Source organism: Bos grunniens, chromosome 7 (genome assembly GCF_055505025.1).
Source record: "Bos grunniens cultivar Pamir isolate PY7600 chromosome 7, Bosgru_T2T1.0, whole genome shotgun sequence".
In the NCBI taxonomy this organism is placed as follows: domain Eukaryota; kingdom Metazoa; phylum Chordata; class Mammalia; order Artiodactyla; family Bovidae; genus Bos; species Bos grunniens.
In genome coordinates this window covers 4689263-4951535 of record NC_141171.1, presented here as the reverse complement: position 1 = coordinate 4951535, position 262273 = coordinate 4689263, and the positions used below count along the sequence as shown (strand labels likewise).

Here is a 262273-nt window from a genome sequence, read left to right as displayed (position 1 = left end):
GGAAGCATCACAGAGGAGAACCATACCCCAGACTTAACTGCCTGACAAATGAAAACCTGCCCTTGATAAGGAAGAAAATGAATACTTTAGGGATAGTCTATTAGGATCCATTTCAAACTTTCCAGCGACCAAAGAAATTCATTTTAAAAAAAATGAAAAGATAATCCAGGAGTGGTTGATATCTGTCATGCATTTAACTAACCAAGAAATAACTTCCAGGACATGTGAGCCCCACCCCCACCTCACAAGACACACCAGACGGGAAAATGGGTAAATGGTAGGAATTCCCTGGCAGCCCAGTGATTAGGACTCAGTGCTGTCTCTGCCAGGGCACAGGTTCGATCCCTGGTCAGGGAACTAAGATCCCACAAGCTGTGTGATGCAGCCAAAAAAAGAAAAGAAAGAGAAATGGGCAAATGGTATTTTTTTGCCATAACAACAACCACAAACTCGGTGGCTTACAACAGCAGAAACTTCATTCCTTCACAGTTCTGGAGGCTGGAAGTCCCAAATCAAAGTGTCAGCACAATTGAAGGCTATGAAAAAGAACTGGTCCCAGGCCTCTCTGTTGGCTTCTGATGGCTTCCGGCACCGCTCAGGGCCTCTTGGCTAGTAGCTGCATCACTCCAATCTCTGCTTCCATCTTCATATGACCTCTTAGAAGGAAATCAGTCTTGTAGTGGGGGTTTAGGGCCCACCCTACTCCAGTATGACCTCAGCTTAACATAATTACGTCCACAAAGACCCTCATGGTCACAATCTGAGGTTCTGGGTGGACATGAATTTGGGGACTCATTGTGCTTCCCGGGGGGCACAGCGGTAAAGAATCCACCTGCCAATGCAGGAGACACAAGAGACGTAGGTTTGAGCCTTGAATTGGGGAGATCCCCTGGAATAGGAACTGGCAGACTGCTCTAGTATTCTCTCCTGGAAAATTCCATGGACAGAAGATCCTGGCGGGCTACCATCCATGGGGTCACAAAGAGTCAGATACAAAAGAGTGACTAAGCACACACATACACACATTCAGTGCAGTGCAGGAATGAACAGGTAATTCCAGGAAGATGAACCCAGGACAACGAATAACTAGAAACTCAATCTAGTCATCAGTGAACAGAAATCACTGAGATGTCTCTTCACTCTTAGGAAGGGGACAGAGTCACTGGTGATTAGGCCTGAGAATTGAATTGACCATTGAGAAGAACAATTTGCTCATGCCAGTATAGCTGAGTCTCCCTCCTGGCCGTTCTGGTCTTGGTGTGAACCCCAGAGAAATCTACATGTGCATGCCTTCCCAGCGGCATGGTTCATAATAAGGAGCATCTGGAAACTAGGGAAAGGTTAGAGTGTGTTCCTATGAACAGAGTGCTATACAGCACTGAAAAAGGATGAGCCAGACTTACAGGCAAAAATGTCCAACTCAGATCATTTAGTGAAAATAATTGTAAGAGTGTGGTACCTTTTTATAAAGTTTTTTTAATTTGCGTTTTTGTGTTATGAAAAATATGTATAATATACATAGAATTTGCCATTTTAACCATTTTGAAGTGGACTGTTCGTGACTTAAGTATGTTCCCAATGTTGAGCACACATATCATACATAACCACTGGGGACTTCCCTGGTGTCCAGTGGGTCAGGAAACTAGATTCCACATCCTGCCAAGACCTGCTGCAGCCAAATAAATAAACGTTTTTTTTAAGCACAAAACATCACTATTATCTACTTCCGAAACTTTTCCGTCACACCTAAACAGACACTCCGTAACCATTAAGCAATAATCCCTCATTTCTCCCCCTCCTCCAGCCGCCAGTAACCTCAAATCTACTTTGCCTTATGAATTTGCATTTTCTAGATATTTCATACCAGTGGAACCGTAAAATGTTTGTCCTTCTGTGACTGACATTTCACTCAGCATAATTCTCAAGGTTTATTTGCATTGTGGCACAGATCAGAATGTCATTCCATTTCTATGGCTGAGTAGTATTCCATTGTGAGGACACACCAAATTTTGTTTACCCATTTGGCTCTTGGTGGACATTTGCATGGAGAAGGCAGTGGCACCCCACTCCAGTCCTCTTGCCTGGAAAATCCCACGGACGGAGGAGCCTGGTGGGCTGCAGTCCATGGGGTCGAGAGGACACGACTGAGTGACTTCACTTTCACTTTTCACTTTCACGCATTGGAGAAGGAAATGGCACCCCACTCCAGTGTTCTCGCCTGGAGAATCCCAGGGACCGGGGAGCCTGGTGGGCTGCCGTCTCTGGGGTCGCACAGAGTCGGACGCGACTGAAGCGACTTCGCAGCAGCAGCAGCAGCAGCACATTAGCGTTGCTTCCACCTTTGGCTCTTGTGAATAATGCTGCTGTGGGCATTGGTGTACAAGCTCAGTTTGAATCCCTGCTTTTCAGTTCTTCTAGAAAAAGATCCAGAAGTGGAATTGCTGGATTATATGGTCATCTTATGGTTAGACTTTGAGGAATGCCAAACCATTTTCCACAGCAGCTGCACCATTTCACATTCTCCCAGAGGCACAAGAGGGTTCCAATTTCTTCACACCAACACTTGCTATTTTCCTAACAGCCATGCTAATGGGTATAAAGTGATATCTCATTGTAGTTTTGATTTGCATTTCCCTAAGGATTAATGATGTGAGCATCTTTTGACCTACTTCGTGGCCATTTGTATATTTTCCTTGGATGTAAAATTCTTTGCCCATTTTTAAATTGGATATTTGTTGTCGAGTTGTAGGAGTTCTTTATATATTTTGGATAATGAACCCTCATGATACATATGATATGTAAATATTTTATAGCTTTCTTGTAAATTCTTTGGGGTTTTCTATGACATAGGGTCATGTCATGCATAGAGATAGTGTTACTTCTTCCTTTCCAATTTAGATGTCTATTATTTATTTTTCTTGTCTTATTGCTCTCATTGAAACTTCCAAATGTCACGTTGAAATAGCAGGGGTAAAAGTATACATTCTTGGCTTGTTCCTTGTCATAGGGGGAAAGCTTTCAGCCTCTCCCTGTTGATGATGAAGCTAGCTGTGGCATTTTCATAAATGTGTTTTATTATATGTATGATATTTCTATTCTTCTGAGGGTTTTTATCATAAAAGGATATTGGATTTTTTCAAGTGCCTTAAATGCATCAGTTGAGATGATCATGTGGATTTTTTTTCTCTTCATTTTATTAATAGGATGTATTACATTGATTGGTTTCCTTATGTTGAGACATGCTAACCTTCCTGAGATCAATCCCCCTTGGTTATGATAGGTAACTCTTCTAATATGCTTTTGGATTCCGTTTGGGTTTGCTAACATTTGGTTTAGCAGTATTTCACCTGTATTTGTAAGGGATATTGATCTGCATCTTAAGAAAAACCTCTGTCCTCCTCCTTTGCTTCTCACTCTTTTTTTTCCCATCACACCACACAGCGGGCCGGCACATGGGATCTTAGTTCCCCAACCAGGGCTCAAACCCACAGCCCTGCATCCCTATATCGGAAGTTCAGAGTCCTAACCACTGGATCGCCAGGCAGACCCTCCGCGCCACCCCTTTACTCTCACCGCTGTCCCCCTCAGAGCACCTCTGACCCGAAAAACGCTTCTGTGTTTCCCCCACAACAAGCAATTCTCAAGCAACTCACCTGGGTGATAATTTAACTCCATTCTGATACTTTCTACCTGGAGATAGCATCAGATTCCACAGGTTAAGGGCTCAGTCTTGCAAGACGGGTCCCATTTGAGATGCCAATCGCAGGTCCAGGTGGTCACCTGTGCTTCTGACCACTGGTCATGAACTGAAGTCTCCCACAGTCCCACGTCCAGGCTGTGTTAGTTAGAGCAGATCACAGAGCTCAGTACAACAGGTTACTTAGTGTCTCTGACTTTTTGTGACCCCATAAACTGTAGCCGGCCAGGCTTCTCCGTCCATGGAATTCTCCAAGCAGGAATACTGCAGTGGGTAGCCGTTCCCTTCTCCAGGGGATCTTCCCAACCCAGGGATGGAACCTGGGTCTCCTGCATTGCAGGCACATTCTTAATCACCTGAGCCACCAGGGAAACACTTCACTTAGTATAGATCTGTTTATTATATTAATAAAAGAACACCATAAGAGCTGAAGGCTCACAGGAATTTGCAACCCTAAGGCCACACAGTCCATGGTAAATTGCTTACTCCTTTGGCGAAAATAAGAGAAAAATTGGAATGACATCACTGGAATGGTAGATTCACAGAGGGTAACTCAGACGGGCTCTTTAAGCTCTTTGCTTTTCTTTTTGGGAAGTACTTGTGAAAAGGCATCCTCCCCATGGGGAGGACCCACTGAAGAGCTGAGTGACAGGTGCAGTCAAGTTATAATGAAGGCATACTGCAGTAGCATGGACCCCTAGTCCAATGTGACGCAGCCATAGGTACACGTGGGAAGAAGAAGGCCATGTGACAATGGAGGCAGAAGCGATCTGGGGGGCACCGCACCCTGCGGCATGTGGGATCTTGACTTCTACACCGAAGCTCGAGCCTTCAACCCCTGCAGTGGAAGTGAGGCATCTTCACCACTGGACAGCCAGGGCACTTCCTGGAGGCAGAAATTGGAGTGATACCTCTACCAGCCTGGCAAGAATACACAGAAGAACCATACAAAAAAGGTCTTCATGGCCCAGATAACCATGATGGTGTGATCACTCACCTAGGGCCAGACATCCTGGAGTGCCAAGTCAAGTGGGCTTAGGAAGCATCACTATGAACGAGCTAGTGGAGGTGATGCAATTCCAGTTGAGCTATTTCAAATCCTAAAAGATGATTCTGTGAAAGAGCTGCACTCAGTATGCCAGCAAATCTGGAAAACTCAGCAGTGGCCACAGGACTGGAAAAGGTCAGTTTTCACTCCAAAACCAAAGAAAGGCAATGCCAGAGAATGTTCAAAGTACCACACAATTGCACTCATCTCACACACTAGCAAAGTAATGCTCAAAATTCTCCAAGCCAGGCTTCAATAGTATGTGAACCGTGAATTTCCAGATGTTCAAACTGGTTTTAGAAAAGGCAGAGGAACCAGAGATCAAATTGCCAACATCTGCTGGATCATCAAAAAAAACAAGAGTTCCAGAAAAACATCTACTTTTACTTTATTGACTATGCCAAAGCCTTTGACTGTGTGGATCACAGCAAACTGTGGAAAATTCTGAAAGAGATGGGAATACCAGACCACCTGACCTGCCTCTTGAGAAATCTGTATGCAGGTCGGGAAACAACAGTTAGAACTGGACATGGAACAACAGACTGGTTCCAAAGTGGGAAAGGAGTACATCAAGGCTGTATATTGTCACCCTGCTTATTTAACTTATATGCAGAGTACATCATGAGAAACGCTGGGCTGGAGGAAGCACAAGCTGGAATCAAGATTGCCAGGAGACATATCAATAACCTCAGATATGCAGATGACACCACCCTTATGGCAGAAAGTGAAGAGGAACTAAAGAGCCTCTTGATGAAAGTGAAAGAGGAGAGTGAAAAAGTTGGCTTAAAACTAAACATTCAGAAAACTAAGATCATGGCATCTGGTTCCATCACTTCATGGCAGATAGATGGGGAAACAATGGAAACAGTGAAAGACTTTATTTTGGGGGGCTTCAAAATCACTGTAGATGGTGACTGCAGCCATGAAATTAAAAGATGCTTGCTCCTTGGAAGAAAAGCTGTGACCAACCTAGATGGCACATTAAAAAGCAGAGACATTACTTTACCAACAAAAGTCTATCTAGTCAAGGCTATGGTTTTTCCAGTGGTCATGTATGGATGTGAGAGTTGAACTATAAAGAAAGCTGAATGCTGAAGAACTGATGCTTTTGAACTGTGGTGTTGGAGAAGACTCTTGAGAGTCCCATGGACTGCAAGGAGATCCAACCAGTCCATCCTAAAGGAGATCAGTCCTGGGTGTTCATTGGAAGGACGGATGCTGAAGCTGAAGCTCCAATACTTTGGCCACCTGATGTGAAGAACTGACTCACTGGAAAAGACCCTGATGCTGGGAAAGATTGAAGGAGGAAGGAGAAGGGGACGACAGAGGTGAGATGGTTGGATGACATCACTGACTCAACGGACATGAGTTTGAGCAAGCTCTGGGAGTTGATGATGGACAGGGAAGCCTGGTATGATGCAGTCCATGGGGTCGCAAAGAGTCAGACACGACTGAGCACTGAACTGAACTGAACTGATCTACCAGCCTGGGAGGAGAAAGCAATGGTACCCCACTCCAGTACTCTTGCCTGGAAAATCCCATGGACGGAGGAGCCTGGTAGGCTGCAGTCCATGGGGTCACGAAGAGTTGGACAAGACTGAGTGACTTCACTTTCACTTTTCACTTTCATGCACTGGAGAAGGAAATGGCAACCCACTCCAGTGTTCTTGCCTAGAGAATCCCAGGGACGGGGGAGCCTGGTGGGCTGCCGTCTCTAGGGTCGCACAGAGTTGGACACGACTGAAGTGACTTAGCAGCAGCAGCAGCAACCAGCCTGGGAACACCAAGGATTGGCAGCAAGTGCCTGAGGTTAGAAGACACAAGGAGGGGTTCTTCTCTACAGCTCTCAGAAGGCCCTATCAGTGCCATGGTTGCAGACTTGTATCCTCCAGAAATATGAAAATATAAGCTGTTACTTGTTGTTGTTCAGTTGCTAAGTTGGGTCTGATTCTTTGCCACCCCATGGGCTGCAGCACACCAGGCTTTCCTGTCCTTCACTGTCTCCCAGAGTTTGTTCAAAGTCATGTCCATTGAGTCGGTGATGCCGTCTGATCATCTCATCTTCTGTTGCCCCCTTCTCCTTTTGCCTTCAATCTTTCCCAGTACTGGGGTCTTTTCCAATGAGTCAGTTCTTCCCATCAGGTGGCCAAAGTACTGGAGCTTCAGCTTCAGCATTAGTCCTTCCAAAGAAATTGCTACTATTTCAAGCAAAAAAAAAGGATACAGAGATGTAGAAGGCAAGGCATGCAGGAAGAGGCTCAGGGGTTCCATGCCGTTTCCCAGCAGCTCCACATGGTCCCTCTCTGAACCCGGTACTTTGGGGATTTTTATGGTGGCATCATCACATCAGCATGGTCAATCATTAACTCCATTTACAGGAGAATGGGGGGAGGGGGCAGGGAGTGAGGCTGCAAATTCCAAACTCCCAAGAAGGAAATGGAAACCCACTCCAGTGTTCTTGCCTGGAGAATCCCAGGGTCGGGGGAGCCTGGTGGGCTGCCGTCTATGGGGTCGCACAGAGTCGGACACAACTGAAGCAACTTAGCAGCAGCAATCATGGCTTGGCCCCTGTGGTGACAGGCTCCCATCCAAGAGCCATCCACATGCCCTGCCAGAGTCACCTCATTACAATGAGAGACACTTCTGTCACCCAAGAAATTCCAGAGGATCTAGGAAATCTGTGCGGGGAATGGGGGTTAAAGACCAAATATAAGCACAAAAAATGCTCATAGTAGGAAGTTACAAGAGTTTCAGGAGTTCTGTGCTGGGAACCTGGGGGGCAGAGACCAATATAGATATACACACATATATATTTTCTATGATCTCATGGTGTATAATTTTATTTTCTGGTGGCATGTTTATCTGTTATTATTAGAGTCATTCTGGCATTGTTAGAACTGTTGCTTCCCCTTCCATTTTTTTTGAAGAATATGATAAGAATTGGGAGAATTGGCTTTATTCCATAAATGACTCAGAGTTCACCAGTGAAGCCATCTGGTCTTGGCCTTCTGTGTTGGAAAGTTTATTACTGGCTGCATCTCAAGGAATATGGGATCCTAGTTCCCCAGCCAGGGCTCAAACGTGTGTCCCCTGCATTGGAATCTGGGTCTTAACCACTGGACCACCGGGGAAGTCCCAGAAGGTTTTCTTTTCTTTTTTTTTTAACCAGGGCGCTTGGCTCCGCACATCGCTGCGGAAGCTCAGCGTGCTGCTCCCTCCTCCACCGGGATCCCCCCTAGAAGGTTTTTGACTTTTGATTCCATCTCCTTATTTGTTATGGGTCTCTCTACTCCTGTATTCTTGTTCCATGGACAGAGGAGCCTGGAGGGCTACAGTCCATGGGATCACAAAGAGTCGAACATGACTGAGGGACTAACATTTTCACTTTCCAGATTTTCTACTTCTTCCCTTTTAAAAAAACATTTTATTATTTATTTATTTTGGCTGTGCTGGGTCTTTGCCGCTACACACAGGCTTGTTCTAGTTACGGTGAGTAGGGGCTACTCTCTTGAGAAATATGAGCTCAGTAGTTGTGGCTCCTGGGCTTAGTTGCTCCAAGGGTTGTGGGATCTTCCTGGATCAGGGATTGAACTGGTGTCCCCTGCATTGCAAGGCAGATTCTTAACCACTAGACCACCAGGGACACCCTCTAGTTCTTCTTGAGTCAGTTTAGGTAATTTGATATTCTTGGGAATTTGTCCATCTCATCTAGGTTATCTAATTTGGCATACAATTTTTCATGATATTATCTTACCTTTTTTTTTTTTCCTTTTTATCTTCTCTATTTATTTTGGCTGTGCTGAGTGGCATGGTATATGGGATCTTAGTTCCCTGACCAGGGATTGAACCCGTCCGTGTACTCTGCATTGGAAGCATGGAGTCTTAACCACTGGGCCACCAGGGAAGTCCCTTATCTTTTTTATTTCTTTTGAGTCAGTAGTTATTCCCCACTTTTATTTCTGATTTTAGTTTTCTGAGTCTTCTCTCTTTTTTCTTTGTCAACCTAGCTAAAAGTTTGTTGATATTGTTAATCTTTTCAAAGAAGCACTTTTTGGTTTCATTCATTCCTGTGATTCTATTATTTCTTTATTCTCTACTTAATTTGTCTCTGTTCTGATCTTTAGATTAGAATAATTCCTTCCTTCTTCTAGCTTTGACTTTAGTTTATTCTTCTTTTTCTACTTCCTCAAAGTATAAATTTAGGCTATTGATTTGAGTTTTTTTCTTTTTCAATGTAGTCATTTAAAGTTGTCAGTTTCCCTATGAGCACTGACTTTGCTGCACCCCATAACTTTTAGTAAGTTTGTAATTGATCAGGACTCTATGGGGCTTCCTGGGACAGAACCCCCTGCTCGCCCTCACCATACCTTCTGCCTGCATTTTGTCTACAGGAAAACATTAGCCTCCCCGTCCTTCCTCAAGTTCCAAAGAATAAATGTAATCAGAGATGTGGGAAAAGGCAGAAAGAAGGAAAAATAGCCAAGCAAGACAAAATAATAATAGTTTAGCCATTAAACAAAGTCAAGGATATTTAGTTCCATCTCAAGGGCTATAAATAATATTCTGAGTCACATCCTCTGAGCTGGTTTTTAGATAGTGAAACCTCCACCAGGTGGAAGAAGTTAACCTTATGATGTCCCCAAGCACAGAGACCTCAGAACAGTTGAAACAAGAAGGTCGATGATGTTGACTCCTGATTACCTCACCGCCAGCCATGAGCAGATCACAAACCCACAATCCCTTTCCCTCACCTTGTCCTTAAAAACCTTTCACTGAAAGCTATCAGGGAGTTCAGGTGTATTGAACACTAGCTTGGTATACTGCAATAAATGCTGCCTTTTCCTTCCCTACAACCAGGTGTCAATAGATAGATAGACTTTACTGTGTGAGGGTGAGTGGACCCAAGTTGGGCTCGTTAGCATGTGGTATTTTTGTTTTCATTCATCCTTAAGTATTTTCCAGTTTCTTTCATGATTTCTTCTTTAATACGTTGTTTTTTGAATGGTATGTGGTTTCATATCCACATGTTTGTGAACATGCTACCTTTCCTTCTGTTATTGACTTCTAGTTTTATTCCATTGCTGTTGGCAATGATTTCAGCCTTTTAAAATGTATTGAGTACACCTGCAACATATACTATTTTATATCAACTATACTTCAATAAAAATAAAATTTTAAATGCCCAAAAGTGTATTGAGAGTTTCTTTTTTTGCTGAATAACTGATTTGTACTGGAGCATGTTCTAGATGCATCTGATAGGGATATGTGTGTGCTATTGAAGGAGTGTTCTTTCTATAGATGTCCATTTGGGCTAGTTAGAGTGTTGATCAATCCTCATATCTTTAATCTTCTGTCTAGATGTTCTATCCGTTATTAAAAGTAGGGCATTGAAGTCTCCAACTATTATCATAGAACTATTTACTTCTCCCCTCAATTCTTAGATTGAGTAACAGCTCTGAGTTACTATTTAGGGTAACTTTCAACCAGCCAGACTCCTTCTAGCATTTCTTGCATTGCAGATATAATGGTAACAAGCTCCCTCAATTTTTGCTGACCCGAGAATGTCTTAATTTCTCCCTTTTCTTTCTTTCTTTCTTATTTTTTGGCCGTGCCACACGGCTTGCAGAATGTTAGTTTCCTGACTAGGAATTGAACCCAGGCCCTGGCATTGAAAGCACCAAGTCTAAACCACTGGACCATAAGGGAATTCTCTCTCCCTTATTTTTGAGAAACAGTTTTGCTGGATATAGAATTCTTGATCAGCAGTTTAAGTACCTCATTTCATTGCCTTCTGTATTCTAGGGTTTCTGATGAGAAATTGGTTTTGATCTTATAGGGGATCCCTTGTACTTGATAAGTAGCTTTCTTTTGCTACTTTCAGAGTTCACTTTTCTCTTTGGCTTTCAACAGTTTGGTTACAATGTGTCTCAGTGTGGGTCTGTTTGAGTGTATTCTGCTTGGAGTTCACTGAGCCTCTGAGATGTGTAGATTTCTTGTTGCTCGGTCACTAAGTTGTGTCCGACTCGTTTGTGAGCTCACTTTGGACTGTAGCCTGCCAGGCTTCTCTTTCCCAGGCAAGAATACTGGAGTAGGTTGCCATTTCCTTCTCCAGGGGAATCTTTCCAACCCAGAGATTGAACCTGCTCTCTTACATCTCCTGCACTGGCGGGAGGATTCTTTCCCAGTGAGCCACCAGGGAAGCTCACTAGGGTGGTTTTGTATCTTTCATCAAATCTGGGAAGTTGGGGCTATTATCTCTTCAAATATTCTCTCTGACCTTCCCCTCTCCCCTCTGGAGCTCCCACAGTGTATTTGTTGGCCCTCCTGATGGTGCTCTACGGGTCTTTTTTAATTTTTTGTCTTTTTACCTACAGGTCTTTTAGACTCAGTTCACCTTTCCTCATTCTTTTTATTTCTGCTCTTCAATTGATCATTGATCTTCAGCTTGACCATTTCAATCAGATTTGCTGATTCTGTCTTCTATCTGCTCAGATCATCTATTGAGTGCCTCTAGTGGATTTTCCACTTCAGTCATTGTACTTTTCAGATTCAGAATTTCTGTTTGGTTTCTTTTTATAAGTTGTATCTCTTTACTGATGATCTCAGTATTGACCATCTTGTGATGTCCATGTGTAGAGTTCATCTCTTGTGTTATTAGAAGAGGGTGTTTGCTGTGACTGGTGTGTTCTCTTGACAAAACTCTGTTAGCCTTTGCCCTGCTTCATTTGTTACCCCAAGGCCAAACTTGCCTGTTACTCCAGGTATCTCTTGACTTGGTGCTTTTGCATTCCAATTCCCTATGATGAAAGGATATCTTTTTTTTTTTTTTTTTTGGTATTAGTTCTAGAAGGTCTTGTAGGTCTTCACAGAACCATTGAACTTCAACTTCTTTGGCATTAGTGGGGCAAGTTGGGGCAAGACCTGGAGCTGAGATCATGAGCTCCTTATTGGAAAACTCAGACTTAAATTGAAGGAAGTAGGGAAAACCACTAGGACATTCAGGTATGACCTAAGTCAAACCCTTCATGATTATACAGTGGAGGTGATGAATCAAGAGATAAGATCTGGTAGACAAGAGTGTCTGAAGAACTATGAATGGAGTTTCATAATATTGTACAAGAGGCAGTGACCAAAACCATCCCAAAGAAATGCAAGAAGGCAAAGTGGTTGTCTGAAGAGATCTTACAAACAGCTGAGAAAAGAAGAGAAGCAAAAAGCGAAGGAGAAAGGGAAAGATGTACCCACCCAACTAAGTGCAGAGTTCCAGAGAATAGCAAGGAGAGATTTAAAAAAAAAAAAAAAAAAGGCTTCTTAATTGAACAAACCAAAGAAATGGAGGAAAAGAGTAGAATGGGAAAGACTAGAGATTTCTTCAAGAAAACCAAGGGAATAGTTCTTGCAAAAATAGGCACAATAAAGGACAGAAATGGCAAGGACCTAACAGAAGCTGAAAAAATTAAGAAGAGGTGGCAAGAATACACAGAAGAACTATACAAAAAAAAGATCTTAATAACCCAGATAACTATGATGGTATGGTCACACACCTAGAGCTAGAAATTCTGGAGTGAAAGTCAAGTGGGCCTTAGGAAGCATCACTATGAACAAAGTTAGTGAAGGTGATGGAATTCCTACTGAGCTATTTAAAATCCTAAAAGATGGTACTGTCAAAGTGCTGCACTCAATGTGTCGGCAAATTTGGAAGACTCAGCAATGGCCACGGGACTGGAAAAGGTCAGTTTTCATTTCAATCCCAAGGAAATGCAATGCCAAAGAATGTTCCAACTACCATACAATTGCACTCATTTCACATGCTAGCAAGATAATGCTCAAAATCCTTCAAGCTACGCTTTAATAATACAAGAGCCAAGAACTTCCAGATGTTCAAGCTGGATTTTGAAAAGGCAGAGGAACCAGAGATCAAATTACCAGCATCCACTGGATCATAGAAAATGTAAAGGAATTCCAGAAAAACATCTACTTCTGCTTCATTGACTACGCTAAAGCTTTTGACTGTGTGGATCACAACAGACTGTGGAAAATTCTTAAAGAGATGGGACTACCAGACCACCTTACCTGTCTCCTGATAAACCTGTATGCAGGTCAAGTCGCAACAGTTAAAACTGGACATGGAACAACAGACTGGTTCAAAATTGGGGAAAGAGTACATCAAGTATATATTGTCACCCTGTTTATTTAACTTATAATGCAAAGTACATCATGCAAAATGCTGGGCTGGATGAATCACAAGCTGAATTCAAGATTGCCAGGAAAAATATCAACAGCCTCAAATATGCACATGATACCTCTCTAATGGCAGAAAGTGAAGAGGAACTAAAGAGTCTCTTGATGAGGGTGAAAGAGGAGAGTGAAAAAGCTGGCTTGAAACTCAACATTCAAAAAACAAAGATCATGGCATCTAGTCCCTTTACTTCATGGCAAATAGATGGAGGAAAAGTGGAAACAGTGACAGATTTTATTTTCTTGGGCTCCAAAATCACTGTAGATGGTGACTGCAGCCATGAAATTAAAAGACACTTGCTCCTTGGAAGAAAAGCCATGACAAAGCTAGGCAGTGTATTAAAAAGCAGAGACATCATTTTGCCATCAAGTGTCCATATAGTCAAAGCTACGGTTTTTCAAGTAGTGATGTACCAATGTGAGAGTTGGACTGTAAAGAAGACTGAGCGCCGAAGAACTGATGGTTTCAAACTATGGTGCCAGAGAAGACTTTTAAAAGGACAACAAGGCGATCAAAAAAGTCAATCCTAAAGGAAATCAATCCTGAATACTCATTGGAAGAACTGATGCTGAAGCTGAAACTCCAATACTTCGGCCACCTGATGCAAAAGGTGATCTTTTCATTGGAAAAAGACCCTGATGTTTGGAAAGATTGAGGGCAGGAGGAGAAAGGGGAGGCAGAGGATGAGACGGTTGGATGGTATCATTGACTCAATGGACATGAATTTGAGCAAACTCCAGGAGATAGTGAAGGACAGGGAAGCCTGGCTTGCTGCAGTGCATGGGGTTGCAGAGAGTCAGACTCAACTTCATGCCTGAGTAGTTGATCATCTCATTCTGTTCGTGCACCACTTATGGCCGCACTGGGTCTTCGTTGCTACACTGGACTTCCCCTTTTGTGCTGCACAAGCTTCTCGTGGTGGCTTCTCTTGTTACAGAGCGTGGGCTCTAGGAAGCGTGGGCTCAGTAGTTGTGGTGCTGGGACTTAGTTACCCTGTGGCAAGTGGGGTCATCCCAGTGTATGTTTAGTTGCTCAGTTGTGTCCGGCTCAGTGTGACCCCATGGACTGTAGCCCGCCAGGCTCCTCTGCCTATGGGATTTTTCAGGCAAGAGTACTGGAGTGCGTTGCCATTTCCTCCTCCAAGGGATCTTCCGGACCCAGGGATCAAACCTGCGTTTCCCGAGTGTTCCGTGTGCAGGTGGATTCTTCACCACTGAGCCATCGGGGAAGCCCGGCCCAGGGATTAAACCTGTGTCCCCCGAGTTGGCAGGTGAATTCTTATCCACTCTGCCACCAGGGAAATCCTGTATATACATATGCTTTTGAATGGCCTAATTTCCTAAAGAATATCCCCCCAGCTTTTCCTCCTGGGGATTAAGTGGCTGTTAATATGCTTTGCCATAACCTTTTACTCTAGGTGTCTGTATGTGGTTTGTTCAGCTTGCAATGCTTTTGAGCAACGCCCACCACTTTCCCAGCCTGAGCTTCAAGTTAGGCAATTCAGAAGTGAGCACCCCTGCCAGTCCTTCAAGAAGTTTCCAGACAGGTTGGAATAGACCTACAAAATGGTCTATGAATGAGATCTGCACTGCTCCCTCCAGATCCGGGGACCAGGTTCCTGTTCTGGCAAACGGGGGTAACCGAGACTGCTGCCGAGCTGCAGGGTGGGTGTGGTGAGGGCAAGTGGAGATGCTGCAAAGCCTTCCTACCATTTTCAAGTTGCCTCTTTCTTGTTTCAACATTCGCTTTGTTGCTGCTAACTTCTGTTTTCCAGAGTTCTAACAAAGTGGATTCTGAGGGTTTTGTCTGATGGTCCTGCAGGGGAAGAAGAGGTTTGACCTTCCTTGTTGTTCTTCAGTCGCTCAGTCGTGTCTGACTCTTTGTGACCCCATGGACTGCAGCACGCCAGGCTTCCCATCTTTCACCAACTCCCAGAGTTTGCTCAAATTCATGTCCATTGAGTCAGTGACGCCATCCAACCATCTCACCCTCTGTTGTCCCTTTCTCCTCCTGCCTTCAATTTTTCCCAGCATCACGGTCTTTTCCAGTGAGTCAGTTCTTCGTATCAAGTGGCCAAAGTATTGGAGCTTCAGCTTCAGCATCAGACCCTCCAATGAATATTCAGTGTTGATTTCCTTTAGGATTGACTGGTTTGATCTCCTTGCAGTCCAAGGGACTCTCAAGAGTCTTCTCCAACACCACATTTCAAAAACATAAATTCTTTGGCGCTCAGCTTTCTTTATGGTCCAACTCTCACATCCACACATGACTACTGGAAAACTCATAACTTTGACTACACGGACCTTTGTCGGCAAAGTGATATCTCTGCTTTTTAATATGCTGTCTAGGTTGGTCATAGCTCTTCTTTCAGGAGCAAAAATCTTTTAATTTCATGACTGCAGTTACCATCTGCATTGATTCTGGAACCCAAGAAAACAGTCACTGTTTCCATTGTTTCCCCAACTATTTGCCATGAAGTGATGGGACTGGATGCCATGATCTTTGTTTTTTGAGTATTGAGTTTTTAAACCAGCTTTTTCATTCTACTCTTTAACCTTTTATCAAGAGACTTTTTAGTTCCTCTTTGCTTTCTGCCATAAGGGTGGTGTCAGCTGCATATCTGAAGTTGTTAATATTTCTCCCAGCAATCTTGATTCCAGCTTGTACTTCAACCAGCTCAGCATTTCTCATGATATACTCTGCATATAAGTTGAATAAGCAGGGTAACAATATACAGCCTTGATGTACTCCTTTCCCAATTTTGAACCAGTCCACTGTTTCATGTCTGGTTCTAACTGTTGCTTCTTGACCTGCATGTAGGTTTTGCAGGAGGCAGGTAAGGTGGTCTGGTATTCCCATGTTTTCACTGCACCGTTTTGCTGATAAAGTTTTCAATACACTTACTGTATATATGTATGTATGTATATGTGTATATATATAGGCTTCCCAGATGGCGCTAGTGGTAAAGAAACCACCTGCCAATGCAGGAGACATAAGAAACTCAGGTTCAAACCCTGGGCTGGGAAAATCTCCTTGAGGAGAGCATGGCAATCCACTCCAGTTTTCTTGCCTGGAAATTCTGTGGACAGAGGAGCCTGGTGGGCTACAGTCCATAGAGTTGCAAAAAGTCAGGTGTGACTGAAGCAAAGTAACACACACATACATACACAGATACATGGATACATACATACACACATGTATATTTATATGTACACATGCACTTCCCAGGCGGCTCAGAGGTAAGGATCCACCCGCCAGTGCAGGAGTCTCAGAAGACGTGGGTTCCATCTCTGGGTTGGGAAGACCCCCTGGAGAAGGAAATGGCAACCCACTCCCGTATTCTTGCCAGGAGAACTCCACGGACAGAAGAGCCTGGAGGGCTACAGTTGATGGGGTCACAAAAAAGTCAGACACGACTAAGCAACTGAGCATGCAGGTTATATATATACACATATATATGGGGATGATCAAATCCCAATTTTAGACAAGGGCTTGATGAGCGGTAGTGGGGTACAGTGGCTTCAACTGTCTTGGGAATGTTTTTCATCAGGGCACCAGGTACATGGGTGTTTGTTATTTTACTATTGATACCTTGCTGTATGCCTGGAATATTTCATAATGAAAAATAAAACTGACAAGAGAAGGCTTGGTGATTTCTCAACAAGTTAAACATAAAATTACTACGTGACCCAGCAATTCCATGCTTTGGTATATTCCCAAGAGAACTGAAGACAGGTGTTCAAACAGAAACTTGTACGCGCATGTCGATCCCCGTGTTACAGAACTGGGTCCACTGCCTGGCACGCAGCAAGCCAGATGCTGAAATCCTGAAGTTTGCAGCAGAGAAAGAATTTATTCACCAGGCAGTCAAGCGAGGAGACGGAAGAACAAGGTGAGGGGGCTGGGATATTTATAGGATAAGCGGCGCGGCCTTGGGCATGAAAGGTTGGAGGTAGGAGAAAAGGTGACGTAACTGGTGTTCTGCACAGGTGTATACGGGTTACCTGCTTCCGCATCTTCAAACCTGGAGGTACTTAGCATGACCTGAGTGTGGACTTTTCTGATCCTCTGACATCAAAAGGTCATTCATCCAACACCTACGCGGGCCCAGTTTTAGGGTCAGTGGTCCCCATCAGCCTTAGTTGGACAAGCGCTGACCGCAAGCTCCTATAAAGCAACTGGGCTACGTGACACTCGGGAAGGCAGGCAGTCGGAGAGGAGAAAAGAATGAAATGAAGAAAGCGCTACAGCAAGCTTAATCAGCGAAAGCAGGCTACAGCCAGCGGGGTTTCAACAAGCTGCTCCCCTATGTGTTGCTTGGCAAGACAAACTCAAGAATCCCTGCTCTTCATCTGCTTCTCTTATCTCTCCAGTGTCTAAGGCCGTTTCAGTGGTTGCCAAGGGCTGGGGGATGGTCATGGGGAGTGACAGCTAGTGGGGACATGGTTTCCTTTTTGTGCTGATAGGAAGGTTCTGGAGATAGATAATGGTGCTGGTTACACCATGCTGAGAGGTACTAAATGCCACTAAGGTGCACGTTTAAATGGTTAAAACGATACACTTTATGTTGTATTTTGTGTGTGTGTGTTCAGTCACTCAGTTATGTTGGACCGTGTGCGACCCCATGGACTGTGGGGGCCCACCAGACTCCTCTGTCCATGGAATTTTCCCAGCAAGAATACTGGAGTGAGTTTCCATTTCTTACTTCAGGGGATCTTCCTGACCCAGGGATCAAACCCTTATCTCTTGCATCTCTTGCATTGGCAGGCAGGTTCTTTACCACTGGGAAGCCCCTGTGTGCACTTTACCACAATTAAAAAAAATTTTTAAAGAGAAGGTCCTACTGACACTTCCCTGGAGGTCCAGTGGTTAAGACGGTGCTTCCACAGTTCAGTTTAGTTCAGTTCAGTTTAGTTCAGTTCAGTTTAGTTCAGTTCAGTCGCTCGGTTGTGTCCGACTCTTTGCGACCCCATGAACCACAGCACGCCAGGCCTCAGTGTCCATCACCAACTCCTGGAGTTTACCCAAACCCATGTTCATTGAGTCGGTGATGCCATCCAACCATCTCATCCTCTATCGTCCCCTTCTCCTCCTGCCCTCAATCTTTCCCAGCATCAGGGTCTTGTCAAATGAGTCAGCTCTTCCCATCAGGTGGCCAAAGTATTGGAGTTTCAGCTTCAACATCAGTCCTTCCAATGAACACCCAGGACTGATCTCCTTTAGAATGGACTGGTTGGATCTCCTTGCAGTCCAAGGGACTCTCAAGAGTCTTCTCCAACACTACAGTTCAAAAGCATCAATTCTTCAGCACTCAGCTTTCTTTATAGGCCAACTCTCACATCCATACATGACCACTGGAAAAACCATAATCTTGACTAGATGGACCTTTGTTGACAAAATAATGTCTCTGCTTTTGAATATGCTGTCTAGGTTGGTCATAACTTTCCTTCCAAGGAGCAAGCATCTTTTAATTTCATGGCTGCAGTCACCATCTGCAGTGATTTTGGAGCCTAAAAAAATAAAGTCAGCCACAGTTTCCACTGTTTCCCCATCTATTTGCCATGAAGTGATGGGACCGGATGCCATGATCTTCGTTTTCTGAATGTTGAGTTTCCACTGTAGGGGACATGAGTTCAATCCCTGGTCCAGGAACTAAAATCCCACACACCTTACAATGAAGCCAAAACAAACAAAACCAAAAACCAAGGTCCTATTGTATAGCATAAAGAATGATATTCAATATTAATATCAATGTAATTTAAAAAAATTCTTTTCCATTATGTTTCATTATTGATATTACTATAGTTATTAATTAATATAACTAATAATTAATACATCAATAATACATTGATTATTAACTATGACTTTGTTCATGTGGCCCTGGCCATCAATTGGGTACTTTTGGGGGTGCATTCACATACTCACAGATTTTTTTAAACTTACCTTGACTATGAAGAGCTTAAAAAAACACCTCTCCAGGTGAGGAAAACTACCTTTGAAAAGCAAAAGATTACAGAACGTGAAGTGCTTGCTGGCCCAGGTCACAGAGCCAAGAAGTTAAACTGGGATTCGAACCAGGCCTGCTTGCTGTGAATGGCCTCATGGGCCTGGGTCAACTTTCAAGTTCCTTTGCCAGCCTGGTGCCTGGCATTGCCTGTCTGACCTCAGGGCCTTTGAATATGCTGTGTTCTCCTGCCAGGATCCCCTTTCCTCTCCTTCTCCCATGCCTAGAGCCTTTCTTGCTACTTGAAAGGAGTCCAGGCACATAATAGAGGTGAAAGAAATATCTGTGGAATGAACAAATGAAGGAGTGAATGGCTAAATGAACGGATGTGTTCCCTTAAAACACCGCCCAGTGAGCACAAGGATAAAGACCTGTGGATCCTCACAGCTGCTCCCGGTCCAGGGCTCGGGACGCTGAAGGGAGAGTGGCGCAGAGAGGCCGAGCCACCCGCTCAAGGCCCCACGGCCAGGAACTGGCAGAATCAGGATTCGAGCCTGGATTGCCCTTCCCTGCACCTGGGCTCTCCCCACAGCGCCCAGGTGCTGCGAGCCTATTTTATGCCTGACATCGCCAGTGTTTCAGTCCCATTTGAAGGCAGCTGAAGGCGCCTCTTCAGCACAAGGATTCTTTTGGAAAACTGCAGATACTGGAGAAGCTCTGAAAACCGAGTAGAAGTTATGCTTTTGTAAGAGACATCTCCATTTCCGTTTATAAAGGAAGTCTCCATTTGTAAGTGTGGGTCCCTTTGTGTACCTGGAGGAGATGCACGGCTCCAAAGGACGGGAGACTCTTCTGCACGGAGAAAGCATTAATTAAAACCTGAAAGTCCAGGGGTTAGGATCCCACGCTTTCACTGCAAGGGACCCAGGCTCAGTCCCTGGTTGGGGAACTAAGATCCTGCAAGTTGCATGATGCAGTGGAAAAAAAAAATTTTTTTTAAATTAAACACACACACACAAAATCCCAAAAAACTGCAGAACAAATCCTTATTACTCTGCTTTTCCTGGTCACTTCCCAGAATTGGCTTCAATAGCCCCCACCAACACCTTTCAAAAAAAAAAAGAAAAAAATGTGTTTTTATTCTGATGAAAGTCACATAAAACATACTATTTTAACCATATTTAACCATACAGTTCAGTGGCACTAAATACATTCACAGTGTTGTCCAACATCATCCGTCTCCTGAAATTTTTACCTTCTTAAACTGAAACTCTGTTCCCGTTAAACACTAACTCCCCTCCTCCACCCGCCAGTCCCTGGCATCCACCAATGTACTTTCTGACTCTATGAATTTGACTATTCTAGGTACTTCCCACAAGTGGCATCAATCCCAGGTGGCACAGTGGTAAGGAATTTGCCTGCGATGTAGGAGACACAAGAGACTCGGGTTCGATCCCTGGGTCTGGAAGATTCCCTGGAGGAGGAAATGCCCACCCACTCCAGTATTCTTGCCTGGAGAATTTCATGGACAGAGGGGCCTGGCGGGCTACAGTCCCTGGGGTTGCAAAGAGATGGACATGATTAAACACACACACACACAGTATATTGGAATGCATTTTTAAGGTTAACTTAATATATGTCCTGCAAACAGATCATACCTGCTGAGGCAGTCCGAGCGCAGGTTGGAGAAGAATTTCCAGACACAGAGCATTTCAGAAGGGAGTGAGTTTATTAAGAACAAGGAGATAAAGTGGGCACTGCGAGTGCAGTGCCGACCTCCTGACCAGGGAGAGTCAACAATTGTCATGGGTTAACAGCCAATTTTTATAGCCTCAAAACAAAGAAAATTCCTGCCAGACGGTTGGCATTAGATGATTGGTTGGGGGGCTATAGGGTGTTGCTGGAGTGGCCATCTTCACCTAACTGGGAGTCAGGAAGCTTGTTAGTGATCATCAAGGACTTTTGACAACAGTTACAAAGGGGCTCAGTCAGCTTCAAAGGTGACTTTGGTTCTGGGCTCCGCTTCCAAGGCCCGGGTACAAGGCCTCACACCTGTGGCCTTGGGGCAGGACTCAGCAATACCTTCTTACGATTTTTCCCCCTGTGCTATACACTAGGTTCTCCTTAGTTATCTATTTTATATATAGTAGCCAACACCCTTCTTTTGTCTTTAGGTAAAAACTCTTGAGAGTCACTTGGACTGCAAGGAGATCAAACCAGTCAATCCTAAAGGAAATCAGTCCTGACTGATTGGAAGGACTGATGCTGAAAGCTGAAACTCCAATCCTTAGGCCACCTGATGCAAAGAACTGACACATTGGAAAGACCCTGATGCTGGGAAAGATTGAAGGCAGGAGGAGAAGGGGACGACAGAGGATGAGATGGTTGGATGGCATCACCAACTCGATGGACATGAGTTTGAGCAAGCTCTGGGAGTTGGTGATGGACAGGGAAGCCTGGCATGTTGCAGTCCATGGGGTCGCAAAGAGTCAGACACAACTGAGCAACTGAACCGAACTGAAAGACGGTGTTTAAGGGAGTGGCTTAGGCACTTTTGGGGAGCTTTACTCATTTCTGTCTGAAGTACGTATGTCAAACTTCTGTGTGTTTCTCTCTTGCCAGTCTATTTTTATTACAGGGGGTCTCAGCCAGTAACTTGGAAGGGAGGAGGGCAAATTCATCTCCCTCCCCATCCGCCATCACATGCTCATCCCTGAGGGCAGCCATATCCCCTGTTTTAAAGGCTCCAGTAAGCTGACTGCCTTGGGCTCCAAGCCCAGCTTCACTGACTTCTGGCCTTGGCACACCCACCTCTCTGGCCTCAATTTGTCACCCTTGAAATGAAGACACTGATTCCACTTTATCAGGTCTTACAAGGATTATGTCTTACCTGCTGGATTGAGCCCCCGCCCCCCCCAAAAAGAGTTCCCTTACCAAGTTTATGATTAATTCATCTATCCCAAACTTTATTCCCTTTCTTGTCCCGTGTGACCTCAATCCTGTGCTAACTGAACACTAATCAACCAGTCAGATGATTACAACTGCTGATGTCGATAACAGCATTAATGTACCAAAATGATCTTTGGAGATAATATTGCTAATGTACAAACTCAGGTTGTTTCTCCAGGGCAACGTGAACTCACAGATCCTGGAGGCATGGAGCACCTGGCCGGAAAACCATAAACATCTGATGCTTGGAACTATGATTAAGAAATGTCATAGCGGAACTTCCCTGGTGATACAGTGGATAAGAATCTGCCTGCCAACGCAGGGGACACGGGTTTGATCCTTGGTCCAGGAAGATTCCACATGCCTCGGAGCAACTAAACCCGTACACCGTAACTCCTGCGTTCACAAGCTGCAGCTACTAAAGTCTACGTGCCTAGAGTCTGTGCTCCACAACGAGAGAGTAGCCCCTGCTCTCTGCAACTAGAAAAAGCCCCAGCACAGCAACAAAGACCCAGGGCAACCAAAAATAGAATAAAATAAATAGGGGCTTCCCAGGTGGCGCAGGGGTAAAGAACCCACCTGCCAGTGCAGGAGACACACGAGAAGCAGGTTTGATTCCTGAGTTGGGAGGATCACTGGCATAAGAACTGGTAACCCACTCCAGTATTCCTGCTTGGAAAATTCCATGGACAGAGGAGCCTGGCAGGATACAGTCCATGGGGTGGCAAAGAGTCGGACACGACTGAGCAACTGAGCACACAAATATAAATAAATAATAAAAGAAAGGAAGAAATGTCATAGCGGGACTTCCCTGGCGGCCCAGGACAGGACAGAGTCGCTCAGTCATGTCCGGCTTTTTGCGACCCCATGGACTGTAGCCTATCAGGCTCTTCCATCCATGGGATTTTCCAGGCAAGAGTGCTGGAGTGGATTGCCATTTCTTCTCCAGGGGATCTTCCCCACCCAGGAATCGAACCCGGGTCTCCTGCATTGCAGGCAGACGCTTGATCGTCTGAGCCACCAGGGAAGCCACCTTCCAAGGCAGAGGATGCAGATTCGATGCCTGATCAGGGAACTAAGATCCTGCGTACAGCAGGGCAGCTAAGCCCCCGCACTGCGACTAAAGAGAAGCCCACACTCACCAACAAAGAAAAGATTTAAATTTTTTAAAAAGTCACAACAATGCCACAAGATGGTTAATTTCAGCCTCTTTGTTCTCCCCCTTAAAAAAAAAACAACAAATAAACTCCTAACTCAAGGTCCAAGGTGCAGAGGTTTGGAGGCTTGTCTTCCCTTCTCTTGCTTGGAGCCCCGCAATGAATGCTGTACTTCCCTTCAATACAGCCATGTTGCGTGTAGAGTGAACTGACCTGAGTTCACTTTGGCAACAGTAGGTGTTCAAAACTTTTTCACCTGGTGTTTATTTCTTTGCTCCACACTCTGCTGCAGACCTAGGTATCCCCACACCATCACTGCCATTCACTGCTGTGATGTCTCTTAGGGAGTTTCATGGCTCTTCTCTGGACCACACCTATCCTAATGATCCATACCCAACCTCAGTCCCTGTGAATGTGACCTTATTTGAGAAAAAAAAAAAAAAAAAAGGTCTTTGCAGATGTAGTTAAATTAAAGATCTTGAAATGAGGTTGTTTTGTTCTGGATTTACACTGGGCCCTAAATATACTGACAGATTGTCCTTAGAGGAGAGATAAGGACTTTCCTGGTGGTCCAGTGGTTAAGACTCCGAGCTCGGGGTGCAGGGGGTGCAGGTCCGATCACTGCTCAGGCAAGTAGATTCCACATGCTGAAACCCAAATCTAAAGACCTGGCATAGCCAAATAAGTAAATAAATATTAAAAACAAAACAAAACAAAACAAAACACGGGACTTCCCTGGTGGTGCTGTGGCCAAGAGTCCACCTGCCAATGCAGGGGACATGGGTTCAATCCCTGGATCAGGAGGATCCCACAAGCAGAGGAACAGCTGAGCCCACGTAATATAACTACTAAGCCTGCGTGCTGCGACTACTGAAGTCCGCGCACCTGGAGCCTGTGCTCTGCAACGAGAAGCCACCGCAATGACAAGTCCGCGTATCACAACGAAAAGTAGTCCCCACTCGCCACAGCTAGAGAAAGCCTTTGAAGACCCAGCACGACCAAAAATAAAAATAAGTCAATAAAAATAGATAAATAAAGTTATTTTTAAAAGAAAAGAGGGAAGATAGAGAAGAAGGGAAAGACGTGGGAAATCAGAGGTAGAGACTGAAGTGATGGAGGCACAAGATGCCTGGAGACCCGGAAGCTGAAAGAGACAAGGACGCTTCCTCTCCTAGAGCCCCTGGAGGGAGCAGGGCCCTGCTGACACCTTCGTTTCAAACTTCTGGCCTCCAGATCTGTGAGAGAGTAAATTCCTGTTGTTTTTAAGCCTCCCGGTTTATGGCGATTTGTTACGGCAGCTGCAGGAAACTGACATAGTGACAGAGGGGCTTGGTCCTTGAGAAAGCTCTGGTCTGGCAGGACACACAACCAGACTGAGACACTCCTGCTCTGTGTGGTCAGGATGGAGCCAGATGGAGGCCCTGAGGGATCCAGGGACGAGAACAAGGAAGACTTCTGGGAAGACAGGGCATCAAAGCTGGGGCTGAAGAGATAAATAGGAGTTTGCCAGTGGGGGCCATTCTTTGTAAGCAAACTTACCCAGGCTTGTCTGAACCCAGCTCTGGCTGAAGCTGAGACATTATTGATTGGCCAGCTACTCAAAATAATGAGTTATTAGTTCCAAAACATTGGGATCACACTTCAACCAATCTAACCAGCACTACCCTATAAGGCGGTAACGCAGAAAAGCAGGTTGCACTGAGAGACGAGGTTTGGAGAGGAAGTGAGGTTCCCCAATCTGCTTGGCATTTCAAGGACTAAGCCAGGATTCGAACCCAGGCTGCCCATGGACTCCCCTCGATGACACATACACACGTTGACCTGGAGGCATGTTTGCAGTGATACGACAGTGATTATCCTTGCCTGTTGAACTCAGAGATTTTTAAATAACCTGCTTTTTAACCTCTTCCAGATTTCGTGACATGACCATGTTTGCCTTACATCATGAGAAACAAACAGCTGGGTTTGGGTTGTTCCTTGTGTGGGGAGTGTGTTTGAGGAAGGTGTCTATGGCCAGCAGGAGGTAGTGGGGAAAATTATAGGCGGTTGGGAGCTAAGCCAAGTGGAGGGAGCAGCGTGACCAGTCGCTGTGCCCTGTTTATACCGCTGCCCTGGCTTGGCCTCCGGAACCCATGGAAGCTGCCAGTGAAGATTACAGAGCTCATCACTGGCTGGCTTCCTGCAGTCTGCCCCATCGGTCCTCCCAGCTTGGCCAAGGTTGTGAGGTCATCAGCTAAAGATGCTGTGAAGGGGAGCCAAATTGGCCTGGTTGCCAGCATTCCAGAATTTGATAAAGTGGAAACACCATGGAGCTAATGTTCCCTTTTCCTGTCCCTAGGGACCACCCATGGGCTGTGTCCCCTTGAGAAGTTCCAGGAATAAAGGGAACTAATTACTGTCCTGCTTGTAAAGTGACAGACACCCACTCATGAGTCATCAGCTCCACTCCTGGACATGCCCAGTGGAATACTATGTAGCAAGGAAAAAGAATGAGCCCCATGACAGATGAAGAACACAGCCACTCGCAGACATGGTATTGAGTGAAAGTCACCAGACAGAAAAGAGGCTGCACTGGCTGGTTCTGTTTATATCAAGTTAGAGACTGGGAAAGCTCACCCATGGTAACAGAGGTGGGCACAGTTGTTACAGGAGGTGGGGAGAGTGGTGAAGCTGGGAATGTCCTGGAAACTCATTTTGGGAAGTGGTTATGTGAAATGTCAGCAGGATGAACAGCTAAGATTAGTCCTTTTTTCTTTCCATAACTTATATCTTGATAAATAAAAGGCATCCGGGAGCTACCCTGGTGGTCCAGTGGCTAAGACTCCACTCTCCCAAGGCAGGGGGCCTGGGTTCAATCCCTGGTCAGGGAACAGGACCTGGCACGGTGCAGTAAATAAAAATACTAAAAAATAAATAATAATAAAAGACAGAGGGCTATAGAAAACATTCTGGTCATGCCTCAGAAAGTTAAACACAGGATGACTATATGAGCCAGCAATTCCATTTCTGGGTACGACCTCACGAGAATTAAAAACAGATCCTCAAATCTTCATGTATGAATACTCAAGAAAGCGCTACTCAGCAGTAGTTCAAAAGGTGGAATGAGCCCAAATGATCCTCAGTGGATGAACTGATGAGCAAAGCATGGCGTCTTCACACACTGGAATATCATTCAGTCATAAAAAGGAACAAAGCACAGACACACAGTCCAACAGAGATGAACCATGAAAACACGCTGAGTGAAAGAAGCCGGATTCAAAAGGTCACATGCTGTGTGACTCTATTTATATGTGTTTATTGGGACTCAGCTGGTGAAGAATTCACCTGCGATGCGGGAGACCCCAGGTAGATCCCTGGGTCAGGAAGACCCCCTGGAGGAGGGCAGGGCAATGCACGCCAGTATTCTTGCCTAGAGAATCTGCATGGACAGAGGAGCCTGGTGCGCTGCAGTCCACGGGGTCGCAAAGAGTCAGACACGACTGAGCGACTAAGCACAGCACAGAGCACCTCACGATGTGACTTACAATAAGGTATTTTTGGTCTTCCGCCCATTTCCGGCATAGAACTCCTAAAGTCCTTGGGGTCTTCTGTGATGAGACAAAGGTGTCTTTTGTTACGGCATAGAGGTGACTTTGGGGAAACAACCCAAGGGTGGGGGTTGGTTGCTAAGAGCACAACCCGTGTGATCAGAGGCCTGGAACATTCAGCTCCACCCCCTCCTGCCAATTTCAGGGCTGGGAGAGGGGCTAAAGCTAGGTTTCAGTCACCAACCAATGCCTTAGTCAACTGTGCCTGTGGAATGAAGCCTCCATAAAGCCCCAAAATATGGGCTTTGGAGAGTTTCTGGGTTGATGAACATACGGAGGTCCTGGGAGAGTAGTGCGCTTGGGGGCATAGAAACCCATGCCCTTCCTGCACACCTTGGTCTGTGCATCTCTTCCATCTGCCGGTTGATCCATTTCCTTTAATATCCTTTGTAATAAACCTGTGGTCTAGTGAGTAAATGGGTTTCTTGAGTTCTCTAACTTGCCCTAGCGAATTAATCAAACCCAAAAAGGGGATGGTGGAAACCTTTGATACAGCCATTTGGTCAGACGTACAGGTGGCAATTTGGACTTCTGACGGGCATCTGAAGACAGATGGTGATGGAGGGCAGTCTATGGGGCCGAGCCCTTAAGCTGTGGGGTCTGCTGTTACATCTGGGTTGCTGCTGTTTAGCCACCAAGTCGTGTCCAGCCCTTTTGCCAGCCCGTGGACTGTAGCCCGCCAGGCTCCTCTGTCCACGGGATTTCCCAGGCAAGAATACTGGAGTGGGTTGCCATTTCCTTCTCCAGGGGATCTTCCCGACCTAAGGATTGAATCTGCGTCTCCGGACAGGCGGTTTCTCTTCCACCGAGCCACAAGGGAAGCCCTATCTCTGGGTGGACAGTCACATAAAGTAAAGTGAAACCATGGTGTCTGACTCTTTACGACCCCACGGACTGTAGCCGGCCAGGCTCCTCTGTCCGGTGAGATTCTCCCAGGCAAGAATACTGCAGTGGGTAGCCATTCCCTTGTCGAGGGGATCTTCCTGACCCAGAGATACCCAGGTCTCCCACATTACAAGCAGATTCTTCACCATCTGAGCCACCAAGAAACCCTAACTGAATTGAATTAGAAGGCACCCGGAGAGGGCAATGGCACCCCATTCCAGTGTTCTTGCCTGGACAATCCCATGGATGGAGGAGCCTGGTAGGCTGCAGTCCATGGGGTCACTGAGTCAGACAAGGCTGAGCAACTTCACTTTCACTTTTCACTTTCATGCATTGGAAAAGGAGATGGCAACCCACTCCAGTGTTGTTGCCTGGAGAATCCCAGGGATAGGGGAGCCTGGTGGGCTTCTGTCTATGGGGTCAGACAGAGTCGGACATGACTGAAGCAACTTGGCAGCAGCAGCAGCAGCAGAAGGCACCCAGCTGGCATCAGAGAATTGTTCACATGCGGAAAGAATGTTTAATGTGAAATGTCCGGAACAGGCAAATCCATAGGGATAGAAAGCTGACTAGGGGTTGCTGGGGGCTAGGGGCGGGAGGATGGGGAGTGAGGGCTAACGGGGGTGGGGTCTCCTTTTATGGTGACGGAATCTTTCAGAACTATAGGGTGGTGGTAGTACAGCATTGTGAATGTACAAAAAGTCACTCGATTGTTCATTTTAAAAGGTGAATTTCTGTTAATTTTCTGGGGAGGTGCATACCTGGGAGGCATAAGTCCTGTGAAAGTTTCCCAGGAGAGGTAGGGAGGGGAGCAAAAATAACTCCCCAAAATTCCTCCCAGGCACCCAAGCTCTGGGTTCCCAGGGAACCTAGGCATTCTGACAAGACTCACTTGGATGAAGTCATGGCCTGTGCGGACACGTGCACGATCCCAGAGTGGAATTGTCCCTGACAACTCTACCCACCTTACTTCCCCCAGAGTCTTGGTTTCCTTATCCCTAGAAAAGGAATGAGTCTTATGGGAAGAAGACTGGTCCAGTCTCCTAAACAGCTGCAGTCACATGGACGTGATGGTGACGTGAGCAGACAGATGTCTTATGGAGCACGTGCTGAGTGCCTGGGGCATCACAGGGAGAGCCTCCACCCTCCCTCCACTAGCCCCTGCCGTAGTGCAATCCCACACACGCAATCCGAGGCTAAGACCAAATGGAGCCCGAGGTCTGGTGGTGCTTACACAGCTGTAGGTGGGGAGGGCCTGGACGTCATTCCTCCAGTGAGAGAGCCTTGCTGTGCCCCCCTTGTAGCTGTAACCTGCACACACCCAGTCACATTTTACACGCCCCTACAGTCTGCCTCCCACAGCTGCCCATTCTCTGTGAAGCCCGGAAGCTGGGCACAGGTGCAGGGATGGGTGTCTGGGGCCGAGTTCTGAGCAACAGAGCACAGACTGGGTATCCCTCGGGAAAGGATGCTCCTGGGGCACCCTCCACCCCTCCATCCTCTGGTGGCTGGACCTGATGCCAGCCTCCCCTGCCCCGGGCTCCAGCACCCCAATTCTCTGCCACTTCCTCTTCAGTCTCAGCCAAAGGATTAGGGTCCAAAGTAGCTTCATCTGACTTATTTACAAAACAGAAACAGACCCACAAGGACTTCCCTGGTGGTCTCTTGGTTGAGACTCTGCACTTCTAATGCAGGGGGCCAGGGTTCAATCCCTGGCTGGGGAACTAAGATCCCACGTGCGTAAGATGCCATGTTATGGCCATGGTGTGGCCAAAAAATAAAATAAAACATTAAAAAAAAAAGAAACAGACTCACAGACTTAGGGGGCTTGGAATCAACGTGTACACACTGCTATATTTAAAATAGATAAATTATCACAACATTGCTAACTGGCTATACTCCAATTCAAAATTAAAAAGTTTTGTTTTAAGTTTTTAAATAAAATGGATAGCCAACAAGATCCTACCATATAGCACAGGGAACTCTGGACAATGTTATGTGGCAGCCTGGATGGGAGGGGAGTTAGGGGGAGAATGGATCCATGTAATATGTATGGCCCTTTGCTGTCTGCCTGTCATGACATTGTGAATCTGCTATGCCCTAATACAAAACAAAAAGTTGAAAACAAAAAACCAAAGAAACTTCATCCCTAAGCCTTCAAGACCTCCCAGTCTGGAGCAGACAGGGCAAAGTACACACACACACTCTCAGTGCTGTGGGGTCAAGGCTGGGCTGGAGAAAGGGATGGGGTTGGAAGCACACTGCTGAGCCTGGAAAAGTAATGTCAGAGGTGGAAGGGGCTTTTTGAGTAGGGTTTTGAGGAATGGATAGGAGTTCCCCAGCTGAGGATGAGTAACTGCAAAAATAGCCAGTCTATTGAGCACCTGCAATGTGACCCTGTCCTTCATACCATATTTGATCTTCTCTCAAGTGAAAGTCTCAATCTTTATTTTCCAGGTGAAGGAATAGAGGTGTGATAGAGAAGTATGACTTACTCCAGGTTATCCTTTCTGGCTCTTTCTGGTCATTTCCCCTCTGTTTCCTGTTTGTTTTTTTAACATCTTCAGGCTTTGATCCTAACCAGAGGGAAGAGAGGGGGAATCCCATGGGTGAAGAAAGCCACCTCTTAAACTCCTGTTATGGAATTTAGCACAGCGTAAAGTTGGCTTTTTATTTTGTTTTTTGACAAAATCATTCTTTCCCCAAGCCTATCAGGCTGGAATGATGTTCTCAGTTAATGGAGGAGGATACTGAGGCTCTGAGTGGCACCTCAGCTTCCCCAGGAGCACATCCCTGGTACCAGGCCCAGCTTGGGCCTCTTGAGTATTTATTCTTCACACAAGGGCAAGCAGAAGACCCCGGGCAGGCCAGAGTGGATAAGCTCAGACTATGCAGAAGGTCCGAAGGTGTCAGTTCTGGCTCAGAGCACTCCAAGCACAGACATGCCTGGGTTTATCACCAACCTACTCTCTGATGCTGCTGATGCTCTTGGGGTGATGGCTGGGATGCACCCAACACTGGCTGACGAGGACCCCTCTCCCAGAGTGGTCCAGATCTTGGAGTTAAGTGTGGGGCGGAGCTGTGGGTCTAGGGCCCTCAATGTCGTCACTAGGCTCAGAGAGGACGGGGGTTTGCTTGGAGTCACACAGAACAGGTGAGGTTAGAGAGGGGTGAAAGCGCTTTCTGAGGTGTGACAGCCCTTCCCCCCACCAAGTCGCTCACATACACACACACACACACACACACAGGAAGTCCTTCCAGATCCTGGTGTAGCTCATATCTCCTTCCACCCCCCTGGAGCCTCCCTGGAATGCAAGGAATTAGGGGAAATTGTGAGGGCTTCTGCTGCTGGCAGCTTCAGTGGTGTTTGACACGCAATTGCTTCAAATCCAGAGCTAGTCTGGGCAAGCTCTGCCTCCCCCCGCCCACCCTCGTGCCCCCTACAAGCTTACCCAGATCCCTGCTCCTGGATTCCCTCCTCCCCGCAGCCAAGGGCTAGGAACTGCGCCCTCCTGGAGACCCCGCCTTTGTGTTCTTCGGGTGCTGTGCCCCTTCAGGAGAGTCACTGGGCTTTCTGGGCCTCAGTATCCCCATCTGTGATCCCAGGAGGGGTTACTACAATCCTAGAGTGGCCAAGTCCCACCCTGTCCAGCCACAAAGGAGACCGCTGATTCCCCCATCAGTCCCAAAGATGAGTGGGATGTTCCCGCAGGATTCGCAGATGGGGAAACTGAGGCTGAATGGCAGCTCTCTATGACACGGAACCACTGGTCAGATGTGGGGGCTTCCCAGGGGGATCTCAGCACTTCTGCTTGGGCTTTAGTCTGAGGTCTGGGTTCCAGTCTTTTGAGTTCCCCTTCATTCTTAGCCTAGTCAGCAAATCTTTGTATGATTTCTGCAGCTCCTGGAATCTGGGGATGTCTGGACTGGATGGCACTTCTGAGAGTCCTGGGACAGCCAGAAAACCCTCGTCAGCCAGTGTTGGGTGCACCCCAGCCATCACCCCAAGAGCATCAGCAGCATCAGAGAGTAGGTTGGTGATAAGCCCAGGCATGTCTGTGCTTGGAGTGCTCTGAGCCAGAACTGACACCTTCGGACCTCTTGCATAGTCTGAGCTTATCCACTCTGGCCTGCCCGGGGTCTTCTGCTTGCCCTTGTGTGAAGAATAAATACTCAAGAGGCCCAAGCTGGGCCTGGTACCAGGGATGTGCTCCTGGGGAAGCTGAGGCGCCACTCAGAGCCTCAGTATCCTCCTCCATTAACTGGGAGGAGACAGGGCAAAGCACACACACACACTCTCAGTGCTGTGGGGTCAAGGCTGGGCTGGAGAAAGGGATGGGGTTGGAAGCACACTGCTGAGCCTGGAAAAGTAATGTCAGAGGTGGGAGGGGCTTTTTGAGTAGGGTTTTGAGGAATGGATAGGAGTTCCCCAGCTGAGGATGAGTAACTGCAAAACTAGCCAGTCTATTGAGCACCTGTGATGTGACCCTGTCCTTTATACCACATTTGATCTTCTCTCAAGTGAAAGTCTCAATCTTTATTTTCCAGGTGAAGGAATAGAGGTGTGATAGAGAAGTATGACTTACTCCAGGTTATCCTTTCTGGCTCTTTCTGGTCATTTCCCCTCTGTTTCCTGTTTTTTTTTTTTTGTTTGTTTGTTTTTTAACATCTTCAGGCTTTGATCCTAACCAGAGGGAAGAGAGGGGGAATCCCATGGGTGAAGAAAGCCACCTCTTAAACTCCTGTTATGGAATTTAGCACAGCGTAATGTTAGCTTCCCAGGTGGTGCTAGTGGTAAAGAATGTGCCTGCCAATCCAGGAGGCATAAGAGACGTGGGGTCAGTCCCTGAGTCGGGAAGATCTCTTGGAGGAGGGCATGGCAACTCACTCCAGTGTTCTTGCCTGGAGAATCTCATGGATGGGGGAGCCCAGTGGGCTACAGTCCATGGGGTCACAAAGAGTCAGACACAACTGAAGCGACTTAGCACGCACGCAGACCACACAGGTACCTAGTTTCCAGAATCCATGGAGGCGAAGGTGTGTGGTCTGGTACCCAGCGTTTCTCAGCTATGGCATCTGAGACCCAGAGAGCTGAAAACACAGTAGCTGCTTGCTGCATCCTCAGCCCCAGGCACTTAGTAGACCTTCAGTAAAAATTATTCTGGCTACCAGAAGGAGGCACAGCCAGTGTTGGGATCTCTCTGTCTAAAGATCAGACATACATTCAATATTCCTGCAAGCATTAACTAAGCACCTACTGTGTGCCAGGCACAGTGGCAACTAAGCAGACAGAAATCCCTGCTGTGACTCTAGTGAGGGAGGCAAATGATGGACAGTCAGGGAAAATAGGGTTGTGTCTATTTTAGGAAGGTTGGAGGGACATGTAAGCAGCCATGCTCAGGTTCAGGGGGGCAGCGTAACTGGCAGAGGAAGCAGCCTGTGCAAAGGCCCTGAGGCAGGAGCCAGCTCAGGACGCTGGAAGAAATGGGTCTGTTGGGTGCTTCCCTCTTTGTCCCCCCAGGAACTTCCAGCCCAGCATCCCCCTTGCCCATGAGAAATTCCACCTTCTCTGGACCCTGCTTCCTCTGTCTCCAGTGGCACCAAGTCTACTGGGAGTGTTAGGGGAAGCTCACTGACTAAAATCGCCCACCCTGGCCAGGCACCCTAGCAACCATTTGTAGGAGTTGTTTTATGACAAGAGGTCCTGGTAAGGAACACAGAACTAATAAGCCGCCACCAGCTGGAAGAGTTCGGGAAAGGTCATGTGCCCAGCCACCTCCCAGAGTCCTTCTCGCTGGCATCCATCTTGGCTGAGCGATCTGTGTGCCACCAGGAAGGACTCTGAGTCAGAACGATTGGCTAAAGACAACCTGGAAACTAATCCCATTAACATAAAACCCGAGACTGCGAGCCACGTGGCACAGCAGTCCTCCTGGGCTCCCTTACCCTCCTGTTCTCCACCGGGCACCCCTTCCCAATAAAATCTCTTGCTTTGTCAGCACGTGTATCTCCTTGGACAATTCATTTCCGAGTGTTAGACAAGAGCCCACTTTCGGGCCCTGGAAGGGGTCCCCCTTCCTGCAACAGGAATCTGAGGGTCCCTACAATACCAGGTGGGGGTCGCTCATCGCCCAATCCAGAGGTTGTATTCAGGCCCCTGAAGCATTGGATCTGCCAGAGAGGGTACCCGTCACCCAGTCTGGGATTCCTGTCAGCCCCTTGTCTGACCACAGCCATGATGCCAGCCAAGAGTCTGAGTCCATGCTAGGCCCACAGGTCAGAGTGGCAGCATTTAAAATGAGGAGATACTGGCCAGGGTCCACGCCTTGAAGCTTAATTCTTTTCTTTTCTTTTCTTTTTTTGGCTCAAGGCTTGTGGGATCTTAGTTCCCCAACCAGGGATCAAACCTGTGGTCCTGGCATCGGAAGGCAGAGAGTCCTAACCACTGGACCGCTAGAGAATTCCCGACATTTAATTCTAACAGATGCCAAGTAAACGTTCCAACAGACCCTGTCCCATGACTTAGTCCCTGTGAGAGCTCCCACAGCCCGGTCACGGGTAACATTAACTAACATCTTTTACTGATGAGGAATCTGAGGCTCAGTGGTCACAGCTGACTTTCAGGAGCTTCCAGACCTCAAGGGGCTCCAGTCCAGCCTGAGCTGCTCCCCCGACTTGAAATCCGTTTCCCCTCCTCCCTCTCCTCACCCAAGCCTTCCCTTCAGCTGCCCAGAGATCCACAGAAGTGCCTGCCCCTGCAGTACACATGGGGCTCAAAGAGGGGAGACAGGACAGGAAAGAGACAAACACCCCCAGACCCTGGCTCCCACTTCTCTGGGTGGGGCTCACCCAAGCCCTTCACAGGGGTGGGACCTGGGCCAGGGGCTTTTGGGTCCTGCACGCTTTGAGGAAGCCCCAGGGAAAGCTGGTGGGGAATAGGGCTCTCTGCTCACAGGGCCTGGCTGGAGGCCACAGGAGATCCATCTGGGTCTTGGGGGTACCCGGCATGTTTCCAGGGCTCCCTCCACATCTCAGGTTTCAGTCTTGTCCTAAATCTCTCTCCAGGAAGAACCCTGCCTCCTGGAGGTGACCCTGTGTCCTGTCTCCAAAGGAGAGACCAGCCCCTGCAGCCTTGGGGTGGCCTCTCCCCGACCCCAGGGAGACCCCTTGAGTGCCTTGTCTGAAAGCCCCGTGTCTGGGACCCCAGGCTGGGCAAGGGTCTGCCGGACTTTGCTGGGGGCTGGGCCCCAGGAGACACTAAACTTGACACCCCAGAAAGCAAGTAAAACATTGAAATATCAGCTTTCCAGCACGTCTTTTTGAGAAGCTTGCATCCACCAAGGTCATCCTCAGCCTGGGGTCATTAGTGAGAAGAGGGGGGCCCACATCACCAGGGTTTCTGTCTTGGTGTGTGACCTGTGTGACCCATAGCAGCTGCTATGGATGCCCTGGGTAAAAACTATACAAGGGTTTCTGTAACGATTGTTCTCTCTCCTACAACCAACCCCCTGCCTTGGTTCTGATGCCCAGAGAGGTTGAGTAACTTGCCTGTGGTCACACAGCAAGGCGGTGCGGGTGGGGGTAGGTGCTGAGATTTGAATCCTGGCCACCCTGACCCCCTACGTTCCGTGAAGGCTCAGCAGTAAAGAATCTGTCTGCAATGCGAGACGTGGGTTCAATCCCTAGGTAGGGAAGAGCCCCTGGAGGAGGAAATGGCAACCCACTCCAGTAGTCTTGGCTGGAAAATTCCATGGACAGAGGAGCCTGGCAGGCTACAGTCCATGGCGGGGTAAAGAGTTGGACACGACTGAGTGACTAAGCATGCACACACACACACACACACTGATACCCAGTGTGTGCAAAAATTCCCACTCACACACGACCCTGTGTGTATGTTGCGGGGGCGCGGCTGTGCTCTTACACCTTTTACAGATGGGGAAACTGAGGTTGAAATCCTTTGTTGCAGGTGTCACAGTCAGGGAGAAGAGGGACAGGAACGTGAACCCAGACTCACCTCTCTGAAGCCAAGAGCTGTCCAGATTGTTGGATCAAGGATCAGGGCAAAGTCTTCATGAGGCTTTTAAACTGGGAGGAAAACCAGTAACAAATGGAGGAATCTCAGAAACCCCTCACAAGCCTAGAAATGCCAGGTAACAGATGGCCCAGCTGAAGGCTTGATGAGTCCAAGCCCATTGTGGAGTCCAACCTTTCAGCCCTAGACACACACCAGTCTCCTGGGGCTTAGTTCCTTTATCCATTAACGGGAGTGCGTGTGAACTGTGCCCACAGCCTGGAGTCCAGTAAATGTTGGCTTCTCACCATATTGACCTTGCAGTGATGCCATCCCAGACAGCGCCCCCTCTGCCCCACCCACCCCTAGTCAAGCCTGGGCATGATGATCCTGGCTGAATAGCCCCTGCCGTGTTAAGCATTACTCAGCGTTCTGCCTTGCCTCCAGGGTTTGGCCTCTGCAGGGGGGGTGGGGGTCGGGAGGAGGGTGTGGTGCGGTGGCTGTGGGGCATCCCTGTCTCTTCAGTCCTGCACCCTTTACTGAGGACTTACTCTGTGTGCCAAGATGTGGGTGCAGAAGATCCAGCCTCCCGAACAGCCACAGTTGGGATGGTAGCGCATTTACTCGTGTGTTTATTAAGCCCAGAGCATCGCCAGGGGAACCTCTGAATCCCTGCATAAAGGCTGAGACTGAGCCTCAGGGGGTGCTGGAGGCATAGCTGGGCTCACATAGCAAGTGGGTGTGTGCCAGGGGTGGGAGAGACTTGGACTCCATTCTTTCACGGGGATCCTTTCTGTGTGACCCCTAATAAGTCCTTGAGCCCCTTCCCTGCACATATCCTTTTCACACTTTACACACCCCCACGATCTGCTTTGAACAGCTGCCCACCCTCTCTGAGGCCAGGGAGCTGGGAGCAGGCACAGGGAAGGATGCCTGGGGCCAGGAGTCCCAAGCAGTAGAACAAGGTCTGGGTGCCCCAGGAGGAAGGGTATTCCTGGAGTACCTGCTGCCCCTCCATTATCTAGCAGCTAGATTTGACAGCAGCCCTCCCTGCCCTCACCACCTCACCAAGCCTCACCACCCTAATTCCCTGCCATCTCCTTCTCAGGCCCAGCCAAAGGATCAGGGCCCAGATCCATTGTCCCTGTCCAAGCCTTCAAGAAGCTGCCAGTCTGGAGCAGACAGGGCCAAGTACACGCACTCCCAGTACTGTGTGGTCAAGGCAGGGCTGGAGGAAGGAATGGGGTTGGAAGCACACTGCTGAGCCTGGAAAAGTAATGTCAGAGAAGACTTCCTGGAGGAGGGGCTTTTTGAGTAGGGTTTTGAGGAATGGATAGGAGTTCCCCAGCTGAGGATGAGTAACTGCAAAAACACCCAGTTTATCAAGCACCTGTTCTGTGCCTGGCCCTGCCTTTACACCTTGTTTGACCTTCTCTCAAGTGAAAGTCTCAATCTTTACTTTCCAGGTGAAGGAATAGAGGTGTGATGGATAGGAATGATTTGCCCCAGTTTGCACTTTCTGGCTATTTCTGGCCCTTTTTTCCTCTTTTTTCTTTCCTTTTCACTATCTTCAGCCTTTGACTTGAGCAGAGAGGAGAGGGGGAATCTCATCAGAGAAGAAAACCACCTCTTAAATCCCTGATATGGGGTTTAGCACATAGTAAATAATAAATATTTTTTGAGAAAATTATTCTTCCCACCAGTCCAGGTGGGATGATGACCCCATTTCACAGTAGAGAATACTGAGGCTCAGAGGGCTCTTGAGGGGGGTTCCCCAGCATACCTAGGAGCAATCCCCCCCACCCCCGCCCCGACATCAAAAGCACCGCCTTCTGAAAAGCAGCGGAAGACCCCGCCCAGTTTTGGTCCCTGGAGTGTTTACTCTGCACCCACGGCAGGCGGGACCAGGCAGGCGGGGGCGGACAAAGTCCAGGGAATATAAAGGCCGGTCCAGCAGCGACCGGTCAGTCCTAGTTTAGAACTTAACTAACATAGCCATGCCTGGTCAGAGACTGGCAGCACCACATCGCTCTCGGATGTTGCTGATGCTGCTCATGTTCTCCTGGCTGCGGTCGGGAGGCGCCCTGTCTCTGACCCAGGAGCACCTCCAGACTTTCCAGGGACCTTCAAACGTGCACTCCAGCCCGGACATCTCCAGATTCCGGGAGTTGCGGAAACGCTACGAAGATCTGCTGACACGGCTTCGAGCGAACCAGACCTGGGAAGACTCGAACCCGGACCTCATCCCCCCTCCTCAAGTCCGGATAGTGACTCCAAAACGTGAGTAAAATTTCGGAGACCCCACCCTGGGCATCTCCAATCATCTAACTGGTGGTTCTTAGACCTACCGCCGAGCCTCAGTTTCCCCATCCGTGAACCAGGCAAGAAAGTTGCCCCTTGCGGGAGCAAAAGACCGGATGTGCAGCGGGACCAGGCGAGGCTTAGCCAATCTGAGATGTTACAACACCTCCCGGGGTTGCATGGGGAAACTAAGGCCAGAGAATCCAGCGCCTCCGTTGAAGACTCAAAGAACCCAGGAGAACCCAGAGACAAGGTCGGGCGAGGGGGTGTGGTCCCTGCCCTTGGATATAAGGAAAGGGCTGTTTGTACGGGGGATTTCCCGGGGGGGAAAGATCCAGGTGTCCCGCGGAAGAAAGGGAAGCGGGGAGGACTGAGCGGTGCACTGAGATGCGCTAAACCTCCCTGGGCTGGTTCCGAATCTGATGCAATCGCGCGCCAAGACTCTGCTAAAGGTGCATGTGACTAGTGTCTTAGCGAGGGAGTGGAGTATATTCACTCTCTCCACCGAGCCTCCAGCAGGCGGAGCAGGCGCAAGATCTGGGCTGCGTTAGGAACTGGGAGGAGTCAAGTCAGAAGCTAGAGCTTTTATCCCACCTTAATCCCACTTGTGCCGTGGGACTCCAGGAGAAAGGAGGCAGAGACAGTGTTGGAATCGCAGACTCTCTAAAGATCAGATATACATTCATTCCCGCGGATACTAAGCATCTACTGTGTGCCAGGCACAGTGGTGACCAAGGAGACAGAAGTCGCTGCTGTGATTCTCATTTGGGGGAGGCAAATGATAGACAACCAAATGAAATCGATCGATGCCAATTTCAGTCAGGCTGGAGGGGTATGTTACCAGCCACGCTGAGATTCAGGGGAAGAATGTGGCCGGTAGACAAAGTAGCCTGTGCAAAGGCCCTGAGGTAGGATCCAGCTTGGGGTGTTGGAGGAAATGGCACAAACACCACCACCACCGTCCCGCGCTCAGCACACAGTAGGCCTGTGAGTGACTAGCTTTCTTTCCTCTTTTCCATAGTGCGACTTGGGCCAGGCGGCCACCTGCATCTGCGCATCCCCCGGGTCAACTTAACTGAGGGGCTCCCTGCAGCCTCCCGCCTGCATCGGGCCCTTCTCCGGCTGTCCCCGAAGGCGTGGAGCTCGTGGGACGTGACGCGGCCACTACGGCGACAGCTCAGACTCCGAGGCTCCCGGGGTCCCTCAATACGCCTGCGACTGTTAGCAAGACCGGACCAGTTGCAGGAGGCATTGCCTTCTGCACCGCCCCAGCTTGAGCTGCACTGGCGGCCAAGCGCCACCAGGGGGCGCCGTCACGCGCATGCTCACACTCGGGACGGCTGCCCGCTCGGGGAGGGGCGCTGCTGTCATTTGCAGAGCCTGCGCGCGTCGCTTGAGGACCTGGGCTGGGCCGACTGGGTGCTGGCGCCGCGGGAGCTGGACGTGCGCATGTGCATCGGCGCGTGCCCGAGCCATTTCCGGTCCGCTAACACGCACGCGCAGATGCAGGCGCGCTTGCATGGGCTGAACCCTGATGCTGCGCCGGCGCCCTGCTGCGTGCCTGCCAGCTACGAGCCGGTGGTGCTCATGCACCAAGACAGCGATGGCCGCGTGTCACTCACGCCTTTTGACGACCTCGTGGCCAAGGACTGTCACTGCGTGTGAGCGGCCCTGGTCCTTCATTTATGGCATGGACGCACTGGAAAGACTTTAGTTGTCCTTCCCTGTCTAGTGGGCTCCTGGAACCTGAAATACCCTATTCATAACCGTTGCTGTCTGCTCCCTCCCCCCCCAAACCTATGTATTTATATTTCTATTTATTATTAATTTATTGGGGTTGTCTGCCTGGGGACTAGAGGGCTGGGGAGGGGTGGTCTGACAGGGTGTGTGTTTATGAAAAACCCTGGTAATAAACGTGAGGCTGTCTGACCAGCCCTCTGTGGTGTCCAGGCTGGAGTCAATGACCTTGGGAAGAGCCCCACCCCCAGCCCCGTTGGCCTCAGTTCCCCCAGGGGATCTGATATGGGATGATTGAAACAGGCCAGGGAATGGGTGGCAGGACGTTCTCTGGGGATGCCGGGAAACTGGATGATGCTCATGATGTCAATGGGCTTCCTTGGTGGCTCAGACGGTAAAGAATCTGTTTGCTATTCAGGAGGGGGGCGGGGTTCGATCCCTGGGTCAGGAAGATCCTCTGGAGAAGGGAATAGCTACCCACTCCAGTACTCTTTGTGTGTGTGATTTTGTTTTTTAAAATTTATCTTTTAATTGAAGGATAATTGCTTTATAAAATTTTGTTGTTTTCTGTCAACACTCCCAACACTCCAGTATTCTTGCCTGCAGACAAAGACAGAAGAGCCTGGTGGGCTGTACATTTCATGGGGTGGCAAAGAGTCAGACACGACTGAGCAACTGACACTTTCTTTTCACTGTCAGGACATCCATGGGACCCACAGGCAGCCGGGGACATCCCTCTCGCTGTTTCTGTGTTTCTCTACCTCCCTGTTCCTCTGCTTTTGTTTCTGAGACTCTTTGGGGTCTTATTCTCCCTCCATGTCTTCTCTCTTGGTACTCCTGTCTCTGTAGGTATCTGGCCCCGTCTTGATCACCATCTTGCAGTCTCTCCCCCCATGGGGGTCCCCTACCAAACATGGGCAGCCCAGAGTCACGTCCATCTGCCATCAAGTGCACTGTGTGTGAATCCACCACCGACCCAGAGGAGTCCCCTTCCCTCTGCTGTTGTGGCACCTCCCTTCATGTTAATGGTGCGTCTATCCTTTCATATAAAAAGAGCATGCATGGAGGGACTTCCCTGGTGGTCCAGTGGTTAAAATTCCATGCTTTCACTGCAGGGGACATGGGTTCGACTCCTGGTCAGGGAGCTGAGCATGGCTCATGCCTCATACCAGTGTCAAAAAAAAAAAAAAAGAGAGAGTAGGGAGACAAAAGGTGTGAAATTTTCACGCACGTCATATCTCCCAGGTTAAATCCTGTTCTACTTAGGATCGTGGAATTGCTGAGATGTGCCAAGTCCAGCCCCCTCCTCACTTGCCTGTTCACCCTGAGGAACTGGAACAGGGGTCTGGAGGAGACAGTTCCAGCTCCAGCAGTGAGTGCAACGTGTCCCGAGAAGCCCCCCACCCAGAGGCAGATTGGAATGACTAGGTGCCCCTGAATGTATTTAATGTGTACCCACTTTGTGCCAGGCCTTGGCTGCACCCTGAGGAGAGGAAGTGACAAGGTAGGCAAAAACCACTCCATTCCAGCTCGGTCAAGTGCAGGAGACAAATGAGAACAAGATAGATGAGTAAGAGAGCAGTCACAGGGGAGCAGCTGATTTGCAGTAAGGACTGCGCCAAGGAGTCAACCCAGGCAATGCATTAGTGAACGGAGGGAGATAGATGATTGGGGGCAGGAGTTGGGGCCTGAGCCATGTAGGACCGGGATGCAGGGGTGCAAGGAAGCTGAAGACCCTCATAGGTCACCTCTCCCACTTTGGATCACTCCCAGGTGGTGTGATTCAATAAGACTCAATGTCAGGATGACCCAAAGGCAGCAGAGGCTACGCTGAGTCTTTCCCCAAACACCAAGTGTTGCCTTTGCTGGACGCCACTGCCCCTGTGTCTTTTCATGCCTCCAAGCTGGTCCCCCTGCCCAGCGTGCCTTGTCCTTTCTATTTCTCAAACACCTATGCATCCTTCAAAACCCACTCCAGATTCCCCTCTTACATACAGCCTTTTAAAAACGCCTTCATTCATCTCTCTCTGGGGATCCTGGCTCTCACTTTCCCTCTGGTCCAGGCTTGACCTCCCAGGACTGGGGCTGTCTGTGTCCAGCTCTGTCTCCCGTAGTTTGAGGGCTTGACAGAAGCCAGGCTGGGGACAGCTGACAGGAAACCCAGCTGAGGCATGAGCTGGGCAGTGATGAACCCGCCTGAGGAAGAACCAGGAACGGCTTCTTGGAGTGGCAGTGGCGCTGCACCTAGACCCAGAAGGATGATTACGGTGTCTCAAGATACTAGAGCTAAAGCAACCTTAGAGACCAATTCTAATCACCCTGTTTTACACGTGGGGGAACCGACGCCCAGAGATTTCACGACGGGGTCAGGAATTGGACCCGTGCCTCCTGATGCCCAGGCCAGAGTTCTACACCTGCATACAGATGCTTAAGAGTAAGAAGATGTGGAAGGGGATGGCAATCTGGGCAGACAGATGGCATGCGTAAGGGGTGTCAGGAAATGAAAGCTGCAGGAGGGAAGTGAGCTTGATGGGAGAGGAGGCCCAGATCAGAAGGGCAGAGGAATGGGAGAGGGTGGTGAGTTGGACAGGGCTGGGTCCACACAGGTCTCAACCACCAGGCTGAGAATCTGGGGGCACTGGGGAGCCATAGAGGGTGTGTGAGCAGGGGAGGAGCACAGTCCTATTCTTGAGTTATAAAGACCCTTCTGAGGCTGGTGTGGGCTGCCTTGGGGGCCAAGACTGGATACCAGGCATCTGAGAAGGGGGCCTGAAAGAGACAGAGGGGAGAGACTGGGTGGTTGGGAGCAATTGAGGAGTCTCAGAGTTCTTGTCTTGGGAGCTCAAGAAATCCGCACTCTGAGGAGCCCACTCACCAAGCCTCGTCTGTCCTGAAGAATTTATTTGGGCAATGCTTGCACACTGACAGGGAATGCCAACAGAGTTCACACATTGACTCTCCCATCCCCATCCGCATTGGGGTCTCTCCTCCCCTTCTAGCAGCCGAGTGGCCTGGGGGGGCAGAGTGGGCTAGGGATGGGGCTCCAGAGCCGCTCTGGGGCCTCAAGGATGACCCTCCCCTGGTCCCATTCCTCAGACGGGAGGACTGAAGTCAGGGAGGAGCCAGAATGCCCCATCACCTGGAAGGGGACAGGCTGGAGTTTGAGATGGTGAAGATGTTGCTCAGCGCCCAGGGACCACATACTCCTCGTCATCCAATGGGACCTGGCTCAGCGACTGCAGGTTGCAGTAGACAGGCTGGGATTCATGCTGGAGGCTGTCATAGGTCATGTAGAAGTCGCCGCCCTCTGAAGGGGGAGACCTATGCGGAAAAGACAGATGGGAGGTCAGGCAGGACTCAGGGAGCAGGCACATCAGCTTTTAGAGGCAAAGTAGTTCATGGTGATTGAGTCCACTCCTAATTACCTATGGGGCTTCCCTGGTGACTCAGAGGTTAAAGCGTCTGCCTGCAATGCGGGAGACCCGGGTTCGATCCCTGAGTCGGGAAGATCCCCTGGAGAAATTACATATGAGAGGAGTGAGGACCCTGGCAGTGGTCTCCCAGCCTGGCCCAACTTTCTGTGAGGAAAACAAGCAGGGAGCAGAGATTCTGTGCATTCAGCATTGTAATGCTGTGGTCCGAGGACCTTGAGTCATGGCAGGGTTTTTTGTTTTTGTTTTTTTTTTTCTTCCTTAAAGCTGAGATAGTTGCCCTTTTTTTACATTCAAATTTAGTTTTTGGTTTCCTCTTGAAAAACTGGAAGCTCTGGTGCCTGGAGCTGAATCAGTGCCCCTTCAGATGGTAAATTTTCCCCCAGGTCTCCTGAAGCAACTGACTTTGGGCCTCAATACAAAAATAAATCTCTGAGGCTCAGTTTCCCCATTGAATAGATTGGGGAGGAGGTAGCTTCTAGGAATGTCTTGCTATGGTGGGCAAGACCCCAGAGAAGAACTTTCCTGCCTCCAGAACATCCTAACCCCACTCCTGGCTCCTCCTGGAACAAAGGCCCTATAGACTAAGTGGTGTCTATCAGTCATTTATACTTTAGTATAAATTACTCCAAAATACATAAATGGTTGTATGGGGATGGAAGTCAGGGTTTGTTCTAGTGTCTGCTTCTGACCTTGAGCAAGCCATTCTCCTGCCCCCCAGAACCTCCATTTCTTTCTTTTTTTTTCAGCTGGGCTGCCTAGCTTGTGGAATCTTAGTTCCTGGACCAGGAATTGAACCTGTACCCTCAGCAGTGAAACCACAGAGTCCTAACCACTGGGCCACCAGGGAATTTCCAGAAACTCTATTTCTGCAACTGTGAGGTGTAGGGTGAGATTGACACATTCTGTTGTAAACAATGTTTTTAGAGGAGCCTGGACCTGAGATCTTGGGGACAGCGAAGCAGAGGCGGGCATCAGAACATACACTGCCTTAGGAAGTCTGGTGCCTTCTACTCCCTACCGCAGACCACTTCTGCTTTTGAGCCGTATTTGTATCTGCTTTGCATGTGCTCTCATTTCTCATCAATAACTTCCCACAGGCCTCCCCATCTTTTGGATTCTGCTGTGACCCTCTTCCCTTCCTGCTTGGGTCCTCCCAGCCCCCTCCAACCTCAGCCCTGAAGTCTTGCCTTCTTGAAACACATTCACAGCAGTCTCTGTCCTCTCCCACCTCCAGGGCTTTGTTCCTCCTTGTGCCTGCCCCCCAGAAACCCCCTCTCTCATCCAACCTGGAAACAGACCCATCTGTCTAAGCCTAGCCCATTTGGGGGGCAGGGCTTTGTGGGGGTAGAGAGATACAGATGGCTTTCTTGGCATCTCCTATGTGTCAGGGGGAGATGGGGATGTGGTCTCATTTTACAGAGACAGAAACAGAGGTTCAAAGGCAGCCTGGGGTCACACGAGATCTAAGCCTAGGCTGCTGACCACGACCACAGAGCCCCCACCACCTTGAACACCTGCCTCCTCCCTCCACATCCTTGTCAGCCAGAAATTGGGTTTGCAGGTCATGGGGGGGACGTGTGTCTTCTATACAGGAACTCACTTAATTCTTATCCCAGCTCTGTGAGGCAGAGGGCTGTTATTAACCCCATTTTATCTAGGAAGAAACTGAGGCCCAAAGAGGGGAAACTACTTGCCTTAGATCACACAGCCTATGAGAGGCAGAGCCAGGAGTTGGACCCTGGCCATCCAGCTCCAGAGACTCACAGACACACGTGTGTGGGTCACTCACCTGAGTTCATCCCACTGGTGTCTGGCAGCCGGTGGACCCACGAACATGTTCTCGTAGTCAGGGGTGGAAGATCTGGGCGGGGTGTTGGCTGGGGACTTAGGCCTGCGGCCTTGGCTACTGTACCTTGGCTGCCGGCCCGAGCCAGACCTGGAGCCATCCTGAGAAGCCCAGGTTTTGCTCAGGTTCTGGTCCATCCGATGTCTACAGAATCTCCAGGCCAGTACCGGGCCAGCAATAGCAAGCACAAGGAGCAGGCTTCCGCTGGCCGCCAGGGCGCCAATGGCTATCTTGGTCAGGCCAGAGGGGCAGCTCACGTCCAAGAAGACAGAGAGGTTGTGCCAGGCACCGGTGGGCACATCCAGGCACCTTGGAAGCTCTGGGCCAGAGCAGTTATCCTGCCGATCTGTGTGCCAGTCTAACAGGGCACAGCTGCAGTCAGCCAGAAGTTCGAGGCTGCAGCGCTTGGCCAGCGCCCTGTCCACGAAGTCCAAGGAGTTGTTGGTCACAATCAGCAACTGCAGCTGCTCCAGGTCCCTGAAGAAGGACCACGGGAGCCGCTGAAGGCCGTTCGCAGACAGGTCGAGGAGCTGCACGGATCTGGCCTGCAGAGACTGGTTCTGAGGTAGCTGGGTCAGGATTTTGCCACTGAAGTTGAGGCAAGTGTCAAAGTATTCCTTGGTCCAGTCCATGTACCCCGAGAGCACGCTGCATGACGACGTCTGGCTGCCTGCCTGGTGCAGCAGCAGTGGCAACAAGAGCGCCCACATCAGGGGACCCCCCATTCAGGCAACCTAGGCAGAGACACGGGAATCCAAGCCCCGACCTCAGCTTGTGGTCACCCTCCCCCTTGCCACTTGTATATATATAGATAGATAGATAGATAGATAGATAGATAGATGTATATATTTTTATAGCTCAGGCCACTTCTGAAGTGTTAAAACGCAGCCTTTCGCTGGTTGCTCCTCTTTGGCTCTGGCCTCAGTCTCCCCTTCTGGGGAATGGGTACCTAACCCTGATGCCTCAGGGGCTTGAAAGGCAAAGAGGTGACTTGGCCCAGTCAGCCCCTTCCCTTTCTTTCAGATGTGCCCCTTCGGGCTAGGTTGCCCAATTTCCCCAAATATTTCGGGAGAGCTAGCCGGCCAAGACAGGACTATATGCAAATGAGCTGTTGCCCGGGAAACGACCCCGCCCCTCTGCCTTTCTACTGACCTGCAGGGGACTGGGAGTCTGGGTCTGAGTCTTGGGTTGCAGCGCTAACGAGTACCGCCCCCCCCACCCCCACCCCCCCCCCCCCCCCGGCTCTGGTTTGCACAGACCCAAGTTCCAATGCCTCCTTCCTACCTTTCTGGTCCTACTGCCTGGCCTTGGCCTCGGTCTTGCTGGAAGTTGCCGGCCGAGTGGTGGCTCACCTGGACGTGGGGGTCAGAGGGTCCGACCCTCCCCGGATTCCGATCCACTGCGATGCCTGGCGCTCCTCACGCTCTGCACCCAGCTACTCATGGGGAAGAGGAACTGGTGCCGAGTGAAGTGCAGAGGGGAAGAATAAAGAAGACCCAGAGACCCGCCCCCGTTCCCCTCCCGCCACGGAAGGCCTCAAGAATCGGGATTCTCACGGGAGGGGCAGGGGCGGCAGGCCTGCTTCCTTCTTGCTGAGACTCAATGACTATATGTCCCCCAGTAACACCCCAACTAACTGCTACCTCATCAACTCACTCTCACTTCCCAGTCTCAGCTCAGTTGACTCCCAACCCACGCGTTCATTTATTCATTCAACAAACTTCATCCATGCTGACCCCCCAAGAGGCTCCGCCCCTGGTCGGTTTCTCTAGGAGAATCCAGTCTTGGAAAAAGATAAAGCTAGACACAGACACCCCCAGTCTGACGGAGTCAGGTCAAGGTCAGAGTGAGGGTCAGGGTACTGGAAGGTTTCCTGGAGAAGGAGGCATTAGAGGTGGGGTTTCAACACATGAATGGGAATTTGCCAAGGATTCCTAGAACCTGCCTTTGATTTTCCAAGCTCTTACCCTCTCCCACAGACTCAGAACTCTAGTTGTGTATGAACATGCTGTGGGGGGCATTGAGAGGACGGCTCGCTGGGAAGAGGACTTTGGGTCTGGGGCTTGAAGCAAGAGTTGCAGTCACAGGCAGAAATGAAGGTGGCGCAGACTGCAGCGAGAAGGCACAGCAGGAGCACACGTGCTGTCGCTTGAGAAGCCACGCCGGCCTGGGCTAGAGTGGTTAAGAGTGACAGCCTCGTTAGGAGTGGGGTGGCTGGAGGGCGAGGGTAAGTGGAGGAACTGGCGATGGGTTGGGGCCAGGCAGCGAAGGCCTCCAAAGCCAGGCTTTATTCCCAGGGCCAAGGCAGGTGTGTGAGCAGGGGAGGGCCACTGTGTGAAAAGATCCTTCTGAAGGGAGCCTGGGCTCTGGAGGTGGGGCACCCTTCCAGGAGCCTGGAGTCTCAGGAGGAGAGGGCAGCCTGAGTCAGATCCCAGGAATAGTAACACAAGAGCGACTGGGGGGACTGCCCTGGTGGTCCAGCGGTTAAAACTCAGTGCTGTCAATGCAAGGGACACAGGTTCAATCTCTAGTCATGCCACATTGTTATTCAGTCACTCAGTTGTCTCCGACTCTTTGTGACCCCAAGGACTGCAGCACACCAGTCTTCCCTGTCCATCACCAACTTCCAGAGTTTGCTCAAACTCATGTCCATTGACTTGATGATGCCATCCAACCGTCTCATCCTCTGTGGTGTGGAAAAAAACAAAATGAGGGCTTGAGGAGGGAATGGGCACAGGTGGGCTGGGAGAGGGTCTCTGCCTCACTGGGGTTCTGGCTTTAGGCAGACCAGGTTCAAATCCTTTCCAGCCCCTGGCTCATGGCTTGACCTTAACTGTTCTTTATCATAGTTTCCACATCTGTAAAATGGGATAAATGTCAAAAGTCTTCTCCTGGACTCTGGGAGGCTGGAGTCTACTCCCCCATGCTTTCCCCTCTCCTCAGACTCTGCCCCTTTCTATCTTCAAACTCTGAGGAGCTTTGCATATTTATCAGATGTGCAAAAATTCAAAAGTGTGATGACCCCCTGTGCTGGCCAGGATGTGGGGAGACAAGCAACCCCACACGTTGCTGGGGGAGCATCAGTGGCTCAGAGCAATGGAAGGCATCCTGTCATGGGAATTTTGAATGCCCGGGCCCTCAGATCCAGCATCCCACTCTTGGGACTCTCGAATAGGTGCGTGTTTACAAAATGACAGGAGCACGAACTGATGAGGGGATAAACTAAATGTGGTCCATCCACACAGTGTATATTATTTAGCCATAAAAAGGGATGATGCTGGGGCTTCCCTGGTGGTTCAGAGGTAAAGAATCCACCTCCCAATTCAGGAAACACGGGTTCAGTCCCTGGTCCGGGAAGATCCCACACGCCGCAAAGCAACTAAGCCCATGCGCCACAACTATTGAGCCTGCGCACTAGAGCCTGGGAGCTGCAACTACAGAAGCCCGAGAGTCCTAGAGCCCAGGCTCTGCAACAAGCGGAGCCACCGCAATGAGAAACCTGTGCACGGCAATGAAGAGTAGCCTCCGCTCACCACAACTAGAGAAAGCCCACATGCAGCAACGAACATCCACACAGCCAAAAGTAAATAAATACATTTTTTAAAAGGAATGAAGCTCTGGGACCTCCCTGGTGGTCCAGTGGCTAAGACGCAGCACTCCCAATGAAGGGGGCTTGGGTTCAATTCCTGGTTAAGGAACTAGATCCCACATGCCAAAACTAAGAGTTTGCATACCTTGAAGAGAAGACCCTGAATGCCTCAGCTGAAGATTCAACTTGCCGCAACTAAGACCCAGTGAAGCCAAATGAATAAACTTTTCAAAAAGGAGTGACGCTCTAAAGCACAGCAGGAGCCTCTATGACCCACCTCCCAGAGTAATGGAAATAAACGCAAAAATAAGCAAATGGGACCTAATTACACTTAAAAGCTTTTGCGCAATGAAGGAAACTATAAGCAAGGTGAAAAGACAGCCTTCAGAATGGGAGAAAATAATAGCAAATGAAGCAACTGGCAAAGAAATAATTTCAAAAATATATAAGCAGCTCATGGCACCCCACTCCAGTACTTTTGCCTAGAAAATCCCATGGACGGAGGAGCTTGGTAGGCTGCAGTCCTTGGGGTTGCTAAAATCGGACACGACTGAGCGACTTCCCTTTCACTTTTCACTTTCATGCATTGGAGAAGGAAATGGCAACCCACTCCAGTGTTCTTGCCTGGAGAATCCCAGGGACGGGGAAGCCTGGTGGGCTGCCGTCTATGGGGTCACACAGAGTCGGACACGACTGAAGTGACTTAGCAGCAGCAACAGCAGCAGCAGCATGCAGCTCAATTCCAGAAAAATAAATGACCCAATCAAAAAATGGGCCAAAGAACTAAACAGACGTTTTTCCAAAGAAGACATACAGATGGCTAACAAACACATGAAAATATGCTCAACATCACTCCTTATCAGAGAAATGCAAATCAAAACCACAGTGAGGTACCATTCAGCCACCTTTGAATCAGTTCTAATGAGGTGGATGAAACTGGAGCCTATTGTACAGTGAAGTAAGCCAGAAAGAAAAACACCAATACAGTATACTAACGCATATATATGGAATTTAGAAAGATGGTAACGATGACCGTATATGCGAGACAGCAAAAGAGACACAGATTTAAAGAACAGTCTTTTGGATTCTGTGGGAGAAGGCGAGGGTGGAATGACTTGAGAGATAGCATCGAAACATGTATATTATCATATGTGAAATAGATCGCTAGTCCAGGTTCAATGCATGAGACAGGATGCTCAGGGCTGGTGCACTGGGATGACCCTGAGGGATGGGATGGGGAGGGAAGTGGGAGGGGGTTCAGGATGACCCATGGCTGATTCATGTCAATGTATGGCAAAACCACTACAATATAGTAAAGTAATTAGCCTCCAATTAAAATAAATAAATCAATTATTTAAAAAAGGAGTGATGCTCTGACATATGCTATGTCGTGGATGAACCTCAAAAACATTGTGCTGGATGAATGAAGCCACACACACAAGACCACACAGTGTATGATTTCACTGGTAGGAAATGTCTAGAACAGTCAGATCCACAGAGACAGATAGTAGATTTGTGGCTGTCAGGGGCTGGGGAAAGGGAATGGGGAGTGACTGCTGGTGTGCACGGGATTTCCTTTTGGGGTAATAAAAATGTTCTGGAACTAGACAGGGGGTGGTGGTTGCACAACACTGTGAATGTAATAAAAATCACTGCATTGCTCACTTTAAAGTGGGAAAATTACAAATTTTATGTTAATGTACTTTTGCACAATTAAAAACAGAAAGGCACCTGAAACTTAACGTGACGTTGTGAATCAACTATACTTCAATAAATTAAAAAAAAAAAAAGCCAAAAAGCATAGCATAGCTACAGGGTGATTCACTGAGGTACTCTATTAAAAAAAAAAAAAATCAGAAGCAACCTAAGGAGTTGGTTAGATCAGTAACGGCTATTTACCTTGGGAGATGCCACAGAGTCATGAAAATGAAGTTATAGATCTCTGAAACAATCAGGAAACACTCGTTCACTTACTCCTACTGTGTGCCAGGCGCTGGTCTAAGAGCTGCAGATAAAGCCATGAGCAAAACAGACAACTCCCAGTCCCTGTGGAGTTCTTGCAGAATCAGGGAGGCTGGCAACATGCAAAAATCTATCAAGAAAATATGTAACAGGTGGCAGAGAAAATAAGGTTGGGAAGCAAGCAGGGAAGGTGACAACATTTTAACCCGATGATCAAAGGAGACTTTATTGCAAAGAATAAAGGGGCTTGTTTAAATAAAGGGATTGGGGAGGGCATCTGGGAGATAGAATAGCCAGTGCAAAAGCCCTGGGGAGAGAGTGGATCTAGGTGAGAGCAAATGCCTCTCAGTGAGTGTGTTAATTGGAACAAATAAATAAATAATTTTAAAGCAGCTTCCTAAAAAAGACTTCTGATGAAACAGAAAAAACAAATACCTGGGGTTACTTCTTAGTGGCAGATGAATGGGAGGGACAAGCTCCCCATATGCGTTTTTATGATTTCCCTTAGAATCTTATCATATCATGTGAACAAATCCCAGGCAGCCGGTTCAGTCCAAACACGGATCAGCCAAGAGGCACAGACAAGCGCTCGGGCTTTCAGGAGAGAGACAAAGGGGCACCAGTCACTGCGGCTCTGGGTGGATTCCAATGCTGAGGCCCCTTAGAATAGGAGGAAATGAGGAAACGAAGTGAAGGAAATGAGGAAATAAGGTTCAAGGCACTCGGGCTTGGTGTGGGGGGTGGGGAGGGACAAGCGGACTTGCGGCCTGAGAGAGTGGGTGCTAGAGATGGGGGGCGGGGGGAGCTGGGGCCTGGCCCTTCCTGCTTCAGCCCCCGCCCCCCCAGGCCATGGGTAGGCTGTGGGAAGAGGGACGGTTCTGGGATCTGCGGCCCCTACCCTGGCTGAGAGGAACCAGAAACTTCCAGAAGACATGTCTTCACGCTCCCCTTCTTGCTGATCTGAGTCCCACGCAGCCCAGCCTGTCAGTACAGAGACCTCGGAGAGCCTCCAAGACTTCTAGAGACTTTCTGAGACCCCCATGTGTGCATGCTCAGTCGCTTAGTCTGTCCGACTCTTTGCAACCCCACGGACTGTAGCCTACCGGGCTCATCTGTCTATGGGATTTCCCAGGCAAGAATACCGGAGTGGGTTGTTATTTCCTCCTCCAGGGCATCTTCCCTACCCAGGGATCGAATCAGAGTCTCCTGCAGCTCCTGCTTTGGCAGGTGGATTCTCTACCACTGAGCCACCTGGGAAGCCCCTCAGAAACTCCCAGATACCCACAAAAATTCAGACATCCCAAAGACCCCAGAGATACCTAGATTCAGAGGTCTCCCCCAAAGACAAAAACAGAGATGCAGGGGGTTGTCTGGGGTAACCCAGCCTTGGGGTCACCAACTCTTGGTCCCTCGATTTGGTCACATGCACCCGACACTTTCTGATCTCCCTGTACCTCCCCCCCCCCCACCCCGTGCTAGGTGTGGCCTCGGTTTGCTCCCAGAGGCCCCTAGTCTGGAGAGCCGGAGTGGGGCCAAGGGCTTCCCCTCCCCCACATCCAGCTCCAGCCCTGTCCCAGGGCGCTCACTCTTATCCAGAACCAGCCCCTCTCCACCTCGAGCCTCCCCAGGGCCAGCCCTCCCCATATCTGGCCCCAGCCCCTTCCTGCCACCTCCTTACCTCCTGTGACAACCTTTGTAGCTAAGCTTTTAAACTTTTACTTATTTATTTATTTCTGGCTGCTCGGGCTCTTGGTTGCCGCCTCTCTAGTTGCAGGGCTTGGGCTTCTCATCGCGGTGACCGCTTTTGCTGTGGAGCATGCGCATTAGGCACTCGGGCTTCAGGAGTTGTGGCGTCATAGGCTTAGTTGCCCCTCCGCACGTGGAGGCTTCCTGGACCAGGGATCAAACCTGTCTTCTGCGGTGGCCGGTGGATTCTTAACCGCTGGACCACCAGGGAAGTCCCCTGTGACGGCCTTTGAACCACCAACCCCCCTATCCCCTGGCCTTGGTCTAGCTACTCTTAGGGTTCAGTTTCACCCCAGGGAGGGTGGGGGACACGGTGCTAGGAGCCGGGGCACAGTGGAAGCTGTTTACAGGCCCTGGGGATCTTGAGGTATCAGAGGGGCTATGGAGTTGGCAGGTTGGGACCAGAGGCAGGTACGAAGCCCGAGTGCTGGGCTAAGATGGCCAAGCCAACTTAGGGACAAACCTGGAGTGTGAGCAAGCTCGGGCAACTGCGGATCTCTGTGCATTAATTCAGCAAACAGTGACAGGTTCGTTCAGCCACTTCATTGCTGTGTGTCCTGGGGCCAGTAAACTGTCTGTGCCTCTGTTTCCTTCTTTGTAAAACAACTATAGGAAAGGACTGGGAGACAGAGGTGGACGTGAGCATGTGACGGGTACCGGGGACGTGTGTGACGCGTACACCAGCTGAGGGTCCATCAGGCACAAAAATCGAATTCAGAAGGCCAAGCTTGATTTTCAAGGAAATGGAAAGACCTTGTTTGAGGTCACACGGCTTCGCTGGTGATAGTAAAAATTTAGAAGCCACAGAATGCCTCTGGGAGAGGGGTTGGCAAACAAAACGTGGCACCAGGGCAGCTGCGGTCAGCAACCGCGCTCCACCTGCGAGAGGGGTATTTCTTTGCTGAGGTTGCTCTGGTCACAAGAGGCCACGCCGTTGGCCCAGATTGCTCTCCTGGGAGCAACCCTGACCACAGACCGAAGGAGAGTTGATTAAAAACGCCTCAGCCCCTGCCTTCCTCGGGTAGGAAGTCTCTGAGGCACGTGCTCTGCGCGGGCTCCCTGAGGGCCTCCTGGGAACGCGGCCGCGTGGAGCATGCTCATTGGCGCCCCCTGCAGGCCACCGTCTCACTTCTCACTTGGACCAGGACTTCTTTCCAAATAATTCTTCTGTTTAATTCCGATCTTTCGCCTACTGCGGCTGCTGCTGCTAAGTCGCTTCAGTCGTGTCCGACTCTGTGCGACCCCATAGACGGCAGCCCACCAGGCTCCCCCGTCCCTGGGATTCTCCAGGCAAGAACACTGGAGTGGGATGCCATATCCTTCTCCAATGCATGAAAGTGAAAAGTGAAAGTGAAGTCACTCAGTCGTGTCCGACTTTTAGCAACCCCATGGACTGCAGCCCACCAGGCTCCTCCATCCATGGGATTTTCCAGGCAAGAGTACTGGAGTGGGGTGGCCAACTACTCCGTTGGCCTACTTCTCCGTCAGTCAGTCAGTTCAGTCGCTCAGTCGTGTCCGACTCTTTGCAACCCCATGAATCGCAGCACGCAGGTCTCCCTGTCCATCACCAACTCCCGGAGTTCACTCAAACTCACGTCCATTGAGTCGGTGATGCTATCCAGCCATCTCATCCTCTGTCGTCCCCTTTTCCTCCTGCCAGGGACCCCAAATTAAGATAGGTGGACGACTGGGACTTCCCCGCTGGTCCAGTAACTAAAGCTTCTCGCTCCCAAAGCAGGAGGTCCAAGGTTCAGTCCCTGGTCAGGGAACCACGTGCTGCAACAAAGACCCAACTGTAGTCAAATAAATACTTAAAAATTGAAAAAAAGAAAAAATAGGTGGAGGAGTATAAAGGAATACTATAAGCAGTCATATTTTTAAAACATTCTAAGAATTATAAATTGCAGCAGCCAAGCACTGGCTATTTAAGTACCATGAAATGATGTCATCTTCACATGATCTCCTTGAGGCAGGAAGCGTCATTATCCACCCTCCCCCCACGAAAATTTTACAGATGGGGAAACTGAGCCACAGCGTGTTTGAGTAGCTTGCCCAAAGCTCTACAGCAACTGAGAGTCAGCCCCCAAATCGTGTGGTTGACTATTAGCCTGCACTGTGCTCAGACAAGTTCATTTGTCTGAATCTACCTGGAAGAGTGCAGAGCCACTGTATGGCACAGGATGGTAATCAGTTGCTCCTGGATGTGCGGGTTTAGACTTGACTTCGTGGCAGTGACTGCCTGCGGGGGAGGGGGGGGGGGCGTGGAGAGGGGTTAAGAAGGTTATTTAGCTTTATCTGCTAGGTTTTATCTGTTTCTTACAGTTGAGTAAGATTTCTTAGTTCGTTCCAAAAATATTACTGAGCGTCCCCTGGATGCAGCAAAACTTCCGCCCTTGGAAAGCTGACATTCGGGGGTGGGTGGGGAAGACGCGATGAACTGTAAATTAGTAAATTTCAAAGAGGTTAGGAAATAATAGTCCTGGAGAGGAAAAGTTAAGCAGAATTTGAGAGATTCAGAGAGCAAGACAGGGAGGTTTGCAGTTTTGAAGAGAGTTAATCAAAGGCCTCTCGAGAAAAAAACAAAAGATGCGCAGAGAAGAGCTCAAAATGGGAACTTTTTTTTTTGAAGGGATGGAAGAACAGAGTTGCTTTTTTTCTTCATTTATGCCATGAACTAATTTGGCACATAAATATGTAAATATATATTTGGAAACCTACTTGGGTGCATGGGCTAGATCAAGAGAGGTGGACTAGGTTTCAAGCCTGAAAGTTGGGGTCTCAAGAGCCACTCCAAAGGGGCGCTAAGGCGGGGCCTGCCAGGTCCCCCAGAATCTAACTTGCGAGTCTCTGCTGCCCCCGTGTGGCTATTCTCGGGATTGCAATCTGGGTGGCCTTGACAGAGGCAAAAAATGGTCCCGCCCACTTTTTTATTTTTTCTTTTAAAAATTTATTTATTTTTGGCTTTGCTGGGTCTTCCTTGCTGCACCAGGTCTTTCTCTAGTTGCTGGGCGCAAGAGTCACTCTTCCTTGTGGTGCATAGGCTTCTCTTGTTGCGGAGCACAGGCTCTAGGCACATGGGCTTCAGTAGTAGCAGCATGTGGACCCTGCGGGGGCGGGGGGTGCTTCAGTAATTACAGCACAGAGGCTTATTAAGTTGTGGCTCCTGGGCTCTAGAGTGGTTATGGCCCTCGGGCTTTACTTGCTTGAGACATGCAGAATCTTCCCAGATCAGGGATCCCCAGTGTCCCTTGCATGGGCTGGCGGGTTCTTATCCACTGTACCACCAGGGATGTCCTGGTCCCTCCCACTCTGATCCCCAGACTCCACCTCGACCAAAACGGGAAGGGGGGGGGAGAGGTCACGATGGTCTAGGTCGCCCTTTGGTGACGATCTGTGTTGCTCCCACTCCCGGCAGAGGGGACACTGGTAATTTTTAACTCACTGGTTCAGCAACAGGTATTTATCAAACACCTCCTGTATGCCAAGACTTGTTCTAGGGACACAGCACTGAACAAAATCATCGAATTCTCTGCCCTCCTAGAACTCATGGACTACTGGGGACATGGGCAATCAACGCGCAAAACCATGATTTTCGGGAAATCCAACACAGCAATGTGCCCCAGATGGTTGGAGGGCCTCTCTGAGACCGGAAGGACGATGAGAGGCCGGCTAGGGGAAGGGCTGGGCAGGGTGTGGGAGGTGGGGGGCACAAACCCTGCTGAGGCTTCGGGGTGGGAAAATGAGCTGCGTGCTTGCAACAGTAGTATGAACAGAAGTGACCAGTTTCTGGTACTTAGCAAGCATCTACTCCTGTTATTCAGCAGAGAAAAGTGAAGTGACAATGAAAGTCACTCAGTCGTATCCGACTCTTTGCCACCCCATGGACTGTACAGTCCGTGGAATTCTCCAGGCCAGAGTACTGGAGTTCCCTTCTCCAGGGGATCTTCCCAACCCAGGGATCGAACCCCGGTCTCCGCATTGCAGGCGGATTCTCTACCAGCTGAGCCACCAGGGAAGCCCCTCAAAAGGGAAGAAAAGCCTCTCTAGTGTATCAGCCCCGTGCACCGAACCTGAGTCTTCCGCAGGGTCCTTCCTGTCTAGAGCCCAGCGTCCCCAGCATTCTCCCTGTATTGCCTGGGAATCCTGGGCCTTTGGGTTGCCATGGAAACGCCTCCACCACAGGAAAAGAGGGGGAGCTTCAAAGAGGAGGTGACGGAGGGGCGTTGCCAGGGGACGCCAAACTGGGACCCAGTGCCTCCACTCTCTACTGTGTGTCCCGGGCAAGTTGCTTCCTGGCTCTGAGCTTCAGTTTTACCCGCAGAACTTTCTCTGCAGCTGCTATAGGTTTCTCCCTCCCCGATTCCTCCCTTCCTTGCTCTTGAGATCTCCACAAAATGCCTCCAATTTCCCAGAGTGTTCTAGATCCGGACGGGGAGCTGAGGGCGCTCCAGCCAGTGAGGTGCTGCCTCTGGGCGTCCCGTGTATCTGCCTATGCTTTTCTGAGCCTCAGTCTTCCCATTCTGTAACCTGGGGAGGGAAAACAAAGGGCTGCCTCTCTCCTGAGGCTGCTGGAAGGATTTACGGGATTATCAGAGCTGGGTGCACCAATTCCTACTGATTAGTCTGACTCTGGAAAGGGCAGAGCGGAGGGGCGGGGTCTTGATTTGTGGGTTGCGGAGCCAAGGAAAGTGCTGGAAGCAGGGCAGTCTGTGTACTGGCTCAGATTAAGCTTTGTGGAAGATGAACAGGGTGTGGCGGGGGAGGGGCGGTCTGTAGGTCAGACTGAGGCGCGTCCACTCGGTCCCGCAGTGTCCCTCCTCTCGCCTGGAGTTTCTCAAGACACCGAGAGCCTGGGGGCTGAACTTCAATCGGCTCCAGCTGGCCCGACACCGCCAGATTTCCAACCCTAGGTGGAGACCCTCCATCCGGGGAGTTCCGCCTCCAGGTGATCGATTTGGGGTATAACCCGAGACTACAAGGACTTGCTGGCTCTCCAGAGTTCAGCCTGTCTCAGCGACCCTCCACCCTGTGTCCCTTCGCACCTCCCTCCCCCCTCCCCCGTGCTCGCTCCTCCCCCCACCCCCCGGGTCTAGGCCAGAACCCGCCGCTCAGCCTGCCCCGGTGCTCACCAGCTGCTATGGCTTCTTCCCTCCCGATGTTGTTTGGGTTTTAATTTTTGTGTTGCAGTTAGATAATTACCCATAATTACAGTTTCTAAGAGGAAACGTCTCATGGCGCAGACCCTGCTCCCAGCTGTGGCCGCCTCCCACGCTCGGCTGGGGAGGGGCTGAAAGGGTCTCGGGTTCGGATCCTGGACCCTACCTGAACCCCTATCCCATCCCGTTAACGGGCTGCACCCACCTCCTGTGGAAAGGAAACCCACCAACGGGAAAACCCAAACTAGCCTTCCCAACGACGCAAGCAACATATTCATGAACCCCTGCCGCTGTGTCTGCAGGGAGGGCAGATTCAGAGGGAGGCGAGGGCTGCCAACAGATGACTTAGGCATTATTTTATCACAACAGCGACAAATCCAACCAAGGCTAGTGCAGAACCAGTAATCTGGAGGAGATGGCCAGGGAAGGCGAGGAGGAAAGGGGAGGGAGAGCCGGAGGAGGAGAAGAAGGGGAGGGGAAGAGGGAAGAGAGAGAGAGGAGGAAGAGAAGTGGGGGTGGGGAAAAGAAGGAATACTGCGGCCAAAGGCCGAAGGAGGAGACCAGAACTGACCAGGCTAGTAACCAGAGAAAGCGCGCTGCAGGCGGCAGGAAGGGCTAGTGCAAAGGCCAGGAGGTGGGCCTGTGAAGTAGGGTCTGCAGAATGCAAGGGCCGGAGGGGAGGAAGTGAGGGGACGGATGGCTCCTCCTCCGGGCAAGCTCCCTGCCGTACCAGCGGAGCCGACTCCGAGCTCCCGCGGACAACGACCACGACCTCGCGGGCCTGGGGTTTGGGGGAGTCAGTGGTACCACGAGTCAGAGACCGGGCTAAGGGCTGCAGTCCCCGCGCAGCCACACGGGGGCGACGGGGAGCCGGCAAAGGGGCCGCAGGTCTGGGACCCAGCCTTGACCCTTAGCTCTCCTCGCTTACCGTCCCTCCAGCCCCCACTCCCGCTCCTAAACCAATTCCCTCGTCGGCTCTGTTTACCTGGGCCTCTTCCTGAAACAACCTCCCTGCCTCCTCAACGCCATCCCTACCCACCCGCCAGCCCCTTGGAACTTCTTAAAATCCTGATGTAGACCCCGCCCCTTGCGACCTCCCAATTCCCTTCAAAACAAAGCCCAATCCGTCCCCACCGGGAATGGCCCGGCTCCTCTGCTCCTTTCTTGCCGGTTCGTCACGCTGCCCTCCTCGCTCTGCCTCCAGCACTTAAACCGTGTGCCCGCCTCAGGGCCTTTGCACTTGCCGCCACTGCAATCCGAATATTCTTCCTCCAGATCTCTCAGATCCACCCTCCCCCTGTTTAAAAAAAAAAAAAAATCCTTTTCTCCTCATGCCCCTCCCTTGCAAGGGTGCGGGATGGGGGTGGGGGGTTTCTACGGGTTCTGCGTTTGCAAGGCGTGCGATCCGGTTCTTGAGGCGCTCGGCTCAGCTTCCCGGATGCCGCTTGGGACTCAGATCTTGCTCTTCTCGGACTTTTCCGCCGGCGCCGAGGCTGTTTTGCAGATCCGTCCCCGTTGCCATGAGAACCGTGCTAGTCTCTCCCGCCCGCCGCGCCTCCCCCCTCCGCAGCTAGCCCGGCCGCGGGCGCCTCCGCCTCCCAGCCTCTCTCCCTCCCGCCGCCTTCTGCCTCAGCGGTCGCCCCGTCCTCTTCACCGGGGTCCCTTCCCTCTGCTCAGCACGTGGCACTCTCTGAAATTATCCTCCTGTTCGCCAGAAGCCTGTGCTCCACAAGCTGTAGCAGTGTGTCCCGATTGGCTCCACAGAGTCAGCATTCAGCAGGCGCTCAATGTTTGTGAGGAGAAGAAAGACTCACATCGACTCAAGGAACCGCAGATCAGAGCAGGCCAGGGACCTGCCCAGGGCACACAGAATTCTGGAGAGCCACCGAGCTTTAACAGATAAATGGGGGCGTCCAGGGTAGCGACTGGAGAGTCTGGGGGACCTGGGAGTCACAGATGTCACCAATACACTGTGTGACTTGGGTGAGTCACACCCTCTGTGTGCCTGGCTGCGAGTAGGTGCTGGAAAGCAGTAATGGGAACCGGTATTACGACAAGGGTGTCCTTGATGCCAACGTCCATCGGTGGCCCCCGGGACATTGAACAGTCGCCAGCTCACCGTGTGACGGAAGCGGGCGGGCCGCGCCCCCATTAGCGCGCAGCGCGGGCCCCTCCTCCGCGCCTGCCGGGGGCCGGGAGGCCCGCGGGAGAGGAAGTTGGGGGAGGGGACGACCGGCTGGACAGGAAGTGGGAAGGGCTGGCGTCCCCCACCCCCAACCCCAGGCCTGGGCCCCTCGGGATGGAGGCGGGGCTGGAGCCGGCCTAGCCCTTCCCTTCCTCTTCGCCTGTTTGGAACCCCAGCGGCTCCAGACTCCCGCCCACCAGAAGGCCTGGGTCGGGGGAAGGCCACTGGAGGGGAGGGGTACTAAGAGGGAAGCTTATTAGGGGGTCGGCCGGCAGCGGCTGAGGAGCTTCGATCAAGACGCACACGACACAGGAAATCTGAGCGTACAACCACACACAACACAGGTCCCAGGGGGCAAGCAATCCACCCACTCGCGGAGGCACACACACTTGTGTACAAAACCTAACGAGGCATCACTCGGTCAGCACATGACCGCCGCGCACACAGCCACCGTCGCAGAGCTAGGAACAACTGCCCGGACAGCGACTGGGTCCCCGCCAACCCCCCATGCACAAAGACGAACACGTGCACTCAGAGGAACCGCGTGTTTACACACACACTCGCGGCTGTACAAAGCAAGGAAAAAGAATCTCCACGGCAAACATTCACAGAAGCATCTAGACCACAGTCACAGCTGGACGGAGCCCCCACCCAGCGCAAGCAGGTCCAGCGCACACTGCGCACGGGTACCCTGGCACACAGGTCTCCACCCCCCAACCCCAGGCGCCCCTGTCCTGCGGGTGTCGGCCTCCACCTCCTCTGCACTCCCCCAGGGGAGAGAAGAGAGGTCCTAGGAGGGAGAATGGGATGCCTACTGCCTGCACCCCGACTCCTGCAGAGGTGCTATTAAGGTTGAATATTCACAGCGGGCACAGGCTGAGAGGTGGAGCCAGCGAAAGTGCCCCAGTCAAGTCACCCAGCACTGCTACTGACAACAGGTGTGACTGTGAGGCAGTGCGGGGTAGTTCCCAGGAGGTGGCCTGGATACCCCAGGAGCGTCTTGTCCGTGTGGTGTCTGTGTTGCGTGTATCTGTGTTGTGTGACTGTGTGTTGCACGTGACTGCGTCATCTCTGGCTCGGTGAGACCCCAGGTCCCTGTGTGAAGCCCTCAGGAGGCTGCGACGGTGTGCCCCAGGGTAGCTGCGTGGATTCTTTGCACAGCTGTTGGAAGCTGTAGCATAGCGGTGCCTATGCGTGTCTCCGTGTGGCTCAGTACCTATGTGAGTGTGGAGTGTGTTGCAGTGTTTTGTAACAGCCACTCTTTGAGCTGTGTATACCTACGTGAATGACAGTGTGTCCCGAAGGCGGGCTATGTGTATGGCAGTTCCCTCCCGTGCTGGGTGTGGGTAGCTCTGCGGGGGCGATACACCCAATGTGACTGCCTGTAGCTTTATGGGGCTATCGGTAGTTGCTCCAGCAGCCATACGGACTCACGAGTCCTGTGTTCGGCGAGTGTAGCCGCAGCTAAGTGTGTGGCTGTGTTCCTGTGTGCAATTTGGGCTTATCTGGACGCTGCGTGTGTAGCAGCTATCAGCTGTGTCCTGTTGTTCGTCCTCGAGTGGCAGTCCCTACTCGCGCCCTCAGAGTGTGTAGCCCCGCGCCCCTTCCCCCCGCGGCGGCCAGTGCGCGTGCGCGCCCGGCCCACGGTCCCGGCAGCGGGACCCACCCGCGCTCCCGCCATCGCCCTTTTAAGAGCGGCGCCCGCGGGCGACGGGGTGGTGGCGGGCGGGGGCGCGCGCGGCAGGAGGAGGGGGCGCGCGCTTCCCGGAACAGCCCGCGCTGAGGGAAGAGAGGAAGAAAATAAAACCCGCGGCCGGAGCCAAAGCTGGAGCTGCCGCCGCCGCCGTCTGGAGCTCCCCCGCGCGGACAATGCCCGCGATGCCCGCACGGGGCTCAGGGCGGTGAGGCCCGGGGCGCGGGGTAGCTATGGCGACAGGGAGCGCGGCCCGCGGCGCCGCCTGACAGGTGTGGGGCCCCGGCGGCGGCGGCGGCGGCAGTGCGGAGCAGCATGTACGCCAAGGGGGGCAAGGGCTCGGCCGTGCCCTCCGACAGCCAGGCACGAGAGAAGTGAGTCGGTGGGTCGGGAGCCGGGGGCGGGGCTCGGCGACCGCGCCGCTTCCGTGGGCCCCAATGCGGGCGGGCATCGCGTGGGGCACGTGGGTGCGGGTCCGAGCGAGGTTTGTGGGGGTGCGCCAGACCGGAGGGGCTCGGGGAGTCGCGAGCTAAGTGAGAGCGCGGTACAACCGAGAGGCATGAGAGCTTTACGGGGTCGCGAGATTTGAGGGGACACGCGAGATCCGAGAGGTCGTGAGAGTAGAAGGGGTGCAGGAGACCCGAGGGGTGCGAGATTTGCGGGGGCGCGCGAGATCCGAGGGGTACTAAAGGGTCGCGAGACCTCCCCGACGTCGAGACTTGGGTGTGCGAGGTTGCCACCGGTGTGCGCGCTCGCGATTCGTGCCACTTCCCCCATCCTCTGGGGGAAGTTTCCCGGGCAGGCGATACTGGCCACTCTGCTGCCCGCCCCCTACTCCGCTCCTTGGTGAAAGCTTGAGGGGCGGCGGGCCCACCCCCACAAGACACCTGTCCGGCGGGGCCTGGGGCAGCTGGGTGGGGCCCTTAGGGAAGCCGCAGGGCTCACGGTCTTGGGGCGCCCACTTGTTCTGGGCATGGCGCTGGGCTTTGGGTGGCAGATGCTTTCTGGCTGTTAGAGGGACAGGAACCTAACTCCCAGACTCTGCGATGAGGGGCTGGGGGCGCTCGAGCTTCTTGGAGTGGGGTGGTAGCTGAGCTGCTGCGCCTGCCTCCTGGCACTGCCACTTACCTGTGGTGTGACTTTGGGTGAGGGATTACAGCCTCCTAAGCTCACTCTTTATCCTGAGAAATGCAGACATAATAACAGTTCCATTTCTTAGGTTTAGGGAGCTTTTGAAAAGTGCTAGGACCTGTGACTATCACAGCAAGGGCGCCCAATGGTGGTTTGTGATATTGTTATAGTGCCAGGGAAAACGGAAGGCTTGCGAGGGCCGATTTGCAGGATCGTAGAAGTCAAGCCACCTAGTGTGGGAAACCAGTTGCTGGAGATATTAGGAGACTGGGTTCTCAGGGAGAGGTCCCATAATGACTCTTCAAGGGACAGAGCAAGAGTGAGGATTTGAAAGTCTGGGCAGTGAAAAGGGACCCTAAACACGGGCCCTCTCCTGTCCTGTGTTTCCTGCCTGGGCTGACATTGGGACCCTTTCCCGCCCCCACTGGGACCTTCAGCTGTCCCTGTCACCTTCATCCCCTTATTTAAAGCTTTATTTACTTATTTTATCTTTCAGCTGTGGTGGGTCTTTCTCTAGTTGTGGAAAGCAGGGGCTACTCTTTATTGCAGTATGCAGGCTTTTCATCTCTTACAGTTCGGCAACCGTTTCTCTCTTGGCTGAGGACAAGCAAAGCTTGAAGGCTCAGTAGTTGGGGCTTTTGGGCTCGAGAGTGCTGGCTCAGTCATTGCGGTGCACCGATTATTGCTCCACAGCATGTGGGATCTTCCCAGACTAGGGATCAGACCGGTGTCTCTTGCATTGCAAGGTGGATTCTTAACCACTGAACCACCAGGGAAGCCCTCATCTCCTTATCTAAAGATCTGAAACTAATGACCCAATGCAAGCACTAGTTAGGTCTTGGTGGGAGGTGCTCTTGGGGCCTCCCTGTAAGCTGGAGCCTTCTTCATTTACAGGAGAGGCTGTGTCTTCCTGTAGGCAGCCTACTCAGACCCTACCTCCCCCTCGCCCACCCTGCCTTCCCTCCCCTGTATTCCTTGGATCCTGCAGTCACCACTGTGTGCTGTGAACCCCCAAGGGCAGGGACCCACCATCTGTGCACCCAGCAGACGTTAAGTCCATTGCTAGGACAGGCTGGCCCAGACATCGTTCTGGGACGGGGAGCCAGAGGGGGCTCAGGACAGGGGCCAGAGAGGAAGGAGAAGAACGGCAGGAGGAGGCAGGAAGGTGAAATCAGAGAGAAAAGAACAGGCCTGGAGAGTTAAGGACCTGAGCAGTAGAACCCCCTTCACCCCATTACACAGAGGAGGAAACGAAGGCCAGAGATGGAAGTGGCTGAGTTGCTGGTGGCCTGTGTGTGAGAGGTGCTCCACCTGCAGCCTCTCCCCAAGCCCTGGTGAGAATCCTGCAAGGCTGTCCGCATTTCAAATGGGAGATGGAACCGGGCTCAGAGCCCCCAGTCTGCCTCCCTAGTGTATCAGCCCCACGCTTCAAAGAGCTCTCCTGTGCCCCTGAACTTGAGTTTTCCATGGGGTCCTTCCTGTCTAGAGCCCAGCATCCCCGTCAGTGAAGCAGATGCCACCATCTGCTGTCTTCCTAACTTTTTTTGCAGCAGAAAACCTTGTCTCCAAGCCAGCACTTCTGCTGGACCCTCCTGACAAGAAATGGCTGAGTGTAGGGTAGCTCGGGCCAAAAATGATGGGGAGGGGGACCAAGAACTCAGATAACCCCCTCTTCCCTCCCTGGCCAAGAACTGAGGCTGGATTCAAAGAAGCAGAATCTCCCCTGGGTTGTCCAGTGGGGTTGAAACTCAACTCCAAAGCCCTCCTCCCCAGCTCAAACCTGTTTCTTTTTTTTTTTTTTTAATTGATTTATTTTTAATTGAAGAATAATTACTTTATAATATTGGTTTGATTTGTCATACATCAACATGAAGTAGCCATAGGTATACGTATATCCCCTCCTCTTGAACCTCCTTCCCACCTCCCACCCCATCCCACCCCTCTAGGTTGATACAGAGCCCAGTTTGAGTTCCCTGAGTCACACAGCAAATTTCCATTGGCTGTCTATTTTACATATGGTACAAACCTGTCTCTTCCCTTCTCTTATCTCCACGGCCGTCCCCTAAGCTGCCACAATCAGCTCTGTTCCAGATAACTGTGCCTGCCTCCCCCAGGTTTCCTGGCCCTCCACCACCCCGCCCCCCGGGCAGACCCCCAAGAAGCCCCACTCCACAAAGGAGCTGGAGCGTACTTTAAAACACAAACCCCTCCAGCCCACATGGCACGCCCCCACCCTGGGTACCAGCCCCAGCTCTTTGGCCCGGCCTCACCCCAGCGCCTTTGTGCTTGCTGTGCCCTTAGTAAACGGCTCTTCCTCTAGACCTTCCACATAGCTGATCCCTCCCACACCTCACTACCACCCACTTTTCCACTTCACTTTCTTAATCGCACAGCACCAGATCCCCCTACCAGCTTGTGGAGTAACTCACCTACCTCTTAGCTAGGATGTGGGCTTCTTCTCGGCCAGCATCTGCCTTTCACTACACCCCAAGACTCAGCCCAGCACATGTCTGAACAAGCAGACCATTCCCACCGGGAGAGTGGTAGCCCCCAGACCCCAGCCAGGGTACAAGGATGGCTGGAGATGTGCCAGGATCTCCAGGAGTGGGGTGGTCAGACACCTCCTGCTTCCAACCTGGGCAGAAGACAGGTGTCAATTTTAAAAAGTCTCCTGCTTAAGGGTGCTTGGAAATGGAGCCCAACCTCACAACTGTGCAGCTAGATAAGAGGGGGCCAGAAAGACAGTCATCTGTCTGGCATCTTCTGGCCGGAAGAATCTCTTCTCCAAAATGACCCCAAGGCTGGGTAGAGAGCGGACGCTTACTGTGCACTCGGGGCTCTAGGCACACAGTGGCAACTGCAGGGTCCGGAGGGTACAGGGGAGGGGAGGGCAGGGTGGGCCGGAGGGAGGTGGGATCTGAGTGGGCTGCCTGCAGGGAGACACAGCCTCTCCTTCTGTAAATGATGAACACCAACCCACAGGGAGGTCCCCGGAGCACTTCCCACCCAGAATGAGCACCTGCGTTTAGTCATTGGTTTCAGGTCTTTTTAAATAAGGAGATGAAGGTGACAGGGACAGCTGAAGGTTCCTATGTCCTCTTGGCATCCTTTCCCCCTTCCAGCCCCAGAGGCTCTATTGTCCTAAATTGGGGGGCAACGTCTAAACGACGTTAGCTTCTGGGACACTCTGAGCGCTGCCAGCTGGGATTAGAATAGTTCCATGAACGACAGTCGTGGTCAGTGTCACTGGGCATCTTGCGTGTTTTTCCACCAGAATTTGTTTTGATATGAGCATGTCACCTCAAGTAGTTCGACCGTCTTCCCAGTGGATCAGGGAATGACCGTGTGTCTGTCCCATCCCTAGCTGAGCATCCAGGTGTGGCCCTGGGCACCCTTGTTGGAGAGGAGTTCCTGGGAAGAGGTTCTTGAGAAAGGCTGAGCGGAGCCAGCCGCACAGGGGAGCCTTCTGGGAAGGCAGTATCTGGGGGCAAATGCTGGGGTGGAGTTTATGAGTGGGGGTCGTTCCTTTGGCTGCTGGGTGGGGGGAAGGCCATACCATGAAGGCTGGTGAGGAGGGGGCCTCTGGAGAGCTGAAGCCCTGGCCCTGTGGGTGGTGGAGAGGCGGGAGGAAACGTGTGGGTGAGAGTCCCTGAAGGGCGAAGGTGGGACTGGTGACGGATTAGGCGAGGGTGCAGGGGTGACCGAAGGCCTTGAGTAGAGGGCTGCTCCCAGCCCCCAGCGGCACACGCCTCCAGGGGCTCTGGGGGAGGGGGAGCTGAGCAGGGGGCACCTGTTACCTCAATTCTTGGCCAGTTACGGCAGTTCTTGATAATGAAGGTGGCATTGCTGAGTTTCAGTCTAGGAGGCTCCAGTACCCCATTCTGCCCCTACTCCATGTTCAGCTGCAGGGAGGCCCATGGGCACTTCTCCCCATAAGCACTCCCAGTCCAGGCACCCCGCATGCTCCAGGTCACTGGTCCTTCTGGAGGGAGGCCCTGCTCCCTCCCGTCTCCTGCCCTCTTGAAGCGGGGATCCCCCGATGGATGGGCTCTTCATTCTGTAGGTCATTTGCTGACCAGGGCTGGGGCGGGACCGGGATTTGAACCCAGAGCCCTGGCCCTTTCCCACAACCCCGCTCAAAGCCTGGACAGGGACCCCCCCCCAAGCCAGAAGCGCCCCAGAGGGGAGGGCTCTGGAGGTCCCCCAAAGGCTTCAGGCAAACAAAACTGCTCCCAGTTCTCTGAGACTTGATCCAGATGAAAATGAAAAGTACGGAGCATGTAAGGTTTTAGGTTTCAGCAAAACTGAAAACCTTCTCTGGCTTCTCTGTGCTTTTGGGATAAAACTCCAAATCCTTAACATCAGAATAGTAGGTGCTTACCTTCTGCAGCGCTTTCCCGACATCCCCAGGGGTTTCAGGGTCCATTCCTCTGGATGGCTGAGGGCCCAGTGCTAGGTAAGCTCAAGAGCGAGATGAAGTCCCCGCCCGCCCAAAGCGACATTCAGTGGAGGCTGCAGGCAGTAAGCGGAGAGCCCGGTGTCAAACCAGAGATAAATAAAATGATGGGGGGCGAGGGGAGACTGGAGCGGGGCTGGGGTTAGAAGTGATAATGACGTCTCTTACAGGTGACATTGGAGCCATGAGGGTCTCTAGCTGGAGTGCCCCAGGCAGGGAAACAGCCTATGCAAAGGCCCTGGGGTGGAGAAGTAGTGAGTGGTCAGTGTATGTATGTGGGAGGGGGCCGTAGGGGAGGGTCTGTGTGCAGAGTGCTGGTGGGGAAGGAAGGAAGCAGCCTTTGTTGAAGTCCAGGTAAGTGATGGTGGCAGCCTGGACCCAGAGTGTGTGGAGGAAGGCAGGGAGAAGGCTCAGGATGAGGAGAGAGGGCTTTTTCCTCAAGTTGTTTCCCCTAAATTCGGTAAAACGTAGTGATCTCTGGGGGATAGCTGGGTGGGTCTTCACACTTGTACTGCACACTTGTGTGTTCAGACCACCCAGGTTGGGGAACAGGAGGGGAAGGGGAGGAGAAGAAGCTGGGGTGGGGCTGGGCCTTTAAGATACCAAGTGGGCAGTGGACACTGAGTTCTGAGCAAGCCTGTGGGCAGCTGCAGCAGTCAGTCATCCGAGCAGGAGGGGAGGCCACCCAGGGAGAGAGGAGGAGAGCAGGCAGGGGTGGGTTCCCGGACCTGTGTCCTAGGTCACATGCCACCCTGAGGGTGGAGGGTGAGAGGCGATGGAGAAAGACATGGTGGGCTGGCGGCGTAGACCCCTTGGTGGGAGCCAGCATGTTCTTCAGAGGACTCCAGAGCCCTGGGAGAGCCTCTGCCCTTGGGGTGGGTTGGGGGTAGCAGACTGCAGCCCCCTGCTTCCCTGCTGGGGCAGCCTGTCTTGCTCCCTGTCTCTGGGTGTCTCATGCCCCTGCCTTTCCTGCTCCCTGCACTGCCCAGCCGAGGTGACGGGGTCGGCTGGGCCTCTCACAGCCTCTGTCTTTGCCTGCAAGGTGAGGAAGTGAGCTGGCTGGAGCTGGTCAGCTCTGCTCTGGCCCCATCGGCTTTTTGTGTTCATTCTTGTACTGATGGGCTTGGACCGGGCGGATGCAACCAGGCGGATGCAGACCACTGGTGAAGGCTCAGGAGGCCTCTAGAAAGGGAGCGGGCTCTGGGAGTGAGTTGGACAGATGAGCCCCGAGGCTGAAGGGTGAGGAAGATCACTGGGCCGGAGGAAGGAAGATGCTGAGGACTGCTGGGTGCGATGTTGGAACCTGGGGTCGCCTGGGCCTTGAGGAGCTACTGAGAGGAGTGTGATGACAAGGCGGGGACCTTGGCTAGTCTTGGGGGAAGCCCACACTCAGAACTACGTGAACCCCACAAATCCTACCTCTTAGCGTCCCGCTTCTGTCTTTCCCATGGCTGTCACATTCGGGGTACAGTGCGAGCTGCGGACATACCTTGCCCTGGGCCAGCTGCCCACCCTGACTCCCTAACAGCCCCCCTCGTCCTCCTGTAGCATGTACCGCCTTCCAGCCCACCAGGTCGCTTACCTTCTCCTTTGAATTGTTGCTCCTCCATCTCTCCCCGCAAGCTGGTAGCCTCTGGGAGGACAGGAGTCTGTGGTGGTCACTACTCAGGGAGGCGCTGCGTGAACGTGTGTTGAATGAATGAAGGGATGGATGGATGAAGAAAGGAAGAAGGTCCAGTACAAGGGCGGAAGCCATGGGGCGGGGGCTGGGACAGAAGGACCTTGCTGTGGTCCGGGGCCTGGGTGGTCTGCTGAAGGGGCTGGGATGGGAGGATTGAGCAGCCTGGCTAGGAAAATCGAGAGAAAACAGGAGCATGAGTCAAAGCAAGGTTATTTTAAGATGGGGCTGCCAGCCAGGGGAGGGCGGCCAGCTGAGAAGGCAGGCATCTGGAAGGGCTCCAGCTTTCACCAGAGCAACCTCAGCCCGGCCCTCGGGGAGCCTCCAGTCTCGGACCCAGACTTCCCTCAGCCCATCTGGGGCCTGGTTGGGCAGTGGAGGACCCTGGGGGCACCCCAAGGGGCTGGGACGGTAGAGGGTGACTGGGTGAGCCCAGTGGGTGGGGAGTTGTCCCTCTGCTGGCTGGTGTGGAAGACAGACTGAGGGGTGGCGGAGGCCAAGGATGGAAGGCCTGGAAGGCAACATGGATGGGCTGGCTTCCTTGTGTGGCCGAGTGGTGCTGCTGGTTGGAGCGTGGCCCGTGCTGTTGGCTGGGGCAGTAGCCGAGCTGCTGTGTCCATGGGTGCTGGGCGCCATGGGCGTTTGGACAAGGCGGTGTTGTGACAGCTGAGTGGCACTGTTGGCCCTACGTCCCGTGCCCCAGAGCCTCCTAGGGGGCTGGCATGGGTGTGTCATAGCCACCACTGGTGGGTGCAGACTGACCCTAGAGAAGGACAGGGGTCCAGGGAGACCTGGAGGAGGAAGACCTCGGGTCAGAGAGCCCCTCTCTTTTCTCGGCAGCTGAGGCTGGGCATGCACTAGGCGCTGGGCCCTGGCCACGTGGCCCAGGGTGCCTGCTGGGAGGCCCTACCCAGAGCATAGTCTGGAATGGAGCCCACGAGCCCTTCTCCAAGCAGAGGGCCTCTCTGGGGTCAAGGCTGCTCGGAGGTCTCGGGATTGGTGGGATGGGCCCAGGACTTGGTCCATCAGGGGGTGTTGAACAGAACAGAATTTGACCTGGAAGTGGGTCTGGGGACTCCTAGGAGGGCTGCCTAGACGAGGGGCCTGCAGGCTGGGTGTTGATGTGGGAGGTGGTCAGGCTGAGCAACTGGCATGGAGGCCGTCTATCTCTTCTGAGGAGTGGGGGAGCGGGACAGCGGGACAGCGGGGGACCAGTGAAGGGGAGGGAGTGAGGCTGGCTGGAAGCGCAGGTACTTGGTCTGAGAGCCCCTCCCAGGGACCCTTGGGGCGGGGCACTGAGTCTGGCCCAGGCCTCTGACCTGGCCCCTACCTGACCGCCTGCAGGCTGGCGTTGTACGTGTATGAGTACCTGCTACATGTCGGTGCCCAGAAGTCAGCCCAGACCTTCCTGTCTGAGGTAAGCTGGCCCAGCCAGGCAGGGACCTCCCACAGCCAGACCCTTCCTCAGCCCCCACACCCTGGGGGCCTCCCTACCCCATTTTTTATCAGGTCTCCGGTGGTAGGGTCAGGTCATGCCCTGGAAGCTGAGTGCTGGGCTGGGGCTGGGCCCACAGATGGGCATCCTGGCATCTGTCCATCCATCTGAGGATCTGCCTCCCGCTTCTCCACTGGGCTCCTCACCAAGCTGCCCTCCTTGTGGCTCCCCGGCTCTGGCCCCCAGCTTTCCTGCCCCACTGTTCCCTGTGCCCCCAAGCGGGGCTGGCGCTGCCTCTTGGGAGGGGAGGGTGTCAGGCAGAGCTGGGCAGTGAGTGCCTCACCTTCTTTCCTCTCCCCTGCAGATCCGATGGGAGAAGAACATTACGCTGGGGGAGCCCCCGGGCTTCCTGCATTCCTGGTGGTGGTGCGTGCGAGGCAGTGCGGGCGGGCCTTGGAGGGGGGCTGGGCGGGGGCGCATGGGGAAACCATCTCCCCCCCCCCTGCCGCCCACAGCGTGTTCTGGGACTTGTACTGTGCAGCGCCCGACCGCAGAGAGGCGTGTGAGCACTCGAGCGAAGCCAAGGCTTTCCAGGACTACGTGAGTCCCCGCCCCAGGGGCTGGGACCAGGGCTCGTGGGCGTGGGCAGGGGCCTGTGCTCTGAGGGGCTCCAGTGGGCAAGTGGGCCGGGCTATGGGGTTTGACCTGAGATTGTGGCTTTTGTGGGGGGTCCTATGCTCCTCCACTGCACCCAGCTCCTGCGGGTCCCCATAAGCCCGAGACCCTCCGGAGCCCAGCCCCTCCTTTGCTTCCCCTCCTGTGAGCCCCATGTGGAACCCGATAGACAGAACCCCAGTTTCTGCCTCCCTGCCTCTTTGTGTGCAGGGTGGGGCTGGCCGTCCCCCACAGCTGGCCCCCTCCCCGCTAGCCTTCTGAGGTGGGGGCCCAGGCAGGGGTGCACCCTGGCGCTAGAGAGGCCTAGCTTGGCAGACCTCCCAGCCTTGCTCGGCGAATGGGGCTGCTCTCTTCACCTCTTCGGCCTCGGGTTTCGGTGCAAGTTGAATTCAGTGTCGTCCAGAGCAGAGGCTGGGTAACAAGAGGGGGCCGGCGGCACCGTGTGGTCACGTGGGAGGCGTTGGCCGCCCCCTGCCTTTACCCTCTTCCTCCTGGTCTGTGGGGCTTGCTCACCCAGCGCCGCGGAGACATCCCCCTTGTCCTCCCCCCTCCTCCTTCCCCCCTCCTCCTTCCCTCCTCCCCCTGCAGCCGGCGCGTTCACGTCCTTAGCCCTCCGCTCCGCTGTGCCCCCTCCACCCTTCCTCCACCCTCCCTCTCTGCAGTTAGCGGGAGTCCCACACCAGGCACCGCCTCCCGACAGAGGGCCCCCCCAGGACAGGAGGGCCAAGGTGCAGTCCGAAAAGGCCGGGGTTCACCGTGTCCCCGAAGACGCCCCGGGCACTCTGTATGCGCATTTACGGGAGGGGCGGTCACTGCTGTTGACCCCTGTCAGGTTCCACTGGTCTTGTCGTGGTCCGGCCAGAACGGGGGTAACAGACGTGTCTGGAGCTGTGTGCTCGTGTGACTCGGCGTGGGTCCGACTCCCTCGCCCCAGTGCACCCCACTCCTCCCTGTGCCTCTGCGGGGTCCCTGGGGCTCTGTTCCTCCTCCGGGCTGAGCAGCCCGCCCTTCCCTCTCCGCCCCCGGGCTCGTCCCCGCCCTCACGTCCCCCGGGGAGGGAAGAGTGCGCGGTCTCCCTGGAGTGAGCGCGCTTCCGGGAGCACGCTGGTTACCATGGCAGCAGGGCGCGTCAAGGTTGGGGGGCGGCGCCCCGGCCGCGGCTCGGCTCCGGGGTGACAGGGTCCCTGTGTCAGCAGACTGGAGCCGGCTGCATGTTCTGCCCCACCTCCGCACTTAGTGGCGGTGGGGTGAGGGGCGTCCTGCCGCCTCCCCCTCGCAGTCGGGGCTCCCTCCTCCCTCCCACCCCCCAGCTTCTGAGGGGGCTCAGTTAGCGCCTCTGGGCTGGGGGCCGACCTCGGCGTCTCCAGGAAACGGTAGCGCGCCCAGCCTGTCGTCATGGCAACGCGGGCCCGGCTGGTGCCTCCGGGTGGATGATTGACGTGGGGGGTCCAGTTCAGGTCACCCACCGGGAAGAGTGGGCCCGACCCGTCCCACCCGGATTAACCCTTCAAGGCCTAGACTTGGGGAGCCCCATCTTTTCCCCACCCCCACACCTCAAGGTCTGGAAAGCCAGCCACCCGCACCGCCAGCCACCTTCCCCGACCAGGAAATGCTCTGGCGCCGCCTGCCGCGGCTCAGAAGGGGGCGGGGGTGGGGGGTGGTGCGGCTGCCCTCCCTGTGGGCTGGGGAGGGTAGACAGACGCAGGGCCCAGAGCTGTTTCCCTCCGGCCAGGGAGAGACACGCGTCAAGGGGCCTCAGGAGAAGCGCTCTTGAGTGCCTGCAGCGTCCTCCCCCTTCCCTGTCCTTTGATGGATCTCCTCTGCCCTGAAGACTAGGCCTCTTTCTGCCCCCTCCCCCTGCTCTGTGGGCCCCAAAGGCAGGCAAGCCTGGGACTTGGAACCAGCCAGAGGAAGTGGCCTGTCAGCCTGTCCCCCTGCCAACTCTGGGCCTGCCACCAGCATCCCCACCCTTGGCAGACAGGAGAACTCCCTTCTCAGGCTCCCAGTCTTGTCCCCTCCTCCATCTGAAGAGAGATGGGTGGTGGTGGTGGGGCCTAGAGAGGCACTGTGGAGTGCTGCTCTTCCTTCTCCCTCCTTCCTGGAGGAGGAGGGGAGTGGTCTGTACAGTTGCTCTAAGAAGGAACCCCCTGGGAGGGAGGTTCATTTCCAAGCTGCCTATTGATTTTTGTTGTTGATTTGAGGGGTCTTGGGGGCCCAGCTAAGCTGCCTTGCCAGCCAGAAGGATTCAGGGCTGGTTGAGATGGGCTGGAAGTGGGGGACTGTGCCCCCACCCATCTGAAGTTGGATTCAGACCAAAAGAACAAGCCTGTGCTAGAAGGATGAAGCACACACTGGAGTTCTCGGCAGACGGCATTTTCAGACCCCTAGAATCCTCAGGGTGGAGACTCTCGGGGGGCTGGGGTCCCTGGCCTCCTCCCTAGTCTGGGGTCTCAGCAGGTCGGGGCCCTGATCACCTGCAGGTCATGAGTGCAGCACAGAGGCAGAGCCCTTGCTTAGAGCCACTCAGCATATGGGGCTGCTAAGCCTGGGGGGGAACAAGGACTCTTCAGTGTTAGCCCCCCTCCTTCCATGCTTGAGTAGTTAGATGGCTTGGGTTCCTTGTTCTGTGGGGCTGGCTATCTGGGGAGAAGAGAAGAAACTGGTTCAGAAAGGGACCTGACTTGGGTCTTGCCATCTCTCCCGCTCCTGCAGAGTGCTGCAGCGGCCCCAAGCCCGGTGATGGGGAGCATGGCCCCCAGTGATGCAATGGCATCAGGCCCCATGGCACCCGGCTTCTTCCAGGTACAGCCAGGGCTGGCACCCCTGTCTCCCTGGGTGGGCAGTGACAGGGTGGGTATGTACTGTGCGGTCCGTGGTAGGGCCAGAGAGAGGGGCGGAGCTGCCTGGGCCCCAGTGCCAAGGAGGGCGGGGGCTCTGCGCTAGGACTGCTTCTGTGTCAGGGTGCTTAGGGCCACAAAGCCTGGCTCTCTGAGCCAGGGGTCCTGCCCATAACCCTACCTTTAGGGTCCCGTAGAGGGGGCTAGCTGGCCCCTTCTCCTGCCTCCACGGCGTCCCCGCCCTTGCCCTCCCAGGCTCAGCAGAGCCACAGGAAACCGTGGAACTTCGCGTGACCTCGCTCCTCCCAACCCGCCTGGTTCTGTCCTCCTAGGGCCCCCCCGGCTCCCAGCCTTACCCCCACAATCCCAACGCCCCCATGATGGGGCCTCATGTTCAGGTAAGGACCTGTAACGCCCCGCCCCTTCGCGCACGCACACCCCTCCCCAGGGCCCCTGGGCGCGTACCGCTGAGCTCCACACACCCAAGCACCGCGGGCTGAGGTATGCTGGCTGGTGCTGGAGGAAGGCTGGGGGCCCGGCGGCAGCAGGAACCGGGTAGTTTTGAGGGCTGGGCAGGTGGGGGGAGGTGCTGATCCCCGGCCCACCTCTTCCAGCCCTTCATGTCACCGCGGTTCCCAGGGGGCCCCCGGCCCACCCTGCGGATGCCGAGTCAGGTGAGAGAGGGATGTGGGGAGGGGGGGCAGGAGTTGGGCCGGGGTGGGGGCACCTCCACTCAGTGCTGCCACTCCCCATCTGCAGCCTCCCGTGGGCCTCCCCGGCTCCCAGCCCCTCCTCCCTGGCACCATGGAGCCCTCCCCGCGAGCTCAGGGTAAGTAGGGAAGCTCCAGCCAATCAGGACCCCAGAACCAGGACCACCCCCTCCCCCCACCCACCCCACCCCCCGCGCCATCACAGTGCGTGTCCACGCTGGGAAATAGTCCAGACCTGAGCCCGCTTTTCCTTCTGCCCCCAGGGCACTCGAGCATGGGCCCCATGCAGAGGGTGACGCCTCCCCGGGGCATGACCAGCGTTGGGCCCCAGGTAAGGGCTGGCCCAGGTGACTGGGGAGCTTCAGGGGCTGCCCCCGCTAAGCCTGCACTCACGGCCCCTTTGCCTTCGCAGAGCTACGGAGGAGGTGGCATGCGGCCCCCACCCAACTCTCTTGCTGGCCCTGGGTTGCCCACCATGAACATGTAAGGCCCTCAGGGACCCATAGGAGCGAGCCCAGACGGGCAGCACCCCACTTCACGGGCTGGGTGTACTGAGGCAGACCCACACGGCAGTCCCTGGTACTGTTGACTTCACTGCTGGGTGGGGAAGCTCAGGCTCAAAGATCTGTGAGCCATGGCTGGCTTGGGATTTGAAGGCTGGCCTGGAATTTGAAGGCTATGCTTGGTTACTTCCCGGCCAACATCTGCTGCTCTGAGGGCACGTGGGGCAGAGTAGGTGTGTCAGGGAGTGTGGTAGGGGACAGGGTACCACCGGGCTTAGACCCGGGGCCACCACTGTCTCTTCTAGGGGCCCCGGAGTGCGCGGCCCATGGGCCAGCCCCAGTGGCAACTCGGTGAGTATCCCGGACGGGTGTGGGGTGATTAAAAGCAGGTGGGGTGGTGGAGTGGGCGGACTGCTCACAGCTGCCTCTGTCCCCAGATCCCCTACTCCTCCTCCTCCCCCGGCAGCTACTCGGTGAGTGGGGCCTAAGCTGGGACACCTGGGACCTGAGCGCAAGGGCTGTGGGGTGACACAAGGGGGGACTTTCTCACCGTCTGTGCCTCCCTCTGTGCAGGGACCCCCAGGAGGAGGCGGGCCCCCTGGAACCCCCATCATGCCTAGCCCTGGAGGTACGACAGCCTGAACGGGGCATAGGGAGGGGTGTGCTTGGTGGGGGAAGCCCCTCTGACACCCCGCCCACTCATATGCTGTCTCAGACTCCACCAACTCTAGCGAGAACATGTACACCATCATGAACCCCATCGGGCCGGGCGCCGGCAGGGCTAATGTAAGTAGGGCTTGGGAGAGGGTTGGTTGGGGGGCGGAGAGCCGGTGGCCCGAGGCCCAGGCTGTTTCTCTGCCTGCAGTTCCCGCTTGGCCCTGGTCCGGAGGGCCCCATGGCCGCCATGAGCGCGATGGAGCCTCACCACGTAAACGGATCCCTGGGTGAGTGGGCGTCCAGGGACACCGACACCCACACACCCGCCCCCGCCCCGCTGCTCCGCGAGCCTCGTGCGCCCCCTGGCGGCCTCCTTCAGCCCGTCCGCCTCTGTGTGCTGGCCGGGTATTGAAGGCGCCTTTGCTTGTCTGGGCTGCTGGGTGACCGGCTGCGCTGGGGGAGGATCCAGCATCTAAACTGTGGGGCGGCCCGGCCGCCAGTCCTGATGCCTGCCCCGATCTGGGCCCTCCCAATGGGCTGGGCGGAGGGAGGGGACGCGGCCGTCTGAGGTGGGCGGAGGGGAGCGGATTTGCCGGCGCCGGCGCGTCTGAGCCGCGTGTCCGCCGTCTGTCGGTCCACAGGCTCGGGCGATCTGGACGGGTTGCCGAAGGTGAGGGGGCGGCGCTCCGGGGGGGGTGGGGCTGCGGGGTCGGCCGGGTGGGAGAAGCAGAGGCCCGGCGGGGCCGCGCGGCCAGTCTTCGCGCTGACCGCGGCCGCCCCCAGAGCTCCCCCGGCGCCGTGGCCGGCCTGAGCAACACCCCGGGCACCCCGCGGGACGACGGCGAGATGGCGGCCGCCGGGACCTTCCTGCACCCGTTCCCGAGCGAAAGCGTAAGCGACTGCGTCGACTCCCCCCCCGCGGCGGCGTCGGGCCGGAGGGGCCTGGCGGGCAGACCCCGGCGGGGCGGCCGGGGGGCCAGAGCAAGACCGTGACCGCGGCGGGCCAGGTGGGGGGGCGGCCGCGGCATCCTTCCCTTCCTCCTCTCCCCTTCCCCCGGCCCGCCCCATCTCACTACCCTGTCCACATACCACCCCTAGCCCTGGGACCCGTGGCTTCCCCTACGCACCGCCACCTGATCCTTTCCTCTTCCCTGTCCACACCGCCCTGTCCCCCATTCCCCCCGGGGGGCGGGTCCCAGCCTAGGCCGGAACTGAGCCGGCCCCCGCGCGCCACCCCCTCGTCTTTCCGCAGTACTCCCCCGGGATGACCATGAGCGTGTGATGGGGCCGCAGACCCTTGCCCACTGCCGGCCTCGGCTTCTGCCCAGCGCCCCTGCCCGGGGCCACGGTCCAGGGGCTCGGGTGGTCCGCAGGGTGAGGGTCTGAGGTCACACCGCGGGCAACTGGACTCCCAGTCAAGGCATGGATGGCTGGGAGGCCCCGCGCCAAGGACTCATTCATTTTATATATATATATATATAAACAAACACACAAGGACCTCAGAGATGTTCTTTCCTGTTTGGGCCCTTCCCGTCATTTCTATTTTGTCCTGGGGGGCGCTCCTCGGGGAACCTTCCTTTCCCCTGGACAGCAGGGGTGGGCCCCATCAATAAATGTAACTTGATTTTGGTTTTTGGTATCTGGTCTCAAATTTCTTCTTTGGCTTGCAGCAGCCACACCCTACTTATAAGCCCAGCCTTCAAGTGTTGTGGTTAGGCAAAGCCGCCTGCTCCTCTCCCCTCCTCCCACGGGGCGGGGTGGGGGTGGGGGGGCGGTTCTAGAAGGGAGGGTAGGGACAACAGTTGGGAAGGGGAGGTAGGAGTCTACTGATAAAAAATGGAGACGGGGCTGGAGTTGGGCCGGTTTAGGGTTGCAGGCGCCAAGAATACAGATGTGGCTCATAGTGGTACTTGCTTTATTGTCTTCAGGGGGCCTCGAAGGGTCGGGTCCTGGGAAGCAATGGGGGCAGGAGCTATGGGGGAGCCATAACTCCTAAGGCCATGGCCTTAGGTGGTGGGCATCTGGGGTGCCTCAGCCTGTGAGTGCCCATTGGCATCACCAGTACAGCCATTGGGTGCGGTCGGCGCAGATCCTTTCTTGCAAAGCACCGGAGAGGTGGTGGCCAAGGGCCCAACTCTCTTGAGGCCAGGGCGTTCCATCTTGTGCTCCAGAAGCATGTGGTTCTGCGGCGGGAGCCCCACGCAGGCCCTGGGGGATGATCAGGGCTCAGCGGGGCCAGACCCGGAGACTGCCGTGCAGTCCCTAGGCCCTGTGCACAGCCCAGCCAGCGGACATCCGGGCCGTGGATGGGAACCCCCAAGGCTGGGGCACACCTGAGGATATTCTCGATGCAGCTACGCTGGCGGAAGAGCGCATTGACTACGGGGCTGCCGGGCGGTGCAAGTGGCGCCTTGAAGAGGAAGCCGAGCAGTGACAGCACCGGATGGAAGCTCTGCGGGTCCGGGTCGACGTCGGTGCAGAAGCTCACTCGCTGACACAGTTCAGTCAGCAGGGCCAGGTCCAGCATGATGGGTGCGGCCAGGAGCGAGTCCTAGGGGGCCAGCGGGTCAGGAGGTGGGCCGGGCTGGCGGCCGCCCCGCTGCTCCTGCCCCCTCGCGCCCCACACCTCGCACGTGTTGTGCAGCACCAACGTGTTGGTACCACCCAGCATCAGCTCCGATGTGTACTCATCCAGGGCACGCTTGCTGTCGCCCACGTATGGCACGTACTTGATGACCACCTGGGGGGCGGCACAAGGTCACACGGGGCCCTCGGTTGGGAGCGCCCTCGCCCCGGCCCCTGCCCCCACTCCCGCGCCCCACGCACGCAGTGGTCGGGCTGTTCGCCCGGCGAGTAGAGCACCGGGTTGCTGTGCACCATGTCGTCCACCACGCTGCTCTTGGACACCTCCTTGGAGCGGAACTGTGGGGGCGCTGACAAGTTCTGCCCGTCGTTGTTGCCCAGGTGGTTGTAGCTCACGATGGACATGGTCTGGGGGGACAAGGGGACCCGCGGTAGCTGCAGGCCTCGCAGCACACAAGCCCAGCCCTCGGGGGTCCAGGCCTCCCCTCCTGAGCTGAGCAGTCCCCCAGGCCCACACACCTTGAGGCCAGAGCCGATAAGGAAGTCCACGAGCACAGATTTGACCTTGGTCTGGCCCGACTTGAAGTCGTCTCCACCCACAAAAACGCGGCGCTGCCACGCGAGCTCGAGGGCACCGGGTACCAGCGTGTTCTGTGGGGACCCATTGAGGAAGGCACAGCCCTCCAAGATGCTGGCCACGGCAAAGAGTGTGGAGGGCGACACTTCCAGGCCCAGCTGCAGGCAGAGGGGGCCAGTCAGCACAGAGGAGTCCTTGGGGGCTGGCCCTGATCCCACTCCGCCCCTGGGCGCACCCACCTGGATGGTGCGCAGCAGGTTCTCAGCAGTGTCATTGAGGCCTGGAATCACTTCGCAGAAGCGCTCCGTGTTCGCTGTCCACAGCACGATGACTTTGTCCAGGCCGGCGGTGGACCGAAAGTCGCGGATGTCCCTACGGATCTGCTCCAGCTGGGGATGGGGAAGGTAAGGGGAGGTTGTACAGGCTCCTCCGACCTGTGGAGGCCTGGGCTACTCAGTTTCCCAAGTGCGCTGGACCCTCGGGATGGGAGCAGGAGGACAAAAGAGGGAGAGCAGGTGCGGGGGGTGGGGAGGACAAGTGGCTGGGAAGGACAAGTGGCACGGGGCGGGGCTGCACCTGCTGCGCGCGCGTGCCCGGGATGACGTTGTCGGCGCGTGCACTCTGGTTAGCTGCGATGAACTCCGGGATGTAGACGGAGGGCCGCGGGCGCATGGCCTCCATGTGCGGCCAGAGTTGCTCCTGCAGTCCCCAGTCCAGTACCTGTGCACGCCGCATCGCCTCCGCCAGGTTCAGCGAAGATATGTCCCAGCCTGGGGGGTACCCTCAAGCTCGGCCCGGCCCCAAGCTTCGGCCCCGCCTCCCGCCCCACCCCCGGCCCAGGGCTCCGCCCACCGTCGAACACGAGGTCGTCGGGCGCCACCATGGGCAGCAGTGAACTGAAGGGCACGAACACTTCCTTGCCCTCGGCGTCCAGGCCCAGGCTAACAGTGCCTGCCTGCGTCAGTGAGCCGTAGTAGTTGGCCTCCTGGGGGGCGGCAGTGGGAGCTGAGTGAAAGGTGGGCGTGGCGTGGGGAGGGCCTCGAGCCGGCCAGGGCCCCGCCCGGCACCCGAAAGCTCCGCCCTGCCTTTGGGCACCTCCCCTCGGAGCTCCAAGCCTAGGCGGAAGCCGCTCCGTTCGGGAGGTCCCACCCTGAAGCCCTCCCACACCTTAGGCTCCGCCCCCGAAAGACCCCTGAGGAATCCCCGCCCCCCGTGGAAGCCCCGCCTGGAGTCCGCCCGCAGCCAGAAACCCCGCCCCCTATGGGCCCACTCCTCCGTTGGAGCCCCTCCCCCGCCGCAGGGATTCCAGCGAAGCCCTCTCTCCGACCGAGCCCCACCCGACCCCCCACCTTGCGGCCCGTGCGCGTGGGCCAGGACAAGCGCAGTCGGTTAGCCAGCACGGCAGCGGTCAGTGTGGAGCCGTTGTTGCCGCCCCAGCCGACGAGCATGACCCCGAGCCGGGGCACCTGCCGGGCGGTCCGGAAAGTGAAGCGCGTGGACGTGGGGTGCACCTGGGGGCGGGCAGCGGGGTAAGCCGGGAGCCACAGGCCCCTCCCCGCTCGCTACTACTGGGCCGGGGGTCGCAGACGTTGGGCAGTTCCCGCTCCCTCCCCGCTCCCTGACTCCCCCAGCCCTGTGGCCCGCCGGACGGGCCCTCGCCTACCTTGAGGACGCCGCCCTCGCGGCGGACGCTCGTCGTCCGGTACTCGTACTGCGCCTCGATGGTCTCGGGGCTGTAGACAACGTCGGGGCTCTCGACCACGAACTCAGTTGCGGCCTCCATCGCGATAGTCTGGGAGCGCGGGGTTGGCAGGAGGTCAGCGGGGTCCTAAGAACTGGCCGGGCCAAGCCGACTTCGGTCCCCAGGGAGCCTGCACCCCTCCCGGGGCGGCACTCACCGATGCAGCGTCGGCTGGGGCAGCGGCAGACGGCTAGGGCTCCGGGCGCGCGAACTCCAGAGAAAAGAGCCGCGGCTCCACCCCCTCTCCGCCCCTCGCTCCGCCCGCGCGCGGGAGGAGGGGCGCTCGCGGCGGGGGGAGGGCGCGCACCGACCTTGGGCTCGGGTTCGAGGCCTTTTGGTCCCGAGCCTCCGCCGCTGTCTGGTTCTTGGCCGGCCGGGCAAATAACCTGGGCCCCAGGCCCCCGGCCCTAACTCGGCCCGCGTGAGTCACTTAGGACCCCCGGCCGCCTATCCCCACTGTACAAAAGAGGACTTTAAAGCTCTAAGGGAGCGCCAAGCCCCAGCCAGGAGGCAGAGGCAGTAGTTTGAGTTAGGCTGGGAAACTCATTATTTGGTGGGTTGGAGGAGGAGGAGTCTCTAGAGAAACTAAGGCAAGGGAAACTGAGGCAGAAGACTAAGCGAGGAATCGGATTTCAAAGCGTGACACTCCTCCAGCTCAGGCTCCCTCCTCTTCCCCCTTCTTGAGCAGCGGTCACTCTCCACTAAGGTGAGGGGGTAAGGGGGGGCTGTGAGTTCTTGGTGCCCCCACCTGTAGCAGGAAGGCTAGCAAGCCTATCAAGGGCAGGCCTGGGGTGGGGGCGGGGGGAGAGACTGCTCCGTGGGGAAGCGAGGGAAGGCGATGGGCAGGGCAGAGGCGGCCAGCTGGGAGGAGCTAGGCCTGCACAGCTCTGAGCCCCTCTAAGCGCCCAGTGATAAAGGAGCGTGGGAACCCGGCAGGCGGGCGGGGGCGGCTCCCCCAGGAACTTTCCAAAACAAGCGGCCTCCTCCGGCTGGAAAGTTTCCACCCCTGGAACTGACCCAAAAGGTGGATAGTTGGGAACGTTTGCAGGAAACATGGTCAGAGTCTGGCCTTGGGGAATGGGGGCTCTAAAACTAGTCCAGACTTTGCCCTCAAGGGGCTCCAGTTGTGGGGGAGTCAGAAGTGAACTGGGGGGACTTCTCTGGTGGCCCAAGGGTTAAGAATCTGCCTGCCAATGCAGGGGACATGGGTTGGATCTCTGGTCCAGGAAGATTCTACATGCCACAATACAACTAAGCCTGTGCACCTCAACTACGGAGCCTGCGCTTCAGAGCCCCACTGCAATGAGAAGCCCTGGCTCGCCACAACTAGAGAAAGCCTGAGCACCACAATGAGGTCCCAGCACAGCCAAGAATAAGTAAAGAGCAGTGAGGGGCGCACTCCTAACCAGAGGGACCTGAGAGGCAGCGGTGGACAGGGCAGGCTGCCTGGAAGAGGTGGCTGCTGGACAGTCTTGAGATCATGAAGACATCTTATCAAAGAAAGATATGAAGAGCTGCCTAGACAAAAACCTGGGGGACTGGTTTCACGGGCAAATGAAAAAGGGCTGGATGCGAGGGGGAGGGAGGCAGTTTGGGGACCAAGGCAGACCCTCAGGGCTGCGGACAGGGCATTTAGTATAATAAATATTTGGGTTTTGTCCTGCTTTCTGGCTTGGAGATTGAGTTTGATCATTAATTGCCAGGGGCTTCCCTGACAGTCCAGTAGTTAAGACTCTGCACTTCCACTGCAGGGGGCTGGGGTTCGATCCCTGGTCAGGAAACTAAGGTCCCACATGCCCAGCAGTGTGGCCTGAAATTAGAAGAAAAAAAAAAATATCAATGGCCAGTGACTTATTCAATCATGGAACTTCTGTAAAAGCTCCTCAACAATAGGGTGCAGGTGAAAACATGGAGATGCTGGGAGGGTGACACCTGGAGAAGTCGTGGCAGCCCTGTACCTTTCCCCAAACCCTGCTCTCCTCCATTCAGCTGCTGAGTGTTTGCTTAGCTCTGTGAGCCATTCTGGCAAACCTCTGAACGGGTGGGAGGGAACCCGATTTATGGCCGGTTGTTCAGAAGTATGGGTGGCCAAGGACTTGAGGCTGCTGTCTGAAGTGGGGACCTGAGCCCCATAACCTGGGAACGGAACTGTTCGACCCCTAGTTGGTATTGGAGAATCTGCAGGAGCTGGAGCCCTCCAGGCCACATGTCATACATACCACAGGACTGTGTAAAAAGACCCAGCCCTGGGGAAGCCCAGCATTCACAGGGCAGCCTGTGGGAGGTGCTGGCAGGAGGGGTGTGGGCTGAGCAGGTCCAGGCAGGCTCCCTGGAGGGGCCGTGTTGGAGTAGTTCCGGCTACTACTAGTACTACTCATACTAACTACTCCTCCTAGTAGGGACCAGCTGGGGGTGTGACACGGGGTGAGTGTGCTGCCTGCAGGTGAGTACTGAATGACCAGGGATCCCCAATCCCACCAGACCGCAGGCTTCCAAGGGCAAGGGCAGAACCGCCGCCATCACTGCTGAGTGCCAGCACCCGGCCAGAGCCCGGTGCACGGGAGGCACTGACGGATCCAGGCGCTGGCAGATGTTGTCCAGAAAGTGGCAGGGACTGCTGGGCACCCCTCAGCCCTGTGGCCATGGTGTGGGTTGTGAAGGCGGGAAGTCCCCTGGAGACCTGGACTCAAGGTGTCTTGGGCTCAGGAAGGATGGTCAGGGAACTGCCTGTGGCCACAGGGCTGTGAGGGAGGCCGGTGGAAGGCTGGGGGAGGCGGGTGGGCAAGGCGAGCCTGAGGCGAGACGAGGCTGAAGAAGGCAGGGGTGTGGGGACAGAGATTTATCCACTAGAACAGCGTGGCCAGGCTGCCTAGGGAGCAGGGTACACTCTGCCCCACAGGGCCTGCCTGACCTCCCCTCCCGCGCCCCTCAGATTCCTGGGCCGCCTCAGAACTCAGGCCAAGGCCACTGGCCAGCAGGGCCACCAGGGAGGCTAAGGCCCACAGTCCCTGACCCCTGGACCCCTTTAATCCTGGTCTTATTCTTTGTTTTTCCTTCCTAAAATAAACATTCCCCTCCACTGTGTCCTTGGAGGGTAGAAACTGCCCCCTGCCTTCTGCTCCTCACCTGTAACCCAGGGCAAGGATGGCTTTCCGGCTGGTGTCCTGCGCCTATGGGGCTCCACTAGGCCTCAGGTTCGGTACCCCTGTCCCCACTGGGGGGCAAGGGGAACCCCACCCCCACCCCAGTGTGCGTCCGGGAGGAATCATCAAACAGTGCCGTTACTCACTGCCGTTTCCATCAGCCAAAGCTCCTCAGCCCAAATAAAATACTCCCCGTGCTGCACACGGCTCCACCTGTGGGAGCCCTGGGGTCCCCCTGCCCGGCTCAGCCCACTCTGTGCACTCCACAGGGGCGGCGCTCTGCTCCTGTGCTGACCACGGCTCCCCAGTGCCTCCGCCTCCCGTCTGTCAGTCCTCACCGTGAGCAGGCTGGCTGGTCTGCTCTGGCACCTGCAGGGCCTGCTGCCTCAGGTCCGCCCTCCACCTGCCAACCTCATTCCTGGGCAGCGGCTGTGGCAGGCTGCCCAGAAAGCTTTCTCCATGCTCAGCCCATGCCCCCCCACCACCACGGTTGCCCCGTGGCCAGGTGGCCTCCTGACCCCAGCCCACCCCAAGACGGAACCAGTCCCCCCGACCCCTGGGGAATGACATATGTACTCCCAGCTTGGGCTCACAGATTCAGTTCAGTGAATTTATTGTAGGTTGAAAAAAAATCAGCATTCACCTCTTTAGTGTACAAAAAGGACACTATTTCTTTTAAGAAAATATTAGGAACTGAAGATGCAGACGTCTTTCAATTGTAACATTTTGGCAAAAGTGAAAAGTTCTTGTAAACACCAACTCCATGGCTCAAAATAGTTTTTCTCCACAGTACAATATTAAAAGAAAAAAAAACAGTATCAATAAGTTAGACCATATTTAATCAGCTAGAGCTTCTGTCCATCAACCCCGCCCCAAGCACAAAACTCCTCTTAGCTTCATAATTCCTTAAAAGGAGAAAATAAACAACAACAAAAAACAGTGAGGAGGAAGAGGAAATTCAACTGAGAGTCCCTCGAACTGGACCCCAGGGCAGAGGGCAGGTGGGCCCTCCGGGGTGGGGCCCGTTGAGCGATCCCGCGCCATCCGAGTGTGCGAGTCCAGGCTGAGTGCATGATGGCTGTCCACAGAACTCAGGGCCCCAGGGTCTGCTCAGCCTGTCTTCCTCCACCCCAAATGAAAAACAAAACGACAGCTACTGAAACATAAAGGATCAGCTTCCTCAGTGCTCCGGGCACCCCAGGGGTCCCACGGAGACGTTGGGGTGGGGTGGGGGCACTGCAGGCATGACTGCTCTTTGGGAAGCCATTAGGAGACACCCCCACAGCTTAGAAAAATAGACATGACTATGCGAGCATTTCCACTCTCCCTGCCTCACTAGGATCCTGGCAGCAACCCCTGCCCCCGCCCCCGACAGTGACCCCTGGGCTGGGGGTTGCAACCAGCCCCACGGCCTTCCCCCATCGTGGCTTCGCTGAACGTGGCTCTGAATTAACGTGAACACGCGCTTTAGACCCCAGCACGCCCTGGCGGGGCCCCACACACACACACACACAAACATATACATGCCCCCTGACGCTTTCAGGGACATTAGACTAGGCACAGTGACTAAGCAGCAATTGGGGTGTCCTTGGGCCAGCACCCCCAGAGAGGGGGGATCAGGCACCTTTTCTGAGCTCACTCTCCGGGGGCTCCCTGGCTCCCTCGACCCCCAGCCCCTCCCTGAGTGCAAACCCCGTGGTGGCTCTGCAAAGACGACCCCAGAACCCATACATGGGGCTGAGGGGCGGAGCGAGGTCAAGAACACGGAGGCCACTTGGCCTCAGCAGTACAAAGTGAGGAGCAGCAGCAGGAGAGAATGGAGAAGAGAGAGAAAACCCGACGCCGGTGCTGCAGAGCGCGGGCTAAAGCACAGAGGCTCCCGCGACCCCGACAGCTGAGGGCCTGGAATAGCAAGGCGGCCCGGTGCTCCCCGCAGCTGCTCCCGGGCCAGCTGGGGTTTCCCAAATAGAGCTGCAGGGCTTGCACTGCCCGGCCCGCCCCACTCAGAGCCAGGCAGAGGCCGTGTGCGAGGCAGACCAGTGCAGGAGAGGGGCCCCCGGCGCCCCCCACCGGTTCTCTCCTCCGAGCTCGCAGAGGCAAGGCCAGGCTTCCGGAGCATCTGTAATACTGCAGAAAGGACCCAGGGCAGCGTCTAGACCCTGGGTGTCCAAGGAGGGGAGGCACAGGTGTAGAAAAAAGATGCTTTTTCTTTCGTACAAAAATAGACTCGAGTCTCGTCAGCAGTAGCCTGTCTTTGTATAAAACTAGAAAAGGCAAGCAGGCAGGCTGGCCTTGGGAGTCTTTCTCTGACAAAAAGTTGAAGTCCCCCGTGGGGTGGCTGGCGAGGAGGGGGGCTTCTTGGGGAGCCCGTCCTAGGCAGGGGGCCTGCACAGGAGGTGTGGGGGGCCTGGGGGGAGCTGGACACTCTACCTGGGTTTGTGTGACCTGTGGGCGGCCAGGCCTGCGTGGGCTCCCCTGAAAGCCGGTGTTGCTGGCTCAGATGACTGTATTCTTCCTCATGTTTATTGTGTTAAATAAATCTGTTTTCTTGTCTTTAGCTCCCCCTTGCCCCCAGCTCCCCCACCATCCAGAACAGTCAGCCCGGTGAGGTGAGCTGGCCTGGCTGGTCGAGTGGGACCTCCTGCCCCATGGCCTGGGGCTAAGGCCATGCCTGAAGCTGTCGCTGGTCGTACTCGGCGATGAGCCTCTTGATGTGGGCCAGCTTGCTGTGCAGGTACTCGCAGCGGTGCTTCTCCTGGCTGTAGTTGGTGTTGGTCTATGAGAGAGCGGCTGGGGTGAGCCTCACCCACAGGGCCAGGGTGGAGAGCCCAACACCAACCCAAGCCGCCCCACCTGGCTGCCCCTGGCCCCCACTCACAGGCCAGAGCCCTCAAGCCCTGACAGGGACCCCTGAGCTGCCCCTAGGCTCCACCCTGGGAAACAGGGTCGCGGCTAGGGTGAGAGGCTGAGAGGAGGTGGTCACGCAGCTTCCGTGCTGGGCTGGGACACGGCCGGCGGGAACCAGCCCCGGCACACTTGGCCCTAGGGAATGAGAGCTGCTGCAGTGGCACCACATCCCAGGAGACGGTCAGGGAGCCCGAGCTGGGGGCGGCCGGAGCCGAGACCGCGGCTCCTCCCTGACTCGAGCGCTGAAGGACTCAGCGGGGCCAGGATGGGGTGGGGAACTGTGCTTCCTCCCCCAGACCTTTGAGGGAGCTGCAGAGGGCCTGGGGCTGTGCTCACCCATAGTGGGAGAGTGTGTGGGGTGCTCAGGGGAGGGGGCACCCAAGTGCCCAGAACAGACTTAAGCTCCTCAGCTATCAGGGGAGGAGCTACTCTGAGGACCAGAGACCAACCCAGGGAGGCCCGCCCGCGCACCCTGCCTCCTCTAGACTGCAGCGCTACTGACCTGATCCCACCCCGCCCTAACACCACAAGGGGATGGAGGCTCACCTTTTTGATTTTTCGATATTCCTGAAGGATCTGCCCACGAGTAGTCTGGATGAAAAACAAAAGAAAAAGTCAACAATACATTATCTGCAGGATACCCCAACGGAGTGACCCCTTCTCCTTAGTCACGGTGGCCTGCCAGGTCACTGCATGCTTGGGGACAATGGCTGCGGCTGTGGCATGGTGCCTGAGGGTGTACAGAGCAGGGGCTGGGCCAGAGGGGACGACTCGGGGACACGCAGGAGGCTACACAGCGGCCGGGGAGAGGCAGGGGCAGCTGGGAGGCGCCTTCCCTTGCACCCAGCTGGCTGGTGCCCAGGTCGAGGCCAAGCACAGAGGCCCCCTGACCACCTGCGGGGGTTGCAAGGAGACGGGAGGATGGGGGAGTCCAGGGGGTGCTTGCCTGTCCTAGACCCTCAGAACCCCCACTGTGCCTCCAATCACAAGCCGTCTCCTCGGGAAATCAACCTGACCTCCACCAGGGAGACAGAGCCCAGCACCACAGTTCATCAGGGCTGGCCCTGTCATCAGGTAACCAGCTCCAAAAGGGGTCTCTTGCAAGGGGGAGGCTGGCATCCCAAGGCCCCCTGCAGGGACCAAGCACCCTGTGGTGAGGTCCCACTCGGGATGGCTGGGGAAACGCAAGTGCCCCAGGTGGGGGAAGGGGTTGGGGCCCCAGGGACCCTCCATCCCCTCCCCCTCCCACGGAGGCTGTGACAGCTCTGACGGGCGGTGCGGTGTGGCCAGGGCCCGCCCCTCCTGCTGGGAGGCAGCGCTGAGAGTTCTCTGGTGACACAATAGTGGGCTGCAGAGAAGCCCCAGGTGCTCGGGGGTCGGGGGGGACGCACGCACCCCAGCCCCTGGTTTCCTGGCTGTCTCCACTGCTGAGGCCACCCCCGGCCCCACGGTCACCTCCCACCTACAGCGCTGGTCTTGCCCAGCCTCATGGTTGAGACGGCAGAGCTCCCTTAACAGGCCTGACTCACTCGGAGTGGGCAGCGCCCCCGCCCAGAACAGGAGGGGACGCGTCTGAGGACGCAGGAGCCAGGCAGGGCACTACCTCGTACTCCTCAGAGCCCTGCGAGAGCTGCCGGAGCTGGGCGTCGAGCTGCGTGAAGCGCCGCGTGACCCGCTCGATGCGGGCGTGCAGGCCTCGGTACTCGCTGTACTCAGCATTGAAGTCATTTTTGTAGCTCTGGCGCTGCTCCGAGGAGGAGATGGTGGCGTATTTTCTGGGGAGATGGGAAAGAAGGGCCAGAGGGGCTTAGGGGGCTGCAGCAGAGAGCCTGGAAGTGTCCACAGCCAAGTGGCCAGCCCCAACCAGGAAGCAGCCCTAACTCCGAGCAGACTGGCCGTCAGGAATACACACACAGCCACGGAGTCAAGTCAGCACACGCGTGTGCACACAGACAGGAATACACACACACAGCCATGGGGTCCATGCTGCCTCTGCTAACCTGCAGGGGTGGGGGTGGGGAGCAGCTGGCAAGGGAAGTACTCACAGCAAGTAGTCGGGCGTCTCCGAGGTCGACGTGGGGACACTTGAGCTGCTGCAGGTCCCGTTTAAACCTAAAAGAGAAAGCGTGCCTCCTGAGTCCGTACCTTGTGTATCTGTGATGAGATCTACAGAAGGTTGATGCCCTACTGTCTGAAGGCCTCAGGGGGGAAGCCACGCAGAGGGAGCCAGGGTGGGCAGAGGAGGCGTGAGTTAGGGCGAGCACCATCTGGCCACCGTGGGGGGCTGCCTGGAGCTGGAAGTGCCCCCTGCGCAGTGGGAGAGGTGGTGAGCCAGCACGGTGTGCGTCCCCAGAGCACACCCGTGCAGAGACAGCATCGTGGGCGCAGTCTTCAGCAAGCACCCAAAAGTATGGGTTCACTGCAGGGTTAAAGCCTGGGAAGCTTGTCCAGAGCCTTTGCTAACCCCATGTAAAAGCCGTGAAGATGAAAACCGGTGACCCCTGGCCAGTTGAGTCCCAGGGGCATACCATTCTCGGGCCCTACAGGACAAAGCCGGATGGCTGCCAGGGTTTTCCCCCTCCTCTCCCTGTGGATGGAGCTGCAGGCCCTGCAGGCTCTGGTCTCTGGCCTGACCACCCCCACCCCGCCACCCCACCCATCCTCCCATTCTTCCCACCAGACCCAGGACTGTGAGATCAGAGGGTCAGCCCTGGGACTGTGACCCGAGACTGTCCTGAGACAGTGCCCGAGGCCTGCCCGGGCTACAGTCTGCTCCTTTTCCCCGGGGACTTCTTCCAGATGACCTCTGTAATCCCGAGACACAACCGATGTTATCACTCTGAAGCATTTGCTGAGCACCCATTTTGGTGCCTCTCTCGGCAGAAAACAGCCCTCCAGGGGATCAGTGGTTTGACGAGCCCCCGTGCGGTTTTATACTCCATCCAGTGCAAGGGGAGATTCCCACCAGTGGATGGAGCCCACCCACACCCCCATCTGGGTGTTGTCTCTGAAAAGGCTGTGGCCTCCCTGGGATGCAGCCCAATAGGCACACACACGCAGATTTAGTCTACACCCCACCTCCCACAGCCCAGGCATGTCAGGCATCCCGGGGTGCTTCACCTTGAGCCTGAGAATCAGATGGACCTGGCAGGACACCACTGGGGTCCTGCCTGTGGCAACCAACCCTCTGTGGGCCCCACCCCTGCCTGCACTCGGCCATCCCTGGACCAGCCCAGCTGCTTCCCACTTGTGTGCCCCCTCCCAGGGCAGTGGGTGCAGGGACATGTCTGTAGGGTCACCCTGCAGGACCCAGGTCTGGGTGCCAATGAGAGAGGGTGACCCAGTTCCCACATAGGAGTCAGTAGGCCTGAGTTTGGCCTGGATGAACCGAAGCACCCCCCTGCCCAGCACGTGGCCTGGCCAGGAAGGTACCCTTGGGCCACAGGTGGGGTCCACAGTCTGAGTGAAAGCTGGGGGCAGGCACGAGGGTGGGTCTAGGACCCAGGAGTGGCCCCGCAGCACAGGGGGAGGGAGGTGGTGGAGGGGGGCCTTGGAGGGGTGGGGTGGGGCGGGGGGGGCACAGATGGGCTGGGCTGAGGAGTCTGCCCGACTGGAGGAGGCTGCCACACCCATCAGGGTCATAGGGCAGGGCTGGGACCACGGGCCAGACGAGGGGGACAGCAGCAGGCAGAAGGGTGGGCCACCTCACGGGACACAAGGGTGAGGGTGCTTCTGCACTTGGGTGCCGGCCTGGAACCCTGGCCAGCGAGGCAGGGGAAACTTCAGAGAACAAGGCTGCTGCTAAAGGCGGGCAGGGAGCTCTAGCCTGCACAGACGCCCACCCAGGAAGGAGCCACAGCAGGAGGCTGTGTATGGTGGGGCTCAGGAGGCAAGGCAGGCCCCCACCCACCAGTTATCACTATCAGCTGAGCTGCCAGAGAGGCCAGTCTAGGGGGTTCGCTCGGTGCCATCCCAACTTCTGGTGCGCGCTTGTCCTTCCCCTCCCCCTTGGGGCCCTTCTCCTGGCTTTCCTGATCCCAGACCTCCTTCTCACCCTGGCCTGGGGCCAAGCTGCCTGTGGCTGACACACACTGGGCAGGAGCCAGCGCCTTCTGAGCCCTGCATGCGGGGCCGGTCTGGGCAGCATCTTCCTGGCCTGGTCTGCTGCCTGGCCCCATGGTCCTACTTCCCCAGACCCTGCCAGAGCACATGGAACCTCACTTCTGCTGTCTGGGCTCCCTGAGCCCAGCTGCTCAGGTCTGTGTCCCTGGGTGGGACCTGGGTCAGACGGCCTGTGCTTAGAGAGCCAGGCTCCCTTCCCCTCCGGGAAGCCTAGCATGCGGCAGGGCCGAGGGGCCCCAGAAGACTGACGGAGCTGCAAGGTCTGTCTTCATCAGACCGACCCCGGACCCGGTCTCCAGCTGCAGAGTGAGGAGCAGGCATGGCCTTTCTGGAGGACAGCTGAGGCACATTCAAAAGCCTGAAGGAGCAGGGGCTCCACCTCTGGTCCAGGAATGCCCCCTGCTGGGGATCCTCCTGAGGGAACAATCTGAAAGCCACACCAGATGAAATGGCCCCCAGGACCGCCAGGGCTGCACCTCTGTTGCTGTGACATGCTGATTAGGTTAAATTACGTGAGAGGAAAATCACAATGGAGTCAGTACTGCTCAGAGAGCTCTCTAAAAATGGCATCAAGAAGCCATTAAGGAAGTGTGACCTGTGCACGGCTCAGCCTGCATGGCATCTGACCTTGTGATCCCCGTCTGCCAGAACTCGTGCCAGCTGATGGACTTATCAGACCCCCACCCCCAAACCACGCGACACCGTCAACTTACTGGGCCCCCAACCTAAAACAAATGTTTTCTGACTCGTCTGACTTGCGTCAGAGTTAAACCGTTCTCACCAGAAACCTTTAACAAACTAAAGGCTTTCAGTCTTCATAAACCCAACTCTTGCTCTTCCTGAGAACTCTCATGGTCACCTGAACCTATGTCTCTCAAATGGTAATTCTCAAGACCCTATAGAAACCATTTCCCTATGTGCAGCCTCCAGAGTTATTCTGGGGTTGCCAGTAGCCACAAGGGGTGCTCAGCTCAGATGCCCGGGGCTCTAACTGGGAGTGGGGAGGCTCTGGGGGTAAGGACGCCGCCCCTACAAGCCCCAGGTCCTCGAAGGTCTCCCTGGTCAGCATAGAGTCCCGACAGCCTCACACCCCTCATCCCGCTGAGGGTCTCCCGAGTGCCAGCTTCCCTACAGGCGAGGCCTTGCTCTGGCTCTTATCAACTGCTGTTCGGTAGACGAGTCTCCCACCTCCTCCTGGACCTGCCTCTCAGACCCTCTCTCTGCAGGCTCAAAGGTTTGCTCTGCAGGTCACAGCAGGAACACAGTGATCCAGGGACCCCCTCCCCACCAAGTCCTGCCCCCCGCAGCCATCCCTGAGCCCCAGACCCTTGCTGTGTGCTGTGTCTGGGGTCTCCCTGCAGCCAGAACCGGGCCCTGGAATTGTTCCTCTCCCTGTGAAATATCCCCTCCTGTGAGCCTCAGCTCCATCAGGCTCCGTGCCCCTGGCCCTCAGGGCTGGCCTGGCACACACCTGACTGTAGGAGCCTTCAAGAACAACACCGCCAGGGCAGTCACGTGAGCCAGTGCGAAGACGCAGAGGGCCTTAATGTGCAGGGTGGGCCCAAGTGGGGACTCAGGAGGCAGCCCTCTCGGCATCCTGTGGAGTGAGGGTGCGCAGGCACAGGGCCAGTGCTCAGGCCCCCACTGACCCCCCTTCTGCAGAGCCCTCTGCCCCTCAACCTCCTGACACCTACCCGGGGCGACTGGTGGGGCAACTGGAGGGGCTGGGGGGCCCGGCGTCTGGCTAAGTGGCCGGTCCCGGGGCCTGTCCTCGGCTGCCCTCTCCTTGTCTTTGTGCTTCTTGGATTTCTTCTTGGATTTGCCGTGCAAGGAGCCGCTGTGGGGCCTGCTGGGCTGGGCACAGTCTGTCAGCAGGGGCATGCTGAGGCGCTCAGTAGGGGCTGGGGCGGCCACTTCCCCACGCTCACAGTCCCGGCCGCTGTGGCCCAGGTCGTTGCTGACGTCGGCCAAGGGGTCGTGGGCCCGCGGCGGCTCCAGTCGCAGGGGCAGGTGGGTGTCCGTACCAGCCAGAGGGCCCGGGGTGGGCAGCAGGCCCTCGCGGCCGAGGGTCGTGCTCAACTTTCCGTTGACTGTGGGCTGAGCTCTCTGGGTGAAGTGCGATATCCTGGGTTTCTTGTTGGCCAGAGGGTCAATGAAATCAGGAGGCTGCGGCCGTTTCTGTGATGGAGAGGAGAGAATTTCAGGAGTGAGCCTGTGCCTGGAGTCACTCTGTGCCCCAGGGAGAGGCTGTGCAGCAACAGGCCAAACTTGAGCTGACCAGGAGCCCCACCGCAGGCCCTGAGGGGACCAGCGCCCACAGGCAGGGCCACTCCGGCCACAAGGGGGCGCGCGAACACCACAGCAGGCCCGAGAGGCCCAGAGCTCCGGGGCCTGCCTGCCCAGGGACCCGGTGGGGCCGCGGGCCAGCAGGGCAGAGAAAGGGCGGCTGGGCCATTAGGGGACCCGCTTCAGCCCATAAGGGCCACCCCTGGGAACTGATCTAAAACAATACTGTGCTCAGCATCCCCCCTTGATGACAGTAAGAGCAACGGAGCCCAGTCTGAGTGACACAGGGCAGGCCCCACAGGCCAGGACCGTTCTCCCCAAGGGCCCTTGAATCCCCATGGTAACCCTGTCACATGGTGCAGGCCTCATCCCCATTCACAAAGGAGAAGACTGAGGTCTGGAAGGCAAGGCCAGAGTAGAGGAACGGAGCCAGGATCAGACCAGTCGGCCCGGGCCCAGGGTGCGGCAGTGTGGGCCAGAGTGAAATGAGGCCCTGCCCGCCACGCCACAGCCACGGGGGTGCCCTGGGAGGCTTCAGGACCTAGGCCGGATGCCTCCAGGGGCAGGCAGAGCGGGGAGGAGAGCGGCTGGCCAAGCAGGGGATGGAGACATGGGACTCATTGGTCAGAGCATGTGGGGGGAAGAGACAGCTGTCACCAAACAGCTCCGACAACGGTGAGGGACCGCACTGCTGAAGATCAAGCCCCCAACAGCAAGGCCCTCCCTGCCTACTAACACGGCAGAGCCTGCTGGGGACACACTGAGTTTTAAAGCAGCCCTGGGAATCAGAGGCTCCAGTGGCCAGAGTGGCCAGCGGCCCGCGCGCCCTCAGCCACACTACCCCGAAAGGCAACCCAAGGAACCTATCCAGGTTCCAGGCCTGGGACCCCCAGCACCCAGTCAGCTGCTTACACCTTCAAGAAAACTCGCCAGCCCTGAGTGATAGGCCCAACAGGCTCCCCGAGAAGCAAGGTCAGGCCCACCGCCTCTGCTGAAGCCCGCCCACCCTCCCCGCCAGCCGCTCCTACCTGAGGGGGCGAGGCTGAGCTTCCGTGCTCGCCCGGAGGACTGCTGGCAGCAAGGTCCCCAGGGAGGCCACCTGTGCTCTGTGGCTGGCACAGTTTCCTGCAGAGGAGAAGCAAGGCAGGTTGGAGGGTCCTGAAACAATGCCCTCCCTGCGAGGCACACCCAGGCCCAACCACCTCTGCACTGATACTTTGCACCCAGCGTCTGGGGGAGGGCCTGGCTCCCCGCTGAAGCAGGGCAGTGCTGGGTGTGATGGGCACGCCCGGCAGGCAGAGAGCAGTCGAGCACACCCAGCCCTGGGTGCATCCGCAGCAGCCCCGTGGCCACGGCCTCAGCCTCACCGCCAGAAGGCCGGCCACACTGGATGCTCTGTGCCCAGCGAAGGGCCAGGTGACCAGATGCTCATCTCGACCTTCATGACCATGGAGACCAAGGACTCCTGGTGCAAAACTGACCAGACACTCAGGGTCCATGCTGTGTCCCCACAGGAGCTACAGACATTGGGTGTTGGCCCTTTTTTAAAAAACATTTGGTCCTTACTTTTATAAACAACTGTCATCCCAATAACAACACTCACTGCAGAAACAGAATGCAAAAGAGGGCTGAGATGCCCTGCTCTGAGGTGGGAGGACCCCCCCAGATTCAGCTCCCATCTTCCTGGGAGCCAGGCCCCAGGACCTCCAGGGATGGCAGGAGCAGCCAGCAGACCACTGGAATCAGCTCAACAGCGCAGCTAGGGACGAGAGAAGAATCGCCCCGACGCCTGACAGAAAAACGGAGGCCCTGAGAGTCATCTTGGCTGGGTGGGATTGGCCCCTTGAACTCCTAGAGGCTGAGAGTCTCAGGGGAGCCCAGGCACCCAGCTGGCCCCCCAAGCCCTGCAGGAAGCTGAGCTGAGGTCTGGGGCCACGTCCGCTGCTCCAACCAGTGGCCAGCAGAGCACCTCCCCGGCCTCAGCTGCACTCCAGACTCCGGCGGCTGCCCTCCCCACAGAGGCCTGAAATGCAAGGAGAGACAAAGGAAGGTTCTGAGAGTGGGTGGGGCAAGTCTACTGTCCAGCACTGTGGAAGCATCCAGAACTTTCAGTCAAAGACAGAGAATCAGGTGTTCACATCCATTCTCTCTCAAGTCCCCACTAAAAAAGCATAAAAGAGAAGGGGAAAAAAAAGACAGCAATGCTACTTAACGTGGGAAGCAGAAGCACAAGTGGTGACTGTCCTGGAGGAGCCAAGGAAACTGAGTCCTGGCTGCAGAGCCCGCAGGCCACAGTGTGCGCCTCGGAGACCTCAGTGGAGGGGCCCTCCAGGCTGCTCCCCAGCAGCCCTGCTCTGGGACCTGGCCTGCTGGGGCCAGCTGCAAAGGGAACCCCCAGCATGTTTGGGAGTAAAGGAGCCCAGGTCTTCCCCAGGGGGCCAGGAGGCTGCTCGGGCCACACAGGATGGACAGAAGCATGGCCTCCAGAGGAAAGGAAACAGAGGGGCCTGTGGAGGGACCCAGAGATGCCTCAGGGCTACCAGGGAGGCTGGACTGCCAACAGCAAAGTTCTGTGGAGGTGGCACCCTGGCTTCCAGGCAACAACTGTCAGGCCCTGAAGCAGACAAGACTATGCATTTGACAGGACAGAGAGCAACCAAGCCCCTGTGCCACTACTACTGAGCCCGCATGCCACAACTACCGAAGCCTGAGCCCCACGACAGGAGAGGCCACCGCAGCGAGAACCCTGAGAGCCGCACCTGGAGAGCAGCCCCCCCGCCGCAACTGGAGAAGAGCCCGCACAGCAACGAAGACCCAGCACAGCCACAAATAAATTAACTTTTAAAAAGAAAGGAAAGAGAGACTAAGAGGATGAAAATGTTAAATCCACCAGAAACACACCGGCCTTAACAGCCTCAGAAAGACAAAGATCTGAAATACACAGCTCTCCAAAGAAAATATACAAATAGCCGATAACTGCACGAATAGATGCTCAACATCATTCACTGCTCATCCAGGGAAACTCAAATCGATACCACTATAAAATACCACTTCACACTGGCTAGAATTAAAAAAAAGAAAAAGAAAATATAACAAGTGTTGGTGAAGCTGTGGAAAAAATGGAATTGGGCACTGCTGGTGGGAACGTGAAATGGGGCAGTCACTGAGAAAGAGAGTCTGGCAGTTCTTTAGAAAGTTAAACACAGGATTACCACATGGCCCAGCAATTACACTCCTCAGGACTCATTTGAGAGAACTGAAAATCTGTGTCAGTTGTATTTGTGTCCTCGTACACAAATGTTCACGGCATCACTGTACACAATCCTGAAAAGGCGGAAACAGTTCACATGTCCACTGGCAGAAAAATGAATAAGCAAAAACTCAGACACAATAGACTATAGAAAAGAACCAAGAACCTGGCCGTAGAAAAGAATGAAGCTCTGCCACACGCTATGATGTGGAGAAACCTTGAAAACCTAACACTGAGTGGAAGGAGCCAGACACAGAAGGCCACACGGCACGCAACTCCACTGATACGCAGTGTCCACAACAGGCGGATCCAAGAGGCCGGGGCTGCCAGCGGCTGCCAGGCGCTGGGGAGGCGGGGTGGGAGCGACTGCTAAGGCAGCTTGTTGGGTTTTCTGGGGGGGTGAATGGTTTGGAACTAGATGGAGGTGGTGGTTGCACCTTGGGAACTAGAAATGATGGCAAAAAGAGAGACAGATGGGAGAAGCTGAAGAAATCTCCCCAAAGTAGAAGAAATAAAAAGAAATAACCAGGAGGACAACGGTGAATGGTGTAGAGGCAGGGCCCGTGGGGGCAGACTGAGGAAGCCCGCGGGAGGACGAAGAGGGTGAGGCAAGCGTGCAGACTGCCGGCTCCAGCCACCCTCCACGCTATCGGGTGACCATGGGGACACGCACAGGCCAGGGAGGGAACTGACGAGGCGTCTGTGGCCAGACCTTCAGTGTGGAGGGAAAACGCCTTCCAATCTAAAGGCTAGATGTGGCCAATTGCCAGCTTGTGTGCTGGCCACCCAGGTGTGGAGCTGTGGCAGAGGGCCGTCCCAAAGCCTTCTCCTCGGAGAAACACTCCAAGAGCTGGGTCCCTTCAGCATCAGGGCAGAATCCCAGACCCGGAAACAGGAGGACCTGCGAGGGAGGGAGGCAGCTCCTGTGGAAGCCCTGGTCCCCTGAAAGTGATGAAAGGCCATGAGACAAAGACAGGGAGCTTGTGGCTGGACGTGAAGGACACAGAAGGCTGAGCACCTGGCAAGCAGGTTACCAACTACAGGGAAAGTGCACTGCCTGTGAGACGGATGGAGGCTCGGGCTGTCTAGGCTATGCCCTGGGGGAGGGGAGGCCAGGACAGGGCAGGTCGGGGCACTGATTTCAAGGCCACACGGGGTCCAGGCCTCATCCTGCACTGGGACATCCAGACTCTGCCTGGGCCGGGCCAGGCCTGAGCCGCACACATGGGGACTGACAGCACAGAGGAAGCATCCGAGCAAACAGCTGAGGGCTTCCCCGGTGGGCCAGCGGTTAAGAACCCACCTGCCAAGGCAGGGGACACAGGTCTGCTCCCTGCTCCGGGAAGATTTCACATGCTGAGGGGCAATTAAGTCCATGTGCCACAACCACCGAGCCCGTGCTCCAGAGCCCGAGTGCTGCGCCCGGTGAGGTGCGCGCCCCCGGGTCAGTACTCTGCAACGAGAAGCCCGAGTGCCTGTCTGCAGAGCAAAGCCACGGGGGCCCAGGCAGACCCTGGAAGCACAAGCGTGCTCAACTCAGGTCCAAGTTCAGAACAAGCTGTAGGATAAGGACAGCTGCAGCCCCTGGGGTAACACGAGCCCCCACACCCAGCCTGTAACAAGAGGAACACCCTAAGACCTCATTTCTCCTTCTTGCCATGAGACCCACGGCATGAAGACCGGTTGTAAGGAGGGCCTTCTTCAGGGAGGGAGCAACCTAAACATGGAAAAAAAAAGCTGTGCAGAGCAGCGCTGGGTTGTGGGTATCAGTGATATTGACCCTGACCTCTGCCCATCAATCAGGTCAAGCTCCCAAGAGCAGCAGATGCTGCCAGCTTCTGGAGAGGCATCGGGCCAGGCCACCCCCCAGCTGGCCCACGCAGCCCGAGAACAGAGCGCCAAGACGGCCCAGGGCAAACATGAGAGAGGAAAGGAGAGCTTGGCGTGGCCCTGAGCGCCGGGAGTCAAGAGCCTGAGGAACCTCCCACCTGATACCCCTCAGTATTCACCCACGTGATACCCCTCAGTATTCAGCCCAGTTTCCTAGGGACCGCACCCACCCATGGGCAGACTGCCCACAGGCTGCTGGCTCCCGGCCATGCCCCTCCTGGACAGCTCTGGGAGGCCAAGGGCTGGGGGCCTGAGATCAGCCGGCAGTGAGAGGCTCTGAAGGAAGGAAGGGTGGGAGCAGCCTCAAGGCGCCCCACCCCACATGCCCCTTGGAACCTCAAAGCACTCAGGTGGGTGTAAATTACTATTTCAACACTACCGCCACACGTGCACGCATGCTCCATTACTTCAGTCAAGTCCAACTCTTTGCAGCTCCACGCCCTACAGCCTGCCACTAGAGTCCATGAGCATCTCCAAGCAAGGATACTGGACTGGGTGGCCATGCGCTCCTCCAGGGGATCTTCCCAACCCAGGGGCTGAACCTGCGTCTCCTGCATTGCAGGCAGATTCTTTACTGCTGATGCAAACACCTGCAGGAGGTGACAGTGTCTGAGACATGCTTGGTGGGCAGCAGACGCCGCCCAGAGAGGGGAGGGGGAGGGTCTTCTGCCAAAACCGTCCCCTCAGCCTCCCTGAGCACCTAGAGACGTCTAGAGAGCCACAGCAGTGACCCCGGAACAGCAGGTGAGCACCCCACAGGGCCAAGGGGGGACTCATGGTTCACCTAGAGTGGCCCCAACTTGGCTCTGATCTCCAGATGCAGTTACTGGTTTAAACAACTTAAAAAAAAAAAGAAAAAAAAAAAAAAACCTTCATAAATTGCTCCAAGTCCCTGAGAAACCACTTAAGGACTAATTAGCATCTCAGGCTGCTCTGAAGGGCGCTTCACAGCCGGGGCTCCCAGGCATCAATTGAGAAGGAAATCATTAACTGCTTGCCTTAGACAGGGGCCGACTTAACCACTTCTCCCCAGAGCCACCTTGGCTACTCCTGACTTCGGGTCCCCATTAACCCAAGAGGGGATCCTTTTAATTAATGCTGCTTAATAGTGTCTGTGGGGAGGTTTGTTTTGCTTTGTTCCTTTCTGCTTCCAGTCCTTGAGACTTCCTTTTTAAGAAAGGCGGCTGCAGCAGTAGCCTGTGGGGACACGCAGATTTCAGAAGGAGCTTGATAGGATGGGCAGCAGGGGCAGCAGGAACGGCTGCTTTGGGGCCTTCTGTCCTGAAGTTCTCATGTTCAACGCAGAGACTCATGCCCTCCACCCCACTCAGCAAGGCTCGCCTTTTTCCTACAGGAGGCCACGGTGGGCTACCCAGGCAGTCTCTAGAGACCCCCTCCATCCTGCCTGCAGGCCCTGTGGGCTTTGGCGCCACGGGAAGCCCCCTCAGCCTCCTGGAGATGAGACGTGCCCCAGGCCCAGGGGATGGGGACCCACTGACGGACGGGGCGGCAGTGTTACCGGACGAGCATCCGCTTCAGCAGCTGCTGGTCTCCCTCTGAGTAGCCGGGCCAGTCCTTCTGCACATCCTTGTACACACAGTCCTTCAGCGTGCACGTGCCGTCCTTGGCATTCACGTTGGCCACCTGCAAGACAGAGCCAGAGATGATCACGAAAGCATTTTGGGGGGTGGTGCAGGGAGAGGCGGAGACAGACATTAAAGGGGAAAGAGGACAGCACACTTCTGCCCAAGCCAACACTTGGCCCCCCAACTCCTCTGCAGGCCGGGACGGCGGCCCTTGGGGTGCCGAAGGGTCAGAGCAGCAGGCCCAGATGCTGCTGGAGGCCAGGCTGGCTCCACAAGGGGGTGCTGCCATCTACACTCCCAAGACTCCATCAGCAGTCCATCTCCCTGCTATGGACTGAACCATGTTTGTCCTCTACAAATGCACATTAAGTCTTACCTCCTGCTAACCTAAGGCGACGGTATTAGGAGGTGAGGCCTTTGGGAGGTGCTGAGGTCATGAGGATGAAGCCCCCATGGGAGTGTCTTTTTGGGGGAGGGGCTGTGCTGGGTCTTTGTTGCTCTGAGTTTTCTCCCGATGTGACAGGCTGGGGGCCACTCTCCAGCTGCAGTGTGCGGGCTTCTCACCGTGGTGGCTTCTGTTGCAGAGCACAAACTCGAGGGCTCTTGGGCTTCAGCAGTCGTGGTGCATGGGCTCAGCAGGTGTGGCTTCAGGGGCTAGAGCACAGGCTCAACAGCAGTGGCACAGGGGCTTAGCTGCTCTGCAGCATGTGGGATCTTCCTGGATCAGGGATTGAACCCTTGTCTTCTGGACTGGCAGGCAGAGTCTTTACCACTGATCCACCAGAGAAGCCCAAATGTCTTATTTATAAAAGAGAATCCAGAGTTTCCTTACCCCTCTCCCCTGGATGACCATGAGAAGGCAGAACGCAGGCCCTCACCAGACACCCAATCTCCCGGTGCCCTGACCTTGGGCCTCCCAGTCTCCAAAGCTGTGTGACGGGTCTGTGGTGTCTAACCCACCCAGGCCATGGTGTTCTATGACAGCAGCCTATGGACTAAGATACACGCTCTCAAACTCACAGCTCCTGTGGCAGAGTTAGCTGATCTGGGGGAGCTGGGGGAGGGGTGCCTTCAGGGCCCAAGCTGAGCCCACCTTCCCTGCAACCAGCCAACCCTGCTGCTTCTGGTTAACACAAGCTGAGTTCGTCTTCAAGATTGTGCAAAGATGCATTTAGAACATTTGCCTTAATGTGCTTGATGGAATTCAGGCCCCTGACCCGCAGAGGGCACTTTCCCAAGCATCTCGTCAGGCACCATGATCTCCAGAACGCGCGTGTGGAGCTGGGTGATTGGCACGGCAGCTGCTGTTTTTCACTACAACTGAGACTATGAATTTATTCTCCACGTCACGGCAGTTTCCACAAGGAGCATTTTTAGTGGCTGAGTAATACTCCACCAAGAGGCTGCACTGTGACCCACTCAGCCTCTCTCCTTTGCTGGACGTGGACTTTGTCTCCAGCTTCTCTGGAGCATAAACACATGTCACTTGTGCAGGTTTTTCCACGCTGGGGATGGTTTTCTTCGGCTGGCTTCCCAGAAGTGGGATTAGTGGGTCAAAGACTGAACATTTTTATGGCTTCTGAGACGCTTCGCTAAAATGCTCTCCAGAAGAGCCACCCACCCATCCACACTCCCACCAGGAAGGTGGAAGGCCTCAAATCTTCTCTCCAGATGTTTTCACAAAAGTGAAAGAGGTGTCTTTGCATAGTGCTGCTCGTCAGAGTCACTGGGTGAGGGGCGGGAGGCCTGGGAAATGAGCATCCTTTGTGAGGTGCAGCCCCCATACCTATCCTCACGCTGGTGGGGTCCCAGTGCCCCTCCCACAATTGCTGGGGAGAACAAGTCTGGTAGCAAACACAGAAGCTCAAGGCAGATGGGACAGGAAATCAGAGAATAGGAGAAATCAGAGCGGGCACCCAGGATGCTCTAGCACTCTAGTGCAAGACACTGCCTGGGCCGCCTCGGGGAGCTGCCAAACCCAAGTTGGCTGGGGAAGCTGGCACCCAGCATGATGCCTCTCTAACCCCAGGAGAGGACCAGGAGCGGTGAGAACACCTTGGCGGTTAAAAGTGAAGCAGGTGCCCCGGGCAGACCCAGGTCAGCACCGCCAGCCCCCTCTCTCTCCAGAGCACTAAGCCTGGCGCCACCGGTGTCTAGGGGTCACTCAGTGGGTAAATCTCAGGTGCCATCAGGTGCTGGGTTGGCCAAGGTTCACATTCTGCATGTGCTGCTTTTTTACCCTGGGCCCAAAGAGAACAAGATTGGAGAGCAGGAGCAAGGGCATTTTTCAGAATGCTACCCCAGGGGCTAAGGACCTGGCTGGATGGTGATTCGCGCTCCAGGCACCGGCCGGGGCAGGCGTGGCTGTCACCCCTGCCCTGTCTCGGCTCACGGCTGATGACCCTGCCCAGCTCCCTTAGCCCTGCTCAGTCACCCTATGCTGCAAGAGGCAGCTCTGGGTGGCCCCGAGCCCAGGGAAAGGGCCTCCCGTATGCTTCCCCCAATTTCCCAAGGGTGAGCCAACACATGTGACTTTCCAAAGAAATGAGCACCCTGGGAAATGTTCTTGGTTCCAGAGCTTTCTGGATGCTCTAGCAAGCCCCAAGAAAACTGGACTACAGAGTAACGTATCTGTCTTCTCCAGGCCCCAAGCTGACTCCCGAACTTGCTGGGAGAAACACTGCCACTCAGTCAGCGCCAGCACAACCTCCACGTGGGGGGGCGGATGCTCAGGAGGCCAAGTTTGCACAAAGGCTGCCAGTGAGTACACAGAGGAGCCCCTGACGGGAACAAAGGCTCCGGGGAGCACCTCCTCTCTCAGGACACAGGGGGCTTCTGCACGGTGACGGGGAGGGGAGGCACCTGCCCTGTGGGGCAGGCCCAGCCCCAGATCAGCACTCGTGCTCGGAGTGCGGGGCTGGTCACAGAGGCCCCTCTTCACCCCTGCCCTGCGCCCTGAACTCGCTGGGGGGTGATGACGACACAGAGATGCCAGTCGGAGCATGGGGGGACAAAAGCCATGCCGATGTTCTCCTACCAAAGGTGTGTGTGGTCACCCCAGCCTCGGACTGCGCTCAGGGAGGGGCAGAGGGGCAGCAGGGTACCCACGGGAGAACTCGGTCAATCAGAAATCCTCAGAAATGCGTGGAAACTCCTCAGACACAGTTCCGGATGGTCATGGCATCAACTTTAGACCATAGGAGGCAGCACCCAAGAGCCCAGAGTGTCTGAGGCAGGCCACAGCTCCTCCCAGAACACTGGAGTGACTGCCGCTGGCTGTGGGTCCTCACAGCAGCAGTGCTCTGAGGTGGCCTGTTGCCACTTCACGGCCAAGCAGCATGCACGCGGCCCAGCTAAGGCACTGAATCGGGAGCAAGCCACCGACCCTCTCAGGAGTCCGTGAGCTGCCTCCCTCAGGGCGGCTCTGGGACCAGCGTTGTCGCTCCAAAGCCCTGGCTGTTTAACAGCAGGCTCTGCCTGCTGGCCCCACGTTCCTGCCTGATTACCTCTTGATCCCAAAGAGAGGTGCTGCAGTCACTTCCCAGCCACAGACAGAAACCTGAGGGTCCAGACATGAAGTCCCTTGCCTAGCGCCATAACTGATAAGCCACAAGGAGACCCACCTGATATGAAGCCTGAATTCTTGCTAACTTGCACTTGTGGATTCCCCAGGCTTCATTCAATTCCAAAAACCTTGTGCATCTGAAGTCTTGGGTCGCCCATGCTACACCCACTGCCTGTGAGCCTACAGTTATGAGGAGACGAGCCCTGGACAGTAAAAGTGCCCCATGCCCCGCACCGGGCAGCACGCACCTGCTGGAGGAGGCTGTCCAGCGCGTCCTTGTCCGCCTGTGCCAGGCCGTCCTTCTGCAGCCGCAGCAGCAGCTCGGCCTTCCGGTAGGGCCTCAGCGCCAGCAGGTGCAGCACGCGGTCCCGGAAGGGCCGCTGAGACACCCCGCTGCCCCCGCCAGCGCTGCCAGCGCTGCACTTCTTGATGGCGCTGGCCGGGTTGATAGGGGTTGCCCGCTTCCGGGAGGGCACGGCATCCACTGCCCCCGGGGCCGGTTTCCGAAACTGAACCTTCTTGCCTACAGTAAGAGCCAGGTGTCAGGGATGGGAAGGGCTGAGGGGTGGTCGCCGTGTCCCCCTGCCTGGAGCGATGGCACGTTCCTGAGCGAGCACACGGACACCCATGGATGGCCCACGGCCGACAGCGCCGAGCTCTCACCACGCCCAAGGCACCTTAAGCCTCGTGCAGCCCACTTGTCCAGTGAGAGTGCCACCTGCTGACCACAAGCAGATCAAAGGGCACTTGTGGGTCCCCAGTCTCAGAAGTGGGCTGAGAGCCTTAACTACTACTACTACTACTACTAAGTCACTTCAGTCGCATCCGACTCTGTGCGACCCCATAGACAGCAGCCCACCAGGCTCCCCCGTCCCTGGGATTCTCCAGGCAAGAACACTGGAGTGGGTTGCCATTTCCTTCTCCAATGCATGAAAGTGAAAAGTGAAAGTGAAGTCGCTCAGTTGTGTCCAACCCTCAACGACCCCATGGACTGCAGCCTTCCAGGCTCCTCCATCCATGGGATTTTCCAGGCAAGAGTACTAGAGTGGGGTGCCATTGCCTTCTCCGGCGAGCCTTAACTAACTTCATCCAAACCCCTGGCCCCTATGGGGAAGAGGGCTGATGGTTAAAAGCGAGTCCCAGAATGGCAGGAGAAGCAGCCCAGAGCCTGCAGTCCCCAGCTCTCTGCTGGTCCCCTGGGTCCCGCCGTGCTCTTTTACGACCAAGGAGAAAAGAAAAAGTGTCAGGTCACTTGGGCAGACCTGCCTGTGCTCGGAGCCCCGGGGGCCGCAGGCCTCTCTCCACCCTCCTGGTGCAAACAGAGACGTGTGAGGGGGTCCTCCATGGAGCCCCCTGGGGTGCTCTTGACGGAGGGGGGCTTCCATCCAAAGTCGCTCACTCCACCTTGGACGACGCCCCTGCCACCGCAGGAAGGAGGACCTCTGAGCAAAGTCAGTGCAGGTCTTAAATCCTTGGGCCACAAAGCTCTCCATGACAACTGTCTTTTGCACATATCCCTCAACTCTGACTTGTCATATGAACACAAGAAGGAGAGCTTTTAGAACCTGCAGGGCCAGACTTCGTCCCCAGAGAACCCTGATGACATGGAGTGGGGGAGAGGCCTGACACAGCCAGGACTGCATGTCTCTGGCTTCTGAGGCCAGAGAACAGTAAAAGCCTTCATTGTGTCTTAAGTGGAACAGTAAGATAAATTCTGGCTAGAGACCCACCCAAAACTTATTAAAATGTGTACAAATGTCTGTATTTGCATCATAAGGCAGGAGCAGGCAGCTGCAGCCCTTTGGGATTCTGGCTGGCACCTCCTGGGTGGCTGACAGCCAGGGGCCCAGGCTCCCCAGGCACACACTGCCACGCCCACCGGGGCCCCGTGCTGACAGGAGGACCAGCACCATCTAGGGTTCCATTCAGAGCCAACCCCACCGCTTGGCAAGGGAGACTGCGTGCTCTGTAGAGCAATGTGAAAGAGTGACTTTTTCTTAAAGAAGAAAAAAACTCCAAAACCCATCAAGGTTCTCCTTTGCTTCATGCCTCTCTCGGGCCTTTCTTGCCTGACAATGAATTCACTGGAGACTCCGTCTACACCCAGAGGTGGGAAGACTGAGGCAGCGCAATGGAGCTTTCTAAATAAACAGTACTTCTCTCCGCACTTTTAATATGGTCAGTGTCTCAGTGTCTCTGAAATTGTTTCCAAGCAGATACTGAGGGGGTGGAAGGTCCTAGGAAACGGATCAACGTGTTTCCTTCCAGGTCTCCATCCCATGGTCCCTCGCTGGCCCCAACACAGCAGCAGGCTGCCCGCAGCAGAGTGCATCTTGCCATCTGCACTGTGCCCTGGCCAGGTCAGCCATGGGAAAGAGACACCTGGGCAGGTGAGGGCAGGGGTGGCCACTGAAGGGACAGGCTGAAGCTCTGGCTTCATGCACGGGGAGAGGCAGACGTGCCTGAGGCTACAGCCTGGGGAAGGGGCCCTGGGATTCAGAATTCCTGGAACTCTCAGGCCCTCTAGTCCATCCTGGATTCAGAATGCAGCAGACACCACCCAAGAAGGACCCAGCTCCCCTGGCCTCTGTCAGCCCACCACTCCTGTTCCTGCTCCTGACGGGCCCTGAGACTCGCCAGCTCTCCTGACATCTGCCCAGCAGGCACAAGACCCCCGCAGGTGAAGCCCCGGCCCCCAAGCCTCACCCAGGTAACGGCCTCCGGCCTTGATGACAATGGCTCCTCGACTGCGCGTCTCCTCCTCAGCCTGCGCCAGGCTCTGCCGCGCCTTCTGGTAGGAGTCGTCAGTGGCGCACACTGTGATCTTGTCCTGGATGCTGCCCAGGCAGTCCAGGTGGACATCCCCATGGCTGCAAGACAGAGGCCAGAGGTGAGGCGAGCTCCTGGGATGACCACAGAGGTGGCCTCGGGGCCGACACCGCCCCTGCCTGACACTCCCAGCTAGGAAACAGGGTCTGGTGCTGACTTGGGCAACAGGGTTTCTGCAAGGCACGTCTTGACCTGAAAGAAGCAAGGGAACCCAGGTTCCTGGGCAAGAGGGGGCACGCCAGGACCCACGCCTGCACCCTGGACACACTGTAAGAGCCAGGACGGCTCATCTGAGAAGGAGAGCTGGGGCTGGAGGTGGGGGTAAACATCCGCACGGCGGGCTGGCGCGGGGGATCCACGGTGGGGGTCAAGGGAGGTGGGCCTGGCCCCGTGAGAGCTGGGGCAGTCTGGGCAAGGCTCACCTGGACACGTACTGCTGGATGCAGTCGAAGCTGCCCTGGGGGCTGTCGCGGCCGATGTTGGAGAGGTAGAAGGAGAACGTCCGCGCCTCCGTGGGGCAGTCAGGTTGGGGGATGGAGATGTGCTGCATGGAGAGGGGGTGTCACTGGGGGGCCCACAGGCAGGGCCAGCACACGATCCTGGCCCGTCCCTGGCGATATGTGAATGCACCCCCTTGGTCTCCCTGTCAGTGACAGACCAGCCTGTCACCATGGCCAGGCTGCTGGTGGGTCCTGGGCCCCACACAGCGCAGGGTGGGGGTGCGGGTTCCCGTGTCCGCAGCAATGGCACTGTGGGCTAAGGAGCACGATCCCTCAGCACACAGCCGGGGGCAGGGGCCCACTCCAACCTGGGCCACGGCTCAGATCCCCCACCAAGCTGGGCAGACCAGGCTTGAGACAACCCGGAAAGCTGAAATGGGGCAAGACAGGTGGGCGTCAGCAGCAGGCTGGCACGCTCGGCCGAGATACCCTGGCGCACACTCCCCCTTCTCCCACATGGCGAGGCCCTCTCCACCTCCTCCAGGCCAGAGCCACCGTCCACCTGGGTGTCTGGGAAGAAGGCAGGCACGGGCCTTGAGGGGTGCACAGACGGGCAGCACGTGCCCCCGCCGACCACGACACGGGATGCGTACACATGGTCACCTAACCCTGACAGCAGACGGCACCGCTGGAGCCTAACTAGGCAAGCCACAGCCGCCAGAGAGGAAAGACAGACGGCCTGGCAGGCTGACAGACAGATGGCACTAGCCCTGGCTGAGGTGCAGTGCTCAGCGCAAGGCAGGAAACCCAGAGGCCGCTTCATTCCAGGCCGACCCTCTGGCCCCCTGCCTACCCTGGGCGACGGCCAGCGGCTGCTGAGAAACACAGACAGGAGAACCTCACGCTCCAGCTGCCAGCTCCTGGGCTACCGGGACGGGCCTCCAGAGCCCTGTCGCCAGAGGAGACCAGCCTTAAGGTCCGCCCTGGGCTGGACCACCGTGGCTTGTCACAGTTAGGGAGACACGCCGGGAGGAGTCATGAATGGTCAAGAAGGGGCAGCACCAGGGCTGTCGTGCCGCCTCCGCAGGCCGAGCCGATGCCGCCTCCTCTGAGGTGACGTGAGGACACAGCACGCCCCATCGGCGCTGGACAGCACGCGACCCTGGGCTGAATGCCTCCTTCCCCGTGCCCGGCTGTTACACGAGAACACAGCCAGCTCGGCCTGTCTGAGTAGAGTCTGTGTGATCAAGGACATGAAGCTCCGGCCACAGCGAGAGCAGCAGCTCTCCCACCCCAGCCCTCAGTGGGGTATGGAAACCCTCGAGGGAAGCTGGGAGGGCACACAGCCCAGGATTGGCTCCAAATGCTGCAGAACCCCCTCCATGCACAGCCAGTCTCTGCTGCAAGGAGAAGCTCCCTCCTTGCACAGGGAGAGCCAAGGCATCAGAGAGCAGCCCCCAGGCCCAGCTGCTTGGGACAGGAAGAGCCTGGCCTGGGGGAGAGGGGCGGTCTGCGGCGGCTGTCCAGGGACTGCAGATGACCTTGGGCTGACGATCATGCCGTCCCCCAGTTCCCCGCCCCACAGCTGGTGTCTGCCCAGCGAGATCTCCTGGTCCTCCAGCATCCCCCTATGCACACAGCAGGTGGCGGAGGGCCCAGTCAGGATGCACAGCCAGCGACAGGGAGACCAGCAGGGCACCAATGTCAGCCCTGGCCAGCCACACAGACCCTGATCTCCATACGTTTCTGTAAGGGTCAAAAATGGGACGAAGCAGCTCACACTCGGCAAGTGTGTTTTACTATAAACCTGGACCGCCTGCTACCCTTGGGCAGGAAAACACCTATGTGCACACACACACATGCACACACACACTGGAGTCCACGTGCAGCATCGCACTGTCCAGCACTGGCAGCCACCCTGCGCCAGCCGCACACGCTCCCGGGCAGACGCGACTTCTGCTCTCCATTACGGAAGTAACTGGACACCCAGCGCCCAGACGCTCCTGAGGGTCACCGCGGGAGAGGCCCCCACAGGCACCGCAGGCACGTACACACTGACGCAGTTACCCAGGACACAGTGGGAGGAGTGTGCACCATAATGTCAGCAAAATCAAAAGTGCCTCTGATGGAGCCTGAGCCCTGACACACGGCTCCCCCCCACGCCCGACCCTGAGCCTCTCCCTCACCACGTGCTGGCTCCGGCGGAGACCCAGCCACCCCCAGTGACGTTTTTCCATCTCTGGCTGCTCAGAGGGCAGTGGCTGCCCTGACTGCCTGCCATAGCCCCCGTCGGGGAGAGCAAAAGAGAGGGGTACAGCCTAGGTCCCGACACCACGGTGTTCCTCTCTGGGCAGGGGCATGGGGGACCATCCCCTATGATTCTTCAGCCCAGTGAGGACTTTTCCACACGGGTATGTATTGGCCCTTTCAAAATCCTTGAGTCGGGGGGGTGCGGGGGCACCGGCCAGCACCCAGAGGAGGGTCTGTGCAGCCACCGGGGCCGCAAGACAGGGAGGGGAAGGCCTGCCTGGAGCCTGCCACAGCAGTCCTAAAGCCTCAGTCCCTCCCCAGCTCTCTGGCACCAGAGTGCACGGAATCCTCTGGTTAACGGGCTGTTACAATGCTAGTTAATGGCTACCAGTCCCTGGGAACCAGTGAGGGAAACCAGTCCGCTGGGCACGAATGGCCCAGGACACCTAGCTTTCTCTGTGATGGCAGAGAGCGCAACCTGCATTCTGAAATTCGGCCTCCGCTCCGCAGTCTTCTGGACCGAGTCCTGGCTCTCCTAGGGGCCACCATGGGGCCACAGCAGGCCTGGGCAGGGCAGGTTTAGTGCATCTGATGTCAGCCCCAACTTCTGGGATGGGGAGGCCAAGGGAGGTGCCACAGACTCATGGATGTGCCTGAACGCGGAGATGCACAGGCAGCCCTGGCCCTCCAAACAGCCATGTCCCACCCGGAGGACCCGAATGGCTGACATCCAACCCTGAAGCCAAGGAGCGTGCTGGTTCCACCGTGGGTAGGTCAAGCCCCTTTGAAATTCGTACCAAGTCAGGCTGGCAGCCCTCACCCCACGTACGCGGGGTCTGATGTGTCTGCAGTGCAAGTGAGGGCTTCAGAGAGACGAATGAAGCCCCGAGCAGACTGTGGGCAGGAAGAAACAGTGAGGACGCACCTGGAATCCTCTGGGAGAGAGCAAGACCAAACAGGGCATCCAGGAACCAAACACTGCCTAGCCAGACTCTGGCCAGAGGGTTTTCAGGGAACACTTGTTTTATTGTCTTTATTTTCAGGGAACCCTCAGCATAAAATATATTTTGGATCAAGAGTTACTACTGCACGGCTGCACAGTCGGGAAGATCCTCCGGAGGAGGAAATGGCCACCCACTCCAGGATTCTCGCCCAGGAAATCCCACTGACAGCAAAGCTGCCGGGCTACAGCCCAGGGGGTCCCACGGCATCAGACACAAGTGAGCACACACATCCTGGATGGCTGAAGAGGCCTTCCAAGAGCAAAGCAGCCTCTTCCGCCCACTGGACGGCCCACGTCCGCAGCCCCAAACCCAGGTGCTTTCTGAGCACCTCCTTCCTTTCTGAGAGCTGCCCCGCACTGTGGACAGGGAGGGGGAGCACATACCGCCCCCCGCCCACCACTTCCCAGGCTTCCAGGTCACTCCCACCTCGCAGCAACAGGCAGCCCTGGGCACAAGCGCGGGCCGGCCCTACGGACTCCTGCAGAGCCGGCGCCTGGACTGCAGACAGACGCTGGTCACGGCCTCTGACCAGGGCCGTCAAACCTCATTCTAGAAACCGCCTTTGGGTCCCCGCTGCAGCACACAGAAATGCCTCACACAGCCCTGGACACCGACCCCACCTCCCTTTCTGTCCTCATCAGCTGAGGAGTTCTGGGGTAGGGCCAGCCCGTGAGGGGGTTTTCTCTTCCCCTCGCGAGGCTGATGCTTCACCAGCTGTCAGGGATTGAGAGCTCAACAGTGACCCCTGATGGCTGACCTCTGATGGCAGAGGGGCCCAGGGCAGCCACCCCAGTGTCTGAGAGAGAGCAGAGAACACACACACAGGCACAGACACAGCAGACGAAACAAAGGTGAGTGCTTTGTGCCGCCGCCGCCACCGCCCCTATGCTGGGCGTGCCACAGGCTGCCATGCGGTTGCCTCCAGGAAGCAGCCAGCACCAGGGCCTGGCCGCACACCACCATGGCCAGGCCCCACAGCACTCCCTGCACAAGTGGGGAAGAAGCCAGGTCGGACCTGACTCCCACCCCAGGAGCCGGGGGACACGAGACCCTGTGCCGGGGGGCTGCATTCACACCGGGGAGGACGAGCACCAGGAAGCGGGTGAGCGTGTTCTGGGCCGCAGGGGGCTCTGCTGCTCCTTGGGCCATGGTTTATTCTGTTGGCTGCACAGGGTCTCACAGGCCCAGCTGTGGCACCTGGGATTTCTGATATGCGCTGCAGCAGGTGGGGTCTTCACTTGCGACATGCAAACTCTTAGTTGAGGCATGTGGGATTTAGTTCCTCGACCAGGGATGGAACCCAGGCCACCAGCATTGCAAGCGCTGAGTCTCAGCCACTGGGCCGCCAGGAAGGCCCCCTCCTAAGGCCATGTTAACCTGCGTCCAGCCCTTAGGTGCGTGGCCCCTCTCCTGGGCGGGGAGGCCAACAACCAGAGGGAGACCTGGCCGAGGTCCCTGAGTGAAGGAGCAAAGAGGGTCTCAATCTTCAGTCCGCCAGCTTCACGGGCCTCTGGGAAGCAGGCCCTGCCTGCCTACCCGGGGTCCAGAACATGGAGTCAGCACAGGCACCAGGAGTGCTGAACGAGCTGGGCCAACCCACCCGGCCCACCCCCTGCTGTCTCCAACTTCGATGCTGGAGGGCACGACCAGGAGAATCGGGAGCAGAGTGCAAGGGTCTTGCCGCCTCCTCCACTGCTCCGAGTGACCACGACAGCATCTGCTGTGCACCTGCCCCAGGCCAGGCCTCTCACACCTGGCGTGGAGGAACGTTCATGGTCTATTAATACCCAGGACAAGGCCCAGAGGTCAGGAGGGGCAGACCGAGCGCGTGGTCCTTCACAGCGAACTGGGAAAGAACAGGCCTCTTCCAGTCCTCACACGGTCCCACCCAGGGAAGAGCCTCTTAGTGGAGACTCACGGCCTGGCTTGTTCCTGGCTGTAGCACACGGCCTCCACACCCTCAAAACCTTCTAGGAAGTCCATGACACATGAGAATGCCCAGAAGGAAAAAAATGTGGGCAAAGCGCAATTCTCAATTCAGAGGCAGGGGGCCTTTCTTGGGACGTGGCTCTTAAGTTTGGCACAGGAATTTGGGCGACAGAGCGTAAAGCCCAGGAGACCCTCACTGCGCTTCTATGAGCATCCCAGTGGTGTCTTGCTGACTAGAAAGCACTGCTCACGGATAAAAGAACGGCAATCTGTGCCTGGCTTCCTCATCTTCCCACAGCTGCTATGGGCACACTGTGACCATGGGCCACAAGAGGGCGCCACTGGGCCAGTCTGGCAGCAAGCCCAGCCGGCCCTGCCCCTTGGGGAAACATCTCAGGGGAAAAAGCAGAAGCAGGCGGCCAGGGCCAAAGAAGGTATGGAAGCCCCAGAGAAGGCACAGGGCAGGGCGTGTGCCCTGGGGCCTTTAAGGGCATCTCGCTAACCTTGACTGGTCTTGGTGTGATGGTGTTCCCCTGGCCAGGCCACAGCCTCTAGTGACTCCATGAAAGGTAACCTGGGTGTGCTGTGCAGGTACTCTGTAGACGCAGTAAATCCATGACCAGGTCTGGGCAGGCCTCATACAATCAGTGGAAGGCCTTAAGAGGGAAACTGAGGCTTTCCTGATGAGGAGGAAGCTCGCCCATGAACCTCGGGGCCAGCTTCCTGCTTGCCCCATGGAATTCACACTCATCAGCCCCACAAACCTGTGTCAACGTCTTGCAATATATCTCTTGGTATCGCTGTATCTGCACTTGCAGACATGTTATCTCCTCAAGGCTCCATCTCTCTGGAGCACCCTGCCTGGGGCGAAACCTACAGATCTCCCTGCTTCTGAAAGAAGCCAGCAGGCTATCAGGTGGAAACTGACTTATACGTGTGTGGCAACTCTTCAGATTTAAAGAAAAAAAAAAAAAAAAAAGACCTGCAATAAAGACTAGGAAAAAAACTAAAGTGTTGCAAAGCATCTTTAGTGGGTGGATGATATGGGTCCTAGGACCTGGGTGGCAAGGATTATGGACAACGTGCCCTTTCTCCCATTCCTCAATTTTTCTGTAAGATGGTCATTTATGATCAAGTATCTTTCACGAAAAAACTGGAATATTGAGTTTGTATACTTCCCGGTACTAAAAAGTTAAATACTTGTGGTCCTAGGTCCACCGACAGAGAGAAGCGCCCCGCCCTTGGGGGCGGGCACATTTCCAGGTTCACTTGGGCTCAGGGGGCATAGTTTCCAATCAGCACAAAGATCAAGTCAGAACAGGAGTTTGGCAACGACAGGAAGTGGGGAAACTCGGGAACTGCTGGACAGAAGAGCTGCCTTCAGCCCACAGAGGGCCTACTGATGTGGCCCCAGCCATGGGGCCAGCCTGGAGACGACGAGAGGCAGACCATGGCTCAGCAGAGGGCCCTGCCTGGCACAGAGGGGGATGGGGCCAAAACACTGCTCCCAACGGGCTGCTGTGCCCAGCAAGCCACAATTCTAAATAAGTATGATTAAGACCAAAAAAAGACTCACCCCTTGACTTCCCTGAAATCGGATCGAAGGTCTCAGTGAAACAGAATCCTGCAAAAAAGCAAAATGGGAAAATGTCAATGAAGATATCTGGAACATGTTTGTGTATGGCTGAGTCCCTTCACTGTTCACCTGAAATTACCACAACATTGTTAATCGGCTAAATAAAAAGTTTAAAGTCTAAAAAAAAAAAAAAAAAGATACCTGGAAATCCAAAGACTCACTTCCCAGTCATATAAGGAGCAGGATAAAGACAGTGTTTTCAGGAGAGGTGAAAAGAATAAACTACACGTGTTGAAAATGACAGGAAGAGTCACCGAAGCAGGGTTCTGACGGTCAGTAAGAGCTCCTCAGATGGCCCAGGGGCCAGGGCTGACGGTGCCTGAGAGGCAACGCGCAGCGCTTCACCATCCTCCCGCAAACCGGCCCCAGCCCAGGCCACCCCGCCCAGGGGCGCTCCACGCTGAACAGAACTGTGCGCGGGGAGCACCGCCCACCAGGAGGCAGGCTGATGAGGTGATGCCCTCCACCCCAAGGCCCTGACAGGACACAGCCCAACGCCTGCCCAGCTCCCACGTCACAGCTTCAGAGCAGCTTGTCCTTATGCTTGGGGCGGCGGAATTTCCAAATGTCACAGGAAAAAAATACACCAAAAAACTCTACTAATTTAAGCTTTAGCTATTCGGAGATCAGCCTTCTGGTGGAATTTTAGAAAGAACACGGATCCAGACAGAGGGTCACACTTCTCTTTCTCATTTATCCTGGGCCCTTGGCACTTTCTGTGTAGCAGACCTCACCCCACAGGGTGGTGCTGGTTCGTCACGACGACCCCCTCCCCTCCATCTTCAAACCCACAGGGCCCAAATCAGCCTCTGGGCCTGTAGTTCTCCTCAGCTTTCCTCCACACGGCAGCCTAGATCTTGGGCTCGCCAGTCTTCAATAGAGCCCACCTCTCAGGCCTCCGCCCCAGAGCCCCCAGGTGTAAGGGAGGCCCCACCACCTGGACCCCAGGTCCAGTCTGCAGTGACTGTCTGTCTGCTCTGCACCCAGAATGTCAGGCCCACCACGGGCCCAGGGTGGGCAGAGCAGCTGCACACACGGGGGAGAGCCAAGCAGCGGGCGGGCTGGCCTCTCAGTGCCTCTGACCTGTCAGACTGCCGGGCAGGCGTCCACAGGTGAGGGGGACCGCGCTCAGCCAGGCTGGACCATGGGGGCCACACGCTCACCCTGCTTGGCTTACAGGAGCCTCCCCTTTGGCCAAGAGTCTCCAAAGACTTCACTCACGCACCTGGAGCAGACCTGAGCGGTCACACCCAGCTCCGGCACTCACCTCCACAGAATCAGACACCCCAGAAGCCAGCCACACTTTTTTTTTCTTAATTTGAGAAAGACTGAAAACATTTTAAAATTTTTTTTTAAATCTGAGAAAGAATGTCAGGATTTATTTTATCTTGGGGGCCTTAGCCCCTGACCCGTGCCCCCTACAGTAAGGATCGAGCCCACGTACTGTGCACTGGAAGATGGAGTCTTAACCACTGGGCCAGGGGGAGTCCGCACCCCACACTTTCAAAGCACATCACGCCTCACTGCCACAAGGGCAGACACAGCATGTCCTCCAGCCCCTGCAGGTGCAAGGGCTACTGCGTTGCTGAGACAGGGGCTAGGCTCTCTTCACGGCAGGCTCGAGACCAGATGATCTGCCCCCTAAACCATGGTCAGACTGCTGCCTGGAATGCAGTTCACAGGATTAGAGGGGCAGCACCAGGGGGGCCCCGTCTAGCTGGGCCCTTGGAGATGCAACATTTAAGCAGCCTTTGCTTGGAACTAGGTTAAAGACAGAGACCCAAAAGAAGATCTGCAGGGAGCCAGTAAGCACGGGAGAAGCCGTGTCTCGTCAGTGCGGTGCAGACTACGCAGGTGCCTACTAGGATAGCTAAAGGAAGAAAGATGACACCGGAATCCTCGTCCCTTACTGGTGGGAGCATACAAGGTCCTGTAGAGAAGTCCAGCAGGTTATTTCAATATCCATTAACTCGGCTGCGTCAGGTCCTAGCTGCAGCACGCAGGACCTCTGTTGCAGGGCACAGACTCTAGCTGTGGTACACGGGCTCAGTATCTGTGACACACGGGCGTAGCTGTTCCACAGCATGCGGAATCTCAGTCCCCTGACCAGGGATTGAACCCACATCCCCTGCACAGTAAGGCAGATTCTTAACCACTGAGCCACCTGGCGGTGGAGTCCCCTGGCAGTTTCTTAAAAGGTTTAACACAGTTATCACGTGACCCACCAATTCCAATTCCTAGGGATATACCCAAGAGAAATGAAAACATAGGAATGCACAAAAACATACATAAATGTGCACAGCAGAAATAACTCTTTACTTCCCTGGTGGCTCAGCAGTAAAGAGTCCACCTGCCAATGCAGGAGACACAGGTTTGATCCCTGGGTCAGGAAGATCCCCTGGAGAAGGAAATGGCAATCCACTCCAGTATTCTTGCCTGGGAAATCCCGTGGACAGAAAAGCCTGATGGGCTACAGTCCATGAGGTGGCAAAGAGTCGGATAGGACTTAGTGACTAAACAACATTAAAAAAATAGCCAATAACCCAAATGTCCATCAGTTGGTAGAGAAACAAAATACTACCTAGAAATAAAAAGAAATGAACTCCCCAGTGGACAGGACACGGACGAACCTTAAAGCCACCAGCTAAATGAGAGAAGCCCAATGTAGAACGCCATACAACGGATGACCCCACCTATGTATATTTCCAGAAAAGGCCAAATTAACGAGAGAGCATAACTGTGAGAGCCTGAAGCGGGGAGTGGCTGCAGACGGGCTGGAGGGAACTTCTCGGGTGGAGTGTTAACACTCTTGACTCTACACCTAAAGTGGGCGTAAGTTCTATGGGCTGTCAACGACCCCTAGAGCACTCCGGAGCCTCATGTAGGCACTGAGGAACGTCACCTGAACATACAGAGAATTACTGAATAGGCGGGGGGAGACTCTTGTCTCTTAACCAGTGTCAGTCAGCAGCGATGCAAAGTGAATGAAGGGAGATGGCAGGGCAGGGCGCATGAGAAGGCAGCCGAGAGGGCAGCCGACACAGCAGGGCAGAGCGGCGCCCCCCACCCTTACGGAGCTCTCTAGCACCCCACCTGGCCCCAAAGCCAAGAAGGCAGGCCGCTCTCGCTGGGGAGCAGCAGGTGTAAACTTGGAGCAGAGACACGGGGTGCCACAGAAGCAAAGGGCTCGCAGCACCTGGTTCTCACGCCCTCAGCCCAGACCCCCAGAACCCAGCCCAGGGCTCACCGCAGCACGCCTAGTCATTCACTCACCAAGGGCACTGCTTCTAAGATTTTATACTGCAGGGAAGCTGGCCAAAGCTAAAGCTCAAGCTAAAAGGACCGCGATGCCAAGAGGGCTGGTCTCCAGTGTGTGTCCCCGTGTCGCCCGACTTTCATTGAAGAACCAGGATCTGGGCCACAGAGGTTCTCGTAGTGTCTCCTCCCTCCAGCAGGAGGACCAGGCCAGGTCAGTCCTGTTAACAACAGAGCAATTCACTCATACCATCGTGCATACACAAACACACACACGAGTGACCCCCACACTCAAGTCACCTGTCTATAGCCATTAGCAAGAGACACCACGCAGAAACCTAAATTACACCAGCCCCTGTGGCAGGCAGAGAGGACAGGAGCCCCATTTGGAAGATCTTAGAACAAAAGGAGGAGTCAATAACACTTGGTCAATGACTGAGGTGTATTCCTTTTTTTTGGCCGTGCCCCATGGCTTATGGGATCCTAGCTCCCTGACCGAAGATGGAACCCACACTTTCGGCAGTAAAAGCATGACGTTTTCACTTCATGACCACTCGACCACCAGGGAATTTCCCTGAGGTATGTGCTTGTCTGTCTGTTTGTTGACTGACTGACCGGCTGCAGCCAGAGGCTCGTGAGATCTCAGTTCTCCAACCAGGGGCTGCGGCTGGGCCCTCAGCAGTGGAAGCATGGAGTTCAAACCATTGTTCCACCAGGGCATTTCCCCTCCTGAGGTGCATTCTAATGGCACTCAGCCCTTGCCGCTCAACAGCAGTCAAAAACACATCTGCTGGCACCAGAGGGTCCACCCTGTGGCTCTCATCCTCAGTCTTGGGGGCGATAGCCTTGACCTTCTGTGTAGACTGTTCCCCCCCGGGTGCCTGTCAGTAAGCTGCCTGCTCACCACTGTGCTCCCCCCAACCAGGTTTCCAGGAGGCAGCGCTAGCACTGGCCGGGGCGCCTCTCCAAGGGTTGCACGAGCATCTGCTTTTGGAGTGCCCTTTGCACTGGCACATGACCATCCCACCTGTCACGGACTCTCAGGCTCGGAGGCCCAATGACATTTTAATGAATCACAACAAAATTAAAATTGTTACAAGAAAAGGGAATTTCCTGAAGAGTTCTAAAATGTACTAAAATTACTTGTGTGTCTTCAACATCGACCAAAGTGGCCTTTGGCATGTACTGTTTTGTTGTGAAGATGCGGTCTGTTTTAGATCACAGTAAGGTTTCTCCTTTCTTTTCTGAATGTTTATTTATCTGGCTGCACCAGCTCTCCACTGCAGCACTCAGGATCTTCAGTCTTCACTGTGGCATGTGACACGTCTAGTCCCCTGACCAGGGGTTGAACCCAGGCCCCCCACACTGGAAGCACAGTCTTAGCCACTGGACCACCAGCGAAGTTCCAGGCTTTTATTTTGTCAAACCAAAGTTTACAGGTATTTACTGTGAAGCACATACACTTCATCTGAATGACTCAAAGTGCATCTAGCCCTATTACCTCCAAGAACCTCCTGGAAGGAAGCTGGTTGCATGATAACTTGCCAGCTTTCTCCCTTCCCTCTGAGTCACGTTCCAAGTGGGGCAGGCAGGCTAAGGGGAACCCCAAGTGCCATGGGTCCCTCTGCCATATGGGTCGGTCACACTGTCAGAGGGGGCTTCTGGCCCCTGGGAACGTGGCCCCATTTCCTCCCTCCACTGTTATACCAGGCAGGGCAGGACCACCTGGGTTTCTTCCTGCACCAACCAGCAAGCTGCAGTAGGTGCCAAAGGGGACTCTCAGGTGGGAGGTTGCTGGGTGTCCACTGGGCTTGCTCAGGACACACACTCCACCATCACAGGCAGGGGCCTGATCCCAGCAGCTGGCCACTGGGCCAGTGGGGGCAGGAGCGGCTGCAGGTCTGCTTGGACCGCGTGCAGGTCTGACGCTGGCCGTTCCCGAAGGCTCTGGAAAACCCTGGGCAGAGCAGCCTCAAGGCCCCAGGCCAACAACTTCCAAACTCCTACAGGCAGGACACTGAAAGCCAAAGGCCTAGGATCCCTGAGAAACAGCCCGCCTGCACCTCCCTTGACTTAAGCCTCCATGGCTGGTGACGGCTCGGACCCCCAGAACCATCCTGAGTTGGGGGCAAGCCGGGACCAGGGCACATAGCTCCCGGGAGCACGGCCTGCGGGTCCCAGGCTGAGAGCTGCATTTTAGGCTTGTTATCGCTAAACTCTATCACAAACCTCAAGGATCAGAAAAGGTCAAAGGACTTGCCCAAACCCACACAGGGCCAGGAGCCAACTCTACCTGTCACCTCCAAGGTTCTCTGCAGGGATGGTACACACACTCGCAGCCTCCTTTTCTCAGAGGAGGACTTGGAAGCTGACCCCAGGAGGACACAGCTGCAGTCACCTCCAACCTTTTATCTGGAGATTTCTGTGTTTAGGTCGGTGATGCATGCCCTGGAGATTGCTGTGTTTAGGTCCGTGATGCACGCCCTCCACTCCGAGGGGAAGGCCTTTCCACTTCAGGGAGGCCACGATGGGCCACCCAAGCCCAGGAGACACTCACTGGATGGATGAAGAGCAAACGGACAGAGAGCAGTCCTGCTAAATCTTCTCCGATTCTTCCCAAGCAGGCACCCATGTCAGGGCCAGACAAGCCATCCACCGCTGACAAGCAGGGTGCTGGACAGACACACAAGCACGCTCTCAAAGGGAACACGGGCAGCACAGGCCAGACGCCCTGCAAGAAGCCAAAGGGCCAAGGGAGCCTCCTGAGGCTGCCGGGCTCACTGCCTAGAGAAGCCTCTGGACCGTGGTGGGAAGGCTGACGGAACCGGAAGTGCGGGCAGAGGCCCATGAAGGAGAGATGATGCAGAGAGACTGCTCCTGGCACCAGCACGGGGCCTGAGCTGCTGCAGAGGAAGGCTTCAGGACTCTCGCTGCGGTGGGGCCCCAAGCCTGGGGTCAGGAGATGCCATCCACAGCCAGCCCAGAGGAGTCCTCCCTGTACCCGTTCAGTAGTGGAGCTCAATGAGCCCTCATTTAAGGGCTTCTCTCATTCCTCTTACTAAGGAATTTCAAAAGCAAGCTTCCCCAAGATCAGCTGATCCACCGCTAACCAAACTGCCTGTCAGTAGCCAGAACCATCAGGCTCTAAGAAAAGACAACCAAATCCAGCACACGATCCCATAAACTCTGCAACACTCAGTACCCCAGACCAAAAGCCTTCAGATGTGGGAAGCTGTAGGAAAACGTGAGAAGCATCAGTCAACGGAAACAGACTCAGAAAGGACAGAGAAGATGGCATTATCAGACAAGTGTTTCACTTAGAGCAACTATTCTAAACTTAAAATGCTCGTGAGCTTAAAGGGAAACATGAACTGATGCAAAGAAGAATATGAAGTATCAGAGCTCTAGAGTCACAAAGAACGCCTTGAGCTGAGAAATACAGTATCTTGAGGTACTGAGTGGGATTAATATTAGACACTGAAGAAAAGGTTAGTGAATCTGATGACAAGGCAACAGAAATGTATCCAAAATGAATCACACAGGGAAAAAAATCTATTAGGAAAAGGAACAAAGCCTTGGTCAACTGCTGGACAGTACTAAGAAATCCATTATACACGTAACTGGAATCCCAAGGCCATGGTATCCAAAGAAATAACGGCCTCAAACCTCCAAATGTGACAAAGACTATAAACCCATAGATCTAAAGAACTCCAGCAGGGAAAGAAAGAGCCACATGGCAACACACCTTGCAAATTGGTACAGCAGCTGACTGAGGCCCACAATCGGAGAAGCTAAGATAAAACTCACAAGATCAAATGTGAGAAACAAGCTCAGAGACCACAGAAGGCACCTGCAAACTATGGAGGAAAGAAGACCGCCAGCCTAACAGCCCACATACAGTGCGAAGAGAAGGCAACGTCAAGACTGGTTCAGACAAAGGGGGACAGACTCTGCTTGCAGCACCTCTGCACTACGAGGAAGGTTCTGGAAGCTCTCTAGGAAGAACGGACAGTGACACCAGATGGGCAGGCAGATCTGCACAGAGGATGAAGAAGGCTGGGTTATGGTGAGCATGTATGAACATGAAAGACTTCTTCGTCGTGATGCTTCTGTAAAAGGCTTGACAGGTTAAGGTGTAAATAACGGGAACGACGTGCGGGACTGGCACGTGCAGCATTGAACAGGTGGCACTGGGTGCAAGGATGGGGGGTGGGGGGTAGCAGCAGGCTGTCCCAGGGTCCTGACACCATCTGATCCACTGGAGGGCGTGGTCTCCAGGTGCCAGAGCTGACCCTGACCTCCCTGCACCTCGGCTCTGGAATGCAGAGCAGACGCACTCGAATATTTGCCTGCTGGACACGCTAAATGCGACACTTCCGGCCTGACTGGATCATTGTCCTGTTCCTGCGCCCAAGGGGTACTGCCCAAGCCTTGAGGCTGAGGGCAGAGCGCACACAGCATAGGGAGACACAGCTGAGACACTGAGCTGGATGCAGGCAGCAAAGGGGGCAAAGACCGCACAGTGAGAATGCACAGTGTAGGGCACAGCCGCAATGTAAGGGGGACAGGGCTCCCCTGGGCTCGTGCCCCCAGAAGGTAACTGTACTACCAGGCTCTTCTGAGGACGCAGGAGAGCCCGCCTTGGCGGTGTCCTCATAGCAGCAGGGTCAGCCTCCGGACCCACCCAGCCTGGCCTGGCCCCCGGGGCACGCGGGCTCACCAGGCAAACACGGCCCTTCCTTTCTGCTGCAGGGCGGACAGCGCACAGGGTCAGGGACACACCGCCTGCTCGGGAGCCCCGCCACCCTGTCACCGCCCCTGCAGGTCTGTAGGCCAGGACTGCTCATTTCCCTGTCTCCCTGGGAGCAGCTTTCGGATCAGCCCCAGACTGTGACCAGCAAGCGGGCAAGTAATGTAATTCCCGCGACACCCCCGTCCAGGCTCAACACGGCCCATTTCCATGCCTCTCGCTCTTGGCACTTGCACGGGCGATGCCTCAGGCTGGCAGCATTACACACGACATGTGGTGTCTCCTCAGACCCTCTGAGGGCTCACACCGCTCACCGCAGGCTCACAGGCCACACACCCCTCTGGGGCCAAGCTGTCCACTGCGGCACCACCTGAGCAGCAGGCGCCGACCCCTGCATGGACCGTCAGCACCCAGAGTGGCAGGACACCGTTTCCCATGAGCAGTGCAGGGGGGATGAGACCAGGAGCTTCTCGGGGCCAGTGGCACTCCACATACCAAGGTGCGGCTGACACCCAGGGCTAAGTTGGGAGGCTTGGCAGGGCTGAGCAGCGGGAAGGCCTCCACACGGCAGGGCAGGTGGTGTCCACACCCCGAGGTCACTCGGCACCCAGGGTACTCCGTACAACTTGGATGAAGAAACCCATGTAATAAAGATGTTGACAGACGTAAAAAATACAGGGTGGGCAGAGGACAGTGTCAGTCAGGGAGACAGGAGGGCCTGGGGTGCGGGGGGCAGGCGTGGGCACTGGCCTTAGACTCCTCTTGCCTAAGATGGAGCAAGGAGAGGGTGAGGAGGAACTTGATGGCCAAAATCCCCTCCTCTCCCCATGAAGAAGGCTTCAAGGGTGAAGCAACAGGAAGTGGCTTACGAAACCCACCTCCAGGTCTAGCGACCAGTTTGCAGGAAGCGCAGTGGCTAAGGCATCCAGTTACGCTTGTGGGTCTCACTGGGTGACTCTGCCCAGGGACACTGGCCACGTCCAGAGACACGTTTGGGTGTCAGCACTTGGTTGTGGGGCACTGCTCCTGGCATCTGACAGAAGACCCTGCCCAGCAGACTACAGTGCGCAGGGCGGCCCCACCATTGAGTCACCCAGCCCCAGACTCCAGTGGAGCCAAGGCCGAGAAGCCCTGAGCGAGCGGGCAGAAAGAAACGAGGACAGCGATTGGCAGAGCCGAACATAGGAAATTCCACGGGACCAATAAGCTAGCTTCTTCAATGAGAGCCTCCAGGGAAAGAAGAGCAGAGTGCTGAAGCCACCACAGACTGGCGGGACTGTCCCGAGTGGCTCTGTGTGGATGCTACTTGAACTAGTCCCTGAGCACTAGCAAGGGTGCTCTCAGGGAGCTGCACAGAGGCGATGTCTGAAACACACACGTCTGTATCTCTTGAAATTCAACACAGTGACTGAAAAAAGCCACGGGCGAGATGAAAAGACACCTGGGCTTGTTCTAAAGATGTTCTATCAAAACCAAAGAAACCAAAAATGGGGAGACGAGGGCACCAGGCAAAGCTGAGAGAAGGTCACAGCTCACAGGGTGAGACCGAATCTCAGCCCGGGGGCAGTTGTTCTTCTCAGCCCTGTCCCATCAACCCCAGAACACTCCCAAGTGAAAGGTTTACCTGCCCCACCCTTCACCTGCACAGAGCAGCCGGGGGCAGGGTCCTGTCTGTGAGCACAGACCAGTGTGTCCTCAGGGAAAAAGGGGCCGAGGCGGAAGGAGCGCTGCGCTCAGGGCAGATCTGGACACAGCGGCAGGACGCTCAGCGCTGACTGAGCGTGGGGAGCGGTACCCAACATCGCCCTCCGGGTCCTCCACTGCCCACCGGGGGGTGCTGACCGTGCCCAGGCAGCACCTTCCCTGTGGCCTGAGGCCCTCGTAACTCAGAGGTGCCTGCACAAAGTGATGAAGGCGAAGGCTTCTGCCTCTCCTTGAAGAGTTTGTCTTTCCAACTCTATGAAGCACAAAGTTCCTGAGCTGATTCTTCAGAGCTGGGATGCCCCTTACCCTGGGCAGTGTGTGGTCAGCAAAGGGGGAGGTTAAGTCCTGAGACAAGGCCTGGCTGCTAACCTCCTGGCAACTGCCCACCACCCCACACACCCATTTCCAGTAAAGCAGAGACGATTGGGAAACGCCTTTCAGGAATCCTTCCTGCGGCTTCCTGGCAGGTTCCAAGGGGATGGCAAGGCCGTGGAGAGTTTAGACTGTGGCGTCGGGGACCAAGAGGGGGGCCTTTCTGTGAACCACAGGCGGGAAGAAAGGCCTGGGATGCAGCCCCAGCTCAGTGCAGTGGGCGAGGCCGGCTCCGGGCCAGGCTGGGAAACCTGAGTGGACACACAGATTCTACCCTTCCTGGCTGAGAGCAGAGATCAAGGGCATGGCAGGCCAGCACCAGGGCTCACAGCAGCTCCTCCCTTTAGCTGGGAGGAGGGCACAACATTCATCATTAAGTGAAGGGAGACCTAAGGCAAGAAAAAAGGGATTCTGGACGGGAGCCAGGACCCATGTTGGTTGCCAGCAAACAAATATTTGTGTCAAAATATATGTCACCAAAGAACACAGAAAGCTTAGAGGAAAATAATTTAAGACATCTTAGGGATTAGAAAAACAGATGTAGATCACCCGTAACTGGCCCTGACCCTGCCGTGCGTTTCTGTTTTGCTCTTCCTGGATGAGCAGATCAGCACAGCCAGCACTGGGCGGCCCACCTTCCTTTCTGCTGGAATTTCCACGGGCCCACCTGGACGCCACTCTCCCCTCACCCCCAGCGACCTCTGGGCGCACCTTTTCTACATGGTCACACCAATGGGGTCACACTGTATTAGTTTTTCTGTGGCTATGGAACAAGCCACAACAAACGTGGTGGTTACACCGACAGAAATGCATTTATTCCCTGGGTCCTGGAGGCCGAGGTCGGGCTGTCACCGGCAGGGCTGCACTCCCCGAGCGCGCCAGAGGAGGCGCCGTCCCTGACTCGTCCAACTCTGACAGCCCCAGGCATCCGTGGCGTCTGGACACACCACTCCAATCTTAGGGTCACATCACCTCCTTTTCTTCTGACTGCTTCAAATCTCTCTCTGCTCTCAAAAGATCACTTGTGATCACATTTAGGGCCCAAGAATCCTGGATAATCCCATCTCTGAACGCTTAACTTTAAAAAAAATTTTTTTTCCTGGCTTTTTTTGGCATCTAAATATAGATTTACATGTTATCATATCTTTTTTAACTTTTTAAAGCTCTTTATTGAATGAATTTGAGCAAACTCTAAGACAGTGGAGAACAGAGGAGCCTTGTGGGCTGCAGTCCGTGGGGTCACAAAGAGTCAGACACGACTTAATGACTGAACAATGCAACTTTATGAGTCTTTAAATCCCATAGTGCTTCACAATTTTCAAAAGCTTCATATCCATGGTTTCATATAATCCCAGAACAACCCTTTCTGTAAAATCCCCTATTCCTATCTGCCCCTCCTCATTCCCTCTCCTCACTGGTAATCACTAGCGTGCTCTCTGTAACTGTGAATCAGCTAAAGAATCCTTAACATTTTCTCATTCGCAAAGTTCTTTTTTTCATGTAAGACCAAATTCACAGGTTCCAGGGGTTAAGACTTGGACATCTACTGGGGGCTCTTATGCAGCTGACTTTATGCTAAAGCCTCTGACTGTGTGGATCACAACAAACTGAAGAAAATTCTTCAAGAGATGGGTACCAGACCACCTTACCTGCCTCCTCAGAAACCTGTATGCAGGTCAAGAAGCAACAGTTAGAAACGGACATGGAACCAACTTCTATAAACATTCACATGCAGGTTCTGTGCAGACATGCGTTTTCATTTCGCCTGATGAACAGCCAGAAGCACAGGCCGATCTTAGTGGCAAGTGCATGCTTAACCTCATGAGACCTGCCCTCGTCCGTGCCAGGACTTAGTGTTCTCGGGTCTTCTACCTGAGCCATGCTCCTAGCTGTGAAGTGGCATCCCGCGGTTTCAACTTGCATCTCCCTAATGACTGATGTCGTGAAGAACGTTCTCATGCACAAATCTGCCATCCCGCATCTTTATGGAGAAGCTATACAAATCTCCAATGCATTTTTTAAAAACTGGGTCAACTTTTCACTACTGCATTTTGAGAGTTCTTCATGTATTCTAGATACTTGAGCTTTAGCAGATGACTTTTACAAGGACTTTCCTCCCCATCTGTGGCTTGTCCTTTCGTTCTGTTAACAATGTCCTTCCAAGAACAATTACAGACTCCGATAAAGTGGCACAACCAGAGAGCAGCCCCATTTGCTGCACCTGGAGAAGAGCCCACAGGCAGCAATGAAGACCTAGCGCAGCCAGTAACAGATAAATAAAAATAAACATGCATTTCTAAGTGGCTCTATTCCACCGAGCCCTGTTCCATCCATGGCTGCTGGCAGCCCATCCCAGGCCTGGCCCCAGAGAAGTGTGGCTGTCGTGAGCCACCAACCCCTGCCACCGCACCGAGCTCTGCAACCCACGCCTGCGCCAGGCCCTCTTTTCAACACCTCTGCCTCATTACTATTTCATCTTTCCCATCTGCCTTTCCTCAAATAGAAAAATGAAGGAGCCGCCCCACGTCAGTACCTGCTGCACGCCCCCAGCATACGCAGCCTGCAGCACTGGGCACTGGCTGTGGAGGGCCAGGCCCACGCGCTGGGCTCGGTCCCTGGTCCCCACGGCAGTGCAGGCGGCCAAACCACGGGTCTCGTCTCCTCTGCCACCTGGGCCCTGCGCGCACAGAGTGAGCTGCACACCAACAGCACGTCTTCAGGCTTGCAGTCTACGCCCTGGTTCTGCCCCGGGGACCTGAGTCCCTGCTCCCAGCAGAGGCCCACCCCAGAGTGCGTCCTTGGCCTCATCCCACTCTCTCCCTGGGAGCCCCGATGAGGCTAATGGGAGCCCTGGGGAAATGGACAAGTGGGCGGGACAGTGCACAGGGCGCTCTGCACCGACGTGCTCCTGATGCGCCTCGCCAGGAGCCTATGTGCTGAGTGGGCTTGTTTTTCCTCTTCTTTAAAAACTGTACTTGTTTATTTATCTTTGGCTACGCTGGGTCTTCCTTGCTGCGAGCGGGCTTTCTCTAGCTGCAGTGAGTGGGGCCCCTCTCTAGCTGTGCCATGTGGACTTCTCATTGAGGTGGCTTCTCTTGGTGTGGAGCACGGGCTCTAGGTGGGTGGGCTGCAACAGCTGTGGTGCATGGGCTTAGCGCCCCTCGGTCTGTGGAATCTTCCCGCACCAGGGATCAAACCCGTGTCCCCTGCGTTGGCAGGAGGATTCTCAACCACCGGACCACCAGGGAAGCCCTATTTTTCCTTTTTAATTGCTTAATAAAACTTATCAACAGGCCCTGAGCTTGGTACCAAACTTCACTCTGCCCAAACCTGTCTTTCGCCCACAGCCTGGGAACACCATGACAAAAAACACACACACACACCCCCACCCAGACAGCAGTGACTAGGATGGAATCTTCCAGCAGAGGAAGCTGAGGGCCTGACCTAGATGGCCCAGGCCCTCTGAGGGCGCAGCCCAGGATGTGGGCTGCCCGGATGCTCTGCATCTCAGCACAGGGCTCAGCTCAAGTTTCTCCCTTCTCATCTTCTACAAAGTGCCCCAGATCCGTCCCAGGAGATGCAGGCACAAGTCGCAGAAAAACAAAAGCCGTGGCTGAGAACTCAGCCTTCTCTTCCCTTTAGGATGAGACCCTCCCACCCCACCCCACAGCCTCCAGCTGGTGCCTACAGCAGGGTCACTCACTCACATCCACTTTTAATGCACACACACACACACACAGCAAGCCAGGAGCTGCCGGGTCAGGGACCCGCATGCCCAGCCTAGGAGCTCACTCAGCATCAGTCCCACGAGGTTACCTTGGACATGCTCCAAGCTCCCGCACCTCTGCGCCCCAGTAGCCTCTAGCAGCCGCAGGCGGCGGCTCCGCCATGCTCAGCACGCCCCGCCGCCGTTACTGTAGTGCTGCTCTGTGCTTGGCCATGCCCCTTTTGTGACCCCATGGGCTACAGCCTGCCAGGCTCCTCTGTTCACGTTCATGGAATTTTCCAGGCAAGAACACTGAAGTGCCTTGCCATTTCCTTCTCCAGGAGACCTTTCAGACTCAGGGTTTGAACCAGCGTCTCTTTCGTCTCCAGCGCTGGCAGGTGGGTTCTTCCACTGCGCTCCCTGGGAAGCCACCACGTCGTTGGAATAAATCCTAACTGCTCAGGAACAGAGAAGGCCCCACCACGCAGACCCTGCCTTGAACACCCCACCACTCACCAGTTGGGGACCCCAGGGAAGGGGACTGCCTCCGAGCAGAGCCAACTCAGGACCAGCTGGGCTGTGAAGGCTGCCTCCCCACAAGGTCAGGTCACAGACATGGCCTTGGACCACAGGCTGAGACACCCCTCCTGGGGCTCCAGAGACATCCCAGAGGCATGGAGAAATGGCTGGACACGTCAGCCTCCCCAGAGAGCTGGTAACCTTTCTCTTTCAAGTAGTTCTGATATTTTGAGCCAGAAGACTCCAGAAGTTTCAAAGAGCCATCAAAATCTGGGAGAAGGAACCTCCCTGGTGGTCCAGTGGTTAACACTCTGAGCTCCCAATGCAGGGGAGCCCCAGGTTTGGTCCCTGGTCAGGGAACCAGATCCCATGTGTGGCCACTAAGAGTTCATATGCTGCAACTAAGACCCAGCACATCCATACACACACACACACACACACACACTTAATGTGGGACAAAAGATGGTCCGGGGCTCAGGACCCTCCCACAGCCTCGGTCACTGGTGCGCTTCTGTGGCACAGAGCGGGCACTGACTGGGTGCAGGGCCCAGCCTGGCCACTCCTCAAATGCGTGGGGCAGGGAAGAGCAGAACGAATGTGACAAACACGTGGAAGGCAGCCACGTCTCAGGAAGCCAGCCGGCTGAGCTCAGTCCATGCCCTTTCTTCTCCGGCGGAGCACGGGGATGCCGTGCGCAGAGCCAGGCTGGGGAGCGCCCTCCAGCTCGGGACAGTGCTTGGAGCAGCCAGGTGGCAGGCTCAGACGTGGGTCCCCAGTTACCAGCTACCTGTCCCAACAAAGTCCTCACCCTCACAGGGTCTGACACGGAGAAGGCTACCGGAAATTGCTTTGAGAAACAGCTCCTGACCTGGTTGAGGCTGGCTGTGCTGGACCCATAGGGAGGCCCAGGAACCAAACACTACCTGGAGTCCTGCACCCGCAGAGCGTCTCCACGGTGAGGAACCGAGCGGCAGTCAGAGGCTCAGGCTTCATCCTTACCAGAGCCAAGGATGAACTGTTTCCTTCCAATCCTTGCTTGGACTCCAACACACCCAGGTGTTAGTCTCTCAGAACAACAGGGTCCTCTATCAGCCAGCAGACAGAACGGACCTTCCTGGAACAACTCTGGACACTCACGAGCTGCTGGAGCCCAAGGAGGGTGGGGGCCCGGCTGCCCATCCAGCTGTCATCCCAGCCACTGGCTCAGACCCAGCCCTCAAGGGGCTCTCTGCTGCCCCCAGCAGGTGTAAGGACGGCGCTCTCGGGGCACGTATGGGCCAACTGGCAAGAGCTGGCCAGGTGGGTGGCTTTGACTGCCCTCCACCTGCCCTGGAGCTCTGAGAAACGTGCCTGCGGGCCCCTGCTCACCTGGCGGGCTGCCCTTCATGCACATCAGCTGCCCCTGGCTCTCATCAGGCAAGGATCAGCCCCGTTCTGGGGTTAAGTTGTACTTTGGTGTCCACCCAGGTCTGCCAACTGACTGCTCCCTGGAAACATGACTGGCCCTCAGAGTGAACCACACAATGAGAAATGTCACCAAACGGCCCGTCCTGCAGAGCTGACGGGGCAGAGACGCTAGTCTCTTCTGGGGTGGGAGCAGTGTGTGTCCTGCCAGAGCCTTGGTGTCCCAGTGGCCCTCAGGAGCCTGAGTCTGGGGACCTCCCGTGGACAAGGCACGTGTTTCCCTGACCAGCTCGGAGTGGATGAGGAAACTGGGGCTCAGGGAAGCCAGTAGCTCTGCTCAAGGTCAACAGCTCAGGAAGCGGCAGAGCCCACACTCAAACTCAGCACTGCCCCCCCCAATCAGGAGGCAGGGGGCCCTCTACTACTTTAGGACAGCACTTCTCCCCAGTCCACCTTTCCTTCAGCGTTCATGGGGGGTCCTGCTGCCGTGGGCGCTCCTGTCCCCTCAGCTGGCTGACCAGAGTCTGCCTTTCCTTCAACGTTCATAGCGGGTCATGCTGCCGTGGGCGCTCCTGTCCCCACAGCTGGCTGACCAGAGTCTGCCTTTCCTTCAGCGTTCATGGGGGGTCATGCTGCCGTGGGCGCTCCCGCCCCCTCAGCTGGCTGACCAGTCCTTGCCGGTGCCGGGCACTCACTCCTGCTCCTGCAGGTCAGTTTTCATTCCCCAGCCTGCGCTGCCCCCAAAGCACAAATGAGCCAGAAGTCTGAAACCATCAGCCACCTTTTTACAGAACATCTTGTCACCTGCTGAAAAACAAGTGACTAATCTTGGCTCAGAGTGACAAGATCAAGCACTGTGTATCTGCCTGGAGCTGAGGTGCCCCAGAAATCAGGAGGGAGCTAGAGCGCTGCAGAGAGAACCGCGGATCCCGCAAGAACAGAGAGCAGACGGAAATGAGGAGTCCTTCGCGGACGCTCACAAGCATCCGTCAAATCACACCCCACAGCCCGGGGGCCCATGGTGACCCCCTTTACAACACTCAAACCAGCACTGTGAGACCACTCCCCACACCAAGCCACTGTCCAGGGCATTCCTCCCTGGATTCAGCCAGCTGCCTCCTCCACTGAGGCTTCCTCAGAAAGGCTCCCGGGGGACATGCTCACTCGGACCCCTGCTACGAGGGGAGGACTTGACCGACATGCTGGGCTGGTCTCTCCCACGGGAAGCTGAGTCCCAGGAGAGGGAAGATGTCCCGCCACTGCTGGCCTCCAGGGCGTGCACCAGGTCACCTGATTCGGGGCTCAGCCACTTGCAGAGCAGAGACGGGAGCCGGCCCTGACCACACGGCACGGCAGGCGAGGTGCTGCTTCCAGGAGCAGGGAATAAACACCCTGCCTGGCTCTCTCTCCCAAACTCGCAGAAAAGCTGCCATGGCACGAAGAATACCCAAGTACCTTTAAACCCACAAGCTCTCTGCCCCACACATGCACCCCATAGCATATAGATCGGGGTGCATCTACTTGCTTCCTCAAACCAGTTAAGAGGGAGCTGCACACACCACCACGCTTCACCCTAAACACGTGGTGCGTTTCTGAGGAGTAAGCCACATGCCAGCCGCCAGCTGCACTGTGTCCATTATCGACAGGCCGCTCTGCACCACTGCCTCCCTTCTGCGTCGCCACCTGGCTCGGTGCTGTCCCCCCACTGCCCTCCCTCCAGCAAAGAGAGCCTCACACAGCACGAAGCTGCCCCGTCTCACCAGCCACCTTTCTCCTGGAGGCTTCTCGGCTGTTCTTTGACGCTTAAGACGCGGACGTTTTTGGAGGATTCCGCCCACCCTCCTTTACTAGAACATGCTCCCCAGTATTGTGGGTCCACCTAGTGTGAGTGTGATGAGCTGTGCTGTGCTGTGCTCCAGGCACGTGCCTGGAGGGGACCGTCCTTCTCAGTGGCGCCCCACCCAGAGGTCCTCCCAGAGGTGTCTGCCTGCCTTTGTGGTACCGTGAATTCTGATCCCCCAGACCTGTCTGGCCTGCCTTCTGCCCATGCAACTCACAACAGATGCTTGCTCCCCACCCACAGCCCAGGTTCAGCCAACCTCACCATCCACAGGTTTATGGCAGCAGCTGTAAAACACAGCTCCTGTCTCTGCCAGCTGCGGCATCCCACCATAAGCAGGAGCTCTCCCGTTTCCCCACCAATTTATTTACATGCTATCATCAGCAACGCGATGGTGAATTTTGTGTGTCAACTTGGTTAGGTCACAGAACTGAGCTGTTTGGTCAAATACCAGTCGCAGTGAAGGCATTTCTAGACTAGATTAACACTTAAACCAAAAGCTCCCACTAGTCTCCCGATCAGTACCTCAAGATCCAACTCCAGCTCTTCCCTGGGTCTCCAGCCTGTCAACCTGCCCTACAGATTTCGAACTTGACAGCCGCCAGAGATGCATGAGCCAATTCTTTAATATGTCTTTTCTCAAACACAAAAGGCCAACAGACCCATGGAAAGATGCTCAATAACGTTAACTACTAGAGAAATGCAAATCAGAGCCACACTGGGGCACACCACCTCCTATGTTGGTCATATGGCCATCGTTAGAAGTTCTACCAAAACAAGTGCTGAGAGGGTGGGGAAAGGGAGCCCTCCTACACTGCTGGCGCAAATCTAAGTTGGGACAGCCACTATGGAAAAAAGCGTGGAGGTTCCTCCGAAAACTAGAAATAGAATTACCGTATGATGCAGCAATCCCACTCCTGGGCATAACCAGACAAAACTGTAACTCAGAAAGATCCATGCACCCTATGTTCAAAGCAGCACCATTCACAACAGCAAGACATGGAGACGGCCTTAATGCCCACTGACAGATGAGTGGGTAAAGGAGATGTCGCGCATATACACAACGGAATACTACTCAGTCATCAAAAATGAATCAATGCCATTTATAGCAACATGGTTGCAAGCAGAGACTATCGTATTAAGTAAATCAGAATGAAAAAGACCAATACCATATGACATCCCTTATATGTGGCATCTAAGCTCTGACACGAATGAACCTGCGAACAGAACAGACTCACAAACAGAAAAAGGACTTGTGTTTGCCGAGGGGAAGGGGTGGGGAAGGGGCGGGAAAGGGCTGGGGCAGGAGGCTGGGGTTACAGATGTAAACTACCCCGTCCAGAATGGATGGCAACAAGGTCCCACTCTATAGCGCAGAAGATTATATTCAATATCCTACGATAAGCCATAATGGAAGATGCAGTTTAAAAACAAAGCATATAGGGATTTCTCTGGTGGTCCAGTGGTTAAGAATCTGCCATGCAACGCAAGGGATGTGGGTTCGATCCCTTATCAGGGAAAAAGAATCCCACATGCCACGGAGTAGCTAAGACCCCATGCCACACTCCAAGCCCTGGCACTCTGGAGCCCCCCACCACAATCAGAGAGCCCATGTGCTGCAACTAAGACCCAATGCAGCCAAATCAATTAAAAAAAAAAAAAGAATGTGTACACACATACACACACACCCCAGAATCACTTTGCTGTACAGCAGAAATTAGCACAACACTGTAAACCAATTATACTTCACTCTTTAAAATTAAACACACACACACAAGGGGGGCTTTCCTGGTGGCTCAGTCATAAAGAGTCTGCCTGCCAATGCAGGAGATCCGGGAAGATCCCACGTGCCTTGGAGAGCAGCTTAAGCTTGGGCACCACAACTGCTGAGGCTGTGCCCTAGAGCCTGGGAAGTGCAGCCACTGAGCCCACCTGCTGCGACTGCTGAAGCCCAAGTGCGCTAGGGCGCATGCTCCGCACAACAGAAGCCGCTCAACAAGAAGCCTGCACACCGCAACTAGGGAAAACGTCCATGCAACACCAAAGAGCACACACAGAACTAAATAAACTTACTTAACACACACACACGTGCATACAATGGAGTTTCCTGGAGGCCCAGCGCCCAGGACTCAGCGCTTTCACGTTTCCACGCTTTCACTGCCGTGGCCCAGACTAAATCCCTGTTGGGGGAAGTAAGATCCCGCAAGCCATGCGGCATGGCCAAAAAGGAACACACGCACACACATGCACACGTGTCTCCTCTCCCCCTCTCACTCCTATGGGTTTCTGCCTCTCTGGAGAACCTTGACAGACTCACGGACTGCCTTTTGCACTGCAGCCCTTAGTCACCCTGATACTCGGGGCCTCCCAGGTGGCTCAGACAATAAGAATCTGCCTGCAACGCCATAGATGCCGCTTCAATCCCTGGATCAGGAAAACTCATGGAGAAGGGAATGGCAACCCACCCAAGTACTCTTGCCTGGAGAATCCCATGGACAGAGGAGCCTGGCGGGCTACAGTCCACGAGGTCACAAAGAGTCAGACACGACTGAGCAACTAAGCACACATCCTGACACTCGGATGGTCTTGCTGGTCCCAGACCTTTGGTGCTGGCTGCCGACTCATCCCAACCCTCTTCTGAGCCCTCTCTAACATCTGAGGACCACGAGGGATCTGACCAGAGCCGTGGGGTCAACCACCTCTCAAAAGAGCCCCGCTTCCGAGACTGAAGCTGGGAGGCTTCCTCATTCATCACAGCAGATTACAAAAGTCCACGCCGGGAACAGCCACTGAGGGCCCTGCATCGGAGGACATGGACAGAAAAGGGCTCCCATTTGGGCTGTCCTTGAATTTGGGTGGGAAGCAAAAACATCAATTTTCTTAGCATTTCCTTCAGCAGTTACGAACAGTATCAACTCTGATATGCTTTATCAAATGATAGTATGTTGCTGTTTTCCAATGCCACTTTCGCTCACCACCATTTCAAAATTATAGCAATAAAATCCTCTGCTTCATCTCATTACTTAACGTGATGACATAATAAACTTGTTGCTGTTGCTAAGTCGCTTCAGTTGTGTCCGACTCTGTGCGACCCCATAGACAGCAGCCCACCAGGCTCCCCCGTCCCTGGGATTCTCCAGGCAAGAACATTGGAGTGGGTTGCCATTTCCTCTCCAATGCATGAAAGTGAAAGGTGAAAGTGAAGTCACTCAGTCGTGTCTGACTCTTAGCGACCCCATGGACTGCAGATTTTCCAGGCAAGAATACAGGAGTGGGGTGCCATAATAAACTTGTACTAGGTCACAGTTCCTTGTTTTTAAAGTTTTTTTAATTCTTTGTTTTTGGCTGCACTGAGTCTTCCTTGCTACACACAGGCTTTCTCTAGTTGCAGCGCACGGGCTTCTCACTTGACAGCCTCTCTTGTTGCAGAGAACGGCTCTAGCGCACGCAGGCTCAGTCGCTGTGGCACTCGGGCTGAGCTGCTGTGGCATGTGGAACCTTCCTGGGTCAGGGATCGAACATGTGTCCCCTACACTAGCAGGCAGATTCCTCATCACCAGACTACTAGGAAGTCCCTATTACTATACTTTTAAAATTCCTCTAACATTCAACTCATTTAGTTATTTGGCTGTGCTAGGTCTTAGGTTCGCCATGTGGAATCTATTTCCCTGACCAGGGATCGAACTCAGGCCCCTGCACTGGGAGCACAGAATCTTAGCTACTGGACCACTAGGGAGGCTCCTCCACCTTTCTAAAACACTATTTACTCCTGGCCTCAGACAGCTGGGGAGGGGTGAGGACTCACCAGACAAGCCACGTCAAGTGCTAACTCGGGCACGGACTGTCAGCACCCCACCCCACACCAGAGCTGCTGGGGGACTAACTTCCCCAGTGCTGCCCCATGCCCACCGGGGTGAGGCGGGGGCATCTCCATGCAGTAGGGAACACGTGGCTGAGTTCTGGAGCATCGGGTTCCAGTCATTTAAAATCTCACTACTACTTCATGAACACAGGTGCACGAAGGTGCCCCAGGAGGTCACACAACAGACAGGACATGTGGAAATGAACGCCCGTCCCCCAAGGGCCTGTCTGGAGCACGCCCACTGACCGGGCCCCTCTCTAAACCCTCACTCAGGGTGCTCTTCTGCAGGGTCAGGCTGCCTCTCCCCACCCTGTATACTTTGCTCCAAGGAGCGGCTGTCCCTCCTGCCCCATCTCCCCAGGCATCCAGGCAGGAAGAGCCCATGTGCTGGCCTGCATCAGCTGGGCTGAGATGATGCCAGGAAAGGCCAGAATAGTCCGTGCTCCCCCCACACCCAGCGGTTCCTGACCCCCCTCCACCCTCCAAATGCAAAGCAGGGCCCTGAACGCCTCACAGAGCTTGAGGGGCCACACTGCTGCTCCTGGTCTACAGGGTCTCCGTGCTTTCCCTCCCCTGGTTTTTGTGTCCTTGGCTGTGTCAGGTCTCAGCTGTGGCTCTCTGGCTCATTGTCACACGGCACGTGGGATCTTAGTTCCCCGACCAAGGATCAATCCCACGTCCCCTGCGCTGGCAGGCGTATTCTTAACCATAGGACCACCCAGGAAGTCCACAGTGTGGTTTCTAAAGCCAACGTGGACAAACAGAGGTGAGTGCAGGCTACCTTCACCTCCAGCACCAGGAACAGACCAGGAGGGTAACGGGGGGGAGAGGGGACACGTACCAAACACAAACCATTTCTGTCAGCCCAGAGATGTGTAGGAGAATTAAAAAGGAGGCTGAAATGGGCAGCTCAGAGGCCAGGGTGATGAGAAGGGGTCCCTGGCGCCAGAACTGCCCAGCAGGCCATGCTGGGGTAGAGAGAACCCACCTCCCCCAGACGCCTCCGCTGCCCACAGGAGGCCCTCGAGCGCGGGCACTGGCTGAGATTCCAAATGAAGCAGGAGATTCCCGCTGCATTCTGTGATCTGGAGACCCTGGAGCCAGAGCCGCTGCCAGACTCGGGAAGCAGCAGGGCCTCCGGAGGGGTGACCCAGGCAAGGAGTGACCCTCCACGCCTTGCTCGGCTGCTCACCAGGCCAGACCTGAGAGGCCCAGGCCCACGCCACACTTGTGGGTGACAGAGCCCACCTTCCTGGGCTTGAACATAAATAAAACCACGTCAGGTGTAAGAAGTAACTTTTTTTCAAGTTCCCAGAATCTTCTGGAAAACACTGCACTGCGGCTCTGCAGTGCTCGCCTGGTTCTAGGCAGCGTAACGGCGCTTTTGTCCCTTGAGGCTGCTGACCAGAACAGAGCAAGCTGGGCTCCGTACACACAAGACATGGGGCTTCATCTTGGGCAAAAGCAGAGACCATTAAATGGGAGTGAAATGCCCCACTCAAGAGGACGAAATGACAAGAATATGTCATATTTTCCCATCTCTAACCTACCCAGGTGACCCAACAAGCAGGAAAGCCACAGCTGGAGAGTCCTGCAGACAAAGGGAAGGGGCCCACCACCACCTGGGCCCTGGGAAACATCGTTCTTTACCCTGCCGCCCGGGGAAGCTGTGCTGGGTCACTGACTACTCTTCCCAGTGCTTCGTCTGCTCTGGTCCCAGCACGTAAGTGCGCTCCAGAGGGGACAGACCCAGAGACCCCCAGAAAGTGATCCGCCCTACAAGGGCAGACCAAAGCCTCTCTCCCCAGGCAGGGAGTCAGAAACAAAAATCATTACTAGAAATCTATCCCAGGGCAAGAGGATCCCCAAAGACCCCCCGAAGCCCCCCCAGGTCTTCTACCTTCTAGCCTCGTCCCTCCTCTCTGCTGCCTGGTGCTAAAGACCACAGAAGAAAATTTCCAACTCCCTGTCTCTGCCCGGTTGGACCCCCTCCTGCCACCGCACACCCACTGCCAGCGTTCTAGCACTAGATCAGTTAACTGCATCTGCCAGCGTCATCTGCACCTTCACAGCTGGGTCAGCTCTGCCCATGCCAGACTGGAACCCGCTCCCTCCTCCACCTCCTGAGCCGGCAGCACCTGGACACCAGCCACTTCCAGGCAGGTGAGATCTCAGAACCAACTCGCCTAGGATTGAATATGAATAGCTAGAGAAAGCAGCAGAAGCACTACAGCAAGGCAGAAGGACAGAGGCAGCAGGCGGGACCCAGCAGCCAGTAAGAGAAGCTGCCCTGTCCACCGAGGACCCCTCAGCACAGTCTCAGAGTCGGACGACAGAGTGACACCGCGAGAGGCTGTTCTGACAAGCTGAGAGGTGGTGATGAGCCAAGACCAGAAGGACAGGAGGCGCGCAGACCTTAAGGCAGGCCAGTCCAGGGAAAGGGAGCACAGAGAGAAGGGCCCGAGCACCCAGAGGGGCAGTGCTCGGTCCCCTGTCCATGTCAACCAGGGCTCTGGGCAGCTGGGGCCCAGGGCAGGAGTGGATAAGCAGCAGCAGGGGGCCCCAGATGGGAGATGCTGGGCTCTGCAGCTCCTGCTCACTTGTGTCCCCATTAGCTCCCCGCTGCAGCAGAGGGAGGGAGGCGGGGCCCTAGACAGAGAGAACAGTCTTAAGGAGGCTGAGCCAGGCAGAGCAGAGTGACAGGGGAGGGCAAGAGGGGGCCATAGCCCGAGGCTGGGCTGACAGAAGCCAGGTCTCCCGCACAGGCACTTCGGGGGGATCTGCACTAGGGGAGGGGACAGGCAGGCTGGCCCCAAGCTCCTCAGCCTGGGCTGTGAGGAAGATTCCACCTCAGCCAGCGCCTCCATGGACCTTCTGATCCAAGCCTGGGCCAGTGGGGCTCGGGAGGCGGGCCAAGGAGCACAGTCCCCTGCACGTTCCAGAAGGGGCCTCTCCTGCTCTGATGGTGGGGGTCTGGACACCCCAACAGATGAATCCAGGGCTGGGACAGGTGTGGAGATGTGGCCGAGGGCATCCTCGCCTCAGGGCGACAGTGGTGAGCGGAGGACGCTCCTGCACTTGGCCCTTCATTTGACGCTCCACTCAATCCCTTACTACCTCCAGGGCAGGGGCGACTGCTCACTCCTCACCCAGGGAGAAACTGAGGCTCGGGCCAGGCCTCAGCCCATGATGGGGGAGGACTCAACCTAGACTGGCAGGGTCCCTCCGCAGGGGCCTTTCAGCATCACCAAGCCAAACATCAGCTTGAGATGGCCTCAAGCTGTAGAAGCTGCGCAGAGGGAGCAGAGCCCACCTCGCCCAACGCCTCCGCCGCCCACAGGAGGCCTGAGCGCGGGCACTGGCTGAGATTCCAAATGAAGCAGGAGATTCCTGCTGCATTCTGTGATCTTGGAGACCCTGGAGCCAGAGCCGCTGCCAGACTCGGGAAGCAGCAGGGCCTCCGGAGGGGTGACCCAGGCAAGGAGTGACCCTCCACGCCTTGCTCGGCTGCTCACCAGGCCAGACCTGAGAGGCCCAGGCCCACGCCACACTTGTGGGTGACAGAGCCCACCTTCCTGGGCTTGAACATAAATAAAACCAGGTCAGGTGTGAGAAATAACTTTTTTCAACTTACTATCAGGTTAGTCTGTGCAGGAGACACCGTGAGGCCAGCCTCGGTGACGGGAGGTGCGCTGGCCCCTCGCTGTGGCCAGACACCTAGCATTCCGAGTGAGCACACACCACGGAACACCCTGAAGGAAAGCTCAAGCCGCCCGCCTTCCTACTCATCAAGCCCAGGTCGACAGAACCATTTTATCTCAGGCCTGAAATTAGATTCGGGCGCAGCTTACCATCTGCGCCATCACAGAAGCAGAACCTGGCGGGACTCCCAGGCCAGCTGCCTCGGCGGAAGCAGGACCAGAAGGTCTATTTAGGAAAGGAAGACAGAAGGGTCCCGCTGGAGCTGAGAGTCGTGTGTGGCGGCAGTGACTGCACAGCACAATCCAAACCCTTTCTGAACGTCTAAGCTAGGAACCCCTGGAGAAGGCGATGGCACCCCACTCCAATACTCTTGCCTGGAAAATCCCATGGACAGAGGGGCCTAGTGGGCTGCAGTCCATGGGGTCACTAGGAGTTGGACACGACTGAGCGACTTCACTTTCACTTTTCACTTTCACTTTTCACTTTCATGCATTGGAGGAGGAAATGGCAACCCACTCCAGTGTTCTTGCCTGGAGAATCCCAGGGACGGGGGAGCCTGGTGGGCTGCCGTCTATGGGGTCGCATAGAGTCGGACACGACTGAAGCGACTTAGCAGCAGTAGCAAGCTAGGAACCCAGCATCAAGCAGGGTAAGAAGTCAGGTGGACTTGGGGGCCCTCGGCTGGTGCGGCCTCACATCACCAACACGCTGCCCCGGGGTCCGGGCTAAGGAAAACATGAAACTCACAGCCTGATGGCAGAAAGGACAGGCAAAAGGTGCTAACCCCCACCCCCACCCAAGGCCCAGGGTCCCCTCCTCCACACCACTCCAAGCCGTTCAAACTCAAGCCAGAGCTGGGGTGCAGGGAGGGGCTGGGTGCTGCCTGAAAGCTGAGGCAGCACCGGGAGGGGTCCCGTCCTTCCCTAATAGGAGATCAGAGCAGTGCCCTGGCCCCGCCTCCACACCAATCAACCAGTCCCCAGAGAGCTGGAACCAGAGGCTTCAGAACCAGAATGACACAGTGGGGCACTCAACAGCTGCTGTGAATCAAAAACAAAACTTCAGTCTCGGGGCCCAGAACTAAGATCAGAAAACTCGCTTCCACTTCAGGATCTGCCATCTAGAACCTGCGTGACCTAAGACAGATATTTAACCTCTCTGACTTGGTCACACAGGGCTGGCAATAACTCAGCAGCTGCTTGAAACTGCGTACGGAACAGCACAAACCGGCTCTGCCACACGTGAGCTCCAGCTCCTACCTCTCAGTTTTTGAATGCTGTTAAATAAACCACTGCAACACTCTTTAAAACAACAACAACCCGAATACCAGGAAGAAGGCAAGGGGAAGAGGCCTCCAAGAACCTTCAGGGTGAGGGAGCCCATCCTCTAACCAGCCGTGTGGTCTTGGGAGACAGACTTCATGCCTGAGCTAGTCAGTTTTCTCATCTGCAAAATGGGAACGACCTTGTTCCTGCCTTTCAAGGCAGCAAGGGCACTGCAGGGGTAGCCTGGGTCATATGATCTCACTGAGTCTGCTCTCCCATCAGGGAAACGACTGGCCGCAGGGGAAGAGGGCTGGGAGAAAGGGCACTTAAGGGCCCTAGGCACACTAGGAGCCCCACCAGGGACAGCTGACAAGACAGACTAGGACAAAGGGAGCGCCCCGCCCCCAAACCAAGAGAACATCAGAGCCACAGAACCTTTCCCCAAACTGTACTCATGACCTCAAATAGTACTCAACAAAGTGATGATGAGTCAATAATAAGTGCTCACTTAGGGACTTCCTTGGCAGTCCAGGGTCTTCCCTGGTGGCTCAGAGGGTAAAGCATCTGCCTGCAATGCGGGAGACCCAGGTTGGATCCCTGGGTCAGGGAGATCCCCTGAGGAAGAAAATGACAACCCAGTCCGGTACTCTTGCCTGGAAAATCCCACAGACGGAGAAGCCTGGTAGGCTGCTGTCCATGTGATCGCAGAGTCGGATACGACTAAGTGACTTCCCTCTCACTCTCTCTCTTGCTGGTCCAGTGATTAAGAATTCCAATGCATGCAGGCAGGGCGGGGGGGGGCGAGGGGGGGGTGGAGGGTGTGTCCGGCAGAGGTTCAATCCCTGGTCAGGGAACTGAGATCCCACATGTCACATGGTATGGCCAAAAAACTTAGAGAAAAGTGCTCATTTACGTAAAACATGGCCACTAGCCACACTCCTGTTTCCTGCCTCCACCTCTACCATGCATGTGGTGGGTAACTCTGCAAGGACCCCAGTGCACGTTCAGCATCTGACTGCGTCCCCTTGGAAGGTGCTCATCAAGCACTCACCACGCAGACATCTGCCATGGATTCCTTTAACAGCCCCCTCATCAACGCTCCGGTCGTGACACCTGAAATCCTGCAGGCTAAATCCAGTGCTCTCCAAGCAAGACCTGTTAGCAGAGTCCTCCTCAAGGAATCAACTCTGACAAAGGCAGAAACAGGAACCACCCTTGCAGGACCAAATGATGAGGAAATCACGGCTCCCTTCGGGGAAGCGCTGACATGTCGGGGCTGATGGATAGTGTATCCTCATCCCAGTCAAGGCTGGCCTGGCACCAGGGCCCGGGCTTCTCGGAGAGCCCTCACCATGCCCAGGGACAGGCAGCACACCTCCCACGGCCTGGCACAGTCCCCTTAACTGACCACTGGCGTCTCCTGAGGTTGGCATGGGCTCAAACACTCTACATACATGGAGTAACTTTGGGAACCAACGGGACTCATATAGAATGTAGTATTTTCCAATCCACCGTCATGTTTTTTCCACTAATATGTCACAGAGATAAACGCAAGGAAAGCCAAGGCTCTGAAAACGAGCCTAACAACACAGTCTAAGTGCTTCAAAGTCATCAGCCAGCTGGGTCCATGGTCACACTTAAGAAAGTGACAAATGGCCAGCTGGTTTCCAACCTCACGCATCTGACTCGCCAGAGAAAAACCTATGAGTACACACTGCTCACAGGGACAGCCAGGCCAAAACTCACAGCAGGTGAGGTGATCTTGTTCTGTCAAGAATGTGATGGGTCACTCCTGGGAGGAGTGACCATGCCACAATGCCATCCTGGTAAGCAGACAGCACACCACCCTGTGAGAGAGCTGCTGAGGTCAATCTGCACTGGAGTGAGCCCCAGTAAGAGACACACGCACCCCAACAGGAAAAGGTGATGAATACGGTACAGGCTGAGACGACAGTGCAAGTAGCTAAAACACAGAAGTCAGCAAGAAAACAATGAGAGGTTTTTTTGCCCAGCACTGCCATAAAATTAGGAAGAATAAGACAAGCTGGTGTGCAAAGGACGTGGGAATGTCCTGGGACACACGCACAGAGGTGGCAAGTCAGTTGTTGGACTTCCTTGGTGACGCAGTGGTAAGAATCTGCCTGCCAATGCAGGGGACACAGGTTCGATCCCTGGTCCAGGAAGCTTCCACATGCCGTGGAGCAACGAAGCCCATGTACCACAACTTCTGAGCCCGAGCTCTAAAGCTGGCGAGCCACAACTACCGAGCCCGCGAGATGCAACCACTGAAGCCCAGTGCCCTCAATCAAGAGCAGCCCCTGCTCACCCCAACTAGAAGAAGCCCATGCAAAGCAATGAAGACTAGGCACAGCCAAAAATAAATAATTAATATAAAATAAATTAATTAAAAAAAAATTTTAAGGCAAGTCAGCGGTTGTTGGGGGAGGGGAGGGGTGGTGGGGAGCAAGGTACAACCCACAGGCTGGCAGAGCACCCCCCAGCCCTCCTCGAGTCTGTGGTCAGGCTGGCCAAACGTCTTGGGCACATGCCAGTTGCTCAGCTGGAGTCCTGGGGTGGGACCTAAGGGGACTCAGTGCTCAGCAGGGTGTGCTCTGGGGGAGTGAGGCACTTTCCACTGGTCTGTCTGACACACCTGGCTGATGTCGAAAGGCTGGCTGCACCGTGGAAGAGCAAGCAGAGGTGGGAACCGCTGATCTGGGGAGGGGCCCAACCAAATGCACAGGCTCGTGGCAGAGGCCTGGTGGGCGCCAGGCCCTCTCATGCACTCTGTCCCTGGGACGCGCCCAGGGCTGCAGGAGGGTACTTCCCAGTGGGCAAGGAGGAGAGGCAGCAAGGGCACTGCCACCAGAGAGACATTTCCTTGGCACATGGCACAGGCTTGCGGGATTTTAATTCCTTGATCAGGGATCAAACCCACACCCCCAGAAGTGAGCACTCAGAGTCCTAACCATGGAACCACCAGGGAATTCCCCAGGAGATTTTCAAAGAAAGCCTTGGGCAGCCAAGGAGAGAACGCTGGGGCCTCAGCAGCGGGACCCCAGGAACCGTGACTCACAGCTGGCAGCCCGCAAGGGTCCCCAGCAGCCATAAGCGGCACCACCCCCCAGCTGCCCAAGATGAGCGGTGTGTTAACAGGTGGCAGACACTCCACGTTAGGCCACCAAACACCCCAGAGCTCTGCAGGACAGGAGGGGCCCATCACGCGGCTGGGTATCCCGCTAAGGATCCACACCCCGTCCAATGGCAATGACGCACGGGGCTCCAAGAAAGCAGCAGACCCAGAGAAGAGACACAGCGACCCCGGGGTGATGGGCCATGGGAACACAAAGCAGGCCCTGTGTCTGTGGGTGCCGAGAGGCTTCCGGGAGCCATGACCACAGTGCTATCTATGCTGACAGAGCGCTTTCCGTGAGTCGTGGTGTGACAGGAGGGAGTCAGCAGGGAACAGAGGGCATCCAGGGTGTAGGGGCAAGGGGCACAGACCCCCAGGGAGGGCGGGGTGCAGGCCTGCAGCTCCTGCTCCAGACGGAGGCCCTCGTGAGCAGCAAGCCTTGCCCCGTGGCATGCTGGTGACAGGGGTGTTGCAGGCCGCTGGGGCAGCTGGGACCACAGTGAGCTTGCCTCAGCCAACCCTGCAAATGGGGACTCCCCCACCACGGAAAACCCTGCAGCCAGCCAAATTAGGTGCAAACCTGTAGTCTCATCAAGGACATGTCAGGACCCTAAACAGCGGCTTTCGGGGTTTCCCAAAACCCATCCAGTGAAGGAAGACCAACTGCAGTGACACTACCCGCCAAAGCCCACATCTCCAGGACAGAGGCGCACGGATGCAGGGCACGCGGCGCAGTCAACGCTCCGCAAGGAAACTGCTTCTGAACCAACTGAGGGAAGAGGTTCTGGGCCCATAAATGCAGAATCCAAGAGCCCCGAAAGTAGGGGAAAGCACTCAGCAGCCTGGCGAGGTCTGCGATGCCCAAGGAGGAGCCTGGTCACTGGGAATGATACCAGGCTCCACGCAGACGCCCCACGGCTGCCATCTGAAGTGCCTCCACCACAGGCAGGCGGAAGGGGCTGAAGCACCCTGGCAGTGGGAGGACACTGCCCGGGACCCCATGAGGCCAGAATCTCACCAATAGCCGCGAGCTCCTGGGCAGAGCTGGCCCCAACTCCCCAGGGCACGGGCCACCCAGCAGGACTTCCCGGCCCCCGCCAGGGTGGCCCATCACCTGCTTTATAAAGTGGCGCGTTAAAGCTGGTCTGAGGGACTCCCTGGCCGTCTAGCGCAGCTCAGATCAGATCAGATCAGGTCGCTCAATCGTGTCTGACTCTTTGCAACCCCATGAATCACAGCACACCAGGCCTCCCTGTCCATCACCAACTCCCGGAGTTCACTCAGACTCACGTCCATCGAGTCGGTGATGCCATCCAGCCATCTCATCCTCTGTCGTCCCCTTCTCCTCCTGCCCCCAATCCCTCCCAGCATCAGAGTCTTTTCCAATGAGTCAACTCTTCGCATGAGGTGGCCAAAGTACTGGAGTTTCAGCTTTCGCATCATTCCTTCCAAAGAAATCCCAGGGCTGATCTCCTTCAGAATGGACTGGTTGGATCTCCTTGCAGTCCAAGGGACTCTCAAGAGTCTTCTCCAACACCACAGTTCAAAAGCATCAATTCTTCGGCGCTCAGCCTTCTTCACAGTCCAATTCCCACATCCATACATAACCAAAGGAAAAACCGTAGCCTTGACTAGACGAACCTTTGTTGGCAAAGTAATGTCTCTGCTTTTGAATATGCTATCTAGGTTGGTCATAACTTTCCTCCCAAGGAGTAAGTGCCTTTTAATTTCATGGCTGCAGTGATTTTGGAGCCCAGAAAAATAAAGTCTGACGCTGTTTCCACTGTTTCCCCATCTATTTCCCATGAAGTGGTGGGACCGGATGCCATGATCTTCGTTTTCTGAATGTTGAGCTTTAAGCCAACTTTTTCACTCTCCACTTCCACTTTCATCAAGAGGCTTTTGAGTTCCTCTTCACTTTCTGCCGTGAGGGTGGTGTCATCTGCATATATGAGGTTATTGATATTTCTCCCGGCAATCTTGATTCCAGCTTGTGTTTCTTCAGGTGCTGCAACTAAAGATCCTATGCGCCCCAGCGAAGAACCAAGGTCCTGAGGGGCTGCAACCAAGACCAGCGCGAGCAAATAAATGAATAAAGATAAACAGTGGGCTACCCTGGTAGCTCAGAATCCAATCCCTGATCCGGGAAGATCCTACATGCCGCAGAGCAACAAAGCCCATGAGCCACAAATATTGAGCCTGTGTTCTGGAGACCGGAAGCCTCAATTACTGAAGCCCAAGTGCCCTAGAGCCCAGGCCCTGTAACAGGAGACCACCGTAATGAGGGGCCCCACTGCAGTTAGAGAGCAGCCCCCGCTCACCAAAACCAGAGGAAAACCTGCACAGTAACGAAGACCCAGCACAGACAAAAACGAAAACATAAAAATGAATAAACAGAGACGGCCCTGGTGGTCCAGCAACCAAGACTCTGTGCTCCCAAAGCAGGGGGCCCAGGTGTGATTCTTGGTCAGGCAACAAGACCCCGCATGCCACCACTAACAGATGATTTTATTTGGTAAAAAGGGAAGCCAGCCAAAAAAGAAAAGTGTTACAGTCAGCATCACAGGCCAGGCCCAGGCCCGCCACAGGGCAAGTGCTATGAGCAGTGGTCTGAGAGCTCAGGGCAGCGGCCACCCCAGGGCCCCGTGCTGCTGCCTTGGGCAACTCCAGTGGGGACTTTACCTCCACCTTACCACCCTGGGGTGAGAGCTGGGATAAAGCCAGGGAGGAGGAGGGGCAGGACTTTTATTTTTGGAAAAGCAATCTGGCAGAGCTGAAGGACAGGGAAGGGAGAGAATCAGACACAGGCAACTGAGGAGAGCCCCCCACCAAGAAGACTCGCGGCCCCCAGGGCAGGGCTCTCCCTGCAGAGGGAGCTGAGCTGACAGCACCCTGGATCCGGAGCAGGATGCTGGCCCCTGGAACGACAGAACAGACTGTGCCGAGTAAGCCGTTCACGGGGATCACACGGGACCTCGGCCCTCCTCGACACGGCCCCACCCCGAGTTCGCGAGCCCGGCTTACCCTGCTGCTACAGTGTCAGCGCGGCCCCAGACGTCGCGACAGGAGCACACACCCCTCAGAGGACACCCTGAGCGCAGGGCCATGTGCAGAAGCAGGCCTCTGAATACAGGCTGCAGGGTGGGCGGGAGAAGCCCAGGAAGACCTAGAGGAACCACAGACTTACTTGCCTGGGGGAAAAACTGGGGGAAAGATACAGGGTTTGGGATGGACATGTATACACTGCTATATTTAAAACGGATAACCAACAAGGTCCTATTGTATAAGCACAGGGAACTCTGCTCAATGTTATGTGGCAGCCTGGATGGGAGGGGAGTTAGGGGGAGAATGGATGCATGTGCATGTTTGGCCGAGTCCCTCTGCTGTCCACCTGAAACTATGGCAACATGGTTTATCGGCCTTCAGTTCAGTTCAGTCGCTCAGTCGTGTCCGACTCTTTGCGACCCCATGAATCGCAGCACGCCAGGCCTCCCTGTCCATCACCAACTCCTGGAGTTCACTCAGACTCACGTCCATCGAGTCGGTGATGCCATTCAGCCATCTCATCCTCTGTCTAATGCAAAATAAAAAGTTTAAACAAAACAAAAAAATAAAATAAAAAAAAACCCAGAGGAAAAGGGTTTGAGGCACAGGCACACAGGCCGTTTCCTAAAGCCTCTGCCTTGCAGTGGCGTGTGCTGGCCACCCTCCCCAACACTCTGGCCTCTCACCCTGATCTTGGCTCTCCTGGAGGAGGATGGGCTTCCCATCAGCACAGCCTCCTGGAGTGGAGGCTCTTCCTTACCCCCTGCTCTGACCCCAGGAACTCCACTTTTCAACAGGTCCCAGCAAATATTCCTTCTCCAGCAAGCCCTCCTGACCTGCGGTGGAATCTGAGCCCACAGGACTATTGCTCTTCACTCAGAACCCATGCAGCCTGGCACTGGGCCAGGCACTCCCAAATTGGGGATGCCACTCCTGGGGCCTGGCCGCAGCCCGCCCAAGGTGGAGAACAGGCGCTCTGGGCCAGATGCCTGGGGCTGACCAGGACCCGCCACGTCCATATGCCACTGGTTTATTCCTTGCAGTCAGGGTCTCCCCTGGGTCTCAGAGCCTGGGGAGGGCTTGTCAGGTGGCTGTCGTGTGCAGAGGACACACACACACACTGCTTCACCTCAGGCCCTGGAAGATAGGTGCTCGGCCACTGTGCAGACACGCAGGGGCAGTCCTGGGAGCCACGGAGAAGCAGGAGGCCAGCCGCCCTGCGGAGGGGTCTGCCCGCATGGGCAGGCCAACGCCACTCTTGTTCTGGTTTTCAATGCCGTCGTGTGACTCTCTCGAGTTACCAAGTTTCAGAGCACATCCTGAGTGACAATGATGACACGGGGATCGCAGTTCTAAATTTCCCCTAAATTTTCCGCAGACTTCAGGATTCCTCCCGAACGCCTACGTGAAGCTGCGGTGCACATCTGATTTCTGTCACATTCGTCTATGACTGGGCCGGAAAGGGAAGCAACTTGAGGCTCCAGAACCCACAATCCTAGCATCCGGTTTTCAGAGGAGCAGCAACCCTCTTCCCTCCAGAACTGGCCGGCTTGCCAGGCCTATGGAGCCCAGCAGCCAGGCCTCCCTGAGGTCTACAATGCTGGCATGTGGGAGACTCTTGGCCTAGAGCTCCAGCAGAGAAGGAAATGCCTCCGTCTCAGATACCTCAGGCCTTGACTTCTGCAGGAGGAAGGGACAGACCCCCACAACACGACCCCCATCTTGCAGGGGGCTAAGCTGAGGACCAGTCAGCCCCCTCCTCCTGGGCCGGCTCGGGCACTGCACTCTACAGTTGGTCTCCTGCCCTGGCCCTCACTGATGGAGGGCGGCACTCAGACACCCAGAACCTCTGCACCTAGCCCTGCGGGCTGCCCCCCAGAACGTGGGGCCGGAGGCCGCCAACCCGGGGCGCCAGGCTGGCTCAGAAGCAGCCCCAGCTCAGCCTGTGTGAGGCGTCCTGCTGCCTGCCCCAGGCCTGGGCCACGCGTCCTCCAGGGACCTGCTTCAGTGCTTCTGAGTTCGCCTACCCCACTGAGCTATGCAGTAAGAGCCACCACCCTGGGTGCTCCCTCTCCAACGGCTGAGCTCTGGGAAACAGCAGCACCAGGAGCTCCAAGGAGGAGGTGCGAAGAGACACCACGTGCACTCAGGCCAGCCACTCACCTGGGCTGAGCTATGCCCTGCAGCTCACCTATTTGGCAATTCCTGTCACACAATGTCTGGGCCTCTGAACTCTCCTATAAGAGACCAAAACCAGGAGCAGCAGAGGCAGGTGGCAGGAGCTGTGTGAAGGTCCCAGGATGAGGGACAAGGAGTCCAGAGCCTTGTACTTTTGCATTCCTGCAGACAGCCTTCTGCAGACAGCCCGTGAGCCTCACCCTGCGCTCTTATGCACACACTAGGAGACTCCACTCTTGGCCCCACTCTCATGGCCCAGCTCACCTGGCGGGGGAGGGGGGGGTCAGTTATTAACCTCACCCACTCAATAACAGAAGGAGCCCTCCCCACAGAGACATCAGATGGCAGGGCTAAGCCCAGGGAGAGCCAGGGGCCACATACCATTCATCCCACACTCGAAGCCAAACACCACCTCAGAATCCTTCTTAACACAGCTCCACTTCCTATCGGGAGAAGCTGGCCCAGATCGCCAGATCTCTACACACACAGCCCTGGACTAGCAGGACTCTGTGCTCCGGAAAGGCAGCAAGTAGGGGCCTGGTGCCCTCCCCTGAGCAGGCGGGAGACAAGCTGGACACAGGCCACCAGGGCTGGCTGTCCTTGTCCCGCTTGCCAGATCTACTGTGAGTTGAGCGTATTTTGTTGGAACAAGCAGACATCTGTGAGCGTCTAATACCAAAAATAGTACAACCAGGGGAGGAAGGAACACATCCTTCTAGCTGCGGCCTGCCCCCGCCTCAGACATCTCTCGGCGGTCTCTCCACCCTGGGGTGTCCCCCCTTGGACTGTATCATCCCCCCCTGGACAGCCCCCTCCCCTCAAACTCCCCCCTACACCACCCTTGCACGTCCTGCAGCAGCTCAACAGTCCCATCCAATTCTAAAAAGGAAGAAGTGACACTACCAGATAACGGCAAAATCATGCCTTTTCTGTGAACAGAACCCAGAAACCACAGCCCCTTAGCAAAGGCCGGCCTGAGAAGGCCTTCTCCGGGATCTAGGTCAGTATCACCTGCAGATGGCGCCCATCAGAATCTAACTACAGCTGGCACTGGCCCAGAACTGAGGAAGCTCGGAAGGTTCACCAAAGACACAGCGTGGGCCCGCCGGTGAGAGCTCTCTCCTGGAGAGCAGGAGACGCCTGGTGCCCACCGTCTCCACACCAGGGACTCATGTGAAACCACTGTTACCTGACTGTTCCTCAGGCCGGGTAGCACATGCTCGAAAATAGTGTGAACAACTGACCCCTTGCTGGACACCAACCCGGCCTTACACCCAAGGAGGTGAGGCAGAGAGACCGGGGGCTCCGCCAGAGCCTGACTCGGATCAGAGGCAGACCCCCGCACTCCCAGGGACTCGTGCACAGCTGTTCCCACCCAGGCTGCGCAGCTATGTTTTCCCAAGTTCACCAGAAGGTCACAAACAAAAAGGCCAGGCCCACTGGAAGCTGTGCCAAGCCTGACACTGTGCTTGAGGAAAGCTGCCACCAGGAAAGTCAGCGCCTCCCTCGAGGGGCGGAAAGCACGCAGTCTGCGTGAAACAGGGAGCACAGGCAGGCCCTGAGTGGACCCGTCGGGTCTGAGGCTTGCCACCACTCTCTAGACACTCCCATTCATGAAACGGAGGGGCTGGACCAAAAGAACCCTCTGAAGCATGGGCCTAGCCCTGAGACAACACCAAGCTGTCTGCCGGGGCTCACGGGGCCGCACCCAACAGCACAGGGGCCGAGGCCTGAGTTTCGCCCCAGGACAGCACAGTCCGCTAACACACCCATCCCAGCACTCCAGACCCAGCACTGCAGGCCTCCTCCGTAAAGGGCCAGAGGGTCAACGTCTCAGGCTCTGACGGCCAGACAGTCCCTGATGGAAAAACTGCCTCTCACGTGTGACAGCAGCCACAGACGGTGCCACTGCATCCCAATAAAGCTTGCTTTACAAACCCTCCTTTCAGACTCTAAGGCTGGCACTGGAAAAAGGAACATGCCGTAGCAATGTACGTCCTCGGCATCCTCTGATTCTGCTCACCTAACAAGGTGGCAGACTGCCGGCACCTTGGTTTTGCAACACTGGGCACAACAGACTCAGCTTCTTCACGGGCAGCAAGGGGCCCCGGGAGTTCTACCACCAATCCCACAGGCAAAGGGAGCAGCCGAAGGGTGGCGTGGCACAGGCTCACCGTCAGGACCCTGAGAAGGTGGCAGGGAGGCACCAGCCAACACGGGCCAGACCCAGCTGCGCTTGCCCCCACTCTGCCCGGGTGAGGCAGGCTGCCATCACCCGGCTCAGCGGGTGTTCCCCTTGGTGGAGGCGTGGCCCCAGGACCCTTAAGCCACTCCCTCCAGGTGCAGGGAGAGCAGCAAAGGCCACAGCAGGAAGCTGCACTTCCCCAAAAAGCACTGTTGAAGAAAGACGGCGGGGTGGGGGGGGCGCGGGACTGCTCTGGTGGTGCAGCAGATGGGTGTCCGTCTGTCAATGCAGGGGACATGGGTTCAATCCCTGATCCAGGAAGATTCACACGCCTCTGGGGAACTAAGCCCGTGGGCCACAACTACTGAAGCCAGCATACTCTAGGACCTACAGCCACAGCTACTGAGCCTGCACGCTGCAACTGTCGAAGCCCGCTCCCCCAGAGCCTGCGCTCCACAGCAAGAGAAGCTACCACAAGATAAGCTCGGGTACCACAAAGAAGAGTAGCCCCCACTCACCGCAACTAGAGAAAGCTGACACTCAGCGACAAAGACCCAGCACAACCACAGAAGTTAAGTAAAACATAAATAAGTCACTTTTTAAAAAGCCGGGCGGAGTATTTCCCTGCTGATCCAGTGGCTAAGGCTGTGTTCCCAATGCAGGGAGCCTCGGTTCAACCCCTGGTCAGGCAACCAGACTGCCACACGCTGCTACTCAAGATCCCAGAAGCTGCAATGGAAAGGAAAGATCCCACACACCACAACTAAGGCAGCCAAATAAATCAGTATTTTTTTAAAAGGGAAGAACTTCCTGGCAGTCCAGTGGTAAAGAAGGAAATGGAGGTCCACTGCAATACTCTTGCCTGGGGAATCTCATGGACAGAGAAGCCTGGCAGGCCACAGTCCTTGGGGTCGCCAAGAGTCGGACACAATTTAGCAACGAAACCATCACCCACCACCACCAGCAGTTAGGACCTGGTCACTGCCAGGGCTCGGCTTCAATCCCTGGTTGGGGAGCTAAGATCCTGCAAGCCTGTCGGCGTCGCAATCGGTCAGTCAATTTAAAAAAGGGAAAAGGAAAAAGAAACCTGGTCAAGGAATTAAGATCCTACAAGCTGCATGGCACGGTCATCAATCAGTAAGTAAATCGTTCCCTTTTTAAAGGGAAAAGGAAAAAGGAACCTCCTGGCCTACTTACCCTCCTCAGGGCAGTGGGACAGGGCAAGGTGCATCTGGCCCCAGCGGCACCCTCACCAGGAAGGAGACATGACAAGGTGGTCACCCCAACCATGGCCCGTGGGCCCCTCAGAGCAGCCTTCCCTAGACCGAGCGAACCAGAAGTGTGTGGCCAAGGCGCGCGCATACATATACACACATACACATGTACACACATACACACACACCGTACAAGAGGAGGGGAGGCAGAAGCAGGACTAGCCAGGGGGCCCAACTTCCCCTGCGAGAGCCCCACCACCCAGAGGTAAGCGGGCGGGATTTGCCCACAGGGTGCAGGAAAGCACCCTGTTCCTCCTCCTCCCCTCCCCATGCACGTTCACCCAGGCCCTGAGGTCAGGTCAAGCACAGGAGTGGGGACAAAAGCACTGGAGGTCTTGAAGGCTGAGGCCCAGCCTGCACCTGCCCAGCGCCCTACAAAGGGCAGTTCCAGGCCCTCGGGGTCTCCAGGCTGCTTCCCACCTGGAAGACAGCCCGTTTTCCAAAGCATTCCCCCTGTGATTCAACATGGGTCACGAACTGCTAAACTCACAAAAGCACAGCAGATTCTGCCCCATCCAGGTTCAGGACCAGGGAAGGGTCCGGCAGCCTCAGGTGCCTGTAGGGAGGTGCCCAGCCCCTCCCTGTCACGTGAGCTCAGGACCTCCGTTTGGGTTGAGGGGAGGGGGTAGCACAGAAGTCTTGCCTCTGGGAGGGCAGGAAGTGGAGAGGGTGGCCGAGAGCTGAGCTGCCTGGGCTGCCTCATGTCACACACACTCCCACCCTTCCCTGGCCCTCACCCCGCCCTGCCTGCCCCCTCCCGACAGGTTTTCTAGACCACCTAAGTTGAAAGAGTTGAAAACTTGTAAGTGTTAGTTGCTCAACTGTGTCTGACTCTTGGCGACTGCATGGACTGTGGCCCACCAGGCTCCTCTGTCCATGGGATGCTCCAGGCAAGAATACTGGAGTGGGTTGCCATGCCCTCCTCCAGGGGGTCTTCCCGACCCAGGGATCAAACCCGGGTCTCCTGTATTGCAGGCAGATTATTTTTTTACTGCCTGAGCCAACCAGGGAAGATCACCCAAGGTACTTACTAGCTCTCCCAACTTAGGTGATGCAGGTCCTGACTGGCCCAGGCTCCCGCACGGTTGCTGCCATCTCCACGCACCACTGTTCTCCTGCCTTGTCACTGTCAGCACCACCTGACCACAGCTTCCCATTCAGGGCGGGCCGCACCTGCTCTCCCTGCCCTTCCTGTCATCTGCTCCCGGGTGACCCTGCTCCAGCGCGTCCCTCAGGCAGGCCTTGAAGTCGTGTATGTATTAAGTCACTTCAGTCGTGTTCAATTTTTTGTGACCCAGTGGACTGTAGCCCGCCAGGCTCCTCTGTCGATGGGATTCTCCAGGCAAGAATACTGGAGTGGGTTGCCATTTCCTCCTCCAGGGAGGATCTTCCCGACCGAGAGATCAAACCCACATCTCTCGTGTCTCCTGCACTGGCAGAGGGGTTCTTTACCACTAGCACCACCCGGGCAGCTCTTGAAGCCAGCCCAAGCCTACCTCAAGTGTGGGTGCCGACACGCCCCTGTCCTGCTGGGGCCAGGCTCTCTGCCACCTCAACCAGGGAACTCCTAAGCCTATCAACGGTTCAGCAAGCGCCAGAGGCCCTTCAGACTGCAGCTCTCGTAAGAGTCACAAGTATCTCAGTGCATTTTAAAGGCTCGAAGACCACCTCTCACTCGTCAGAATGGTTACTACCAACAAGAGAAAACAGCAAGTGCTGGTGAGGATGTCTACTCACCAGGCTCCTCTGTCCATGGGGATTCTCCAGGCAAGAAGACTGGAGTCGATTGCCATTTTCTTGTCCAGGGGATCTTCCCAACCCAGGGATCAAACCAGCGTTTCTTAAGTCTCCTGCACTGGCAGATGGGTTCTTTACCACTGGCACCTCCTGGGAAGCCTAGCAAACTTGTAGAGACAGACAACAGAACTGCAGCTCCTAGAGACAGAAAACAGAATTGTGGCGCCAGGGGCTGAGGGAGGAAAAAACGGGCAGATGAACAAGCTCTGGAGATGGACGACGGTGATGGCTGCAAAGTCGTGTGAATGTACTTCGTGGCACGGAACTGCATACTTGCAAATGGTTAAGATGGCAAACGTATGCTATGTGAACAATAATAAAAAGAATCTTAAGGCTCTGAGAGGTCCCAGGTTTAAGACTGGGGTTGACTTGTCTTAGCACTGGCAAGGCCTCCCTGACCACAACCTGCCCCCAGTCCTGCCTGTCACAGGAGGAAGCCCCCGGGGGAAAATGTTCACACACAGAGTGAAGTCAGCCATGGGGTTGAGACTTCCACAGGGAGCCCAGGAAGGGGTGGCAGCCATCTACACCCACACAAAGAAGAGCAGCCACAGCAACTCACCCAGGGCTTCCCTGGATGACGAAATTAACCCCAGCTTCCGGCTCAGGCACCTCTTACCCCCACCTCCTCCAGCTGACCCCCAACTCCCAGCCTCCCTACTTCAGCTGCTCTCAGACCTCACGCAGACATTCCTGGTACTCCCCATGGGGTTTCGCGTGCCCTGCACCCCCCCCCAGGGCACCTCCTGCCCATCCCCACCGTGTTTCTCCCTCCCTCCCGCGTCTTCACCCAGCCCTCCGCTGGCCTCCCCCACAGGGATGCGGAGGCTGCAGGGCAAAGCCAACTCAATCCGTCTAATGAACAGGACATGGCGGCCACGGGCACGCAGCCAGGTGGGCAGAGAGGTAGGCCAGGGACTCCTCAGGCCCTCATGCCCGTGTCCTGCCACTCCTGCCCAGAAAGAAGCCAAAGGGCCCAGGAAAGGGCAGGGGTGGGCCCTCACTGCTCGGCTCTGACACACCTTTGCCAGGGCCACACGCAGCCAAGCTGCCAATGGAGGGGAGAGCACTCCCCAACCCTGCAGCACGCCTGGGGACCAGCATTTTTGAATGGAGGGAGGTGTGACCCCTCGAGGCTGCCCTCGCTGAGTCCCCAAAGCCACACGCTTGGGCACAACCTGAAGGCAAAGACAGAGCCACCACAGCCCGGGCTCTGGGCCTGACTCCTCACGCTCCACCATCAGCAGCCACTAGCCCAGAGGGCTTGGCAGTCAGCCCGCGTGTCTCCAGAAACCTGGTCATGCCCTCCTGCCCCCCTCAACTCCAGCTGCGCTCTGCTCGCCGCCTGCTCCACCACCACTGTCCACCGAGACCACAGAGGGGACCAAGAAGAGGGAGGCACGAGGGGGCCCAGCTCCCTCCAACACCGTGCGGTGGACTTCTAGGCGCAGGAACGTAGCTCAAAAAGACTGAGGAAATTCACTTAATCGCCATTCTTCATTTTACAAAAAAATCTTTGACTGTATAGACAAAGAAGTCAGTGTTTTATACTCTGAAGGCCTTCACGTTCTCAGTCATTCGTAGCATGCACACTCACAGCGGGGGAGGCAGGGGTGCTCAGCGTCCATGTGCCTCACCTGCCTGACCTGGGAGGCCAGTACACCTGCAGGGGTGGCTTCAACCAGGGAACCTGAGGCTGGGGAAGAAGCCAGTAGCCCAGGAGCTGGCTGGAGCCAGGCCACCCGATCCCATCGCGGAGCCTCCTTCAACAGAGACACCTCCTTGTGAGGACATCCTCCCGGCATATCTAAGATGGACACAGAGCAGCCAGGCAAACCACGAGGAGCTGACACCCTCCCGACAGGCGTAGGTTGTAGAAACCAGAGGTACTGGGAGACCACACGCTCGGGATAGGTGTCCCCGTGCCGCGCCTCAATTTCCCTTGCTGAAGGCCTACCAGGAGGACGCTGATGATGGACCAACGACACTGAGCATTAACCTTGGCCCTCAGTCACCAGCAGCTTATTAATTTCTCGAAAGCAGAGCAGGCCAAGGCAGGCTGAACTACCCCAGGACTGCCTGTTCAGGAGTGTGCCTAGGAACCCTAGGAAGTGCTGAGCAGGCTTTGGGCCCCTGACCCAATGTTCTCTGTGCGTGGACAATATAGCCCACTTGTTGTCTGCCCAGGAAGCTGACTAGGGGTGACACTGACCCCCAAACGCTGTCTAAGGTCCAGGGCCCAGCCTTGGCTCTCCCAGCATCCAGAACATCCACTGTCCAGGAGCTGGTAAAGCCAGCACAATCGAGGAAACCTGCCACCCAACTGCCCCCGAGCCACAAACACAATCCAAGAACCAGAAAAGAAAGGCTGCTGGCTTCCATGGCTGTCACATCCATCCAAAACCACCTCTAAATTGCACTCGGTAGGACTCTGGCAAGAAGCTCATGACATCCACACCCTGAGACAAAGGCAGCAACCCAGAAAGACACAGGCCCTGCAGCAGCCGTCGCCAGGGCCACACACACGTCCTCCACCTCGCCCCCTCATCGTTTACCCTCCGCAGACCTGCAGCGGCTCTTGGATGGGCCACAGCTGCCTTTCCTCCCCTGCCAAGAGTCACTCCAGAGGTGACCACCAGCATCTCTAAAAGCCCTGCAAAAGCTGACTCTCACAAACCTACCTCAAGCACGACAACGAGCCAGGCCCGCAAAGGCATTTCTGCTCCGTGGCCAGAATCAGGAGGGGTCAGGTACGTGCACCTTCCCCAACCAGGCGCAGGCGGCAGCCCCAGTACTTCCACGTGTGTCCCCCCGCCTGACCCCAGGGGACCCCAGCTCAGGCATCCAAGTTTCTACCCCCAGGCTCCCCTGCCCCGTGCCTGACCGAGCTGACAGTCCAACACCACAAAACAGCCCATGTCCCTCCTGTGCCTCGGTTTCGCCAGACAAGAGTTCAGTTGCTCAGCACCTTCGAGCTTCGGCTCCGCCCCTCTGCAATTCTGCATCTCTGCACAGCCCTGCTCAGCACAGGACAGAGGGCAGGGCTCCAGGCACCTGGGAATCCCCAGGGTCGGTGTGACGCCGGAGGACTACAGACCTGTTCAGAGTCTGCACTGCAGGAGAAAACGCAGCCACTAAAAAGCAAAGCTTAGCACTGTGATTTAAAGGGGAAAAAAAAGCTCATACAGTTTTGGGGAAGAATTGAGACCTAAGATTATGTAAGGGGCTTCTCTGGTGGTTGAGTGGTTAACTACTGAGCAGTGATTCTGGAGTCCAAGAAATTAAAATCTGTCACTGCTTCCACTTTTTCCCCTTCTAGCTGCCATAAAATGATGGGACCAGATGCCATGATCTTAAGTTTTGGGGGTTTTTTTAGTTTAGTTTTTTTAATGTTCCGTTTTAAGCCAGTTTTTTCCATTCTCCTCTTTCACCCTCAAGAGGCTCTTTAGTTCTTCTTCACTACTGAGCCTGCAAGCCGCAACTAAAGAGCAGCCCGTGCCCAGCAACAAAGACCCAGCACAGCTAAAAGTAAGTATTTTTTAACAATAACATTTTAAATTAAAAGAATACTACATGAGAACACCACTGTGATACCTCAGTGCCTAGATGCAAGAAAGAGGAGGGCACCAAGGTGTCAACACAGCCCATGGGAACAGCGAATCACTAGCATTCATCACTGAGCTATACTGCTTTATGGTAGAAAGAAAGAAATTCTGACCCACGTCACTTTTAAATAGGAGCTCAGTGACCCCAAAAGGCTTCCCTGATAGCTCAGTTGGTAAAGAATCTGCCTGTAATGCAGGAGACCTCAGTTCAATTCCTGGGTGGGGAAGATCCACTGGAGAAGGGACAGGCTACCCACTCCAGTATTCTTGGGCTTCCCTTGTGGCTCAGCTGGTAAAGAATCTGCCGGCAATGTGGGAGACCTGGGTTCGATCCCTGGGTTGGGAAGATCCCCTGGGGAAGGAAAGGCTACCCACTCCGGTATTCTGGCCTGGAGGATTCCATGAACTGTGTGGTTCACGAGTTCGTAAAGAGTCAGACACGACTGAGCAACATTCACTTCACTTCAGTGACCCCACAAACTTCCCAAACCCGTGAGGGCCCCCTCCCCTCTGGAGGGGTTGTGGCAAGTCACCAACACCCCCCTGTGGCCTGGTGACTCAGCCAGGAGCCACAGCTCAGTGTGGCCAGGGAGGGCCCAGCTAGGAGGATATAATTAGCATCAGACTCCAGCGCAGCCACTTGGTGCGGGGACAGGAGCTCTCCCCCTGGATGCTTTGCTCAGACAGAAATGCACATTGCGGCTGTCTGTGCCACCTACTGCACAACCGGTCAGAGGCTGTCTCTGGAGGGACTGTTCTAGAACACATCCCTTTGGGCTCTGGGTGACTGCAGAGTGGCCACGGATTGCAAAAGATGAGATCTCAGACAACTCCAGGTCACGCGAGCCACCGAGAAGAAAGACCAAAAAGAAAGTCATACAGGTAGAGCAAGGGAGCGAGGCCCTACAAGGGAGGAACCCAGGGGAGGCAAACCCCAAGGCGCAGGAGGGACTGAGAGCCGGGCCCATCGAGCAGGGCTGCTGCCACAAAGAGGCAGCTCTCTCAAAACCAGAGTCTGATCTGGGACCAGGAGAAGCAGTCTTGTTTTTCAAGATGTCACAATCCGGGTATGATGTCAAAACTACTTCAAGGGTGATGAACTCTGGCCTTGCCGATGAGTCAACAGAGGATGGGTTTCCGAGAGCCGACGACTGTTTACACACAGTCACCATGGCGAATGGCTGCCGGAAACCCAGTCAAGGGTCACAGCTGCCAACGGGGGCTTGGCCCCTCACACACAGCCTCACAGGCTAACCACAGAAATGACCAGCACTTGCCCCACACCCCTCAGTACCTGTGAGGCACGCGCCTTCTGGGAGGGACTCCCCACCCTTCAGAGGGGCAAAGCTCAAGGCCACACACCGCGTCACTGCCCTCCAGCCAGGTGCCCGACTCCTGGCCCATCTCAGCTGCGAGATGCCGTCAGGAGACTCGGCCTCCAGGAGTCTTGACCTGTGTCCTCATCTGAGCAATAGGAACCACTCCCCACCTGGGGCTGACAGCCAGGAGACAAGATGAAGTCACGTGTACAGCTCAGGCCAGCGCCAGCACGTGGGGCATGATCCATAGGCACTGGTCATCACCTGCAGGTCTTCTCAAAGGAGAGGGGACACGGGACAGCCAAAGCTGGCAACTTCAGGCACCTGCATGGCCACTCACGTCACCAACACTCCCAGGAGCCTAGAATGCTGGCATTTCATAAGGACTTGAGACCACAGTGGGACTCCCTTTCAGAGCTAGGTCCCAGTGGCTCAAATTCCCTCCTAATTTGAGAGGCAGCCTGGGCCAGTGAGGACAATCCAAGGGACCTCAGCTAGCAACACTGCCCTTCAGAGCCTCAACTGCCCACAAAGAACAGTGTGAACAAGAAGTTAGTCTACCAGCCAAGACTGTCAAGAAGATACTATGTGCCTGGACAAAGGGCTTACAGGGACCTGGCTGGAAGCCAGGAGGGGCAGCGAATTTAGCCAGTCGCTATTCCTAAAGACAGCCCATCTGACAGACAGACATGGCTGGCAAGAAGCCACCACCAGTTAGGGCCAAGTGGGGTGCCCCACCCCAGGAAGGGGAGACAAACCCACCTCTTGGGGCCTCACCAAGGCGGAGGGGAGCAGAGGCTAAATTAAGGCTCCTCCTGCCACTGGTGTCCAAGCTGAGGCCCACGCAGCTAGCCCCTTAGCAGCAGGCGAGCAGCCCCCAGTGTAAGTCCAGAACAGTCTTATGGTATTTGCTGCAGAGCCCCTCTTCCTATGCCCGTCCCAGGACAGAGCCCTGTAGCCGCCTCCACCCCTTTACCTAGCCCCCAGCCCCCACCCTCAGCAAACACCCTCCCCAGCCCCTCATGTTTCAAAGCCTGTATATGTGCCATGCCTGGAACCCCTACCCCTTCCTCCCTGGGGACCCCTCGCCTGGCAGACCTCAGCTCTGGCATGCCCTAAGCATGCCTCTCTTAATCAGCGGCCTTTCACACCGCCCCATTTTATTTCCTTCCCGACACTGACCGCTGACAAGCTCTTCATGCCGATTTCGGTGCCACCCTGTTCATTATCTGTCCCCTGCCTCTAGCATTCCAGCTAGAGAGACTAGGGACACATTCTGGTTGCTGGTAAACATCTAGCCCCTGAACGGTGTCCCTGTACAGACCAGGCACTCAAATCAGATTCAGGAAGATAGCCTCCCATAGTCTCTGCTCGGAGAACGCAATGGCACCCCACTCCAGTACTCTTGCCTGGACAATCCCATGGACAGAGGAGCCTGGTGAGCTGCAGTCCATGGGGTCACTAAGAGTCAGACACAACTGAGTGACTTCACTTTCACTTTTCACTTTCATGCACTGGAGAAGGAAATGGCAACCCACTGAAGTGTTCTTGCCTGGAGAATCTCAGAGACAGGGGAGCCTGGTGGGCTGCCATCTACAGGGTCACACAGAGTCGGACACGACTGAAGCGACTTAGCAGCAGCAGCAGCAGCAGTCTTTGCTCAAACCTCCAGGTGGGAACCGGCCCTGGGTCCCCACACCAAGTGCTGAGAACCTGTGAGGGATCAGGGCTGCGCACATGCCAAAAGAATCCCGAAAGCCCCAAGAGGAGAAGCCAGAGCTCAGAGAGGGCAGGGCCCAAGATCCTGGGAGTCTGGAGAGAAGGATTGGCCGCTGGGAGGGCTCAGGTACTAGGACTTTCACAGTCCCGAGAGAAGAATCCAGAGCTCAGAGAGGGTTGGGCGCTGAGACACCCCAACCCTGAGGGCGGGATTAGGAGCTAAGAGGGCTCAGGTACTGGGACACTCATAATCCTGAAGAGAAGAAGGATCCGGAGCAGCCACTGGGATGCTCTGAGGAGGAGGAGCTGGACTGGGAGGGGTCAGGCACAGAACCAAGGCCTCATGCAGGTACACCTGAGATGCAGAGATTCAAACCCAGACAGGCTCCAATTCGCAGGCTTCTTGGGCCCTTCCCTGAGCCCTCAATTTTCCCTAAACAACATCATCTTCCTCTTCATTAAGAAACTTATAATCCAGGAGAGGAAAGGGTCACTCAGCAACAGATCCATCAAATCTGACGATGAAATATCCACGTGATCGAGGAAGGTGCCCCAGCATCGTCGGAGTCACTGTCAGGGACACTTCTCTGAACAGACCCATGATGTGATCTTGGAGTGATGTGCTGTGTTTACACGTCCTCTCTCTTCTCTCCCGGAAGTAACCCATCACAGCAAAAAGGGAGAGCCACGGGAGTGCCTTGGGACACACGCGAGACTGCCCGACACCCCAGTCTGGACAGTGGCAGCCACACGTGACTTCACCTTTACCTTCCACCACGTTCCAGGCTGGTCACCGGGTCTACACAAAGGCAGCTCAGACTCCAGACCCCTCGAGAGACGGAAGCTGTCAGGGACTCCTACTTGGGCTAGTCCAACAGCTAGGATTACAGGCTCCTGGAAGCCACAGAGAAAGTTTGGAAGGAAGCTCCTCGCCAGTCCCCTGCCACATCTGAGTTTGTAAGACCTCTTTGCCATTACAGCTCACCCTTGAACAACACCAGGGTTAGGGACACCAAGCCCCTAGCAGTCAAAAATCCTGAATAAACTTTACAGTCGGCTCTCCATATCCTGAGTTCCACATCTGCAGAGTCAACCAACCTAGTACTATCGTATGTGTTTGGTGAAAAAAAGAAACCCATGTATAAGTGGGCACTTCAAACTTGTGCTGTCCAAGGGGCAACTTAAAGTAAAACATAAACATAAAGTAACAACATAAAGTACAACACAGACAACATAAAGTAAGAGTGAAAACCCTCCCTCTCCACCGGTTGCAGTTGCTAAACCACGTAGTCGCAGTGCTAGAAAAGAGAAAACGCTGAACTGTGACGGTCGTACAAATGGGGATGCAACAAAACATGTATTGTGCTAAGAGCCAATACGCAGCTCTAGGCACACAGGTTCATCAGGTCACCTTCCCGTGCCCACCACCCAGGAACACCGAATGACCGCACTGCCCCGGGCTTACCTCAGGCCACGACACTGCCCGTCTGGTAGGATTAACTACGAAATTGCCAAGAAACTTAAATCACCTGTCAGCCTCTGAGAAAAATGGAAGTTTGAGTCACCCCCAAAACTCAGCCCAACCTGTCAGGTTAACACGACCGGCTTGCAGGAGCAGCTCTGCGAGGGAGCCCCTTCTGGCTGACCAATACTGACGTACACAGCTGGGCTCTGCGTGGGACGAACTGGAGTCTGCAGTTATACCTTCACCCTCACAGGAGGAAGATCCAGCTTAAGGGATGTAACCAACACCCTAAATTAAAAATAGCAGCGTGACAGCATGAGGTGGACGCACAGGCGGGCCTTCCGGGCGACTGGAGCCAGGGAGGGCAGCATGGCAGGGAAGGCGGGGCTCCCAAGCCACCGTGACCAGGTGCCAAGTTCACCTTATTTACACGGCGCAGGAGCTCTCCCCCAGCTGTTTCGAGGAAAGCCCGCCTTCCCGCAGAACGAGTCGGAATTGCCCAGGGGGGAAAAGACTTTGGGCTGGGATTCCACAAGGAAGGGAGGCTCCAGCTGGCCATCCGGCCCCCTCCTCACCTGCAGAGGCACCCCAGCCTCACCTGGGGGAATCCCTTTTGGACAAGGTGGGCACTCGCTCTTCCAAAATAGACGAATTCCCAGTTCAATGAAGGGGAAACCGAGACACGAGGACAGGAAGGAAACTGCCCCCCAAAGTGGGAAGAAGGGCGGGAAGGGTGGGCACTGGGAACAAAACAGGGAAAGAAATTCCGGGCTTAGCTAATGGTGCCGAACAAGCCCAGGGCAGGAAGAAAGCCGCATTCCTTCCTAGTTAGTCTCTCTCCTAACCCGCCCGAGGCCCCCCCATCCCCAGTATACACACACACACACACACACACACACACGTACACACAGGGCAGGGCCTCCCTGAACCTGACACCAGACCCAACCCCCTAACCACTGGCTATGAAGCCCCTACTTTCCAGGCAAAGAGGAAAAGGACCCCCCCAACCATTTCCCCTCAGGACCTGACCATTGGACACCTGCAACTTCTGTCCCAACACAGGAGGAGGGCGCCATGACACAAACAGAAATGGGAAGAAGCAGCTTCTGACCACGGGCCCAGATGTGCTCCCCAGTCAGGCCTAGAGAGATGGTGCACAGAAGCCCATCCCCAACACCCCCTCCCCCGGTGGGCCAGGTGGCAGAACTGAAACGCCTCCAACTTCCCCAGAAGGGCCCAAATCGGCCCCTGTGAAGTGTGAGAGTCAGCGGGCAGGTGCAGTGGCCAGAGTGCCTCCCCAGGTGCCCACCCCAGGCTCCCAGCCTAGGAAAGGCTCCAAGCCAGCAACTCCCACCCCCAGCAACACCCCCTTAGAAAGACTCCCTCTTCCTAAAGGTGTCCAGCGGTTCAGGGTCACCTGAGGAACTGGGGAAACGCTGTCAGGCTCTGCCCAAACTTCCCTTCCCAAGAAATAAGAGTGAACCCAACTCCAGGAGCCTCCCTGGAAAGCGTCAAAGACGGCTCCCAAGCGCAGACAGAACCTCCCCACACAAAGTGAACAGGACCCCAGAGGCGCCCCGACAGCGGTGACCCACTGACCCACCCTGCCAGTGACCTAGACGGAAAAGCTGTTCCCGGGAACGCAGTCAGCCATCCTTACCAGTCTCCCTGCCAAGCAGCCAGACAGAGAAGTCCTAACCCCCGACCTCCTGTGCTCGGACAGCGCTACCTCCACCCGCTCCCCTGGTCAGGTGAGAAAACTAGTTCCTGCCCAGGTGCCGGGTGAGTCCGGAAAGGCCCCGGACGCCTCCAGGTGCCGACAAAGACGCCCCCCGGATCAGGCGCGCGAGTTCTGGCCCTTCGGCCGCCCTCGGCCGCCAGCCAGGGTCGCCTCCCGAGCCGAGGTTCCCCGCTCTCCGAGTGGGACATGCGCCCACCCCGCGGCCCGCTGGCCCAGAAACCCGCGAGCAACACCTCAGACGCCGGACCCCGCACCCCCAAGCCAGGACGCCGCGGAGAGGGGCGCGCGAGGCCGACCTGCGCCCCGACGCCCGCGCCGAGTCCGACGCTCACCTGGCTGGCGCGGTAGCTCTCGAAGGCCCTCAGGGCACTGTCGGTGAGCTTCACATGGAACACGGACACCTTGCTGCCGTCGCTCACCCGCCCGCACGACAGCCCGTAGCTCCGATCCTCCTTCAGCGCCGCCATCTTGCGACCATCGCTCCCCCGCCCCCCGCTTCCCGGCTCCTGGGCCAGCGGCGCGCCGGCCACGCCCCACCCCGCCGCCCGCTGACGCACTGCATTATTCATGAGACGCGGCTGGCCACGCCCCCTAGGGGCTGGGCTGGCGCCGCATTGCCCTCCGACGTGCTGCATTATTCATGAATGCGGCTAGCCGCACAGCGCTACAGGCCGAAGGCGGCCCGCAGTCACCGCCCCTGTTTTCTGCATATTCATAAGGATGGATGGCCCCACCTCTCAAGGCCCCCAGAGGCGTCCACTTCCGTGCCCGGACTCCGCCCCGACACGCGCACTCCTTCAGGCCCCGCCTCAATGTGTATTATTCATAACCCTGACTCAGCCAGGCGCGTCGAAGCCCCGCCCCACTAGCCGCTGACGTGATGTATTATTTATGAGGTCTCTTCAAGTCTTCCGTCTTTGGCTTCTGTGGAGAGCCCCAGCGAGGGCGTGGAGGGACGGGGCTGCGCAAAACACGTGGGGGCGCGGAAGCAGGGGCTGGCTGGGTGAGTGGGCGTGTCTATGCAAACCGAGCCCGAATTGGACGCTGGGTTGCGCTGGTGGCTCTTCCCTAAGGTGGGCCCGGGGCTGTTGGGGAATCCTGGGGGTTAGTGAACTTTGCTCTTCTCTAAGAGTAGACTTTTTACAGAATAAAATCCTACATTCCCAAAGGACCTTGAGGAGATGGCGGTTATCCAGCTCTCCCATTAAAAAAATGTCACATATCATAAAATTAACCCATTTAAAGTGTACAATTTTTTTAATACCAAATTCAGACTTAAACTGAAAAAAGTAGGGAAAACCACTAGACCATTCAGGTATGACCTAAATCAAATCCCTTATGATTATAGAGTGTAAGTGAGAAATAGATTTAAGGGACTAGATCTGGTAACAGAGTGCCTGATGAACTATGGATGGAAGTTCACGACATTGTACAGGAGACACGGATCAAGACCATTCCCAAGAAAAAGAAATGCAAAAAAGCAAAATGGCTGTCTGAGGAGGCCTTACAAATAGCTGTGAAAAGAAGAGAAGCAAAAAGCAACGGAAAAAAGGAAAGATATACCCATTTGAATGCAGAGTTCCAAAGAATAGCAAGGAGAGATAAGAAAGCCTTCTTCAATGATCAGTGCAAAGAAATACAGGAAAACAATAGAATGGGAAAGATTAAAGATCTCTTCAAGAAAAATAAGAGATACCAAGGGAACATTTCATGCAAAGATGGGCTCAATGAAGGGCATAAATGGTATGGACCTAACAGAAGCAGAAGATATTAAGAAGAGGTGGCAAGAATACACAGAAGAACTGTACAAAAAACATCTTCACAAGCCAGATAACCACAATGATGTGATCACCCACCTAGAGCCAGACATCCTGGAATGCTAAGTCAAGTGGGCCTTAGGAAGAATCACTATGAACAAGCTAGTGGAGGTGATGGAATTCCAATTGAGCTATTTCAAATCCTGGAAGATGATGCTGTGAAAGTGCTGCAGTCAATATGCCAGCAAATTTGGAATACTCAGCAGTGGCCACAGGACTAGAAAAGGTCAGTTTTCATTCCAATCACAAAGAAAGGCAATGCCAAAGAATGCACAAACTACCGCACAATTGCACTCATCTCACATGCTAGCAAAGTAATGCTCAAAATTCTCCAAGCCAGGCTTCAGCAATACGTGAACCGTGACCTTCCAGATGTTCAAGCTGGTTTTGGAAAAGGCAGAAGAACCAGAGATCAAATTGCCAACATCTGCTGGATCATCGAAAAAGCAAAAGAATTCCAGAAAAACTTCTATTTCTGCTTTATTGATTATGCCAAAGGCTTTGACTGTGTAAATCACAATAAACTGTGGAAAATTCTGAAAGAGATGGGTATACCAGACCGCCAGACCTGCCTCTTGAGAAATCTGTATGCAGGTCAGGAAGCAACAGTTAGAACTGGACATGGAACAACAGACTGGTTCCAGATTGGGAAAGGAGTACATCAAGGCTGCATATTGTCACCCTGCTTATTTAACTTATATGCAGAATACATCATGCAAAATGCTGGACTGGATGAAGCACAAGCTGGAATCAAGATTGCTGGGAGAAATATCAATATCCTCAGATACGCAGATGACACCACCCTTTTAGCAGAAAGTGAAGAAGAACTAAAGAGACTCTTGATGAAAATGAAAGAGGAGAGTGAAAAAGTTGGCTTAAAACTCAACACTCAGAAAACTAAAGTCATGGCACCTGGTCCCATCACTTCATGGCAAATAGATGGGAAAACAGTGGCAGACTTTATTTTTAGGGGCTCCAAAATCACTGCAGATGGTGACTGCAGCCATGAAATTAAAAGATGCTTACTCCTTGGAAGGAAAGTTATGACCAACCTAGACAGCATATTCAAAAGCAGAGACATTACCTTGCCAACACAGGTCCACCTAGTCAAAGCTATGGTTTTTCCAGTAATCATGTATGGATGTGAGAGTTGGACTATAAAGAAAGGTGAGCCCCGAAGAATTGATGCTTTCGAACTGTGGTGTTGGCAAAGACTCTTGAGAGTCCCTTGGACTGCAAGGAGATCCAACCAGTCCATCCTAAAGGAAATCAGTTCTGCATATCCACTGGAAGGACTGATGCTGAAGCTCCAATACTTTGGCCACCTGATGCAAAGAGCTGACTCATTGGAAAAGACACTGATGCTGGGCAAGATTGAAGGCAGGAGGAGCAGGGGACAACAGAGGATGAGATGGTTGGATGGCATCACTGACCCAATGGACATGAGTTTGAGTAAACTCCAGGAGTTGGTGATGGACGGGGAAGCCTGGGGTGATGCAGTCCATGGGGTCACAAAGAGTTGGACTCAACTGAGCGACTGAACTGAACTGAGTGGCTGCACAGCAGTGTGAATGTACTAGATGGCATAGTATTGTACACTTTCAGTTCAGTTCAGTCGCTCAGTTGAGTGCAACTCTTTGTGACCCCATGGACTGCATCACCCCAGGCTTCCCCGTCCATCACCAACTCCCAGAGTTTACTCAAACTCATGTCCATTGGGTCAGTGATGCCATCCAACCATCTCATCCTCTGTCATCCCCTTTTCCTCCCGCCTTCAATCTTTCCCAGCATCAGGGTCAGTTCTTTGCATCAGGTGGCCAAAGTATTGGAGTTTCAGCTTCAGCATCAGTCCTTCCAATGAATATTCAGAACTGATTTCCTTTAGGATGGACTGGTTGGATCTCCTTGCAGTCCAAGGAACTCTTAAGAGTCTTCGCCAACACCACAGTTCGAAAGCATCAATTCTTGGGCACTCACCTTTCTTTATAGTCCAACTCTCACATCCATACATGACTACTGGAAAAACCATAGCTTTGACTAGGTGGACTTGTGTTGGCAAAGTAGTGTCTCTGCTTTTTAATATGCTGTCTAGGCTGATCATAGATTTCCTTCCAAGGAGCAAGCATCTTTTAGTTTCATGGCTGTGGGTACTGTCTCCAGTGATTTTGGAGCCCCAAAAAATAACTTCTGTCACTGTTCCCATTGTCTCCCCATCTATTGCCCTGAAGTGGTGGAACCAGATACCATGATTTTACTTTTCTGAATGTTGAGTTTTAAGCCAACTTTTTCATTTTCATCAAGAGGCTCTTTAGTTCTTCTTCACTTTCTGCCATAAGAGTGGTATCATCTGCATATCTGAGGTTATTGATATTTCTCCTGGCAATCTTGATTTCAGCTTGTGCTTCATCCAACCCAGCATTTCGCATATGTACTCTGCATATAAGTTAAATAAGCAGGGTGACAATATGCAGCCTTGATGTACTCCTTTCCCAATTTGGAACCAGTCTGTTGTTCCACGTCCAGTTCTAACTGTTGCTTCCTGACCTGCATACAGATTTCTCAGGAGGGAGGTCAGGCAGTCTGGTATTCCCATCTCTTGAAGAATTTTGCACAGTTTATTGTGATCCACACAGTCAAAATCTTTGGCATAGTCAATAAAACAGAATTAGATGTTTTTCTGGAACTCTCTTGCTTTTTCGATGATCCAACAGATGTTGGCAACTTGATCTCTGGTTCCTCTGCCTTTTCTAAATCCAGCTTGAACATCTGGAAGTTCTCGGGTCACATACTGTTGAATCCTGGCTTGGAGAATTTTGAGCATTACTTTGCTAGCATGTGAGATGAGTGCAATTGTGTAGTAGTTTGAATATTCTTTGGCATTGCCTTTCTTTGGGATTCGAATGAGAAGCAACCTTTTCCAGCCCTATGGCCACTGCTGAGTTTTCCAAATTTGCTGGTATATCGAGTGCAGCACTTTCACAGCATCATCTTTTAGGATTTGAAATAGCTCAACTGGAATTCCATCACCTCCACTAGCTTTGTTTGTGGTCATGCTTCCTAAGGCCCCCTTGACTTAGCATTCCAGGATGTCTGGCTCTAGGTGAGTGATCACATCATTGTGGTTATCTGGGATGTTTTATGTATAGTTCTGTGTATTCATACTGTGTATGAATACTGCTACAGGGATTCCAACTCCAGCCTGTCTGAGTTCAGGGCTGAAGTTATGGGATCCTCCACCCTTCATCTGGGGTCAGTTCATAATTTTAAAATATACAATTTAAAAATATACAATTCTGTGTCATTAACGATAATTCACATTGTTATACAACCATCACCATTGTTCATTTCCAAAATTTTTTCCATCATCACTGATCAGACATGCTGACAAGTTTGCCCACTGCTGTGCCCAAGTGTTAATCTGGAGGCTAGGCCAGGTAAATATAGGAGCAGGCCAGGGCTGCACTGCCCCTAAGAAGGGCCACATAAGGTCAAGAAGGGCAACTGAGAAGCAGGTGGTCTGGAGTTAGAGGATGGAGAGCGACAGCCAGCCAGACTGCTGAACAGAGTGAAATATGGGAGGAGCCAGCTCTGAGTGCTGACCAGCTTGTGTGTGCCATTAGGAAAGACACTTCCCCTCCTGGAGCTGAAAGTGGTTTCAGCTGAGAAACGGACAACAGCACTAATACCGCCCACCCCACGATGAGCGCTTACAATGCACCAGGCTCTGTCGCAGTGACACTCACCACTGCCCTTTGGGGTGGATACTGTGGTTTGGTCCCATTTGCCAGATGGGAAACTGAGGGCTTAGCGAAGTTAAAAAGAATTAAGAACACTGCAACTATGGGCTATGCTGCTTGGCAATAATTATTTCTCCATTTTACACTGAATGCCCCAGTGTCTCCCAAGAGGACCCTGGAAACAATAATGGAGGAAATCATCAGGCATTGGCATGCTCTCCAAAAGCCTCTAAGAACTAGGTCACCCAAAAAGTTGGAAGCCAGTTGATTACCTTGGGGTGGTCTCTCAACATATAGTCCATGAAGCAAGCCCATTGAAAATGTTCTAGTTCTGTGATGGAAACAATGACCCTGGCCTGACCCTCACCCTATGGGACCTGGGATGTGTCTTGCCCTCTCTTTTCCTCACTTTGCTCATCCATAAAAGAGGGACAATAACAGCATTTACCCAAGAGCCTAGGCCTAGACCAAAGAAGATGCCATTATCATGGGGATCATTATTAATGGTTTTACAAGAGTTTAATCTACATAATCCCTTTCCTTTAGACATCTATGTTGTTTGCAGTTCATGGAATTTTAAGCCACACTGGGAGGAACCCCACTATTCATTAGCTGGCAACTGCTAATATATATATTAGTTAGCTATTGCTGCCTATTGCGGCATGACAAAGTGGCTTAATAAAGGAGCAGTTATTATTTCATAGTTTCTGAGTGCTAAGTCTGGTATGTTTTAACTGGTTCTCTGCTCAGGGGCCCATGAGGCTGTAGTCAAGATGTTGGGTGGGCTATGTCCTCACCCAGAAGCTCACCTGAAGAAGGCTCTGTGTCCGAGCTCCTTCAGCCTGTTGGTAGAACTCATTTTTTGGTGGTTGTAAGACTGAGGTCCCTACTTCCTTGCTGTCACTGGGGGGCAATCTCAGGCACTGGCCACGTGGCCCCCTCCATCTCAGTAATAGAAACCTCCCTTGTGTTGAATCCCTCTGACTTCCTCTTCTATAGCCAGCAGGGTTGGGCCTACCCAGATTATCCCCATATCTTAAGGTCAACCGTGCCCAGTGACAACACAATCATGGGATCGAGATACACTGCATTCCCCATCCAGGGATGATGCAGGATGAGAAATCTCAGGAACGCCTTAAAATTTCTGCAACACACAGCCCTGAGAGACGCATTGCTGCACATCTGTCCCACAGCTTCCTGAAAGTTGAGTTGCTAGGTCAGAGCAAGTGGACCTTGGGGATTTTGAAGCAAACAGTTTTGCAACAGAAGGAACATGAAGATCCCTGAGAACTCTGTTTGGAGCTGGCCCCTCTGCATGGTGGGGTGGCCAGCAAGCAGTCTGCTCCACCACTCTCTTAGCTGGCCACCTCAGAGCCAGCAAGTCCCCCTTCGGGGGCCTCAGAGCTTATTTGTGCAATAGGGAGACTCACATCTCTTCTCGGGATGAGGCCAAAGACACCTGCTGTCAGGAATCCCTAAGACCATTGTCAGGTTTGGTAATTCACTAGGACACACAGAACTCAGAAAAGCTCTTATATTCATGGCTGTGTTGATCACAGTGAAAGGATACAGTCTAGGATCAGCAAAGGAAAAGGATGCAGAAGGCAGAAGCCAAGAGAAACCAGGCACAAGCTTCTGGTTGCATACAGCACTTAATTCTCCCAGCAACGATCGTGACAGCACACACAGAATACGGCCATCCAGGGAAGCACACTCAAGCCTTGTCCACGGTTTTTGTGGAGGAGGAGCGGTCAGTCATGTAAATATGGCCGATCACCCATCCAGAGACTGAGCTGATACCATGTGACCAAAAGCCCCTACCCTATTTTTCTCCCTTTTTTTTTGGGGGGGGGGCGGGGCGGGGGCAGATGGCATGTGAGATCTTAGTTCCCTGACCAGGAAGTGAACCTGTGTCCTTCGGATTGGAAGTGCGGTGTCTTAACCACTGAACCATCAGGGAAGTCCCCCCCACCCTAAATCATATTGTTATTGTGGACTATTTGGCATGGCCCATGGCAACAAAGGTTCGTCTAGTCAAGGCTATGGTTTTTCCTGTGGTCATGTGTGGATGTGAGAGTTGGACTGTGAAGAAGGCTGAGCGCCAAAGAATTGATGCTTTTGAACTGTGGTGTTGGAGAAGACTCTTGAGAGTCCCTTGGACTGCAAGGAGATCCAACCAGTCCATTCTGAAGAAGATCAGATCAGATCAGATTAGTCGCTCAGTCGTGTCCGACTCTTTGCAACCCCATGAATTGCAGCACGCCAGGCCTCCCTGTCCATCACCAACTCCCGGAGTTCACCCAGACTCACGTCCATCGAGTCGGTGATGCCATCCAGCCATCTCATCCTCTATCGTCCCCTTCTCCTCCTGCCCCCAATCCCTCCCAGCATCAGAGTCTTTTCCAGTGAGTCAACTCTTCTCATGAGGTGGCCAAAGTACTGGAGTTTGAGCTTTAGCATCATTCCTTCCAAAGAAATCCCAGGGCTGATCTCCTTCAGAATGGACTGGGATTTCTTTGGAAGGAATGATGCTAAAACTGAAACTCCAGTACTTTGGCCACCTCATGTGAAGAGTTGACTCATTGGAAAAGACTCTGATGCTGGGAGGGATTGGGGGCAGGAGGAGAAGGGGACGACAGAGGATGAGATGGCTGGATGGCATCACTGACTCGATGGACGTGGGTCTGGGTGAACTCCAGGAATTGGTGATGGACAGGGAGGCCTGGCCTGCTGCGATTCATGGGGTTGCAAAGAGTCGGACATGCCTGAGCGACTGAACTGAACTGAACTGATGGCCTCAGGCAAACTGATACTCTTATCAGTCAGGACATTCCAAGAGTCTAGAAGTGACCTCTCAGGTGCCAGTCAAGGGCCAGTCCTTTAAATGTGCAGGGTTTGCACAACCCACGCCTTTAGTTTCTTCTTTACTGCTCTACAGATGGGGTACTAAGAGCCCTCATGGCTCCAGCAGAGGTACCAGGGAAGGCCTTGATTGGGTCACTGTGGGTCACATGACCACCCAGGAGCCAATCACTGTGGCCAGGCCGCTGGACTGCTCTGATTGGTCAGGCCTGAGATGCGGATCCACCCCTGAAGGCTGGTGGGGCACCAGCCCCATCTGTGTGGTAAGGAGTAAAGGTGAGTTCTACCAGGAGGAGAAATAGAGAACAGGCATTCAAAGCCACTGATGATGCTACACTGGGTGACCCCAGCCAGCACTCAAGTTGTCCTTTAGGGAAGATGTGAGATGGAGGCATGTAAAGGTCACCCTGTTGAAGTGTTCAGGAGACGTGAGCTTTCACACACAAAGCTCATTCTTCCGTGTTCACTTCCAATTCATGGCCCACCACAAGTCGCACCCCTTGAGGGCAAGGGCCAGGCTGAGTCATCACTCAAGACAGGGTACACAGAAGGCACTCGTATACATTTTGATAAGAAAGAAAATCCATCCATCCAATCTCTGAGCACAGCACACGCTGTCCAGCCAGCACACCTTTGCACATAACCATGCCTGAATCTGGAGCAAGCACCATCTGACACCCGCCACAGGCCTCCTGTATCCTTAGGGTAACCTCATTGCCCCTCTGGCTCCCTACCGCCGCCCTGTTCACACCACTGAGGATGGGATGACCCAGGGGATGGATACACTAAAGTCCCCACCTGGCCCTGGCATTCAAGGCCTTTCTCACCTCTTGGCCTTGACCTGCAGTAAGATGCAGAAACAGCTGCCTGGACTCTGGAGGCAGGCTGACCTGGGCCAAATCCTGCCTGTTACTTCCAGGTAGTGGGACCCTGGGCAGGACCTGTCTCCTCTCTGAGCTTTCATCTGCTCGGCTAATAATGGGCACAACCAGAGTAACCGTGCACAAGAGGGGCAAAGGAAGGAGGCACGACCAGCCTGACTCCATCATCACTAAAAAGCTAGTCTTCAGGACACGTGAAACCTGCCAAGGGGACACAGAAACCCTCAGCATGGAGCAGACTCAGAAAAGACTCACAGGTGTGTGGTCAGGTGCTTTTTCTTAATATTTATTTACTCGGCTGCTCCAGTCTCAGTTGCAGCATGCAGAATCTTTAGTTGTGGTATGCAAACTCTCAGTTGCAGCTTGTGGGATCTAGTTCCCTGACGAGATACAGAACTTGGGCCACTGCATTGGGAATGCAGAGTCTTAGCCACTGGGCCACCAGGGAAGTCCCTCAGTTGCTATTTGACAAAGCTATCATAGTAACTCAGTAGAGGAAACAAAGTCTTCCCCACAGATGTTTCTGCAACAGCTGGACACATGCATGCGTGTTCAGTTGTGCCCAGCTCTTCGCGACCCCGTAGACTGTAGCTGCCAGGCTCCTCTGCCCTGGTATTTTCCAGGCAAGAATACTGGAGTGGGTTGCCATTTCCTACTCCAGGGATTTTCCCCACCCAAGGATCGAACTGGTATCTCTTGCATCTCCTGCATTGGCAGGCAGATTCTTTACTAACTGCACCACTGGGAAGCCCAACTGGATGGCTATTTGGAAAAATTTGAACCTCAACCCCAACCTCACACCACTTAGAAAAGTTAACTCAAAGTGGCTCCTGGATCTCAATGTAAAAGTTAAAGCCATAAGAGGTTTAAAAGAAAACCCAGAAAATCTCTACAGATGGCTCAAAAAGTTTTGACAAAAAGCATGTGGAATGAAGGGGGAAAAAATGACAAATTGGACTGCATTAAAGTTTAAATGTCTGTTCTTTGAATGAACAGAAAATGAAAAGTAAGGAACTGCCCTGAGGGCCCAGTGGTTAAAAACTGCCATGCTCCCAGTGCAGGGGACTTAGGTTCAATCCCTGGTCAGGGAATTAGATCCCACATGCCACAACCCACAGTTAGCATCCCACAACCAAGAGATCCTACATGCTGCGCCTAAGACCTGGTGCAGCCAAATGAATAAATGATAAGAAAATGAAAAGTGAGACACAAGGTGGGAAATATATTCACAACACACCTGACGAAAGACTTGCCCCGAGTATATGATGATGAAACGGGCACAGAACAAGGCTGCTGCGGGTCCACGGTGGACGGACGCCAGTGCTGCACAGCCAGCACTCAGGAGCGACAGCAGTTGACACCCCTCACAGCCAGGCCACAAAGTCGCCCCAGCCAGCCCATAGTCCATCTGGCCACCCCCTCTCAGGCCACCTTCCCAGCCTGAAACCACAGAGACCGAGCAGAGAGGGGGCATCCTGCCTGAGATGCAGGCCTCCTAGGCCTGGCCAACCCACGGCCCCCACCCCAGAGCCTCCCACGGAACCCCGTTCCCGTCAGAGGCCAAGGCAGAAACCCAAGGGGATTGAATGGTGCAGAGTAGGATCAGTTCCAAGCCATGGCCAGATGTGCCCTCAGCATAATCCAGGTGGCCCCAAGAGGGCCTGGAGCAAGCAGGGCAAAGATCAAGTCTCAAGGCCTGACGGCCACTTTCAGCTGGGTGGCTGTGGCCAGTGGCTTCTCCTCCTGGACTGTAAGGGGGTGTGTGCTAAGTCGCTGCATTCACGTCCAACTCTGTGATCCTATGGCCTGTAGCCCACTGGGCTCCTCTGTCCATGGGGTTCTCTAAGCAAGAATACTTGAGTGGGTTACCATTTCCTCCTCCTGAGAATCTTCTGAACCCAGGGATCAAACCTGCTTCTTTCACACCTCCTGCATTGGCAGGTAGGTTCTTTACCACTAGCGCCACCTGGGAAGCACTAGTAAGGGGGTGGGCATGAGCCAAACACTTGTGTGGTCTACCTCAGAGATCTCCTTCCCTGGAGGCAGGCTAAAGCAGCAAGCAGGAACTCAGGTTGATAAAGGTGCCAAACACTGGCTTTGGCTATCCTGGTTGGGACGGTGGGCAGCGTTTTGGGGTGAAGCTCCTATAGCCCTGGGTTGTCGGGAAGAGATGAGACGCAGCTCCTGGAGTCAACCCCACCCCTCCCCAGAGGCCCTGTAGGGTCCGGCTCTGCTGAGCACCCACCTTTATCACCTTTGAACACACCGGGTTCCATCCTGCTCCAGGGCCTTTACACCGGCTATGCTGCTGCCCAGATACAGGTCTGTCTGCTTGCTGCACGGCCAGACCTCTGCGGTCACTGCGGGCTCAGCACAGTCCCCAGTGAGGTCCCATCAGGGTCCCCCATTGCAGACGAGGCGGCAGAATTGAGAGGTGGGGCAAGGAGCACACCTAGCGGTGAACTCCGGAGTCTGACCAGGCACCCTGAGCACAAGGCCCCGCTAGGCCAGGTCTGTTTCCCACTCGGCACAGAGGGTCTGCTGTGGCCTGGGAGCAGACGGGCCCCCTCTAGTCCCGGCTTGGCCACATCCACTGTCCTCTGTGACCCTGGACGTGGCACAAAAGGCCTCTGGCTCAGCCCCAAGTGACGCTAAAAGAAGGTTCCAGAACGAGCAGGGAGCGGGGTGGGAGGCTTTTATTTCACTGTGTGTGGGTGGAGGGGGCCTGGAGAGAGGGCAGCAGGCAGGGCAGGAGGGGCTGGAGGGTGGAAAGGGGCTGGGCAGGGGGAGGGCTGCCCCCAGGCCTGTTGGGAAGAGGATACTGGGACTGATCCCTGCTGGGACCTCACCCCGGGGGTGGGGTGGGAATCGGGTCTGGAGCAATGAGGGCCCCCTTGCTCCGGGCTGGATGTGAGGTCAGGGCCCTGCCTTGCTTTCCTCCAATAGGGCTCAGTCCCTCCTGCTCGCGGGGCCATGTGACCCCCAAACCTCACTGCCCCCGCCCCAGAGGAGGGGGCTAGGCCAGTTAGGGCAGTGGACAGGGAGCCTGGGGGTGTTAGGGAGCACAGGGTGGGGGTCCACGGTGAGTGGAGGGGATGGTGGCCACCTGGGCGGTCAGTTCCTGGCAGCAATGACCACAGAGAGAGCCACGCCCCCCAAGGCGACAGCAGTTGCCCCAAACAGCCACTTCCATGGGATGGACTGTGGATAAAGGAGAGGGAGAAGAAGGCTAGACAGTGGTCAAGACAGATGGCTTGCACCTCAGCTAAAAACTACGGTCCCAACGGGCCTCCCAGGAAACCACTGCCTGAAAATGCCTTGCCTGCCTCTTGGAAAACTCTTACACCTGCATCAAAACTCAAGCCAAGTCTCCCCTCCTCTGGTACACCTCCCCTTCCCCTCTGAAGGGAGCCAGCACTCCTCTGCCCGAGCCCTCCTGATTGTGTTGTATCTTCTGCTCTGGCTCTGATCACACAGTGCTGGGGATTCTCTGTGTCCATGTCCCAAGCATGATCCAGCATGACCCAGTTCAGGAAGACACTGATGTTGCAAAATGAAGAAACTCCCTCTGCATGGTGTACCCTGCACACAGCCCTCCTCTGGGAGCTTCCCTGTGCCTGCCCGCCCCTGCTCACCCAGGCACCCTTGCCAGGACACTTGGCAGGCAGCCGGCTGGGGTTGCCCAGCATCTTCCGGTACAGGGCGGTCTCCGTGCTCCTCTGGGCCGCATGCTTCTTCACCAGCTTCGAGAGCTCTGCGTGGATCGTCTGTGAGAGAGGGGTGTTTGTGAGAGCAGGGGCAACCACTGCTGCTAGCAGCCTGCCTCCCTGGGGTCCGGGGCTCGTTGAGGCTGGAACCACTGGGACGTGGGAGCTGTCTACTACTCTCCAAGCATTAGCAAAGTGGGGGGTGCTGTCTGCATCCTCCGAGGAAGCCAGAAGATGAGGTGCAGCAAGGGTGGCCAGAAGAAGGTTTCCGAGAAGAAATATTCTGAGAAAGAAGCTGAAAACACTGACACTGGCCAGGCTGGCAGTGCCCTTGACCTCTGGAACCCCTGCTGAGGGTGAGAGCCCAGACTGGAAAAGGGTCTCAGCAGGGAGGCTGGGGCCCTTCAGTCACGTACCCCCTGCTACTGCCCAGATAGAAACTCTATAGGGGAGAGCCACAGCAAGAAAGATAAGGGGCAGACCACAAGAGGAACTTACCGACAGGTCAGCATGGCAAGTCTCAGGGTGCCCCCATTCTGCTCACCTTGTTGGAAGGTTCCAGCTTCAGGGCTGCTCTCAAGATGGGGATGGCCTCACTATACTCGCCTTGCTGGGCCAGCACCTGCGGGAGCAAGTGGGGAGTTATCACTTGGACCCAAGCTGGGCCACCTTCTCCTTCAAGAGACCCAGCCCTGCCAGGCTCTCGGTCATCTGACTAGTTCCAAATCTATCTCCAGCAACTGCCCCAGGGCTCCAGTCACCCGTACACTGCTCCCCGGAGCCCTCAACTACCTGAGCGGCCCGCCAGGCTCGGTGCCCCTTCCCATGAATGTTGGTTTCACCGTGGGCAAGCGCCCAGGCACTGCTCTCTCCTCCCTCACCACCTTGGCTGACTCGAGAAGCCAACCGGATGCTGCCAAAGCTTTGGCCACATTGAATGGTTCAGAGCCAGGCGTGTGACTCAAGCCAGCCAATGAGATACAGCCAGAACTATGCTGGGAGCACTGGGAGGCCAGTTGCTTAGTGGAAAGGATGGACACCTGGCACTTTTGGCAGAGCAGGAGGGAGCATCTGGAGAGAGGGGTGTGCCTGAGAAATGAACCCAGCAGGCAGACACAGGTATCTCCACAACACTGCTAACACCTGGATCCAGCTGCGACTGAAGCCAGCTAGGCCTGAAACTTGGCAGTTCCACAAGCCATCGATGCCTTCTGCTTGAATCTGAGTGGGTTTCCATCACCTTCGACCAGCAGACCCAAACAAGTGTGAGGCTACAAGAACAAACAGTCTCATTTCCCACAAGAGGATTCTTTTAAACCCTGAAAAACAGGGACAGAATCTTTTCTCTCCTCACGTTTCTATACCCAGAAAGTACTTTAAAAACGCTGGCTGGCCTGCTCAGTAAAAGTGAAGTCGCTCAGTCGTGTCCAACTCTTTGCAACCCCATGGACTGTAGCCTACTAGGCTCCTCTGTCCGCGGGATTTTCGAGGCAAGAGTACTAGAGTGGGTTGCCCTTTCCTTCTCCAGGTCTCTGACAAACACACTAAGTGACCCAGAATTTGCTTATGCCTAGTTTCCTCAGTTTACTGCTAAGAAATACTGAAGGCACCCCCTCTCCCAGCAGAAGATGAACAGAGATAGAGACAAAAGCAATCAGGTCAGGTCCACTCAGGCCAAGCTCCCCGCCATGCTCCACCTGCACTTACTCAGCACCTACTGTGTGCCTGGCTCTATTTGCAGCACTAGAAATGTAGCAGTGAATGAGACATGCAAAGGGCTTCCCAGATGGCCCAATGGTAAAGAATCCCCCTGCAATGCAGGAGCCACAGGAGACGCAGGTTCAATTCCTAGGTCAGGAAGATCCCCTGAAGGAGGGCACGGCAACCCACTCCAGTATTCTTTTGCCTGGAGAATCCCAAGGACAGGGGAGCCTGGTGGGCTATAGTCCATAGGGTCACAAAGAGTCGAACACGACTGAAGCGACTTAGCACGCACGCATATGACATACAAAATCCCCACCTTCTGGGAAGGGAAATGGACAAGAGGTATGACACCTCCCATGCTGACAGTGACACGGGAAACAGGAAGACAGGGCAGAGGGGTTGTAGGGAGGCCTTCCTGAGGAGGTGACATCACAGCAAAGGCTTTAAGGAGATGAGGGAAGGACTCATGGGAGTAAATAGGGTATGGACAGCCCATGCAAAGGCACTGGGGCAGCAGCAGACCTAGCCCAGTAACAACCAAGAGTAGACTGGAAGGTGACGGCAGGGCGAAAGACCAGATGGCTTACAGCCTTGAAGTCCGTGAGAAGAACACAGCTTTTACTGAGGGAAATGGCAGTCACAAAGAGTTATATGCGAGGAACAATTACGGATGGGCCAGGTGGCAGTGCCGGGGAACAGAGGGAACCTAAGACCCAGGGCTCGGCTCAAACATGGCCTCAGTCAAGGAACTGCTGTGACCCAAGCCACATCCGTGCACCTATCTGAACCTCAGTTTTCCCATCTGTACCCCGGGGAACTTGGTTGGCTGATGCTTACGCCCTTCTCAAGTCTGGGGTGGGAGACCAGCCTCACTGCCCTGGGATCGGGAGCCAGCCTGCCCGCTGGGAGCCAGCGAACTGCAGCTCACCTTGCCCTTGCGGAAGAGAGCCTTGATGTTGTCAGGCTGGTGCTCCAGCACGAGGCTGCAGGAGCGCAGCGCTGCACGGTAGTGATCCAGCTTCAGCTGCGAGGCCGCCAGGTTGTTCAGACACTTCACCTTCAGCTGCAGGAGCTGCTCCTCCTCCTCGAATGTCATGTCCACTGAGGGGGACAGCACGCAGCCACAGCTGCTGTGATCATGCCTCCAGCCCTCCCCCCAGCCATCCAGCTGCAGAGGGACTAAGCGACCCAGGCCAGGCCCACTCCTCCGCACCTGGTGGTGGAGGAGACTTAGGGGAAGGGTCTCTGAGTGTCCCAGTGACAGGAGGCAGGGATTTCGAAGCTCCCAATGCCGTGGGATCTCTACCACCTACTCCTTGAGGGGACTCAGGCCTCTCTGGCCTCAGCTTTCCCATCCTAACACAGGCCAAGACCAGCACCATCCTCAGGGCACTCCTGAGGAGTCTACAAAATGGAGCCTAAGTGAACAAGGGCCTGATCACGGGACACGTGGATTGACAATGTCTGCAGTCAACCACATTTTAAACATCTGTCTGCACTCCATAACATTCCACTGACCTGGGATATAAGTCTAGAGATACCTAAGGAGGCTTAGTCACCCAGGTGGCTCAGTGGTTAAGAATCTGCCTGCCAAGCAGGAGATGCAGGTTCGATTCTTGGCTCGGGAAGATCCCCTGGAGAAGGAAATGGCAACCCATTCCAGTATTCTTGCCTAGGAAATTCCATGGACAGAGGAGACTGGTGGGCCACAGTCTATGGGGTCGCAAAAGAGTTGGCCACAACTGAGGGACTAAACCTCCACCACCAGTGATATCTATAGGCTAGGCATAGTTGAACATCTACCCAGATTCTAGAATTTTCTAGAACATTTTGAATCTGGGGCCCTCTGTGGCTTGACGTTTCTAGCACTAGTGGGGATGGCTCTGCAGGGAGGTGCTGGGATTTGACCTGGTGGTCACCTTTGGCACTGGAAGTGATGGCCTTGATGGCGAGGTCGTAGGAGTTGGCAGCCAGCACGAAGTCGGCCCGCTGATAGTGAGCATTGCCACACTCCCGCTTCCGGTTGGCCAGGGCCACACGCTCCTGCCCCGTGAGCATCTCCAGGTCAGGCCCATCCACAGCAGTCTTCAGAGTCACCTCCAAGCACAGGGCCGCATGTGGGGGGATGTATGGGCTCCTGCTGGGGGATGGGGTGGGGATAGCACTCAGACCCAGCGGCCGCCGTGACTGAACCCCCAGGCACACTGGGTTGGCTCAGGAGCGGGCGGGAAAGAGCTGTCACCCCATCCTCAGTAAAACACAAGGAAAGTTAACTATTGCTCCCCTTGAGCTCTGTGACCTGGGGCAGGAGTTCCCCTCCCTGAGCCTCAGACTCCTTTTCTATAAAGTGTGCAGGCAGATGGGATGAGATGGGGGAACAACCTGTCCCACCCACTCCTGTATCCCCACAGGGACCCCTGTAAGCAGCAGGTTCTCACCTGCCCTGGGGGCCATAGCAGTACTTGGAGTCAGCAGTGACCATAGCCGTCTCCCCCACGTCCATGAGCGGGACACTGAGATCCAGGGCCTGGGAGGGTGGGGGGAGCAGAACTAGTGGAGTGGGTCGAGGCGCAGCACAGCAGTGCCTGCACACCCCACCACGACCAGCGCATCCCCCAGCTCACCCCCGCCCCGCCCCTCTTCTCACCTGGATGACGTCGCAGTCGCCCAGGGTGAACACCAGCTCCGGCTCCTCCTGTACCCGCGTGCCATTCTCCAGCGACGTCTGCAGCCGCACAGTGACCACCTGGCCCTTGGTCGGGCGGCTGGAGCCCGGTGGGCCTGGAACCAGCGTCTTCTTCCTCAACAGCCCATTCCCTGCCAAGGAGGGGGAACAAACAGCCTGTCACCAAGCAGCTCAGACGAGTGGCTGCCCCCTGGGCAAACTCTCCCCTCACCGGCAGCTCTGCCTCTCCTGGCGGGGCACAGCACCAGGGCACAAGCTGAGTTTTCAGTGGCCCCTCTCCCACTGACTGGGCAGGTGACACCATGCCTCTGGGCCCCAGTGTCCCTGGCTGGACACTGGGCATGAAAGTATTGATTTGGGGACTGACAATACTGGCCCTGGGATGGGCTCAGTGAATGCTGGCTGGTCTGTTATCTTAAGAAAATCAAGCGGGGGCGGGGGAGGGGACATCCCTGTAGGTCCAGTGGTTAAGAATCCACCTTCCAATGCAGGGTTTGATCCCTGGTTGGGGAGCTAAGATCCTACATGCTGCGGGGCAGCGAAGCCCATGGACTGCCACTGCTGAGCCGGCTCACCACAGCTAGAGAAGCTCACAGTCCACGACAAAGAAGAATCTGTGCACAGCAGTGAAGATCGAGCACAGCCAAAAATTAAGAATGAATAAACGAGGCTTCCCTGGTGGCTCAGTGGTAAAGAATCCACCTGCCAATGCAGGAAATATGGGCTCAATCCCTGATCTGGGAAGATCCCACATGCCACAAAGCAAGTAAGCCCGTGCGCCACAACTATTGAGCCTGTGCTCTAGAGCCCGGGAGCTGTAACTGCTGAAGCCTGTGCTCAGCAACAAGAGAAGCCAGAACAATGAGAAGCCCACACACTAAAACTGGGGAGTAGCCCCTGCTCGCCAAAACTAGAGTAAAGCCAGAGCAGCCATGAAGACCCAGCACAGCCAAAAACAAATTAATTAAAAAGAAAACTTCGGTATAAAAAGAAATCTAGTTAATTGTTAAATTAAAAATAATTTTTAAAAAGAAAATGGAGTTCCCTGGTGGCCTAATGGTTAGGATTCTGCACTTTCACTGCTGGGGCCCAGGTTCAATCCCTCATCAGGGAACTGAGATCCCACAAGCGGCCAAAAGAAAAGGAGAAGAAGAAACAACATCTCGGCTCAGTGAGGGCAAAGGGCTGAGAAAAGCCCTCCTGCCTATCACAATCAAGGCAGCAGGGATGCCCAGAAAAGAGACTCTGGAGCGCTACCCTGTCCCCTCTCCTTTGGTTCCAATCTCAGCCCTGAGACATCTGGGTCTCAGTTTACCCAGCCATGAAATGGGGTGGCTGGGGCTTCTCCTGGTGACACCCAGTGAGTAGCCTGCTTGGTTAGTAGAGTACCTGTGATGCCAGGAGTGTGTCCCGACTAAAGCACCACATCACACGGAAAGACCTAAAAGCAAAAGTAACCCCTAGTTCCCCCCTCCAGCCACCAAGGAGACCACTGTGTTCCTCCCCATACCCCAAACAATTTTAGGGATGGCCAGATGGCCACAGCCAACACCTACTGAGTACCAGGCACAAGGCCCCAGACCCTCACAAAGCCACTCAAGGAGCCCCCACAATGATGACACCCACAGTCATTACAACTGCTGGGGTGATAGAGGGCTTATACCTATGGGGCACAAGAGACTGACGTCCTCTGCAGCCACCCACTGCACAAGAAGCACCTGTATTCTGTAAGTCCCCACGTCTGGAAAACACTGCCGTGAGTCTGAGTAGACCCCAGTGTAAAGATAAAGGGCAGGGAGATCTATTCATATTGTGGAATATTCTAGAGTGTTCCAATTTTCTGCAGTGCTCCCACACTTATACCTGCTCCTGCATCCAGTTTCAGAATCACTTATCCAGTGGATGCCGAGGGATCCCGTGTCTTGAGGCTTCTGGACACTAATAGTGGATATATTGGTAGGATCTCAACTAGGCATTCTCTCTTGCCCAGGGAAACTCTGGGTAAATCACAGCTTCTCTCGAGGCCTGTTTCCTTGACTAGAAGCCTGAATTCTGGCCTCAGAGAGCGGCTGGCTCGAATATAAACAAACAGAGCCACCTTCATGCTCATAGAGGGAGCAGGGCAGTCCTTCCCGTCAGTAGAGAAGAACTTCCCAAACTTTAACAGAGCCAAGGGGGCTGTGCAACCTTGGACAAGTGCCTTCCCCTCTCTGAGCCTGTTTCCCTAACTGTCAAACAGGGATATGGTAGGAATTACATCACAGGGTTGCTGTGAGGATAAAATTAGAGGATGCACAGGCCTGGCACGGAACCACTGCTTAGTAAACATCACCTGGTGTTTGTTTTTTTAGGCATACTAAAGTCTGTATCTGTAGTGGAGGTGAAACCAGTCCCAGCTTGGTTTTACTGGTGTCTGTATCGTTGGATCATTAACAGTGATAGCAGCGATGTACCATCATTTGTGTGGACATCAGCATTACTTGGTGTTCTCGGCAGCAGAACTAGCAGTACTGTTTATCTTCCAGAGTTGCTGTGATGGAGTGGAGGTGGAGGGTGCGGCACATATGGGTTCTCCTAGTTTCCCTCTTCCAGGGCTTTTCTCAACACTGAGCACACTACTGAAGACTATGAATGGGATGTTCCACAGATCTATTTGACCTTAGAACACAGTTTTGGGGGGCGTGGGTCAGGCACTGGTCAGACAAATGCCAAGAAGAGGAATGGGGGTTGAGAGCTCTGTGTGGCTCTGAGCAGGTGATTCAGCGTCTCTGAGCCCTGTTAGCAGCTCTGAGAAAGCAAGTCATATGTGTGTGTGTGTGTGTGTGTGTGTGTGTGTGTGTGTGTGTGTGACAGAGAGAGAGACAAGAAAAGGGCTTATAAACATGAAGTGTCTCAAGCAATTGCCTGTGGCTAGTGATCACCGTGGTTACCATGTTTTACTTCCAATCTCCTTCAGGACAGAGATGGGGAAACCCGAGGCTAAGGAGAGGAGAAGGCCTAGGCCAAGGTCACTCCCAAACCTGAGCTGTCTGGGCACCATGGGTCAACCCGAGACACCCCTGCTCCTTACCCAGGATGTCCAGCCACTCGTCGGGGGCCGGGGCGGGCTCAGGCTCGGGCTCCATGGCGGCCAGGAACTCTCGGGCCAGGGCCCCGGGCTGCTCAGCCTCCTCCAGTGGGGGCTGCCCCACATCCTCAAGTGGCGGCAGTTCACTCAGGTCCTCCTCTTCCTCCTCCTCGCCCTCAGCGTCTTCCACCCCGTCCAGCACCTCGAAGTCCTCAAGTGGTGGGACCCCAGCAGGTGGCGGAGCAGTGGGCTCAGGGTCTGCAGCAGAGGGCTCAGCACAGGATGCCATGCTGCTGGGGGGATGGGAACTGGCCCTGGTGGGGGGAATGGATGGGGGTAAGAATCCCACCACACCCCTCAAATCTCCTCTGCCTCCATTCCCCACAGTGCCCATCACTTGCTGTGTGACTCAGGGGCTCCAGGCCTTAGTTTCCTCATCTGTACAGTGGGTAGCGTAACAATCCTGGTTTGTTCCAAGGATTTAACAACCCCCTCACCAAACCCTGGCATCAGGTTCAAACAGCGGTAGCTATTATTAGAGTTAATTATTATTTAATCTTTATAAACACCCTGGGAAGTAGAGAACATCCCCTTGCAGAAAAGGAAATTCAGGCCCAGAGTGGCAAAGCCATTTGCCCAAGGTCACAGAGCAAGGCAACCACAGGATGCAGGATTTGGAACCTGGGGCTTTATCTGCCCAGACTGGGTGCTGGGATTTTTTTCTGGGGGACAACCCCGAGATTTTGGGGAGGCTATTTTTAGAGCCCAAGAGAAAAATAAAGTGAATCTTTACCAGGGCTCCCCACCTTCAGTTGTCCCGTCTCCTAAGGGGAGCCTCCCAGAAACCCCAAGGCAAACCACCCCCCAACACCAGGGACCGTGTCCCAAACCATTCCCTAGAGCCCCTTCTCCTCTCCTCAGGCCTTCTGACCACCTTCGAAGTAGCCTGCCCCTTAGAGAAGTGGTCGAGACCCCCACGGCTTCTTCCCTGGACCATCAAGAACTGACTCCCTCCCCTAGGCCCCAAGCTCTGGAGGTGGTAAAGCCGTCATGATAGCCCACAGCATCTCCTCCCTAACTATCACCTGCCTGCTCCTTCCGGGCTCGGGTCCCATTTTCTGAGACCCTCCCAGCCCCAACCCCCACAATCCCCTGCGCTCGCATAAATAGCCCTCCCCCCACCCCAACCACCGCCCCCAGCCCGGGCCAGCTTCCCCCACAGCTGGTCTGTCGCCCCTAAACACTTTGATCTCCCCAGACGCCCCCTTCCCAATCCCATAACACCCTACGCTCTCCAGACGCCCCCTGCCCCAGCCTGGCCCTCCGTCAACCTCCCACCCCAGTCCCCAACGCCCCACGCCTATTTGACGCCACCAGTCTGGGGCTCCCGACCCCCCGCAACCCTCGGGCACCCCTGGCCCTGCACGACTCAGCCGGCAGCGCCCCGACCCGCTGCTCTTGACCCTCCGTGGCCCCCACTCCTGGTCGCCCCCACCAGGTAGCACCCCCTCGGGCACTCCGACCCCCCGCGCCCCCCAGCTCGCCTCCCCCGCGGCCCTTCACCCCGCCTAGCAGTCGCAGCCCCCGCCGCGCCGGGCCCTGGACTAGCCCAGGCCCGGGCAGTGCTTCGGGCCGACGCGGCCCCGCTGGCGCCCCGGGACACGTGCCTCCGGCTCCGGGACCCCAGCCTGGGGTCCTGCGCCCCCCTCCCCGCCCCCAGCCGCGACCGCCGCGCCTCGGGAACCAGGCTCTGGCGCCCAGCCCCGCCCTCACCGCACCCATTGGACGCCGCCGTAGTGAATACAGCGTCCATTGGTCTGCGCGCACATCCGTCTCCGGTACAGGCACCGCCCCCTTCCTGCTTGAATCAGCGGGGCGTTCTTAAAGGGGCAGAGGCCGCCGCACCACCCCCCGAACGGGGGCGGGAGCGGGGGAGAGGGCGAGGGCGGGAGGCGGGGTTAGGGTGGGGGTGCTGTAGATCCTAGTCAGTGCACAGGTCAGCACCGCGCAGCCTGGCCAGACTAACCGCTTGTCTGACATTCGGCTCATCTGCGAAATGGGGATAAACACCTCTTTCGACGCACTCTCACCTTGAGGGATGTTGGGAGGACAGCATTAAATGGTACTTTCTTAAGGAACTCAGGTTTGCGGGTCAGGGCAGTTCTGAGACTGCTGGATAACCCACCATGAATCCCTAGTTACTTCTGTAGATCACAGGCTCCGAGGAAGAGCGACGTGCCCAAGGGCACACGGAACCTTGGTACCCCTCCCCCACCCCACCCCACCCCCACCCCCGGCGCAACGTGGTCTGTCTAATCCCGGGAAGGTTGCCCGGTGCAAACTGGAGGAACTCAATAATGGCTAGGTTAACTGCTGAAAGAGCAGGGCCACTGGGAGGAATCCCGCCTCCCTTCCTCCCCTGCTGGAGTATGATAAGGTGCCCATGGCCCCAAGGAGAAGGTGGCAGCTTTGATTAGAAGGGTTTTCATGGCTCGTGTTTTGAAAGGAGGGGCACTTACTCCTCCTTCACTCTATTTTTTTTTTCTTCCTGGCAGTTACCCCCTTCCAGAATGATCTTGCTAATTCTTTGGCTTCCCCCAACTCTGCTCCATTCTCCAACGAATTTTGCCTGTTTTATCCTTACCACCTTCTTGAATGATGCTTAGGGTCTACGGGAGTTCAATAGATGAATGAGTAACTGAATTAATGAATAAATGAAACGCTGGCTTTTGGAGGTAGCTAAGATTGTGGGAGGTAACTCACTTTTGGAGATAATTTGTCAGATAGGAGCTCTGAGGTCACCTCCTACTGGAAGCCCTCCCTGACCTCCCCAAGGCAAGACTAGGTGTTTTGATTGGTGCAGTCTTGGTATACTTCATTGGTGATTCATTTCTGTCTGTGCCATCAGTTGACTTAAGACCCTCCAAATCTGGGAAGAATATGTTGTCTCATTATTTTAGTCCTGAGACCTACATAGTGATAGCTCAGTCAGTAAAGAATCTGCCTGCAATGCAGGAGACCCAGCTTCGATTCCTGGGTCAGGAAGATTCCCCTGGAGAAGGAAGTGGCAACCCACTCCAGTACTCTTGCCTAGAGAATCCCATGGACAGAGGAGCCTGGCAGGCTACAGTCCATGGTGTCGCAAGAGTCAGACACCACTTAGTAACTAAACCACCACCAAATCTGGGAAGAATATAATGTTTCTCATTGTTTTAGTCCTGAGACCTACATAGTGATAGTGCCTGGCACAAAACAGGGAGAGGTATTCAGGGAAATCATTGTGGAAGGAAGGAAGGCTGGCCAGCCAGAAGAGGTGGTAAGGTAGCAGGATTATGTGAAATTGCCTGGGAAGGAATATCAAATAAACCTTGGGCCAACCCTGGTTCTGAGGGACTTGGACTAATCTCTGCTCATCTCTGAATCTGTTTCATCTGCATAATGGAGTCATTTACCCAACCAGTCCCACCTCTGTTATAGGGGCAGAAGGAACTGTAGCAAACAACAATAATACCAAAACAATTAAAATGAACAAATATAAAGTGATAACATCAATTATGGTAATGTAATAGTGACTGACAGGTGCCACAGAGGCAAACACCTTACGTGTACTTAATCCTCAGGAAATGGCAACCCACTGCGGTATTCTTGCCTGGAAAATCCCATGGACAGAGGAGTCTGGCAGGCTACAGTCCACGGGGTCACAAAGAGTTGGACACTACTGGGCGACTTCACTTTCACTTTAGTGAAATCCTCACATCAGCCTTGTGAGCCAAATACTCTGATATTTGGAAGCCACGTCATTGGCTGTGTATAAAGCTGCAATTGTCATATTCTCCCGGTGAACTGAGCTTTTTATTATTATGACATGCCCCTCTTTATGCTTCTTGCCTTAGAGTGGACTTTGATATAAAAATCACACACCTATTCTCCATTGGTGCATGTTTTAAATGCTCCATTCTCTTCCACCTTTTACCTTCCACCTTTATGTATCCTTGTGTTATTCATGTGCCCCTTGTAAGCAGCAAAGAACTGGGTTTTCCTTTTTGATTTGGTCTGCCCATCTTTGCCTTTTAACTAGGGCATTTGGTCTGTTTACACTTAATGTAATTATAGACATATTTGGACTTAAATCTGCCTTTTTATGTGTTTTTTGCCACCTAATTTTTCTCTCTCTTGTATTCTTTAAGATAGGATGTGAATGTTTTGGTAAGACTCTTTATTATCCTCATTTTTACAGAGAGAGAAACTGAGGCACGGATTAATGAAGGATAAGATGGGCCAGGTCTTTTTTACCCATTGAACTTCTCTTCCAGCCAGGCAGCCAGATATTGCACAAACAATAATGTAGATAAATATCTAATTGCAGCTTTGGTGAGCGCTGTGCAGGAAATAAAACTGAAAAAAGTAGCAGAGAAAGGTTTCCTGTCCCCAGCCTTAGGTTTCCCCCCAACCAATGTCACCATCGCTGAGCTGACTGAGCATTCCCACCCCTTCCCACCCTCTCTCTCAAATACACAAAAGAGGAAAATATTTTCTTGTCTCTACTCCACTGTGCGCAGAACATTTGGAACCAGGCAAGTCCCTTTTGGCCTCAATGTGCAGCTCCCACCCCTTCCAGGACCCTTGTAAATGTTTCCTGGCCTCCAACAAAGCCCAAGAGACCTACTGAAACGTTTCTGCAGTCTGGACCTCTTCTGCTACAGCCTGCAGACACAGTCATGGTTCTACTTTTCCCAGCAGCCATCACCCAGACTCTTCTCAGCACTGGCTGCTGTCTGACTCATGGAGTTCCAATATTCGTAAAAGATCCAATCTACACTACATGCTTTCACACCATCCTGTCTTTGTTCCTGTGATCCCTTCAGCCCTGGATGATTGTCAGCACCCAGAAAACTCCTAATCCTACCTCAAAACTCCATCCAAGAAACTTCCCAGGTGGTCCAGTGGCTAAGACTCCACATTCTGAACGCAGAGGGCCTGGGTTCAACCCCTGGTTGGGGAACTAAATCCCACATGCTACAACTAAGAGTTTGCACGCCGCAACTAAGATTCTACATGCTGCAACTAAGATTTTGCATGCTGCTCCGAAGATTGAAGATTCCATGCACTGCAGCTAAGACTTGGCAGAGCTGCTCTGGCCACCAGGCTCTCTATGGGACACAGCAGTGAGCACACGCTTGCAGGCAGGGCTCACCATCTTGGACCACCAGTGTCCCCCACAGGCCCCTGCATCTGGAGAACCTGCATACTGACCTCCCCAACCCCCAAGATCTATCCCATAAAGATGCTTGGAAATGGCTTTTTGAGACCCCAGCTAGGAAATCAGGGGAAGATTCCTGAAGAGTCTGCCTCCTTTTTGTTCTTATTCTGAACAAAATGTGCACATTAAAGCTGCTATTTCTTTCTTTTTTTTTTTTTTTTAATATTTATTTGGCTACGCTGGGTCTTAGTTGCAGCATGCAGAATCTAGTTCTCTGACTAGGAATCTAACCCAGACCCCCTGCATTGGGAGCACAGAGTCTTAGCCACAGGACCACAGGGAAGTCCCAAAGCTGCCAAACAAACATTCAGATGTACCTGCTTCCTGGCCTTGAAAGTCTTCACACCCAATTCTTCAGGCTCCTCCAGCTCTGAGTCTCTCCTCCCTTTAGCCCAGCACTGTTTCCTTCAGGGCTGGGAGTGTCCGTGTTGGACTCGGCTTCATTACCCAAGGCTAGGCAGGGACTGAGTATTTTCTGGATCCTCAGAATACAGGCCAAAGCCTGAAAGGGTGGCTAGAATTTACTGAATAATTTTTTAAATTGTTGGTTAAACTATAAGAATGCATAAGAATCCTCACCAGCATTAACTTTTCAATGAATGAAGGCAGGAGAGCATGGGAGTAATAATACAGTTTACCCACAGATAACCCTCAGTTTATCAAGGGTTTACAATGGGCCAAGTGTTACAAGGAATTAATCCTGAAGGAATCACGAGGTTAAGCCACTTGCTCGAGGACAGTCAGCTAGGATGTGACAGCTGGAATTTTAACTCAGATATGTCCTGTTCTAGGGCTCTCAAAGAGTCTTCCCTGTGCCCAAGGGCATGTGTGTATCTCTCAAGCTCTTAGCAACCATAAGAGACAGATGCTGTGTCACCCAGACTCACAGTTAACAAATTGAGACCCAGAAAAATTAGACATGTAATACAGAGCATACACATGATAAGACCTCAATAACTAATGATACTTGCTAACACTTAATCTAGGGCTTCCCTGGTGGCTCAGAGTAAAGAACCCACCTGCCAATGCAGGAGACATGGGTTTGATCCCTGGGTTGGGAAGATCCCCTGGAGAAGGAAATGGCAACTCACTCTAGTATCCTTGCCTGGGAAATTCCATGGACAGAGGGGCTTGGTGGGCTACAATCCATGGGGGTCGCAAAAGAGTCAGACACCACTGAGTGACTAAACAACAACACTTATCTAGCAATTGCTATTTGCTCTACTTTGTTTATGTGTTTAACTTGGGTTATCTACCTTAAGAATGCATCCTATCTCAGTATAAATCGTGGTTTTTGGTGGAGACACAAGGGGACAGATAACTAAAAATAGATGTGTGTATGCAGGGCTTCCCTGGTGGCTCAGATTGTAAAGCGTCTGCCTGCAATGCGGGAGACCCGGGTTTGATCCCTGGGTTGGGAAGATCCCCTGGAGAAGGAAATGGCAACCCACTCCAGTACTCTTGCCTGGAAAATTCCATGGACCGAGGAGCCTGGTAGGCTACAGTCCATGGGGTCGCAAAGAGTCGGGAGACTTCACTTTCACTTTCATGCATGGGTTTTTAGACATACATGTACTTCCTAACTCTGACTGATGAGCGAGTTTCTAAGCAATAATACCTGGGTAGCAGTGAGCACACCCAGCGCCTAGATCTTAGTGTCTAAATACCATTCTCCAAGAAAAGGAACTAGGCTCCTTGGAGAGAAGACTGATAGCAGGGATATTCCAAAGTAAGCACAGAAAATTTTGTGGTGCCAAAAGTAAGGAAATACTCAAAGAAACACTGAAACATATTAAAAGGACACAGGAGCGAACTTAAAGGGGAAGCAAAATGAATAATATAGAAATTAATTATAAGCCACAGAATACTCATGACGTCATGGTGATATAAATACTTGAATAAATACATAATTAAGAAGAATGGGCAGCACTTGTTTACAATAGAGTTACATTAAAAGGCACCTTTATGCAAACAACCATAGTAATAATTATTGCTTCCAGGAGCAACGGATGAGTGCTAAAACTAAAAGGCAAAAAAATATGTTAAAAACTAAACAACAACAGAAAACACAACTAAAAAGCCAAGGGTGTTCAAATGGTTCATATCCTATCCCCCCATAGGATACTTATTAATTGCAAAAAAATAGTTACTTGACAGTTGAGAAACAAGAAGATGCTGCCTTAAGTAGGTAATTGAAGTCAACAGCACCAACAATGAGACAGCAACATCCCAGTGCCTCCTGATACAGGATGCATTGAGAAGGATGCTATGTCACTTTTATGGGGTTCTTTCCCAAATGGCTCAACTTCAGTCTAATCGTGAGAAAATATTAAAGAAGTCCATAATCATAGGTATTCCAGCAAAACCAGTGGTTCTTTAGTTCTTCTCTTTCAGCCATAAGGGTGGTGTCATCTGCATATCTGAAGTTATTGATGTTTCTCCTGGCAATCTTGATTCCATCTTGTGCTTCATCCAGCCCAGCATTTCTCATGATGTACTCTGCATATAAGTTAAATAAGCAGGGTGACAATATACAGCCTTGACGTACACCTTTCCCAGTTTGGAACCAGTCTGTTGTTCCATGTCTGGTTCTAACTGTTGCTTCTTGACCTGAATACGGGTTTCTCAGGAGGCAGATAAGGTGGTCTGGTATACCCATCTCTAAGAGTTTTCCACAGTTTATTGTGATCCACGCAGTCAAAGGCTTTAGTGTAGTTGATGAAGCAGAAGTAGATGCTTCTGGAATTCTCTTGCTTTTTCTATGATCCAACGGATGTAGGCAATTTGATCTTTGGTTCCTCTGCCTTTTCTAAAACCAGCTTGAACATCTGGAAGTTCTCGGGTCACGTACTATTGAAGCCTGGCTTGGAGAATTTTGAGCATTACTTTGCTAACATGTGAGATGAGTGCAATTGTGCAGTAGTTTGAGCATTCTTTGGCATTGCCTTTCTTTGGGATTAGAATGAAAACTGACCTTTTCCAGTCCTGTGGCCACTGCTGAGTATTCCAAATTTGCTGGCATATTGAGTGCAGCACTTTCACAGCATGATCTTTTAGGATTTGAAATAGCTCAGCTGGAATTCCTTCACCCCCACGAGCTTTGTTCGCAGTGATGCTTCCTAAGGCCCACTTGACTTCACATTCCAGGATGTCTGGCTCTAGGTGAGTGATCACACCATCGTGGTTATCTGGGTCATTAAGATCTTTTTTTTTGTATAGTTCTTCTGTGTATTCTTGCCTTAATATCTTAATATTCTCCTCTTAATATCTTCTGCTTCTGTTAGGTCTATACCATTTATGTCATTTATTGTGCCCACCTTTGCATGAAATGTTCCCTTGGTATCTCTAATTTTCTTGATGAGATCTCTAGTTTTTCCCATTCTATTGTTTTCCTCTATTTCTTTGCATTGATCACTGAGGAAGGCTTTCTTATCTCTCCTTGCTCTTCTTTGGAACTCTGCATTTAGCTGGGTATATCTTTCCTTTTCTCCTTTGCCTTTTGCTTCTCTTCTTTTCTCAGCTATTTGTAAGGCCTCCTAAGACAACCATTTTGCCTTTTTGCATTTCTTCTTCTTGGGGATGGTTTTGATCACCACCTCCTGTACAACGTCATGAACCTCCATCCATCATTCTTCAGGCACAGGACTTAGAGACTACAAAATGGCCTGGGTTTCCTAAGAAGGAAGCTAAGATAATTCTTTGATAGAAAAGATTACATTATTCCTACAAGTTTCCCCTCTTTTATGATACATTTTTACTCTTTCAAATTCAGTTAGCATGAGATGGCTCTCATGTTCTGGTATGTCTAATAGTAAGAGATTGTTCTGATAGGGCTTCTGCAAACTGTTTAGTAAGGGTAGTTTCTATTGATCTTAACAGAAGACCTCTGATACAAGGGATTATACAATATCCTATTAGGGCCATTCCTTCAAATACAATGATTAGGGAGGTCAGGACAGAGATCATTATTATACCTTTCCATTTGACCCCTCAACCATTGTTCCATCAGACTGGAGAAAGGATCATTTTCCCTGAATTTTTCGCCAACTTATTAGCCAAGGTGGTCAGACCTTGCAGGGCTCTTGTTATTGTGCCATCAGGGGTGGTGGTGTTGGGTATGAAAGTATAACACTGACTTCCTATCATAACACATGCTCCCCCTTTTTCTGCCAGGATCATGTCTAAGGCAGTCGGTTCTCCCAGGTGGGCATCTTACTGGTTGAGTCTAATTGTTCTGCTATTCCCTTGACAGTGTCTCTAGTACAGTTGACAAAACTCTGCTGGTTATAATAAATGTAGTTTATCCAACCCACATTTTTACTGATGGTGGACCGCTAGAATAATATTGATTCAAATTCCGATATCTGGTTTCTAGCCTTGAATTCGTTAGGGGCACCTCTGGGAACTCTAATTGAGTCCATGTAAACATGTGTATCAGATGACCCACCACGGCTGGTGACATCTCTCTTGCTTCCATGTCTGGTTTGTACAGGGGTTGAGTCAGGGGGTAGAAATGTCAGAGTGAAAGGGACCCCCAGTTGAACTAAAGTGCAAGTCCCACTCCAGTCAGCCAAAGAATCCTGAGCAATGGTTCTCCGCAGTACCACCAGACATCCATCTGGGCCAACGACGATGCGGGTGGATTGCTGCTCTCAAAGAACTGGCTTTCTCTGCACCCAGATACATTGCCCGGGAATGCTAATTGCTCCCCCAACAGAGAGAGGCACGAGGTGTGATTAGCGTCATGGAATGGGGGTCTGACAGTCTTTGGGGTCCTACTGGAACCTTTCAGTTGGGAACAACAGTGACAAGGTCCTGCAGGATTTATTGCCCCAAGCTGTATTGTCCTGAAAAAGGGATATCATGCATCCCACGCCCATAGGGTCTGAAGTCCACTCAAGTGGGAATGGTACCACCTGGGCTTCTGGCTTACCTGCCACGAAAGTGTAACAACTGCTCTTGTTTAAGGCTTGGACAGAATATTTAATCCATTCCAACCAGGCATTTGTCTTCCCATATCCAGTCTTGATCTCTGTGGTTTGGTGTAAATCCTTCACCTCTACCATGGTGACCTTAGTAGGGTCATTGGGAACTGGGGGTTGAATTGGTTCAGAAGTTTTGCATCTGTGGCACTAATTAGGAGGTAATTTTTAACAAGTTTAATAGTTAATCTTCCCAGTGGATCTCTCCCAGATATGTCTGCCCCTAGCCCATACCAGGGCTTCCCTGGTGGCTCAGACAGTAAAGAATCTGCCTGCAATCCCTGGGTTGGGAGGATCCCCTGGAGGAGGGCATAGCAACCCACTACAGTATTCTTGCCTGGAGAATCCCCATGAACAGAGGAGCCTGGCGGGCTATAGTCCTTGGGGTTGCAAAGAGTCAGACAAGACTGAGCAACTAAGCACAGCACAGTCCATACCAATGCTCAAGAGATGGACTGGTTTTCCCTGGTTTTGTCATTAATAGGAGTGGGTTATGTTGTAGATTCCCACAATCATCTCCGGGTACCCCTCCTTGTCAGGGATAATCTATCTTTTAGTTCCGCTAGGGTGAGAGCTGCTTTAAGTGGCTCAGCCGTATAACCCCCATTCTGGGTAATCCACCATACTTTGGCCCAACTAGAGCAGGGGAGTTGGTGTGGATCATTTCCTGACATGCCCCATACTGATTCAGGACAAAGGTACTTATGTTCTATAGATAGCTGTGTAGGTTATCACAAGGGAAGACCTGGCAAGCATCAGATTTCACAGTTAGGGGATCCCTGCTTGTGGTCACATTAATAATTAAGTTGATCAGGTAAGGGCTGCCCCCAACAATCTACATCTTGGTATACAGAATGACCAAGACGGGTATTAAAGTCTTTTCGAAGTCAGCTGTGTAAGATTGGGATGTTGGACCACGGACTGTTGCTCCTCTTGATTAGGGGATTCAGTCCCTTTGACTCGCATGTAATGAGTCCAACCTTTCTCTGCAGTGCAAACAGCTGTTTCAGTTGTAAGCAGCATCTGGTAAGGTCCTTCCCAGGCGGCTCAGGTTTGTCTTCCTTCCAGGTCTTTATCAGGATATGATCACCAGGCCAAAGAAGATGCACCAGAAATCCAAGGGGTGGGTCCTGACACAAGAGGCCCTGCAACCTAAGAGAAGACAGAGTAGAGGAGAGGCCAAGTATATAGTTTCTCAGAAATTGGTCTTTATTTCCACAGTTGACAGGTCAGCAGTTTGACCCAAATATGGTAACCCGTACAGCATCTCATACGGGGATCATCGAATATCCTTATAAGGGGCAGTTCTGATTCTGAGAAGAGCAACTGGGAGGCACTTGGTCCAGGGAAGTTCGGTTCCTAACATTAATTTAGTTATTCGTTTCTTTAGTGTCTGGATTATCCTTTCTACCTTTCCTTAGGAAGTTATTCCCATTTTATCCCCAGACTTTTTGTACTCCTTAACAGGAGTAGAAATAAAATGATTTCCATTATTTGAATCTATGTTCTCAGTTAATCCAAAGCAGGGAATTATGACCTCTCATAGTATCTTAGTTACGTTGCTAGCCATGGCAGTTGACAACGGGATGGCTTCAACCCCATTAGTTAAATGGTCTGCTATTACTAAGAGGCACCTGAGGCGACCAGCTCGAGGCATCCTCTGTATAGTCGACCTGGATACTCTGAAATGGCCTCAGACTCAGGTTTTTCCCCACCGAGGGCTGTTTTTTTTTTTAAACACTAGTTTATTTACCTTTCTGCAAGTAATACAACTTTCATTCAGCTGTTTAGCGATGGTATATATACCTTTGTTATCCATAAACTCTTAAGGCAGATTCACACAGGGCGTGTGGGTCCCAATGACTTCCTCTATGTAACTTGAGTTAACAGTTCTCTCATAATCAGTTTTGAGAGCATCTCTTTTCCGTCAGGTAGAAGCCATTTCCCTTCAGAGGTTTTAGAGGCTCCCAGCTTGGCCAATTGTTCTTCTTCCTGGGGTTTGAAAACCGGGGCAATGGAAGGAGGAGGATGGACGGGGATAGGATGGAAATTCGGGGCCTCTGACCTGAGGGCCGTCTCTTTAGCAACTCCATCTGCCAGTCTGATTCTCTGTGTCTCCATAGAATGTCCCCGCTGGTGTCCAGGTATATGTACTACTGCTATTCCCTTGAGTAACATTAAGCTTTCCAGCACCTGGGTGATTAACTCTTTATGAATTAGGTCCCATCCCTTGCTATTAATAAGGCCACATTCAGTGCAAATCTTTCTGAAGGTATGTACCACAGCAAAGCCATATTGAGAGTCTGTGTAGATGGTTTCCGCTTTTCTTTTAGGAATTTTAAGGCTTGGATAAGGGCAAATAATTCACATATCTGGGCAGACCAAGTGTCAGGTAATCTTTCTGATTCAATAACTGTGGATCGCTCCCCATCTGTAATAGAGTACCCGTTGTGTCTTTTCCCTTCCAGCACTGGGAGGAGCCATCTACAGAGAGCTGAAACGCTGTGGAAAAAGGAATTTCCTTGAGGTCAGGTCGAACTTTAGTCTGGTCATCTATGAGATCTACACAGTGATGTTCCACAGGACCCATGTTTCAACTCTGGTCAAGAATTCGGCTGGGTTTCGACAGGTGTCAGTAGTGAGGGCTAGATCATCTCTTTCCAATAGGATAGCTTCATACTTCAGTATCCTGGAATCAGTTAGCCACCTTCCTACCTTCCGATGGAGAATTTCCCTGCCCGGATGTGGTGTGATGACAATCACTGCCCCACCAAATGTCCATTTTCTACTTTGCTCAGTTAATATCACCGTTGCTGCTACTGATTGAATACATTTAGGCCGACCCCCAGTTGCTGAGTCTAGTAACTTACATAAATACACCGCCAGTTGCCTCTCACCTCCGTGTGCCTGGGTCAAGACTCCTAGGCAGTCCCCTTATCTACATTAACATATAGACAGAAAGGTTTTTCTAATGAGGGGAGTACCAGCACAGGGGCAGTGATCAAGGCTTGTTTGAGGGTATCTATTAACAAGAACTGTACAAAAAAGATCTTCACGACCCAGATAATCACGATGGTGTGATCACTGACCTAGAGCCAGACATCCTGGAATGTGAAGTCAAGTGGGCCTTAGAAAGCATCACTACGAACAAAGCTAGTGGAGGTGATGGAATTCCAGTTGAGCTATTTCAAAACCTGAAAAATGATGCTGTGAAAGTGCTGCACTCAATATGCCAGCAAATTTGGAAAACTCAGCAGTGGCCACAGGACTGGAAAAGTCAGTTTTCATTCCAATCCCAAAGAAAGGCAATGCCAAAGAATGCTCAAACTACCGCACAATTGCACTCATCTCACACGCTAGTAAAGTAACCCTCAAAATTCTCCAAGCCAGGCTTCAGCAATATGTGAACCGTGAACTTCCTGATGTTCAAGCTGGTTTTAGAAAAGGACGAGGAACCAGAGATCAAATTGCTAACATCTGCTGGATCATGGAAAAAGCAAGAGAGTTCCAGAAAAACATCTATTTCTACTTTATTGACTATGCCAAAGCCTTTGACTGTGTGGATCACAATAAACTGTGGACAATTCTGAAAGAGATGGGAATACCAGACCTCTTGACCTGCCTCTTGAGAAATTTGTATGCAGTTCAGGAAGCAACAGTTAGAACTGGACATGGAACAACAGACTGCTTCCAAATAGGAAAAGGAGTACATCAAGGCTGTATATTGTCACCCTGTTTATGTAACTTCTATGCAGAGTACATCATGAGAAATGCTGGGCTGCAAGAAGCACAAGCTGGAATCAAGATTGCCGGGAGAAATATCAATAACCTCAGATATGCAGATGACACCACCCTTATGGCAGAAAGTGAAGAGGAACTCAAAAGCCTCTTAATGAAAGTGAAAGTGGAGAGTGAAAAACTTGGCTTAAAGCTCAACATTCAGAAAATGAAGATCATGGCATCTGGTCCTATCACTTCATGGTAAATAGATGGGGAAACAGTGGAAAGAGTGTCAGACTTTATTTTTCGGGGCTCCAGGATCACTGAAGATGGTGACTGCAGCCATGAAATTAAAAGATGCTTACTCCTTGGAAGAAGAGTTATGACCAACCTAGATAGCATATTCAAAAGCAGAGACATTACTTTGCCAACAAAGGTCTGTCTAGTCGAGGCTATGGTTTTTCCTGTGGTCATGTATGGATGTGAGAGTTGGACTGTGAAGAAAGCTGAGCACCAAAGAATTGATCCTTTTGAACTGTGGTGTTGGAGAAGACTTTTGAGAGTCCCTTGGACTGCAAGGAGATCCAACCAGTCCATTCTGAAGGAGATCAACCCTGGGATCTCTTTGGAAGGAATGATGCTAAAGCTGAAACTCCAGTACTTTGGCCACCTCATGGGAAGAGTTGACTCATTGGAAAAGACTGATGCTGGGAGGGATTGGGGGCAGGCGGAGAAGGGGATGACAGAGGATGAGATGGCTTGGATGGCATCACTGACTTGATGGACGTGAGTCTGAGTGAACTCCGGGAGTTGGTGATGGACAGGGAGGCCTGGCATGCTGCAATTCATGGGATTGCGAAGAGTCGGACACGACTGAGCGACTGAACTGAACTGAACTGATTAACTGTATTTCCTCAGGCCTCCAGAAGACAGGGTCAGCTTCTTCCTCCAAGAGATTGAGATATAGGTCTTTGGTTTTGAGTGTATAGCAATCTGTCCGTAACCTACAGTACCCAGTTAATCCTAAGAACTTCCTGAGTTCCCTTTTTGTGCTTGGAAGGGGCATATGGGTACTCCCTGAGAGTCATTTCGGGCCGTCTCCGTTTCCCTTCACTGATCAAATGTCCCAAATACTTGACTTCTTTTTCAACAAACTGTAATCTGGTGTTGGAGACCCTCAGGCCCTGCTGTACTAGAAAATTAAGTAAGCCTGTGTTAGTACTGGTGACCCCTTCCTTGTTTTCCCATCACCTACATATTGAAGGAGTCTTAAGGGAAGGGGGTACCTCAGGTTTTTCTAGTACCTGTTCGAGGACTTGCCCAAAAAACTTGGGTGACTCGGTAAATCCTTAGCAAAGGTCTCTCCAGTGGTCTTGTTGCTCCCTTCCAGTTTGAGGATCTTCCCATTCAAAGGCAAATAGGTCTCTACCGTTCTCAGCTAAAGGTCAAGTCCAAAAGGCATCTTCTGGGTCTACAACACTAAACCACTGATGATTATGAGATATTTTGCTGAGGAGTATATAAGGGTTGGGAACCACAGGGTGTCTACTTCAGAGTAGTTCTCGGTTTACTACCCTCAAATCCTGAAATAATCTATAGGATCCATCAGGTTTTCTTATTGGTAGTATTGGACTATTGAATGGGGACATGCAGGGTTCAAGGAGGCCATCACAGAGCAGGCCTTCTATAACAGGTTCTAATCTGAATCTCCCTTCCAGGGGTGTAGGATACTGTCTTCTGTTTCCCTTTTATCCTTAAGCTCAGTGTGAATCGGGGGAATATTTAGTCCCCTGTGGTTTTCTTCCCTGGTCCAGATGTCAGGGAGAATCTTCTTTTCCTCCTGAGCAGATAGAAAGTTAAGTGAGACTCGAATTTTCTTGTGAGTGATTGTTAACACGATTCACTTATGGCAGAAAGTGAAGGAGAACTAAAGAGCCTCTTGATGAAAGTGAAAGAGGAGAGTGAAAAAGTTGGCTTAAAACTCAGCATTCAGAAAACTAAGATCATGGCAACTGGTCCCATCACTTCATGGCAAATAGTTGGGAAATAGTGGCAGACTTTATTTTGGGGGGGGGCTTCAAAATCATTGCAGATGGTGACTGCAGCCATGGAATTAAAAGACACTTAATCCTTGGAAGAAAAGCTATGACCAACCTATGACCAACCAACAGCATATTCAAAAGCAGAGACATTACTTTGCCAGCAAAGGTCTGTCTAGTCAAAGCTATGGTTTTTCCAGTAGTCATGTATGGATGTGAGAGTTGGACTTGAAAGAAAGCTGAGCACCAAAGAATTGATGCTTTTGAACTGTGGTGTTGGAGAAGACGGTCGCAAGTCCCTTGGACTGCAAGGAGATCAAACCAGTCAATCCTAAAGGAAGTCAGTCCTGAATATTCATTGGAAGGACTGATGCTGAAGCTGAAACTCCAATACTTTGGCCACCTGATGCGCAGAACTGATTCCTTGGAAAAGACCCTGATGCTGGGAAAGAGTGAAGGCGGGAGAGGGACGACAGAGGACAAGATGGTTGGATGGCATCTCCGACTCAATGGACATGAGTTTGAGTAAGCTCTGGGAGTTGGTGGTGGACAGGGAAGCCTGGCGTGATGCAGACCATGGGGTCGCAAAGAGGCGGACACGACTGAGCGACTGTACTGAACTGATTCCTAGTTTAGTCATTAGGACTAAATTAGTCCCCTTGGGCACAAAGAGGAATTCTGTCTGAGTCTGCATAGTCTTATACTTGAGTCTCTTTAAAGACAGGAACATTGAAACCTTCCCCTTTTACCCCTGAGACTAACAAATGCTCATTGGACAGAGGTAGGTAAGGAGGGTGACATGTCAGAGAGGAACGTGCCACTCCAGAGTCGATCAGGAAGGTGACCTCCTCTTTCTCAGGTCCTACCTCTAAATTTATCAAGAGCTGTTGGTAGGACCCTTCAATGTATAAGAGCTCCTGACCCCTCCATTCCTCATCAAAGTCATGAGAGGTATCACTTTTTCTTTTTTCCTCGACTGAGGACAAAGGCATCCCTCTTGAAATGTCCCTCCTTCCCACACCTGTAGCACTTGATTTCCCCTGGATCCCGCTTCCATTAAATCTTCCTGGAGGTGGTCTTTGTTTTTGATTCTTGGGGCCACCTCTTCCCTGAGTGACCTGTTCTATGGTGGTAAGCATAATCTTAGTTTTCTGTTTTTCTTCATCCCTCCATACATATACTTCTGGGCTTCTCTTAATAATTCTAAACTTTTATCTTTCCAATTGTCTAACTTCTGGAATTTCTTAGACATATATGGCCAACTGTTAGTTACAAAACGAATTTTAACATACGTTGGCCAAGAGGATCATCTAAATTCGATCCAGAGTATTTTCTTATTTAGTCTTTCAATCTATTCAGCTGGCCCTTCATCTTTTCCTTGCTGTATATCAAAGGACTTAGTAACATTTTGGAATCAGGGAACTCTCTGATCCCTTTTATAATTAGGTCCCTGAGATCTCTCGTATGACCCTCTGTTCAGGACTGTTATTATTCCATTGTGGTTCTTGGTTAGGAAATTTTACTCCAGCTGCTAAGACATTTGGGCCAGCTAAGTGTTCCCTTTCCCGAGTGGCCATCACTGCTGTCCAAATCATTGATCTTTCCTCTCTGGAAAACAGAATGCCTAAAATAGATATAAGCTCAGCCCACTTGAAAATTTGAGGGCCTAAAAATTGATCTAACTGGTTTGCGACCCCAGGGGGATTCTCTAATAAGGGCTTCAGTTCTTTCTTCAATTCTCAAACCTCAGAGCTCCTAAGAAGGGGTTGTTCACAAATCCAATTCCCCTTCCTCCTAGGGGACCCTCTTGGAGGGGTTAGAGGGCCTAAGGTTCCTGTCTTTCAGGAGGGAAGGGTAAATTTTGAATGTCCCTTTTACATTGTTCTATGTCCTTCCTCAACTGAGGAAGTGAGGGATGTAGTGCTGGAGAGGGCTCCGAGGCTATGATGGCCAGCTTGAGTTCTCTCTCTTCTGTTATTTCCTCTCCTACGGCAGTTTAGGCTATTCCTGGGGCAGTTAAGGCTATAGGCTTCCTGAGTTATAAGGGGGAGGCAAATAGTCGAGAGGATCCCACTTACTATTTTCCCTCTCCTTGTTTTAACCTAGTTCCATCTTTAAGGGGAATAGAACCACCAGCCCCTTTCTCCAACAAAGAGCATAATCTATTTCTTCCTGGGCAACTGGACTCTTGTCATTAACATACTGTACAAGCAATTGGCAGATCTAATCTTCATCAAACCCAAACTTAGGCCAAAATACTGTTGGTTTCAATATAGGTTCTTGAGTCCAAAAGAAACAGCAATACTTTATCATCTGTTGTTTCTTTTTCCCTTTCATCATAGGACTATCTCCCCAGTATTGGAGTGTGCGTCCTAGGGGACTGTCTAGGGGAATCTCGTTGTTGGTCTTTCTCTCCTCGGAATCCTTCCTGCCTATAGAAAATTCTTATTCCCCATCCCTATTGTCTGATTGTGTGCTCTTGATTAGAGCCTCAACCCCCCTTTTCTTTCTTCGGAGGTTTCTTGCACTCTTCCAGAGTCACTTCGACTGTCTCTGGCCGTTTCCCTCAAGGGAGAACTATGCCAGAGGAGAGTATATTTCTGCTCTTAGCTTCTTAGCTACTGGCTGGTTGGTATAAGCCCCGGATTAGGTCGGAAAAGACTGCCTTATGCCATATGAAATCACCAAAGGATATTAAGGGAACTATGGATCAGGACTCCACACTCGCTTCCACACACAGGTCCCATGCACACAAGACAGCCTCCGGGATGATCCGGCCACCAAGGAAATACTTTGTCACCTCTTGTGACATTTCTTAGAGCTTTCCAGGTGACGCTGGTGGTAAAGAACCCACATCCCAATGCAGGAGACCTAAGAGACTCCGGTTGGATCCCTGGAGGGCATAGCAACCCACTCCAGTATTCTTCCCTGGAGAATCCCCATGGACAGAGGAGTCTGCAGGGCAACACAGTCCATAGGGTCGCACGGAGTCGGACACGACTGAAGCGACTTAGCACGCACGTGACGTTTCCTACCTTGGTCCCTGCAGGGAGTAACCTGGTCGCCAGTGTGCCTGCCTGGGCCCCTCCCCTGCGTTGCCGATGGACTTCCGACCCGGAGTCCACTGTCAACCCAAGGGGTAGCAGATTTCCCCTCCCTGGAGGCCACCATAACGAAACAGTGGGATGCATCTCCTGGGGTGGGGAGGAGCGTTCATTCGACCCCTCCAGATGACATGGATCCCAGACGAGCCCCCAAATAGTTGGAAATGTCCTCCGCCGGAGCCGCGCGCTCCGAAAATGGATTGGCAAGGCAAACTTTACTTTTGCAGAAGGATGCACAACCAGCATGTGTGACCGGCGAGCACACTGAGTGGGAAGCCCGCTCTGTTTAGCGTGGTTTCACAAGCTAGCGCGATTGGCTAATTCAAGGGACGGGCGAGAACAGTGAACCAGCTAGGTGGGGGAGGGGTCGCCATGTGCAATTTGTTTACACGAACTTGAAGTGAAAGTGAAGTCGCTCAGTCGTGTCCGACTCTTTGCGACCCTATGGACTGTAGCCTACAACGCTCCTCCGTCCAAGGGATTTTCCAGGCAAGAGTACTGGAGTGGGTTGCCATTTCCTTCTCCAATACGAACTTAGAGACTACAAAAAGGCATGGTTTTCCTAAGAAGGAAGCTGATTATATCCTTTTATTGAAAAGGTTACGTTATTCCTACGTCCCTTCCCGGTTCTGGACTGCCGCAGAGTTCAGCTTTTGCAAACTACGCCGGCGCGAGAGGGACTGTTTGATTGGCTATTTGTTGCGTTGAGCCCGCAAATAGAAGCTACATGTAAGCCCCACCCCTTCCTGCCACGCCTCCACTCACGCAAGTCGGCCCTGGGCACGTCGCCGCCACGCGCGCGCTCGCACGCAGGGTGCGTGGTGACGTTACGGCGGCGCGGGCGCCATCCCGGAAGCGCGAGCAAGGCCGCCAGATGTGCAGGTGCTACTGCCAGCGACGCCCGGGCCGAGTTCTGGGTGGGGCTGGGGACGCAGGGGCCTCTGGGGATCCAGGCCGGGTTGGGCGCGGTCTCCGGGCTGTCGTGGGGTGGGGCGCGCCGCTGGCAACATCTGGGCACCCCTCCTGCGCACAGGCCTCAGTTTCCCCGTCTGCGCAGTGGATGCGCGGGTGGCGCTGTGGGCAGGATCCGGATCCGCGACGCGAGAGTTGGGGCCACTTGTATTCAGGCTGTGCCTTGTCTCCAAAACCGGGCGTTGGCCTGTTCGGGCCTCAGTTTCCCGGTTTCACAAGGGCGGGGCATGAGAGGATTGGGGAGCCCCGCCCCACTCGCAGGTTTTGCTGAGCTTGTGCAGCCCTTTTAAATTCTGTTAAAAGACCTGGGTGGAGTAGCGGCCCCTTCCCGCACTGGTGTGTGACCTTGCGCAATGGAGCCCACCCCTGTGTTGCCCTCGGAGGGGTAGTGTCTGCCTTGTAGGGGGAATTGGGGATTAAATGAAGTGCTGTACAAGTGTTTGTTCTTACTCTTGGAAGCACTGGGGAGGCCATCCTTAGATTTCTTCACGCTGCCCTCGGAGAAGCTCCCTGCCCGGAACCCAGCGCCTCTTATCACTGTTGGTTTCGGTCTCACAAACAGCGTTGTGAGATTCTAATTCTTTGTTATTCCTACTTTGTGGATGACAGATTTAAGAGGTGAGATGACTTTTCCAAGGTCACACAGCCTCCCTCTCTGCGTGTTTTCCCCATAAATGTATTTGGAGCAGGACCAGAGCCTATGCTGGGTCATTTCCACCCTGTATATAGGCCAGACTAACAGTTGGGGAAGGCTTCCTCCACGAGGCATCTGGTGGGAGAGTGTGCCTTGAATCCCTCAGCCCTCACATCTGGGAGCCAGAGACAGGAAAGAGCCCTGCTTTGAAGCAGAACCATTTTCCACAGGTCCAAATGCTGTGCCTGCCAGGCTCTAGCTGCACACGACTAGCACACGACTCTCCTTTGAGAGCCCAAGTGTCCCCTTTATACATGATCTTCTTTGGAAATGTGGAGGGTGTTGGTGTCCATACCTGGCACGGAGTAGGAGCTCAGTAAGCATGGTGACTGGCGCTGGAGGGTGAGGGGAGGGGGGGAGTTATATTTCATCAGGTGTGACAGTTTACCTTGAGAAGGCACATGGGGGCTGCAAACCAATAGCCAGATTCAGCACAAAGAGAAATGTACTCTTGGCCTCTATGGGGTAAATATTAGTTGTTGACATTTGTAAATGAGGTGATTTCACAGGGACAAGAAATCCATGTTTTGGTTTTTTCTTTTTTCTTTTTTTCTGGAAAGAGTCAGAAGTCTGGCAGGAATCAGGGACAGTAAGAAGCAGCTGTCTTGTCAGAGGTAGATCTGAACATCCAGGTCTCGCCTTTGTGGATCCTATGGGCCGCGGGCATTTGAGTTGTGACCCGTGGTTACTGGTTGTGTGTCAATGGCCCAGTACCTCAGTCTCTGAGCATCATTTTCCTCATACATAAATAAGGATGATAGCAGTTGCTGGTGTTTGAAATTGGTGTCTTGTTTAGCATAGAGTTGCTGTTCAATAAAGAGGAGGGTAGACGTGGACTCTGAAAGCCCTTCCTGATCCTGTGCATGAATCTTAACCAGTTGCAAGTGGGCTTTTCTGTTGGCCATTAAATGTGCAGATCCCAGAGCCAAGCTATGTCAGGGTTCTGGGTTTTTCCTGAATCTCCTCAGGAGGGCCAGTGCTGAAGCTGTGGCCCCTCCTGCCCTAGCATGGTCTTGGAAGTCCCCACCTGCTGGGGTGTAATCTGTGTGCCAGAGAAGCTGGGAGCTGCAGAGCCATCTGGGTTGCTGGGGCTCACTGCCTGGCTTTAAGTTGCTAATAGAAGTCCAGCTTCAGAGCTGAGTTTGAAAATTTCTGTTTTGCTCTCACCAAATTAAATTCTGGCAATCCCTTGCTGTGAGATGGGTTCTGGGCTTGGCTCTGGAGAAAGCAGCAAGCCAGAAAGACATGCCTTTGTTCTGCTGCAGCTGACACTGTGGGGGTGACTGGCAAATGGGTCACCTGATAACTAAAATAATTTCAGGAAAAGATGAGACAGTGGAACCATTTAAAAAGGTGAAGTGATGAGAGTGACCAGAGTGGGGGGTCTTTTGGGAGAGAAGGCATTGCGGGGGGGGTGATGAGGGGACAGCCATATATGTTCTCACAGTGGGGACAGCAGGTGCAAAGGCAGGGGCGTGTGGGAGGAGGGTGGCAGATCTATGCAGGAGGAAGTTGCCTGTGACTTTGGGCACATGGGAATTGGGGATGTGGAGGTAGAAGGGGTGATGGGATTCTGATGTGCTTGGGTACAAGTTATAAATATGAACTCCAGTGATTCTCAAAACACTTCTGAATTTCTGGGATGACAAAGCTGAGGCTCAGGTGGCATGACCCACTTCATGTGGCTTGCGGGGTAGCCAGACCCTCTTATCCATCCCACCTCCCCCACTTCTGATGCAGACCAAAAATTCTTTCTTCCTGCCTGTTTCAGGCAGCGGAGGAGGAGGAAGAGATGGACCCCCCGGACTCGGCCTCGAGGGTCTTCTGTAGCCGCATCCTGAGCATGGTGAATGCGGACGATGTCAGCGCCATCATCCTGGCCCAGAAGAACATGTGAGTGAGGCCAGGGGCCCTGGGTCCCCGGCGTGGGAAGGAATCCACTTGCTGGCCAACATTCTTGCCCTGCCCGCCTCTACCCTGGTCCCACACTGGTGATAAAATGAAGGAAGTGAGCAAATCTTCTGGCTGGCTCCAAAGTAAATTCCTTCCTGGCCTGGAGGCGAGGCCTTGGCACAGGAAGCGGGGCCCAGGGACAGTTTTGCAGCTGTGGACAGTTTGGCGGGGGCCGCAGCAGCTCCTAGCCTGAGGCCTGGGGCGGGGAGACTTGGGTTGAGGGGAGGATAAGGAAGGGGCTGTGGGATTTAAGGGAGCCATGGCTCACTTCCTGTTGGGCGCCTGTTCTCAGAGCCAAGGCTGTCTCTGCAGTGCATGCGGGGTCACTTGGAAGCTCTAGGAATGACCTTTGCCCTCTTTGGGGCTTGGCACTGTAGCCACCACAACTTCCCCCTAATTCCAGCATGCTCTCTGACACAATCTTGGGGTGGAATCAGTCTCCTGGGGCTTTATCTTTGTGTCTTGAAGCTAAAAGTTCTTCATTCCACTTATGGCACAGCAGGGACCTGATACCTTGCCTTTCTCGTCCTGTGACAAGGGTGCTGGCTCTGCCTGGTCTCGGCAGCGCCCATCTCCCTCCTGGGTCTTAGGGTCAGATTCAGACCTGGCCCTGGGGGACCCCCAGGCTGACAGGAGACAAAATCAGACTTGAACCTTCCTGGCCTCAGGGTATCAGGACCGGAGCAGAGAAAGAACCTGGGGAAGCAGGAGAGTCAAAGAGTCTGCTTGAGGGAGAGGGTGAAGGCTACATGAGAAGGGCACCCTTGAGGAGGGTTTTGAAAGCTAAATAGGAGTTTGCTAGCTGTCTCAGACACCAGGTAGAGCTCTGCAGGACATGGGAATGATGTACACCGAGGTCACGGAGCAGGAAAAGGCCTAGCAGGATCAGTTGGCAGGGCCCTGGAGGCTGAGCAGAGGAGTCGGTGCCCTTTTTCTGCTGTCAGGCTGGACCGCTTTGAAAAGACCAACGAGATGCTGCTCAACTTCAACAACCTGTCAAGTGCCCGCCTGCAGCAGATGAACGAGCGCTTCCTGCACCACACAAGGACCCTGGTGGAGATGAAACGGGACTTGGACAGCATCTTCCGCAGGATCAGGTGGGTGCTCCCCCTCCAGCCTCCGCCTCCCACTCCATGCTTCAGGTTCCTCTCCTCTTCCATGAGGGCCGTCCTCTCCACATAGCAGGGTGGGAGACTCAGCTTGTTTGTTTCATAAGGCTTCACCACACACTTAGTATTGGAGAAGGACTGAAAACCTTAGAGTTTCTGAACTTAAGTTTTATTTCTTTTTGAACATGCAACATAGCACCAGACCCATACTGCAAAAGGTAGGCCAGAGCAGACAGTGAAAGGCTAGCCTCCTGTCCGCCTTGGCCTCCACCCAGGTCTTCTTTCAAGAGAAAAATGAGATTCCCGGGGTTTGTGGGTGCTCCTCGAGCCGGTTTCCATGAGAACAGGGAAAGACTGTCCAAGTCCCCAGCCACACAGAACGCTTGACACCCGCACCCCCAGAGCTCACACTGCTGTTGACAGCTGGGCTCCTGGGCCCAGAACCAGCTACAGTGGCATTTCTGGCCGACCGTGCCGCTTCTGCTATTTCAGGAGCAGCCACGTCTGCTGGCAGAGTAGGTGCCACAGATTGAGGGCAACAGGTTGGAGCAAGTTCTACGCAGAAATCACGCAACAGGCCAGATAGATGCTACATAACAGGGCCTGTTTTCTGGGGCTTCTCACCAGGCTGACCGCCCACGTGTGGTGTCGCAGGGATGGGGCTAGAGCAGGAACCCCAAAGGTTGATGTGTATCTGGGTCACTCAGTGAAGGTGGAAGTGTTAGTCAGCAAGTTGTGTTTGACTCTCTGCAACACCATGGACTGTAGCCTGCCAGGCTGCTCTGTCCATGGAATTCTCCAGGCCAGAATACTGGAGTGGGTTGCCATTTCCTTTTCCAGGGAGTCTTCCCGACCCAGGGATAGAACCCGAGTCTCCCACATTGCAGGTAGATTCTTTACCGTCTGAGCCACCAGGGAAGCCCTGATGTCCCTCGGGAAGGAGATGAGTGTGTCTGCCCAGGCAGGGACGCCGCAACAGTGATACTCTGGGGGACGGTTTGGGGCACGGTGCTGGCTGACCAGAGTCAAGGCTGAGAGGCTGTTCTGAAGGTCCTTTTGTAACTCTTTGTAAACAGAATTGCAGTGAAAAAAGTGAAAATCTCAGTTGCTCAGTCATGTCCGACTCTGCGACCCCAGGGACTGCAGCCCGCCAGGCTCCTCGTCCATGGGATTTCCCAGGCAAGGTTACTGGAGTAGGTAGCCATTCCCTTCTCCAAGGGATCTTCCCGACCCAGGTCTCCTGCATTGCAGGCGGGTTCTTTACCATCTGAGTCACCAGGGAAGCCCAAGCAGAACTGCATTACTTCAGGTACGAAGAAAAAACCAGCAGTTAAAAAAGGGCAACAGGTGCCTCTCTGTGAACTTCAGTTTAATGAGTGCCGGTGTTTGGGGCATGGACAGGCAGGCCCTCCTGGCCTCTGTACAGACATCCTCACCCCAGGATGGAAAGACAGGCTGGGACAAGTCCCCAGAGGAGTGGCTGTTGAGGTGAGGGGAAGGGGAGCCTCCTGGAAGGTGGTCCTGGTAGAAGAGGGTCAGACATGAGGCATTACAGGTGGGGGCCGGACCCAGCACTAAGGCCGTGTGGAAGCTGGGCGACAGCAGAACAGTAGCTGCCACCCATCATGGGGGTCGGAGGGCAGGCTGAGCGCCCAGCCCCCTCCAGCCTGGAGCAGTGAATGGGGGTCGGAGGGCAGGCTGAGTGCCCAGCCCCGCTCCAGCCTGGGAGCAGTGAGCAGGGGGGCCCTGGCCTGCACCAGGCCCAGCCTGTCTCCTCAGCAGGCTCAGCCCTGTGTGCCTTCCCTTCCCCAACAGGACACTGAAAGGGAAGCTGGCCAGACAGCACCCGGAGGCCTTCAGCCGTAAGTGTCACCCAGAACTCCTGCATCCCACTTCTGGGCTCTGCACCCTTTGATGTCAGTGCCCTCAGCCCAGGGCTGGCTTCTGGAATGTACCCCAAGGGCTGACAGCAGGCCCAGGCCCTGGTGGGTCATGGGTCCAGAGAGACGTGGGGCAGGGGTCTGGCCTGGTCTTCTTGGCAACCTGCAGAGCAGGTGTTGAGATCAGAATCTCCTCCTTCGGCAGAGGTCATAACAACGGGGTGCTGACAAGGCTGATAGTCCTTAAAAAAAAAAAAAGGATGACAGTCCTTAGCCCAGTGAGTGTCATGCACCCACTGCGAGGCAGGCTGTTACCCGTAGCCACCTGTGAGGTGGGGGCTGTGCCCAGAGGGGCAGTGACTTGGCAGCGGAAGCACAGCATCATCCATGCCGAGCCTCACTTTACCCAGTCTGCTGAATGGGCCAAAAGCTCCCCACCACAGGGCTGCTGAAACCACAGGCACAAAGGCAATGCCATCGTTCCCCAGTTTATAGAGCGGGGAGCTGAGGCACAGGCAGGTGAGGGGCCAGGCCCAGGTGACACAGTCAAGAGGGCAGAGCCAGGCTCAGGCTCACCGCCCAGGGCCCATGTAGGCCAGACTCTGGAGAACCTGAGTCCTTACCTCACTTCACCTTGAAGAGAGGCCTCTCACCTGCCAAGGCCTCAGTTTCCTCCTCTGTAAAATGAACAAAGTCCTGTCCTGTGGGGTGGAGATAGCTGTCAGGGGTCATGGGCCCAATTAATCCCTCGTCACAGTGCCCAGTGATGACAGTGACTCAGCCAACTCTTGGGTCGTCTTCCCCCAGACATCCCAGAGGCATCTCTCCTGGAGGACGAAGATGAAGACCCCATTCCGCCTAGCACCACCACCACCATCGCCACCTCAGAACAGAGCACAGGCTCGTGTGACACCAGTCCCGACACTGTCTCACCCTCCCTCAGCCCTGGCTTTGAGGACCTGTCCCACATCCGGCCTGGTTCCCCTGCCATCAACGGTCGCAGCCATACAGATGACGAGGAGATGCCGGGCGAGTAGCCCTGCTCCCAGGAGCTCCGAGGGGGTCTCAGGGCAGCAGCAGCGTCACTCTCCAGATGTCTGAAGTGGCAATGGAGAACCCTGCCTCGAGATACTCAGCTTTGCCACCCTAGTCTGTCATTTAGGGCTTGCTGAGGGGACAAGGCTCCCTCCTTAGAATTCCTGGGGATCTTTCATTCCTCCTCCTTCCTCACTGAGAACATCTTTTCTGTAGATTCCTCTATCAAACTGGGGATGACCAGTCCATCTGGAGTTGGGCTGGGCACAGGGAGCTTTTCCAGAGTCAGGCCTTAGGTCTACTCTGAACAACACTTCAAGCTTCCCAGAGACCAGAGCCAGATGTCCCCTGCCCCAGCCCCCTGGTCAGAGCCCCCTCAAGACAGTCAAGCACTGTCATCCGAGTCCACCCAGCCCACCCCTGCGCCTACTGGTTCTGGTCTTCTTGCCCCTTCCTCCAATGAGAGTACTGAATCCTTTCTCCAATCATTATCTCAAGGAGGTTTCTGAAACAGTTGTAGAAGGCTCAAGACAGAGATTAGCCATCCACTCAGCCCCAAGCCTGTTTCTCTGACCAGAGGTGTAGACCTCTAGAGCCTAACAAGCCTCTCCTAGGGCCTTTGTGGAGCAAGCCGAGCAACGTTGGAGAACAGAGTTAAGTGGAATATTTTTGTACCCGATGTTTACAGATGCTGTTGGGAAGTTATCAATAAAGAGACTCTGTTACTAAAAAGGGGAGGTGCATCTAACAGTGACTTCCTTCCATCCCTGGGCCCAGCATCCCAAAACAGGGACAGGTGCTGCACGTGGGACAGGCTGGCTGTGGAGCGCCAGGCACCACTGGCCTAGGAGGAGGTGGGGCTGCTTTGGGTCGGGGTCCCCAGTGGTGACAGCCACAACGACCCCACTTCCTATCACCACAGAGGCCTTCCCACTGCTCACATCATTTCCTTACTTCCTTGAATAACTCCTCTAAATCTCAGCCCCAAAGTGGGCTCCTCAGGAAGCTAGATGGGATAGCATTCCCCATCAGACACTGTCACAGAGTCCCCTCATCTTTGAAGCACTTTCCATTAAGTTATTAAAGGTCTCTTCCCAGACCTCAGAGTGTCTACATTTGCCTGGTCCATAGGGGGCGCCGGGAAGTGGTCAATGAAGAAGGTACCCTGAGCAACGGCTCCACTGTAAAGAAGCCCCGTACAGTGCAGACGTGGGTTCCATCCCTGGGTCAGGAAGATTCCTTGGAGGAGAGCATGGCAATCCACTCCAGTATTCTTGCCTGGAAAATCCCATGGACAGGGGTCTGACAGGCTACTGTCTACAGGGACAGAGTCAGACACGACTGAAGCGATTTAGCACAGCACGCTGCCAAATCCACGGGTAACTTCGTCCTCACTTGTTCCCAGCGCTCAGCACTTTTTAACTTCTTCCGTCCCAGAAACAAGACCTTGGGTCCCACCTCATTTCCTTGAGGGAATACACCAACCCCACCTGCCCTCGGTGCTCCTGTACGCACCCGCCCTGATACCCACTTATGCACAGCAGCCAGAGAGCCTCCAGTGGCTCCAGGGGTCTAGCCCCCGCGCCGCCTCCCGCCTCGACTCCTGCGTCTTTGGACCTGCGGCTTAATTCCTTTCCTTCAGCACAAAGGTCTCTCCTAATCTGTTTAAATATCTCCGGAGCACCCGCTATGTGCGGGCCGTCTTCCAGGAGGTTTGGAGACAGGGCAGTAACACCTGGAAAGGTGCGGCAGTCTTACTACGTGACCCGATGGGTGGGGCTCACAGCCGGAAGCTAGCGGGCCAAGGTCCCACTCAGGCGCCGCGACTTCGTTCGCCAGCACCCACCATGGGGGCGGGGCGGGGCACGACGCACGGCGCGGATTGTGACGCAAGCACGCAGCGTGCTCGGTGCGCAGGCGCTTTCGGCGGCGAATCGGCGGTTTCCGGTTCCGCCGCCCTCTTTCTCTTCAACCAGGCGGCAGAGCAGGTTGGTGGTGGAGGCCTTGCGGGTTGGCGCTGGGCCGGATTGGTTTGTAGGGTGCGGGGGACTATGGGGGCCCAGGGAACGGAGGCGGCGGCCTGAAGTCCGTGTAGGCGGGCCAGGTTCTGCGGGGTGGTTTAGCAAGGCACGTTGGGCCGGGTTCCGGTCCCGAACTGGGCCCCGCGAGGGAAATCGGCATTTGGAAGGGGAGCTTGCCCGCTCTGCCGGCCCCAGCTATCTGAGGAGGCCTTGGGGAGAGCGTGTGTCCTTCGGGTATGATCCAATTTAATGCGGAGGGGTATTAACTGTCAATTTTTCTCGTGGCGGAAACCGTGCCAGTCCCTTCGAAAATATGAAGCCCCTCAGCTGGGTTTCTGTCGCCTTTTTCTAAGTCTGTAAAGAGAGTCTGGTAGTAGCAACTGTTTTCTTGGAAAATGAAAACGATACCTCTGTAAACACGTACCAGGCACGTGGTTAGCAGTTGTTATTTATGGATTGGATAAAACGCAGGAAGTGTGGTCTGAGCATTCGGGTGTAACCCAGAAGGAAGCCGGAGTTATGGGTGTCTGAGCTTGGTATTGGAGAGGAAAAGGGATTGTAGGGAGGAAGGTGTGCGTGTTGGGATGCTACTAAGATGAGATTCCCACCCAGGCTGCAGGAAGAGCAGGGGCTGGTGAGGAGAGGAAGGGTGGGACCTTCAGACCACGCTTGGAGAAAATATGCTTGGCAGGGTGGTGCCCTAAAGTTGAAGATGCAGGCTCAGATGGGCAGAAGGAACCAGGCAGTGAGGTGGGCCTGCCGTTGAGGTCGAGGCATGCATGGGGCTGGCTTGGACTAAACCTGGTCAGCCTGTGAGCTGGGGCTGCTCAGACCTTTAGCAATCACCACTCCCCCCATCCATGCTAACCCTGTCTCCCCAGCAGGCGCAGAGATGCAGATCTTTGTGAAGACCCTGACGGGCAAGACCATCACCCTTGAGGTCGAGCCCAGTGACACCATTGAGAATGTCAAAGCCAAAATCCAAGACAAGGAGGGTGAGTTGGGCTGAGTCTGAGTGCTGCACCCAGTAGGAACCTCAGCCCTGGGTTTCTGCTGTCCTGTGTGCAATGGGTGCTGGGCTTCAACAGATCTCAGCCATGCCAGTGTTCCCCAGTGTCATCTTGGGAAGGCAGCTTGCCCTTCCCACCTCAGTTTCCCTTTTGACAGATTGGGGTAATCCTGGCACAGCCTTGTGGTGGCGGTGGGTGGGGCACGGCGGGAGCTGCCAGCAGTGTGCTTGCAAGAGCCTCTGTAATGGAGGTCCTCTCTCCTTAGGCATCCCACCTGACCAGCAGCGGCTGATCTTCGCGGGCAAACAGCTGGAGGACGGCCGCACTCTGTCAGATTACAATATCCAGAAAGGTACGGGGTGCGGTGGCTAGCAGGGCCTCAGCGAGGCCTAGTACCCAGGATGCAATGCTGACAGTCTGTCACCAGGAGGGAGCTGTAGAGGAGGGTGGTCCTTAAGGTGGGGATCAGATGGCGCTAGGGAGTGTTGCTCTGTAAAGTGCTCTTTTCATTGCTGAAAAGCGTCTCCATCAGTTTTCCGAATGCCCATGGTTTCTCATGTTCTTAGTCACTTTTCTTTTAAGGCCTGTGTGTGTGTATTAATGTTACAAGTATTGTAAAGGAAATCACCACTTTTTCCCTAGCAAAATAAAAGGTTATCCTTGCATCTCTCAGAAATTGCCTTGCCTGTGGGGAAACCGAGGTGGATACCACTGTTGGTGTATATTTATATTAGTCTCCGATTTCGTGAGGGCTGGTGACATGACAAGGTGCAGGTTCTGTGGGGTGGCATGTCCATGTGCACATACCCAAGGGGTTCTGATGTAGCCCCATCATACTTGATAAGCTGTGGTCTGGAGGGCCCTGGAGGCTGCCCTCCACCCGCGGGACTGAGGTGGTGAGGCTAGGCTCCGACAGTGTCTCTGCCCTTCATTTCCTGTAGAGTCCACCCTGCACTTGGTGCTTCGTCTGCGAGGCGGCATCATCGAGCCTTCCCTCCGCCAGCTCGCTCAGAAGTACAACTGCGACAAGATGATCTGCCGCAAGTATGTGCTCACGTGCGGGGGCGGGGGCCGCCCTGGGCGTGGGCCGGATGCGCCCTCACCCTCCCTGGTGTCCTTGCACAGGTGTTACGCCCGCCTGCACCCCCGTGCTGTCAACTGCCGCAAGAAGAAGTGCGGCCACACCAACAACCTGCGCCCCAAGAAGAAGGTCAAATAAAGCTCTTCCACCTGCTTCTCCTTTGCCCGCAGGGCGGCCTCCTGCCCAAGCCCCGTGGTCCTGGGCCTCAATAAAGTTTCCCTTTCGTTGACTGGAGCAGTAATTGGTGTCCCTGTGGCTGGTCTGTCCAGTGAGGGGGGGGGGTGACTTCTCGATGTGGACATCTATGGGACTTCGTGTCACTCAGCTCTTCATAGACCTTGGGGGTCCTGGGTCCTGAGTTCCAGTTGTCTTATCTGTAAATTGGACCATGGTCCCTGCCCTTCACATCTGAAGTTGTCAGAACCACAGCACAAGGAAGTCTCAGACCTGGCCCTCTGCCACATAACCTAGTGAGCCCACCCGTTTGGGTTTTATCGTCTGAAATAGAGAATAAAGACCTTCACCAAGTGACCGGTGGGACCTGGTCAGGCACATTTAACAGCCCTTATGTCTGGGCCCTGGAGGTGTTTGGGTGTGGGTGGATGGGTGGATAGGCTGGAGCATACCCCCTAGTGTAATAACACCTTCTCTCCATTTTGCCTGACCACTATCTCTCCTGGCTCCACCCAGGACTGATGTCTGTTGGGTGAGGGTTGCAGTGCCCTGGCAAGGCTGTGTTTATATTTGTCTTGGGATGACTGGGGCTTGATGTAGGTGACAACTCAGGCCTAGAGTGATGCCTGAGAATAGCTGAGACCTGGAGTGCCAGTTAAAGGCTGTCACTTCATGTCTCAGGTAGTTGAGTTTCTTGTTAGCTGCCCCTTCCTCCCTGTGGCCAGGCTGCCATTTTCCTGGTTTACCTGGTCTACTAGAGGAGGGAGGTTCTGAAGTTCAAATTAGGCTGTGTGTATCCAGCTCTCAGGCCTTTTCTTAATATGAAACACTACCACCACCATCTCCCTGCCCTGCCCTGGACTCCCATCTCAGGGGCTTTTTTTTCAGCTCACTTCCAATCAGGGCTTCCCTGATACCTCAGTTGGTAAAGAATCCACCTGCAATACAGGAGACCCTGGTTGGATTTGGGTCGGGAAGATCCCCTGGAAAAGGAGTGGGCTACTCATTCCAGTATTCTTGGGCTTTCTTTGTGGCTCAGCTGGTAAAGAATCCACCTGCAGTGCTGGAGACCTGGGTTGGGAACATCCCATGGAGAACAGAAAGGGTACCCACTCCAGTATTCTGGCCTGGAGAATTCCATGGACTGTATTCCTGGAGAATTCCATGGAGAGTCCCATGGGGCCACAAAGAGACTGGACTGAGTCACTTTCACTTTCTTTTTCCAACCAGTTCACATAGGACCTGCTAGTGAATCTGCTGTAGGCTGGGTTCCAGCGACTTGAGCTTTCCAGTGTCAGAACCTGCGTTCAGATCCCACTCTTGTCACAGCCTTGTGGCCTCTGATGACGAATATCACTTCCCAGATTGTGTGGGAATGGAATGTGAGGAAGTGAAGTCGGGTGTTGACAGTTGTATAGAAACAAAACCTTGCTGTATATAGAACCTTATATTCAAGATCAAAAACTTTAAGAAGGCAAGCGCTGGACAGGAATAAACGGGGTGGGGTGGGTAGAGGGTGTCAGACCTGAGAAGCCCTCCAGTATTCGCTTCCCATTGTTCCCCGGGGTTTCTTCCAGGTTGGCTGTTCACCACAGGCTACGTTCCGAGGCCTCCCGGCCTGCAGGGGGCGCCAGGCGCATCGGAGCAACCTGATCCCGGGCGGGGCCAGAGCTGCGCAGTCATGATCACAGCGGAGGCCGCATCAGAGTCCACTGTCTCTGCGGTGCCGGGTGATACGGCCGCCACTGGAGTCCCAGAGCGCGAGGAGCTGGTGTGGCCCTGGGTGAGCTCGAGCCCGAGCGGGAACATGAGTGGGGCGGGCGGTGCAGGCCCGGGGGCACCAGCTTCATGCCCTAGCCATGCTCCCCGCTCCGTAGAAAGATGCCCCGATCCGGGAGCTGGTGCAGCGCATCCACCAGCTGCAAGCTGAGCGCGCGCAGGCCTTCCGCCGGCTGGAGGAGTGAGTGTGGGCGTATGGGAGGGGAGGGGTCCCAATGTTCGGCCCTCAGCCCACTCTGGGGATGGGCGAGCCTTGAGGGAGGAACTGGGTCCCCGTGCGCCTCAGTGTCGGAGGTGGAGCGGGGTTTGCGAGGAGACCAGATCGCTCCCTTCCTTATGCGCTGGGGTGCGCTCGTCTCGGGTTACCCTCCACACTCTGGGATCGAGGGACACTTCTTGGGCGGCTTTCAGGCGGTCGATGCGGGTGCAGGGCCTGAGAGCCGGGGCCGTAGCCTCAGGACCCTCACCTGCCGCAGAGGCCACCGCCAGTACCTGAGCAGCGGCCCGCCCTACGACTTCCCGCGCTACCGGAGCACGGTCCACGAGGTGACCCAGGTCTTCGCCGCCGCCTCGAGAGAGGTGCTGGCGGTGGAGGCCGAGCTAGCCGGACCCCGAGCGCAGCCGCTGCTCGCGAGCCACGTGCGCAGCCTGCAGCAGCTGGAGGAGACGCGCCTGACCACAGTGAGGCCCCGCCCCCCGGCCGTTTCCCCCGCGCCCACTCTACGGCTTGTGTCTCCCGGGGCTTGGCCCACGGTGCACCCCTTGGGCGAGGGGCCACATTCCGTCCCTGCAAACCCCGCCCCTGGCGCCCCAGCAGTCCCCTCTACATGTCCCAGCTAAGTCGTCCATTAAGATTTCACTTGAGAGTCTCAGGCTTAGCCCCCTCCTTTCTGCCCCCACTTTTATCCAGGACACGCCCGCTCCATCCCAGACCCCACCTCTACAGCGCTCCTCCCCTCTCTGGCTTGTCCCAGTGCCCCAGATCTGTTACTCAGCCCTCAGATTGGGTGCAGTGAAACTCCAGGTCAAGTCCCCTTCTTAGTAACCCTAGATCCCAGCCTAAGTTGTGGGCCTGTGACCCGGCCTACTCTGCCTTCACAGCCAATCCTGATCGAGATACAAGGCCACGTGAAGCCACGCCCACACCACACGCGCCGCTGGGATTCCCGGGCCACCCTCTTTTAGAGACCCAACCCAAGTCTAGGTTTTTGGCCTACTTCCAAATTGGGATTATAACGCCCTGGCTGGTCTCTGAGACTAAGATTCCGCCTACTTATACCTCCAACTGCACCACTCCTGTCCCCCAATCCCTGGCCGAGATTTTACCCCATTCCCCTTCCCCGCCTACATGAGGCCACACCCACACTGCGCTGACTCTAGGGCCCGCCCACTCGGCCCCCCTGGTCAGGAGCCCCTCTAAACCTAATCCTAGATTCCTCCAGCGTTAAAAGTACCGCTGCCCTTGAGACTCCTGCCTGCTTTGCCCTCCTCCCCCTTGTGCTGCCTTTCTGGGGGCTTCAGTGTTTCCCCCACCCTCCTATGTGGGAGGTCAGGGCACGGCCTCTGCCAACCGTGACGTCCTCCTCGCTGCCCATTCCCCCAACCAGGTGGCCCTGCTGCAGCTGATGGGGACACCAGAGCTGACTGGGCAGGAGGACAGCCTGCAGATACACCAGCTGAAGATGAAGTGAGTGCTGCCTCCCAGTGGGCTGACCGTGCTAGATTCGCGTAGGCATCCTTGGGCACCCAGCCCCAAACAGGCATGCCCCAGGGCTGGCAAGGTCAGACCCCAACCCTCTGGACCTGCACACAAGCCTTTGGCTGTGCATACCAGAACCTTCACCTGGTGACCTTAGATGCACTACCCACCTTCCCCCGGTGCATATGCCCTGCCGTTTCACACCAGACTCGCTGTGTATTTTCAGGACACAGCTGCATACCTCACACCCGTCGATCCTGCTCACATGGCTCGACTCGGAGCTTGGACATGGTTGCCCAGGCCCTACCAGGCACACACCTGCACATTCCCGCCTTTCGCCTCTCAGACACACACATGTGCACACCCACTAGACATCTGCCACAGTCGCCCTGCACACCTTCCTGATGGCCCACACTCACCAAGATGACCTTTCCTCCTGCCACTCTGACCCACAGGACCACCCCTTCTCCCAGGCACCTAAATGATCCTCCCACTGCTAGTGCTGCTTGGAGGTTTGGCGGGAGGCAGGAGGGCCTGGGGCTTGCCACAGCCCCCTTGGAGCTGCACTGCGGCGGCTAATTCACCCCATCTGGGTTTTATTTATAGTTCCCATCCACTCTTGTAGGGTAATTAAAACCATGGAAGCAATCAGTGAGGTTCTCCAGGACCTCAGGTTTGATGCGGAATCTGCCGAGTGATGGTGGCTCCGCAGGGACAAGAGAGATGGAAAATGGGGCATATGGTGCCCTGCCCTGACCACCCAGCTGGCTGGGGTCACACCCCAACGGACCACTGACCCTCCTTGAGTTCACTTCACCTCTCATAATAAAGAACCTAAAGAATCTTCTGTCTGCATCTGCTCCACTATCTCTTGTGTGCTGGGGTGCTGGGGTGGGGTCCCACAAAGTCAGGGATGCTGGGTGCAAGAATCCCTCCCACCATAACTCTAGAAACTCTGGTGTTTTGAAGCCCACTCTCCAAGGAGTTTAGAACCAGATATTTCAGATCATGGAGAGAGCTGGAAATTCTGGGAGGTGAAGATTCCCATCCCAAAGGGTCATCAGGATTCCACGTGGCTTCCCTAAGCCCCACAGCCCCCCACCCTAGGCCACTCTAGCCCCGAACTCACCTTCACAATCAGGGCACCTAAATAGTTATGTTTATTTAAAAAGATTCCTTGGAGGGGGTTCTGGGTAGGGGGAGTAATAACCCTTCTTCACACTCAGCTCTTGCAAGCATTCTGGGAAGCAAAGCCCCCCTTCACACACACACACCCCCCACTGGGGTGCACCTCACATGGAGGCCAGAGCTGTTGTGGCCCTCAGAGCTCGGAGTACTCGCCCCCGCTGCTGCTGACAGGGCTAGCGCACCCTGAGGGGAGGGTACAGAGATGGCCCCCAGTCTGGGGTGGCCCCTGGATCTCCATGCAGCAGGGAGGGCAGCCCCAGCCTCTAGAGCTTATCTGGCAGGACCTGCAGGCAGAGGGAAAGCCAGGCTTAGCAAGAAGCCTGGGAGGGGCCAGGACCACAGAGCAAATGAGGCCCAGGTCCTGGGCCCACCACTTTCAGCCAGCTGCCCTCGGTAGGCTGCTGCCCCTCTCTGGGCCCTGGTTTTCCTATCTGAGGAGTAATATCTATCCATCCCATGGGTTGTCCTGCAGAGAACACACGTGGCACAGGGCCAGTATGCAGTAGGTGCTCATACATGCTCCGCAGGTGGCTATCTGCATTCATTCCTGAGAATGATATTCCCTCTGGACACTTTGAAGGGTTCCGGGTGTTCTTACTTGGCTAAAGGCCACAGGGTCAGGCACACAGTAGGTGTTAGGTAAATGCTGATAAATAAATGCTGGAGGAAAGACTTGTACCTCAGCAACTCTAAGGCTGAGGATGGAGGGCCCACGGCCTGTGGTCACCAGGAGGGCTCTTGACTCCTGGCCTGCCCACCCACCTGGGGTCCCCCTTACCTCTCGCCGCGCCCCGTCTGCCCGAGGACAGGATCCCCTCGTCCTGTGCTTGGAAGGAAGGAGGCAGTGTCTGAGGGCTGTGGGCCTACCTCCCATCCCCTTTACCCCCACCCGGCCCCACCCCTCCACCCCTCTCCCAGGGGTCCCATTTTCCTACCTGGTTGCGGGTCTTATGTGACTTTTGCATCCAGGCTCGCCACTGGTCATAGAGGCGGAAGCTGAGGTTCGAGCAGTAAGCGTGCTTCTTGAGCCAGCCCAGAAACTGCTTGAGCTCGCGCCGCACCGGCCCCGAGCTCGGCTCGCCGCCCCGCGGCTCGCAAGCCCCGCCGCCCGGGCCCGGGCGCTCTAATGGGGGCGGAGCGGCAGCGTCAGGGCGCGGCCAGCAGAGGGCGCGCGCGGGCAGGAGAGGGAGGTTCCCTCGCGCGGCAGGACCGCGTTCTCCTCGGGGACCCCGCCCCCCGCGCCGGTCCCTGTTTCAGCGCGACCCGGTCCGCCCCACGGCCCGGCCCAGCACTGCAGCCCAGCTGCGCCCCCGAGGAGACAGGGGGCAGGGGGAGGAAGGGGTTCCTCCTCCACATCTCCAGGCACCCTGAGCCAGGTGTGTGTGAAAGCGGGGGAGTGAGGAGCAGGGCCAGGGCCAGAGGGATAAGCCGGAGCAGGAGGCAGGGGAAAGGAGAGAGAGACGCTGATGAGAAAGCTGGAGAGACCAAGGCAGACGTTAAGAGATGGAGGCAAAGAGAGACAGATACAGGGGGAGCGAAAGCCACGGGGGGCAGCCAAGGAGGTGCAGAGGGTGGAGAGATGGAGAGGGAGCCAGAACAGGAAGGGACAGAGACACTGGGGATGTAGGGACGCAGAAACCAAAAAAGGCAGAAAGACAGACACAGGGAAAGAGAGTGAGCGACAGATGAAAGGAGGTAGACAATTCGAAGTGACTCTGAGGGGAGGGACAGTCCCCAGGACAGGCCTGAGAGTACAGCCGGATGGATGGGGAGTGGGCCAGGAGGGCCAGGTGGGAGGCCGGCCTGTCCATCCAGCCGCCAGCCGCAGCCAGCCCTGAGCAGCCTGAGCGGGCCGGCGGATAAGGACATCGGCCTCACGTCATAAATAATGCCGGGGACCCGCTGACAGGCCCTGGCACAGCCCCGGCCCCCACTGCCCCTGGCGGCCTCCCCTGGCCTCCCCCAGCCTCCCCAGCGGACGCAGCCGCTTGCTGGCTCCCGTGCAAGAATCGCAGGTGCTGGGCACGAGCAGGGGCCAAGGCTCAAGCCCCTCCTGGCTGTGCTAGTTCCCGCCCACCCCTGAACCTGGAGGGGCCCCGGATGGGGGCTGGGGAACTAGTTGGAGCCTTGCTCTGCCACTCCCTGACTCTGGGACCCTCTCTGGGCCTTGGTTTCCCCATCATTCCAAGAGCGTGAGCCTGGACTTCGAGGGAACTGCGTTCAGATCCTTGTGTAACTTTGGGGGGCTGGGTGCACCTCTTGGGGGCTTGGGGTCCTCGTCTGAGAAAAGGGGGCCTCCCTTGGGTGAAACCATGGCAGGAGCAGGCGATAAGGAGCCTCAGTAACTATTACTTGCAAACACTTGGGTGGCACCCACCATGAGGGCACTTTCCGTGGGTTCTCTCTCATCTAGCCCTCATAATAGCCTGAGGCAGGCATGACTGTGATCCCCACTTTCCAGATGGGAAAGCTGAGGCCAGAAGTACCAAGCAAAATTTCATACCATTTCACAGAGGAGAGAAGATGGCAAAGGGAATCAGACCCAGGCGTCTGATCATCTCATCCCCCTACCTTGATCTGAAGGGGAAACCAAAGCCTGTTGTAGGGAGAGTTGGCAGCCCACGGTCTTAGAGAAGCAAGGGTCTCAAGTTCACTTGCCCCTAGGGGCTAGGGAAGGGGTCCATGTGGATGCAAGGGGCCAAGTGGGGATGACGCAACCAAAAGAGCAAGGGCCATGACTTGAGGGCAGCCTCTGCCGAGGAGGGCTGTGGAGTAACTCTGTCCTCTTACAGACAACTTTTTCTAGGGAATCTAGACTATTGTGACTGTTTTTAAAAGTCTGCAAGTTGGTTCAAACTTCCCCCCGCCCCCAAATGACAGGCTAAGAAAATAGATTCAAGGGCCACAATTGCCCCCCTCCCCCCAACCACAGGACCAAGAGTTTGAGACCTGGACTCTCCCGAAGGAAATAAGGAAACAGAGGCTCCAGCCGTTTTGGAGCTGGTCCCAGGCTCACCCAGCCCCGCTGGGGTGCTCACCACTTCGGGGGGTGGAGGCAGCAGTGGGGTGGCTCCATTCGCTCCAGATCCCGGCCTTCTTGGAGCCGTAGATGCCGAAGGGGTTGCAGCGCACTTGCACGAAGTAGACGGTGCCCGGCTTCAGGCCTGCCAGGCGGCAGGAGGTCTGGTTGCTCACATCGTCCACCACCTGGGCGGCCAGCGCAGGGTCAGAGGCGGGGGCAGCGCGGCAGGGGATGGGAGGAGGGAGGAGCCGGCCGGGGAGGGGCGGGGCAGGCACCTTCCAGTCCACGCTGTCCTCCACTCGGTAGCGGATCTGGTACTTGGCTTGGAAGAGGAAGTCCTTGAGAGCAGGCGGTGAAACCCAGCGCACGCTCAGCTGGTCCTCCAGGCCCCCGACGCGGCTCACGTGCACGTCCGGCGGGGGGTCGGTGGTCACTAGGGGGCAGGGCAGGCCTTCGTCACCGGGATCTCTTTGGACCTGGCTGGCACCCTCTGGGTCCAAGTACCAGAGCACGCGGCTTAGATGGCACCTGCTTCTATTCTCCCTCCCCCGACTTGGGACGGGTGGATTATATTAGATAATATTCGGGTAACACTCAGCACCCAGAAGCGCTCAATTAATGTTAGCTGTTATCACCACAATTATCTGTGACAGGAGAAACATAATCCTATCTTCAGGGAACTATGTAAAAAGCAGACCCTGCCTGGATGATGATATTATTATTATTATGCCCAGGAGTGCAGGGGGCCCTTAGGCTGCCAGAGCCCTGGGAAGCTCCCCTTGACACACCCCTCCACTGCCTACCTCCTGCTCCTTCCGACTTCAGCAAGGTGCAAGGGACAACTGGGACATGCCCACAGCCCCTTCAGGATTTGAGGAAATAAAGTGGGAAGCAAGAGGAGGGACTTGCTGCAAGCCTTCCAGGGATCCTTCAGGGAGTCCTTTGGGCCGCAGGAGGGCTGGCCTCTTCCCCTGAGGCCTTGGTGAGGGGCTGAAAGAGTTAAGGCACAGGCCTGCTCGGGGCTGAGAAACACCCTAATTAGATTAGGCCCAATTCTGCTCGCGGATCATCCACTTCCTGCCTCCTGCCTGCACCCCCTCTCAGCTCCAGGCTGCGGCTTCCTGGGGCGCCTCCCGACCTGGGCGCCCCCTCCCAGCTCCCCTGGGCCCTCTCCCCGCACACCTGGGCTGCTGATGGGGGAGGCAGCCAGGCCAGGTGTTCTCCGCAGAGTAGGGGTATCCTGGTTGCTGCAGGGGGCTGGGGACCAGTGGGTGGATGCCTCGCTCCTCCCATCCCCAACCAGCCTGGTCCCTGAGACCTCAGCTGAGCTGCAGCCGTGGCTGGGCCTTTGCAGGCGGGGGGAGGGGGGGGGAGGCCTGGAGGTGAGGGTTGCAGGTGGGCCACGCTGGCCTCTGTAGGGGGCGGGGCTCACCCACATCCAGAATGTCCAGCGTCAGCACGTCAGAGCGGGCTGAGCCCAGCCTGTTCGTGGCCTCCACCCAGATCTCATAGGGCGTGAAGAGAGCCAGGTCCTTGGGGATGTGGCAGGAATGAGGTCCCACCGTGTGGTACTCCTCACACGTGTTGTCCTGCCCGTACCACCTGCAGGGACAGGCGGGGAGGAGGACACGTGAGGGGCCCCCAGGCCTCCCCAGCCCAGCCCAGAAGTGCAGACAGGACCCCAGAGCTCAGAGAGGGTGGCCCAGGCCACAGAGCTGGGCTGGGACATGTCACCCAAGGGCCACCACCAACCTCAGCTTGTACTTGAGGGAGTAGTTGGTGTGGAGGAAGGTTTCCCCGTGGGCCCCCGGCGTCCAGCGGCATGTCAGGTCTTTCATGTTCCTGGACCAGCAGCTGATGTTGAAGGGTTTCTCTGGGGGTACTGGGGGAGCGGGTATGGGGGCTGAGGTCTGGGCTGGCCACGGACAGGTGGAAGGGGGACTTGTTGGCTGCCAACGCGGGCCCCCCACCCTTGGAGCAGAAGGAGGATGGACAGAGTGGACGTGGGCAGTGCCACCTGCATAGCTCTCTTGAGAATGGTGTATGGGCGCCTCCAGGATCTCATGCCCACCCGGGGGGCCCATGCCCCTCAACTTGTGCCAGTATACCCACTGTTCAGGCCAAGACTAGAGGGCCCATGATTCACACCCCTCTCCAGAGGGAGATGCTACCCCCAAGATCTGCCCCTGGGTGTCCACTTACGGCCAACATAGAGGCAGGAGCCGGCCAGGATGCTGCCATCGCGGGCGTGGCACACAAGGTTGTCCCCTGACTGCTGCCTGGATCCATTGAGGTTGGCCAGGGCGAGGGCCATAGTAGAGGCGTTGAGCATTCGGGAGAGCTCAGGGGGCAGGCGGCGTCCGTTGAGGGTCCAGTAGAGGCCCTCGGCGGTGGCCCCTGGGGTGTCCCCATGCACCGAGCACGTGGCCTGCAGGGAGGAGCCGATGAGGAGCGTGGGGTCCTGGGGACTGATCACAGCCGTGTCTGGGGTCAGAGAGGAACACCTGTCAGGGCTGGGATGGAGCTGCCCTGGGCCTTCCACCAGCCTAGGACCTCCAAGGCTCATGGCAGTCCTGCAAAGGAGCTGTTTATGATTGCCGCCCATTTTACAGAGAAGGAAACTGAGGCTCAGTCAGGTCAAATGACCAACCTAAGGTTGGTGGCAAAGCTGAGATTCAGCCCCAGGACTGTCTGATTCCACAATTCAGTCCTTCCAAGCCAGTTCCTTATTGACTTGCTCAGGGCTTTTTCTGATCGGTGACAAACCTCATTCAGATCCAAGGAACTCCTACTTTGCACACACTTCTGACAACCACTGCACTCTGCTTTTTCTTTTTTTTCTTTTAAACTTCATTTTATTTTTTGGCAATTAGAAATAACAGATTTGTGTGTTCCTTCTTTGATATCCCTCAGAACCTCACACATAGTAGATGTCTCTAGGGGGAGGAAAGCACTTCCAAAAAGAGGTGCCCTACTAGAATCCTGCTGATTTTATGGATGGAAAAAAACAAGGCTCTGAGAGATCAAGGCCCTTGCCTATGGTCACCAAATAGAAGACAGGCACACTAAACCTGTATCCATGTCTCTAAAGTTCTGCTCTGCACCGCCACCAGAACTGAAGGTGGCTGTGGCAAGCTCTATGCTCCCAACCCTCATCCCAAAGATCTGGCCATTGTCATCATCCTCCCCCTCAACTCAGTTTTTCTAATCTGCAAAATGGGAACAAGAAAGCTCACAGTCCTCAGGGCCATTGGAAAGATCAGATGGGAAGTGAGTGACTTCCTAAACTGGGTTGTGTGTGAACTGGGTTCTGAGCACAGGAACCTCGGGGAGGCCATGGTTGATGCCTTTCTTCCCGACTGCCACTGGGGCAGCCCATGGCTTCTCCTTCTGAAGATTAGAATCTAAAAGGAAACTGTCTTTATCCAGGAGGAAATCAAGGCACAGAACAGGGAGTAGGGTGCCCAGTTCAAGTCCTAGATGTCGTTCTAAGCCTCAGTCTCCCCATCTGGGAAATGGGCATCATGGTATTCACCACATGGGGTTGTTTGAGAAGAGTGAAAATTTTAAGGACAACTCTGTGGGACTTTTAAGCCAGGCTGACCTGGTTTCGAATGCCCTCAGCTCACTCTGGAAGTTGACCCAGTTTCTTTACGTCTCTGAGTCTTTGAGAAGCTCTCTCTCCAACAAGAGTGGTTGTAAGGATTCATTTGTTCACTCACTAATTCAAGGAGCACCTACAATGCGTCAGGATCTGAGGGCACAATGGTCACCAAGACACTCAACATTCATGCTCTTGTGGGACTTGAGTCCAAGGAACGTGAAGTCGCTCAGTTGTGTCCGACTCTTTGCGACCCCGTGGACTGTAGCCCACCAGGTTCCTCCCTCCATGGGATTCTTCAGGCAAGAGTACTGGAGTGGGTTGCCATTTCCTTCTCCAGGGGATCTTCCCGATCCAGGGATCAAACCCGGGTCTCCCACAGTCCAGGCAGACGCTTTAACCTCTGAGCCACCAGGGAAGCCCAGGGAGCAGCAGGAAAAAGCACAAGTATCTAAAAGAACAAACAAGGGAGAAAATAAAGCACGAATCAATGGTGGCAGCTAATTGACCCAAGAGGCCTGTCTGGGGAGGTGGCATTTGACCTGACATGTGAATAAAATGAAAGTGTTAGTCGCTCAGTCATGTCTGACTCTTTGTGACCCCATGGACTGCAGCCCACCAGGCTCCTCTGTCCATGGGATTCTCCAGGAAAGAACATTGGAGTGGGCTGCCATCCCCTTCTCCAGGGGATCTTCCTGACCCAGGGATCAAACCCGGGTCTCCTGCATTGCAGGCAGATTCTTTACTGTCTGAGCCACCAGGGAAGTGCATGAAATGAAAGAAGTAGCCATGACAATATATAGAAGAGGGTGTTCAGACAGTGGAGCAGCAAGTGCAAAGATCCCAGGGTACAGGTGGTAGGAAATGAGGTCAGCAGGGGCCAGACCTTCAGAGAGGAGTTCTTCCAGAGTTGAGCAGGGGAGGGATTTGTGTTTTAAAAGGATCACCAGGCAGCTGTAACAGGGGACTTCAGAGGGGACAGAGGGGCGGGGGGCAGACCAGCTTCCCTGGCAGCCAAGGACAGGGCAATCCCAGTCCCCCTGTAGGCCTCCTACATTCCAGCGGCTGCCCTGTGCTGGCCCCCAGCAGCTGCCCTGTGCTGGCTCCCCACTGCCCCACATGGGTGAGATGGGGTGGACGCAGTTCCGAGGCCGGCCCTGATGACTTTCCCGGGCAAACTTGGCTTGGAGGGCCATGTCTTGCTAGAGCCTGGGATCGCAGTTGCATTTGGGGCTTGGCCCAGGGCTCGCTGGAGGTCTCAGCGTCCGTGCGAAGGAGCCGGCTGAGCGGGCCAGAGCTGAGGAGGCGGGGGTGGCTGGGGGCGGGGGGCCAGGGGGCCGCCCCGGAGGTCCCAGGCAGCCAGCCGCCCGCTAATTCGGAATTCCTTAGGCATGAACTCGGGCGTGCCAGCGTCTCTGCCCCGGCCCACCCACCGCTTCCTGCCTGGGCCCCCCCCAGCAGGGTGGGAGGCACGGCCAGGCCTGCCCAGACCCCAGGCCCATCCTCAACCCTCAGGGGTGGGTCCCGCCCCTCCCGTCCCCCACCCACCACCACAGCCAGGGCAGGAAGGGGGCGCTCTGGGGGGTCCTGGCTGGAGGCGGGGGCAATGCCCCTCGGCCCCACCCGCCTGGCCTGGGCTGGTGTGGCCTGCCTGCCAGCAGCTGCAGCTGCCCTCCCGGGGCTGGGCGGGGGACGGGGCGAGAGGGCAAGGCCAGGCGGGCTTGGACAGGCCGGTCCCCCAACCCAAGCTCCAGCAGGAAAGGTCACAGGGAGGCCTTCTCCTGAGGATGTGGGTGCCCATCTCAGCTGGAGCACCTGGGCAATTGGCTTGCTTTCTCCTGTTCTGTTTCCTCCTCCGTAAAATGGGAGGAAAATCCATTCTACCTGCTGGGGAGATGAATGCGATGAGCTCATGATGTCGAGAGGGCCCAACACACTGAAGTGCAGAGGAGCTGTTGGGATCAGGGCCCCTCCCGGCTCTGGGGTCCTGGCTGGCTGGTGCACTCTCTCCAGTCCTCCACGAACAAAGCGCCAAGGCATTCAGCAGAACTGGGATGCATACATTCCAGCCCCGGCAAAGCAGCTGGGGACAGTCCACTGAGGTTGGGGGGGTGGTGCCTGGCCTAGTTTGGGGGCTTCCTAGAAGGCTCCCCAAGCAGATCCCTGGGCTAGGCTTTTGGACAGCACCCCCCACCCCACCCCACCCCCACCCCCATCCCATGCTCCCTGCCTCCCCGCCCTTTCCCGCAGAGCTGGGGCCTTTAAAAGTTTTTTCCTCTCCCCCTTCCCAATCTGGAGCCACTGCCGTTATTAAAAAGGAACACCATGTGTTTTAAAAGCGAAAAGTGTGAGATTCTCTGCAAGCAAGGCAGGAGGGTGGCCTCCATCCTGGGGTCCCCATCTCCTGTCCTGCTGGTACCTGCAGACACTTTACGACCTGCTCGCCTGCTGGTCAGGTGCTAAGACACACCGTAAGTAGAAACATATTGCTGAGGTGTGAGAATCTTTTATTTAATTTCTTCCCCCTTAAAGGAAAAAACACACGCACAACAATCCCACCACCACCTTTGCTTGTTGCTCTGCTGGATGGAAAACAAAGCCTGCCACTAAAGGTGGCATTCACGAGTGCTGCCCACTGCCTGGCAGAGCTGTCAGGAATCCGAGGAGGGCCTTGGGGCAGCCCCTCACCTGTCCAGGAGCCTTGGGCATGCTAGGCTTTCAGCAAGTGCCCCCAGGGCACGGGACCCTGAGCCTTCTGGAGGAGCACCGCAGGGAGCCTGCCAACAGCTCTGTGCAGTGTAGGTCCACCAGGGGAGAGGGACGTGCTCCTCCTGGTCGACTTGCGAGCCTGCATGGGGCCCTCGGGGTGACCGTGAACATCCAGGGCAGGCTGTGCCTTCGTGTGTGCCCTGTGTCGCCTCCCCCTTGGAAAGAGTGTGTGACCATGAATGTGTGTGTGTCAGGGATGGAATGTGTGTGTGCGCGCCCCGATGGTGTGAGAATGTGCATCTGGGATGCAGTGTGCACGCATCCGAGGGCGAGGGTGATGGGCCACAAGCCAGTGTGAGTCTTTGTGTGTCTCTGGGTGTGTCCCAGAGTGGGTCGGGATGTGGAGACGGTGTCCTGGCCAGGGTGTGCATCGGGTGGGGGACCGGAGAGTGCCGGAGGCCAGGAGCTCCCAACAGGGTGGGGGTCTCTCGGCCTGCAGGGGTTGGGGGCTCCCGGTGACTGCCCCCCACACACACACCCAGGCTGGGCCCACGGTGCCCGGACTCGCTGGCTCCCGCTCCCTCTCCCTCTCACCCACTCTCTCACAAAGATTTCTCTCGCTGGAGTCTCCTAGTCCGGCGCAGCGTGGCCGGGAACTGTTCTAAACGCCGCCGGTGGCGGGGACTCCGTAGAGCCCCGCGCGCGGGGTCCCGCCGGGGGAGGGCCGCGGCGCCGGCCCGCGGAGAGGCGCGTCCCCGGGGACCCCGGGCCGCGCGCCAGGCGGCCAGAGCGGCCCCCTCCCGCCCCGCCTTCCTCACGGGGCTCATCCCTCCACCCGGGGGGGCCCCGCTCAGGGCCGGCACCCAGCGCGCCTACTGCGTGCGCCCCCGCCCGGGTGCGGTGACCCGCAGTCTCCGCGACTCCAAGTCAGCAGACGCTGTCGCGTGCGCCCCCCGCGTCCGGCCGTGCAGAGGGTCCCAGGCCGCGGCTCCTCGACCCCCTGGGGCCGAGTCGGGCGTCCTCCACAGGGCAGCCCAGGTAAGAAGGCCTCGGTAGCGGAAGCCGGACCCTCGGGCCAGGGAACTTCGGCGCCGTGCGCCCCACAGGTGAGGGCGCCCCGAGGGCCGCTCCGGGGGCGCCTTCCTTTGTTCCCGGGCCATCCAGGTGGCGCCCGCGCCCCCTCCCCCCCGCGGTTGCCCCCGGGGCGCACGCTCTCGGCCCAGGCGGGAAGGAGGGAGCACGGCGCCGTGTACTCACCGGCTCCTGATCCCGCTCGCGGCGCCCCGAGGACGCAGAGCAGCAGCAGGGGCAGCGGCGGCGGCGGCCGCCGCGCGGATTGGGCGGCGGGGCCCGGGCGGCCGGCGGGCATGGGGCCGGCGCTGCCGGGGGCGCGCGGCGGGAGGCGGCGAGGGGCGCGGGGCGCAGGCCGGGCGCAGGAGGGCGCGGGCCAAGCAGCCCGCACGTCGCTGGGCGCGGGCGCGGAGGCCAGAGCAAGTCTGAGCAGCCGAATTGACAAGGCGCTAATACGCCGCTGGCCCCGCCCGGCCCCGCCCCCGGCCCGGCCCCGGGGGGGCGGCGGGCCCCGCACCGGCCTCCCCGCCGCCCGCCCGCCCGCCCGCCGGAGGGCACCGCGAGCCCCACCCGTCCGGCCTCCGCCCCGCCGCGCACCGCACGCGCCGTTTTTCCCGCGGCCCCAAACCCCCCAACTCTACCCTTACCGACCTGGGACCTCCCTTTCCGACCCTGCCAGCTCCAGGCTCCCTACCCCCAGTCTGGGACCTGGCGGCCCCCAATCGCGTTTCCATACCCCCCGCCCACTTCCTCGCACCCAGCCCTCAGCCGTGTGTCCCTTCAGCGTCGCCTGCAACCCCTAGCCCTGGTCCGCTCCTCCCCCCCCATCCTCCGTCTCGGCCCCCACCCCAGCTCTGGCCCCGCCCCCCCCCCCCCCCCCCCCCACTGAGCGGTCCCTGAGCCCCGCCTGCTCGCATCTCCAGCCCCTTTCCTCCCCGAGGGCCTAAGAGTCGCCCTCCGTCCCGCCCCACGCCCTCGGCGCGCGGGTCCCACAGGTTTTGGCCCAGCGCTCCCCCTCCCATTTCATCCCGCCTCTTCTGGTGCTCCGCGCGCGCAGCCTCGGCCCCAGGCTTTGCTGGAGGGAAGACGGAGCAAAAACTGCAAGGCTTGGAGTCCCCGGACCTCGCCCAGGCTCAGCTGTCCCCCTCGGGCGGGTCCGAGCCGGGATTCTGTGGGGGCGCCCGGGGGCCTCAGAAGGGAGTTCTCGCGTGGGCAAGAGGGGGAGAAATGGGCCCCGTGGGAAAGGAGACGGGGGCCTGCGCGGGTCCCGTGTGCGGGCAGGAGGGATCCCCCAGGAGGAGAGCGGTAAGCAGGCCCTCCCCCGACTCGCTAACACCCCCCCCCCCACGGAAAAATCCGCTCAGCGGCCCGCGGGTGGGGTGCGCCACGCAGTGAGTAATCGCTGGGGCGGCCGCCGCCCGCCGACTCCAGGTAACGCCGGCTGCCCCGAGCGACGCATAGTTTGTCTTCCTTTATTTTGCGCAGGGATCCTTCTCCGTGTTATTATTTTTGGCCACTGCTTGGCTTTCGGGACCCCTCCCGGCCCCGCTGCTTCACCCTCCTTCTCTCGGTCCTCACCCGATTCGGGCGCCCACGATAAAAGGGCTCCTGGACTCCAAGGCCCCAGTGGAGGGGGGAGCTTGAAATGAGAGTTCCGGGGCTGCCTCCTGCCCAATCGTTGGAGTCGCAGCCCCGCCCACAGCCATGTGCCCTCAGAGAAGAAGGGCTCTATCTCCCCCTTCAGGGGCTCCCTTAGAGACCTGGACCCTCCCTCCAGGTCCCTAACTAGCCAAGGGGGTAAAAGTGTTTGAGGAGGGCTCAGGAGTTCCCGCCTCGTTTGGCTAAGGCTGCCCCTCCACCACCCCTGCTAAGTAAGTAGTCTGAGGTCCCCAACTCAGACCTCAGACTATCAAAAAAGAGGATTGAAGGCCGGACTCCCGGGTGTGCCCCCCACCCCGCAAGCCCAATCTGGGCTGGATGAGTTTGTGAAGGAGAGAGTTGAGCCCTGGCATGGTGCACTATCATTTCCTGGGGAAAATCAGGCCCCTCTGCCTCAGTTTCCTCCTGCGCACCATGGGGGACTCCTAGCCAGCCTACGCCTTTCTGTGGGAATCTGTCAGGTAGCAGAAGGCTCCACGGTCTAAACACTTAGGACAGTGCCTGGCACTGGGGCACATTCTTTTGGAGTCTCAGTGTGCCACCTCTGAAAAATGGGGCCACAGTCCCACCTGCCAGAGAATTAAGTGAAGGTGGCTGTTCTTGGCTGGAATTGTGTTTTCAGGATATAGCCCAAGCCTCCCCCACAGCCTTGGTTCAGCAACGTTTGACTTCCACCTGGAGGGCTTCAGGCTTCTGGAGAAAAAAATCTCAATATCCCTCCACCCCATCTCTGCTCCTCCCCACCCCCACCCCAGTCATTCCCAGTCTCGGGAAAAAGCTCCCCCATCCACTCAGGTACTCAGGCCAGAGACCTGGAGGTGCGCGTGACAACTCTCTCCTTTGCTCATCTCCCACGTCCAATCCATCAGCAAATCCTGTTGGCTCTGATTCCAAAACGCATCCCCATTCTGAGGTTCGGACCTCTTTTCTCCACCCCATCCGGGTCCAGGCCCCACCATCTCCATCTGGGATGCTTGCTGCCCAGCCTCCTAGGATTCCCGGGTAAACCCTCCTGCCCTTGTTTGTACATTGGGAAGAAGGAGCTTTTAAAAGAAGCAAAGCAGGTCTTCTCTGTCCTGCCACCCTCTCCCCACTCCTTCTCTCCTCTCTCCTCTTCCTCTCCCTCACGCTGCTCCAGCCCCGAGGCTTGTACGTTTGCTGTTCCCCTCTGCGGGGATGCAGTTCCCCCCCAATTCTTCCCCCAGTTAGCACCTTCTTTTCCATCAGGTCACAGATCAAGTTTTCTCAGAGGGGGCCCCCCAACCTTTCCAGGTACTCTCTGTCCCCTTCCTCTTTTAAAATTATCTTTGTAACACAATTCTTCAAACATCATCTTCTCTTGAGACATTTTCTTTACATTGTGGGCATCCGGAGAGCCTGCACCCAGGGAGGTCCACGGGAGAAGAGCTCAGTGAACGTTAGCAGAAATGAAAGGATGGAAGTGGAGGTGAGAGTATATTACAAAAAAAAAAAAAAGAAGAAGAAGAAGGAGAAAGAAAGAAAGAGAAAGGATGGAGAATTCTCAGTCCCTTGGAGTAGCAAGAAAACTCAGTCCCAGTGAATCATGCTGTCTTGGGTCCCAGCCAGGCCCCAGATTTGCTCTGTGACCCAACCTGGTAGCCACCCCTCTCTGGTCCTTAACCTGTAGAAGGGTATGCACTGTTGGCTCAGTCCCTCCCTGGAGCATGCCCTCTGCCCTCAGGGTGACCTTAACCTCATACCTTTGACTTTCTAAGGAAAGTGATTTGACCTCTAGGTGCATCCTTCCCTGCCCTTGGTTCTCCAGGCAGCTTAACCCCTTCCTCATCAGTCCCGCTGCCTCTCTGTGCAGGAAGGGGAACCAGCTCTGGTGGAACTTCTGGCAAATATTGACCCAAGTCCTCGAAGGTGGCTGGGAATGTACTGAGGTGGCGGATGAAGGGAGGGCCCCCAGGGGGAGGGGCTCCTCCTTAGTCTTTGCACTTAAGAATTACCTTGGGGGAGACCCTCCAGCCCAGCTCCCTGCCGAATTCCAGGGCACTGAGGGGCCCCTGGGGATGGGCAGTGGTAACAGCACCTTCAGAGTCCCCTAGGGAGTGAGGAGGGCATAGAGCTGCCTTTCCCATGCTGAGACCCACATGGTCAGGGCCCCTCAGTATGGGATTAACTGCCTTGTGTTCCAGGCCAGTGTTCCCAGGGAGCAGGGACAGTGAGGGTTTAGCCTGGATGGGGGCTTAGAGCAGCAGAACCCAAGTTCCAGACCTGTATGCAGGAGAAGGTGGGGCTTTATCATTTCCACCCTGGAGGTTCAGCTGGAGGAGCTTGGATTCCGGGGTCCCAAGCTTTGTGCAGTATGTAATTTATAAACCCAGACCCCATAGGCATTGGAAGTGAGATCTCAGGAGTGCAGAGCTGCCTATGTCCAAATCAGGACCGGTGTTCACCCTGCCTGGGAGGTCTGGGTTCCCTGCCCTCTGCACCCTGGAAAACCTCCGATGTCTCGGGTCCAGGAGGCGCCAGCTATGTCGGGGGGTGACAGCTGTGCTTCTTCCCCTCCCCCCACCCACTGTCAGCAAGTCGCCGGCGCCATGGTGCCCTGCTAACTCCCCAGGCTGTACCCGGCTTGGGGGTGGGGGTCAGCGGGGTCGTGGCGAGGGCGGCAAGGGACAAAGGGTGCTTGTCCGATGCCCGCCCTGACCTCGGCCGCCGCTTCTCGGACGCCTGGCCCGCCTCTGATTCACGCCCAGGCCGGCCGCAGCGACTCCCCGCTAGCCGCCCCGGCCGGGCCGCCCCGGGGGGTAGGAAGTGGAGGGGGGGCGAGGGGCGGCGCCGAGTCAACTTTCCCTCTTAAGCCCCGAAGGAATGTCGGCGGATTTCCTGAAACCCGACCCCGGCCGCCCGCCGGCCCGCCCGCCCCTCACCTGGACCAGCTCCCCCGGGAAAGGCAGGAGGGGCGCGGGGGCTCACCTGGGGGCCGGGGTCAAGTCCTCCTTCCGCTCCCGCCCCAGGCGGCCTTTTGCAGCGGAAAAGGGGGTGAGTAGGAGGCAATTAAACCTTCTTACTCCTCTGCCGTGACCTAGGCCAGCGTCCCAACTCCTCCAGCCTCAGTTTCCCTTCTACTTTACACACGCCGCGGGTGTCCTTCCTTTCCGTTGAGCCGTAAGAGACGCCTCTGAAGCCGGATTACCCTGACGCCCCACCTCCCAGTCTTGGCGGGGGTCTGCCCACCTCTCTTTGCTTCTTTCGCTTGTCACCTGGGCCGACCCCCTTTGACCATCTGATCCTCAGCTTCCTCATTTGTAAATTGGATAACGCTACCAGTTCTTCTTTATAGGGTTGTTGCAAGAAAATACTGCGGAAGTGTTTTGTTTGGAATGAATGAATAACAGTAATTGTGGAAGGCTTCAGCGAGCGGGGCTCTGGAATTGACATGTGTGGGCTTGAATCCTGGCTCTGCGGAGGGGTCCTGGGGACTAAGTTTCCCACCTGTGAAACGGAGGTATTGGTCAGAACCGTTGGCTGTTCCCCAAGGCGCGGGCCTGGAGCGCGGTGGGCTAAACGCGGGGTTCCCTGGCTCTCGCACAAACCGCAGGCTGGAGGCCCTCGCCGCAGGGTCGCGGCGGCCTAGCCCGGGAGGGGCGGGGCGGGGGAGGGGCCGCCCGGGGATCCAGATGTTCAGGGTCCGCCAGGCACAGCCGCGCCTGATTAAGCCACTTGGGGGCTGGCTGAGGCGGAGGAGATGAAAGCGCGGCGGCCGGCCGGGGGAGGGAGGGTGCGCTAGCCCCCCCACCCCGGCCCCTCCTCCTCGGCCGGAATCTGCGGCGCCCTCTGACCCGCCGACCCCGGGTGGCTGCCGCCGAGTCTGCTGGGGCAGAGAGTGGACGGAGGATGCGCGGGCGGCAGGCACCTGCGCGCCGGGCACACCAGCGAGGGCGAGGGTGCCGCTTTTGCAGGTTCTCGAACTTAGACGGGCGTCCTCACCCCCATGCCCGGCGAAGAGCAAGTTAGGTCAAGATTCACGGGGCTACCCTTTGTCAGCTTGAAGTGCGTCAGTTATGAAAGCCATAAGTATTGCTGTTTGTCCCATGTTTTCCCACAAGAATTAGAAATTTTAGCAGGACCCCATCGCCCCGTCTGTGCCCCCTCCTACTCAGACCCAGGTCGAAGGACTCCCAGTCTGGGAGAGCAGGGGCCAGACCCCCAGGTCTGCGGATCAGGGCTGGGCCAGAGAGAGGCGAGGCTAGGGGAACCCTGGAGGGACTTGGAGAGCTTCCTACAGAAGCCAAACTGCGCATAAATTACCGGCTCTCTGATTTGGGTATCAAAAGAGATGAAGCTTCAGAAAGATGAAGCTTCTCTAACTCAGTTCTGCGACCCTCATGACCCTCCATCCCCACACTCTGGCTGGGTTCCAGCCAGCCCCACCGCCCTCCTATTTCCTTTTCCAACAAGCTCGTCCGGACCTCGCTGTTCCTCGGCGGCCTCCTCGAGTCGCCAGCTCGAAATAACGCCTACTCTGGGAGGCCTTCCCTGATCCCCAGGCGAGTAGATCTCTCCTCCAGTCTATCACCCTATTTGTTTCCTTTTGGCCCCTAGCAACGACTGAGATCCCCTCGTCTGTGGATACTAGTGAGGTGTCATGGGATCCCGACGTGGGACAGACAGCAGGGGCCACGATCCACCTGCCTCGCCCTGCGGGTATCCCAACGGTGCCGCAGCGCCGCGCCCCCGCCCGTTCTCCGCATCCCCCACCCCCCCTTCCCAGGCTGCCTCGCTCGGGTGACGTCAGCGACCCGGTCCCCGCCGCCGCCGCATCCTCCGCGCCCGCCAGGAGCCGGCGTCCCCCGCGCTCCTTGCGCTCGGCCTGGCCATGGATTCGGTCGCGCTGATGCCGCTCCTGCTGCTGCTGCTGCTGCAGCCTCCGCCCGCCACCCCCGCGCCGCCTGTCCGCGACCCCTTCGCCCTGCAGCTTGGGGACACGCAGAACTGCCAGCTGCGGTGCCGAGACCGCTACCCTAAACCTCAGCTTGCTCAGGTGAGGCGCGCGCAGCGCCAGCAGAAGGACCTGAGAGCTCTCCAGTGGGGGATGGGTTGAGGATGCAGCTCCTTCCGTTGGGAGCGGGAGGCCAGGGTTCCTCGGAGGGGGAAGGGGTCAAGGAAGGGGGTTCTTCAATGATGGTGGGCCCCTCTGGTGGGGGAAGGGCTGGCGTTCCTTCGACGGGGGCGAGCGCAGAGATCAGGGGTCCCTCCGATGAAGGTGGGGATGTTTCTCTCGCGGGGAGAGGGGCCGTGGGGTCCTTTTGACACGGGGGTGGTGGTTAGTGATGCCAGTCCTTCCGATGAATTCGGGGTTCCGGGAGTCCCTCCAAGCCGGAGGCGGGAGGGGACTGAGGCTCTATTGCTACCCAGCGGGCTCTGGCTCCCCTCTGCTGGGCCAGGGCCTTGGGGGCGCCCAACCCCCGCCTCCCTCAGGCCCGACAGTCCCCTTTTCCCCCTCTACTCAAGCATCTTCCACATCCTCTTCCCTACCCCCCTTAGAGCTACCAGGTCCCACCCCGATCCTGACCACCCCTCCCCCAGTCAGATCCCAATTTTCCCAGGCCTGAAGGATGACAGAACCTCCTCTGAGTTCCCCTTCCTTCTTCAGGCCCAAGAACCCCTCCTCTTTGAAGGGTTTTTTTTTGGGTGAGGGGAGGATCATTGCCCTTCATCTTCTCCAGTTTTTCAACCATTACCCAAACCCAGCAGCACCCACTGTTTACTCCCCTCAAGCCCCCGCCTCTCCTCCTTGGAGCTAACAGCCCCCACTAGTATTCTTAATCTCATCAGCCTCACCCCAAACCCCCTAGAAGATTTGGGGGGATCAAGTCTTCTACCTCCCCAAGGCCTTCCTGCGCCGCTGGCCGCCTCCTGCCCCTCCCCCTGCCTGAGCCCAAAGCTTCGCTTCCAGGAGGAGCTGGGGGAGGACCCCATTCAATCCAGGAGAGCGAAGGCGTATGACAGGGCCGTCCTGACCAGCGCTTGCGAGCGAGGCTGCCGCCTCTTCTCCATCTGCCGATTCGTGGCCAGGAGCTCCAAGCCCAATGCCACCCAGGCTGAGTGTGAAGCAGGTGAGTGCTGGCTGGGTGGGCCAGGGTAGGGAGAGGTGGTCTGGGACGGACTGTCCCCCAGTTACCCCCTCCTGCCCCTGCAGCCTGTGTGGAGGCCTATGTGAAGGAGACAGAGCAGCAAGCTTGCAGCGAGGGCTGCTGGAGTCAGAACCCAGAGCCGGAGCCTGAGCCGGAGCTGGAGCAGAAGGTGGGCGCCCTCCCACCTGCGGCCCCAGGCCTGTCCCGCCTCTCCTCTACCACCCTCCCCAAATCTGCACTCATATCCAGTCTCTCCCAGGCTCTCCATGCCATTCCGGGCCTCCTGGGTGTCCTGGATTAAGCCATATGACATCTCAAGGCTCAATTGTCATCTCTGTGACATGGGAAGTCCTCCCCCGCTCCCGCCGCCTCTCCCACCCACACTGCCACCATTTACATTATTTAGCAAGCTTTTGTCCTGCTCCAGACCTAACTTCAGCCTGTCCCAAATTTCTTGTGCCACCTGAGGCACCTGAGACAGTGTCATCCCCATTTCATGCCCACGAAGCAACTGGCCAAGGTCACCCAGGGCTGTGCAGAGGTGGCATTTAAAGCCAGTGCCACGAGGGCTTATGATCACTCCTCACCTCCCTCATCTTCAGAGCTGACTTCTGAGCACCTACATGTTAGCTCCTGGTCTAAGCCCTGTCCTTGTGATGAACAGGTGGTCAGAACGGAAGTGTAGGGACGAGGAGCCTCCCAAGCCCACATAGCTCTTCCTTCCCCACCCCAGGGAGAAATAATAACTGTACACTTATCGTACCCCGTGAGTCTAGACAGTGCTGCACCAGGGGAAACTGAGGCACAGGACATCCTTCATTCCAGTCAGAAACCCTTGGGCTGGGATTCCAGAGAAAGCTCTCTCCTCTCATCGCTCATTTTCCTGCACCCTTCCCAGGCTTTCCCTGTTCATGAAAGCCCTGTACACCATCATTCCTTTCCATTCCATGTTCTCTCCTGATGCTGTTAAAACAAGAACAATGATGATGATAACGTTTTTAATCGTAGCAGCTACTATGTATTAGGCACTTGTGCTTTTTTTGTCTGTGTGACCCCAGGGACTGTACAGTCCATGGAATTATCCAAGCCAGGATACTGGAGTGGGTAGCCTTTCCCTTCTCCAGGGGATCTTCCCAATCCAGGGATCAAACCCAGGTCTCCTGTATTGCAGGCAGATTCTTTACCAGCTGAGACACAAGGGAAGCCCAGGAATACTGGAGTGGATAGCCTATCCCTTCTCCAGCAGATCTTCCCGACTCAGGAACTGAACCAGGGTCTCCTGCATTGCAGGCGGATTCCTTACCAACTGAGCTATCAGGGAAGCCCTTGTGCTATTGTTTAATTGAAATTTCATAGCAGATCCCTGAGGGAAGAGAATCATTTCCCATTGTAGGACTCAGAGAGGGCAATCCACTTTCCCAAGGGCACACAGTCAGTCAGACAATGCAGTGCTGAGATCTCTGTTCATAGTATGTAGCCCTGTTGCCCCAAACCGCTTAGTGAATTTTGATCACAGTGAATTTTCCCAGCTCCCCTCCCACTTAACACCCTACATTGGTGACATTTCTGTGCCTTGGGCCTCCCCTTGGCAGAGAAAGGTCCTGGAAGCTCCGAGTGGGGCCCTCTCGCTCCTGGACTTGTTTTCCACCCTCTGCAATGACCTTGTCAACTCGGCCCAGGGCTTCGTCTCCTCCACCTGGACATACTACCTGCAGACTGACAATGGGAAGGTGGTGGTGTTCCAGGTGAGGGCTCTGGCAGGGGCCACACCAGAGAAGTGGCTGGGTGGTCAGGGTAAGGAGGTGGGATGAATTGGCTCTTGGCTCATGGGATGTGCAGTGTACAGGTCAGTGAGCTTCAAGCACAGCTGGATCCAGGGGTTCTGTGTCTCTCTCCACCCCTGGGTTCTGCTGTCCTCTTCAGCAGCTTCATTCTCAGTCAAACATGTCCCTCCTCACAGCAAGGTGGATGCCTACGGCTCTAGATTACAACCTCTCAGGTTTTAACTAAGTTGTTTGGCCCTGGTTGAGTCATGTGATGACCTCTCAGCCAGTCCCTGTGATTTTATTGGCTAGTCCTGAATCACGTCCCTATCTTAGGTGTTGGAGGATGGGGTCAAGACAAATCAGGATCCCACAATAGCAGGGAACATTATCCCTGATATCACAGCCTGCAGCTGTGTCCTCTCTGTCCCCAGTGGAACTAGGTACCAGCTTGGCATGGGATAACGTAACCTACGTGGGGCCCAGAGAGGTGCCTGCTAGGGTCAAGGTGGTGCCTTTCTAAAGGGCTTCTCTGTGCTGTCTTGTTCCTGGCCCAGACCCAGCCTGTGGTAGAGAGCCTGGGGCATGAGGGAGCCCGTCTGCAGCGAGTGGAGGTGACCTGGCGGGGATCCCACCCTGAGGCTTTGGAGGTGCATGTTGGTAAGGTTCAAACCTAGACCAGTGTTCCTTCCAAAGGTGGCTCCCCTGTCACAAGGGGTTCTCCTGGCAAATGAACCCTTGAGGATTGGTATTTCCATTTCCTCAGTTCCTGGGGTTCCTTGATCCATCTCCCTGGGTTCCTTGGTCCATCTCCCTGAGTTCTATGGTCCCTCTCCCAGGGTTCCATAGTCCATCTCCTTGAGTTCTATGGTCCCTCTCCCAGGGTTCCCTGGTCCCTCTCCCAGAGTTCCATGGTCCACTTCCCTTAGTTTCATGGACCATCTCCCTGAGTTCTGTAGTCCGTCTCCCAGAGTTCCATGGTCCCTCTCCCAGAGTTTCATGGTCCCTTTCCCAGGGTTCCATGGTCCCTCTCCCTGAGTTCCATGGTCCCTATCCCAGAATTCCATGGTCCCTCTCCCAGGGTTCCATGGTCCCTCTCCCAGGGTTCCATGGTCCCTCTCCCTGAGTTCCATGGTCCATCTCCCAGAGTTCAATGGTCCCTCTTCCAGGGTTCCATGGTCCATCTCCCAGGGTTCCGTGGTCTTCCTCCCTGAGTTCCATGGTCCATCTCTCTGGGTTCCATGGTCCATCTCTCTGGGTTCCATGGTCTATCTCCCTGGGTTCCATGGTCCATCTCCCAGAGTTCCATGGTCCATCTCCCAGGGTTCCATGGTCCATCTCCCAGGGTTCCATGGTCCCTCTCCCAGGGTTCCATGGTCCTTCTCCCAGGGTTCCATGGTCCCTCTCCCTGTGTTCCATGGCGCATCTCCCAGGGTTCCGTGGTCTTCCTCCCTGAGTTCCATGATCCGTCTCCCAGAGTTCCATGGTCCATCTCTCTGGGTTCCATGGTCCATCTCCCTGGGTTCCATGGTCTATCTCCCAGAGTTCCATGATCCATCTCCCTGAGTTCTATGGTCCATCTCCCTGGGTTCCATGGTCTATCTCCCAGAGTTCCATGGTCCATCTCCCTGGGTTCCATGGTCCATCTTTCAGCGTTGTGATTTATTCCAAGACCCCATGGCCCATTGCCTCAGGTCCTGGCCCCCTGTTCACTCTCCATGGCTGCTGTCACCTCTTGGCTAAGACCTGGAGGCTACTGAAAGTGACTTGTTCTCTCAGACCCTGTAGGCCCCTTGGACAAGGTAAGGAAGGCCAAGATTCGAGTCAAGACCAGCAGCAAGGCAAAGGTGGAGTCCGATGAGCTGCAGGACAATGACTTCCTCAGCTGCATGTCCCGGTGGGTGGCAGAACCCTGGGGATGGTGGCGGGGTGGGGCCTGAGGGAGGAGGCTGTCTGGTCCCACCGCGGCCCCTGAACATGCCTGCTGGGCGGGGCAGGCGCTCGGGGCTTCCTCGCTGGATCCTGGCCTGCTGCCTCTTCCTGTCCGTGCTGGTGATGCTGTGGCTGAGCTGCTCCACCCTGGTGACTGCGCCTGGCCAGCACCTTAAGTTCCAGGTGGGCAGGGCCCACGGGCAAAGAGGGGAAGAAAACTGTTCCACATCTGGATGGGGCCACCCCTTTCCCATGGAGACAGGGACCCCTGACTTGCTATGTGACATTAGGCAAGTTTCTTCACTCTCATGAAACGAGAGGAATGACTCCCACCCTTAGTAGGGGCAACCTGAGATTTGGGGTGGGAAGGAGCCTTGCCAGGGTGGGGACTCATGGCCCTCTCTCTCTCTTCTTTCCCCTACAGCCCCTGACTCTGGAGCAGCACAAGGGTTATATGGTGGAGCCAGAGTGGTCCCTGTACCCTCCCCCGTCGCACGCCTATGCAGACAGCCCCCCGCCCTACAAGCTGAAACTGGACCTGACCAAGCTGTAGGCCTCCACTGCCAAGTTCAGGGGCCCCGGGGGTCTTACTTGCCCTGTGCCTACCGTCCAGGTCAAGGTGGGACCATCCTTGGGCTCCTCCCTCCCCCAAATTCTTCTCTCTCCAGCCCCGCCCCTCACCTCCTGGATCCTGGGGGTGCTGTGCCCCTGCTGGGGGGCAGGATCTACCTTGGTTCCTCCCTGCCCCCCTTCCCCAGAGCGTGTGTTATTTTGTCTTCTATTCCATAGCTTCTTGAGTATTTGAACCCCAGTTCTGTGCTGCCTTCCTCCTTCCTCCTCTCTCCCCTCTCTGGGGGGCTGAGGCCACAGGGGAGCCACTTTGTGCTAAGGCTCCCCCTTTTCTCCCCACCCCACCTCTGGAGACAGTGCCCCGTGAGAGGAGGTCCCCCCAAGAGAAGGGGCGGTGGGTAGCTCCATGCTGGGAGGGTGAATGAGGCTGGTGTTGCAACATCGGGGTCAGAAGGAATAAACCATGTATATAAAACCATCTTGGACTGAGCTTACTGCTATTGGTCTTTCTGTCTGCCTCCTGGGGGGAGACTTGAGTGTGGCCATGACTCCTGCCCACCAGGCCCTTCCTGAGATGTGGGACCCCAGGAACTCCCCATGGCTTGAATGGTGCGAACCAGCTGCCACCTGAAAGCAACCAGCACACATCATACTCCTAGCTAGGGGTGACTCTGGCGAAGTGGCTCCTGCCACCTGCCTGGCCCGGGTGGGTCAGTGCCCTTTCCCGGGCCTCCGTATTGCTCCTGTGAAATGGACAGGGCACATCTCAAAGAGGACATTTGTTAATTTTGTCACCAGCTGGCTTCCATCCCCCTTTCTTTTGGGGATGGAGCTCTGTCCCATTGGAGGCAGTCTTAGGGCCCTGTCCACAGGTTCTCCCCACTTCCCTACCCAGGGGGTCCAGCTTTGGTTAGCTGGCATTCTTTCCCTGCACTCTGCATTCAAGAGGAGTCCTTGCCTGGGAAATCCCGTGGACAGAGGAACCTGGCAGGCTATAGTCCGTGGGGTCACAAAGAGTTGGATACAACTTAGTGACAACACAAGTGCAACAGTGAAGACCCAGCATAGCCATAAATAAATAATCAAGAGGAATCTTGTAGGACAGGAGCAGCCCACCGTGATGAGGCTGTAGCCATGACCCTCCATTCTTCCTGTCGATTCTGCAGACTCCCCAAGAGCCTCTCAATAAATCTTTTGGTTGAGTAGGCTAGAGTTGTTTCTGTTGCTGGCAACCAGAGAGTCTTGTTTGGTGGAGGCCACATCTCCTGGGAAGAGTTTGGGATGATGGACATGGTGGTCAGTGGGGCAGACGTTTCCAAGGGCTAATGGAGGCCTGTGGGTGGTGGGTGGGTGGTTGGGGGGAGGTGAATTAGGCTGAGTGAGGCTAGTGCCCTTCCACTTTTCATCCTGCCCTGTGTCCCAAGAAGCTGATTCACTTGGACCCTCAGCCTTCTGCTAGAGTCGGCCAGAGGGGGCCACCAGCAGGAGGCAGAAGGAAAGAGAGGTGAGAACTCCCTGGGGCCCGGGGGGGGCGGGGAGTGTTCTCTCCCCATTTCTCTCTCTATATCCCCCAACCCAAGATGACAGCTCCACCAACTGGACTGTCAGCCTAGGCATGTTAAAGGCTCCTGACTGTTGCCCTCCTGTGTGCTGCACCACCCCATGTCAGTTGCCTGCCCCTGCTGCACTTTGCAAATATCACCTTAATTACCACTCTCCTGCACTGTCCATTCTGACTGACTCCTGCTTGCTGCCTGGACCCTGCCTGATATCATGAACATCGGGATTCAATCAAAAGGCAATCTAGGCCCTTGAGTAACATTCTGAGCCCAGCATGGGATTTCAGGGAAGCCCCGAGGAGTGTCACCAGGAAATACAACCTGGGCAGAAATGAGAAGTGATGGCAAGCCAGTGCTGCCCTGTAGAACATTCTGTGATGATGGAAGTGTTCTGTCTGTGCCATCTCCAGCCACACGATGTTGCAGAGCTCTCGCAATATGGCTAATGCGACTCGATTGTGTTCCTCATTTTCTTTCGTTTGCGTTGATGTACATTTAAGGTTTTTCCTCTATTTTTTTCCCTTTGTGGCAGTGAAAAAATATGCATCATGTAAAATATGGCATTTTAGCCAGGTTTTTTTTTTTTTTTTTTACTAGGCGGCATGTGGGATCTTAGTTCCTCGACCAGGAATCGAACCTGCACTCCCTGCAGCGGAAGCGTGGAGTCTTAACCACTGGACTGCCCGGGAAGTCCCTTAGCCAGCTTTTTGTTTTGCTTTTTGGCTGTGCTGGGTCTTTGTTGCTGCTCGTGGGCTTTCTTTAGTTGCGGCAAGCTGGGGGCTACTGTGTGGTTGTGGTACGAGGGCTTCTCTGCGGTGGCTTCTCTTGTCGCAGAGCACGGGCTCGCAACGTGTGAGCTTCAGTAGTTGCGGCATGTGGGCTCAGCAGTTGCAGCTCACGGGCTCCAGAGTGCAGCCTCATTAATTGTGGCCCACAGGCTCGGTTGTTCCATGGCATGTGGGGGTCTTCCCTTACCAGGGATCAAACAAGTGTTCTTTGCATTACCAGGTGGATTCTCAACCACTGGGCCGCCAGGGAAGCTCCCCCTTAAAAATTGTACCATTTTTAAGTGTACAATTCAGTGACAATAGGTACACCCACAAGCTATAACAAACTTAGACAGTGTATTAAAAAGCAGAGACATCAATTTGCCAACAAAGGTATGTATAGTCAAAGCAACTGGTTTTTTGGTATAGTCAAAGCCAGCCATGTAGTGATGTGAGAGCTGGACCATAAAGAAGGCTGAGCACCGAAAAATTGTTGCTTTCAAGCTGTGGGTGGTGGAGAAGACTCCTGAGAGTCCCTTGGACAGCAAGGAGATCAAACCAGTCAATCCTAAAGGAAATCAGTCCTGAATATTTACTGGAAGGACTGATGCTGAAGCTGAAGTTCTTTATGGCCACGTGATGCAAAGAGCTGGGCTCATTAGAAAAGACCCTGCTGCTGGGAAACATTAAGGGCAGGAGGAGAAGGGGACGACAGAGGATGAGACGGTTGGATGACATCACCAACTCAATGGACATGAGTTTGAGCAAGCTCTGGGAGATGGTGAAGGACAGGGGACCCTGGTGTGCTGCAGGTCATGGGGCTGCAAAGAGTTGGACACGACTGAGCTAGTGAACAACAGCAACAGTGTTGTGGAGCTATCACCATCATCTATTTAAAGGGTGGTTGTAATCCCTTAGCCCAGATTAAAGGGGAGCTTGGCTGCCCTTGCGCTTGTAGATCCGCCCTGCCCCTGGCCTCCCCATCTCAGTGAGTCTAGATGCTTGAGTGGCACATTGACTCCTCTCTGTCCTCACTCCATGTTGCTGCTTCAGCAGTGATTTTCCTCTTGGCTTCCAGCCCACATGCTTCTCTTTGCTTTCCTTGGCAATAGCCAAGGTCCAACCTCCCTCATCTCTTGCCCAACAAATGTGCCCATCTCTTCTTGAGGCTCCCTGCTTCCCTTCCGGCCACCCTCTAGCTCCAGGCAACAGCTGGGGAGCCATTGGTATAAAGTATATCTAATCTTAGACATCACTTACTTCTGGGTTCTAGAGGAGCCCAAATATCCACATGATCCAACAGGTACCCCCATGACTTGGCCCAATTAGCATCTCCAACCACTTCTATGAAGCTGTGTCCCTTGATCATTATGCTCCAGCCACACAGGCTCTTTCTAGATTCCTTGAACTTACCTTGTTCCTTCCAACCCCAGGGTCTTCGCACTTGCATTTCCCTCTGGGAGGAACACCCCTGAATCCCTACTCTAACCAAGTTCTCAGCACAAAGGACTCCTCCTCAACCAATCACATCCTCGCCACCCAAGTTTGGGTCAGCATCCCTTGTTACACCAATGCTCAACTCCTTGTTCGTTTTCCCTGTGCTGACCACATTTATAGTTGATTAATAATTATTTGTTTCAATGTCAGCCTCCTTTAACATAATTTTATGAGCTCCATGAAGTCAGCTCCCTAGGGTTTCTCGTGCAAACTGGCATGAAGCAGGTAATCAGTAATTATTCTTGATTGGGTATCTTCCTGCTTCCTTCTCAGACCCCAGAAGCAGCATCATCCAGTCAAATCCATTCCCTATGTGGGCTCTGACCTTGTCCCTCTCTTACAAGCTCCTGTTGCCCTTGGATACCACCTAATTTCCTCTGCCTTCCTTATAAGGGTTTTTAAAATCCACCATGCTGGCAGCCACCACCTCCAATATTCCTCCAACCTTTCATTCTGAAGTCAGAAGGGGCATCAATGTTCTAGCCTGCAGACCTTTGCTATAGCTTCTCCTTCTGCTCAGAATTCAGGAGACCCTGGTTTGATTCCTGGGTCAGGAAGATCTGCTGAAGAAGGAATAGGCTACCCACTCCAGTATTCTTTTGCTTCCCTGTGGCTCAGCTGGTGGAGAATCTGCCTGCAATGCAGAAGACCTGAGTTCGATACCTGGGTTAGGAAGATCCCCTGGAAAAAAGAATGGCTGCTCACTCCAGTATTCTGGCCTGGATAATTCCACGGACTGTATAGTCCATGAGGTCACAAAGAGTAGGACACGACTGAGCAACTTTCACTTTTACTTTCTGCTCAGGGCTTCCCTGGTGGCTCAGACAGTAAATAATCTGCCTGCAAAGCAGATCTGGATTCGATCCTTGGGTCGGGAAAATCCCCTGAAGAAGAGAATGGCTACACACTCTAGTGTTCTTACCTAGAGAATTCCATGAACAGAGGAGTCTGGCGGGCTATAGTCCATGGGGTCACAGAGTCAGACTCGATGAGCAACTAAGACTTTCCGCTCAGATACCGTCATAGGCTTGGTAGGAATCAGCCTGGCACCTGGCACAGTCATCTCTTCTTTCCTAACAGAACTGATTTGGTTTGGCCACACCTATGTGGTTTAGGGGAAGTTGAGCAGCATGACCCAGCCTCCTCAGGTATGATGGGATATATTGGGAGAGAAACATGCCCTGTTAACTGGGATTGTTGAGCTTGGGAGAATGAAGCATCTGTCTGAAGCAAGAGGCATGGAGAAAGACAGTGTCTTCATGCCACTGATGGAAGTCCTGAAACAATAAAGCCATCCTTACTCCTTGGAAGGAAAGTTATGACCAACCTAGATAGCATATTGAAAAGCAGAGATATTACTTTGCCAACAAAGGTCCGTCTAGTCAAGGCTTTGGTTTTTCCTGTGGTCATGTATGGATGTGAGAGTTGGACTGTGAAGAAAGCTGAACGCGGAAGAATTGATGCTTTTGAACCGTGGTGTTGGAGAAGACTCTTGAGAGTCCCTTGGACTGCAAGGAGATCCAACCAGTCCATCCTAAAGGAGACCAGTCCTGGGTGTTCAGTCCTGGAAGGACTGATGTTGAAGCTGAAACTCCAATACTTTGGCCACCTGATGCGAAGAGTTGACTCATTGGAAAAGACCCTGATGCTGGGAGGGATTGGGGGCAGGAGGAGAAGGGGACGACAGAGGATGAGATGGCTGGATGGCATCACCGACTCGATGGATGTGAGTTTGGGTGAACTCCAGGAGTTGGTGATAGATAGGGAGGCCTGGCATGCTGCAATTCATGGGGTCGCAAAGAGTTGGGCATGACTGAGTGACTGAACTGAACTGAACTGAACTGTCCTTGATTTTTGGCTTACTCCCATTTGTGTGGGGCTCCTTGGAACTGAAAATTGTGACTGATCCCTGTCTCTTTGTCCTCCCTCAAGACAGAGCTTTGCAAGGACAGAGTTTTGTTTGTATGCTGCTATAAAGCATCTGCCTACAACGCGGGAGACCCGGGTTCAATCCCTGGGTCGGGAAGATCTCCTGCAGAAGGAAATGGCAACCCACTCCAGTATTCTTGCCTGGAAAATCCCATGGGTGGAGGAACCTGGGGGGCTACTGGCAGTCCATGGGGTCACAAAGAGTTGGACATGACTGAGCGACTTTACTCACTCACTCATGTGTCTAGCGCATTGGTTATTTTTTTCTTTTTTCTGCTGTGCTGCTTGGCTTGTAGAATCTTAGGTCCCTGACCTAAGATTGAACCCAAGCCCCTGGCAGGGAGAGCATGGAGTCCTAACCACTGGACCACCAAGGAATTTTCCTAATGCATTAATTCTTGAAACCCCTGTGAGCATCCCAGGGTTGGACCCAGAGTAGATGCCTCATAGGTATGGAATGAATAATGTCAGATGGTGCCGGTAGAAACTGAGTCCTGCGGATGTGTGGAGGTGGGAAAGGAGTCCTTTCCAAGCAGGTGGTGAGTGATGGCTTCCTGGAAGAGATGGCAGCTGACTTGGGCTTTGAAGAATGGAATGGATAGAATCCAGGGACAACGGAGGGTGTCCCGGGTGTATAGGTGTATGTGTGCATTCAGAGAAAAGTAATACCTAGTCACATTACCTGTCTCTCTCAGGGTTTCACTGGGGAAGGGGCCCTGAGTGCCAAGTGAAGACTCTTCTGGAGTCTGAGGAGAGAGGGGGCCCTTCACCTCCATCTGAGGCTCCTTCCCAGGGAGCTGACCTGAGGATAACTCCTGACTCGCTGCAGTTCTTTGAACCTCAGGTTCCTTGTCTGCCCTCCCCAGCTCCACAAGGCATCTGGGAAGCCGCCCTCTCTGCGCCTCCCTCTGCCTTCCTCTCACATCCCAATGCAGACCTGGTGGAGGGTGGGTGGATGACTGGCGTCATGGCAACAAGCAGGAGCGCCCATGTGTCCGTAGTGAGGGTTGCCATGGCAACCAGCAGTCCTGGTTCCCTGGTGACAGGCCTGAGTTCTGGGCTTAGGGGTGGGAGGGGAGGGAGGGAGGTGTCCCTGGAGACACTTTGCAAGTACTCGGAAGGAAGGATGGGGATTCATGTCTTTCCTGTGAAGAGGGAGGCTCAGGCCAGACCCCAGCTGAGTATTGCTGGGGTCCCTGCTCCGAGCCAGGCTGTGAGCCTAACAGGGAAGCTGAAGCCTCTGGGGTCCTGTGTCACAGGAGGCTGCCCACCACCTCCTTCACGCCTAGTCCCATCAGGCTCTAGGCGGCTCTGGAATGCTCCCTTCTCAGTGCCCCCACACAGTCTGTTCCCTCTGGCTGGAAGGCTCTGCTCTCTTTCCAGCTGAGTCTTCACACTGAGTGTCCCTCCTTGGCCTCCTAGTTCAGCCTAGCCCTGCTAAATCACTATACCCTAAGCCTCTATCATGTTGACAATTAAGTTATTGCTTTTTTGCTTGTGTGATGATTGGTTTAATAAATGTTCCCTCTGCCAGATGTGACACTGTAGCAGTCTCGGTCACAGCTGTGTCCCACACACTGAGGAGGCTGCCCTCAATACATCTTTGTCAACACGCTCCCTCCTAGCTCCACATCAGTACAGCCAATGTGGTCTCCTCTCCATCCCTGGGGCTCTTTCCTGCACCCAGTTGGTCCATACCCATGACGTCCACCAGAAATGTCCTGGAACATTCTGGACCCTTCCACAATGTTCTGGAATGTCCCAGAACACCCCTCCCTGCTTCTCTCTCCCTGCTTTTATTAAAGCTGGAACGTTACTTCCTCAAAGAGACTCTCCTCTGCCCCCGGATTAAAACAGTTTCCCCCCTGGGTCACTCTCAGCCCATGGCCTTCGTGGCAATTAAAATCATCTCGGCCCTTTATTGGTTCGTATGTCTCAGGTTTGTCCTTCCCATAACAATATACACATTCCAGAATACTCTGGAACATGAAGGGTAGGGATCATGTCTGGTGTGCTTACAGGTGAAACCCTAGCCCCTCGTGCATAGCTGATGCATAAGTTCTTGCTTTTTAAAACCATTAGAGTTAATTAACGACCACTGGCTGCGCTAGGTCTTGGTTGCTGTGCAGGCTTCTCTCTAGCTGTGGCAAGCGCGGGCTGCTCTCTGGTTGCGGGTTTCTTGTTGCGCTGGTATCACTTGTGGAGCAGGGGCTCTAGGGCACGCGGGCTCCCGGGGTTGCAGCACATGTGCTCAATAGTTGTGGCTCCTGGGCTTGAGAGTACAGGCTCAATAATCGTGGCACACGGGCTTAGCTGCTCCGAGGCATGCGGGATCTTCTCAGATCAGAGGTGGCACCTGTGGCTCCTGCATTGGCAGGCAGATTCTGTACCACTGCACCACCAGGGAAATCCAATAAGTGCTTGTTGGTTGGATGGAGGAAAGGGGTGCAGAGACCAGGAGGTGGTGATGCGCTCTGGGGTAGGCAGCTCTGACACCGTCCTGCTGGAAACTTGGGTGAGTTCCTTACCTCTCTGAGCCCCAGGGTCTTGCTTTTCAATCCAAGTGTAATTTATAAACAAAGCACACTGGTTTCACTGTTGTGATCCAAATACAGAGTACTCCTAGTCCCCAGGGGCTCTCTGTGCCCCTTCCAGTCACCTCCCAGGGGTAGTCCCACGTCTGACCTCTATCCCTTAGGCTCCATCTGACTTGTTTTTTGTTGTTGTTTTAACCATGCTGTGTGGCTTGCGGATCAGTTCCCCCACCAGCAATCGAACCTATGACACAGCAGTGAAAGCCTGGAACCCTAATCACTAGGCCACAGGGAGCTTCCTATTCTGTTTAATAAACCAGCTTTAGTGAAGCAAACTTTACATTTAATGATGCAACTGTTTCAAGCGCTCAATGAATTTTGACAAATGTAACCCCCGCTGTTGCCCCATAATTCAAGATATAGGACATTTGCATCACCCCAGGGCCACATGCCCGTGTGGCCACTGCTTCTGCTCCCTGACGATCTCCACCAGGAGCCCCCGGCCCAGCCTCTATCTCCATAGATTAGTGTGGCTTACTTGTGAAGTTCACATAAATGGAATCACAACACGTGTCTCTTTGTTTCTTTTGCTCAGTGTCGGTGAAGTCCCTTGTGGGATACATGTATTAATAGCAGTGGGTCATTCTTTTTCTTTGCTGTGTAGTATTCCACCAGTGGCCATGTCCTTGTCTGTTTATTCATCAACCTGTTGATGAACCTGTGGGCTGTTTCCCGTTCGAGGCTATTATGACCATTTATGTTTATATCTTTGGATGAGATCATGTCCCTTTTTCTGTGGGATGAATATCTGTAGTGGGTTGAGTGGTACCCCTACCACCCTCAATTCATGTCCACCTGGAACCTCAGAATGTGACTTTATTTGGAAATAGTGTCTCTGCAGATGAAATTTAGCTAAGAATCCAAATGAAATCAAACTGGATGAGGGCGGACCAAAAACCCAGTGAGAGTGTCTTGGTAGGAGACAGAAATCAATACACAGAGAGGCACAATAGGAAGGCGACATGAAGATGGAGGAAGAGACTGGGGTGATGTAGCTGCAAATTAAGGGATGCTAAAGATAGCGGACAACTCCACAAGCTGGGAGAGAGACACGATTCTCCCCTAGAGACCCACAGAAGGAACCAATCCTGCCAACATCCTGATTTTGGACTTCTGGCCTCCTGAACTGTGAGAGAGTCAGTGTCTGTTGTTTTAAACCATCCCTTTTGTGGTCATTTGTTAGGCAGCCCCAGGATACTCATAAAATGCCCACGGATGGAACTGCTAGAGTGTAGGAACACTCCCTTTCAGCAAATATTGCCAAACGGCTGCCTCAAGTGGTTATACCAAATGACATTCCCGCCATGAGTGTAAGAGCCATCGCTTCTTCATCTCTAAAATGGGGACAGTAATAACTCTTCACGGGTGTGGTGAGAATACAGGAGAAAGCACAGTTCTGGGTGTTGAAGTGTGGGGGCTTCCCTGGTGGCTTAGTGGTAAAGAATCTGCCTGCAATGCAGGAGACCCAGGTTCAATCTCTGGGCTGGGAAGATCCCCTGGAGAAGGGGGTGGCAACCCTTTCCAGTATTCTTGCCTGGAGAATTCCATGGACCGAGGAGTCTGGCAGGCTACAGTCCCTGGGGTTGCGAAGAGTTGAAAACACTCTGTAAATGGTAACTTAAAAAAAAAGTTGCAGAGAAGGTGCAAATCCAGTTCCATATGTCTTCAGTATTGAACTTTTTCTGCTCTTTCCCAGAAGAAGTCATATACAAGGAGTTCAGGGTGGAGACCCTCTCCCCCTATAGGAAGACCCAGTGAGGGCTGGGTTCTGGGGTGATAGTGAGGACCCTGAGAGACCCAAGAGAGACTGCAATGCTGAAATCAACTAAGGAAAGCAAGCCAGAGCAGAACCAGCACAGGAAAATGTCATTCTTTCATTCACCAACAGATTCGTTGCCAGTCAATGCTTGATTCAAGAGGCTGGTACCCCGGAAAGGCCCTAATATAAATACAGGCTAAGCAGCCAGACTGGGCAGAGGGGAAATGGGAGCTCTACTGAGCAGCCAGGAAGGATTCCTGGAGGAAGAGACCTGAGCTGGATTTGAAGAATGTGAGAAGGTGTGCAAGACCAACTTGACCACCCTTTCTGCTATGCCAGAAGTCTGAAATCAAAGTGTTGGCAGCTGTGCTCCCTCTGAAGGTTCTAGAGGAGGGTCCTTCCTTGCCTCTTTCAACTCTGATAGACCCAGGCATTCCTTGGCCTGTGGCCACATCGCTTCAATCTCTGCCTCTATCTCCACGTGGTCTCTCTGTTTGGATTTCACTCTTCTTTCAAGGACACCAATCATTGCATTTAGCTCCCTCACCCAATCCAAGATGATCTCCTCTCGAAATCCTTACCTTAATAATATCTGCAAAGACTCTTATTCCCAAAAAGGCCTTATTTTGAGGTTCCAGGCATACATGTCTTGTGGGGAGGGGTCACCATTCAACCCAGTACATTGAGAGTGTTTGTTCAGTTTATTTGCAGTGGGACTGTTCTCTCGTGGGTAGGGCTGTCTCTGCCTTGTCTGAAGCCTGTATTCTGTGCCTGTCACAGGGTCTGGGGCACAGGGGGCTGTCAATAAGTGCTGCTGAATGCCTGAATAAAAGACAGGAGGAGGGACTTCCCTGGTGGTTCAGTGGCTGAGATTCTGTGCTCCCAAGGCAAGGAGCCTGGGTTCGATCCCTGGTCAGGGAACTAGATCCCACATGCCACAACTAAAATTTCAGCACACCGCAAATGAGATCGAAGATGCCACTTGTCGAAGCTAAGACCCAACGCAGCCAAATAAATAAATAAATATTCAAAGAAAAAGACAGAAGGGGAGGGAGTCAGCATGGGGTACTGGAAGAGGGCGTAGCTTTGGGATCAGAGAGTAGGGGTCCTATTTCCTTCTCCTGAGCCTTGCTTGGCAAGACACTTCCACTCTCTGAGCCTCACTTTTACCCACTTTGCAAGGCTATAGTGGAGATAAATGTCAAAGTCTAGAGTTTTCCAAGTTACCTGGTAGGATCTTAGGAGGTGCAGCTATAGTGGTGTGGGGGAGGGCTACTCTAGGCCGGAAGGTAAAGTTAGAAAGGGCAGATCCAGTGGAGACCTCAGGGGGGCGCTGCGACGCGGCCAGCTGGGCTGACAGCGAGAGAGAAGATCAAGGGCCCCTGTGTTTATTTGTCATTGAGCCCTTCTCAGGATCCTGGAAGGAAGTGGTCTATATGCCCCTTCTTTCTTTTTTTTTTCATTGATGTGAGAACCACATAATATAAAATTAGCATTTTTTTTTTCTTGGTCTCTCCTTGCGGCTTGTAGAATCTTAGTTGCCCACCTGGGTATTGAACCTGGGCTCTCGGCAGTGAAAGGGTGGAGTCCTAATCACTGGTGCGTGAGTGGGTGAGTCGTTCAGTCATGTCTGACTCTTTGCAACCCCATGGACTGCAGCCCGCCAGCCTTCTCTGTCCATGGAATTTTCCAGGCAAGAGTACTGGAGTGGGTTGCCATTTCCTCCTCTAGGGGATCTTCCTGACCCAGGGATCGAACCCACCTCTCCCATGTCTCCTGCATTGCAGGTGAATTCTTTACCACTAAGCCACCAGGGAAGCTGCTAACCACTGGACTGCCAGGGAATTCCCTAAAATTAACCACTTTAAAATGAACAACTCAGTGGCATTTAGTACATTCAGAATGTTGTGTAACCATCACCTCTGTTTAGTTCCAGAACACTTCCATCCCTGTTCCCATTAGCAGCCACTCCCTACACCCCCTCCTCCAGCCCCTGGCAACTGCTAATCTGCTTTCTGTCTCTATGGATTGGCCTGTTCTGGACATTTCTTATAGATGGAATCATACAAAAGGGGACCTTTTGTGTCTGGCTCCTTTCACTCCGCATGTTTTCTAGGTTCATCGCGTTGTATTAATAGCATGTGTCAGAGCTTCACTCCTTCTCTCGGCTGAGCAATAGTCCATTGTTTGGATGGAGAGCGTTGTGCTTACCCATTCATCACTGGATGGACACTTGGGCTGGTTCCTCTGTTTGGCGATTGTGACTAATGCCGCTGCGAACTTGTGTGCATGTGTATCTGTTTAAACATCTGATTTCACTTCTCTTGGGTGTACGCCAATTGTACAGATGGGAAAACTGAGGCTAGGAGAGGATGAGTCAGCAGTGAAGAGTGTGGATTTGGAATGAGGTGAGATTTGGATCTGGCTTCAGGCAGGGCTCTGCGGGGGACTCACATGTGACTTTGGGCTGGGGGATTTACTGGGACCCCTAGCTCATAGGAAGAAGCTTCTGGAAGGACCTGTCACAATGCTTGGTCCATATTGGCCACTGCGTTATTAATAGTGACAGTGGAAGGGGGACTTCCCTGGTGATCCTGTGGGTAAGACTTTGCTTTACAATGCAGGGGGTGCAGGTTCAATCCCTGACTGGGGAGCTAGGATTCCCACATGCCCTCTGGGCCAAAAAAACAAAACAGAAAACAGAAGCAATATTGTAACAAATTCAATAAAGACCAAAAAAAAAAAAAAGTCCATATCAAAAGTCTTTAAAAAAACAGCAGGGAAAACTGAGATCCCCACCTCCTCCCTCACCCAGAGGCCACTGGGATCAGTTACTGGGGCCTGTTTTGCCCACCCTCCATGAGGTCCCCAGGGGCTGGCTCACCTCCAGGCAGCAGTCCCGGCTGTGGACTGGCATCTGTCCCCAGCGCTCCAACCGAGGTGGGGGTCCCCAGAGCCGCCTCTGCCTCAGCTTGCCATTTGGGCCACTCCCTAAGGGTGCAGAGCCCAAAGCCCTCCCTGGGTGACTGCAGCGCTCCCTCACCCTCTCTGCCCTTGACCTTCTCGGCCATTCGGATCCCAGCCATGGGCATCAGTGGAGGCAGGAGTGGGAGGAAGAAATGCAGAACTGGTGATTCTTTGCTCGGGGACAGTTAGCAGCCCGTGGTGCTTACTCTGAGGACATCTGAGTAATAGGCTCAGAGCCTTTTTTGGAGGAAGAGGGGACTAATTCTTACCAAGGGAAGGACTGCGTTCATACTCACTTCGCAGATATGGAAACTGAGATCCCGGAGAACCTAAGACTTATTGTTCAGCCAAGAGTCATGATGGTTTGTTTATGCATTGTGTGTTTACTTAACGTGCTGGGTGCTGCCCAGGGCTCCGTGGAGTGACCAGGAAGAAAAGAAAGTCCCTGTCCCTTGTGGAGATGACAGATGACAAGGAAGAAAAGAAATTGCAGGAAATTCCCTGGCAGTCTAGTGGTTAGGACTCTTGGCTTTCACCGCCAAGGGCCTGGGGTTTAATCCCTGGTGGGGTAGATAAGATCCCACAAGGCATGTTAAAAACAAACAAAAAAAATACAAAGAAAAGGCAGGACAGTTCCTCAAAAAATTCCTCATCCAGCAATTCTACTCAAACCCCCATCTCTTATGTCTCTTGCACTGGCAGGGGGATTCTTTACCACTAGCGCCACTTGGGAAGCCGACTCCTAGGTATGTGCCCCTATAAAAGTGAGCACAGAGGCCTGACAGACACTTGTACACGTGTGTTCACAGCAACACTAGTCACAGTTGCCAAAAGAGGAACTACTGAAATGCCCATCAATGGATGAGTGAATAAATAAAATGTGATCCATCCGTACTATGGAATATGAGCCAGTCATAAAAAGAAATGAAGCACTGACACATTCTACAACGCGGATGGCCCTCGAAAACATCATGCTGATAAGTATAAGCCAGAAGGACATATGTGATTCCATTTATATGAAATGTTCAGAATAGGTAAATCCATAGGGACGGGAAACATTAGTGATTACCAGGGGCTGGGGCAGGGAAAGGGGAGTGATCGCTAATGAGGATGGAGTTTCCTTTTGGGGTGATGGAAATGTCTTGGAACTAGACAGAGGTGCTGATTGGGCTTCCCAGGTGGCATTAGTGATAAAGAACCTGCCTGCCAATGCAGGAGATGCGGGTTCGATCCCTGGGTCTGGAAGATCCCCTGGAGGAGGGTGTGGCAACCCACTCCAAAGTTCTTGCCTGGAGAATCCCGTGAACAGGGAAGTCTGGCGGGCTATAGTCCATAAGGTTGCAAAGAGTCAGACAGACTGAATCAACTTAGCACACACTCACGCAGAGGTGTTGATTGCATAACACCACGAATGCACTAAATGCCATTGAATTGTATACTGTAAAATGATGAGTTTTATGGTATGGGAATTGTATCTCAATTTAAAAAAAAAGGAACCTAAAATACAGAGTTTGTTAGATAGAAAAATCAAGCAGGGCTAGGAGGTCAAAGGGCAGGTGTGGGATAGAGGAAATGCCCACAGCTGACTTGGAGTGAGGGCCTACGACCTGAACTGCCCTGAGTGTTGTATATGTTTGTTTCATCATGGCCCCTGCTCTGTCTCACAAAGACATTTTATATATGGGTTCCTCACCCACTCCTGCCAGCTTCCCTGGTGGCTCAGAAGGTAAAGAATCTGCCTGCAATGTGGGAGACCTGAATTTGGTCCCTGGGTCGGGCAGATCCCCTGGAGAAGAAAATGGCAACCTACTCCAGTATTCTTGCTTGGAAAATCCTATGGACGGAGGAGGAGCCTGGCGGGCTGCAATCCATAGGGTCGCAAAGAGTTGGACACGACTAAACAACTTCACTTTCACTCACTCCAGTATTCTTGCCTGGAGAATCCCATGGACAGAGGAGCCTAGTAGGCTACAGTCCATGGGGACACAAAGAGTCGTACATGACTGAGCGACCAACACAGTTACAGGAACACCCTTTCCTGTGCTCCATGGTATTGTGGCATCTTAATTCCCCGACCAAGGATAGAACCCATGCCTCTTGCCTTGGAAGCATGGAGTCTTAACCAGTGGGTGGCCAGGGAAGTCCCTCAAGGACATTTTAAAGATGGAAAAACGAATGTGTAGAGCTGGAGCAACCCACTCAAGGCATGAAGACTGATAAGAAGTAAATGCAGGACTTCCCTGGGGGGGTCCAGTGCTTAAGGATACCCCTGCCATTGCAGGGGATGCAGGCTCAACCCCTGGTCTAGGAATAGCCCATATATTGTTGTTTTTGTTCATTCATTAAGTCATGCCTGACTCTGTCACTCCATGAACTGCAGCACGCCAGGCTTCTCTGTCCTCCACTGTCTTCTGATGCTTCCTTAAATTCATATGCATTGAGTTGGTGATGCTGTCTAGCCATCTCATCCTCTGCCACCCCCTTCTCCTTTTGCCTTCAATCTTTCCCAGCATCAGGGTCTTTTTTTCCATTGAGTCGGCTCCTCGAATCAGGTGGCCAACGTATTGCAGCTTCAGCTTCAGCTTCAGCATCAGTCCTTCCAGTGAATAATCAGGGTTGATTTCCTTTAGGATTAATTGATTAGATCTCCTTGCTGTCCAGGGGACTCTCAAGAATCTTCGCCAGCACCACAGTTTGAAAGCCTCAATTCTTGGGCACTCAGATTTCTTTATGGTTCAACTCTCACATCCATACATGACTCCTGGAAAAATCATAACTTTGACTAGATGGACCTTTGTTGGTAAAGTGATGTCTCTGCTTTTTAATATGCTTTCTAGGTTTGTCATAGCTTTTCTTCCAAGGAGCAAGCAAGATCCCACATGCCTTAGAGCAAATAAGGGCCTGAATCACAACTACTGAGCCTCTGCACCTAGAGCCCACGTTCTGCAGTAAGAGAAGCCATTGCAGTGAGAAGCCTGTGTACTGCAACGAGTAGCCCCTGCTCACTGCAACTAGAGAAATCCTGCACAGCAACAAAGACCGAGTGCAGCCAAAAGAAGAGAAAATTCATAAAAAATACTTCATCAAAAAACCAGCAGTGGGTGCAGAACTAAAGGTAGTAGCAACAAACATCAAGAGCATTTATTTCATGGTTGTGCTGCCGCTGCTGCTAAGTCACTTCAGTCGTGTCGGACTCTGTGCGACCCCATAGACGGCAGCCCACCAGGCTCCCCCGTCCCTGGGATTCTCCAGGCAAGAACACTGGAGTGGGTTGCCATTTCCTTCTCCAATGCAGGAAAGTGAAAAGTGAAAGTGAAGTCGCTCAGTCGTGTCCAACTCTTAGCGACCCCATGGACTGCAGCCTTCCAGGCTCCTCCGTCCATGGCATTTTCCAGGCAAGAGTACTGGAGTGGGGTGCCGTTGCCTTCTCCGATTTCATGGTTACCTCTCTAGTTTCTGGGCTTCCCTGGTGGCTCAGATGGTGAAGAATCTGCCCGCAATGCAGAAGACCTGGGTTCGATCCCTGGGTCGGGAAGATCCTCTAGAGAAGGGAATAGCTACCCACTCTAGTATTCTTGCCTGGAGAATTCCATGGACAAAGGAGCCTGGCAGGCTACAGTCCATGGAGTTGCAAACAGTTGGACACAACTGAGTGACACACACACACACACACACACACACACACACACGTCTAGTTTATAGAGAAACAGAAGGTGATGCCAGGAGTTCCAGCAGCAGGCTCTGAGACGACTCAGCGGTGAAGGGCAGACAGGGTGGATAAGGCCTCAGCATGTGGCTGGAGGAAACCAACACATCCCCTAGGTCCCAGGCTTCAATTTCCTCCTCTGGAACACCTGGGGGTTATAAGGAGGCCTCCCAGCTCAGACCTGGGACCGTGAGTTCTACAGCTGGTCTGGCGCGGGGAGCAGGTGGTGAGGCCCTTGCCTCTGGGAGAGCCGTGCCAGCTGTGGGCCAGATGGCGGCCAGGCCTGCGGACGCTGCCTGCCGTGTCCCTGCCTGTGGACTCTGCCAGACCACAGGTCATCATTTTTGGACCATGGTGTGCAGTAACCTGGGGTTCCTTAGTGCCTCAGTGGTAAAGAATCCGCCTGCAACGCAGGAGATGCAGGAGACATGGGTTTGATCCCTGGGTTGGGACGATCCCCTGAGGGAGGAAATGGCAATCCACTCCAGTATTCTTGCCTGGAGAATCCCATGGACAGAGGAGCGTGGTGGGCTACAGTCCATAGTGTCACACAGTCCAACACGACTGAGTGACTGAGCACTTGAGCAGTAACCTTCCTGGGTCCTTTCTGTCCGCAGTTGCCTGTGTCTCATTCCAGGTATCACAGCCAGGCCGAGGACCTTGGAGAGATCTGTGGCCTTGCCCTGCCTCCCTGCCACATCCCACCTGCTGTATCTCCTGTTGGCTCCACCTGCAAAGTACATCTTGGCTAGGATCCCATTCCTCCCTGGCCACCAGCCTGGGATGAGCACCATTTCTGGCCAGGAAATCTTGCTTCCTAAATAATGTCTCTAATTTAAGATACTGCCTCAACTGCAGTGTTGGTTATACTCCCTCTGCTCACAAGTGCCCCCATCCCACCCTCATTTCACGCAGGGGAAATGCCTCCACTGTGGTCCATAGGCCTCTCCATGACCTAGGGCACCCCTCGTTGCTGCCCACCCCATCTTCTCCTCCCCTCTCCCTCCCCCTTTCCCAACATGCAATACTTCGGGCACGCTACCCCAGGGCCTTTGCACCGACTCTCCTGTGCTATGTGATCTTGAAGTACCTAGTGTGCCCACAGATCACGTGTCTGCAGTGTGCTACGTGTGAGTGCACAGCCAGGGGCCCAGCAGACCTCTTCGTGCTTATCTTCAACTGTGGGTCTGACATATGGGTCAAATCTGGGTGTTTATGAAGTGTGCGAGCATCTGGATGCCATTGACTGCAGCTGTATGTGTGTCGAGCGTGTGAGCTGTAGGTCTCTGCTGAGTGGGGTTTGATGCCTGCATGTGGTTGATCTGGAACAAAGGCTCAAGTGGCAGGCAGACCACGGGAGGGTGAGGGGGTGTGTACAGAGCTAGCAGGAACGTGAGCTGCTCATGCCCCCACACATTCAGTATTTATTTGAGTGCTTATTGTGTGCTGTGGGGGTCAGCAAGGCCCTTCAGCACCTGGTATCTATCAACGTTCACAGTGTCAACTCCTGAACACTTCACACACAAATGATTGAGTACCCACTGCGTACAGACCCTCTGCTAGAGATGGATCGGTTCCGTCTGGTTCTACCTCTGGGCCCTCCAACCCTGTGTCCACTGTCTTTCCCCAGCACTGACTGCAGGAAGGCTCTGAGCCCCATTTGGACCCCTGGACCCTGCCTAAACTATGGACAGAGGTTCACAACATTGCACAGGATGCAGTGACCAAAACCATCCCAAAGAAAAACAAATGCAAAAAGGCCAAGTGGTTGTCTGAGGAGGTCTTACAAATAGCTGAGAAAAGAAGAGACACGAAAGGCAAGAGATAAAGGGAAAGATATACCTAACTGGATGCAGAATTCCAGAGAATAGCAAGGACAGATAAGAAGGCCTTCTTAAGTTAACAATACAAAAAAAAAAAAAAAATGAAAACAATAGACTGGAAGAGACTAGAGATCTCCTCAAGAAAATTGGAGCTATCAGTGGAACATTTAATGCAAGGATGGGCACGATAAAGGACAGAAATGCTAAGGACCTAACAGAAGCAGAAGAGATTAAGAAGAGGTGGCAAGAATATATGTAAGAACTGTACAAAAAAGTTCTTAATGACCCAGATAATCATGATGGTGTAATCACTCACCTAGAGACAGACATTCTGGAGTGTGAAGTCAAGTGGGCCTTAGGAAGCATTACTATGAATAAAGCTAGGAGGTGATGGAATTCCAGTTGAGCTATTTCAAATCCTAAAATATGATGCTGTTAAAGTGCTGCATTCAATATATCAGCAAATTTGCAAAACTCAGCAGTGGCCACAGGACTGAAAAAGGTCAGTTTTCGTTTCAATCCCAAAGAAGGGCAATGCCAAAGAATGTTCCAACTACTGTACAGTTGTTCTCATTGCACATGCTAGTAAGATTATGCTCAAAATCTTTCAAGCTAGGCTTCAGCAGTAAACTGAGAACTGCCAGATGTACAAGCGGGGTTTAGAAAAGGCAGAGGATCCAGAGACCAAACTGCCAGCATCTGCTGGATCATAGAGAAAGCAAGGAATTCCGGAAAAACTTCTGCTTCTGCTTCATTGACTACACGAAAGCCGCTGACTGTGTGGACCACAATAAACTGTGGAAAATTCTTAGAGATGGGACTATCAGAACACTTTGCTTGTCTCCTGAGAAACCTGCATGTGGGTCAAGAAACAACAGTTAGAACCGGACACAGGTGTTACTTTCCCTTTCAAAATTGGGAAAGGAGTATGACAAGGCTGTATGTTGTCACCCTGCTTACCCAACTTATTAATATATTCAGAGTACATGATTTGAAATACTGGGCTGGATGAATAACAAGCTGGAATCAAGATCGTTGGGAGAAACAATAACAACCTCAGATATGCAGATGATACCACTCTAATGGCAGAAAGTGAAGAGGAACTAAAGAGCTTCTTGATGAGGGTGAAAGAGGAGAGTGAAAAAGCTGGTTTAAAATTCAACATTCAAAAAACTAAGATCATGGCATTGGTCCCATCATTTCATGGCAAATAGAAGGGGAAAAAGTGGAAGCAGTGACAGATTTTATTTTCTTGGGCTCCAAAGCCATTGCAAATGGTGCCTGCAGCTATGAAGTTAAAAGACACTTGCACTTTGAAAGGAAAGCTTTGACAAACTTAGCATATTAAAAATCAGAGATATCACTTTGCTGACAAAGGTCTGTATAGTCAAGGCTATGGTTTTTCCAGTAGTCGTGTACGGATGTGAGAGCAGGACCATGAAAGAAGTATGAGCACCAAAGAACAGATGCTTTCAAATTGTAGTACTAAAGAAGACTCTTGAGAGCCCCTTGGATTGCAAGGAGTTCAAAGCAGTCAATCTTAAAGGAAATCAACCCTAAATATTCATTGGAAGGACTGATGCTGAAGCTCTAATACTTTGGTCACCTGATGCAAAGAGCCAGTTCATTGGAAAAGACCCTGATGCTGGGAAAGATTGAGGATAAAAGGAGAAGGGGGAGGCAGAGGATGAGATGGTTATTAGACAGCATCATTGACTCAGTGGACATGAATCTTCGCAAACTCCAGGAGATAGTGGAGGACAAGAAAGCCTGGTGTGCTGCAGTCCATAAAGTCACAAAGAGTCAGACATGACTTAGCAACTGAACAACAGCAACAACCCTGCCTGTGGCTGCACAAGGAAGAGCTTTCTAACTCAGAAGGTGAAAAAATAAATGGGTTCAACCCTGAAAAGAAAATTCTGGAAGCTTGGACCCCTTCAGGGTGAAGATTCTAGGCTTTCAGTGGCCTTGAAATCTCTGGAAGCTTTACAGAAGCCTTCTTGGCTTTCAGCTCCATGGGGTTCAGAAGGGAGGAGAGGAAAGGAAGGCAAGAAAAAAGAATAACAAAGAGAAAAAGGAAGGAAACAGATGCAGGTCTTTGCACCCTGGCTGAAGACTAGGGTTTTGAGGCCTCTCGAGCTGGGAGGTCCAAGCGGGCTTGGTCTGGTGAAATGGACTTTGGGGGTGTAAGTGTGGGTTTGAAGGGTCTGTAGGCAAGGATCTGGGGGAGGGAGTGGGATTTGAGTGGAGG

The 262273-nt window shown here is 54.5% G+C and overlaps 11 protein-coding genes and 4 long non-coding RNA genes across 77 annotated transcripts; 7 read left to right on the top strand and 8 right to left on the bottom strand.

Moving 5' to 3' along the window:
* The first annotated feature begins 37471 nt into the window (after window positions 1–37471).
* GDF15 (growth differentiation factor 15) lies at window positions 37472–39753 on the top strand. Its single transcript, XM_086408384.1, has 2 exons — window positions 37472–37797; window positions 38840–39753. Exons 1-2 carry the CDS (start codon window positions 37515–37517, stop codon window positions 39481–39483), a joined length of 927 nt encoding a protein of 308 aa, XP_086264510.1. The 5' UTR covers window positions 37472–37514; the 3' UTR covers window positions 39484–39753.
* A 2685-nt stretch (window positions 39754–42438) lies between these two features.
* LRRC25 (leucine rich repeat containing 25) lies at window positions 42439–53234 on the bottom strand. Of its 8 annotated transcripts, none has more exons than XM_086408385.1 (6): window positions 52065–52276; window positions 51285–51367; window positions 50822–51046; window positions 46120–47521; window positions 44779–45569; window positions 42439–42876 (listed from the first exon to the last, which is right to left on the bottom strand). In XM_086408385.1, the coding sequence occupies exons 5-6, from the start codon at window positions 45558–45560 to the stop codon at window positions 42738–42740; spliced, it is 921 nt and encodes a 306-aa protein (XP_086264511.1). In that variant the 5' UTR covers window positions 45561–45569; window positions 46120–47521; window positions 50822–51046; window positions 51285–51367; window positions 52065–52276; the 3' UTR covers window positions 42439–42737. The 8 variants fall into 8 exon arrangements, with proteins under 8 accessions (XP_086264511.1, XP_086264517.1, XP_086264513.1 ...); XM_086408391.1 differs by having other exon boundaries at window positions 44902–45569; XM_086408387.1 differs by having other exon boundaries at window positions 50822–50980; window positions 52065–52196.
* Window positions 53235–55055: 1821 nt separating this feature from the next.
* On the bottom strand, window positions 55056–71624 carry LOC147368091 (uncharacterized). 5 transcript variants are annotated; one of them, XR_015166468.1, is made up of 4 exons: window positions 70898–71624; window positions 68336–68600; window positions 66679–66809; window positions 55056–55236 (listed from the first exon to the last, which is right to left on the bottom strand). It is a non-coding gene; the product is annotated as an uncharacterized LOC147368091 (long non-coding RNA). The 5 variants fall into 5 exon arrangements; XR_015166470.1 differs by lacking the exon at window positions 70898–71624 and adding an exon at window positions 70210–70430 and having other exon boundaries at window positions 68336–68429; XR_015166467.1 differs by lacking the exon at window positions 70898–71624 and adding an exon at window positions 70210–70424.
* SSBP4 (single stranded DNA binding protein 4) lies at window positions 56955–76887 on the top strand. Of its 20 annotated transcripts, none has more exons than XM_086408382.1 (18): window positions 61170–61540; window positions 69776–69848; window positions 70231–70292; window positions 70408–70466; window positions 73254–73343; window positions 73711–73776; window positions 73993–74052; window positions 74138–74207; window positions 74352–74419; window positions 74501–74571; window positions 74897–74942; window positions 75029–75064; window positions 75165–75219; window positions 75307–75377; window positions 75457–75535; window positions 75890–75918; window positions 76032–76139; window positions 76501–76887. In XM_086408382.1, exons 2-18 carry the CDS (start codon window positions 69793–69795, stop codon window positions 76528–76530), a joined length of 1056 nt encoding a protein of 351 aa, XP_086264508.1. In that variant the 5' UTR covers window positions 61170–61540; window positions 69776–69792; the 3' UTR covers window positions 76531–76887. The 20 variants fall into 20 exon arrangements, 16 of the variants coding, with proteins under 16 accessions (XP_086264504.1, XP_086264502.1, XP_086264503.1 ...); XM_086408375.1 differs by having other exon boundaries at window positions 61190–61540; window positions 70382–70466; XM_086408378.1 differs by lacking the exon at window positions 61170–61540 and adding an exon at window positions 56955–57077 and having other exon boundaries at window positions 74352–74571.
* A 259-nt stretch (window positions 76888–77146) lies between these two features.
* ISYNA1 (inositol-3-phosphate synthase 1) lies at window positions 77147–80377 on the bottom strand. The gene is made up of 11 exons (XM_086408365.1): window positions 80307–80377; window positions 80072–80200; window positions 79758–79919; window positions 79261–79393; window positions 78985–79178; window positions 78648–78797; window positions 78351–78566; window positions 78075–78239; window positions 77875–77988; window positions 77582–77799; window positions 77147–77456 (listed from the first exon to the last, which is right to left on the bottom strand). Exons 2-11 carry the CDS (start codon window positions 80189–80191, stop codon window positions 77255–77257), a joined length of 1674 nt encoding a protein of 557 aa, XP_086264491.1. The 5' UTR covers window positions 80192–80200; window positions 80307–80377; the 3' UTR covers window positions 77147–77254.
* Window positions 80378–80493: 116 nt separating this feature from the next.
* LOC147368088 (uncharacterized) lies at window positions 80494–81813 on the top strand. Its single transcript, XR_015166465.1, has 2 exons — window positions 80494–80855; window positions 81349–81813. It is a non-coding gene; the product is annotated as an uncharacterized LOC147368088 (long non-coding RNA).
* Window positions 81814–83888: 2075 nt separating this feature from the next.
* ELL (elongation factor for RNA polymerase II) lies at window positions 83889–163356 on the bottom strand. Of its 3 annotated transcripts, none has more exons than XM_086408362.1 (12): window positions 163159–163356; window positions 112927–112974; window positions 106150–106271; window positions 105605–105768; window positions 103147–103421; window positions 99267–99391; window positions 93636–93732; window positions 92016–92499; window positions 88245–88311; window positions 87803–87974; window positions 86746–86790; window positions 83889–86068 (listed from the first exon to the last, which is right to left on the bottom strand). In XM_086408362.1, exons 1-12 carry the CDS (start codon window positions 163291–163293, stop codon window positions 85952–85954), a joined length of 1851 nt encoding a protein of 616 aa, XP_086264488.1. In that variant the 5' UTR covers window positions 163294–163356; the 3' UTR covers window positions 83889–85951. The 3 variants fall into 3 exon arrangements, with proteins under 3 accessions (XP_086264488.1, XP_086264490.1, XP_086264489.1); XM_086408364.1 differs by lacking the exon at window positions 163159–163356 and adding an exon at window positions 152918–153115; XM_086408363.1 differs by lacking the exon at window positions 163159–163356 and adding an exon at window positions 116260–116390.
* On the bottom strand, window positions 116268–161344 carry LOC147368087 (uncharacterized). Its single transcript, XR_015166471.1, has 3 exons — window positions 161205–161344; window positions 161086–161120; window positions 116268–116462 (listed from the first exon to the last, which is right to left on the bottom strand). It is a non-coding gene; the product is annotated as an uncharacterized LOC147368087 (long non-coding RNA).
* An 11445-nt stretch (window positions 163357–174801) lies between the features above and the next one.
* Window positions 174802–185127, bottom strand: FKBP8 (FKBP prolyl isomerase 8). Of its 6 annotated transcripts, none has more exons than XM_086408354.1 (9): window positions 184955–185127; window positions 183291–183601; window positions 180182–180351; window positions 179973–180061; window positions 179454–179674; window positions 178463–178635; window positions 176375–176452; window positions 175759–175890; window positions 174802–175324 (listed from the first exon to the last, which is right to left on the bottom strand). In XM_086408354.1, exons 1-9 carry the CDS (start codon window positions 185098–185100, stop codon window positions 175238–175240), a joined length of 1407 nt encoding a protein of 468 aa, XP_086264480.1. In that variant the 5' UTR covers window positions 185101–185127; the 3' UTR covers window positions 174802–175237. The 6 variants fall into 6 exon arrangements, with proteins under 6 accessions (XP_086264480.1, XP_086264481.1, XP_086264482.1 ...); XM_086408355.1 differs by having other exon boundaries at window positions 179454–179671; XM_086408356.1 differs by having other exon boundaries at window positions 185066–185127.
* An 18111-nt stretch (window positions 185128–203238) lies between these two features.
* Window positions 203239–210767, top strand: KXD1 (KxDL motif containing 1). Of its 13 annotated transcripts, none has more exons than XR_015166458.1 (6): window positions 203239–203274; window positions 205830–205951; window positions 206956–207108; window positions 208197–208429; window positions 208936–208982; window positions 209808–210767. XR_015166458.1 is itself a non-coding variant. In XM_086408336.1 (6 exons), exons 2-6 carry the CDS (start codon window positions 205851–205853, stop codon window positions 209842–209844), a joined length of 396 nt encoding a protein of 131 aa, XP_086264462.1. In that variant the 5' UTR covers window positions 203239–203274; window positions 205830–205850; the 3' UTR covers window positions 209845–210767. The 13 variants fall into 13 exon arrangements, 12 of the variants coding, with proteins under 12 accessions (XP_086264462.1, XP_086264465.1, XP_086264461.1 ...); XM_086408336.1 differs by having other exon boundaries at window positions 208372–208429; XM_086408339.1 differs by having other exon boundaries at window positions 203239–203309; window positions 208372–208429.
* LOC147368083 (uncharacterized) lies at window positions 208469–211921 on the bottom strand. Of its 2 annotated transcripts, none has more exons than XR_015166459.1 (2): window positions 211567–211921; window positions 208469–209242 (listed from the first exon to the last, which is right to left on the bottom strand). It is a non-coding gene; the product is annotated as an uncharacterized LOC147368083 (long non-coding RNA). The 2 variants fall into 2 exon arrangements; XR_015166460.1 differs by lacking the exon at window positions 211567–211921 and adding an exon at window positions 209624–209920.
* Window positions 211922–211993: 72 nt separating this feature from the next.
* UBA52 (ubiquitin A-52 residue ribosomal protein fusion product 1) lies at window positions 211994–214388 on the top strand. 8 transcript variants are annotated; one of them, XM_086408346.1, is made up of 5 exons: window positions 211994–212023; window positions 212941–213051; window positions 213332–213418; window positions 214008–214110; window positions 214192–214388. In XM_086408346.1, the coding sequence occupies exons 2-5, from the start codon at window positions 212949–212951 to the stop codon at window positions 214283–214285; spliced, it is 387 nt and encodes a 128-aa protein (XP_086264472.1). In that variant the 5' UTR covers window positions 211994–212023; window positions 212941–212948; the 3' UTR covers window positions 214286–214388. The 8 variants fall into 8 exon arrangements, with proteins under 8 accessions (XP_086264472.1, XP_086264471.1, XP_086264479.1 ...); XM_086408345.1 differs by having other exon boundaries at window positions 212938–213051; XM_086408353.1 differs by having other exon boundaries at window positions 211994–212065.
* A 1600-nt stretch (window positions 214389–215988) lies between these two features.
* Window positions 215989–218646, top strand: REX1BD (required for excision 1-B domain containing). 4 transcript variants are annotated; one of them, XM_086408329.1, is made up of 5 exons: window positions 215989–216104; window positions 216199–216281; window positions 216577–216781; window positions 217708–217787; window positions 218425–218646. In XM_086408329.1, the coding sequence occupies exons 1-5, from the start codon at window positions 216003–216005 to the stop codon at window positions 218495–218497; spliced, it is 543 nt and encodes a 180-aa protein (XP_086264455.1). In that variant the 5' UTR covers window positions 215989–216002; the 3' UTR covers window positions 218498–218646. The 4 variants fall into 4 exon arrangements, with proteins under 4 accessions (XP_086264455.1, XP_086264457.1, XP_086264454.1 ...); XM_086408331.1 differs by having other exon boundaries at window positions 218406–218646; XM_086408328.1 differs by having other exon boundaries at window positions 218026–218646.
* Window positions 218647–218941: 295 nt separating this feature from the next.
* On the bottom strand, window positions 218942–229833 carry CRLF1 (cytokine receptor like factor 1). 2 transcript variants are annotated; one of them, XM_086408326.1, is made up of 9 exons: window positions 229577–229833; window positions 224212–224493; window positions 223762–223891; window positions 223442–223611; window positions 222285–222442; window positions 222026–222194; window positions 219923–220110; window positions 219766–219813; window positions 218942–219271 (listed from the first exon to the last, which is right to left on the bottom strand). In XM_086408326.1, the coding sequence occupies exons 1-9, from the start codon at window positions 229686–229688 to the stop codon at window positions 219251–219253; spliced, it is 1278 nt and encodes a 425-aa protein (XP_086264452.1). In that variant the 5' UTR covers window positions 229689–229833; the 3' UTR covers window positions 218942–219250. The 2 variants fall into 2 exon arrangements, with proteins under 2 accessions (XP_086264452.1, XP_086264451.1); XM_086408325.1 differs by having other exon boundaries at window positions 219766–219808; window positions 229577–229825.
* Window positions 229834–235624: 5791 nt separating this feature from the next.
* TMEM59L (transmembrane protein 59 like) lies at window positions 235625–241899 on the top strand. Of its 2 annotated transcripts, XM_086408323.1 has the most exons (8): window positions 235625–236063; window positions 236979–237138; window positions 237222–237325; window positions 238749–238901; window positions 239477–239579; window positions 240699–240816; window positions 240917–241034; window positions 241276–241899. In XM_086408323.1, exons 1-8 carry the CDS (start codon window positions 235899–235901, stop codon window positions 241402–241404), a joined length of 1050 nt encoding a protein of 349 aa, XP_086264449.1. In that variant the 5' UTR covers window positions 235625–235898; the 3' UTR covers window positions 241405–241899. The 2 variants fall into 2 exon arrangements, with proteins under 2 accessions (XP_086264449.1, XP_086264450.1); XM_086408324.1 differs by lacking the exon at window positions 238749–238901.
* Window positions 241900–262273: the final 20374 nt, after the last annotated feature.

Coding starts and splice junctions, on each gene's coding strand:
- LRRC25 (XM_086408386.1), bottom strand. CDS start 45,560: ATGGGGGGTCCCCTGATGTGGGCGCTCTTGTTGCCACTGCTGCTGCAC. Junction 42,877..44,778: donor CACCAGTGGGATGAACTCAG/GTGAGTGACCCA, acceptor TTTTCCGCATAG/GTCTCCCCCTTCAGAGGGCG.
- UBA52 (XM_086408346.1), top strand. CDS start 212,949: ATGCAGATCTTTGTGAAGACCCTGACGGGCAAGACCATCACCCTTGAG. Junction 213,052..213,331: donor CAAAATCCAAGACAAGGAGG/GTGAGTTGGGCT, acceptor CTCTCTCCTTAG/GCATCCCACCTGACCAGCAG. Junction 213,419..214,007: donor AGATTACAATATCCAGAAAG/GTACGGGGTGCG, acceptor CATTTCCTGTAG/AGTCCACCCTGCACTTGGTG.
- SSBP4 (XM_086408367.1), top strand. CDS start 61,482: ATGTACGCCAAGGGGGGCAAGGGCTCGGCCGTGCCCTCCGACAGCCAG. Junction 69,849..70,230: donor CCCAGACCTTCCTGTCTGAG/GTAAGCTGGCCC, acceptor TCTCCCCTGCAG/ATCCGATGGGAGAAGAACAT. Junction 75,536..75,889: donor CCACGTAAACGGATCCCTGG/GTGAGTGGGCGT, acceptor GTCGGTCCACAG/GCTCGGGCGATCTGGACGGG.
- GDF15 (XM_086408384.1), top strand. CDS start 37,515: ATGCCTGGTCAGAGACTGGCAGCACCACATCGCTCTCGGATGTTGCTG. Junction 37,798..38,839: donor CCGGATAGTGACTCCAAAAC/GTGAGTAAAATT, acceptor TCTTTTCCATAG/TGCGACTTGGGCCAGGCGGC.
- KXD1 (XM_086408332.1), top strand. CDS start 205,851: ATGGACCCCCCGGACTCGGCCTCGAGGGTCTTCTGTAGCCGCATCCTG. Junction 205,952..206,955: donor ATCCTGGCCCAGAAGAACAT/GTGAGTGAGGCC, acceptor TTCTGCTGTCAG/GCTGGACCGCTTTGAAAAGA. Junction 207,109..208,935: donor AGCATCTTCCGCAGGATCAG/GTGGGTGCTCCC, acceptor CTTCCCCAACAG/GACACTGAAAGGGAAGCTGG.
- ISYNA1 (XM_086408365.1), bottom strand. CDS start 80,191: ATGGAGGCCGCAACTGAGTTCGTGGTCGAGAGCCCCGACGTTGTCTAC. Junction 79,179..79,260: donor CGACGACCTCGTGTTCGACG/GTGGGCGGAGCC, acceptor GGTACCCCCCAG/GCTGGGACATATCTTCGCTG. Junction 78,240..78,350: donor TTATCGGCTCTGGCCTCAAG/GTGTGTGGGCCT, acceptor TTGTCCCCCCAG/ACCATGTCCATCGTGAGCTA.
- TMEM59L (XM_086408323.1), top strand. CDS start 235,899: ATGGATTCGGTCGCGCTGATGCCGCTCCTGCTGCTGCTGCTGCTGCAG. Junction 236,064..236,978: donor CTAAACCTCAGCTTGCTCAG/GTGAGGCGCGCG, acceptor CTTCGCTTCCAG/GAGGAGCTGGGGGAGGACCC. Junction 237,326..238,748: donor AGCCGGAGCTGGAGCAGAAG/GTGGGCGCCCTC, acceptor TCCCCTTGGCAG/AGAAAGGTCCTGGAAGCTCC.
- CRLF1 (XM_086408326.1), bottom strand. CDS start 229,688: ATGCCCGCCGGCCGCCCGGGCCCCGCCGCCCAATCCGCGCGGCGGCCG. Junction 219,814..219,922: donor CACATAAGACCCGCAACCAG/GTAGGAAAATGG, acceptor CTTCCTTCCAAG/CACAGGACGAGGGGATCCTG. Junction 219,272..219,765: donor CAGACGGGGCGCGGCGAGAG/GTAAGGGGGACC, acceptor CTCTGCCTGCAG/GTCCTGCCAGATAAGCTCTA.
- REX1BD (XM_086408327.1), top strand. CDS start 216,296: ATGGGAGGGGAGGGGTCCCAATGTTCGGCCCTCAGCCCACTCTGGGGA. Junction 216,782..217,707: donor AGGAGACGCGCCTGACCACA/GTGAGGCCCCGC, acceptor TCCCCCAACCAG/GTGGCCCTGCTGCAGCTGAT. Junction 217,788..218,424: donor ATACACCAGCTGAAGATGAA/GTGAGTGCTGCC, acceptor CCACTCTTGTAG/GGTAATTAAAACCATGGAAG.
- FKBP8 (XM_086408354.1), bottom strand. CDS start 185,100: ATGGACGCTGTATTCACTACGGCGGCGTCCAATGGGTGCGGTGAGGGC. Junction 180,062..180,181: donor GCGACTGCGACGTCATCCAG/GTGAGAAGAGGG, acceptor CCACCCTCCCAG/GCCCTGGATCTCAGTGTCCC. Junction 179,675..179,972: donor TGCTATGGCCCCCAGGGCAG/GTGAGAACCTGC, acceptor CCCATCCCCCAG/CAGGAGCCCATACATCCCCC.
- ELL (XM_086408362.1), bottom strand. CDS start 163,293: ATGGCGGCGCTGAAGGAGGATCGGAGCTACGGGCTGTCGTGCGGGCGG. Junction 105,769..106,149: donor ATCCAGCAGTACGTGTCCAG/GTGAGCCTTGCC, acceptor TCTGTCTTGCAG/CCATGGGGATGTCCACCTGG. Junction 99,392..103,146: donor TGGACAGCCTCCTCCAGCAG/GTGCGTGCTGCC, acceptor TCTGTCTTGCAG/GTGGCCAACGTGAATGCCAA.